This window comes from Eucyclogobius newberryi, unplaced genomic scaffold (genome assembly GCF_026437365.1).
Source record: "Eucyclogobius newberryi isolate DKJ021-1_F unplaced genomic scaffold, fEucNew1.0.hap1 SCAF_8, whole genome shotgun sequence".
NCBI lineage: Eukaryota > Metazoa > Chordata > Actinopteri > Gobiiformes > Gobiidae > Eucyclogobius > Eucyclogobius newberryi.
The window spans coordinates 25,879,487-26,142,001 of NW_027316500.1; the positions used below are offsets into that span (position 1 = coordinate 25,879,487).

The 262,515-nt window shown below is 42.2% G+C and overlaps 15 protein-coding genes across 26 annotated transcripts in view; 5 read left to right on the forward strand and 10 right to left on the reverse strand.

The window, feature by feature from the left end:
* Nucleotides 1-2,680: 2,680 nt before the first annotated feature.
* On the forward strand, nt 2,681-66,399 carry ret (ret proto-oncogene receptor tyrosine kinase). 2 transcript variants are annotated; one of them, XM_072436607.1, is made up of 20 exons: nt 2,681-2,796; nt 40,169-40,411; nt 43,450-43,743; nt 44,512-44,750; nt 45,778-45,970; nt 46,158-46,357; nt 47,536-47,818; nt 48,617-48,748; nt 49,370-49,480; nt 49,561-49,674; nt 49,764-50,008; nt 51,364-51,511; nt 52,058-52,165; nt 53,239-53,453; nt 54,412-54,534; nt 58,017-58,087; nt 58,159-58,296; nt 59,829-59,928; nt 62,909-63,056; nt 64,590-66,399. In XM_072436607.1, exons 1-20 carry the CDS (start codon nt 2,733-2,735, stop codon nt 64,745-64,747), a joined length of 3,327 nt encoding a protein of 1,108 aa, XP_072292708.1. In that variant the 5' UTR covers nt 2,681-2,732; the 3' UTR covers nt 64,748-66,399. The 2 variants fall into 2 exon arrangements, with proteins under 2 accessions (XP_072292708.1, XP_072292707.1); XM_072436606.1 differs by having other exon boundaries at nt 2,697-2,796; nt 40,166-40,411.
* Nucleotides 66,400-74,888: 8,489 nt separating this feature from the next.
* csgalnact2 (chondroitin sulfate N-acetylgalactosaminyltransferase 2) lies at nt 74,889-82,209 on the forward strand. Its single transcript, XM_072437098.1, has 7 exons — nt 74,889-75,683; nt 77,050-77,266; nt 78,694-78,795; nt 79,720-79,898; nt 80,674-80,768; nt 80,845-80,926; nt 81,893-82,209. Exons 1-7 carry the CDS (start codon nt 75,038-75,040, stop codon nt 82,183-82,185), a joined length of 1,614 nt encoding a protein of 537 aa, XP_072293199.1. The 5' UTR covers nt 74,889-75,037; the 3' UTR covers nt 82,186-82,209.
* Nucleotides 82,210-85,725: 3,516 nt separating this feature from the next.
* On the reverse strand, nt 85,726-103,858 carry sec23ip (SEC23 interacting protein). The gene is made up of 18 exons (XM_072437613.1): nt 103,661-103,858; nt 102,053-102,684; nt 98,842-99,046; nt 97,839-98,032; nt 96,645-96,734; nt 96,449-96,569; nt 96,269-96,358; nt 95,628-95,769; nt 95,139-95,347; nt 94,054-94,142; nt 93,194-93,367; nt 92,992-93,087; nt 92,583-92,732; nt 89,743-89,898; nt 88,689-88,791; nt 87,980-88,165; nt 86,956-87,121; nt 85,726-86,098 (listed from the first exon to the last, which is right to left on the reverse strand). The coding sequence occupies exons 1-18, from the start codon at nt 103,788-103,790 to the stop codon at nt 86,017-86,019; spliced, it is 3,015 nt and encodes a 1,004-aa protein (XP_072293714.1). The 5' UTR covers nt 103,791-103,858; the 3' UTR covers nt 85,726-86,016.
* Nucleotides 103,859-104,362: 504 nt separating this feature from the next.
* Nucleotides 104,363-121,093, forward strand: mcmbp (minichromosome maintenance complex binding protein). The gene is made up of 16 exons (XM_072437188.1): nt 104,363-104,551; nt 105,587-105,678; nt 105,764-105,904; nt 107,244-107,285; nt 107,372-107,461; nt 107,548-107,662; nt 108,951-109,090; nt 109,182-109,279; nt 110,726-110,895; nt 111,544-111,667; nt 111,755-111,872; nt 112,834-112,999; nt 113,839-113,972; nt 119,124-119,291; nt 120,225-120,313; nt 120,881-121,093. Exons 1-16 carry the CDS (start codon nt 104,494-104,496, stop codon nt 121,005-121,007), a joined length of 1,872 nt encoding a protein of 623 aa, XP_072293289.1. The 5' UTR covers nt 104,363-104,493; the 3' UTR covers nt 121,008-121,093.
* A 3,761-nt stretch (nt 121,094-124,854) lies between these two features.
* inpp5f (inositol polyphosphate-5-phosphatase F) lies at nt 124,855-164,283 on the reverse strand. The gene is made up of 20 exons (XM_072436706.1): nt 164,160-164,283; nt 158,067-158,147; nt 154,952-155,091; nt 151,574-151,702; nt 150,354-150,539; nt 149,473-149,529; nt 148,340-148,538; nt 147,156-147,335; nt 145,761-145,828; nt 145,014-145,138; nt 144,369-144,446; nt 144,172-144,292; nt 142,189-142,317; nt 141,986-142,103; nt 140,905-141,103; nt 139,427-139,498; nt 138,495-138,568; nt 137,762-137,890; nt 137,565-137,652; nt 124,855-126,268 (listed from the first exon to the last, which is right to left on the reverse strand). The coding sequence occupies exons 1-20, from the start codon at nt 164,254-164,256 to the stop codon at nt 125,152-125,154; spliced, it is 3,387 nt and encodes a 1,128-aa protein (XP_072292807.1). The 5' UTR covers nt 164,257-164,283; the 3' UTR covers nt 124,855-125,151.
* A 3,816-nt stretch (nt 164,284-168,099) lies between these two features.
* bag3 (BCL2 associated athanogene 3) lies at nt 168,100-178,841 on the reverse strand. Its single transcript, XM_072436670.1, has 4 exons — nt 178,560-178,841; nt 173,695-174,123; nt 171,691-172,056; nt 168,100-170,486 (listed from the first exon to the last, which is right to left on the reverse strand). The coding sequence occupies exons 1-4, from the start codon at nt 178,758-178,760 to the stop codon at nt 169,695-169,697; spliced, it is 1,788 nt and encodes a 595-aa protein (XP_072292771.1). The 5' UTR covers nt 178,761-178,841; the 3' UTR covers nt 168,100-169,694.
* Nucleotides 178,842-180,158: 1,317 nt separating this feature from the next.
* On the forward strand, nt 180,159-186,058 carry tial1 (TIA1 cytotoxic granule-associated RNA binding protein-like 1). Of its 3 annotated transcripts, XM_072436528.1 has the most exons (12): nt 180,159-180,309; nt 180,664-180,760; nt 181,550-181,648; nt 181,729-181,783; nt 181,855-181,942; nt 182,949-183,024; nt 183,270-183,378; nt 183,694-183,789; nt 183,867-183,951; nt 184,103-184,226; nt 184,303-184,511; nt 184,597-186,058. In XM_072436528.1, the coding sequence occupies exons 1-12, from the start codon at nt 180,284-180,286 to the stop codon at nt 184,715-184,717; spliced, it is 1,185 nt and encodes a 394-aa protein (XP_072292629.1). In that variant the 5' UTR covers nt 180,159-180,283; the 3' UTR covers nt 184,718-186,058. The 3 variants fall into 3 exon arrangements, with proteins under 3 accessions (XP_072292629.1, XP_072292630.1, XP_072292631.1); XM_072436529.1 differs by lacking the exons at nt 180,159-180,309; nt 180,664-180,760; nt 181,550-181,648; nt 181,729-181,783; nt 181,855-181,942 and adding an exon at nt 182,104-182,298; XM_072436530.1 differs by lacking the exons at nt 180,159-180,309; nt 180,664-180,760; nt 181,550-181,648; nt 181,729-181,783; nt 181,855-181,942 and adding an exon at nt 182,473-182,579.
* A 3,227-nt stretch (nt 186,059-189,285) lies between these two features.
* On the reverse strand, nt 189,286-194,564 carry pkd2l1 (polycystic kidney disease 2-like 1). Its single transcript, XM_072437278.1, has 15 exons — nt 194,282-194,564; nt 194,083-194,196; nt 193,032-193,159; nt 192,322-192,575; nt 191,887-192,111; nt 191,514-191,742; nt 191,260-191,430; nt 191,007-191,188; nt 190,795-190,915; nt 190,613-190,711; nt 190,070-190,191; nt 189,863-189,980; nt 189,651-189,784; nt 189,446-189,557; nt 189,286-189,366 (listed from the first exon to the last, which is right to left on the reverse strand). The coding sequence occupies exons 1-15, from the start codon at nt 194,562-194,564 to the stop codon at nt 189,286-189,288; spliced, it is 2,373 nt and encodes a 790-aa protein (XP_072293379.1).
* A 1,779-nt stretch (nt 194,565-196,343) lies between these two features.
* On the reverse strand, nt 196,344-197,501 carry atoh7 (atonal bHLH transcription factor 7). The gene has a single exon (XM_072437108.1). It carries the CDS (start codon nt 197,114-197,116, stop codon nt 196,598-196,600), a length of 519 nt encoding a protein of 172 aa, XP_072293209.1. The 5' UTR covers nt 197,117-197,501; the 3' UTR covers nt 196,344-196,597.
* A 1,437-nt stretch (nt 197,502-198,938) lies between these two features.
* On the reverse strand, nt 198,939-220,514 carry mypn (myopalladin). Of its 3 annotated transcripts, XM_072436664.1 has the most exons (21): nt 220,361-220,514; nt 218,422-219,486; nt 213,666-213,841; nt 213,544-213,592; nt 212,772-213,141; nt 212,118-212,195; nt 211,755-211,896; nt 211,654-211,677; nt 211,237-211,353; nt 209,857-210,544; nt 207,393-208,586; nt 207,181-207,313; nt 206,502-206,579; nt 204,868-205,089; nt 204,654-204,803; nt 204,497-204,576; nt 203,323-203,452; nt 203,037-203,244; nt 201,798-201,963; nt 201,309-201,442; nt 198,939-201,134 (listed from the first exon to the last, which is right to left on the reverse strand). In XM_072436664.1, the coding sequence occupies exons 2-21, from the start codon at nt 219,483-219,485 to the stop codon at nt 200,947-200,949; spliced, it is 5,391 nt and encodes a 1,796-aa protein (XP_072292765.1). In that variant the 5' UTR covers nt 219,486; nt 220,361-220,514; the 3' UTR covers nt 198,939-200,946. The 3 variants fall into 3 exon arrangements, with proteins under 3 accessions (XP_072292765.1, XP_072292766.1, XP_072292767.1); XM_072436665.1 differs by lacking the exon at nt 206,502-206,579; XM_072436666.1 differs by lacking the exons at nt 209,857-210,544; nt 211,237-211,353; nt 211,654-211,677; ... (5 more) ...; nt 218,422-219,486; nt 220,361-220,514 and adding an exon at nt 209,065-209,184.
* Nucleotides 220,515-222,950: 2,436 nt separating this feature from the next.
* cacul1 (CDK2 associated cullin domain 1) lies at nt 222,951-226,360 on the reverse strand. The gene is made up of 8 exons (XM_072436708.1): nt 225,910-226,360; nt 225,624-225,750; nt 225,319-225,421; nt 225,151-225,246; nt 224,972-225,074; nt 224,037-224,126; nt 223,814-223,952; nt 222,951-223,751 (listed from the first exon to the last, which is right to left on the reverse strand). Exons 1-8 carry the CDS (start codon nt 226,229-226,231, stop codon nt 223,712-223,714), a joined length of 1,020 nt encoding a protein of 339 aa, XP_072292809.1. The 5' UTR covers nt 226,232-226,360; the 3' UTR covers nt 222,951-223,711.
* Nucleotides 226,361-228,754: 2,394 nt separating this feature from the next.
* sirt1 (sirtuin 1) lies at nt 228,755-233,591 on the reverse strand. The gene is made up of 9 exons (XM_072436995.1): nt 233,149-233,591; nt 232,857-232,979; nt 232,507-232,742; nt 232,254-232,406; nt 232,033-232,180; nt 231,878-231,957; nt 230,954-231,137; nt 230,341-230,874; nt 228,755-229,066 (listed from the first exon to the last, which is right to left on the reverse strand). Exons 1-9 carry the CDS (start codon nt 233,576-233,578, stop codon nt 228,771-228,773), a joined length of 2,184 nt encoding a protein of 727 aa, XP_072293096.1. The 5' UTR covers nt 233,579-233,591; the 3' UTR covers nt 228,755-228,770.
* Nucleotides 233,592-234,131: 540 nt separating this feature from the next.
* dnajc12 (DnaJ (Hsp40) homolog, subfamily C, member 12) lies at nt 234,132-235,574 on the forward strand. 2 transcript variants are annotated; one of them, XM_072436760.1, is made up of 5 exons: nt 234,134-234,432; nt 234,720-234,798; nt 234,871-235,010; nt 235,077-235,212; nt 235,280-235,571. In XM_072436760.1, exons 1-5 carry the CDS (start codon nt 234,355-234,357, stop codon nt 235,360-235,362), a joined length of 516 nt encoding a protein of 171 aa, XP_072292861.1. In that variant the 5' UTR covers nt 234,134-234,354; the 3' UTR covers nt 235,363-235,571. The 2 variants fall into 2 exon arrangements, with proteins under 2 accessions (XP_072292860.1, XP_072292861.1); XM_072436759.1 differs by having other exon boundaries at nt 234,132-234,432; nt 235,077-235,574.
* Nucleotides 235,575-241,298: 5,724 nt separating this feature from the next.
* Nucleotides 241,299-257,170, reverse strand: pdlim1 (PDZ and LIM domain 1 (elfin)). The gene is made up of 7 exons (XM_072437614.1): nt 257,030-257,170; nt 252,440-252,591; nt 249,698-249,782; nt 244,475-244,653; nt 242,966-243,120; nt 242,367-242,484; nt 241,299-241,744 (listed from the first exon to the last, which is right to left on the reverse strand). The coding sequence occupies exons 1-7, from the start codon at nt 257,120-257,122 to the stop codon at nt 241,558-241,560; spliced, it is 969 nt and encodes a 322-aa protein (XP_072293715.1). The 5' UTR covers nt 257,123-257,170; the 3' UTR covers nt 241,299-241,557.
* Nucleotides 257,171-261,863: 4,693 nt separating this feature from the next.
* LOC140351644 (sorbin and SH3 domain-containing protein 1) overlaps nt 261,864-262,515 on the reverse strand; it is a 115,193-nt gene continuing 114,541 nt past the window's right edge. For all 6 annotated transcript variants that reach the window (XM_072437569.1, XM_072437565.1, XM_072437568.1 and 3 more), the window contains one exon: nt 261,864-262,515. This exon is cut by the window's right edge and continues 4,780 nt beyond it. The gene's annotated coding sequence lies outside the window, so the exon portion shown is untranslated.

Consider the following 262,515-nt stretch of genomic DNA (forward strand, 5'->3'; position numbering starts at 1 on the left):
TCAGACGATACCTAGACTGAATAATTTGTTGGAAAATCTGTCTACTTTAATTCATCTTTTTTCGGTCACTGAATAGCGTCTATGTCAGGCGTGTCCAAACTACGGCCCGGGGCCAAATGCCAAATGCGGCCCTCAGACCAATTTTGGTTGGCCCTCCGGCTTCCTGTTAAGTTGGTCCAAACAACAAAATGTCATACCTTTTCCTGTGAAATTGGAAAAATTCAAGCATTATGACATTATACCTAATATTATGTTCCAAGTCTTACTAAAAAAAAGTCAAAAATTCGAATGATTTGGCAAATTTGACATTGTTGGGTTGTTTGTGGCCCTCTGCTTCATATAAGTCTAAAAATTTGGCCCTCAGTGAAAAAAGTTTGGACACTCCTGGTCTATGTGAACTAATTTGATTAAACTATATATTTTTATTATTCTTCAATAGGTTTGTCCATTCGGCCTGTTTAAATAATCACTGAGTAAAAGTGGTTGAAACAGATGCATTTCAGTAACAACTTGTTACTTGGGAGACCATTTTTATTCCTGTGGGACAGTCAACAGGACAAAAACACCTGTGTTGTCATTTATACTTTTACTTTTACCTCTTATCTCTGTGTACACGCTGGGAAGAGCTCGTGACTCCATCTACTGGTACAAACAGGCATAACAGGCTGATCTTGCGATGATTATTTCACGAGTCAGAATCAGATCCTCGTCTTGTTCCACGGTCATGTTTTTGCCTCTCGCGTTTAAGAGTCGACACTTGTTTACGTTGGACTCGGAGCTGGACAGCGCTCACTGCAGCTCACTGAGCCGTGGGACATTGATTGGAGCGAGTTGCAGAGAGTGACTGGTGTCTGCCCCGAGGCTCCAGCTCTGCACCACTGCACCCTGCGATGGGACGTCCTACAAAGAGAGAAACACGCACCGCTGGGCTGCGGAGATGCTGCTGTTGTGGGTGACACATTAACTTAGTTTGAAAACATTTCGGTGATAAAATGTTAGTTTATTTTTGGCAAGTGACTTACTAATTCTGAACTAAATCCAGCAGGGAAATCAAACGTTTTCTAAATCCAGTCGAGAGAAATGCACAGACATCCTCCTCATCCACAAATGCACAGTGTTATTCCTTTTATGCCCATTGGAGTCGCCATTTTGTTTTGATTTGTTTTTGCGCTTCACTTTGTGCTTTAGCCAGAATTAAGACGAACTAATCTCCCCAACACTCTGATAGTTTGAGCACAAATGCTAAACAAGTAAGATGACGTAACATTTATGACAAACAGGGACTCAAGTTAGGCTCATTCTGCATTAACAGCAGATGCGAGAGAAGGGAATAGCAATAGGAGCCAAGATATTACAGCAAAAGTCTTGATTTCTGAAAAAAACATATCATAATGGCAAGTTTATTTGTAGAGCACAATGTCATAAACAAGACAATTCAAAGTGCCTCACACAATAGGAAAAAATATACATTAAAATCACAAGGACATGTCAGATCACACAAAATCTTCATTTCTATTTGTTCAATTTAACAATTTTGCTGACATGAAAATGCTTTCTGCTCACTTTTTATACAATTCAGGTGGAATCGAGGAAAAAGTGGGACATTCTCTAAAAATGAGGGACAGGGGCTCAAATGGCTGTGAAGGAGCAAGATGCGTTTTTGTGAGTTTATGATGTAAACTCATGAATAATACAGTGGGAAGTAAATCAGAAGTGATCATTAACCAACAGACTGAATAGATATTTGGTTATTCGAGTTTTAAAGGAGTTTCATCTTGGTAAACCAGTCTGGAGCAGTAGTGCAGAACCCAGGGACCCATTTCCAGATCTTTGAGCACTTGAGTCATGTCCAACGATACTGGAGGATTAACCTTACTGCGCATGCCCATAAATACTGTCCTCCAACTCGTGCAAAAGGAGAGCCAGGGTGAGCAGTGCTGAAATACTGAGTCCAAACAGTGAGAACAGCCTTTTCCATCAAGCAGGAACCACATTTTACGCACAATTTACCTCATTTATCTTATTTATAGGGTCAAAAATCTTATTATTGGCAGTCAGAAGTCGTCCACATGTTTTGCTTGTCTGTGTAAGTGCATTATAGCCATGGCTCATCATTGATTAACAAAGAGCTCCTCCCAAAATAGCCTTTTGCCTCTGCTGCTTTTATAGCTCCGAGACATTTTCATTGTCTTATTCTAAAATATCGCACCGTGTTGTGTCCAAATAACAACCTAAACGCAGTAATAAAACTAACCCCACAACCCCAACTCTTTCTGCATGACGGTCCATAATAATAATAATAATAATAATAATAATTCCCCGCCGCGTGTTGAATAAGACTGGCGCTATTTTATGCGCTTAAATGTCCTGCGGATGCTGCGGAGAGGCTCTTGGTCAGCGCGTTTCTCTCCTCCTCCTCCTCCTCCTCCTCCTCCTCCTCCTCCTCCTCCTCCCGCTCACCCCCTACCCCGCGCCCCCGCCCCCCGCAGACACCAAACCCACCGGAGCCAGAGCGCGCACAGCTGCCGCGTACGGGACAACCGCGAGGACCCTAGTCCCCATCACGCGCCCGCTTTTCACGCGCTTTTCACACACACGTGGTGATATTGTGCGCTCTTTTTTTTTTTCCTTCAGGCTTTTTTGACCCCCGGTTTGGGTTTGGTTCGCGGAGGAACTTTTTTCTTGAATCGTGCTTTTTTTGGATCAGGATTAGTCACTTATGGTTGGAGAACATGGGGTCAAGTTCTGGGCTCTGTCCGGGACGCGCCGCGGTGCTGCTGCTGCTGCTGTCTGAAGGTAGGACGATGCGCGCCGCCGCTGGACGCGCACCAGGCGGACAATAAATGACCAGAACGGACACATTTTGCACGATGACCGCAGATAAACACGTTGGAATGAGGTTGTGGATGCGTGATGTTTGTTTTTTTGTTTGTTTATTGATCAGGTCCCGTTTAGTCACTGGGTCACATACTCTTCCTGGGTTACACATGTTAAAAAATACACAACCTATACATTTGAAACCACATAAAGTAACATTGTATACACTTCAAATGCATAAAAGCTTAATTATATAAAACACATCATCATTTAATGTGTCTTTGAAGTGTAAAAAAAAGAGTTCCAATCCTTCATGCTGAGCTTTGAATACAATTGTTTTGGTATCACGGGCATGAAAACAGACAATATATTAATTTATCCCATATTTTGTTTATTTTTTGTAATTCATGGTATCCTACAGATATTAGTTTCATCAGGGGAAGGCGAACGTATTCATTTTAATTAACCTTTTCACCAAGGAATGGATCAAATGATCATTTTTATGGTCTGAAATCGATGGTTAAATAAAAGCAATTGCATAAACTTCTCTTATGCAGCTGTCTAGTTAATTTGTTGGGCTATTTATTTAGGATTTAGTTTGTCGTTTTAGCTCTTTTATGTCTTTGTTGCTTGCCAAGTTCGATTTAACATAATTGAGCGCTGCTGGAACCGCCTTTGAGTTCAGATTCCACACTCGATGCAAAGAAAAGCTTGTAAAGTAACATCATTAATTGCACATGAGGTAATTTATCCCAAAGAGGACCATCTAACACCACAGCAAGTCAAAACAACAAACTATTCTATCATTTGAATAGACAAAAGTCCTGAAATATCACCCAAAAACAGGAAGCAAACCAATAAACCCACATCCCAGTCCAAACATTCTGCTGGTGTGTAAATCCTGCTATATTTCTCCCTTTCCCAGTGCGCCGTGACATCTCGTGTAAGTGATACTGGAATCGTGGTGGGTGCTATGCTCGGAATGGCACAGACTCGAACCATAACGCCGCCGTACATCATAATATCATAATCCCATTCACAATCCCGCTGTCCAACTGTCCCAACACGGGCCGTCCCGCACAAGCTAAATTTAAAGTGCCCTCATAACTCAGGAGTGTGGCCCTGTGCCGACGCGGTGCCCGGCTTTGTTTTGGATTTAAAGGTGGGATCAGCGTGAGGCGGTTGTCACAGCGATTGTGGAAAATGTTTGACTGTCTCAGATGGAAGACTCTTTAATCTTTAAGAACTGGCTTTGGAATATAGACGGATGAACGTAGATTATTAACAAGTTATGGATGTTTTTTTTAATACAGGTTGAAGGTTAGGGTTGGATGATATTGAAAAGAAAGGATATGCCAATACTTTCCATAGGATTATTTAAAAAAATCAATAATACAGAAATGTGCTGGAACATTCTGCTTAATGGACGTCACAATAATCCACCAAAAATCCACTTTATACCTTTGTTTTATCGCTCTTTTTGCTACATTACGACAGTTTGCTTATCATAAAAAATATGTGTGATATTTTTATTATTGTGCTTCCCCAAAACAGCAATTGCAATATGTTTTCCACATTTAATTAAGGTTAGAAATTTTTAAAATATTTCAAAATGATGGGTTTATTTTACCACTGCAACATAGAAATCAGAATGTCACACGTTTTTGCCCGACTCACATTTCTCTTTTGGAAAAATCTGGATATTAATGGATTTTTGATGGAATAATAACATGTATAATGGAAAGTTGACATCCTGGAAACTACATTTTTAGCAATTATTAATACTTTGATCAAAATCGTCTGCTCTGTAAAGACATTTGTATGGTCAGTGCAGCTCTTATACGTACAAAATAAAACTTAAACACATTGACACATCGATCAACCCAAATTGTATTACTCGATAAATGCTTGTGGTCCTGTCTGTGATGTCATTGCGTCGTTGTGGTGACGTCACGGTGCAAAGGTCAGCGGTCGTCATGGCCCTGGAGAGCGCTGCTGTTCGACGTACTTAAAATGATTCATGTTCTTTATGAAGGTGCCGCAGTCGCATGTTACAAACTGGGATTGATCCTCGTTGTGACAGCTCCATCACCGGGAGAAGGTCAGGGCTCCAGTTCAACAGGTTCTTCTCCATCTCATTGCAAAATTCAGTGCGTTTTTTTGTCTAGACTTTTATATGTTTTGACTTTTATGGGTTAAAATGGCTTGTGGATTCCCGGTTTGCACGGCCGCGACTTCATCAAGATCCAGCGCAAAGAGAAGGATCACAACGAGCACAAAGGCTGCATTCCCGTAAAGATTTTCAAAATAAATGAGCGCAAAAACAAACAGAACACAACCAGAGAGCAAAAAAACTGTCCAAAAGATGATCAGACATCAACTTAACATTTAAACAAGTTTATAAACAGTCCCAACGAGTCCAGTCGGTCAAATTTGTCCTTTTCCAAATTAAATATGAACTTCTTTTTTTCTCCATTCGTCTAATTCTTGTTTTTATGTCAGTTTAGTTCCTGGTCGTCGGGGGTTTTGCATCATCCATTTCTTTGTTATGGTTTTTTTCCCTGCTGCCAAACGCACACTCCAAATGTATCCATGCACTGTGTCCACGGCAGGAGTTTTAGGCCCAAATACTTCAGGTTCAAAATAGAGTGGAATGGCAATGTCAAAAACGGTCTGCAGAACATCCTTCACTTCAGTCCAACACTTTTGAACTGGACAATCCCAGAATACGTGATCATGGTTTGCCTCCTTCGTCACAGTCGGGTTTTCTCTGTGAATAATGGGCACTTTGGCATAGCGTTATGTAAAAACATCGTAATATTCAAATATAACGTCTCTATGAGGTGTTATTATGCATAAAACCAGCCAATCCTGCTGTTTATGTCGACCTCTGCACGTTCTGAAATACATGTGATTCTTGTATTAGTTTAAGGCTTTCGGGTGCGTTTAAAATGTGGACCATGAACTTTGTCTGTTAACAATTTGTCCAGCTAATTATCTGGTTTGATGGAGCTTGGTTTTGTTGAGCCCGAGTTAACAGTGATGGTACAATGAACCCAGTTTGACCAATTTATCCTCACGTCCTGACAGCTAATGTTGTGTTCTGCCTGGTAATACTACGTTTCTGTTTTGGTCAAATTAGTCGTCGTATTTCTTAGTTATTGCAGTTCGTTCAATTGAGTTACCGTATTTTCCGGACTATAAGTCGCACCTTTTTTCATAGTTTTGGCCGGGGTGCGACTTATACTTATATTTATACTTATATACGTATACTCTGGAGCGACTTATATGTGATATTATTTGTTATTTTCACACTTGCAACCGCATTTCATACTCCAGTGCGACTTATATGTTTTTTTCTTCTCTATTATGCATTTTTTGGCTGGTGCGACTTATACTCTGGAAAATATGATAAATGTGGCGATGAAACTCTTGTAAAAACAGTTTGACAAGATGTAAAATAAAACTGTGTGGCCACTTATAAGCAGAGAGAGTGTGATAAATCAGAATAAACACAATAAGCAAAGAACTGTGTTTGTTTAGTGCAACTTCACCAGCAAAAGTCCTACATTTTCTCTCTCTCTGCACTTTTCTTCTTTCCCTCTTTATCTGTCACCCCGTCTCCCTTTTTCTCCTCTTTTCATGCTCTCTCTTACTCCCTCCTCTTCCCTCTTGCTTCCTCTCATTGTCTTCTTTTTCTCCTCCCTTTTTTCTCCCTCTATCTCCTTCTGTCTCTCTCTTCATCTTCTCTTCCTCCTCTTTCCATTCCCTGCTTCTCTCTCCCCCTCTTTGCCTTTCTTTTCTTTCCGTCCCCAGATATTTCTTGTTTCTTTTTAACTCTCTTTCTCTCTTTTTCTCTCTCTTCATCTTGTCTTTCTACTCCCGTTCTTTCCTCTTTCTGCTTTTTTCTCCCCTTTCTCTTTCTTCCTTTGTCTTCTCTTTCTCCTCCCTCTCTTTCCTTCACTTGTCTATCTTTCTCTGTCTTGTTCACTCTGTCTCTTTTTCTCTCTTCCTTCTTTGCACTCACTCCTTCTCATCTCATTCATCTACCTTTTTCCTTTTATCTCCTTCTTTCCTCCTCTTCATTTTTCTTTTTCATCCATCCCTCTCCTCCCTTTTCTCTTCCCTTTTATTTCTCTCTCCCTCTTCTGCTGTCCTTCTCTCTCTTTGTCCTCCTGTCTCACTCTCTTCCTTCATCCTTATCCCCTCTCCAGTTTTCCTCTTGTCCATCCCTCTCCTCCCTCTTTCCACCTCTCCCTCTCTCTCTTCTCCTTCATCCTCTCCTCCATCCATCACACGACGCTCACTCTTCTCAGTCTGAGCGTGACGGCGGCGCTGATAATCACACGCTGTTGAAACGCCCCGGTTCCGGAGGCTCGCCGCACCTCACCCGTCTGCACGTCACCCAAACAAAAGCCCGGGCTGGTCGGCGGCGGAGGTGGCGAGCGAGCGGCGAGCGAGCGGCGAGCGAGCGGCGGGCAGGTGCGCGGCAGCTGCTCTTATCTCTGAGTCAACACGCTCTGTTTGTTTTTCAAAGGCGAATACAGTCCGTTTGGGAGCCTTCTGAGCCCAGGCGGACGTTAACTGCCCCAAAGTGACACATTGAAAAGGTTAGATGGGTTTACGTAACGGTCCGGTTCCATTAGCCAAGAAGATGCTAAATACTTATCATTTATTAGCACAATCATTTTTAACATATTCTAAACCTCTTAATACATTTGTTTTGTAGTGATTAGAAAGTTAGAATACTCAGATTACCATTGATTGGATTTTTGCTGTGTGTTTACATGCGCACAATAAAAAATGAATAGAACTGTTGTATTTTGAAGACAAAGTACAACAACCTTTAAAATAACTCTTTCAATCGTTAAATTTATTCCTCTTTCATTATGCACTTTGCCCCTTTTATTTGCTAATTATTTTTGATTAGAACATAGATCAACAAGAACAAAGCAACAAGACAGCAGCAACAACATAATGAAAATAAACCCACAAAAAAACAAAACTACAAAGAACGAGCTGGACCAGGTAGAATATGAGGAAAGTAAAGGAGTAAAAGTAGAAGAGGGAGTGGCATGAGAGGGGGGAAAAGAGGAATTAGAGCATAGTAAGATCTGAATAATTGTCCCATTTTGTCCATTTTGGGGTTTTTTGTTGTCTATTTTTAAGTTGCGTCCTCAGGTTATGTTTCCCATTGTGTAAATGTCTGTTATGATTTGTCCAGTCCTCACTGGAGTTTTCCCCTTATTATTTTTCACATAATTTCCTTGTCAATCATGAAGAAATCCGATTACACACATCAAATATAAAACATGAAGACATATTTCAATAATCTGATAACTTCACAAATCAGACAATGGTCTGGTTTTTGGTGTGCATGCAAACAACAACAACAACAACAACAACCAGCTAATTTTAACAACAATATTGGATTATTCTGTAAGTTCTATTTCCATGTAGGAATGTTCCCATAACCAACCTATACACAATTCAATAACTTATTTTAGCAATCCATAATATCATGTAGCCTCACCGTCCTTTCACCTCCAAATCCTGAGTACAACTGGTGCATTGGCCTCATTAACATTGCACTCTGTCATTTTAATTTAATTGTATTTAATGTTATTTAATTAAATTACATTTTATTTAATTAAATTACATTTTAGCATTAGTATTAGTATTTATTGTTTTATGTAGAGAGAGTGTTTCCCCTTATTTCTCTCTTTCTTTGCATAGGTCAGTTCATTTTATGTAAGTTATTGTTGTGTTATGTTTAGAAAACAAATAGTAAATCTCTCCACGTTGGCTTTTCTTTCTCTGGCCTCCTCTGCTGTTCCTCCTCTGCTGTTCCTCCTCTTTTGTTCCTCCTCTGCTGTTCCTCCTCTTTTGTTCCTCCTCTGCTGTTCCTCCTCTGCTGTTCCTCCTCTTTTGTTCCTCCTCTGCTGTTCCTCCTCTGCTGTTCCTCCTCTGCTGTTCCTCCTCTGCTGTTCCTCCTCTGCTGTTCCTCCTCTTTTGTTCCTCCTCTGCTGTTCCTCCTCTGCTGTTCCTCCTCTTTTGTTCCTCCTCTGCTGTTCCTCTTCTGTTGTTCCTCCTCTGCTGTTCCTCCTCTGCTGTTCCTCCTCTGCTGTTCCTCCTCTTTTGTTCCTCCTCTGCTGTTCCTCTTCTGTTGTTCCTCCTCTGCTGTTCCTCCTCTGCTGTTCCTCTTCTGTTGTTCCTCTTCTGTTGTTCCTCCTCTGCTGTTCCTCTTCTGTTGTTCCTCCTCTGCTGTTCCTCCTCTGCTGTTCCTCCTCTGCTGTTCCTCCTCTGCTGTTCCTCTTCTGTTGTTCCTCTTCTGTTGTTCCTCCTCTTTTGTTCCTCCTCTGCTGTTCCTCTTCTGTTGTTCCTCCTCTGCTGTTCCTCCTCTGCTGTTCCTCTTCTGTTGTTCCTCTTCTGTTGTTCCTCCTCTGCTGTTCCTCCTCTGCTGTTCCTCCTCTGCTGTTCCTCTTCTGTTGTTCCTCCTCTGCTGTTCCTCCTCTGCTGTTCCTCTTCTGTTGTTCCTCTTCTGTTGTTCCTCCTCTGCTGTTCCTCCTCTGCTGTTCCTCCTCTGCTGTTCCTCCTCTGCTGTTCCTCCTCTTTTGTTCCTCCTCTGCTGTTCCTCTTCTGTTGTTCCTCCTCTGCTGTTCCTCCTCTGCTGTTCCTCTTCTGTTGTTCCTCCTCTGCTGTTCCTCCTCTGCTGTTCCTCCTCTGCTGTTCCTCCTCTGCTGTTCCTCTTCTGTTGTTCCTCTTCTGTTGTTCCTCCTCTTTTGTTCCTCCTCTGCTGTTCCCCTTCTGTTATTCCTCTTCTGTAGTAGGTCATTGGTTACTGATTAGTACAGCATTTCCCACTTTGTAATTAAAACCAGGAAATTGGCAATCAGCTCTCACTTTAAGAGTCATCAGGTTTTGTGTTTTAAATGTGCCCGAAACAGCAGCGTCAGCCGCAGTCCAAAATGTTGTACAGTCGAAGAACGGCAAAAGAATTAAGGCTTTTTCAAACAACTTTAAACGGCGTCTTGAGCGTGGGTGTTGTGTTTGGTTTCTCTGAAGCGAAGCGGCTCGACCAAAGCCAAACCAATCTTTACGCGCGGTTAAAAGTGCTGTATTTGACTTTGTAGACTCTGCCACCCGCTCATTTACGTCGAGTTGTCGTTCCTTTGCCTCGAACGTCCCGCAATATGGCATTAAACGTATCTATCGTCATGGAAACTAGTAAGAGATCTGAACGGGCCAAGTAACAACGAGAATGCCATTTCCCCCATGTTTTTAGGAGCCATAAAAGCACTTGTAGTGATGTAAATGCTCGACAGAATCATTTTGAGATGTTACATAGTGCACCTTTAAATGAGAATAGATAGAAGTTACATAGTGTACCTTTAAATGAGAATATTACATAGTGAACCTTTAAATGAGAATAGATAGAAGTTACATAGTGCACCTTTAAATGAGAATAAATAGAAGTTACATAGTGTGCCTTTAAAAGAGAATAGATAGAAGTTACATAGTGCACCTTTAAATGAGAATAGATAGAAGTTACATGGTGTACCTTTAAAAGAGAATAGATAGAAGTTACATAGTGCACCTTTAAATGAGAATAAATAGAAGTTACATAGTGTGCCTTTAAAAGAGAATAGATAGAAGTTACATAGTGCACCTTTAAATGAGAATAGATAGAATAGAAGAGTACTTTGAATAGTACTTTGTTGGGTTCCAAGTAAAACTTAAATGGATCTTATAGAAAATAGAAAACCATAAAGTGATTAAACTCGATCTAATAAAATGCTAAATGATATGGGATTTGTCAAAAGCTGTAATTAATCCAAAATGAGAATGAATAAAGCTCAAAATGGATGTATCTTTGACCTGAACCGTAATTACTTTGGTAAACGGCATGATTTGGATAATAAGGGCAGAACGACAGAGAAAAATACGCCTTTGACATTGTGGTATTCGTCATGGAAAGAGGCTAATGCGGTTTGGTGTGAAGGTTGAGGTGTACTTGATAGTCTTTGTGAGGAAAACGTGTCCTCTGCTTTTGTCTTTCAACGCCACTGGGGCGACTCGACACGAGCCGCGAGACCCTTCTCTTGGGTCACGACGAGCAGCTGGAGGACGTGTTGCAAATGATTCCCCAAAACCAGGAAGAAATGAGCTGGATTTTACCTTACTGCAAATCAACCTGACATGTGTTCGTTAAGGAGCCGGCACAATTAAGTCCTCCTGGTTTAAGACAGTCCTAACCGAAGATCTGGAGAGGTGCCCCGGGAGATGAATGGGTCAAATGCAGGGGACAATAAAGCTGACCATAAAATGTATACCAGTATTACTATATATATTATTATTCCCATGTTTTTTCTAACCTGGCTCAGTTCTACTTGAGTTCTACATATGTATATCAATATGGAAAGGTTCTTGCTGAAACCCAATTTAACTGCCTGTCCAAAAAAAAGAAAAAAAAGGGCACACGCTCTAATAATTCGTCCATCCAGTGTCCAGTGCATTATTTTTCATAGTTGATCTTGTCTTGATGATGTGAGAGTGACCACTGCACAAAGCCTTCTCTAGCTCGTCCCAAACACTCTCACTGGGTCCAGATCTGCAGTAGATTAGTTTCTGCTTCTCATTAGATGTTTTTTCTGCTCGATGCCAGTGATTTGACCCTTCTCAAACACGCTGACATCGTCTCCATGACCACGGGATTCGTCTTTCCACGCGGTTGTTACAGAAATGAGAAGAGAATGCGCAGATATCTTTACCATACACAACTGTAGTCTGCTGGTGTCGCTATGTTTGATTTTTATTCGTTTACCAAACCACAATGCTGCCCTGTGATTGGTCCCATGGCAACAGCGGGAGTCGGTCAAGGCCAGAATCCATCTTGCAGGAAAAATGCGCATCTTCTTCTTCCTCCTGACATCGGTTATTGCGGACGTTTGTTAAAAGCATCGATCGGTTTACCTATCAACGTGACCTAGCTACTGTTTGACCCTGCTTTAACCTTTGACCCCTGAAACCTTAACCAAGCTCAAATGCTCTGACCCGGGACGTCCCAGAGGAAGCAGCGTTAGCAGCTCCCCCGCTCCATCCATTAGGCCCTCAGTCTTTATCTGCATCCTCCGCTTTGAGAAGACACAGCTCATTGGACCGTTGAAGCTCGTTTTGATTTAGTAAGATAAGATATTCCTTTATTGTCCCACATGGGGAAATTTCATTGGTGCAACGCAGGTAGATACAGAGGTAGATACAGAAGAACAGATCACTTATAGGAAGTCTGAAAAACACTTTCAGTAGAAGATCTCCTATAAATAAATAAAAAACTCCCATAGACAAATAAATAAATAAATACCATTGCATGTGATCCCGACAGTAATTGCACATGAATATGTGTCACGACAGCACATAGATTGCACATGAATTTTACATGAATTGCACATGAATTCCAACAGCAATTGCACATATGACAGAATTGCACATCAGTATTAGGTTAGGTCAGTATTGCGAGTGTTCAGTACTAACAGTTTTTGTTATAAAGTCTGACAGCAGCAGGAAGGAAAGACCTACGGAACCTTTCCTTCACACATCGAGGGTGGATCAGTCTCTCACTGAAGCTGCTCTCCAGAGTGGACAGAGTGTCCTGCAGGGGGTGACACTCATGGTCCAGCATAGATGTGAATCTAGCCAGGACCCTCCTGTCCCCCACCTCCTGCACCGAGTCCAGAGCACAGCCCAGGACGGAGCTGGACTTCTTGGTGACTCTGTCCAGCTTCCTCCTCTCCCTCTCTGTGATGCTGCTGCTCCAGCAGGCCACACCTACAGGAGCCGATGCCACCACAGAGTCGTAGAAGGTCTTCAGGAGTGGCCCTGTCACTCCAAAAGACCTGAGTCTCCTCAGGAGGTAGAGCCGACTCTGGCTCTTCCTGTACAGTGCGTCTGTGTTATGAGTCCAGTCCAGTTTGTGGTTCAGATGAACACCCAGGTACTTGTATGAGTCCACTCTCTCAATGTCCCGTCCCTGGATGTTCACTGGTGAGGGGGCAGTGGGGTGGCGTCTGCGGAAATCCACCACCATCTCCTTGGTCTTCCCCGCGTTGATGAGGAGGTGGTTCCGCTGACACCAGTCCACAAAGTCCTGCGCCAGTCCTCTGTACTCCGCGTCATCGTCGTCCGTGATGAGTCCGATGATGGCAGAGTCGTCAGAGAACTTCTGCAGGACACAGCTGTCCGTGTCATGTCTGAAGTCTGCAGTGTAAAGGGTGAAGAGAAAGGGCGCGAGGACAGTGCCCTGGGGCGCCCCCACACTGCAGGTCCGAGTGTCAGACACACAGTTCCGGGCTCTCACAAACTGGGGTCGGTCTGTGAGGTAGTCCAGGATCCACTCTGCCAGGTCATACTCCACACCAGCCGTCTCCAGCTTGTCCCTCAGGAGCAGCGGCTGGATGGTGTTGAAGGCACTGGAGAGATCGAAGAACAGGATCCTCACAGAGCTGCCAGGCTTTTCCAGGTGAGAGAGGGAGCGGTGCAGCAGGGAGATGACGGCGTCCTCCACTCCGATGCCAGACCGATATGCAAACTGCAGCGGGTCCATGGCTGAGCTCACGGTGGAGCGGAGGTGGTCCAGGACCAGCCGCTCCAGTGTCTTCATCAGGTGGGACGTGAGAGCCACTGGCCTGAAGCTGTTGAGGTCTTTGGGGCGCGATGTCTTAGGCACAGGTACCAGACAGGAGGTCTTCCAGACCTGTGGTACCACCCTCAGCTTCAGGCTCATGTTGAAGACATGCTCCATAACTCCACACAGTTCATCTGCGCAGGACTTAAGGAGCCTGGGGCTGATGCCATCAGGTCCTGCTGCCTTCCTCACTTTAATCCTCTTCAGCTCACTCCTCACCTGTGCTGCTGTGAAGTCTTGATTACATAACACGATTCAGCGCAGCTTCTGTATTTATAGATGCATTAAAAACATGACTATTTTCCACTTCCTGATGTCAGTGCGTCAAAGAACATGTGTTTAGAGTGGGTTTTTGAAAAGGCACAATTTCGCTTAAGTTTCTACCTTTGTTTGTGACCACAACATGCTTCATAAGGAGTATAAGTCACACTTTTTTACATAGTTTTGGCCACTTATACTCCGGAGCGACTTATATGTGATATTATTCTTTATTTTCACACTGGCAACCGCATTTTACATGTTGATTATTTTCACATGACAACCACAAGAGGGCGCTCTAGGCTCTAAGTGACACAGAAGAAGAATCTGCACTTCCTCAACTGTTCATATGTTACGTTAACATACCAGACACTTACCACAGTTCTGTCTGTGCCTCATGTAGCTGAAGGTGTTAGCGTTAGCATACGTACACCTATTCACCATGTTCTCTCATCTGTTATTATTTTAAACTGCATTTCAAGATTAAATGTCAATTCTTGGTCTTGGATTTGATCAAATAAATGTCTCCCAAAAATGCGACTTATACTTCAGTGCGACTTATACTCCAGTGCGACTTATACTCCAGTGCGACTCCGCTTTAACAGAGGTCATTTCCTTCATAGACTTGCATTTCTGCCCCAGTGCGATAAATATAAAGGTTCTCGTATATTATGAAGTAAACAGCAGCAGAAACAAGGTACAAACGCAGACTACGAGCAGCACTTATGGAGTTATGTTAACGCTGAGCCGGCAGTGGCTCTGGGTGTCCACTCTAAAGAAAGAAGCTGAGCAGGAGCACTTCAGGGCCGAACAGCAGACTTCAGAGGCAGATTGATCCATGTGCCCTTAAGAAGCCTTTTAACCATAGATTATTCCTCTTTTTCATGTATAAATCTATTCTTTCCAAATACCTCTAACATACAGTTTGGACAGAGCTGGACTGAGAAAGATATATACTAATGGAGGTTCGTATAATGTTGAGTTTTGCGTATTTCAGATGCTATTTTGACACAGTGAATGTAAAAAATGTTGTGTTTTTTTGTCTGTTCTCAACACAAATAGGTTAAAAGACATATATTTGATTTTGAAACAGCTTTTACTCCAAACAGCGCATTGTAAAAGCAGCTGTTTGTGGAAACCGATGAGAGATGTTGTGTCATGGTTCAACATCAGGATCAGATTTTGATTGATCACAGGCAAAATAACAAGACTTGTAGTGAGTTTGTTTGAGAGTTGGTAGTGAATTGTGAGTTGAATCTGCCTTCTACATTATCTTTTTTAAAATTTGACAAATACAAATAAAATGACAGCACCTTTATTTTGTAAAATTAATGTTTAGAGGGTCAAAAAAACGGTTTCTTTGCGTAAATTCTGCATAAACTTTGGATTGTATCATGTCACTTTCTGTCGATTTCCACTGATTTTTCCACTTTTCACACAAATAGCGACTTGAATGGTGCAAAAATCAGTACAAATACACCAAATAAAGATGGAAAATCATAAAAACCTGTCGACCCAAATTGCCAAACTATAAGAATAATGAATCCAATCTTAACTCACATTGCGTTAACTATTTGAAACGGGTTGTCTAGCGTGTCGTTGTGCACTTCAACCTTTCACAGAGCATTAAATAGCATTCAAATGATTCCAAAAAGCAGCCAAATTATCACGATTCCGTTTTGTTTATCCGCGTTGGAGCTGAAGCCCATCGCCGGGGCCCTCACCTCCATCCTCTCTCCGCTCTCTGCTTTGCACCTGTCACATTCGGGCGTCTCTCTCTCGTCAGCGCTGGGGGTCGCCCTCTTTCCCCCCCCTCGTCCTCCTCCGTTCGCCCGGGCACAATCTAATTTGCCGCGCCAAAAGGACAAGGAGACATTGATTGAAATTCTGCCCCGGGACGTTGAGCCGCTCTGCCGTTTCACACGGGCCCCGCGCGAGTTTGACCCGTCGCTCGCCACAATAAAACGCCACAAAGGGAGCGACACGGAGGGGTCGCGTTCACATGGCCCGTTTGACACCAGCATGAATAGGGATTTCAAGGTGGCCGTGCTCTTTTATCGGTTTTATGAACTGTAGATGATCAGGGAAAACTGCAGCGCTTGAACTCTCTCGACTCATCAAGATGGTTCTCTTCGTTTTGAGTCGAACGATCGCAGTTTTGTATTCAATTTCTACTTGTAACGGTGGTTTTATGAATGTAAACGACACAGAAAATGGGGGTAAATGCTCCAAACGCATGCTTTTACTGACAGAAGTTTGGCGCTAGACCTCTCAATTACCCCAAGCTGCAAATGACAGAATCTCAATTAAAATTCCATACATTTCACATTACTTTAATCGTAATTCAGTATCAGAATTGATCTTCATGTTACTGTAAGGATTTAATGTAAACTCACTGGCTCGTGTGCAGGTGCATGGAGGAGAGAAGCAGTGTACATAATGATCAGTTTGTGTGCTCGTTTTGGACAGATCTGATCTTTGAATCACGCGTTTCGAGCTGTGGAAGTCTTTTGTTGTCCCGTTCTTGTTTTTGGATTGATCACTTATTCTTGTGTTGTATTCAAAGTTTTAAGCCGCATGATTTCTTCCTGTTTTGACGGATTATTTGAGTCATTTTTAACCCAACTTAGTTCTTTCAACACACTCTAAAGGAAAGAGCTGTTTGCTATTTGCTCAACGCTCACGTTTTGGTCATAGTTTATTCCTCATAATACGGGTTAAGGTGCTTTGGGTATAAAGTCACAGCAGCGTCACACTGTTATTTGCTTAATTGCGATGGCAGCAGTGCTCTGAGAAACCATGGATACAGAGACATAAATAAGTAAACGCTGCGTTCGATGCTCATGCCGTCGATCACTTATGTAGAGGATGTCGAGTCTTATCAAGGCTAATTATGAAACCCATGGACGGATTTGTCAAGACTTGTAATTAGACCTGCCCTAAACCTAAATACATGGAAAGAGTGGATCAGAAGGGCATCTGGGTTAAACTGCATATAGTGGCAGGGGGCGATAAAGCGGGCTGACTACAAAAAGCAACAAAATGAGGAAGTACTTTATCATAATACTGTTTTTCAACTATTTCGAAGCTCCTTTTGCAATATTTATTCCAACAAAGCTGACTTTTTTATGTGTATTTCTCATAAATCCAGCGTATTTACCCAAACTGTAAGTCGATGCCTTTCTCTTTTCTCTTGCGCTCCCTCTCTTCTCTCTCTCTCTCTCTGTCCATTTAGCCCTGTCTCTCTGAAGAGGGTAAACACGGGACGTTATTATTTTTCCGACAGTTTTCCGGTCCGTGCTCCACCTGCCGCTGCCAGAAACTCTCGAGCGCCTCTTCTCTTTGGCAGGATCAGGGCTGCGGCGACTAAAGAGCATTATTTAGCTTGGTCTAAAACAGAATCACTCTCACTGCACTCGGATCTGCAGCATTTACAAACACTGATGCGTCGCAGTCGTGTGGTTATGTCTTATTTTCGTGCATATTCATTATTTCCCGCTCTATATATTGTAATATTGGTGTTTGTTCTCTCACTGTGACTGCGTTGTGTGAATGTGTGAGCGGGTCCTTGCTGTAAAGGTAGAAATGACAATAAATGTAACCGGTATCAAGTCAAATCCTTTTATTCTCAATCGATTTGCGTCAGAATCAAACGACTTGATCAGGAATCAAACTGAAATCATCTTTACGTTTTGCGAAAAATCTGAATCGTGCTCAGTTAGGCCGCTCTAGCCTTGATACGAACGCAAATAATCCTGTGATGTTCATATTTATCACAAACAAATGTACACAAACAAGTGAGGCAGAACGGAAGAAGCGACTTAAACTAAAACGTTTTTCCAGTTGACACTTTGATCACATGATTACACCGACAGTTCCATCAAAAACTCTACTTGAAGTACAAAGTAGTGGCCCGAGAAATGATTAGAGTAAAGTAAAACATATTTGGGGAACTCCTCCTTGAGCCGACACCTTAACGTGGTGGAGGGGTTTGAGTGCCCGAATGATCCCGGGAGCTATGTTGTCGGGGGCTTCATGCCCCTGGTAGGGTCTCCCAAGGCAAACAGGTCCTAGGTGACGGGTCAGACAAAGATCGGTTCAGAAGCCTCTTATGACGACGACACAATCAAGGCAGTTCACGTCGCCCGGATCGGCGTCACCGGGGCCCCATCCTGGAGCCAGGCCTGGGATGGGTGCTCCATGGCGAGCGCCTGGTGGCCGGGTCTTACCCCACGGGGCCCGGCCGGGCACAGCCCGAAAGAGCGACGTGGGGCCGCCCTCCCGTGGGCCCACCACCCGCAGGAGGATCCATAGGGGGCCGGTGCAGAGAGATCTGGGCGGCAGTCGACGGCAGGGGCCTCGGCGACCAGATCTCCGGACACAGAGACTAACTCTGGGGACATGGAATGTCACCTCGCTGGGGGGGAAAGAGCCTGAGCTTGTGCGGGAGGTTGAGCGATACCGACTAGATATAGTCGGCCTCACCTCCACGCACAGTTTGGGCTCTGGAACCCATCTCCTCGAGAGGGGCTGGACGCTCCACTTCTCTGGTGTTGCCCGCGGGGAGAGGCGGCGGGCTGGTGTGGGCTTGCTGATAGCCCCTCAGCTCAGCCGCCACGTGTTGGAGTTTACCCCGGTGAACGAGAGGGTCGCGTCCCTCCGCCTTCGGGTGGGGGACAGGTCTCTCACTGTTGTGGCGGCCTACGGGCCGAACAGCAGTGCAGAGTACCCGGCCTTCTTGGAGTCCTTGGGAGGGGTACTGGACAGTGCACCGACCGGGGACTCCGTTGTTCTACTGGGGGACTTCAACGCCCACGTGGGCAATGACAGTGACACCTGGAGAGGGGTGATCGGGAAGAACGGCTTCCCCGATCTGAACCCGAGCGGTGTTCAGTTATTGGACTTCTGTGCTAGCCACGGATTGTCCATAACGAACACCATGTTCAAGCACAAGGGTGTCCATCAGTGCACGTGGCACCAGGACACCCTAGGCCGGAGGTCAATGATCGACTTAGTTGTCGTGTCATCAGACCTCCGGCCGCGTGTCTTGGACACTCGGGTGAAGAGAGGGGCAGAGTTGTCAACCGATCACCACCTGGTGGTGAGTTGGATCCGCTGGCGGAGGAGGAAGCCGGACAGACTTGGCAGACCCAAGCGCATTGTGAGGGTCTGTTGGGAACGTCTAGTGGAGCCCTCTGTCAGTAGGGTATTCAACTCGCACCTCCGGGAGAGCTTCTCCCATGTCCCGGGGGAGGCTGGGGACATTGAGTCCGAGTGGACCATGTTCTCCGCCTCCATTGTTGATGCGGCTGCTCGGAGCTGTGGTCGCAAGGTCTCCGGTGCCTGTCGTGGCGGCAACCCCCGAACCCGGTGGTGGACACCGGAAGTAAGGGATGCCGTCAGACTAAAGAAGGAGGCCTATCAGGCCACTCTGGCTTGTAGGTCTCCGGAGGTCATCGACGGGTATCGGCAGGCCAAGCGAGCCGCGGCTCGTGCTGTCGCAGAGGCAAAAACCCGGGCCTGGGAGGAGTTCGGGGAGGCCATGGAGGAGGACTATCGGTCGGCACCAAAGAAATTCTGGCAAACCGTCCGGCGCCTCAGGAAGGGGAAGCAGTGTCTCACAAACACCGTTTACGGTGCGGGTGGAGGCCTGCTGACCTCGACTGGGGATGTCGTCGGACGGTGGAAGGAATACTTTGAGGATCTCCTTAATCCCTCAGTCACGTCTTCTGAAGAGGAAGTAGAGACCGGGGACTCGGAGGCTGGCTCATCCATCACCCAAGCTGAAGTCACTGAGGTTGTCCGCAAACTCCTCGGTGGCAGGGCTCCGGGGGTGGATGAGATCCGCCCTGAGTACCTAAAGTATCTGGATGTTGTAGGACTGTCTTGGTTGACACGTCTCTGCAACATCGCGTGGCGTTCGGGGACCGTGCCTCTGGACTGGCAGACCGGGGTGGTGGTCCCTCTGTTCAAGAAGGGGGACCGGAGGGTGTGTTCCAACTACAGAGGGATCACACTCCTCAGCCTCCCGGGTAAGGTCTATTCCAAGGTACTGGAGAGGAGAATCCGACCGATAGTCGAACCTCGGATTCAGGAGGAGCAGAGTGGTTTTCGTCCCGGTCGTGGAACACTGGACCAGCTCTATACCCTCCATCGGGTGCTCGAGGGTTCATGGGAGTTTGCCCAACCAGTCCACATGTGCTTTGTGGATCTGGAGAAGGCTTTTGACCGTGTCCCTCGGGGTGTCCTTTGGGGGGTGCTCCGGGAGTACGGGGTCCGGGGCCCTTTGCTCAGGGCTGTCCGGTCCCTGTATGACCGGAGCAGGAGCTGTGTTCGCATTGCCGGCAGTAAGTCAGACCTGTTCCCAGTGCATGTTGGACTCCGCCAGGGCTGCCCTGTGTCACCGGTTCTGTTCATAATTTTTATGGACAGAATTTCTAGGCGCAGTCAGGGGTCGGAGGGTGTCCGGTTTGGGGACCACAGGATCTCATCTCTGCTGTTTGCAGACGATGTTGTCCTGATGGCTCCATCAAACCCGGACCTGCAACATGCACTGGGACGGTTTGCAGCCGAGTGTGAAGCGGCTGGGATGAGAATCAGCACCTCCAAATCCGAGGCCATGGTTCTCGACCGGAAAAAGGTGGCTTGCCCTCTCCAGGTGGGTGGGGTGTCCTTGCCCCAAGTGGAGGAGTTCAAGTATCTCGGGGTCTTGTTCACGAGTGAGGGAAGGATGGAGCGTGAGATCGACAGGCGGATCGGTGCAGCGGCTGCAGTGATGCAGTCGCTGCATCGGACCGTTGTGGTAAAGAGGGAGCTGAGCCGAAAGGCAAAGCTCTCTATTTACCGGTCGGTCTACGTTCCTACCCTCACCTATGGTCATGAGCTTTGGGTAGTGACCGAAAGAACAAGATCGCGGATACAAGCGGTCGAAATGAGTTTCCTCCGCCGGGTGGCTGGGCGCTCCCTTAGAGATAAGGTGAGGAGCTCGGCCACACGGGGGGAGCTCGGAGTAGAGCCGCTGCTCCTCCACGTCGAGAGGAGCCAGCTGAGGTGGCTCGGGCATCTGTTCCGGATGCCTCCTGGGCGCCTCCCTCGGGAGGTGTTTCAGGCATGTCCCACCGGGAAGAGGCCCCGGGGAAGACCCAGGACACGCTGGAGAGACTATGTCTCTCGGCTGGCCTGGGAACGCCTCGGGATCCCCCCGGAGGAGTTAGAGGAAGTGTCTGGGGAGAAGGAAGTCTGGGAGTCCCTGCTCAGACTGCTGCCCCCGCGACCCGGCCCCGGATAAAGCGGCAGAAGATGGATGGATGGATGGATATTTGGGGAAACTAACTGACTTTATGTATTTAAATATTTAAGAAAAAAGGGCGGAAAATGCATATTAATAAGCATTTTAAAAAATATACATATGCTAGATTGGGCTCATTTCCATCTGCAGTTTGATGTTACAGAAACAGATTTATCAGGGCCGCAGTCGACTAAAGGGGGCGGGGCAAAAACATTCAAAACCACCAAGTATCTTTATGTATATGACCCAAAGTGTATCAGAAAAGTACAACTGCATCGTTATCCATGCACAAAACAACTGTTACTGCAGAAAAAAGTACTAGAAAACTATGTATTTATGTATAAAGTCAGCCATTTTGTGAATCGTGACTTGATTCTGCTTTAAATACCCCCAAAAAATACAAACACGTCATCTAGCTTACGCAATACTTTCTCATTTTTGCTGTTATCCCATTTAAATCCCTATAATCTAAATAAACGGATAAAATTTTTGGTCGACTAAAGCCATTCAGCCCTAATATTTACACAGTTGGACGAAACATTTACACATTTAGCACGTATTATCTTTCAGTATCGGTCCAATCACTGTGAAACAAAGGCTGGGACAGAGCTTTAAGTGTTATATATCAGAGTTTTCTGCGCTACAAGTGTCTTACGCTCTCTGTTTTCCACCTCTGCGTCAGCATCGCTTCCTTCTCCGTCTCTCTCCGCGTCACACGACTTAATTGCCATCGAGTTTATGATCGTTATTGGCCAAACATCTCTGACCTTTGAACCGGAAGCCTCGCCGTAAACCTCACGTTTCCATGCGACCGACCGTCCCGCTGACCTGTTTGATCAGCGCCGTCCCATCGCTCCCGGCGGCGGCCATTTGCCCCGAGACGCCGTCGTGGGGGTCCTCAGGGGGGGTCTGAACTGGGTCTGGACTGGATTTGAACTGGATTTGTGCCCCTCCCACGGGACCTGCCTTATTAGATTTGTTGATGACTGATGAACGAGCGCCTGTGGATGTTAGCCGCCGCGTGCTGTCTGCGCTAATCGGGTTTACGCGAAGGGCTAATTGATTATTTGGTCTTACGGTACGCATCTCGTAAAGCCGCTTGTTTACCTGACGAGATCCCGTTACCGAAATGAAATGTTTGGTTAGTGACATCGACAGGAAACGACTATTACTTTTACGGATATAGACTCGGTTTGCTCCTCGACTCGTCTCGTCTAGTTAGAAGTAAAAAGAATATATACGTATGACTTAACATTTTAGCAAAAAAAAAATATTGATGATTCACTTTAAACCATGCTCTTTTTGGTACCACTTTATAATAACTACATCTTAATAAATGCCTTAATAAAACACGTACAAAGACTTAACTCATAATGACTACCCGTATTTTCCGGACTATAAGTCGCACTGGAGTATAAGTCGCATCAGCCAAAAAATGCATATTAGAGAAGAAAAAAACATATATAAGTCGCACTGGCGTATGAAATGCGGTTGCAAGTGTGAAAATAACAAATAATATCACACATAATATCACGGCCAAAACTATGAAAAAAGGTGCGACTTATAGTCCGGAAAATACGGTATATAATTTATTGAGCATAATTCAGGCTTAGTAACTACTTAATTAAGGTTAGGACGTAGTTACTAAGCCTGAATCATTCTTAATAAACTATTTGTTCAGTATAAATTAAGTCTTTGTTCATGCTTTATTAAGGGAGGAGTAAGTGTAGTTATTATAAAGTGTTACTGCGTATTTTATCTTGCAATTTGTGTCACATTAACTGTGTTATTCCTAAGATGGTCACAAATGAATTATAGAAACATTGGGAATGAAATAATATTAAGCTCTGTTTGGTCACGGTGTCAGTAATTGTGAATAGTCGTATCGTATCGTCGAATCGAGATGTTGCTTCTCACAAAGTGTAAAAGTGTAATGTTATATTCTGGCATTACTCGTGTGGAAGTGTTGTGACAGTGAAGTGGTTGTTAGATACTTTTAAGTCACAGTTTTGCAGGTATTGTCAGTTTGAATAGTCCTGTGTTGTCGTGCGACTAAGGCTTGAATGTTCAAAAAAGTCCTGTTTTCACCTACCACCCATGCCCGCCCACTGCTCTGTACAGACATGCAATTATGTAAGACTTGAGGTCACATAGTTGAGGTTAAAAAACATCATGAATCCAGAATAAAAGCGCGTGGATGATGAGACGATCCGCTGCTTGTTTACAATGTGACGATGAAGAGGCGGAGCTTATCAGATCGACAGTTTCGAACAGGAAGTCAACAAACCTGTTTCTATGACTACGGCGTTTTAGCTCAATATTTACAATGGACAACATGTAAAATCATGATCTATGTTTGTTATAGTTATAGTTCATCTTAAATACCAGATACATACTATATCTTCTTTAACACGTCTGATGCACAATGTTCATTTTAAATTCGTCTTTTGACACAAAATACACCAAACTCCAGACTATTTTATCTGATGAAGTGGTCAATGAGTTTGCATAAAACCCAAACCATAATTCTAGAAGTTTAATGGAAAGTATGAAGCTCTTAGTTGATTGAATCTCTGGCGTAAACGAGTCCTGTCTCTTTGGACTTGGCAGATAGTGTTTCCTGGTTATTATTATATTATTTATTGTTTTTCACATTAGTCCAGTTTTAGCCTCATCAGCAGAAGTGTGGCCAAGTAAAGCACACATGGGGGATATATAAGCTGCTGTATAATGCTCAGCTCGGCAGTTTTAAACGTGTGTGGAACATGAGCCTGATCTCCACTTTGGGGCTCTATCTGTCCAAACGTTCACCTTTAGATTGATGCGTCGTACAGAGGGAGATATTTGCAGTCATTGGGGCAGAGCAACGTCCACTGGTTTCAGCAACACAAAAACTCTTGAAAATGTGACTTTTCTCCCGTTTTTAGCAGCGACTGGACAGTTTCCTCTGTGTTTCTCTCGTGACGATGCTGTTTACGACAACTTCTCTGTGAATTAGTTTCATTTATTGATCTTAGTTAACCAGGAAAGTCCCATTGAGATTAAAAAACTCTTTCCTGGCCCCAGAAAGGAGTTGTACACGTTTCCAGTGGTGTAGTTTATGCACAAGATCTTAATCATTTGGAGACCTTTTAGATGATAACCACTGCACAGAGCATGTCTTTAGCCTTTAGCATCTCTCTGGTCGACTAAAGCTGCCTCTCACATTAACAGGACTACTACACATGAACTACTTCTACTACCACAAAACTACTGCATTTGTCATGATAATAATGTAATTGTTGAATAAATAGATAAGATAATATAGGCAAACTTGGCATGTGGAGACATTCTGTGGGAAGTCTGGACTCTTGCTTAACATGTGGAGAGAAGCATTTGGACTGAATTTGAAGGATTATGTGTGTATATCCCACAAAAAAGGAAATGTGACACACACTGAACCTACGATCACGGACTGGACTTTCTTTATAATCGACATTTAAATAACGGAGCAAATTACTTTCGGACTAAATTTGAAAATTGACCATTTTTACAGACTTGAAACCAAATGGACTTGATTATACTTGATTAGGACGTTATAAATAGGACGTTTTTTTGTGTCTTGTCTTGTTCCTTGTTCTGTGTTTATTTCTGTTTTGTAAAAAAAAAATATAAGAAATAAAAAGAAACAACCTCAGAATCCAAAGATATGGCCAAAAATATATGCATATTTGACTTTTTCTTTTCCAAAACTAAAAAATGCCATGCAGTCTTAACTCCGTAAACATTAAGAAGACTTTATTGGTTTAATCAGTGTAATTGAAGACAAAAAAGGGTCAAATTTCTTCCTCTAAAGTCTAAACTCGGCTCCAAACCACAGGATGATTGGAAGCTGATCGCTGAGGAGTTGAAATGATAAAAGTAGATTCACGGCGCGTTCCCGGTGGAAAACGCGGCCCGGGACCCGCCATTACATCCGAACATCTGTGAAGTGAACGCGCTCGGTCTAACCCCGCTCGCTGTAATGGAGACGATGGGCCAGTCTTTACTTCTGCTCCAGCTCATCAGCGGAAAACAATCTTTGGTGCCGTTGATTAGTGCGGCTATTGATTGAGCGTGTGCCGTCCGGACGGTCGTTAGCGGGACGGGGGCGGGGCGCGGTGACCTTCACGAGGAGAGGGCGCGCGGGACCAGAGGGTTCAGTCTATGAAGGAGAGTGTGCGGGATAAATCACTGCAAAGAGGAGGCAACGGGAGCGGGACGGAGGGGGGAGCGGCACGGAGGAGGGAGTGGGACGGAGGAGGGAGCGGGACAGAGGGGGGAGCGGGACAGAGGAGGGAGTGGGACGGAGGAGGGAGCGGGACAGAGGGGGGAGCGGGACAGAGGGGGGAGCGGGACAGAGGAGGGAGCGGGACGGAGGAGGAAGCGGGACGGAGGAGGGAGCGGGACGGAGGAGGAAGCGGGACGGAGGAGGGAGCGGGACGGAGGAGGGAGCGGGACGGAGGAGGTTTCACTGATGCAGTCATGGAAAATGTCACTGGACTCAAAACTGTTTTTTAAGATGCATCAGCTTCGGTTCAACCCACAGTTTAGTCCAAATGTAACTTCACTGTTGACTTTCTCGTACAGTGAGTTGTGAGTTGTTGGATCGTTAAAATGTCCTGAAGTTGTGTTTTGAGATAATAATAGTTAGAATATCGAGTATATTGTGTATAAACTGTGACCTTGACATGAAACGTCTAGTTTAATCTCCCAAACGAAGGTATAAAGTCATATTTCTGCCCTTTTGTGCTATTCATTTGTGATACTTGAAACTCAACCAATACATTTATAATAATAGTTTGATGCATTGTTAAAATATTGTTGTTGTTGAGGAAAATGCAAAAAATAAATATATATATCCATCTATCAAGGTATTCAGCTCTCAAAATACACTTGTTGTATTCTGTGAGTGTTTTTAAACGTCCACATGTCTTTACCTGCTCTGGAGGGTAACGCTCTCACTTTAAGGTTATGGCTTTGCCTGGAAAGCTCCGCAGTGTGGCATTAAAATGATCCGTCTATATTAAAGATAGCTTGATGTATTGGGCCAATTGTATCGGCTAATATCGACCTTAATTCTCCACCATAGGCCGTTTAGATCCAGTCTAACCTTTAACTCGCGTTTCTCTGAGATATCTCTGTTTAATGACACACTGCGGAACATTCTGATCCAGCCAAAGCAACAACATCACCATGGAGACGACCTCAACCAAACCTTTAAACAAACCTGCTTCTAAACCCCTAACAAACCCTTTAATAAACACGCATTAATAATACTCTTATAGTTTTGTGTTTTCATCGCTTGGCACCGCTTCGGCCTCATTACCGTGGCAACAGCGGCGGGTGACGTCAGATTAATATGAGCGCTGGAGAGACACCTCCGAGGTACAAGGACTTACTGGTAAACGCCGGTTCACCCATGAGCTCATCTCTGGTAAATCTTCCCGCCGAGGCACGCTCCGCCCGGGTAATTGAGTTCCTCTTTGTGTCTGGGACGGAGAGGACGTCCCGACTGGAGCGGCGCGCGGGCCGACGGGCTGTGGTCGCCGCGTCCTTTTGTCCTTGCTCCCGTCGTCTGCGCGTAACCGGATTGTCTGGTTGGATAAAAATATAAGTCAGTCAAGGCGACCGTACGGCGGAGAGCAAAGCAACGTACTCTGGGAAAGCTGAAGCAGTGGTGGAAGATGAACATGAAATACTTCAGTAGAAAGTATCTGTGGCTCATGCAAAGAGCTGTTTGCCGTATTTTCCGGAGTATAAGTCGCACCGGAGCCAAAGAATGCATAATAGTGAAGAAAAAAGTCGCACTGGAGTATGAAATGCGGTTGCAAGTGTGAAAATAACAAATAATATCACATATAAGTCACTCTGGAGTATAAGTATACAAGTATAAATATAAGTATAAGTCGCACCCCGGCCAAAACTATGGAAAAAAGGTGTGACTTATAGTCCGGAAAATACGGTAAGTGACTGTATTGGAGTGTCCGTGTTGAAGTGTTAAATGTGGCAATTTTGAAAAAGAATCAATACATTTTCAACAATTTCTAGTGAATTTTGGCTTAAATTCATAACATTTGTGCACAATATCTATGTGAATGTTCTGAAAAATTAACCCCTCAAACCATTTATCGGGGTCAAACATGTAGTGGAGTAGAAAGTACCGATACTTTCTCTTAATTGTAGTGAGGTACTGTAAAAGTAAAAGGTTTCCACTGTAAAAATGACTGAAGCAAAGTGCAGATGCCTTAAACCTTTAAGTACTTTTACTTTTGTACTTTGTTACTTTCCATCACTGAACTTGATGTAAATGTTTTGGGGGAAACAGCGGTTCAATAGGTCAATTTAAGATTAATACACAAACTATGTAAACTGAACACTTAACGTTTCAGTCTTTAGCTCTTTTTATTCATTTATTTGTGTAATTTCTTATGACTTGTGCGAAGGTCAAAAAATAGGACAATATGTGACCTTTTCCGAACAGCTTTATGATCACATGGAACTAAAGAAACAGTTATTTGACTTTGAGTTGAAAAGAGAGTTTTTACCATAAATAAAAAGAGCCGTTTCCTCAGTGTCTGAAGTGAGTTTGGGACGTTATCATCAGTTACATTGGGACAAAGGAAGGTGGAAAGTGCCATTTTGTGAAAAGTTGTTGTCATTTTTGCCCCTTTATTGTGAATAAATAATGGTTCTCAGGCACAAAATGGTGGTCGTGTTTTGTCTCTACCTATGTCATTGCTTGATTTGGAACCCGTCCCTATTTTATTTTTATTTCCTTTACTTATTTAACAAGACAATGACAGTTACGTACTGCTAAAGGGTAAAAATATGGTTGTAATAACTAGATTATAACTATGAAAGCTATTTTACAGTTTTAAAAAAGAAGAGGGGGAAGAGGCACCGTGTTTCAAACTGCACATGCCCCAGACACTTTGGAATATAAAACTGTTTTTTCCTGGTAAATACTTCCTCAAAGTCCATGAAAATGATCTAAACTGTTCAAAAATGTAAAAAAAAACGTGCAGATCTGTGTAAAGTCTGAAATTATATGTGTTTTTTGCTCTTTTTTCTAAACTCATGAGCACGACTTGAGCTACGGCGACAGAACAAACACATTTCGAAGAGTTAAACGTATGAAAAAGGTGCAGAATCTGGAGTGTAATAGGAAAAATTGATGAATTCTCAGTTGCTCAATGGAATCTGAGCAAATCCTGAACTGTCATGAATGAATTGTGATGACTCTGAATATCGAGTCTGTCTCATGATTAAAACTATTACATAATGAGCTCATAAAGAGAGAGAAATCCAGTGTAATCTTCTAAACAAGGATGTATAAAGTGACATTTCTGCACTTTTGTGGTTGGTTTTATGGTCCAGTCACGTTCTATGTGAATCTTGAAGACATTTACAAATATTGTCTGAATATTGTTGAATATTGTTGCAAAAAAAGCTATGTTGAGTTTACTGAAGACCACAGATACAGCGTTGTTTTGTGGTACTAAACAAACTGGTTTCTTCAAAAATGTAGATGTAGATTTGAATAAAACTGTCCACTTTAATAGTATGAGAATCCCATGTTGTTTAACAAGGATGTCACGATATAACATTTACGAGTTATTATTATTATTGTGAGGAAAAAACATCACAATTTAACGATTATTCACAATTATCGAGGCAAACAACAGTTCAATCTTTCATTTTCGTTCATTACCTGCTCTGAAATGTTACTATTCCTCAAGTTTGTGACCGACTTTAGGAAATGAAACCTTCTGAAAAACAAAAGAAAGTCAAATTTGATAAAAACAGCCTGATAAAAATAGGTTTTTGCTGTATTTTTTACAGAAAATACTTAATTTTGCTTCTAAAATTGCCACGATTACTATTGTGACTTGAATAATCACTATTATCGATGAACCCAATAATCTAGACATCTCCATTGTTTAAAATATCTTAAATTACCATAAAAACCTGCAGCAAGCGCTCGAACATATTCAGATTGTCTATCGTGAACAGGATTCGACTGCGATCGCACCTGTCGCTACCTTCACTCTGTCTGCTCTGGCCGTGTATATCTACTGCAAACATGACGAACTGACACAAAGTACTCCCAGTTCAAATATTAGCCCAAATCTACTCTGTGTAATTTAAAGAGATACGGCCCCCTGATGCGGCGCGGGCCCCGTTTATTGGCGTTGTAAAAATGTCTGTTTATGATCATCTTGTTTGCACACGGGTCAGAGAGTCCAGTCACTGAGTATTGTCTGGAATATACTTTGAATATTGAGGAAAAGGTATAGTATGCTACAGGTTGGAGTATAATGCAGTAGAATTCTAATGTTTTATTGTTTTGTTGTTTTTGTCGAGAGGATTAAACCAGGCGCTGAACAACTTGCTTTGTGGTAATATCCATTTAAAGACCATCTAAAACCCGTTAAAAGAATATTTAGCTGCATCCTGATGTACGTTGTGTTCATGTGACATCGTAATGCTTTAAAATATCTACATTGAGCAGCACGGGTCGGAATGTGATGGATTTTGCTGTTGAATTGTTGAAAAAGCAGATGTTTTGTCCCGGTTTATGTGTCATATCTGTGAGTATTCACCATGTTCCAAATGAAACAAAAACTGGCACAAAGTTCAAGGTTTTCTGTATTTATATTCTGTATTGCACTCGAGCTTCAGAGATTGAAGCCTAAAGATGTGAGAAAAAGAGTTATTTTTTTGCTATTTTATATTCCGTTAGAACATAGCTCAACAAAAACAACAACAACAAAAACAACAACAGAAAGAGGGGGGGAAACACAACATGAGGCAAGTAAATGAGTAAAAGTAGAAAATAAGGGAGTGGCATCATAAATAAAATAAAATAAATAGAGCGTATTAAGTTCAGAATGATTGTCCAGTTTTGTCCATTGTCTTTTTTAAAAAAAAAAAATTTTTACGTTAGATTCTGAAGTTATCTGTTCTGATATTAGTCCGGTCCTTAATCGTCGGAGCGGTTTGAGTCGGTTTTGTGTGAGGGCGGTTCAAAGGTATCATCCACTGTGTCCACGGGGGAGGTTTCGAGCCCAAGTACAGTAGGGATTGCCAAGATCCCCAGCTCATCCCGATACTTGTATATTCCGATACAATTCCCTCATTACGATACGTATCCGATACATTTTTGAAAAAAGGGTCTTAAAAATGTACCAAATGGGTAATGTTTTTACTCTGAATGAGAAAATGTATGAAATTTCATGTTTATCCACAAAGCACTTATTGATGAATCCATTCTGCTCTAATAACTTCATACATCCAACCAACTGATCCAAATAGAACTATAAGGAGCACATTTTAGTAAAGTATTGCATGTTTCATGGTCTGAACCTGCTGCAGCAGCATCTTCTGCACAGAACAGCTTCTGAGCAGGTCCACAGCTCCTTCTCACCTCGGCCCAGAGGAGCACAGCCCTAACAGCAGATCAAAAGTACTAAAAGTACTATTCCACCTCATTTAAAGCCTACGGGCCACAAACATCTAAAAAATAAAAATAAAAAATGTTTTTTTCTAGATTGAAAATATATCGATACTGTGACTCGACAATATATTGTCACGGACTTCGTATTGATACGTATCGATACGGAGTCCGTGACGATATATTGCCGTATCGATATTTTGAACACAGCCCTAGACGGTGGTGCTGAAAACTATTTTCAAGTTCCGTCCAGTATTTTTGTACAACACGACAGTCCCAAAACACATAGTGAGGTTAATATGACAAGTTAGTGAAGCCAATCCCCAACAAATAATGATAAGGGTCAATATTTGTGGATTTTAAGTTGAAAAAGAGTCAATCTTCCGTTCCCTTCCATCTGAAATGAGGGTTTTGTTCACACTTATTATTATTCTTTGGTTCTAAATTGAGCCCATTTCAATCCTGGTTTGGCCTCGTTCTAGTTCTGATGTTATCCATGTTAAGTTAATTCCGCGGTAAATCCTTGCTTAGTCCAAGTTTCGATCAACGCGACCTATTCCTTCTGACACTCTCGACGATTCAATCCATGTAATACTCTGAAACGTTAATTGCTCTGCGCTCATTGTTCTCCCGCTCCAATATCATTACAATGCATTTCCTTTACACTCGGGCGTCATTTTGGCGAAGCGAACGCGCCACCCCGAGACCAAACCGCGGTCGGCCCCGTCCCGGAGACGTCATTCACAGCGAGGCCTGCGCTTGATCCGTCCAATTCATTAGTTTGGATATGAGCGGCGTGCGTTTCTGCTGGCTCCCGTCCTGCAGAGAAATTGAGTTTTGAATGATATAAATGGATTGTGTTGCATTGGGTTTTGAGGTTGTGGCAGCGGGCCAGGGCCAGCTCCATAAAGCTCTCCGTCTCAGGTGGTTAACACATCCAGGACCGGCTTTATTTGTGGGCCCTGTCATCCGCTGCTCCGGGCGTGACGAACGAGCCCAGTTCCACTGATTCAATTGCATTTCGCCGTATCAATGCGAGCGATGGGAAGTTATAGAGCGCGGCGAAAATGACAGAATATCGATCTGCGTTTCAGTTGTTTTTCTATCCGTTTTTTTTTTTCAGTTTTATTTATGCGACCTATATTATTAGACTGATTTCAATTTGTTTCTTACTTGCCGGAGGAGACGGAACGCTTTTGGGTAAAACTTTATAATAACTACGCTTTATTAACCAATAAAGCGTGGAAAAAGAATCAATGGCAACGTGAAATAATGAGTATAATGATAATTGCCTGTATTTTTGATCTAACACAGTATGTGTGGATAAAGCCAGTCGATTGCCCGAACCACAGCTCGTTTCTTTGGTTATGAGCTTGGTTTCCATGGTTACACTGTGCAGTTAAAGTCCATACGAAGGTTCTTCTGTTCTGTTTCTATTGACTTGGTTTGGTAGGATGGTTTGTGAAGAAAGTTTGAAAAATCAAAGTTTAAAATGACAGGAAGTAGCGCTGAGTTCTCAAGCAGTATCTCTCTGTGATGTCATCAATGTGCGACGTGCCGTTGAAAACACACTTAACGATTCCCACTTAACTTACGACAGTGTAAAAGATAATTTGACCAAGTAAACATGTTGTAATCAAAGTTTAAAATGACAGGAAGTAGCGCTGAGTTCTAAAACAGAATCTCTCTGTGATGTCATCAACGTGCGACGTGCCGTTGAAAACACACTTAACAATTCACACTTAACTTCCGACAGTGTAAAAGATAATTTGACCAAGTAAACATGTTGTACCAAGTAAACATGTTGTAATCAAAGTTTAAAATGACAGGAAGTAGCGCTGAGTTCTAAAACAGAATCTCTCTGTGATGTCATCAACGTGCGACGTGCCGTTGAAAACACCACGATTCACACTTAACTGACGTACTTTTCCGACAGTGTAAACAATCATTTGACTAAGTGAACATGTTGTATGATATCATTGTGTGTCAAATTAAAACTAATGTGTAATTTGTATGGATTGTTGCTCTTGTTTACAGTATGGTTGCTAGGTAACAGTTGTGGAATTACCTCTACTACGCGTGTCACATTCGCTGCCCATGTCCAACCAGGAAGTACAATAATAAACTTTACAAAAATGGTTCAAACTGGGGACAAATAGGCAAAATGTTTAGTGAAATCTGAAATATAATTGTGTTAATTACGTTTTAGTGACTTGCACATTCACCACATCATTAACCAGAAACTAAACCTGAACCAGATCAGGACTAAACCAGGACTAGAACAGGGCCAAACCAGTTCATCAGGACTAAAATATAATATAATATAATTTATTTCCCCATTATACTGAAATAAAAGGATCACAATGTCCTTTTTGCAAACACTGGTGAGTTGCTGTTAATGTTGCGTTGACTGTGGCTCCCTCTAAAGGTCGCAGAGGAAACTACACTCACCTATAAATGAACGTGTGCAATTAGCCCGCTTAATTAGATTATCTGTGTGTTTCACTTGTGCGTTTGCCGTTATTACTCACAAATGGCTCGTTTTAGATATTTTCTGCGAGGGATATTCGAGCCACAAAACGGCGCGCGGCACATAAATAAGTAATGCCCAAACAAATGGATTCAGTGTCGTCTGAGAGTATTTCTGGTGGAGGAGAACGCTTCAACAACAGATCCATGCCGAGCCCAAATAGACTCTTTGGTTGTTGCTATTCTAAGATCTGAAACTCAAGATGAGAGAATGAAGAGAGGAAGTACAGCTGCAAATAACAAGCATTTTTGTGGAGGATATTGTGATATTTTCTTTCCAATTTGTTTTGGATTTTTAAAGATTTTTGTAGCAAGTTCAAATACAACTGAATAGAGTAAATTTGCATAAAAATGTAATGTACAGAGTGGCAAAGTTTGAGTACTTTTCACTTCTGGACAGGCTTTTAAATGTAAACATGTTCAAAATGGTTAAAAATACAGTTTGTGTACCAAAACAAAGTCTCTTAATAGAAAAATGGATCAAATATAGACTGTAAAAATAAAATAAATACTATAAATAAAATAAATAGAATAAATTAAATAAAAATGAATAAAAACAAATAAATAAATAAATACAATAAATACAATACATACAATACATAAAAAATACAATAAATAAATATAATAAAATAAAATAAATGCAATAAATACAATAAATAAAACACATGCAATAAATTCAATAAATAAATAAATCAAATAGATAAAATACATAAAATAAAAGAAATAGAAGCAGTTCAATAAAATAATTAAATAAAAATTACTGATTACTGTGACTTTGTTTCACTATATCTTTCTCAATTACAGGGGAGAAAGATATAATGCTAAATCAACTCTGTCAAACTGTATTTAGAGTGATTCATGCATATTTGAGTCATCTTTAATGTGTCTTTTTAATGCCATACTGTGGAATATTTAGGCAAAGACATAACATAAGAAAGCACGTCTTCATAGTGACGAGCAGGTTGCAGATCGTCACCAGAAACCTGCATCTTTTATTCTATTTTTAGCTTCTTATTGTAGATCACGTTTCACCATTTGTTTAATAAAAAGCCACAGCCTCAGTAAATCTTGATGCCATAAGAAAAGCGGCTGGTTTGATCCGTCCGAGCAGCTCCTGTCATCTCCACAAATCAAATCTGGACCAGAGCTCGGAGCGAACGCTGCTGCAGAAATAGAAAATCAGGTTTGGTTCTGTGATAATGACTTTAGTGTGGCCCCTGATGGTTCGCTGCTCAAGAGGGTCACATCACCAGGAGACGCATACCACAAACACAAAGACCAACGCCACTGTTTAGTCCTGCTTTAGACCTGCTTTAGTCCCTGTTTAGACCTGGTTTAGAGCTGGTTTAGTCCCTGTTTAGACCTGGTTTAGAGCTGGTTTAGTCCCTGTTTAGACCTGGTTTAGACCTGCTTTAGACCTGCTTTAGACCTGCTTTAGTACCTGGTTTAGACCTGCTTTAGTCCGTGTTTAGACCTGCTTTAGACCTGCTTTAGACCTGCTTTAGTCCTGCTTTAGTCCCTGTTTAGACCTGCTATAGTCCCTGTTTAGACCTGGTTTAGACCTGCTTTAGACCTGCTTTAGACCTGGTTTAGACCTGCTTTAGACCTGCTTTAGTCCTGCTTTAGTCCGTGTTTAGACCTGCTTTAGACCTGCTTTAGACCTGCTTTAGTCCTGCTTTAGTCCCTGTTTAGACCTGCTTTAGACCTGCTTTAAACCTGGTTTAGAGCTGGTTTAGACCTGGTTTAGACCAGCTTTAGACCCTGTTTGGACCTGATTTAGACCTGGTTTGGAGCTGGTTTAGACCTGCTTTAGACCTGATTCAGACCTGGTTTGGACCTGGTTTAGAGCTGGTTTAGACCTGCTTTAGACCCTGTTCAGACCTGCTTTAGACCTGGTTTAGACCTGGTTTAGAGCTGGTTTAGACCTGGTTTCGACCCTGTTTAGACCTGGTTTAGATCCTGTTTAGACCTGGTTTAGACCTGGTTTAGTCCCTGTTTAGACCTGGTTTAGTCTTTGGTGTAGTCCTGTTTTAGTCTCTGGTTTAGTCCTGGTTTAGTCTCTGGTTTAGTCCTGGTTTAGTCCTGGTTTAGGCCTTGTTTAGTCCTAGTTTAGTCCTGGTTTAGTCCTGGTTTAGGCCTTGTTTAGTCCTAGTTTAGTCCTGGTTTAGTCCTGGTTTAGTCCTGGTTTAGGCCTGGTTTAGGCCTTGTTTAGTCCTGGTTTAGTCCTGGTTTAGTCCTGGTTTAGTGCTGGTTTGGTTGTTTTCACATTGTACATCGTCTCAGATGTATGAAATGTATTGAAAACAGAAAATCCACAAATGTTGGACCTTAGTATTTAAACGTTATTTATTAGTTTATTATTTGTTTGAATCAGCGGCACAAATGTTCCACATTAAACTTATGGCTTCATGTCCTTTCAGTTCACAACAATCACGTCTTTGGGGTTGAATAATGGCACCACTTTCTGAAGAAAAGAAGAACAATAATAATTCACTTTTGTATTATTTATGCTGACAGAGAAGACGTTGTGCCAGTTTATGCTTCATGTGGACGCAGTGCATAATTACAGAGATAAAAAACATAAATCAAACTTACATCATTCTGACCTGTCGTCTGCTCCATGATTTCATTTGAATGTAACATTCATTGAGTCGGTGCTGGTTTTGTTTTATTAAGTTGCTTAATATTGAGGCATTCACTTGATTTTCTTTCAGTGCTCGTCTGGGTTTTGTCCTTTAGTCTTCTTTTTCTGCTCATATTACTCCACTAAACACACTTCCTGAGGTAAAAGTTGTGTCAAAATGAGTTGTCAAAAGTATCGTAAATCCACTAGGAATCTGGAATAATCTTCATCAGCTTCACCAGAACTAGAAAACTGGAAACGTAAAGAAAGTTCTGTCATTTTTTACGCTCATTTTGACAAAACAATATCTTTTTTGTTATATTGTTTTTAATCAAAATGAGCCAATTTCTTTGTACGGTGAAAAAAAACAGGGGGAAAAAGCTAAATCAGTTTTCTCGTTGATCATTTCACATCCACAACTGAAGCTGTCGTTTTTAGCCTTATTTGAGCCGCTTCGGTTTTTATAGCACAGAAAACTCAACAGGGAAAATCGCACTGCCACAAAATATGAATCGTTACAATTTATAGAAGGATAAATAACAAATATATAAAATATATAAAAAGTCAAACTAAATAAAAAAAGTCAAGCTAAATAAAAAAGTAAGTCAGCCTAAATAAAAAAGTCAAACTAAATAAAAAAGTCAAACTAAATAAAAAAGTCAAACTAAATAAAAAAGTCAAACTAAATAAAAAAGTAAGTCAGCCTAAATAAAAAAGTCAAACTAAATAAAAAAGTCAAACTAAATAAAAAAGTCAAACTAAATAAAAAAGTCAAACTAAATAAAAAAGTAAGTCAGCCTAAATAAAAAAGTAAGTCAGCCTAAATAAAAAAGTAAGTCAGCCTAAATAAAAAAGTAAGTCAAACTAATTAAAAAAGTCAAACTAAATAAAAAAGTAAGTCAACCTAAATAAAAAAAGTCAAGCTAAATAAAAAAGTAAGTCAAACTAAATAAAAAAGTCAAACTAAATAAAAAAAATCAACCTAAATAAAAAAGTCAACCTAAATAAAAAAGTCAAGCTAAATAAAAAAGTAAGTCAGCCTAAATAAAAAAGTCAACCTAAATAAAAAAGTCAAGCTAAATAAAAAAGTAAGTCAGCCTAAATAAAAAAGTCAAGCTAAATAAAAAAGTAAGTCAAACTAAATAAAAAAGTCAAACTAAATAAAAAAAATCAACCTAAATAAAAAAGTCAAACTAAATAAAAAAGTCAAGCTAAATAAAAAAGTCAAACTAAATAAAAAAGTCAAACTAAATAAAAAAGTCAAACTAAATAAAAAAGTCAAGCTAAATAAAAAAGTCAAACCAAATAAAAAAGTCAAACTAAATAAAAAAGTAAGTCAGCCTAAATAAAAAAGTAAGTCAAACTAAATAAAAAGTCAACCTAAATAAAAAAGTCAAGCTAAATAAAAAGTAAGTCAGCCTAAATAAAAAAGTAAGTCAGCCTAAATAAAAAAGCCAAGCTAAATAAAAAAGTAAGTCAGCCTAAATAAAAAAGCCAAGCTAAATAAAAAAGTAAGTCAGCCTAAATAAAAAAGTCAAGCTAAATAAAAAGTAAGTCAGCCTAAATAAAAAAGTAAGTCAGCCTAAATAAAAAAGTAAGTCAAGCTAAATAAAAAAGTAAGTCAGCCTAAATAAAAAAGTCAAACTAAATAAAAAAGTCAAACTAAATAAAAAAGTCAAGCTAAATAAAAAAGTAAGTCAGCCTAAATAAAAAAGTCAAACTAAATAAAAAAGTCAAACTAAATAAAAAAGTCAAACTAAATAAAAAAGTAAGTCAGCCTAAATAAAAAAGTAAGTCAGCCTAAATAAAAAAGTAAGTCAAACTAAATAAAAAAGTCAAGCTAAATAAAAAAGTAAGTCAAACTAAATAAAAAAGTCAAACTAAATAAAAAAAAATCAACCTAAATAAAAAAGTCAAGCTAAATAAAAAAGTAAGTCAGCCTAAATAAAAAAGTCAAGCTAAATAAAAAAGTCAAACTAAATAAAAAAGTCAAACTAAATAAAAAAGTCAAACTAAATAAAAAAGTCAAGCTAAATAAAAAAGTCAAACTAAATAAAAAAGTCAAACTAAATAAAAAAGTCAAACCAAATAAAAAAGTCAAACTAAATAAAAAAGTAAGTCAGCCTAAATAAAAAAGTAAGTCAAACTAAATAAAAAAGTAAGTCAGCCTAAATAAAAAAGTAAGTCAACCTAAATAAAAAAGTCAAGCTAAATAAAAAGTAAGTCAGCCTAAATAAAAAAGTAAGTCAGCCTAAATAAAAAAGCCAAGCTAAATAAAAAAGTAAGTCAGCCTAAATAAAAAGTCAAGCTAAATAAAAAGTAAGTCAGCCTAAATAAAAAAGTAAGTCAGCCTAAATAAAAAAGTAAGTCAGCCTAAATAAAAAAGCCAAGCTAAATAAAAAAGTAAGTCAGCCTAAATAAAAAGTCAAGCTAAATAAAAAGTAAGTCAGCCTAAATAAAAAAGCCAAGCTAAATAAAAAAGTAAGTCAGCCTAAATAAAAAGTCAAGCTAAATAAAAAGTAAGTCAGCCTAAATAAAAAAGTCAAGCTAAATAAAAAGTAAGTCAGCCTAAATAAAAAAGCCAAGCTAAATAAAAAAGTAAGTCAGCCTAAATAAAAAAGTAAGTCAGCCTAAATAAAAAAGCCAAGCTAAATAAAAAAGTAAGTCAGCCTAAATAAAAAAGTAAGTCAGCCTAAATAAAAAAGTAAGTCAAACTAAATAAAAAAGTCAAACAAAATAAAAAAAAATCAATAAAAAATAAAAAAAATCAACCTAAATAAAAAAGTCAAGCTAAATAAAAAAGTCAAGCTAAATAAAAAAGTCAACCTAAATAAAAAAGTCAAACTAAATAAAAAAAATCAATAAAAAAAAAAAAAAATCAACCTAAATAAAAAAGTCAAGCTAAATAAAAAAGTCAACCTAAATAAAAAAGTCAACCTAAATAAAAAAAAGTGTGGTTTTATTTGGCTGTTGTTGAAAAGTTATAGCATTTAACGTTCCCCAAACATAAAAAGAAATGTTACGTGAGTCAATTTCTCCAAAGATTTAGACCAAATATCCAAATATTGTTGACCAAATATTTAGAATTTCTCACATTGATTGAGCTTTACAGCGTGTCCGTCTGCTAACGACTCGCCCGTTTGTGTCACGTTATCCGTTACGTCCGGTAGTTAAACATCTGAAGGTGAACAAGGAGAACAAGGAGAACCGGAAACCAGCGCCATCGACCCGGCGAGAAACTCATTAAAGGAGCTGCATAAGTGTCATTCGAGACGCTCCGTTTCCGCTAACGAAGGCAGAACCGACATGTCGTTCATGTCATGTGTGTCGTTCAGAGGGATGTGTGATTGACGAGTGACATAAACCACTTCCTGTAATAGAACTCCACTCAGTGTTTATGGATAAGATCTTATAATTACAGTTGCAACGTATAGATTTAGAGCTTTCTTTTGTTTTGTTCTGCTGTAGCGACGGTCGGCCGTGTCTGAATGAAGTTGATTCTTGTGTTAGTTTCATTGAGTAAAGTAGTCCTCTGTGAAATTGTTATTGATATGTATATGAATATAAATATAAGAACATGAACTTAAATGTACGCGTTCTTGTCCAAGAAGTGTGTCCTGACTGGATTTCAAGAGGAATAATATCTAAATGATGTAAATGCGTGAATAATCTAAACTGTTTTACTATATATTTATTAAAAACGAATGGGAAAGAGAGGGTGATTTAGATGTGACGGATGAAGAATGGGAAAATCTCAATAAAGGAGAACAAAATGTCATGTTGGGAGGAAATTTTGTTGGAAAAAATGTTTCTCGTTTTTGTCAAACTGCTGGAAAAACTGTGCTTATCATGTGTTTTAGGACTGTTAAAAATTAATTATTATTATATCCCGATAACAATGGTATGTCAATCAAACATAAATGTGCTAAAACAAGGTCTTTAAATGTATTCGTTGAGGTTTAAGTATCAGACAAATGTGAAATGACTGTAAAATGACCTACAGAAGTGCAACAATCTTATTTTATACACTTTATAGCAGTTTATTGGTTCGTTTTGCATTCATTTGTTGCAGCATTTTATAAAATTAATAAACAATATACTTGATATTTAGGCAAAATTTCAATATTACTTATGTTTTGACTGTTTGTTCACCTTTAAGAAAGAACTACTAAATAATCAAATCTTGTATTCACATGTTGATGTTGTTAAGTGTTAAGGTTTAGCCTCTATTCTATGTTAGATCAGATCAGATTTTGTCTTTTCATCTTTGAATATTCAGCTCATTAAACTTTGTATATTGTAGGTAGATTTATTGTGTTCAGGTCTGACATCAGTACATCATTTATAATCAATCAGACCTCCACGATGGCTCACAAAATCACATCTTAATCAATACATTGGTAAATAAATCCCTTAAACTTGTGAGAACGACAGCAGCGGCCGTTTCTTTCTGTCTTTCTGCATTGACTCGTGGTCTGGCTCTTGTCCCCGCAGGAGTCTCGTGTCTGTACTTCCCTCAGACCGAGTACACGGAGACGGTCTACGTGGGACAGTCGGCCGGGACGCCCCTCCTCCAGCTCCACTCTCTGCTGGACAGCGCCTCAGAGCGGCCTCACTTTTACCTGTGTTGGACCAGCGCTCACAAAGTCCCGGTCTACAGCTCCTGGTTCATCATGGACCTTCACAGCGGCGTCCTGTCCCTCAACAAGACGCTGGAGGAGAGCGACTTCGCCCTGCTCAGTAAGGACCAATGATACTTTCTGTGCTTAAGGCTGCGTTCACACCGGTCCTGTTCTAGTCCAGTCTGACCACTGTTTTCATCTCTGCGAGTTCAGATGGGTGTGATTGACAGGTGGATTAGCCAATCTGGGAGGGTGTAAAAACAGACATGGCTGTTCATGAGGAAACAAGAAAGGAACAATTGTCACAGTGATCACGCGGATTTCTGCAGAATCAATGAGCGAAGCACAAAACTCTGTTAATGTTGTTTTAATTGGTAGATGACCAATTAGCGCCTCCTTCACAGAAATAAACTCATCTGATTGCACTGTACTGTTTGAGTTTGAGTGCACATCAACACTGGGACTAAACACACTTCATCCTTCTGCACAAATATCTCTCCTTGTGTTGTTAGTCTTGTAACTATGGATCTTACTTTACAAGATTTTAGTATTATAATTACTGTAAACATCACAAAACATCACGGTTTTAGGATAAACGACACAAAGAATAGTCCTTGATTCACTTGTACTCACATTGTATAAAAGACTCTTCCTAGTTTGTGAGCAGCTTTATGAAATCAACTTTTCTGAACGATAAAGTAGGAGTGGTCAATGTGGCAAAAACATTAATATCATGGTTTTCCTGTAGCCATTTGATCACAGTAGTATCTTCACAGTCACAGGAATGAGATGATGATTTGTACCACATCGACCTGCTCTCACCTGAATTATCCCGATTCATGATGATCCTATGGCCTTCCTGTCTCATCTTTACTACTACTCTTCTTTCATTACTACTACTACTACTACCACGGGTCAGTTCTGGAGTAACTTGTACAAGCAACAAGTAAACAACCACCTGTTACATGAATATAAGTAACATCTGCCAGATTAAAGGCAATGCATACATATAATTCAATAGTTTAACATGTGTGTGGGAATGCCTTGTTATCTAAATTGAGGATTACATTTAGTCTTAAGAAAAATTATGTAAGAAAAGGTTAAAAAGTCCATTCTTTCTTGGACTAAACATCTTCCAACTTTCTCTGCACCTCTTGTTTTTTGGCTCGTCACTCTGAGCCCAGCGCGGCCCTGAGTCAGCAGTTGTGATTCTGCTAAGTGCACCGTGCCAATAGCACTTTACTGTCCGCAATAAACCTGTGGATAGATATTTGATACATCTACCTTTTAAAGAAGCCCGCATCGCCTCAGTTCTAGTGTATTTACCTCACTAGTATATTATTAAAGTCGTGTAGCTTCCCGCGTGGCTTGTCGCTAACATGAAAGTAAATCTGGTCATGACATTTACGCTCTGTTCTTGGCCATAGCTTTATGCTTTGGATGATAATGTGATTAAAGCCTGTAAAAACTGCAAAGTCATCAGGAAAAGTACCTCAAGATGAAACGCTTCTTGTGATTGTTTTGGCTGCGTCCCGTAAACCCGACACTTAAACCGGGGCGTGGAGTTCGTTATAAGAGATATGTTGGAGTTTGCCTTTTATATTAACAGAGAAACATTATAAAGTCTAGTTTTTACATGTTCCCTGGTCAAAAACGGACCCGGAGTTGTGTTCAGCCTCGTTCACTCTTGTTTCATTCGTCCTGTTCACAAGCTCGTCTTCTCTGCTCCTCACAAAAATGCTCCGTTTCAACTTTCCCAGATCTGTGACGTCTTAGGTAGAGCTCAGAGATCTCCCGCACTGTTTTTAATTCATAAATCATCACCGCACTCTTTTATTTTTGAGCATTTCTACCGTCAAATCGCATTAATTCACTTAACTTCCGGCGCTGGTGAGAGATGGCTGTGCTTTTTGTGCTCTATTTATTGTAATTTTGTAAATATTTTTGCACATTCACTTGAGCTTTTCTATTAAGAGTGTTTTTAAAGTTTTTTATAAGTTATCTGTTCTTTATTATTTACTTCTGTACCTACAACACTGGAATTTCCCCCTTTATTCCCCACAAATAAAGGCTTATCTTATCTTAATTCATTACAAAGCATTTATTGCGATTAGCACCAATCTCGATGGGGGAAGTCATGTGCTTTTCGACACATTATTTTAAGTTCTAAAACGTTCTATTCCAAAGTGCATGTGTTTAAGAGCATATCAGATTCCAATAACAATACAAATACATCCTAATAAATGTCTAATTTGTCAAAACATCCACTCACAAAAAGACTATTAAAATGATGTCTGCAGCTCTTTGTCTGCCAAATGAGTGAACGTCTTGGCAGCTCGCTTCAGAATTCAAGTCGAGTGTGGTGTAATCTGCAGCCGACAAATGTATTTTCTCTTGTGGTAGAGTGGGTGAGGGTGTAATAATAGATGTAATAATAGATGTAATAATCAATGCATATTAGACCTTAACTTGTGTTACATTGTGTGTGTTGTGCATTAAACCGCTGGCGATATGCAAAGAAAAATTACACAACAATTCTACTGAAGCCGGCTCGCGATTTGATCATGCTGCTCGTGAATGATTGTTTCTTTATGCCAGGAGCGTCCAAACCTTTTTCACCAAGGGCCGCATTTTGAAACTGATACGGAGCAGAGAGAAAACCTGTCAATAAAGTGAATCATTAGACACTTTGCATTTGACACTGTTTGACAAGACTTGGAACATTAATATTAGGTCAGTATAACATGAAAATGCTTGAATTTTTAAAATTTTACAGTAAAAAGTACTATTTTTTATTGTTTGAACCAACTTTGCAGGAAGTCAAAGGGCCAACAGAAACAGTTATGAGGGCCGCATTTGGCCCCCGGGCCGTAGTTTGGACAGGCCTGCTTTATGCTGTCTTGAAGAGGTATTAACATATGTAATTTGCTTCTTCTGAGCTCAGACTTCATTGCGGTTGGTAATAGCCTCCTGTCACTCACTCAGCCTGACCAATAAGAGGAGTGGGCGGGACGAAATATCTTTGTTTGAGGCCATTTTTATTACCGTATCAGCTCAGCCCTAAAGTATATTTCTTTTGGCCTTTTGTATGTATGTTTTAAAAAGAAAATACCGCACACTGAAAGTACAACCACGCTCCCGTCCCTTTCTCCACAGATCAGAAGTCGTGGTCGGTGCAGAAGCTGTTCTTGAGGACGATGGTGCTGCCCTCGAGCTCCAGCCGGAGTCAGTGCAGCCACAGGAGGACGGCGCGGGTCATCCTGGACTTTGTGAACGCCTCGGTGCCTCACTGTGCACAGACCGACCCCAAAGAGCTGTGCTTCCCTCACCGGGACGCCTCCATCCCGCACGTGATGGAGAACAGGTTCCCCGGGGCCCTGAGGCAGCTGAGGAGGCTAAGCCGAGCCGGGGTGTGTCCCAACTACACCATCACCTACAACGTGGAGTCAGGTGAGGGAACGAAGGGATGATATTGTCAATGGCCAGAAGTATGGTAACTTATAACTCGAATAATGAGATAACCCAAGAGAAATCTGATCATCTGGTGACAGCAAATCGTGTTTGGAAGAAAAAGTACAACAAATGTAACATTTTCTCATTCATTTTTGTCCTTTTTTTGCATAATTTTGTTGTGAACGTGTAAAGAATCAGAACAAATTCATATGCCCTGTTCTCACATCGAATGACATGACATTTCAATAATCTGACAACTCCAGAAATCAGATAACGACTGGTTTATGTCGAAAGCGGTGTTTTTTATTTTGTGGCAAATTAGGTAGAAACTGTAAAATACCTTAATAATATCACAAAATAGAAATAAATATCTGTTGTTTTTATTATTTTGTAATGTTTCTTTAAAGGTGTTGTTGGAGTTAGCTGTCTTATAATGTTTAACCAATTTTGTTTAATATTAAAGATTCTAGATGGAGGAAATTGAGAAATTGTAGACGTGTTTGTAGGTTTATCACATCCTTAAATGCTGGTGACCCGTTGTCTCTGTTTACTGTCTGTGGCCATGTTTCTGTAGCTTATTGTCAGTTATTATTTGACTTATTACACATGGATTTCCGTTTTCAGGTGACAATTTGAGCACTCTTGACCATTCAAACGATATTCTATCATGTCAATTCTATCAACGGTCCTAGTTTTGGTTCCTGATGACATTATTCGAACATTGAAACATGCAAATTAACACAAATGTGGGCGTGTCTCGCGTAGAGTCCCCGGCCCCGTTCGCCGTGAACGACTCGACCTGGGAGCTGATCGTCACGGCGCCGCTGGACCGGGAGGAGGGCGAGAGGTACCGGCTGCTGCTCGTCTGCACCATCAGGACGGACTCGGTCGTCACCAAGCTGGAGACGCCGCTCGAGGTGTTTGTCAACGACGAGGACGACAACGCCCCCTTCATCAACGGGACGGACACGGCAGACATCGCCATCAGCTACAACCGGACCAAGGTTTGTCTAAGTGTCATTGTTTATGTCGGACGTTATGAGCACCGAAACTGTTCTGCACTAGGATTTAACCAGGGTGTTGCCGGGTGTGTCGTCCTGGTCGGGGGCCCGTGCTATGACCCTCTGAGCGTCTGAGTAACGTCCAGTAGATTGACAATAACAAACCTGGACGCGTACGCCGGGTCTGGGTCCGGCGTCCTGGAGAGAGGAGAGAGGTCGCCGGGCAGGCTTTTAGATAGGATTTGAAAACGCCCCATCCAAATAATTTTGTCCAGGGATACGGGGGCAGACTAGGCCCTAACCCCGGCATTCTCCGGACCACGGCTCGGCAGCCAATCAGAGCCAACCACGCAAATTTTGTCGATCAATCAGCGCGCAGCATGCACATTTTCACTTGTAAACAGTAAACTGTAATGGCGGACTATTGTCAAATGCTTCCCGGCCCGATTTAATATGATAATATTCCCTTTTTTTCTTAGATTTATTAATAAAATGGCCGTCCCTGCACTCGAAAATGGCCGTCCACATTTTAAAATGCCCCGTCCAAAATACGGGAAGACGGGTCTCTATCTAAAAACCTGTGTTCAGCCCAGGTCATCCGGGACGGCCCACCTCTGAACAGCCAGGCAGGTCGAAACAATAAACATAAACAAGATCGCTCAAATACCACGTACTACTTTACAAACTACTGTATTACAGCTGTATGGTAAACAAAAAATATATCTGATATTGTGATATTAAATTTAGTGATACTAAATGATTGTATGTTGATATATCAAGTATTTTATGGGTATTATTTACTATTTCATTACGATTTTGTGTTTAGAGAAATGTGGTTTATGCAATACATTTGGCATATTCACTGTTTCGATGATTAAAATGGGTATAGTTCATATCAAGGAAGTAGTTTAACTAAGAACCTGCTGTAAAAATGTATCTGCTTCTTAAAACATGGTGACAAATTGCAGATTATCAAGTGCATTGTTTATTGTTTATTGATTATTGCGTGTGTCGTGTTTGTTTTTTCCAGGGCGGTTTGTTCGGCACCTTGTACGTGTACGACCGAGACCTGACGCCCATCTACCCAGAGCAGAGTCAGAACAAATATGTCTGGACGTCGCTCAACAGTGACCCGTGGATTAAAGAAACGTTCGACTTAAAGGGAACGTTCAGGGAAAAGAAGAACGCTCTGGCAGGGATCAGAGAAACCGTCCATGACTACCGTAAGTTCACAAGCATATGCTGCAACATGCATTCTAAACACCAATGGAAATACTTTTGGATTAACTATTATTTTATTTTGTATTCATAGCATCTGACGACTCTCATATTTTGTTAATGCCTCATAAACATACACACACATCCTCCTCCAGACACGTATTGATAGTATTACGGTAATTTCTCTTCCAGAGTTGGTGCTGAAGAGGAGTTTGTTTGTGAATGAGAACCGCTCGGTGCAGCTTCATTACCTGGTGAACGACACGACGTATCCCGGCCCGAGAGGGACCGTCCTGCTGCACTTCAACGTCACCATTTTACCGGTGCAGATCCTGTTCCCCAACGTCACGCAGGTGTTCACGGTGTCGCGCCGCGCGTCCGGTTACGCTCAGGTGAGTCTTTTACTGGATGAAAGTTACAGAAGTTTCAAATATGGCACAAATATGTCACAATAGCAGGGATTCGGGCTGATGGAACAATATTCACCGTGCGTACCTTTTCTTTGCACCAGTTTGTTATTTTTGCTTTAGAAAGTTAAGATTTGAGCTGTAGAGGGTCGAATGAGTAACTTTATGTGCCATTTGTGTTTCTCTGTGCTATTTATTTGTTGCAGCTTGTGTTTAACAATATTGCACATTTATAAAAGGCTTTACTGAAATTATTCTGCTTTAAAGTTATTGTGTTGGTGGTATAAATTATTTTCAGTATTATTCTCTGTAGCAATTTATCGCTCTTAAAATGTGATATTGTGACAAGCATAGTGTAAAATGTAAATATTTTTCAAACCAATTCTGTTCATAATACAGGATTTTATTAGATTACTTAAGATGCTTTACTTGTTTGAGCTATTTACTCTGTTCTAGCGTTGTTACCTCATCAGAAACATACCTGGAGGAGCATTTAGCTACTTTTCTCGATGTGTGAAGTGGCTCTGAGAATCTTCTCTGCTGTTTTTAAGTCCATAAATCATCGGCAGACTCTTTCTGTGAAATTCTCCTGTCTAATCACGATCAGTACAACTACGTGCTGGAACCCAGAAGAGGCCAGCGTGAAACATGCATTGAAATGATTATCTTAAACTCTGTCTGGAGCCAGTAGATAGCGCCAAAACTCAGCTATTCTCAGTCTAATTTTGTTTGTTGTAAATAGCGATACAAATAATGCATGATGTTTGCCCTTTAAACTGGCTCCGAGCTACTAATTAAAGTTGATTTGATGGAATTTTGATTAGAAATATCCTTATTGATCAGTAACTACACCATTATTAACAGCTGTCTCACAACAAAAAGCTGTATAATAACATAATAGATATTAATTTTACCAGTCCTCATCTAAATTAGTAAGTATTATTCATAGCATTCATGGGTTTTAGTCACATATTTCTGCTATAGGCACCATTTTGAGGACTTTAACAATGAAAAAGGGTGCAAGATTTTGTTATGAATCATGAATTTCTCTGCCAATGCTCCTGCATTTTCATCACTGAGTCCAAAACCCTCAAACAAACATGTATTAAATGTATTAATCTAAACTTGGATTCACTCCAGCGTTACATTCCAATCATTCCCAGGTGGGCCGGGTGTGCGTGGACAACTGTCCCGAGTTCGACGGCTTCGGCGTCTCGTATCGCCTGGAGTTACCCGAGCGTAACCTGTCGTCCAGCCTGCAGTCCTGCTACGGAGCGGTCAGCGTGTCCCAGGCGGCGGACGACCGGTGGGGGCTGCTGTTTGTGAACGACACGGAGCAGCTGGGACGTCCCGAGTGTCAGGAGCTGCTCTACACCGTGGTGGCCCAAGAGGGGCACACGCAGGAGGAGGCCAGCGCTCAGGTCCTGGTCCTGCTGGAGGGGGACGGTGAGGGACACTTTAAAACTACCAAACATAAGCAGAACAAGACAAAAACAGAGAGGTTTAATCACAAAAACACTTATAACTTTAAACTGAACAACTGGAGAAATATGTGGAAATGTAGAAGTCATGCCACTTTCTATTCAGTGACTTTTAATGTTTTCTCCTTTTCCGTCACGTGACCGTCTCCGTGGAGATGTGTGTTGCTTTGCCAGGAATATTCCACAATATGACATTTGTTTTATTTGCCTAGAGTGGTCTCATCTTTCCACAGATCAGGGGTCTCATTTATGAAACTCTTGACTCAAAAAGTGCGTGGGAACGAAACCCAGACAAAAAATATTCAGATTTAGATTGAAATATTCAGATTTAGATTGAAATATTCAGATTTAGATTGAAATATTTAGATCCAGATATTCAGATTTAGATCCAGATATTCAGATATTAGAACAATATTCAGATTTAGATTCAGATATTACAATCACACTTCAAGTTGTCTTTTTTTAAATCCCAAATTATCATGGAACATCAGGTTAGTCTCGTTTGGACCTCATTTTGTACGTACGCTTTATAAATGAGACTTAATTGAATTTAAATATGTTATTCTGTGTTCAAACATCCGTTACAGTAATGATAAAAGTAAAATGTGGCTGGCTCCTTCACACTTCTGCCTTCTCCTTCTGAGCTTTTCTCTAACTATCGCGTGATAACTTTACTTTTTACTTGTCGTTGCACTTTACTTTTGTGACGATGACGATGAGGTTAAAGAAATGACCTCGTGCTCTTTGACCGTGTCGTCCACAGCGGCTAAAGCGCTTCAGGAGAGTCAGGAGTTCTCGTCCTGCGCCGGAAACAAACGCCGCGGCGAGTGTGAATCTGTGAGAGGGTTGGGCGCCACGAGCGGGCGGTGCCAGTGGAGAAAGGGCACGGCGAGAGGTACAAGGAACTCTCCTTAAAAATCAAATACTACGCTTAACTTCTTACTGCGATATGATATCTTCCCTAATCAAAAACACATCTGGAGTTTTTTAATGGTTTTGATCATTTTAACATTCTAATTTCCTTACAATCCAGCTAATTAACTTATTACTTACGAGACTTAAATAAGATAATAAGTGATAGAATTGAGTTGTTTTTAACTTGATTTTGGTATATTTTGACTCACATCAGTTAGAATGTTTGTCTTTCTCTAATTTTAAGTAAAACAAGATATTTGATGCTTGTTCCACTGGCAAATCTTATTTTAATAAAGTCAAAATATAATCGAGATATTAAAAAAAAAAACTACCGTATTTTCCATATTTTTTCATAGTTTTGGCCGGGGTGCGTCTTATATACTTTTATCAACTTTTATACTTTTTTAAAACTTATTTTCCTATTCAAGATTGTATTTTTTTCCAAATTTAAACTGCTTTGCTCCTTTGTGTGCAGCAGCTGGACTCATTACGCCCCCTACTGGCGACAGTTTTACTTATTTTCCATGAACCTACATCATACAACACGCCTTTAATGTTATTCCACGTATATATTCTCATTTTCTTCTTCATTTCGTTGCAGGGATATCGGTATCGTACTCCACCTGCTCCCCCGACCTGCGAACGTGCCCCGACAGTTTCTGTGACGCCGTCGAAAGCAAAGACCCCTCGATCTGCCCCCAGGACTGCACAAGTGAGTGACGCGACGGGCCGCTCTGTTCCCGCGTTTGAATACGACACTACGTAAAAAAGTTCTCCCGATCTTTTGTGCAGGGGGTCCGGTGGTGGGGGGACACGAGCGGGGCATCCGGGACGGGATCCAGGCCGGGTACGGGACCTGCTACTGCCTCACGGAGAAGTGCTTCTGCGAGAAAGTGGACGACGAGGGTCAGCGCAAAACTCCCTGAAAGTCCCCGCCGTCGATCGTGTGTCTTCGCTGCTGATTCTTCTTCTTCTTCTTCTTCGTTTGTTTCCAGTGGCGATTTGCGACGACATGTGCAAGACCATCGTCGCCACCGCTCTGCTGCTCTCCTTCGTCGTGTCCATCCTCCTCTCGTCCTACTTCATCCACCGGTACCACAAGAACTCGCCCAAACCGCCCATCGCCTCGGCGGAGATGACCTTCAGGAGGCCGGCCCAGGCTTACCCCATCAGCTTCCCCGGCAACAACCTCCGCAGGGGCTCCCAGGAGTCCATCGAGACCGACACCTTCAAAATACCCGTGAGTAGAAGCGGAGGGACATGGCGGCGCGGTGGCAGAGTGGTTAGCGTTCTCCGTAGCGACGAGGTACCGGGTTCTGTTTGCAGACTGGACGAAGAGGATTGCGTGTTGTTTCCGCAGTAGCCAAGATATGTGCTCGAGTAAGAGTAACGTTACTTTAAAGTAATCAAAGCAAAGTACCGTATTTTCCGGACTATAAGTCGCACCAGCCAAAAAATGCATAATAGAGAAGAAAAAAACATATATAAGTTGCACTGGAGTATGAAATGCAGTTGCAAGTGTGAAAATCACAAATAATATTGAATATCGTCGCTCCGGAGTCTAAGTATAAGTATAAGTATAAATCGCACCCGGGCCAAAACTATGAAAAAGGGTGCGACTTATAGTCCGGAAAATACGGTAGTGGTCAAAGGAACTGTAATATCTGATTCAGCCAATCCACTTTATTCATATAGAACATTTTACAAACAAACAGTTTCTAAAGTGCTTTGCAGAAACACAGAGACAACCATAGTAACAATAACACAAAAATCAAATAATTCTCAGTTTATCTCACTAATCATAAACAAGATAAAACCAGTAAAACTATAAAATAGAAATTAATACAAAGCTCACTTATTCTGATTGAAATTAGAAAAAAAAACATATCTACATATACATTTTGTATTTTAGAATATAATGTAATTATTCATGTATTTGATTAAATCTTTGAATGAGATTAAAAGCGCAATGGACGATTTTTCGGCGATTTGAGAACGCAGGTGGAAGTGCGCATGCGCACTCCCCCGTGTGGACTGATACAACACACACGTGCGTTTGTTTATTAGCGCAACGGAGCGCATCACATCTCTCGTCTTCCGTAGATTTCTGTCCACTTCTGTGTCAGCTCGAACTGTCTTTCTCCATCTTCATTTTGCCCCGTACACTGAGGGAACTAGGAGGCGATAGTGAGCGATAGGTGCGTTTTATGATTGATACGTGGCAGGACAAATGATTTATCCACGCCACGAGGAAATATGAAAAAAAATTGCTGAAAAAAATCGTCCATTCCACCTTTAATAAACACTGCAAATGATGTTCAACATTAACATCACATTTGAAAACTGTCTGGGACATAAAACTCTGCAATGGAAACAATGGATGGATCCGTTTGGAAAGTGCTTTTGGAGCAGGACAAAAGACTTTCACAAAGAGGTGGATGTCACAGGATGAACCGACTCTCAAGGATTGGACTCAAATAACAACATTTATGAAGTTAATTTGACAATGAAATACATTTTAAAATCATCTTGTTGAACTTGTGTTATTCACAAAAGAAGTCGAGCTTTAGACTGAACCTGACTCTGTGTTTCCAGGAGGATCCGAAGTGGGAGTTTCCACGTAAAAACCTGGTGCTGGGGAAAACTCTGGGAGAGGGAGAGTTTGGAAAGGTCGTCAAGGCAACGGCGTTCAGGCTGAAAGGGAAAGCCGGATACACAACTGTGGCTGTGAAAATGCTCAAAGGTGAGAAGAGCCCGACAGAAGAGGCTTTTCGCTCAGTCTCTGGAGGATCGAGACCGAAGTAGATTCACTATTTAGTTCTTATAATGGAAATTACAGGTGGGAGGCACAGTATAACCACAAAAAATGAAAACATTGTTAAAAAGGTAACAAATAGAGCTGATAAAGCACAAATATTTGCAACATAATCTTTAAAGTAAGTGTACAAAGTGATATTTCTGCATTTACGGACACTTTTTAGAGCATTTTTAACCAATTGCCGTACAATTGTGTGAATATTGGGATCATTTGTGTCCTTCCTTTTTTATCAAGAATCCCTTATTAATGCTAAAACATGTAAAAATGTATTTCAGAGCATGTTCGTGGACATAGTGGACAGAATATGTTGTCCCCCGCAGACATTGTATCACCTAAATAATTGCGATTGACCAACTCTGACTAATTCAAACTGTTATTTTGAGCGAGAGGCGAAGGTGAAATACGGAGCCGTAAACGTGGGACGTGACGAATGCCGTCATGGCTTTAATCCCGTGTCTCTTTGTCTAATAGAAAACGCCTCTCACAGTGAGTTACGGGACCTGCTGTCGGAGTTCACGCTGCTGAAGCAGGTCAATCATCCGCACGTCATCAAAATGTTCGGCGCCTGCAGCCAGGACGGTGAGGCCATTTCTGTGCAGGAAACCTTTCCATTATCGTTTTAGCCGGGATAAATGTATCGTTTCATGCGTGTATGGTATAAAACACGGGCAAATATATTCATTTATTACCATTTCCTTTCATTTAATAGAGAAATTTCACATTAACTGCACTGAACAAATGTAAATATGGTCAATTATTGCTCCAAAGCTATTTTACGTCATCTAATTTAAACCAATACGTATAGATTGTAAAGATTTATTGATTATTACAGCTTTATTTTCCATGTATTTGCAATGTAATAATCTGCTATCAACTTACTTTGATTTATTACATGCAGTTTTTTTGTTTGTTTCATTCATAAATCTATTAATGTAGTGTTCAAATACAAGTAAAGCACTAAAATAAATCAGAATGTATTAAAACAGGCAAAAAGTACTGTATATGGCCCTCAATTTTAAACTTCTTCCACAGTTTATGAGAAAAATGTAAATGTATCATGCTGTAATGTTTTAATATAAAACAAGGGCATTTTATGTGTAAAAATTGCTAAAAATTGCACTTATAAATCTGGAAAATGGACAGAACCAGGTTTAAATTAACTTATCGGACAAAGGGGATTTTGGATTTCTTATTTAGTGTTTGATTGAACTTTATCTTCCTGAAAATTGTCGTAAAATTCAAATTTCACCTCATGTCTTGGAGTTAAAGCTTCAATAATTGGAGCTTTGAGTTAGACTTGGACAAATCATTCGATACAATCTGTAAAAATCTACTGAAGCACAAGTTAAAGTAAAGTTTGATGTGTATAGGTGCTACTTTAAGGGCTGAAATGTAAATATACAAGTGAATATGTGAGTACTTTGTTGTTTCTAGGTGAAAGCGTACGTGTCGAGAGAGGTTTAGTGTCTTGTCTGACTGTTTTTTAAATCAAACTTGGCAAAAATCTTCATAATCTAATCTTTATTCTCGAATAGTTTTACTTAGAAAGCTTAATACTTCCCTTTTCCTCGCCTTTGAACCACCGCTCCGATTATAAAACACTGTATTTGGACATAAACACAGACCTAAACGGTGCCTTTTCCTCCCGATAGGACCTCTGCATCTGATCGTGGAATACGCCAAATTCGGATCGCTGCGAAACTTCCTCCGGGAGAGCCGTAAAGTCGGGCCGAGCTACATGGGACGCGACGCCAACCGGAACTCCAGCTATCTGGAAAACCCCGACGACCGAGCGCTGACCATGGGAGATCTGATATCGTTCGCTTGGCAGATCTCCAGAGGCATGCAGTACCTGGCCGAGATGAAGGTCAAGTCACGGCTTTATTTACCGTAGTTTCCAGACTATGAGTTGCACCTTTTTTCATAGTTTTGGCGGAGATACTTACATTTATACTTATATACTTAATACTCCGGAGCGACTTATATGTGATATTATTTGTTATTTTCACACTTCCAACCGCATTTCTTACTCCAGTGCAACGTATTTATGTTTTTTTCTTCTCTATTATGCATCTTTTAGCTTATGCGCACACTCTGGTGCGACTTATAGTCCGGAAAATACGGTATATGGACCGATTTACCGACAATCGCTACCTCAACGTGGAAAAAAATACATAAATGCTGCAAATGATTACGTTTCAATATGAATATTAAGAAGTATATGAGTTGAGACTGTGTAATTAATCACATTTTTGAGATTTGGTCAATTCTAATTGTAATAATACTAATACTATGCTTTTTTTAATTGAGAGATTCACAGCCAAAAGTCTGAGATTTTAGTTTTTCTTTGATTAAATGGCAAAGATTAAAAGTTTATTGTGTTTATGTTCAGGGAATTTTTTTTTGAAAGTATTTTTAATTAGTTTCAATAAGGCAAATTTAAATAGAAAATAGTGATGGATGAATATGATTAATTTGCGTAGTTTTTTTGGTCAATTAAGTTTTCAATCGTTGAACAGATTCAGTAAAAGTCGTCATAATTGTTAAAGTTTGAATATTTGCAACATTATAAGCGTCATAAACTCAGTTCATTCAAAAACATAACATTAAGTTCAAACACACCACTTTATGTTTTATTTCTTACAAATTTGATGCATTAAACTTAAAAACGTGTTGATTTTTGTGATTTTCTGCATCGTCACAATCACATTATTTCAATCATTTACATTACTAATGAAATGTTTCTGAAATAAAGCAGCACAGACTTGTTTAATCACTGCAAAAGACGTGAAAACCGTGTATTAACTGAAGCGTTTGTCCTGCAGCTGGTTCACAGGGATCTGGCCGCTCGAAACGTCCTCGTGGCTGAAGGTCGAAAGATGAAGATTTCGGACTTTGGTTTGTCCCGGGACGTTTACGAGGAGGATTCGTACGTGAAGAGGAGCAAGGTGAGCGTAATGATGTCGCTCTCCCAGACGGGGGCGCTACCTACAAATATAAACTCTGGTGATACGCAGTGGTGTAGTCTACAATGATATGTAGAAGTGATTCTGTGTATTCTGGTGACATGATGTGGTTTTATTTTATTTTTTGTGTCCGCTTAACTCCAGATAACGCTTAAATAATTATGTTTAACGTTGTCGGTTGCCTAAATTGATTACATTTGTCTTTGCGCTGCTGTTTGTGTGCTCTAATATCTCTAAACTATGTAACTCGGGCGATAGAGCTCCCTCTGCAGCTCAATTGTGGAAATACATTGTCAGAAAATAGACACAACAGCTTTTCATTCGTTAAATTATTAGGCCCGAGCCCCAGCAGGGGGAGGGCCTATTGCTCCCGCAACGCTGCCGAAGGCAGCGTTGCAACTGTCTGACCAAACATGCGGGCGCAGCCCGCATGTTTGGTACCCCATCGCCCCTGGCAAGTACAGTGAACTAGCCCATGCCGAAGGCATGGATCATGCATACTTACTCCTGCTATGACAGAAATAGTCAACAATTAGTGAATGGGCGTAGCCCATTCACTAATTGTTGACAACAGCAGCGCGAAGCGCTGCATTCCTCCAAAAACCCTCCTGGCATCGTCCCGTACGCGAGAATCCATGCCGCAGGCATGGGCCATGCTTGTATCTGCTCAAATCAATGGAAGTCTATGGGGAGTGGGCGGGGCATCCCGACGGAATAGGGAGTGACGAGCGCGTAAGCGCTCGTAATGATGATTCCACCCCATGGCGGCATCGGGAAGGCTTAGAGCTTTCAAACGATGTATCATTTGTTGTTATAGTAAAAACGGCTATATTGTTTTTGCTAAAAATATTATTATTATTATTATTTTTCTTGTTCTTCTTCAGCGCTTTGATCTCTAATTTGACCCCCTGAACATGCTCAAAAACTCACCAAACTTTGCCCAAAATTCAGAATCGGCGAAAAATTTTATTTTTTCTGGGCCAAAAGTCAAAATACATTGCGCCTATGGGAGACGCCCCGAGGTCAACTTTGGCGTAAAGCTACGAAATTCGGGACACGCATTCCTCTCGTGAGGATAAACAAAAAAAATCATTGTGGCCACGCCCCCAAACTTACCCTATGGCCGCCATCTTCCTTTGAAAATGAAAACAAGCTGAGTTAGCCATTTTGTTTACGTCAAACTTTGACGAACTCCTCCTAGGGCGTTTTGCCCACCGACTTCAAAATCGGCGTACGTCCTCTGGACAAGTGGGGCATCTAAAGTTATTCAATTTTTTGAGATACCTTTTACGGTCTGTGTGCGGCGCAGCCGCAAAGTTGGACAACTTATTTTGGAATATTGCAGGTCTAAAAATTGCTCCCATTTGATCAAAACCAGTCCGATTAGGACCAAATTTGAATCAGTTGTTAAACTTTCTAGTTTGGACCAGTTTAGGCTGACAAAATTGAAATGGCAGTGATAGCGCCCCCTACAGAGTGACCTTTAAATTAACATTGAAGGTCAAAAATTAGTTTTACCAAAATTGTCTAAACTTTACCCAAAATTCTATTTTGCCGTCCCGATCACAAAAGCCAATCACAAAAATGCCTAAATTTTTACGCCGTAGTCGTAGCGATGACAGAAACCTCCCATGTTATCCCTATGGGAAAACCACAAAATCTCTCAAATTACCACATTTTTATGTTTTACACTTTAACGAAGTCCTCCTAGTGCGTTTTGCCCACCAACCTCAAAATCGGTGTACGTCCTCTAGACAAGTGGTGTATCTAAAGTTATCCAAATTTTAAGGATAACTTTTACGGTCTTTGTGCGACGGAGCCGCAAACGTTTCCCAGAATTCTGACTATTTGGCCTTCAGAGTGGCCTATAAACAATAGAGTTTTTCCAAATGACATGATATTTTGAACAAAATTCTAATTTGCCATCCTGATCATAAAAGTATGAGAGCCAAAGTCATATTTTGTACGGCGTAACCGTAGCGTTGACAGAAACATCCCATGTTATCGTTATGGGAAAATCGTAGAATCGCTCAAATCACCACATTTTTACGCTTCACACTTTAATGAACTCCTCCTAGGGCGATTGTCCGATCAAGTTCATATTTGGAGAATATCATCTACACAAGCGGGGCATCAAAACTTACCCATATTTTGATTCTAAGTGCTACGGTCTCTGTGTGGCGGACCCGCAAATATATGTCAGAAATGGGAAAACAGCGAAATCTCTAAAATCACCACATTTTTACGCTTCACACTTTAACGAACTCCTCCTAGGGCGATTGCCCGATCAAGCTCATATTTGGGGAAAATCATCTACACAAACGGGGCATCAAAAGTTATCCATATTTTGATTTTAAGTGGTACGGTCTCTGTGCCGTGGAGCTGCAAATATACTGTCACAAATGGGAAAAACGCCAAATCCTTGAAATGTTCACATTTACGCTTCACACTTTAACAAACTCCTCCGTGGGCAATAGCTCGATCAAGCTTTACTTTGGGAAAAATCATCTACACAAGCGGGGCATCAAAAGGTATCCATATTTTTATTCCAAGTGCTACGGTCTCTGTGCGGCGGCGCAGCAAATTTGACTGACACTTGTGTTCATTTGCACTGGATTGGCCATGTCCAATGTGTCGCCGTCTGTCAAGTTCTTTTTTTATTCAAGACACAATAAGGGCGCCATCTTTATCAAGTCAAAAGCGCAGAGTCGGAAGGCCGGCGGCCCGCGAGGGCCGTTGGATGCCGCTTGCGGCTTTAATATTTTTTTTTCTTTCTTTATCATAATAAGATATGCAAAGACATTTCACATTGCCAAATATTTTAAAAAAGAGTCAGGGTTTCTCAGGAGAGTCTTGGTGTTGTAAAGCTGGTGTTCCGGTCAGAGACAGCAGGGGGCAGCGACGGGCACTTCAAACGCCCCGAAAATACATATTTAACCTATCACTTGGTTCTTAGTTTAAGCAAATTTTACATTAAATACTTTTTACTTTTATTTCACTTCATCTGAGAGCAGTAGCTGTACTTTCTACTCACTACATTGACAGACATTTTAACTGGACTGAAAAGTAAAGTTCTTTTCTGTAGGTTTGAGACGGTGTAAAACGTCCTCCTGCCTTACGATTTTGAGTTAAAAATTTGGGTTTTGACAAAAATATGTAAAAAAAAAACGATATGAATTAAGTTCTCGGTACCAAACAAGCACAATTTATAAATGTTACCAAGATACTTTTTATGTTTTAATAGTTAATGAACTTTTTTACTCCAAAAAGAACATTTTCAACCATTTACTTCATAGATTATTTCATGCAACACTTTTCCTTGAGTATTTTGAGTAAGTACAGCCTTTTAAAACAAGTCCTTCTTCCACCACTGCCCATCGCCATTAAACGACACAAACTCACAGACGTTTTGGACCCTCACATGTCCCCCCAAACCCTCAAACTAACACGGGTGCTCTCCTCAGGGTCGTATCCCAGTGAAATGGATGGCCATAGAGTCACTGTTCGATCACATTTACACCAGTCAAAGCGACGTGTGAGTACAAAGCATTTATATCACGATATGGGACGGTATTTGAGCGTGTTTAACGGGCGTGTGCGCTGCAGATGGTCCTTCGGCGTGCTGCTGTGGGAGATCGTAACGCTGGGAGGAAACCCGTACCCCGGCATTGCCCCCGAACGCCTCTTTAACCTCCTGAAGACGGGATACAGGATGGAGAGACCGGAGAACTGCTCACAGGAGATGTAAACATAACACTAACACTTACTTTACACTTTATTACGTCGGTATTGATTGCGTGGATTACGTTCACGCAGTTTTAGGGCTGCAACCAACAATTAACGTCACATTATCAACAAATAAAGGTTGAAATATGGTGACTGAGGGATTGTAGATGGAGAATATTCACAAATAAAGTGCGTTATTGATGAAAATACACAATTGTTTGATATTTTGTGATGTTTTGATTCAATAATGTCACTGTATTTGTCATAAAAAGTTCTTTTTGCATGTGTTTTAGAGTCTGTTTAGTCCAGATAACTCTGTCATAATTATCAAAACAGAACTACGGTTATGTTTTATTGCTGAATAGTCATGATTAGTCGATTAATGGTTGCAGCCCTTCACAGTTACATGTATTTTAGTGATTTTTTGTGATATATTGTCTACTTGAGCCTTGATTTCTGACTTTGTTTAAACTGGTTTCTGATGGAGATATGGAAAATATGCTAAATGCTCGTCATCGTTTCATACTTGTCATAGTTTCCCTCCTCAAGGTTGTAATTGAGGACAGAAATGTCAGTGTTCATGAAGAAGATTTAAGAACATTCGGGGGAAAAATGACTCAAAGTATCATAGATGTGGTAGTCTTGATTTGCATGATGTGTTACAGAAGAAATAGAGCTTTCAAAAGAAGTATCACAGTCTGACAAAAACATAAACAGTTCAAAGTTGTTGGTATCTTTACTTACTTTACTTGAATTGCGGTGGATACTTTTACTTCACTACATTTGAGAGCTGGTGTAGTACGTTCTACTTCACTACATAAAAGTAAAGCTCATTTTTTGCACATTTGTGATGACGCTCGGCAAAACTAAAGTATTTACATTAAATTGACTTAAAAAGTAATTGATTGAAATCGCTCCTGTTGACCAAAGATCAGCACAATTATTTATCAGAAATACATTAAACGCTCTTAAAGTACATTTTTAAACAGGTTGATTAGAATATAGAACAATAAAAACAAAGAAGTTTAATCATTGTTTCTAATAATTTCACAACATAACAACAACAAAAGACACACACACACTCAAGAAAAAAAAAAATGAAATAAAATAAAAAAAACACAAGAATAAAATGAAATAAAAAAAACACTAAAATAAAAATTAAAAATGTTGAAAAAAAGCACAAGAATAAAACAAAAAACACAAGAATACAAATTTTAAAAATGAAATGAAAAACAAGCTTGACCAGGTAGAACATAAGACAGGTAAAGAAGCACCAGAAAAAAATGTAATAATAAAAATACGTTGATTTTTGAATGTGCTACTTTCACTTGAGTATTTTTTCACTCTTGTATCTTTACTTCTACTTTAATAACAAAATGTAGTGGTCCAAAGAGACAGTTTACATTACAGTCTTTCAGTCGAGCAGCGTGACTGCTCGACTGAAATGACATTCTCGCTGTTTGTTGAATCTGTTTGTCCGAGTCTCTTTGTGCCCTTTGAGTGGCTCCGGTCAGGCTCGGATTGACCTCCACGTCTGCTTCCTTCTTCAGGTACAGCCTCATGCTCCGCTGCTGGAAACAGGAGTCAGACAAGAGGCCGACGTTCTCCGACATCAGCAAAGAACTGGAGAAGATGATGGTGAAGAGTCGGGTATGAGCAGCACGTTCACGCCGTTCATTCACCAGGCCAGGGACGAGCTTTCCGTGCAGCGCATTAAACCGAAATGAGTTTGGGTTTCATCTGCTGCCAGAACATTAGCAGATGAATAAGTCTTGTATTATTTCACTGTATTATTTTACTGCTGACTCATGCTAAGGAGAAACGACAGGGTTATTTAGACTCAAAAAGCAGTTGGCGGTGGATTTTGCCGTCCTGGATATTAGATTTAGGTTTGAAACACATTACCAAAGCACAAAATGAGAACTTTTAAACATATATTAATTCTGAAACTACGTGTGGTTTAATTAACACATTATTGAGTTGTATTTTGGAGGAGGAAAAACATTCATTTGCATGTTATGTCAACTGATATCATCGTGCACATAACCTCTGTGGACTTATTGTGGGAAATGTTAATTGTATTTCAGGCTTGGTAAAACCCAAAAAATCACTAAAATCTACAGCAAACTGTTTACAGTCAATACCTGAAATCATACAAACTTATGACATAATTTAGGGGTAATTTCCTGCAGTCGTATTTATCTATCGATGAATAAATCTAGTTGTTTTTTGTTTTTTATCATTAAAGCTGGGAATTCAAGCGTTTACATTTTCACATCTCACAAAAATTGTCACTAGACCACTATTATATATATATATATATATATATATATATATATTATATATATATATTATTATAGATTATACAGACTCTAAAACACATCGTAAAAGGCCTTTTATAACAAAGACTAGAGGATTATTAGAAAAAACTGTTAAACTATTTCAGATTTTCACCATTAATACACTTGATTCATAAAAATTCCCGATCCTGGAGCTTTCAGTCACCATATTTCAACCTTTATTTGTTTAATAATGTATTAAAAACGCCTTTATATGCAATAGAAATAATTGTTTGACTACTTGACTTATCGGAAAATGAATTGCTGATGAGTCGACGACTAAAATAACCATAGTAAGAATAAAATAAACTCTTGCATTGCCCCTTTTCTCCACATTACTTGAGCTAAACAAGTAAAGCTCAGAGTTTAAAGAGCAGAAACACGTTTAATTCTCAAGACAGACCCAGCGCTGCTACATTCACGAGCTGCTGTTATTTAACGTGGCATAAAGACAGATGCTGTTTGGACTTCTCTGTTTGATCTGTCGGCTCGTGTGTGTCTGCTGTAGATGCCATAATTATTGTTTGGGGAATCCTCACTGTGTCGTACTGTGCCGGGGCTAATCACAGAGCAAACCAGAAGTCAGGCTAAAAATAAGGCCTTTAAGTACGAGGGAATGTATCCGCCGCTTACGAGAGGTACAAAGTTACACAAGAAACTCAATGGCATTCCTGGTATTGCATATTTTCGCCTGGATTTTCACACTGAAAGTAAAAACGACATGTAATGACAGCAGAAAATCTTGTACAACAACGTGGATCGAGCCGAAACAGGATCAAGACATGACACAGCAGAATATTTTAGATTCATGATGGATTTCTGTGCTGCTTTGTTTGCTAATTACATAGATTATAGTTTATTTTGATGTAGACTTGTACGTAACAGGCCCGGGACCCCCAAAACTACCATACTACTGGCCCGGGACCCCCAAAACTACCATGCTACTGGCCCGGGACCCCCAAAACTACCATGCCACTGGCCCAAGACCCCCAACACTACCATGCCACTGGCCCAAGACCCCCAAAACTACCATGCCACTGGCCCAAGACCCCCAACACTACCATGCCACTGGCCCAAGACCCCCAAAACTACCATGCCACTGGCCCAAGACCCCCAAAACTACCATACCACCTTACCCAAGACCCCCAAACTACCATGCTACTGGCCCGGGACCCCCAAAACTACCATGCTACTGGCCCGGGACCCCCAACACTACCATGCCACTGGCCCAAGACCCCCAAAACTACCATGCCACTGGCCCAAGACCCCCAACACTACCATGCCACTGGCCCAAGACCCCCAAAACTACCATGCCACTGGCCCAAGACCCCCAAAACTACCATACCACCTTACCCAAGACCCCCAAACTACCATACTACTGGCCCGGGACCCCCAAAACTACCATGCTACTGGCCCAAGACCCCCAAAACTACCATGCCATTGCACCATACATTTTTTACACTTTTACTACTACTTCCCACCCCGGCTGTGTCCCAGTTTTAAAATGTGAAAATCTGGTCATAGTTGAACTATTGTACTTTTTGTATTACAACGTTTTAAATGTGTTCTTTACGCTTTGCCCGGTAAAACGAAGGTAAAATAACGAGAATTTACAAAGTGCAATTACTGTTTTACTCCAGCCGTTGTTGATAAAATCCACTCAGTTTCATTAATAATACTGACAGAAGACGGCGACAGAAAACACACAACAAATGGAGACCTCTGTTTGCGCCGTTCAACTCGTACGTTAAAAGTAAGTCAAGTGGGATTTCCCGCTCGCCGCATTAGCTCGTAGCATTAGCGAAAACGGAGCCATCTATTTGCGCCGTTGAACATGTACGTTAAAAGTCAGTTAAGTGGGATTTCCCGCTCTCCGCATTAGCTTGTAGCATCAGCTTGTAGCATTAGCGAAAACGGAGGCATCTGTTTGCGCCGTTCAACTCGTCTGTTAAAAGTCAGTCAAGTGGGATTTCCCGCTCTCCGCATTAGCTCGTAGCATTAGCTTGTAGCATTAGCGAAAACGGAGGCATCTGTTTGCGCCGTTGAACTTGTACGTTAAAAGTCAGTTAAGTGGAATTTCCCGATCTCCGCATTAGCTTGTAGCATTAGCTTGTAGCATTAGCGAAAATGGAGACCTCTGTTTGCGCCGTTGAACTCGTACGTTAAAAGTCAGTTAAGTGGGATTTCCCGCTCTTTCTGCATTAGCTCTCCGCATTAGCTCTCCGCATTAGCACGTAGCACTAGCGCTCTCTCTCACGTTCTCTCTCTAACCCGTCCGTCCTCTGCTTCAGGATTACCTGGACCTGGCGGCCTCGACCCCGGCCGACGGGCTGCTGTACGACGACGCCCTCTCCGAAGAAGACACGCCCCTTGTGGACTGTAATAACGCCCCTGTCCCTCGCTCACTCCCCTCCACATGGATTGAAAACAAGCTCTATGGTAGAATCTCCCACGCATTTACTCGATTTTAAGGATGTCGGGGGTTGTTTCGTTGTCGTCGTCGTTTTTCTCGTAGACGCGGGACACGCTGTTTTGTGATTGGCTTCTTTCTGTGGTGGCGTGACTGTGGTCTGTGGGCATGCCGTTTGCCGCCGACATATCTCCCATTTCACCGCAAATGAGAGGAAACAAATAACAAGTTTTTTTTTGTGTGTTTAATCGGACCTGCTTCTAATGTAAATCCAAAAATCTGTAAATATCGGGAATACTCTCTCTTAATTTGAAGCACTTTTAACGTGATTATACTCATACTCCATCTGCGTTTGGTGTGTACATAGTCGCTGTCACGTCTCTCTCTTTCTCCCATTTCGCTTTTTTTGTGTTGTTGTTGAAAACCGATCACTCCGAAGTCTGAACTGTCTTTCGTGTCTTGTCCAAACTCAACAGAGAAAAACAGTAAGGCTTTTGAGCTTTCGACCACGACGTACAGAAGATATTCACGTTTTATCGCAGCTAATCGCTTTTACAACGCTTATCGATGAGTTATTCTTAAGTAAACGCGCACGATCTAAAAGGTGAATTAAGAAATGCCATGATTAATGAGGTAAAACGGACTCATTTTTATGCTCGTGGTAGAAAATCACACTCGCAAATGTAACTGTTCCAACACAATGCGTCGCCGTCATGAGTTTGTTGTTTAATATTCGAAAGCCGTGTTAGCAGTGACACTAAAATGTGATTTACTACACCTAATTGTTTTAACCTTCTGAACCACTTTGAAAGCCACTGCACTGTCAAATGTCACCGGGCCAATAAGTTACACCAGCGGACAGTGTGAGTCATGGATTTGCAAAATACATTTTCAAGTTCTAAGGCTTAAACTCATGTGCCCGAGTCATAGCAAAATGTAAAATGGTGTAACTACAGTTCAGTCGTGGCAACTAACTAATAAATAACTAATAAAGCTGATTTCAAGTAAAGGTTTTAGTTGAATTGCAAACAAACCTTAGCACAATGAGTCCAAAAACATGTTTAAATGATCATAATAAGTGATCATAAGGAAAGACAGTAAGTTCTTAACCAAAAGTCATGAGTTAACATGACGTAGAATTTAGTTTGATGAGTTAAAACAACTCAAAGTTTACCTCAACCTAAGCAGTTCGTCGAGTTTCCCTGAAGTAGAACACAAAATATGGAAATAACTTACATTTACGATCTATTTCAACATATTTCCGTGCGTTTAAATGACTTTGCGGCCGACATTTTGCTTACGTTTGTGAGTTGAACTACCCGATTATGTATTATTACACTTTTCCAAACAGTTAAGCCTTTACGCGACATACAAGTTCACGTTTTTGCTCGGGAGACGCTCAAAATGCTCGAAAAATACAATAAAATCACACGACACAGACACACCGCCGACTCTTCCGAACCTTCCACGTCGTTCAGTGGAGCTGAAAAGCCTTACTGTGTGCACGCTGTTTTGTCTGTTACACTACTGAGCGTCGAAAAATGATATGTTCTCGTTTTTAGGCATGTCTTACCCCAACTGGCCCGAGAAGAGCCCGGTGCCGCTCAGCAGACACGATGCCTCTAATCCGGTCTTTACAAGATATGCCAATGATAGTGTTTACGCGAACTGGATGGCTTTGCCCTCGCCCCCAAAAGCCGTGGAGACGTTCGATAGCTAAAGGCGACCAGACAAATCAAGCCACGAATCAGTACTAGATGTGTATATTTCTATAAGACTGTAAATATATATATTACGATCTGATGCTAAAGTTGGTTCCCTTCACTTCTGTTGCACGGGTCCTTTAAAATAAAATAAAACAACTGGGGTCTGTTTTGTTGCAAAAGGTCGGCTCGTGGACAAAGACCAGGCTTTTCTTTTTTTCACTGTGTTAAAGTGCATATGACAGGTTTGCATCGGGTTTATAGTCATTACTTTGTGTTTTTCGTGGGATCGTTTATTTATCGTAGTTTTGCATCCGTCAAGTGGCAGTTTGTGAAGGAGAAAAATCAACGTTCATGGTAAAAATGAAAGGAAATGCCAAGTTCTGAGAAGGAATCCCTGTATCTTTGGTTATATTTACACGCACGGCGACAAATCTGAGCGTTATCTGACTTCGGGGGTTGTCAGATGAGTCAAATGTCGTGTCAACAGTTACATCTGATGTGCGTGATCTGATTTAGTTCTGATTATTGGCAGGTTTGGCGAATTATGCAAAATTAAAATGCAAATGAATGTGGCAAAAGACAGAAATGAAAGAGAAATGTCCAGATTGAGGTATTTTAAAGTACTTTACTTTCTCTTTCAAATACAGCAGTTACAATACACAATTTTGGATTCCTCGCACCAAAAATCTGATGAAAATATTGGGTTATTTCATGTTTTATCTGATTTTACTGGCCAATTATTTGTCACCAATCCATGGGTTTCAGAATGATGAAAAAGTTTGTACCGTTGCCGATGCGATTAACAATTTAAAACAAAATAGTATGTCAAAATAGTACACAAAAAGCCATCAAAATATCACTTAAAACAGGAAGCTGAAAACCTCAACAAAAACACAACATTTCATCCAAAACGCAGGGACAATTTAGGCAATTCCTTTGAAAATAGATAAATAAAGTCAAATAAAAGGAAGGAAAGACAGAAAGAAAGCTAAGTTCTGGCCCTTGTTTTACAATGTGGTTGCTAGGTAACCGGTATGCTGCTCAAGTCCAACCAGGAAGTAAAAATATGGACTGAAATGGTCAAACCAAAGGAGCATTTTAGTGGAAGCGAGCCATGTTTCGGGTGAACTGCACTCCGTTTCTAACCTGTCGTATGCACTTTAAGTATTACCTCAATGACGGCTGAGTTGTATCATGCATGACAATGTACCAGATTGTACGTCCGTGTCTTTCAAAGTGCCTGTGCTGCTTCGACAATAGTCCACCACCGTAACAAACACACGAACCCTGAACCAGGATCGTGTCCAGCCCCGGGAGTGATAAAACAGCCGACGTGAGAGGAATTCAAATGTTCACAAATGTAAAGTTTCTACTGTGTTGCTCGTAGGATGATGTCAGATTTGTGTTCCCGCCTCCTCGCAGCAGGTTTTTGCCAAAGAGAAACACGTTCGAACACCCACCGTACCGGTAAATTTAGCTCTTTTGTTTTTTATTTCTAATGCGACGATATCAACAAGTGAGTGCGTTGTGAAGTCGTGAGGCGTAACGTAGATCCACTGTCTGTACTTGGCAAACTTTGTGTAAAAAGTCATGGAAACAACTGTGTGTATCATTGTTATGTTGATGATATTTGTTTATGTTACAGTTATTAAATAAAGCGTAAAATGATTGTCTTCATTTTCTTTATTATAAAAGAAGAAGAGAAATTACGAGTGAAAAAGTGGATTAATAAAAATGCTAAAACAATAAATATTCAGAATTTTGGTTTTTCAATTATGACTGAAAAACTGGATACAAAAAATTCTAAAAAACACAGTAAACATTCTGAATTTTGGTATTTGAACTACGACTGAAAAACTGGATTAATAAAAAACACAATAAATATTCTGAATTTGCCTGAACACTGACACGGGCAAAGCCTCAGTCTTAATTCTGTTAGATCTGAGTGCTGCTTTTGACACTGTCGATCATGGGATCCTCTTACAGAGACTAGAGGACTGGGTGGGCATCACTGGCACTGCCCTAAACTGGTTAAGGTCCTATCTGGAAGACAGGAAGTACTTTGTTGAAATTGGTAGCTGTGTCTCAGACCACATGACCCTGACCTGTGGAGTGCCCCAAGGGTCAGTCCTGGGTCCCCTTCTGTTCAACCTCTACATGCTGCCGTTAGGTCAGTTGATACGCAGTGAAAATGTGTCCTATCACAATTATGCAGACGACACTCAGATCTATGTTTCACTATCGGCAGGTGACTATGGACCAGTAGATTCACTCTGTCACTGCATCCAACAGATCAGTTTGTGGATGCAAAACAACTTTCTCCAGCTGAACAAGACTGAAATAATCGTTTTTGGCCCACAGAAACAAAGAGAAAGTGTTAGCGGTCACCTCCAGAGTCTCGCTCTAAAACCTACAAACCAAATTAGAAATCTGGGGGTAATAATGGACTCAGACTTGAACTTTAATAGCCACGTCAAATCAATAACATCAGCAGCTTTTTACCATCTAAAAAACATTGCCAAAATCAAAAATATAGTGTCAAAACCAGATTTAGAGAGACTTATCCATGCGTTTGTCTCCAGTAGATTAGACTACTGTAACGGCCTGCTCACTGGTCTCTCCAAACGAGCTGTAAAACAGCTGCAGTACATCCAGAACGCTGCTGCTCGGGTCCTGACTAGAACCAGGAAGTATGATCACATTAGTCCTGTTCTCAGGTCTCTGCACTGGCTCCTGTGGCTCAGAGAATAGACTTTAAAGCAGCTCTGCTTGTGTACAAGTCTCTCCATGGCCTAGCACCAAAGTACATCTTGGATATGTTAGTGCCATATGAACCATCTCGGACTCTGAGGACCTCAGGGACCGGCCTCCTGCTGGTGCCCAGAGTCAGGACAAAACATGGGGAATCTGCGTTTCAGTTTTATGCAGCTAAAATCTGGAACAATCTTCCTGAAGATGTGAGACAGGCTTCTACTCTGACAATGTTCAAATCTAAGCTAAAAACTGTTTTGCTTAGCTGCGCATATGACTGAAAGGATTTTTTCTTTGCACTCTTCTCTTTTGTTTGTGATTTTATTAGTTTAGAAAATCAGTTGGATTGATAATTTTTAATTTAGTTAATTTTATTGTATTTCTGTTTCTGTAATTTCTTTGTGATTTGAATGCATTTTTCCTGCTGTGAAGCACTTTGAATTGCCTTGTGTATGAAATGTGCTCTACAAATAAACTTGCCTTGCCTTGCCTTGCCTTGAATTTTGGTATTTGAATTACGACTGAAAAACTAGACTAAAAGAAATGCTAAAAAACACAAAAAATATTCAGAATTTTGGTATTTAAATTACGACTGGAAAACTGGATTAATAAAAATGCTAAAAAACACAATAAATATTCAGAATTTTGGTATTTAAATTACAACTGGAAAACTAGACTAAAAGAAATGCTAAAAAACACAAAAAATATTCAGAATTTTGGTATTTAAATTACGACTAGAAAACTGGATAAGAAAAATGCTAAAAGACACAACAAAAAAAAAAAAAGGTGCCTTTAATTCAGGAAACAGAAAGTGATCCAGGGAAAACTGAATAAAGAACTCAAAGAAAGCCAGGAGGGTCTATGATGAGAAGGTAGAGACTGTTCCAGAAGGGCCAAAGCACCTCTTTTTAGAATGTGCACTTTTAACTTCCTGTTTATTTTGTATTAAGGCGGACACAGGGTTTATTTCCTCCTTTCCTTTGACCATAAGAGACTTCAGAAAAAAGAAACAGTTTTTCATTTCTGTCTCTGTTTTGTGTATTTTTATAGAAACAAAAAAATGCCTGGTATTTCACTTCTGTTTTATCTATTTTGCAACTAAACTTAAATAACAGCTCATTATTGGCTATTTCAATACTAAATAAAAGATGAAAAAGAAAATCCAAATATCAATAAATACAGAGCCAATTACACATTAAGGTTTAAAAATCTACTCAAAAATGTACCTAAATAATCTACTCAATTGCAGTAACATGAGTATTTACAATTACATACTTTTCGTGGCAGTAGATTATTTGTGAATATAGAATAGCCACAGTGAATGAAGTGTTTTATTTTTGTCAAAACAGCGGAAATGAGAGTTTCCACAGCAGAGAAACAGCAGAAACATCTCATTGGTCTGACCAGTCCAACAACAGAACAACCAAGGCTCTCCAGCTCATGCTTTCTATATTTTACCTATAATTATGGCTATTTCCAGTAATTGAGATCGTGCTACTCCTAATATATACAATAAACACACTATCCCAAGACTATTTTAGGCTGATGGGTGAATGTACAGTGTGTGCTGAGTTTCTGCTGTAGGCCCGAAGCTTAATACATCCATGTGTTTGACCTGCGTTGCGTGAAAATATTAGACAGAACAATCCCCCATTGCCCAAACATTACATATATATATTATTATTTTGTTTAACTTTAGAGCACCCCTGGCATGTAGGCACGACTTCCTTGTGTGAGATTTAGCATTTGTGAATTGCTTTCTCACGCAACTGGCCATTTTAACACCTGAGCCCACATGTTTTTACGCTTAAAACAAGCCATATAAGCCTGTTCTTTGAAGCATACGCTCTGTTTAAGGAAGTCTGCTTGAAATCTTGCATGGCCTTGTGCTCTGTTAATACTGGTTCTCTTTTGTTGTTAACTCAGGGTGTGTGTGTGGGCTGGTGTGCGAGCAGAAGCATGTTTTTCTCATGTAAATTTCATGCGTAAGTGCAGTACGTCATCATCATAAATCCTTGTTCAAATGTGACTGTAATTAACTGAAGTGTTACACCCGCTCTGATCTTTATCTGTAAGTATATGTATCCTCTGTTTGAACGTTATATCACTGCATTTACATTGATGTTCATGTTTTCTTATGCAATCTAAGTCAGGAAATGTGTTGTAAATAGACTCAGACCTTTAAAAATCACACCCACCCAATCACACCCACTCAGATTCCATTGTTACCATGAGATGTCCCACCCAGAAATGAATTTGAACAGAATAAATGACAGGACAGTAGGTGGACTATTCCAGTTCAGTCTTTAACTATCAGTACATGCATTTCCTATACAATAAACCGCCTATATAAGTGATTGAGAACAGGACAAGAGGCATTCAAATCGCAAAAGGAACACAAAATATAAAACATAAACAATTAATATAAACAGTCAAAAATTCAAATGTATTTAGAGAAACAAAATAAAAAAGCATTAAAAAAACAAGAAGAAACATTAACATACATGCATTTCCTATACAATAAACAGCCTACATAAGTGATTGAGAACAGGAAAAGAGGCATTAAAATCGCAAAAGGAACACAAAATATAAGATAAGATAAGATATTCCTTTATTGTCCCACATGGGGAAATTTCATTGGTGCAACGCAGGTAGATACAGAGGTAGATACAGAAGAACAGATCACTTATAGGAAGTCTGAAAAACACTTTCAGTAGAAGATCTCCTATAAACAAAAACTCCTATAGACAAATAAATATATAAATACCATTGCATGTGATCACGACAGTAATTGCACATGAATATGTGTCACGACAGCACATGGATTGCACAGTAATTGCACATGAATCACAACAGTAATTGCACATATGACAGAATTGCACATGGTTAGGTCAGTATTGCAAGTGTTCAGTACTAACAGTGTTTGTTATAAAGTCTGACAGCAGCAGGAAGGAAAGACCTACGGAACCTTTCCTTCACACAGCGAGGGTGGATCAGTCTCTCACTGAAGCTGCTCTCCAGAGCGGACAGAGTGTCCTCGAGGGGACAGAGTGTCCTGCAGGGGGCGACACTCATGGTCCAGCATAGATGTGAGTTTAGCCAGGACCCTCCTGTCCCCCACCTCCTGCACCGAGTCCAGAGCACAGCCCAGGACGGAGCTGGACTTCTTGATGACTCTGTCCAGTCTCTTCCTCTCCCTCTCTGTGATGCTGCTGCTCCAGCAGGCCACACCTACAGGAGGGCTGACAATCTAATGTATTTAGAAAAACGTAAAATAAAATAAAACACATTAAAAAAACAAGAATAAACATTAACGATAATCAAACGTGATTAATCGCCTGTTACGCAGCCAAACTAGCGCCGGCGTAAACAACGTGCTCGGCGACGTCATCACCATAGCAACGCTCTCATTGGACGCCGCGCAGCGGAAGTGGACCCGGGACCCACTCTTTCTCGCTGCTCCGTGGCATTCGTTTCGCCGCGCTGCCGCCGAGGGGGTCTTCGCCGCCCGAACCCGCTCGTCCCGCCGGTGCCGCGGGGGATGGAGAGCGGTCTTAACGCGTGAGTACCGCCTCCCGGGAATCACGCAAACGTGTACGTAGCGTCGGTAGCGCGCGGCCAACGGGTGGAAACGTAGCGGCGACGCGGAGGATGCTGCTAAGTTAGCCTCAGATCCGCGTTAATTCCCGACGCTCGTTTCAGTGTAAAAGGAGCACGTTTGAGGCGCTTGTTTTGGGGGAAAAGCGCGTCGTTTGTGGAAATAAAAACGGTTAGAATTTAATTACGCGTTAAAATGCGCCGTAAAACACTTTGTTGGACCGACGCGCGCGCCCACTAAACACATCAAAGCGTTTTATAGTTTGTTTGCACAGGACAAAGTCGAGTAGCAATTGATTTTCTGATGCATCGACAGACTTCTTAGGTTTGCAGTGTCATTTTGCAGTTTGTAAATCATTATCCTACATCTAAAGCTAATTTGCAAATGATAAGTTTATGCATAACGTAATAACCTATAATCGTGAATGGACTTTAGATGCACAAGACCGCAATTACAATCCAAACTGTCTCTGCACTGCACGTTTTATGAACTAAATTGTACACAAAGTCGTTAAATTATCAGCAGAAATACATAGTGAACAAATGGCACTAATTAATACACGAACAACAGCGATCAATTACATAATCAGAATTGAATAAACACATCAAAACGGTACAAAGAAGAATAAAATGGATAGAAAACAATACGTTTACAGTATTAATTGTGTGTCATAACAGTAGGTATTAATATACATGAAATAAACATGAAATAAGGATGCTGACTGTTAAATTTTAAAGTGCTTATTTTAATGGCATCAAAGGGAGTTTATCTGAATTGATAAAGTTTCTTGGATTTAGTCACAATAATTACTACATTGAAATAAATATTGTACGGAGCATTTTAAGGCTCACTCCTTATACCTTTTCTTTACATGTTTTGTATTTTTTTTCTAGTATGATAAGATTTAAATTGTAAAGGGTTGAATAAGTAACTTCTAAGGTTCATTATTCTTTCGTTAGTCTAGCACATGTTTTTCTTTCAATATTGTAGTTTAAAAAAGGGGTTTTACTGGTATTATTCTGCTTTTGGATTACTGTGTCCGTGGCATAAAATAGTTTCAATATTATAGTTTGTCGGGATATTTTTCTGTAGCAATACATCACACTTCAGATGTTTTATCGTGACAAGTGCTACTTTTTTAAACCTTTGTCGCTGCACGATATTCTGCAAAGTATTAAACCTAAATGTAGCTGCAGCAGTCGTTGCTCTAGTGCAGGGATTATTAGGTTAATCAATAATTGTGATTATTCAGGTCACAATATAATGGTAAGAACAAAAAAATTATAATTGTGACCGTTTTAGAACGTTTCAGTCCAAAAATAGACTCAAATATAAAGAACTTGTCCGTCTGTTATTGTCACATAAAACATTATCTTGTCACATTTAACATTATTATGTTATTATACGTTTGTGTCACATTTAACATTATTTTGTCCATCTGTTTTGTCACATTTAACTTTATTTTGTCACTTTTAACATTCTTTTGTCCGTCTGTTTGGTCACATTTAACATTATTTTGTCACATTTAACATTATTTTGTCACATTTAACTTTATTTATTTTGTCCGTCTGTTTTTGTCACATTTAACATTATTTTGTCACATTTAACATTATTTTGTCACATATTTAACATTATTTTGTCACATTTAACATTATTTTGTCACATTTAACTTTATTTATTTTGTCCGTCTGTTTTTGTCACATTTAACATTATTTTGTCACATTTAACATTATTTTGTCACATTTAACATTATTTTGTCACATTTAACATTATTTTGTCCCATTTAACTTTATTTTGTCACATTTAACATTATTTTGTCACATTTAACTTTATTTTGTCAGAAAGTTCAGTTTTGTAAAGCCGTTTTTTTGCGGTCGTAAAATTCAAACTTATTCAAACTGTCATTACACCCACAGCAATGTTTTCAAAAAAATGCCTGAAATAAACGTGTTCAAACCGCTCGAGTCCCTTAACGGTCGGGCCTGCTTCTTCACCAGCAGTTTTCCGGTCCGTTCCGCTCTGCTCCTCGTCACATTGTGAGCTGTTTAAATGCGTTTAGCTGCCGCGGGTCATGAATGCGCACGGCTCCTGGATCCTGCTGCTTTTAATCACACCTTTGCCTCTGATTTACACCGAGCGCAGGCGACACCAGCCCAAATGTCTGTGAGAGCGCGACCTTTTAAAAATGTCACGCTCTAAAGTGCTCTAGAGGGCTCAGCGCGCACAAGATCTCATTAACTAGACTATGAATACATAATAAAGCATAATACACTTAAGTTGAAATGCCACAGTCAAATCTGTCCGTTTACATAGAGATTAATCCATGTTTTCTCTTTCATGGTCGATGTTGATGGTGATTGTTATGTAGAGACGGTTTTGATCATTTACCCCAAATTATCCTGTTATTTTAGTTTACTTCAAGCTAATCCACAGCCCTGTTTTACCGTGAACCTATAAGAGAGCAGTGTGGTCCAGTTTTAAAGTAGTAAAAGTGGTCAAATACAGTTTTATGTGGTTAACCACATAAAACTGTATTTGACCACTTTTAAAGGTCGGCTGGGGCTGGAGAGCTGATGCGCTAAAAGGATTGGAACCACAGATTTGCTGGTTGATGGGCAAATATCCATGACTTGTGGACTTTCTGAAATGCTTCAGTCATTTATAAAAAAACTGTCTACTGGTCATTTTGAAGGCGATCAATTTAAATGTTTCATCTGAAGCTATTGTCCTTTGAATCCACTTAAAGGTTGAATGGACGATTTTTTTGGCCCAAGTCTTATTTCCTTGTGACGTGGACGGCCGATTAGTCCTGCCACGTATCAATCATAAAACGCACCTACTGCTCACCTGCAGCTGCGTGTGGCTCGTCCCCCGAGAGCAGCACGTTTCCCTGCGTCTAAGTGCATGGATCTATCATAATGTAGTTCCTTAGTGTACGGGACAAAATGAAGACAGAGAAAGACAGTTCGAGCTGACTCAGAAGACGTAAATCTACGGGAGACGAGAGATGCGATGCGCTCCGTTGCGCAAATAAACAAACGCACGTGTGTGTTGTATCAGTCCACACGGGGGAGTGGCATGTGCACTTCCACCTGCGTTCTCAAATCGCCGAAAAATCGTCCTTTGCGCCTTTAACCTGTTAAAATCCACACAAGTCTATAATGACATCAACTGTGTGTGGACTTGTAATTGCTTTGGTTGAAGACATTGAAAAGGGACATTGCCCTTTAAACAATATCAAACACTAAACTGAGAAAGTGAATACAAAAGTAAAAGTCACACAAATGACACGTAAAAACACACAAATGAGTTCATTAAAATGAACTCAGTAATTTTATACATTTTATAAATAACTGGTTCTTTAATTTTGAAGGCGATCATTTTAAATGTTTCATCTGAAGCAATTATTGTTTGAATCCACTTAAGTTGTTAAATCTTCACTCAATTAACTGTTTAATTATTCAAAAAAAAATCCACTCAACTTTGAATGAATCGCACTTTCTAGTCTTCGTTTTGGCGGTAATTGTTTTGTTTGTAGCTCAGGATATTTTGTCTTCGATTAGAATAATCGAGAAAATAAACAGTCAATCAATTTATGTTTATATGACAATTCATACAAAAAATTAAAGTGCTTTACAAGATCATTAAAAAGCTCCCTCAAAGTCACAATACAATGTAAAATGACAAAAAATAGATAAAAACACGACCATCTCATTGAAAAGTCTCCTTATTTCCTTGTTGCCAGGTGACCACTGCACGGACCTGAAAAGACTGGACAAACCATGCGCTCCCTTCACAAAAGCCTCGTAAACACTGGATAACCGTCGAGTGGGCATCATGGACACGCGGACACGAGCCCGTTCCTGAGCGCGTTGCCCGTGGTGATGCGACCGTCCCCGCGCAGGCGTTGGAGCGTCATGACAACCGGTGCCGAGCCTTAGCCGCCGCCGCAGCGATGCCCCGGCGCGGCCTGCAGCTCCACGGCCGCGTCCGCTGGCTCTTCCTGGGCCTGTGCCTACTCCTGGTCCTCCTCCTGTTCGCCTACCTGCTCGAGTGCACCCCGCCGGCCGACCTCAGCCTCTCGGCGCCCGGCGTGGACCAGTACGGGCGCGAGTACTACCAGGCGCTGCTGCAGGAGCAAGAGGAGCGCCACCTCAACCGCGCCGCCAGCCTGAAACGGCAAATCGCGCAGCTCAAACAGGAGCTACAGGAGATGAGCGAGAGGCTGAAGGCGCTGCAGGACAAGAGGGACGTCCCGGCACCGCAGGGCCTGAGCGACGCCAAGGACCAGGAGCCGAGCGACCTGCTGGAGTACCTGCACTCGCAGATCGACAAGGCTGAGGTGAACACGGGCGCGCGGCTCGCCAGCGAGTACGCCCTGGTGCCGTTCGAGAGCTTCACGGCGTCCAAAGTGTACCAGCTGGAGATGGGGCTGACGCGGCACCCGGAGGAGAAGCCGGTGAGGAAGGACCGCCGGGACGAGCTGGTGGAGGTGATTGAGGCCGCGCTGGACATCATCAATAACCCCGACGACGAGGACGGGGGGGAGGAGGACGCGCCCGCGCAGAGGCAGATGTACACGGAGGCACATTTCACTGAAGGTAAGAAACGCGACTGTTTGAAGTGTCACCTGTTGCTTTTATTTAGTTGTTTTCTGTCCTGCGTTGTGAGCAGTTCAAGCGTAAAGAAGGCTTTTCACAAGGATTATATCATTTTGTGTGTGTACCTCTTTTAATTTGAGATATTTTAACGTGTTCATCAAAGAATTTCCATGTAAAACGATGTCATGAATGACCCAATATGTCTATAGTCTCGGTTAATTCATTATTTTCTATTTTTCTAACGAATAAATTCAACTTATCTTATTATTTCTTATTTCTTTTGACCTTGAGTTGAGCATAAATGATTCGTGATTCGATTTGTGTCACCGTCTTTTAATGATAGGACTTTCCATGTCCCACTGGAGGACACGCTTTGCATTCAATCAAACGTCTTTATTTGGGTTAAGTTAAGGTAACGGCGTAATTTGAGTAAAGAAAGTCCCGTCTTATCTTTATGCCAAGACATTTATGAACCGTCTCTGACACAAGTGACTCATTGAGAGTTTGAGACATTTTCGTTCGCTGTCGAGTTGAATTCTGGAGGATGGAACATAATTGAGAACGGGGAAAATATCGATCTTTGTACGGTATCGTGAGGATTCAGTTCAAAGTTGCACATTTAGAACACATCCAGGAGCACAATAGAAGAACATGAAGTGTCTAAAGGCGTTTCCTCACTCTGACATGCCACATTTATTCAATTAAAGGTGTGTAATACTCAAAAAATACCTTTTATTTCTTTTACTGTGAGTGGCTCGGACCTGTCTGTGCTCGCTTCTTAACTCTATTTGAGATTTCCGGCAAAGCAATTAATAATGCATTTCAGAACATGTTTTGTGAACGTGAGAGTAAACCTTAAAAGTATATCTCGATTCTATTGTGATTTGTGAATATTCTTGCAGTGTAATGTCTCCACTCAACATTTTATTCAATTTTAAAGGTTATTTACTCTAATCTCTGCACTAAATGTTTTGCACACGGCTCAAGGGAAATCTTTGTAGCAGAATTGTCCTGAAGGGACTAGTATATACTGTACTACTGTGTACTATTTTACATTATATCAGCTGAAATGTGCTTTTAAACGTCTGTAAAATGAACCATAGAAATGCAGAACTTTATGCACTTTTTTTTTTACGCACTTTTTTAAGATTATGCTGCAGCTTCTTCTTTTTTTTACTTTTATTCAGCTTTTTTGTGCTGCTTTTGGACCATTTTCACACTGAATATTCAAGCGTTATGGTCAAAGTAAGGACTTTGGTTTTGGCTAGTAGCAGACGATATCGCTCGCTTCTGCTTGGCAACCGTTGTGTTTTCTTTTCCGTTTGGTGCGTCAGACGGGACTAATCTCCTGTGTGTGCGGCGACAGGGCTCTACAGGACGGAGCGGGACAAGGGCAGCCTCTACGAACTCTTCTTCGCCAACGAGGACTCGAGCAGTTTCCGCCACGTGACCCTGTTCCGTCCGTTCGGGCCGCTGATGAAGGTGAGGAGCACGTCCGTGGACACCTCGGGAATCGTCATCAACCTCATCGTGCCGCTGTCGGGACGAGTCGAGACTTTCACGCAGTTTTTAAACAACTTCAGGTGAGTTGAGTTTAACTGACACGATCATCTTAATATCGCTGTATAATCTATCAACGCACGTCAAATATAGTTCTGTTGACATTACAAAGTAGCCATGGCTGTGGATGTTGTAGTGTCATAACGTGTTTGATGTACACACTTGTCCCTGTTTAATAATGTGATGTTTCTGTAATTATGGTGATTAGATTTGCGATTTAGAATGAGACAGAAATATGAAGCGATTGAAAACAAAACTCTGCAAACTTGTTTACAGAAGAACCTTGTTGTATCTGTAGTTCAGAGGACATTTTATGATCAAAACAAGTGCAGCTGTTGCAATTTATTTTATTTATTTTATTATAAATTATCTTATTTTATTTTTATTTTAATTTTTCATTTTATTTATTTTATTTATTTTATTTAAAAACATTTCAAACATGCTTTATTATAAATATCAAGTCAAAACAAATGAAAACAACAACATTCTGATTCCGGTGGTCTCCATTTGGCCCTTAAGAAAACCAATAACATTATTATCATTAGTTCGAGACAAATAAATAACATGTTTGAAAAGTTTGATGGAAACAGTCTGGAATGAAGAATAAAACTCTAACTTTTTATCCTGTGAACTGCTCCGACTCAAACTGCCATCTGATGTCAGTGATATTGTGTCACTGTTTAGACGTATCACTCAAAAGAAAACGGATGGAATCATTTTCAGTTTTCAAGAACTTTTAATGACTTTATTTGTGATGTAATTTAGTCTTTATTCAAAGGGACAAATACAGAGTCGTATGATGCCATTTGAGCTCATGTGTTGGAGCTCATGCCAATTAACCATATTGTGCATTTAAAAAAGGATTTACTGTTATTATCTCACTAACAAGTGGCTTAAAGTGAGGTCTGTAAACTCTGTCGACAAAGGCTTAAAAATAATCATTTCTGACATGATGATTAGCACAAATATTCTATTCCTGAACTCGAAGAGGAGCACTGCTTTTTCCACTGACTCAGTGAAAGAAATGAGCTCGATTATGTCATACGTCCCAAAAAGACCAACTTGTTTTGATAAAAGATTGTCCAGTCATTATGGTAGAAATGAACAATACATAAAATAGTTTTCATTTAAAGTATCTATTTTGGAGAATACATCATTTTGACAACACATTCAGGATGATGCCAGTTTCTAATCATCTCATAAAAGGCTACGCAATTTATCTGGAATAATCTAACGACTTTCCAAAATGTTGCTCATGTTTCCCCAGTTCCTTCTAGAGTTTTCCATAGGATTCACCAATGACCTTTTGGTTTGGACGACAAATGGAGACTTCCTTTGAGCGTCATCGAGCACATTTAAACCCTTTTAGAGTTTGTGGGTGTGTTTCAGGAAGGCGTGCATCCAGCAGGACCAGAGAGTTTAACCCTCACTGTGGTTGTGGTTGTTTCAGGGAGGCGTGCATCCAGCAGGACCGGAGAGTTTACCTCACGGTGGTTTACTTTGGACAGGACGGGCTCCCTGCGGTCAAGTCCTCGCTGGAAAAACTCTCCCGGTTCGTCTTCTTTTCGTACTTTCTGATGCTTTTATGTTTGTGGTTGATGCTCGTGCCAAATGTACTTAGTTTTACGAGCAGCAATATCTGATGAAAGCGTTTCCCGGGTCCCACTTTTTCAAGTTTTTCTATTGACTCTCAGTGATCTTTATTTATGTCAGGCATGGATTTGTTTAAGGACACACATTATGCATTATATGATTTAGAACTTGAAATAACGTATACATTGAGCACCACACATGACGTTCCTCATCAGGATAGCGTTCCATCTACTGGCAGCAGAGGGAATTACCATGTGAAAACGAACAAAAGTTGCCGTTTCCCCAACACGCTAATGTAAGACGCAGTTTTAATGAATGCAATGTGGCGGCAGAAACTCGGCTATGGAATTGATGATGGATTGCTCTTTTGACTGCCGTAAAAACAACAACACAGTAATTTTAAAATGTATAAAATTGCGGAACAGTTGGGACAGATAGAAAAAGAGATGTTCTATGGAAAGCTCCTGTTTCTCTCTGTGTCTTATTCTGTTTAGTTTTTCTATATTCTGTTTCATAATATTAAAATAATAAAATGTAATTGAATAAAAAACAATATAACAAAACTGCATTTAACGCCACCAAAACTGAGATTTGAAGCTGTGTTTATGTGAGGCCCAGAGGGAGAGGACCTTGTAAACAAGATTAAAAGAGCATAAATGAAGCTAAATATAACTCCAGGGAATGTGTTTGTCGAGGGAACAATGTTATAATGTAATAAAAATCATAATATGTGTCCTTCTGAACAACGCGGAGAACGTGAAGAACGTGAAGAACAAGGTCAAATGTGTTTTTCTCGCACAGATGTCTGATTTCACTGGTTTGGAACGTCTTTGCTGTCATTTATTCATCTTGTCTCATATGGTGGGTGGCGGTTTGTGCGCAGGGACGAGGGCTTCTCCAATTACAGCCTGATCTCGGTGGAGGAGGAGTTTTCTCGGGGGCGTGGCCTGGACATCGGGGCTCACGCCTGGACCAAAGGGGACGTGCTCATGTTCTTCTGCGACGTTGACATCCACTTCAACGCCGACTTCCTCAACACCTGCCGCCTCAACGCTGCCCCGAGTGCGTCCGAGTTTACGCCTGTACAGAACCCTCTGATAATATCGGCGACTCGAAAATATACTTATTTATTACGGCGTAGTAAAGATGTAAAAACTTATACTAGGATCCAAACTAGATGCTCGTCTGAAGAGTTATTGATGCAGAATGAAATGCATAAATGGACACGAATTCGACTTTTCCTGAACAGTTTTGTATTTGTGACGATATTTAAGTATTTAAAGTCTTAAACAGTGTTACCCAACATGGGGGTCGTGAGACACAGAGCTAGGAGTTGTGAGATGATTTCAATGTAGTTTTTAGAAATATGACATGAAATTAAAAACAATACAATACAACAACGTTTAAAATAACACCATAAACTACATGTGGGATTCCCTGGTTTAAAAAAATAGGTTCGTTAATGATCATTGTAGTATTGAGCCTTGAAGTTTGTAATGGCAGTTTTAATATAAAGTTGTCCAAAACGTTGTCCAAACAATGAAAGACAAAGATGAAGGAAAAAGCGTTACTTTTCCCCCCAGTAGTGGTGATTTTAATTATAAAAAGCAGTAAATATAATAGTTTTTAAGTGACGAGCAGTGATTCATGGACATTCACTGTTTTCACTGATGACACACATTCTACTGTTCTGTACTTTAACTATTACTTTTACAACCAGCAGTACAACAGTCTTTACTTGCAATTTTTGTGGAGATGCCAGTATTTGCGGCGGGCCCTGTGCATATCTTTGTTTGTTTTTGGAGTTGTATTTAATGTCGTTATCTAATCTCTGCAGATAAAAAGGTGTTTTATCCAGTGGTGTTTAGTCTGTACAATCCTGCCATTGTTTATGGAAACTTGGAGCTGGCTCCACCCATTGACCTGCAGCTGGTGAGGGACTCTACAGAGGTTAAAGTGTCACAGGGACCAGTCCAGTGTCTAAATCATGTACTTTTTTGTTCAATAGATTCATAAAAAAGATGCTGGATTCTGGAGAGACTTTGGTTTTGGCATGACGTGTCAGTACCGCTCCGATTTCCTGAATATAGGTAAGATTATGACATGAAGATGTTTTTACCACAGGTCTGAAGGCCGATCTAACTCACACGTTACTAAGACATATTTGAAAATGCCACAAAGGAAAACAAACTTGAAGCGTTAGTGTTTGAACATTCCTGCTCTGGTTGCTCAACGCTGCGGTCACAGAACTGAGCTTTTCCTGCCAGTGTTTTATGCATCTGCAGGGCTTTTGGTCATCGTAGGCTGTTTTTACATATTGTACAAATTCTCTGCACTTCATTTTCTGAAGCATGTGAACGAAAAAAAAGAAAAGAAAAGCTCCAGATGAGTTTATTTTTCAGTTGGAAACAAATCATGGCTGACTTCCACGTTGCTGTTCCCTCGTCATTATGTTGTAATGTCTTGTATTTGGGCTGAATTAGCGATGGTCCGATATGGATGTTTTTATTTTATTGAAAGAATAAACACAGACCAATCAAAACGTGTGTGTAAATAAAGATACAGTCCAGTAACATTGTCAAAAAGAAAAAAAAGAGAAAGAAGAGACAAAATAAATAAATAAAAAGAAAAAGAGAGAGAGAAAAAGTGCGGAGTGGGCGGAACCAGAGAAGATACAAAGTGTGTATTGTTTGAGATGACCGTTTTTAGAATAATGCATCCAAATGAAAATAAAATACAAGGTTAGAGCACCTGATCCATAATGTGAGTCCCATTTCGTCCCATTTTGTCCAGTTTATGTCGAATTTGTCCATTTCCAAGTTCAGTCCATATGTGATTTTCTTTTTTCCATGTTCCGTATGTCCATTATGATTTCGGTCCAGTCCTTTATTGTTGGTGCAGTTTGTGTCATCCATTTTTTGGTGATGGCCTTTTTCCCGGCCGCCAAAAGTATCCTCCAGAGATATCCATTCCCAACGAATATGGATGTTTTGAGCCGATTCTCGCATATCGTGCAGTTCTACCCGAAACAACACTTGTCTCTGCTCTATCTCCAGGGGGTTTTGACCTGGAGGTGAAGGGCTGGGGCGTGGAGGACGTTCACCTGTATAAGAAGTACCTGCGCAGTGACGTGATCGTGGTCCGAGCGCCCGTCTCCAGCCTGTTCCACCTCTGGCACGAGAAGCAGTGCGCGGACGAGCTGACGCCTGAGCAGTACCGCATGTGCATCCAGTCCAAAGCCATGAACGAGGCCTCGCACCCGCACCTGGGCATGCTCGTGTTCAGAGAGGAGATCGAGTCGCACCTCCGGAAGCAGGCCTTCAAGACGCAGAGCAAGAGGGACGACTGACCCCACTGACCCCTGACCCCGGCACCAGGTGAAAGGACTCCCATTCAGGATATGAGAGGCTGATTCACACAATGTCATCAGGCTTATTTATAATCATGATTATATTCAGGTCACAATGTATTTGTAAGAAGCAAAAAATAATAATCGTGGCAGTTATTCTTTTTAATTCAAATTATTGTCCAAAAAGTCTGGCTGTTTTTGTCACTTTATTTCGTTTTTCTAACATTTTGATTTTGTAAAGCTGCAAATCAAATCAATTAATCTAAACTACTCGAATGAATTAATCTAAACTACTCGAATCAGTCCAAACTACTCGAATCAATTAGTCCAAACTACTCAAATCAATTAGTCCAAACTACTCAAATCAATTAGTCCAAACTACTCTAATCAATTAGTCCAAACTACTCAAATCAATTAGTCCAAACTACTCAAATCAATTAGTCCAAACTACTCGAATCAATTAGTCCAAACTACTCAAATCAATTAGTCCAAACTACTCAAATCAATTAATCTAAACTATTCAAATCAATTAGTCTAAACTATTCAAATCAATTAGTCCAAACTACAATTAGTCTAAACGACTCAAATCAATTAGTCTATACTATTAAAATAAATTAGTCCAAACTATTCAAATGAATTAGTCTAAACGACTCAAATCAATTAGTCTAAACTACTCAAATCAATTAGTCCAAACTACTCTAATCAATTAATCTAAACTACTCAAATCAATTAGTCCAAACTACTCAAATCAATTAATCTAAACTATTCAAATCAATTAGTCTAAACTACTCAAATCAATTAGTCCAAACTACTCGAATAAATTAGTCCAAACTACTCAAATCAATTAGTCTATACTATTAAAATAAATTAGTCCAAACTATTCAAATGAATTAGTCTAAACGACTCAAATCAATTAGTCTAAACTACTCAAATCAATTAGTCCAAACTACTCAAATCAATTAATCTAAACTATTCAAATCAATTAGTCTAAACTACTCAAATCAATTAGTCCAAACTACTCGAATAAATTAGTCCAAACTACTCAAATCAATTAGTCCAAACTACCCAAATCAATTAGTCTAAACTATTCAAATCAATTAGTCTAAACGACTCAAATCAATTAGTCCAAACTACAATTAGTCCAAACTACTCAAATCAATTAGTCTAAACTACTCAAATCAATTAGTCCAAACTACTCAAATCAATTAATCTAAACTATTCAAATCAATTAATCTAAACTATTCAAATCAATTAGTCCAAACTATTCAAATCAATTAGTCTAAACTACTCAAATCAATTAGTCTAAACTACTCAAATCAATTAGTCCAAACTACTCAAATCAATTAGTCCAAACTACTCAAATCAATTAGTCTAAACTACTCAAATCAATTAGTCTAAACTACTCAAATCAATTAGTCTAAACTACTCAAATCAATTAGTCTAAACTACTCAAATCAATTAGTCTAAACTACTCAAATCAATTAGTCTAAACGACTCAAATCAATTAGTCTAAACTATTCAAATCAATTAGTCTAAACTACTCAAATCAATTAGTCCAAACTACTCAAATCAATTAGTCTAAACGACTCAAATCAATTAGTCCAAACTACTCAAATCAGTCAAGATTAATTGACACATTTTCCATTTCCTGCCACAGCCTGAATTACTTCTGGACACATTTCATTGTATTTAAAGAACTAAACGAACCCTCAGCCTGTGAATGAACCAGAGTTTCTCAGTTTGTTATAATATAAATGATAAACGTCCTGATAAATTGTGATCTTAAATATTCTGATTTGGAGTCGTTTTACCTGCTGCAGTAAACCTGGCTCACACTTTGTTTCCAAACATAAACGTCCAATGAAACGAGCCGCTGTAACACGGGACGTCATTCCAGGCGGATCCAGTGCGTTTACGTTCACGAGGATCAGCGTTTTGAAATGAAGCGTGACCATGACGACGGCCCACTGCATGTCGCTGCACCGCTGGAGACAAATGAATGTACACGAAACCAGTTCATTTAAATGTGAAGCCTCGCCAAGCGGTACGACCCAACGGGACAATTTCAATATTTAAATCGCTGCTGGGAAGCTCGACAAAGGGACAAATGGACAAATGAAGAGACGGGCGACGACGTAAGCCATTCCGAGTGTTATTTACGATGCTTAATGTTATTTTATTTCGTAGTCTCTGCTGCTTAACTACCTTTTACCTTTTCTATTTAACCTCTGGGAGGACTCCAGCATTCCTGAACACCCCTGAACATCCCACTCAAGGCTTTGTTCACCAAACTTGTGCAGAATCATTACCCGCAGATCGTTTTTCCTAAAGTTTGTCGTGCGGCACAATCCAGATTATACTGTACTTTCTGTCCACACAACTGAATATGCCTCTGTGTACAATAGAAGCGCATATTTTTGGTACTTCATTCCCGCTACAACTACCTAGATATCGTCCAATGGCACAATATCGGGACAAAAATGTAGATTATATGTTGAGAAACTCACAATAGGGGCTGAAAGTGATGCAACATGACAAAAAAGATCAAATTGTAAGTATAAGTTCTTAAATGATCAAATAAGGTTGTTTTAATAACCTGAACATGCAGTATTGAGGTGGGAGGAGCCCAAAACACGTGTAATTTAAGCAGCTAATGTGTTAAGTATTAAGTAACATGACAAACCGTATTGCACATTAATGACAGTTTGATGAACAGGTTCTGTGCTACTTCAAGGTATTTCAAATAGTTTTAATATATGTCATGTGGCCATAATGTGAAAGAATGGAATAAAAGGGAGTTTTGTGACAATCGATGGGTTTTGAAACCGTTGAGGCTCGTTCAGGTCTGACCGCTGTTACAAAAACATGTGTTAGTCTTAATAGAGCTGAACGTTACGGCCGCTCGTGAAAATATCGCTAATACGCATCATTTATTAATGTTTTAATGTTATATTTGGTGCCTAAACATTGAGGGAAACGCGGAGGAATTGTACGCCGGGAAAACTGAATTTGTATTAGTTAAAATGGCTGGAATAATATGAATTTTGTTAAGTAGTTTTGATTTTATTGAGTTCTAGAATTGGAGACATTTTTACTCCAAATAAGTAAAGATTATTACTCCATGGGTGGATAATTTAGCTTAAAGCAAGAAAAATTATACAGAATTACAGCGATTTGGTGAAAAATATCGATATTTTTCCTCTTGTATTGATCAATTACTATTTTCAAAAGCAAAAAATGGCTTTTCAATGTTTTTATTAATCCCCTGAATAAAATGACTCAATTCAACCTGCAAATGAAATAACTCTAAATCAATATTTCAAAACTACTCGTGTCAAGAAAACTAGTTAAAAAAAGATTAACTTTTTTTTTTTCTTGCAACATGAAACAGCTGTGAAAGGATTAAAAAGGACACGTTTGTTCAGAGCAGGCTTTATTTATCCTCATTTCTTCTGTGATTGAATGCCTCTTCAAACATCTCAGTGCTCGTAAATATTCTCTTTTGGCGGGAGAAACGTCTTCCACTCATCCCCCACCACATCATTAAAAGAATGTTTATTTTGAATTGTGGACATAAAATAAACCCAGCTGCATTAATCCTTCTGCTTCATAGTCTTCATTTTACATTTCATTTCATACAATTTCAGTAAACTCCACCCCCGCTATAATTTATCTATAAAATATCATATAAAGTTTAAATCTGGCGGCTCATGTGCGTCTCTTAATTAAGACAAAATGGCATGTATAGCTTTTTAATACAGTAAACTACATGGAAACGTAAGAAAACACATGATCCGCGTGCGAGAAACTAAAGCTTTTGTCCCGAATGTTTCAGTGTGTGAGTTGTTCTGGATGGAAGCCCAGGGTTTTGTAGATCTCTTTGAGGATGAGCAGCGCCGTGTCCTCCGACTCCCTGGAAACGCACGGAAACAAAGGAAAATGGTTAGATTTCCTGTGCGAATAATAATGATTGAGTGATTTAAAAAACTAAACGAGGCATTGGGTTTCTATCGAGGTAAAAGGGAAGTGAAAAACATTAGATTTGAGGGCTTGACTTTTTCTTTTGTCAGTTTTTGTCTTGGTAGAAATAAATAAAATATCTTTCAATATGAATTTGCTGAACATATTAGAGATGGATGTTTAATAATTGCCGTTTAAAAGAAAAAATATAGAATTTCACTGCTCAAAATGTAAACACAAAGGATTTTAAAATGGCAGGGCACTTCATAGATTGGATGTATAATTGCTAAAGCAGTGTCGATCTCAATTCAATGACAATTAACTTTAAATATGTATTGCAAAACGTTAAAAACATTAGACTTCTATGGCTACTAATTTCACATTGGATTTAGCTGGATTTTCCATCAATCTAAATGCAATAAACCGGATCAAAAGACTTATTTATCCGTGTTAGTGACTTTATTTTCAAGGCCATCTGCTGGCACTCATTTTCAAATGTTTGGTGATTATTTAAGCTCGTTAATATGACTTTTGGTGGTGATTTAAGTTTGTTAACGACTGTGGTGATAAAAGCTCATTAATATGACTTGGTGATCATATAAGCTCGTTAATGACTTTTGGTGATGATATATGCTCATTAATATGAATGCTTCCTGGAGGATGGGCTGAAGCTGCGTGCGAATCAAAAAAAACACTTTGGGCACATATGAGATACCGATAGCCCTGTAAGAAGGTTAAAAGCTCTGCAAAGTGGATTTTGCACGATATGGGACCTTTAATATGACTTTAGGCTAAACCCTCAGTCCGTACCAGTAGCAGAGGTGGCTTTGCAGAGCGAACAGATACTCGTTGAAGCTCTCGATGGGTTTCTCCTGAAGAACGTAGTCGATCCGGTTTCCTCCGTTCAACATCCCGATCTTCACCTGCGGCTCCTCCTCCCTCGGCGGCTCCGGGGTCTCCATGTCCCGCTTCTCCTCTGGACAAAATGCAAAACAGGTTTAGGTCAATAAGGTTCCGTTTAATCCTGACTTTGTGGCCCTGGTTTGGAGCTGTTATTAAGATATTGACCTTTAAATCTCCTGCAGAGGTCGATATTTTAGTTTGGGCTTAAAGAAAAGACAGAGCTTTATTGCAGGCATGTCCAAACTAGGGCCCGGGGGCCAAATGCGGCCCTCAGACCAATTTTTGTTGGCCCTCCAGCTTCCTGCTATGTTGGCCCAGACAACAAAAAGTAGTACTTTTTACTGTGAAATTTAGAAAATTCGGGCATATTGATGTTATACCAACCTAATATTAATGTTCCAGGTCTAATTAAAGGTGTGGAGACTCATCGCAATTACATCAAATGCAAAATTTCGAATGATTCACTTCAATAAATTCGACATTGTTAAGTTGTTTGTGGCCCTGTGCCCGGTATAAGTTTCAAAATGCGGCCCGTGATGAAAAAAGTTTGGACACCCCTGCTTTATTGTAACACTTCAGTGCTCAAAGTGATTACGCTGCTTCATTATTGGTTAGTTGTAAAACAGGGTGGTTAATTTTCGGAATTATATATTTTTTTCCCTACAAACTATCAGAGCAGCTATAAGTTCTAAAATATTCGCATCGTCCAGGAAAAAATCCCCATTTAGTCCAATTTACACACATTGGAGTGCATGATATTTCAGGGTGGTATTTATCTTATGTTTTTTCTTGTAAAAAGAATCGGTGACGAACAAATGTAAACTAAAGTTTGAGTATACTTTATTAGTATTTATTTTCCCAAGCAAACTGCACGCAGAAAGCAACGGGAATAAAACTGCCACCCTCGTCGGCCTTGTACCAGTCCACTGACCTTGCCGCGCCCGGCTCGCCTCCTCCTCCTCGATCTGGTTGGCGACGATGGCGAGCTGAGCCTGGAGCTGAGCGGACGACGTGTGGGCGCGGGCGAAGTCGTTCAGAGTTTGCCAGGCGCTTTTCAGAGAGCTGAGTAAACCGTGCTTCAGGTCTGAGCCCATTCGCGTCAGGCTCTCCTTCAACTCTGAGGAAAACAAACCAGAAGTTAAGTATCGCAGACAAAATACACTTTGCTCTCAATAAAAGACCAGCTTGAGTCTGAAGCGTTTAATAATCTTAAAGTTTAAAAAGGTACCAATGGTGATTTATGGAAAAATAAAAAGATAACATTGTCAATTTAACATTTGTCAGACTTTGTCAATTTGTCATGTGCAATTTGCTTTAGTATCATTTAATGTTTCGTTTAATATAATAAATGCCAGATAGAGTTTAATGCCATACTGTGGAACATCATGGGGAAAGCAATAACCACCAGACAAAGTTACATAATTAGCTCCCGACATAAAAGGAGCCATTTCCTCTGAGTCTCATCAATATTTATTACACGCAAAAGCAAATAAAACAATTAACTTGCCATTGCAATTGGTTTTGTTTTGGGGATTTCTTTCTTAATGATATGAAGCAAAACGATGAGCATTTAATTCCAAGCAGCTACGGCGAGGAAACTGAAACCGAAGACGAGAACGTAGTAAATGTTGTGTTTTTACCGAGATGCAGCCGCTTTCTTCCTTTGTGATGTGGGATTAAAACGGGCTTCAGGCCGAGGTCTGGCACGATCAGCGGCTCGATGCGATACGCCACCGGGTCCAACTGCAACGACACATTTATTATGGTTATAAAGAACTCATAAAACCATTTGAAAATGTTCAGGTCGCATTCGTCTGGCTGGAAACTACAACTGTAAGATTTTGGTACGTTGCATTGTGGGAAAAGGTGACTAATATCTACACACGTTTTAATCATTTAATGCAATATTCGATTATAACATGTTTACTACAAAGAAATCCCTTCCTGTTCCACCTTTCGGAACAACGTATAGATTGTTTTTATGGATGTAAATGTGTTTGAAGTTATTGTAACAAATAGTGAAGAGCAACATAATGTGATTTTAAAGGGGAACCTGGGATTAGCTTCAGAATATCACAAAATATGAAAAATCAAGGGAGTTTAGACAAATGAAAACCACATGGGGGATGTCAGCTCAGTTTAAAGACATTTACTGTTGTATTTTATATTATTTGGTTAATTACAGGAGATTATTAGACACTGAGCATTTTTTTGAAGGCAAGATCTTGATTTTTAGTTGACAAATACTTGACTCACAACATAATACTACAATAATTCATCATTTTACAGATATATTACATACTTTACCACAAGTTAAACCGTTTTAAATAGCTAATTCTGAGGCTCAAATTTCCCCCATATCCTTTTTTTTTTTTTTTAATAGTGAAGCAAACTGACTGACATTTCGACCCTGGAAAGTCCAAATTGTTGCTAATTTTGTAGTAGTAACGACTAAGATCTGAGGTCAGTCCTGTTCTTTTGTGTTTTGTTCTCCTTTTACTGTTCAAAACACTAAAAAGAAGGAACAAACGAGAAAATGTTCTATAGTTTACATAATTTCCCCTCAAGTTGCCTCAATAACATTGACATTCTGCTGACATCGTATTCTAAAGAAAGACAAACAGTCGATTGGGTGAAAGCTTGTGTGGATCCAAACCACATAAATGAACCTCTGTGGTACAATACGTGACGTACCGGGTGGTAGATGTTGAAGAAGCCCCTGCACGTGGGCAGATGATACGTCTCCTCGATGTTCTCCAAACCTCTCACTGTGAGGAACATGCCGATGGGAGAGCCCAGCGCGAAGAAGCTCACCGGCTCAAAGTCCAGATTATGATACACTACGGACACCTGAGGACGAGCGGAAACGGCCAGAGTTACACACAAGTACTGCAAGTACTGCAAGACCAATACAATACAAGAAGAATACACAAAGACAAGTACTACAAGACCAGTTTCATACAGCGCAGAAACTGAATATGCATTGAAAACAAGATTAAATGAAATACAAAAAGACAAGTACTATGACACAATTGGTTTTACTAGAAATATTTACTTTCCACGAGAATGCAAATGTTTGATATTTATGTTTAATTAATTGTCTAATAATTGGAAACAATACTGCATAAACCCCTTGAAGGCTACGACTGCAGTATTCCTCATCATGTCAGTGTTGTTTATTCCAAATTCATTGCTGTGTGACCGATACAGTTACAACCGTTAAACAAAAGACCCCGAACTCGTTAGAAAAATAAAAAATATTATGAAGAAAATGGTTGCAAAATGATGACGTGAAATTAGGTTGGTTCCCGGAATATTACTGAAAGAAAATCAAATCAAACAAATGTAAATGCAGGGAAATGATTTGGCACCGAAACTACAACTAGGCAGAAGAGAACTGGCCCCTGGAGTGTTCCCTGGGGGATGCCGGTCTTAATTTCACATACAGCAGATTTTCTTTTATCAACTATCACACGTTGCTCTCGGCCATGTAAATAAGGTTCAAACCATAAAGTGTGCTTTGAGAAATTGAAAAATATGGTCCCAGTTTTATTGAACTGCTCCCAGACTCTTAAAACAATATTTAGTTTCAGCAACAATAGTCCGATTTTATGATGTTATGACTAGCGTCTGATAGCATTTTGTTTTGCAACTGATAGCATTTTGCTTTTAGTCTGATAGCATTTTCTTAAGCGTCTGATGGTGTTTTCTTTAGCGTCTGATGGTGTTTTCTTTAGCGTCTGATGGTGTTTTCTTTAGTGTCTGATGGTGTTTTCATTAGTGCGTCTGATGGTGTTTTCTTTAGCATCTGATGGTGTTTTCTTTAGCGTCTGATGGTGTTTTCTTTAGCGCGTCTGATGGTGTTTTCTTTAGCGCGTCTGATGGTGTTTATTTTAGCGTCTGATGGTGTTTTCTTTAGCACGTCTGATAGTGTTTTCTTTAGCGTCTGATGGTGTTTATTTTAGCGTCTGATGGTGTTTATTTTAGCGTCTGATGGTGTTTATTTTAGCGTCTGATGGTGTTTATTTTAGCGTCTGATGGTGTTTATTTTAGCGTCTGATGGTGTTTATTTTAGCGTCTGATGGTGTTTTCTTTAGCGTCTGATGGTGTTTATTTTAGCGTCTGATGGTGTTTTCTTTAGCGCGTCTGATGGTGTTTTCTTTAGCGCGTCTGATGGTGTTTTCTTTAGCGCGTCTGATGGTGTTTTCTTTAGCGTCTGACGGTGTTTTCTTTAGCGTCTGATGGTGTTTTCTTTAGGGCGTCTGATGGTGTTTTCTTTAGGGCGTCTGATGGTGTTTTCTTTAGGGCGTCTGATGGTGTTTTCTTTAGCGCGTCTGATGGTGTTTTCTTTAGCGCGTCTGATGGTGTTTTCTTTAGGTCTGATGGTGTTTATTTTAGCGTCTGATGGTGTTTTCTTTAGCGTCTGATGGTGTTTTCTTTTGCGTCTGATGGTGTTTTCTTTAGCGTCTGATGGTGTTTTCTTTAGCACGTCTGATAGTGTTTTCTTTAGCACGTCTGATAGTGTTTTCTTTAGGTCTGATGGTGTTTATTTTAGCGTCTGATGGTGTTTATTTTAGCGTCTGATGGTGTTTTCTTTAGCGTCTGATGGTGTTTTCTTTAGCGTCTGATGGTGTTTATTTTAGCGTCTGATGGTGTTTTCTTTAGCGCGTCTGATGGTGTTTTCTTTAGCGTCTGATGGTGTTTTCTTTAGCGTCTGATGGTGTTTTCTTTAGCGTCTGATGGTGTTTTCTTTAGCGTCTGATGGTGTTTTCTTTAGCGTCTGATGGTGTTTTCTTTAGCGTCTGATGGTGTTTTCTTTAGCGTCTGATGGTGTTTTCTTTAGCGTCTGATGGTGTTTTCTTTAGCGTCTGATGGTGTTTATTTTAGCGTCTGATGGTGTTTATTTTAGCGTCTGATGGTGTTTTCTTTAGCACGTCTGATGGTGTTTTCTTTAGCACGTCTGATGGTGTTTTCTTTAGCGTCTGATGGTGTTTATTTTAGCGTCTGATGGTGTTTTCTTTAGCACGTCTGATGGTGTTTTCTTTAGCACGTCTGATGGTGTTTTCTTTAGCGTCTGATGGTGTTTATTTTAGCGTCTGATGGTGTTTATTTTAGCGTCTGATGGTGTTTATTTTAGCGTCTGATGGTGTTTTCTTTAGGTCTGATGGTGTTTATTTTAGCGTCTGATGGTGTTTTCTTTAGCGTCTGATGGTGTTTATTTTAGCGTCTGATGGTGTTTTCTTTAGGTCTGATGGTGTTTATTTTAGCGTCTGATGGTGTTTTCTTTAGCGTCTGATGGTGTTTTCTTTAGCGCGTCTGATGGTGTTTTCTTTAGCGCGTCTAATGGTGTTTTCTTTAGCGCGTCTAATGGTGTTTTCTTTAGCGCGTCTGATGGTGTTTATTTTAGCGTCTGATGGTGTTTTCTTTAGCGTCTGATGGTGTTTTCTTTAGCGTCTGATGGTGTTTATTTTAGCGTCTGATGGTGTTTTCTTTAGCGTCTGATGGCGAGCCGTTTCCCTCTCAAATCAAAGTACCTGCCCCGTGCCGACTTTGAAGTAGCTGTAGTTGACGTGGACGGAAGAGACTCCGAGAGGGAGAGTCTTCTCCGGCTCAGGGACAGAGGCTGCAGTTAGAGGAGCGACCACTGGAGGGAGCTCTTTCACCACCGCAGTCTTCTCCTCTGCCTGAAATGAAACGCACAAAAACATATAAATCAAAGAGGTTTTCACTGTCGACTGATTCAGTTCATCTCCTGGACTCGCTGAGAAAAAAACTCAACATTCAAGTTAGCAAATGTACAATTGAGAGGAGCTGGATACGTATTTTTATATTCCGTTCACAAATCAACCTTCACACAGATGACAGTACATAAAAGAAAAGACGAAGACAACAGCAAGACAACGCATGACAAGACGTGGTTGTATTATAAAATTAAAAACTTACCTGTTTGCTTAATCTCTCCTTGACAAACTTTGCGATCTTCTTCCTGGGACCGAGTGGGATTCCCATGTCTTTCAGGTCATCGATTGTGCACATGAACTGGAGAAAAGATCATGAACATAATGTAAAGGACTGTAGTTACGGCATTATTAAGCTTTTTTTTTTTGGAATATTGTACGTCCTGAATGGCAGAGGCCGGACTCACAAAAGACTCCAGGTCGATCTTCTCCTCCTCGAAGGTGTCGTTGTATTCGGACAGTCCCAGATGTTCCAGGACGGCGCCGAGGTCCTGGAACTCGTCTCCTTTAGGCTCCTCTTTGGGCTCGTCTTCAGCAGGAGGAGTGACGGCAGGAGGGATCTGAGCTGCTGCGGCTGGAACCTGCCACGGGTCAAATAAATAACACTATTAGAGTCGCATCCAAGCAGCAACTTAAGTATTTTTTTTACAGTTATTTTAGTGTTTATATTCCTACATAGGACAAGATTGTGAATAAGATTATAGTTTTGTCTGGTAAAATAAAGGTAAAATAAAGGTAAAATAAAGGTAAAATAAAGGTAAAATAAAATAAATAAAATAAATAAAATAAATAAAATAAATAAAATAAATAAAATAAATAAAATAAATAAAATAAATAAAATAAAAATGAAAGTGATGATGTTAGTTTCACAGTGTCAAGAACTGTATTTTCCGGACTAGAACCTTTTTTCATAGTTTTGGCCGGGGTGTGACTTATACTTATATTTATACTTGTATACTTATACTCCGGAGCGACTTATATGTGATATTATTTGTTATTTTCACACTTGCAACAGCATTTCATACTCCAGTGCAACTTATATATGTTTTTTTCTTCTCTATTATGCATTTTTTGGCTGGTGCGACTTATACTCCAGTGCGACTTATACTCCAGAAAATGCTGTAATAAGTTGAATTGGCAGAACTTAGAAGAAACCACATGTAGGTTTTGCTGTGCGTGGATTATATCTGCACATGTTTGTAAATTAAAAACCGTAGCAAACAATGGATAAGAACTAGTAATTCTTTTGCATGCGGATGTTTCTGACCTGTGGCTCAACTCCATTGGCCGTGGGAATGACTGGCATCGACGAGCCGAGATTCTGGTTTGACAAAAGATCGAAGAGAATCAAAGAGCCTGCGGAAACCCAAACGGAAAAAGAGCAAACGTGTCGATCGTCAATAACATCAGATTAGTGGTGACGCAAGTGACTTTGTATCGCCGTTTTAGAGGTTTACTGCCTGCTGAAAATAAACAAAGCGCCGTTTGAAGACTTGTAGCGATGTACCGTTTGTCTTTTAAAACCTTACTTACTCACATTTGCAAAAGGCAGCGCTGTAACATTGACAACATCATTTTTTGTACGATTGTAATTAGCCAAGAACAAAGGCTGTAATTAGCAAACCTCCAGGCGAGTCGTGCAAAATTGAAAGAGCTTTAGTCGTTAAGTCAATTCATAGGTCCATGACGTCTGGGTTAATTAGTTGACTAGAGATTTTGTGGGGATTTGAAAGGATTTTTTAATAACAGCAGTAAAAGGAAACCGCACAGTGTTAAAAATTAATGAATTGCAACAAACTGACCTTTAAATGGATAAATCGAATTGATATAATCGTCAACTTTGTATCAAATAATCATCGTCTCGACTCGAAAACATCGAGAATACACAGGGTTTTTGATCAGCATTTCTTTTACATCTAATTGTACATGTTTCCCATGACATTTTGATGCAATTCTTAGCAAATTAAACATTAGTTGCAGGCCTATTGTGGGTTTAACCTGCCTTTTAACGGACAAATACGCAGTTTACTTGTGTTTTTTGCATGAATGTTGTAATTGTCATCTCGTGGCGCTGTCCATGCTCTTTGGGGACAGATACAAGGTCAAATCAGAGAAACGTCAGCACTTTTGCGAGAGTTATGCCCCTTTTAGTCGACAAATCGTGTTGAACAAAAGTTTCTTTAGCCGACTACAGCTCTACAGCCCAGGCAACGCTACTGCATCTCCGTGGAAACCAAGCGGGCAGCAAAACTACACCTTTATAATGTAGTAAATTTGCCTGAGTCAAACCTCTCGGCTCAAGCGAAGATCATCAGTATTAGCCAAAGACACACGATATGAAGCGTGCGTTACCTAAACTGTGGCCGGACACGGACACTGATCCTCTGTAGTCGGGGTTTCGCTCCATGAACAGCGCGTGGAGGCGGTTCATCTCCATGGCGACCGTGTCCATGATGGTCTGGCAGTACGTGGGGCTGTTGTAGAAAAGCACGTCCAGCAAAGTCTCGTTTGTGAAGTGACGCAGACGCCCGGTGCTCGGCAACGTGATCTTCTTTATCCGCCTGCAACAACGAGAAGAAGAAGATGAAGAAGACGACGACGCGCTAACAGACAAATAAACGCATTACGCAAATGAATATCACGGTATGATGAGGTGTGTTTTTGGGCGGATGTGGGAGAGAAAACTTTGACTCAATCCTGCAGTTACAATATGAGTTTAGTAAAATTTACCAGGTTACTAACTACAGATGGAAATGAGCCTTTTTTAGCATATTTACATGGGTCCCACTTCAAATAAACAAATTAAATATCATGATGTGGTGATGGTGTCTCTCCTCTGACCTGTCCACTCCGGTGGCGTCTCCGTGCAGGGCCGTGTGCCACTGGACCGGCAGGAACTCCACGCGGCTGATGTTGTGCTCGTCAACCTGCTTCTTAAAGTGAGTCTGCAGCAGCTTCAGGGAAACGCTGCGGAAGTCGTCCACTGAAGGTTCAAAAATACATTCATAACACAACCCAGCAAGTGATGAACAATGACATTTAGCAGCACGGAGACTGGTACTGCACACAAAAAACACATAAGCATGTATTCATTAAGTAATATAAGAGTAATATGTCATTTTATTCAAGACATACATGTAATTTATTCTACTTGAAATCATTACTTACAAAATTGAAACGTAGGGCTGAGAAATTAATCACATTTTAATATAATAGGAGATCAATTCTGCTATAATTGTCAGTGATATGCTTTGGGTTATGAGTATACAGGATAATTTGGGCTATTTTCTTCTGTTAAATGGTTAAAAGTCTGCTTTGTTCAGCTAAATTAATACTGACAGACATTTTATTTTGTTTATGATAGAAAAAAAAAAATCTTAATCGAAAAACGAGAAATCTGGGTGACAAACACTTGTGATTCTCTTCTTTTTGCCATATTACCGTATAGTTTAGTGACCAACAGTATGAAATGAGTCGCTCACCACACTCCACCATGCTCCTGAACCTCAGGTCACACACGGGGCCGATCCCGTGGACCATGAACACCAGATGGTCCACAGTCGCGAGCTCACCTGAGAGAAGTTGGAAATATAAATAGAAAAACATCACAAAAGGGTTTTTTTAAACTTCTACCGCAAACAAAATGCTAGCGACTGTTTTACCGTCGGGCACTTCATCGTGGTCGTCGTCGATGCCGCGCTTGACCACTCGGGGCCTGGTCTGTCCGTCCTGCGTCGTGCCCCACTCGTCGGGCATCGAGGACGGCTGGAACTGCACGATCACCTGAGGCGGAGAGACACGGGAGAAGGTTTGAGCGTCTGTTTACGCAAAGGAGGCGGGGCCGGGGGGCGGGCTCACCTTCGGGTTGTGCATGACGATGGTTTCTCCGGACGGAAACTCCAGCCGGCGGTGCCATTGGTTTGTGGACACGGCTCTTTTGTATTCGACCTGTCGTTAGAGATGAAGAGTTTATGTCAGTGTAAAACATTGTGTGTTTAAAACTGTAATATTTCAACATTATACCGACAACAGATTGGGAATTAATTACTGTAAATGTGCGATAATCCAAATCAACAAAGCAAAACGATTATTTTCACGCTGAAGATATCGAGACCGGTCACAATGTTTCAGTGTTACATTTATTCTAAAACATTTTCAGCTCACGTAGACACTCAAGTTTAAGCCATATGTTTCAGTTCTATGTTGTTGAACACGCCATATTTTTGTTGCAATGAAGAGGAACGTGACTGGAGAAGTAGAACAAACACGGACAGATATATAATAATATATAATATATAATAATAATAATAAACGCCACTTTCTGTTTTGGCAAGTCCCTACAACACATTAACTCTACTCTATACATGTACTGCAAGTCTGAATGTGTTTTAATACTTACAGAGACATAGTACTATTGCTAATTTAAGCAAAGCCATTATTAATTAACGTGTTAGATTTATTAAAACATATTTCATTACTGTGCAGTGATAATCCAAGCTTTGTTTAACAGAAAATAAAGTGTGGACAGTGGGAAAAGTGATCATCCCGAGTTTGTTTCGAAACAGGAAGAGGCAGAGGAGTTTGTTGTCAACATGCACTTTTAAAGGGAAGTTGGATTTTTGTTTTGGCATCACTTATGAAAAAACTTTAGTTATGAAATATGAGATACTTGCAATAAATAAACGATGCTCAATACTTATCGTGTGCATGTATGATCGCACAGAGCTGTAGAGGTTCAATTATTAACTTCTATGACTCATTATAGATACTGCTGACTAATTTAGAGTTTGATTATGCGTTTCATTTTCGGTTTGTGTCAGCAGCATGATTTAACTTGCTTATTTATGGATATTTATGTTTCAATTAAGAAATAAACATGTGAACGCAAGTGATTCGGTCCCGTCCGTTCCGTTTCATAACTCACCAAGGCTCGGAAAAGGATTATTACTCTATTATTACTAGTATTAGTAGAATATTATCCACAGCAATGGTCTGTATCGTGATCTTTCCTGCAGCAGTAGATCGTGTGTCATGAATTGTCGCGGCACAAACCTCTAGCTTGTCGCTGAACTCCTCCGAGTACGGGATGAAGCGGCTGTCGTTGTCTCCTTTGTAAAACCAGGTGCAGCGTCGGACCTCGGTGGGCTCCTCCTCCCAGTACACGGAGGTCCGCAGCCGGTCGTACAGCTGCACGTCGTAGCGCCCGCCGTCGGTGCGGACGATCACGTTTTCGGGGTCCGGTTGGACTGAACAAAAAAAAAAAAAGGGAAATAAGCATCAAAAGCGTTGGAGTGGTTATATTAAACAAGCTGAATGAAAAATTATGACGATTGTTGTCAGTGCTTCAATATGGAATAAAAAACAAACATTTGTCTAATTCAGTGGTTCTAAACTTGGGGGTCGCGAGGCTAATGATGACCTTGATTTGATCCATTTTTTAAATTGAAAAAACAGTATGATTTAGTGAAATTAGGTCCAAGTCAAATAAACAATATTAAGCTTGATTTAACATGTTTTTCCTGTTTAAATTATGCTCTGCATCAATTTTATTTTTACTGTGGGGGTTGCGAGTCAGTTGCAGAGTTCTTTAGGGGCCCCGCTCTCAAACGTTTGGGAAGCCCTGGTCCAATTTAAGATCAAAACGAACAGGAGTAAGGTCAAAGTCGAGTGTCTTTACAAAGCACATTTACAAACAGCCGTCACTGCCACAATGCGCTGGACAAGATCAACTACGGCACAACAATTTCATAATAAATACATAATAATACAATAAATCAAACAATGTGCTTCATCATAAACATTTTTAGCTCCTCACGAGGTAAAAGCAATGTAAAAAAAAAAGTGCATCTTTACTGGAGACATGACAGACCAGACGTGGCTCTTCTAAAATGTAAAGGTTACAGAAATAAAGTATTAAATCATGGTCCAGATTCTTGAGTCCGTAGTCTATAATAATATAAAGCCAATTTTCTCCTTAACGATACGAGCACCAGCACGACGACAGCACTACTACCTCCACTATTACGGACACTACGACAAAGTATTCAAGTCGTACCCGAGTTGTAGATTTCCTCGAGTTGCAGCGAGTCGATGATGCTGAACGGCAGCCACACGCTCTTGGACTCCACCAGTTTGCAGTAAAACCAGTGCGGGTGAACCGTCTCGTACACGTTGTAGTTGTACTGCATCATGTGACCGGCCGGGACCACTGCCCCGGACGCAGCGGGGGCCACGGGGGGCGGGAACTGTGAGGGAGGGGGCTAAAAAGGCACACAAACTTCAATTAATTACACACTGTTCATTAATAAACAGGGGAATATTATCTACGACAACAACTCGGCTATTTTCAAATGCATTATTACGACAGATTCACTATTTTTTATGTTTTAGTCATGCTTTTTATGTTTCTCTTTTTACGTGACATAAAAGCACATTCAATTGCTGTTTATAAGATGATGTTTGAAAAGTGGCTTGAATAATGAATGAATAAGACTGAAGAAAGATAGAAACTAGGCAGGACAAGAACATAAAAAACAAAGAAAAATATATTGGACTGATAATAAAATGTGGACCGTACTCATTTGTTATGGTTATGTTTTTTGTAAACTGTTAAAATAATCGCATCATAACCTACTACACCCATCTAACCAGGGATGCGTGTTTGTGTGTGTGCGTATGGACGTGTAAGCTTTTATTTTAAAGTTACATTATGTTTTCTCACCAGTTGAGCAGCCGGCAGCATAAAAATGGATGAATAAATAAAGAAATACATGGATTGATTATCGTAAAATCTGATTATGCCCTACATAACCTCTTAAGAAGCTATTTGTCATACACTTTAATATTATAGTAGTTACCAGATAATCGCAGAGGAATCTATGTTGCAATTACAGCGTCATTACATGGTGGAGGTTCATTAAAAGGCTGCAATAAACCATATTCATAGTTTAATTCAACATTTACTACTGCTATTGCTTTGTATTGATAATTGATGTCAATTATATAAAATAATGATAGAGTGACAAATTGAGCTGGATTAAAAGTCTCTTGAGAAGTTTTAGTTCCAAAAACCAAGTGCTACAACGACACAAATATTAAATCTTGTCTTGTGGAAATAGTGTCTCATCTCATCTTTTATAATTGTCTATAACAGACTGTGATGGAAAAATGTCATTAGGTTGTTGCGATGCAAAGTGATGAGTTACATAAGATGTTTGATTATTTCAACAGCTTTGATTGTTTTAACCTTTTCTGGCGCGCCCCCCTTGGGAGATGACAAAAGTATCCACCCCTGTCTCATGACTGTGGATCACTTTTACCACTGAGGGTCCATGACCGTCACACACAGACACAGAGCTGACTCGTACCTCTGCGTTTATGTTTCATTGTTTTCAAAGCCCCGGGATCAAAGCGGAAAGGAATAGAATGCACACACATTCTACTTGCATGTGCTTTATATCCTCAAATGAGTGGACTTGGAGGAGTCTAAAGGATAAAGTCTAAAGAATCAAGTCTGACGGTAATGTAACACTTGGATACCAGCCGCCATAAAACACCAAAGAAGAAGAAGAAGAAGAGTGGACTTGGATACCAGCCGCCATAAAACACCAAAGAAGAAGAAGAAGAAGAGTGGACTTGGATATCAGCCACCATAAAACACCAAAGAAGAAGAAGAAGAGTGGACTTGGATATCAGCCACCATAAAACACCAAAGAAGAAGAAGAAGAAGAGTGGACTTGGATATCAGCCACCATAAAACACCAAAGAAGAAGAAGAGTGGACTTGGATATCAGCCACCATAAAACACCAAAGAAGAAGAAGAAGAAGAGTGGACTTGGATATCAGCCACCATAAAACACCAAAGAAGAAGAAGAAGAAGAGTGGACTTGGATACCAGCCGCAATAAAACACCAAAGAAGAAGAAGAAGAGTGGACTTGGATATCAGCCACCATAAAACACCAAAGAAGAAGAAGAAGAAGAGTGGACTTGGATACCAGCCGCAATAAAACACCAAAGAAGAAGAAGAAGAAGAGTGGACTTGGATATCAGCCACCATAAAACACCAAAGAAGAAGAGTGGACTTGGATATCAGCCACCATAAAACACCAAAGATGAAGTAGAAGAAGAGTGGACTTGGATATCAGCCACCATAAAACACCAAAGATGAAGTAGAAGAAGAGTGGACTTGGATATCAGCCACCATAAAACACCAAAGAAGAAGAGTGGACTTGGATATCAGCCACCATAAAACACCAAAGATGAAGTAGAAGAAGAGTGGACTTGGATATCAGCCACCATAAAACACCAAAGATGAAGTAGAAGAAGAGTGGACTTGGATATCAGCCACCATAAAACACCAAAGAAGAAGAAGAAGAAGAGTGGACTTGGATATCAGCCACCATAAAACACCAAAGAAGAAGAAGAAGAGTGGACTTGGATACCAGCCGCCATAAAACACCAAAGAAGAAGAAGAAGAAGAGTGGACTTGGATATCAGCCACCATAAAACACCAAAGAAGAAGAAGAGTGGACTTGGATATCAGCCACCATAAAACACCAAAGAAGAAGAAGAAGAAGAGTGGACTTGGATACCAGCCGCCATAAAACACCAAGAAAGAAGAAGAGCAGGTTCAAAAGTGAGTGTAGCATAATTTAACTGATGGTTAAATTAGTTTTTATTGTTTCCATTCCGTGTCATTTAATCAACGTCAGAGCGAGGCAAGAACAAATAAAGAATAATGACAGAGGAGAGACAGAGGAGAGATAGAGGAGAGACAGTGGAGAGATAGAGGAGAGACAGTGGAGAGACCGAGGAGAGACCGAGGAGAGATAGAGGAGAGACCGAGGAGAGACCGAGGAGAGACCGAGGAGAGACCGAGGAGAGACCGAGGAGAGACCGAGGAGAGACAGAGGAGAGACAGAGGAGAGATAGAGGAGAGACAGTGGAGAGATAGAGGAGAGACAGAGGAGAGACCGAGGAGAGATAGAGGAGAGACCGAGGAGAGACCGAGGAGAGACCGAGGAGAGACCGAGGAGAGACCGAGGAGAGACCGAGGAGAGACAGAGGAGAGACAGAGGAGAGACAGAGGAGAGATAGAGGAGAGATAGAGGAGAGACAGAGGAGAGACAGAGGAGAGACAGAGGAGAGACACATTACAATAAGTGACTGTCATTGTAAACACAGAAGACTATAGATCCTGGACCCGTTGTTTACAAAGATTCCCCTTCACATACTTTCCCTCATAAACACCACATGAGCCGCTTACCTTGGTGAAACTCTGTGCTGGAGGAGGGCCGAACGCCTGAGGAGGGGTGAACGCCTGCGGAGGGCCGAACGCCTGCGGAGGGCCGAACGCCTGAGGAGGGGTGAACGCCTGCGGAGGGCCGAACGCCTGAGGAGGGGCGAACGTCTGCGGAGGGGCGCCGTACGGATACTGAGCCTGCGGCGCGGCGTGTGTCGGGGGCAGAACCTCCGGCGCCGCCATGTACGGACTGGCTCGGCTGCTGGAGGGCGTGTGGCGATACGGGTTGTGATTCTGAGGCTGCGGCTGTGGCGGAGGGGGCGGGGTCATGGAGCTCGGAGGCGGGGTGTGCCGTCCCATCGGGCTCTGGTAAACGGCGACGCCCGCACCGAACGCAGAGGGAGGATGCATTTGGGAGACGGCAGGAGGAGGAGGAGGAGGAGCCATGGAGACCGCGGTCGGGGCGGAGGACAGACCCGTGGAGAGAGGTGCGGGGGAGAAGCTCTGAGAGAGGGTCTGGGGTGGACATGAGGGCTGACCGATGGAGGCAAACGGGTCGCTGGACACTGGGTTTGAGAAGTAGTTAAATGTGGAGGGGGCGGGGCCGTTATCCGAAGTCTGTCCCACGAAACTGTCCTCTTCGCCGACGGAATCATCTAGATACAAAAGACAGGACTCAAGGTCAGATAACAAGGGGGCGGTTTCAAGACAGGAACACCTTGACATTGTCTTTTCAACACTAACTAAATGATTAAAAAAATATTATACGCCGCACTTCTTGCTCAGAACTCGGGACAAAAGGTAAATAATTCAGTGAACTTGTGTGTGAACGTGTTAACTCATATTTAAAGACACACCTTACAGTACCTCAAGGAGCACTAATGCCCCCAGTCACACTGGTTGTGCCAAATAGAATTATAGAATTATTTCAGTACCGGCCTAGTCCGCATACAATTATTTGATTGGTCAACAAGTCAGACGATTATTTCTACTGAACATTGAGAATATTTGAATGCATGTTTAGCCAAATAAAGGTTTGAATATAGTGTCTGAAGGCTTCTATACGGAGAAAATGATCAAATAAATTGTAATAATGATGTAAAACCAGACATATAGTATTTTTTTTCAACATTGTAACCTAACAATGTTGCTGTCTGTTATAAAAATGTTGATTAATTGTTGCAGCTCTTATATCATAGAACAGTATTAATTAATTCCCAATTATATGGCCACAGCAGTCTTGGGGCTATTTGACAGACATTACTGCAAAACTGCCCTTTTTCTCCACGCATTTACAAAACAATTGCATTCTATTTTAAATGGACCAGATTATACAAGTATTACTAGTAACATTTAGTATTTCAGCACACAGTATTACCCCTTTTATTACAGGGAAAGAGTGGACAACAATCATCTGAATAAAAGAAATACAGTGGGATTGTCAATTTGTCATTGATTCCCAGGCAAAAACAGCACCAGATCTGACAGGCCTAATTCAACCAGGCAATGAGCAGGTTAAATGTGGAATCATATCTGCAGCATAATAACAGCTGAGGGCAAAAACACCGGCTAACCAATTAGCAGCTAACGGGGCTAAAGTTTACACATCCCCCTCGGTTTCGTGAGTCTCACCTCCTGTCATCAGCGCCGAACCACCGGCCTGGCTCACGGGCAGGAAGGGCAGGTTAAAGTTAAACTCCGGAGCGGCCCCTAGCAGTAAATTCGCACCACTGTCCGGGTATTTTTTAAATCTATCTGCCATTTTCACTTAGAATTACACGTAGCCACCACCACCGGAACCCGTGGCAGGAGGCAGTACACGACCTGCCCTCAAAACACGTCGCATTTGCTTTGGCGCTTTTTCGTTGATCTACAAACAAACGGATAACGTCAAGGATATGTATAACGCAGGCACATGTGAGTTGTAGATCTACTAACTACGGGTGCCGTGATGTTGACGGAAAACATGTTGCTGCCTCTACTGGTTAGGAGTACTTTCCATTTTATATAATTCGTTATTACAATATGTAATTTTTGAAACTATTAGCCTACTTATATATATTATAAAAATGTTTAAATATATTTAGTTTCTCGAAAAGTTTTAATAGTTGTATTGAAAACAAAATATAGTGGTTGTTGTTGCTATAGACACCTTAGAAACGTCAATATTGAGGTGTTTTTGTTTGTTTTTTTACTACTAGTCTACTTTTTTATTTTTATCATATTTGTATATATTATTTTATAAGTATATATCGTAAGTATACTAGTTTTAATAAATACAAAGAAATGTTTTCTTACACGTGAGCGACCTCTTTTCACAAAACAAACGCACCCAATGACGAAAGTTTCCCGCCCTGGCTTTTGCCACTCAGAGAAGCGAGTGGAGAAGTCAACGAAAGTGCCCAATATCCCGGGATTTTAGTTCGATTATTGTGTTTTACTCAACCTCGTCCCGTCGATCAAAGATGCCTTGCTCGCAGGACTGGATCGACGACCCGCTGAGTGTCGTGGAGGCGATGTTTGGTGAGTTTTTGCGGCTCCAGGCTTCACTCGGTGACAGCTCCGTGTTAGCCACTTAGCATGCTAACCTGTTCTGTCCATCCATGCGGCTTTGCACTGAACCTTTTTGTTTTACCTTTGCAACTTATGAAAACTGTGTAAACAAACCTGAGTCAAAGCATCACGTTTGGGTTGACAAGTTTATACTGTTTTTGTCGTAACTTCACAAGAACTCTGTAGAAGTTTTTAGAAGTGTGTTTAGTTTGACTTGGAGACACTTTAGTAGTACTCCTGCTTGCAACACAGTAAAGATGCACTGTGTAACTTTTCTGCTTGGGTGTCCATCTCCTGCCTGCTCAATGTGTTTCCTTTGCTTGCAATATTCCACGTTTGTTTTGTCATAATAGTACTTAATACTTCAAATTATTTCAGTCATGAACTGTTTATCTCCACATTTTAAAAAAAAAAGTTAAATTAATGATTATTTATATTTTTGTCATATTTCCCCCTGTTCTGTACCACTGTGTCACCTCCTTGTGTCCATGGGCATAGATCCATTTAATGCCATACAGTGGAACATTCCAGGAAGGTTCCAAGAAATCATATTGCACCTTTTAAGTTACATTGACAGCTGTTTATTTGAGATATTTTTTTCAAAAGTTAAGAAAAGAGGGTAATAAAATTTTTTGACAGACCTTCCAACGAATTCAGTTGTAAAATAAATGTAAGATTTGGAAAATATTAATTCATTTGTATAGAGTAGACTAAATTTACTTGCTCAATTTGTTGTTTAGAGTAATGCTACTTGAGGACATCCTGATCTACATTTACAAAATATATATATTTTTTCTACTAAAACACTAAATGTTGATGTTTTCCTGTGTCATTTTGATGCGATTTCTGCTCCGTCCGAGTCATGACATGTTTTGGAATCTGTGAATAGTCCAGATAATGATTATTCGATTACTAAATTAGTTAATGCTTCGCTGTGACTAATCGATAAACCTATTCCAGCCCTTTAATGATGTTTTAACTTGCTGTTTAACAAATGTCTTTCAGGTGAAACCCAGAACAGCCCAGACTCAAAATGGGAGGCGAAAGCTGCTGGTTTCTTCCAAGAGCAACTCAAAGAGAAAGAGAATCAAACCTCGGTAACCTAGCGATCTCTGCGTCCGATCTACAAATATGATCCACAAATGCTTACGTTATTTATTGTGTTGCCACGGTTACCTCAAGGTTCCGTCTCTGAACGACATCCCGCTGCATTACCTGAAGCCCAACAGCCTGGTTAAGTTCCGCTGTCTGATCCAGGACATGTTCGACCCCGAGTTTTACCTGGGGGTGTACGAGACCACGGACCCCTCCACGAAAGCAAAGGTAAGGGACAGTTTGTGTACTGTGTTTAACTCCTTTAACTGCATTTCTACAAACAAGTGCAGAACCACGCGGCCACAGGATCGGCTCGTAAATCTGTCGGTGAAAATGTGTCATGATTATTTAATTAATATTTGCTTTCACTGTTAAACCAGGGTAAAAAAATGGGCAAAGTTTTTAGAGGGAACACGTTTCCAAACACAGAAGTGAAGATATGTTCTTTTGTCACATTTAATTTACTTTTCATTCATTCATTCATTTATTCATTTTAATTTCTATTCATTTTATTTATTTGTTTTACTTTTTTATTGTTTTTATTTTTTTATTATATTTTTCTTTGTATTTTATTTTACTCTATTCTATTCAATTCAAATTTTTTCAAAATAATATATACGATACACAACAAAGAACATTAAACACGACCAGCACAGGATGTAAACAAAAACAAAATCAAGGCAAACTGAACATCAAACACTGGTCACGTTTGGTCCCCATTTGATCCCTGTTTCGTCCCGTTTGTTCCAAAGCATGTTAAATGTGTCTATTTCCAAATTAAATCTGTCAAAAGTATGTCCATGGCAGGAGTTTTAAGTCCCAAACACATAATTCTGAAATCAAATAAAATGGCATTGTTAAAAACAGTCTGCCGCTCTTTGTTGATTTCGGTCTAATATTTCTGAGCAAAAGGACAAAAAACATACTTCTCCAACAGTTATAATCTCCCTGTGAATAACGAGCACTTTGACATGGTGTTTATGAAAGAACGTGTCACACTTTTCCAACAGAATAAACTCCAGACGTGTGACTGTGTGGTCCTCCGCTGGGACAGATAATTTCCCATTCTTCGTCCGTCAAAACAAAATCACCCTCTCTTTCCCATTTATTTTGAATGTAATTAGTAGTGCGGTTGTACAAATTGTTAAGATATTATTCCCCTTAAAAGTTCCGATAAGCTTTAATAAATATTTCAGTCAAAGGGCTATCATGGTCATTACTTACCGTATTTTCCGCACTATAAGGGGCACTGGATTATAAGGCGCACTGTCAATGAACGGTCTATTTTCGATTATTTTTCATATACAAGTCGTATTAAGCAAAACAAAACGTGTACCACACAAAATCGTTTCGAGGTCAGTAAGCACAACCAGAATTAATCCATATATAAGGCGCACTGGATTATAAGGCGCACTGTGGTTTTTTTGATCAAATTAAAGGCTTTTAAGTGCACCTTATAGTGCGGAAAATACTGTACTTTAATTTCGTGGTTATAACATCACCTTATTCGTCAACACATCAAAGCTTTTCACGTGATCTTCTTTCTTGCACCTTTTGTGACCCGTAGGTTTTAAAATGTGGCAAGTACAGAGATGTGGCCGACTCCGGGGTAAGACCAGTTAAAAAAATACAGAACCTTCAGTCGCCGCTTCCTCAACTTAAAATCTGCATCTTTTTTTTTTTTTTTTTTTTCAGATCGATTTTCAGTCCGAAAACGCGGTGACCTCAGAGCGACAGACGTTCTACTGCGTGCCGATCCCCGGGGAAAACCCTTGGGTCAAAGACATATCCTTTTCGCTTCGTCCAAATGGGTTTGACTTTATCGTCGGACGCGTTTTGATTTGTTTGTCCCTCTTTAACTCTGGTCTCACTGTCACGCCGCCGCCAGCCAAGCGTGGGTCGTTCCCTCCACGTCGTACGTCCCGACGCGACACAAGCGCAGCTACGAGGAGGACGAGGGCGACGCCATGGACACGCAGCAAACCGGTAAACCCGCTCAACGCCGCCGCAGTGGCCAATGACCGTTATTTGCAGATTCCAATATTTTTGATTCAAACACGATCTCCACAAACTTGTTTCAAAGGGGAAGTGATTAACTTTTCACTTCTAAATGAACAAAAGTAATAACAGAATGTATTTGTCGGATACAAAATAATTCGCTGCGTCAATATTTTTCACTTTTACTAATTAGTCTGTTAATAAAAAACATGAAATATCAGTAATTTTAAGTCAGATTTCTAACTCTGGGTGTAACCGTGCAGATCTCACCGTTGTTTATTCCGATATTAATTTCTTGGTACAGTATTTATTGCATATTTATGAATTAACAGTATTTATCGGCTGACACAATTTTTGAAAGTGTTCTATTTCTAAATGCCTGGATATGACATATTCCAAATAATGAATCTATAAAAGTGCTTAATGTTTTTTTCTTTATGTTGAAACTGAAACGGAGCAAAGGATCAAGTCAAATGTTTTCAATGTATTTCTGTAACGGCCAAATACACAGCAGAGGAACAGATTAAACAATGTTCACAGGGATTCAGCAAATGGATAATGTCATTTAGACCATCGTTCTTTGAGGAAAAACGACAGAAAACCCTGTGGAAAAAGTAGAAACCTCGGGCAGAACGCGATCTCTGTTGGGACTTAACTTTGAAACATCTTTTTTTAGCTGTTACCGCAACAAAACAAAGGCATTTAAGCAAAGAGGTGTATTATTTTGAGACGTTTGACGATACAACATACGATATTTGGCTTCGTGAAACTATTGTGGTTATGACATTATGTTGTAGCTAATCGATGTAATCCCTTATTTGTCCAGTAGTGGGCCGTGGTAGTATTACATAGTCACTGTTATCATAGGATAGTTGAACGTTGTACTGTTTATATAAGTGTTGAAGGCATTTCATTAGGTCTGTCTTTGGGCAACGCACTTTTGTGAATATTTCTTTCGTGTTTGTGAAGAAAAGCCATTAGCGCGGAACGAGAGCCGTGGTCCAGGGCAGCTCTGGCTATAAAAGGAGTCCAGGGCTGTGCGATTTCTCCACTTTTACCTGTGATATTCAAACGTCGCTCCAATAAATGACAAAAAGATGTAGAATTCTTCTAAATGTGAATCATAAAACGTTATTTATGCATCTGCCTCCGGGTAATGTTTGTCACTGCACGAGAAATGAGTGAAAAATGCCACTTGAGGAGCAAAAAAACAGAAGTTATTTTTAGTTTAGCTACGTTTTATGATGGTTAATTACCGGTGTTCCTTTACACTTAGGTCCTCAGACGGAACATCACGGAAACGGCGACTGCAAACGGCAAGAAACGGAAGCTCCGTCGAACCGGACTTCGACCGCGGCGCCGCTCGACCTGAACTTCCCTTTGCCCGGAGAAAGGGGCCCGTCCTGCCTCGTCAAAGTGAGATCACACCCCACACCCGGAGCGAGCCACACACGTCTTTTTGTGCGCTCCCAGTCGACCGAAATGCGTCTTTGCCGTGTCGTTGCAGGTTTACGAAGACTGGGACAAGTTTAAAGTCAACGACGTGCTGGAGGTCTACGGGATCCTGTCCGTCAGCCCGGCTCTGAGCGCTCTGGCGGACGAAAAGTAAGATTCACGCTATACTCTCGATAATCTGTGATGTCAGGCGAACAATGGCATGAAAAAAATGCTGAAAAATAGAGAAGAAAAAAACATGTATAAGTCGCACTGGAGTATAAGTCTCATTTTTGGGGGAAATTAATTTGATAAAATCTAAGACCAAGAACAGACATTTAATCTTGAAATGCAGTTTAAAATATTAACAGATGAGAGAACATGGTGAATAGGTGTACGTATGCTAACGCTAACACCTTCAGCTACATGAGGCACAGACAGAACTGTGGTAAGTGTCTGGTATGTTAACGTAACATATTAAGTTATTCAGATAACTATAGCATAAAGAACATGCTAACAAGTTTACCAAAGCATCAGTTTTACCCCAAGTCACTAAATCCACTGAATTCTTCTTCCTCTGTGTCACTTCTAAACAACTCCACAAACTCTGCAGAGTCTTCTTCTGCGTCGCTTTGAGCCTGGAGCGCCCTCTTATTGTCACTGTGAAAATAACGAGTTAATAATATCACATATAAGTCGCTCTGGAGTATAAGTCGCACCCCGGCTAAAACTATGAAAAAATGTACAACTTATGTTCGGGAAAATACGGTAATTGAATTTTTAGAGTCCATTTAAACCGAAACAAAGATGTAGCGGACCGTGCAAACAATCAGAGAAAAGAAACACTCAGACAGTGGGTTGAAGCCTAATTTACAATGTAATCGCCGGAGAATGTGCGTTTACAAGATGCTAATGCTAGCCGAAAATAAAATGGTGCCACAGTCCAATAATACTAGCTGATTAACAACATTCACAGGGATTCAGCACATGGATAACTGTCCCAGAGCGTCCCCTGTCCTCAGACCCTCCTCCTCGGTGATGGAAAAACTACAAAAAACATGGAGAGATCCGACTTATGTGTGTTTTTTTTCTCCTCTATTTTTTGGCTGGTGTGACTTATACTATGGAGCCAAGTTGCAGATTATTTGATTATTCAGCTCACATTATAACAAATAACAGTAAGAACCAAAATAGTAATAATCATGACAATTTAAGAAGCAAAATTAAGTATTTTATAGTTCAATCCAAGACCCAAAGATATACCTAAATGTAAAGAACTTTTGTTATCTGGCTGTTTGTGATGCACAGGAATGAAAGGAAACAAAAGATTTCACCGTTGTTTGGTCTCAGTAATTGTAAATAATCGTTAAATCGTGCTGTTTTTTCCCCGAACATTAATAATAATAATAATCATAATCGTAATCATAATCATAATCATAATAATCATAATCATAATAACAAATAATTAATAATCATAATAATAATAATAATAATAATAATCGTACACTAAAATGTGATATGGTGACGTGGTTTGAAATGACTCGAGTGCAAGAAATGTGCGACGCGCTTTCACAAACTCAATTCGACCTCCGTCTGACCCGGTCCCGTCTGACTCAGGGAAAGCAGCGCCCTCCTGGACCCCTCGGACTCCATGGAGACGGCGGAGGAGCAGCGGGTGCACTGCCCCCCCGCCTCGCTGGTCCCGCGCCTGCACATGCTCCACGCCCGACCCCTGTGCCACAACAACCCTCTGCTGCCCCCTGGGACGCCGGAGGAGCACGGCGCCTGTAAGTCCAGACCACAGACCACAGCACCGAGTCATGTTTTTGTGAAAATAACACTACTTATGACAGAAACACGGCCATATGCTGTCAAAGTTGCTCTTTATCTGTTACATTAAGAGCTTTGCAGGTTTTGTATTCATTTTACAGTTATATTTTGTCGTGACGCGGTGAAGGGCTTAAATAACTTTACATTTATAGCATTTTAATTGGATTCTGTCACTTAAAATACGTATTTAATCAAACCTCCTTTAACCACATCTGAACTAAATGTACTGAACTGATAAAGACACAGATATAAATCAGATATTTTGTCATTCCAGTGTAACATAGGGACGTCTAGATGATCGAGTTAATTGACAATCGTGATTATTCAGGTCAAAATGTAATCGTAAGAACCAAAAACTAATAATCGTGACAAAATTAAGCATTTTTAATTCAATTTAAGTCCAAAAAAATACACTTAAATGTCAATAACCTTTTTAATTTGGCTGTTCTTGTCACATTTAACTGACTCAGACCACGAGAATGAAAGAAAATGAAAGATATCACACTTTTATGTCCACAATAATCATGAATAACGGTGAAATCCTGATGTTTTCTCTCACAACAATGGGGTAAAATGACATTAAGACTTCTCCGATCCCTCCTCAGTTCTGTCCTCCACCCTCGCCGAGTTCCCCTCTGTCCGGGCCGAGCTCTTGTCCTACTTCTCTCACGTTCTCTTGGGAGATGCGCTGGCGGCGGAGTATCTCGTCCTCCACCTCATCTCCACCGTGTGAGTAACCCAAGCGCCCGTGGAATAGCCTGCGATATTCTGCCGTTCCCGGCGCGACTTTGACCCGTGCGTTTTGTCGTTCCGCAGTTATTCTCGTCGCGATGTGCTGCCTTTGGGCAAGTTCTCCCTGAATCTGAGCGGCTGCCCGGCTGCCAACTCTTACAGCGAAAGACTCTACCAGATCGTACAGCAGCTGGTCCCGTCCGTGAGTGCCGACGCCAACAAAACGCTTTCTCACGCGTCGTCGGGAGGGCAAGAGTTTTAGGTTCATCGAGGATCGTGGTTATTCAGGTCACAGTGTAATCGTAAGAACTAAGAACGTGACGGTTTTAGAAGGAAAAGGAAGTGTTTTTAGATCGGTCTGAGGTTAAAAGAATACTCATCCAATTGTGAAGTACGTTTTTGACTCGTAAAGCTGGTCACAAACGGGAGGAACAGTAACGTGGGGATGAAATGAATGAAAGTGTTCACTGTTGATCTTGAGAAATCTTTAAATTGTGATGTTTTTTTCCATTTTTACAATATTCGTAAAACACTGAAATGGGATGTTGTGGCATCTCTAGTGCGTCGTTCGACAGGGAAAGAAATGTCTAGCTTTTTTTTAATGAATGAAGACTTAAATCGAGACTTCGACTGTTAATCTGAATAATTGTAATCAAGTTGTTTGCTCTTTAAACAATCGTTTATCATTATTTGGGCTTTAAAGACTGAGACACACGCCACAAGACATGTCTCCCAGTCCGAGGTCCCAGTCCGAGGTCCCAGTCCGAGGTCCCAGTCCGAGGTCCCGAGTCCCCAGTCCCCAGTCCCCAGTCCCACTGTCCCACAGTCCCACAGTCCTTGTACAAAATGAATCCAGCTTTTGTAATTGGTTCTCAAGTCCTGGTCTCAGATAGAGAAGTGAAGAGGGACATGTTCCAGTTTGTCTCTGTAAAATTAAACACTGAAAAGTACATCCAACTCTCCACTATTTAGAGAGACTGTTATTTTGAGAAGCATCGCGTCATCACATCCTCAACGCTTCTTTCATCTGCACATTTCAAAGTAAAAGACAGGTTTAACGGATGATTTAAATTGTCATTCCCTTTACTATGTTTAATGCAACAGGAGCTTTGGCTTTCCTGAAGTAATATGAAAAGTATTCTGTTTTCCCTGTGTTTTCCCAGTCCTATTACCTCCCCATGAGCCTGCAGAACATGAACCAGATGCGGCTGGTGCCTAAGAAAGACTACACGGCCAACCGCCTGCTGAGCGGAGCGCTGCAGCTGAGCAAAAACACCTCGCTCTTTCTGGACGAGACCCGGCTGGAGCAGGGCCAGCTGGACACCACAGGTACGAGACGTGACCCGTGTGCACCACCGGGGGGCGCCACGGGACCTCCGCACGCTCTGGTGAACTCTCCTCCCTCTCGTGAACTTTGAACTTGTCGTTTTTTTAAAGCTTCAGGGTTGAAATGACACAAGTTATTAATAGATCTGGTCACATTTAACCTGTCGTCATGGTTAAAGGTGCACTATGTCACTTTTCTTGTCTCCATAGAGATGTTCTCGCTTGTTCCATCCATAAAATGCCTTTAAATTCATCCAGGCCCAATGTGACATGTATTTTAAAAGCAAGAAAAACGCCTGTAATTCAATAAATGCCGGATATTTAACTCGAATGCCATAATGTGTAGCATCAACACGGAGACAAACGGAACCAGAAAAGTTACATAATGCAGCTTTAACCATCTTCTCAACTACTCGTTATGGCGCGGCTTGTACAGATCCCGAGGACACGTCTTGAGCTAAGTTTTCTCTGGACTTCTTTAGTTCGCAGTAGAAATACAGTATTTTTGCAGCTTTTTTACGATCTTTTGTTAAGTTTTCCCTTCTCGTTTACTTAAACTTTGTGATTCGTGCAAGTTTGAGCCGTCTTTATTCTCTTTACGCTCTTCATACATCGAATTCGGCAGTGTCCTGTAGCTGCGTTCTGATGACATACTGCTATTCAACTGTTTTAGGTCAATATTGTAATTTAAAACGTCCAGAATGTCAAATAACGATCCACGTGTGTCATAGATTATAACTGTGCCGACAGAAGCACATGACACGTCTTCTGCGCGCTCCGTTTTTGTCGTTTTAGCGCGAGTCGCTGTTGAATCCTGACGACTGTGTGTGCTCTCTGATCAGGTGTGAGGAACGTGACCGCGCTGGGGAACCTGATCTCGTGGCAGAAGGTTGATTATGACTTTAACTACCACCAGATGGAGTTTCCCTGCAATATTAATGTGCTCATCTCCTCCGAGGGACGCTCTCTGCTGCCGGTGAGTGCCGCCTGTGTCTCGCACCTTTCACACCGGGGAGAGTGTAGCTGCGCTCGCGTTTTTAGTCCCGGATCAGTTCACTCCAACTTGTTCCCACTAGTGAAATTGCCGGGTTAGAGCCGCTCCACTCGCACCGGCCGCGGCCCCGGTTTCGCTCCGGAGCGAGTGGGAACAGCCAGGAGCGAGAGCGGCATATGAGTGTTACATTCTCCCCCTGCCCAGTAATCTGACCGTAGTGCAGAGGCTGAGCAGGCTATGACTCTTTATTTAGTTACATGAACCAGGATGCAGAGAGCATACGGACAGGCGGCGGCGGCAGACACACGCGCGCCCCGAAAACACAACCAAAACAAAAACACACTTCCGGGCTACCCACAATGCCCCCCTCTCTTAAAGGGGCAACCCAGGCTGCTAACATGAGTGTCCGTTAGGCGGCGGAGTGTCATATCCGGATTGGCCCCAGTCTCGCTCCGGAGTGTGAACGCACAGTCAATTGAGCCGGTCTAAAGATGGCCGCCAACTTAGCAAGTGGGAACGCAACTCGTGTCCCGAAAGGAGCGCGCGGAGGTTCCAAAATGAAGCAAATCCGCAGGTGTAAAGTGTTTCATTTACGCTCGTTTCTTTAATCGTGTTTATGAGGTCGTCTTCTCTGAACCTCAGAAAACCGTCGTTTTTTAAATCCATAAACGATGACGAGCTTCTAGCAGAGCGTTCACGTTGCCCAAGGGCTAAGTCTATTTGATGAGGATGAGTTTGTTGTATTGACTAATGATGGGCAATGCCAGTGATTTTTGTATTTAAATGTTTTCAAACTCACGATAAAGATTTGTACCCTAAGCATAAAATCATTATTCTCACTCCAGTTTGAACTAGAGAAGGGAGTTTTTTTTAATTAGAAATCACTAATTAAAAATCTGATATTGAGTATATTGTCTATAATTAAAACTATAAAAAAGTATTAAAAAGAGACAAAAATAAATGGTTAGTGTCTCCTAAACAAGGGTGTAAGTGATATTTCTGCTCTTTAATTTTTATGGTTCAGTCACGTTTTGAACCTGAACCATGACATTTAGACACATTCCAGCACATTCTTCAAAATAATGAATTTGTTAAAATAATGTCTGAATAATATTGTTATTGAGTTACAATGTTTTGACAACAATCAAAAAAATGAATAAAAAATATGCAGATAAACTAAAAAATAAACTTTATTAAAAGTTATGATAATGAGACTAAAATATTAAAAGTATACATAATTTTTGCATGAAACTCGGTACTTTATATCGATGTATTGATAATTAAATCAACCAAAAATTAATCGTTTTGGAGCCACTTAGGCACAGAATCAAGCGGATAAAACAAAACCATCATTGTCTATTAATATTGTGGATGTAAATATTTGAGGATTTCCCGTCGTTAATCCTTTAAACCTCCCGCGCTGACACAATGACGCGGCAGAGGTCGTCGTGAGGTCGTCTCCAGCCGCGTTGCACGTCTGCTCGCTCTGGGATTGGTCACTTCGCCGTCCGTCTGTCTCCGTGACGATTCCAGTCGCACAGAAAGAGGAGAACGAGTTGTGGAGAAGCTAATAACCACAACAACGCCATTTTCTTTTGCAGTTTTTATCCGTCGTAACGAGCAGAAAGAGTCGATATTTAAGTATTTATTAAGTTGCGTTTTGTATGTTACAGTGTTTTTGTTTTTACATTTCCTCCACTCTTAATTCCCTTGACGATGGGGTTTGGCAGGGAAAAAGTTTAACAAAAAAGATGAAATCAACATGGATAAGTGTAAATGACATGCTAATCGATACTAAATCTAGTATCGGAACGAGATACTCATTTGGGCAAGTATCGATACAAGAAAAAAGACTCAAAATTTTACCTTTTTACAAACAGTTATTAATTCCAGATCTAGCATAAAGCTCACCCGGAAACATAAAGAAAGTGTTGTCAGATTTTGTGTTGAAAATGGCTAAAACCTTGACTTAAACCTGAGCTTTTTTTAATCATAACTGTGATATCGAAATCGTTTTAGTGTCGTGATGACGCTGACGAGATACAAATAATGAAGAGTAATAACACACTAAGATAGTAATAAAACTGATGCAGATGATAAATGACACGGGTGGGGCCAGGGACGGGGGCCTAAATGACAGTGCAGGACCAAAAGAGGGGCCGATGTCACCTTGGTCTGTTGTGTGTGTTGTGTGCGTGTTGTGTGTGTTGTGTGTGTGCGTGGGGCTGTGCGTGTTAGTGTGTGTTGTGTGGCGGTGTTAGTGTGTGTGCATGGGGGTGTGCGTGTTAGTGTGTGTTGTGTGTGCGTGGGGCTGTGCGTGTTAGTGTGTGTTGTGTGTGCGTGGGGGTGTGCGTGTTAGTGTGTGTTGTGTGTGCGTGGGGCTGTGCGTGTTAGTGTGTGTTGTGCGTGTTGTGTGTGCGTGGGGGTGTGCGTGTTGTGTGGGGGTGTGCGTGTTAGTGTGTGCGTGGGGGTGTGCGTGTTGTGTGGGGGTGTGCGTGTTAGTGTGTGTTGTGCGTGTTGTGTGTGCGTGGGGGTGTGCGTGTTAGTGTGTGTTGTGCGTGTTGTGTGTGCGTGGGGGTGTGCGTGTTAGTGTGTGTTGTGCGTGTTGTGTGGGGGTGTGCGTGTTAGTGTGTGTGTGGGGGTGTGCGTGTTAGTGTGTGCGTGGGGGTGTGCGTGTTGTGTGGGGGTGTGCGTGTTAGTGTGTGTTGTGCGTGTTGTGTGTGCGTGGGGGTGTGCGTGTTGTGTGGGGGTGTGCGTGTTAGTGTGTGTGTGGGGGTGTGCGTGTTAGTGTGTGTGTGGGGGTGTGCGTGTTAGTGTGTGCGTGGGGGTGTGCGTGTTGTGTGGGGGTGTGCGTGTTAGTGTGTGTTGTGCGTGTTGTGTGTGCGTGGGGGTGTGCGTGTTAGTGTGTGTTGTGCGTGTTGTGTGTGCGTGGGGGTGTGCGTGTTAGTGTGTGTTGTGCGTGTTGTGTGTGCGTGGGGGTGTGCGTGTTGTGTGGGGGTGTGCGTGTTAGTGTGTGTTGCGTGGGGGTGTTAGTGTCTGTGTGCGTGTTAGTGTGTGTGTGCGCGTGTTAGTGTGTGTGTGTTGTGTGTGCGTGTTAGTGTGTGTGTGCATGAGGGTGTGCGTGTTGTGTGCGTGTGTTGTGTGTGTGTGTGAGAACTATTCCAGAATGTGACCATAAATCAGATAAACGACTGAATTCACTCCCGACTCTGAGAAATCCAAGCGACGCCCAGAAGCATTCAAACTGAACTGAAGTCTTTATAACAAACACAAAAATAAGTAATTGTTTGGAGTTTGTGGTTTAGAAATGTGACTTTGTTTGTGTCTCTTAAAAAGAATAGAGTGGCAACGTGTTTAAAGGGGCTGTGCTGGATTTTTGCAGTTTTTGAAATGTGAAAAGCGGAACCAGAACACAATTTTTCACATTTTCCGCCAAAAAATGCATAATAGAGAAGAATCATTTTTATATAAGTCGCACTGGAGTATAAGTTGCAATGCAGTTTACAATAATAAGAGATGAGAGAACATGGTGAATAGGTGTACGTATGCTAACGCTAACACCTTCAGCTACATGAGGCACAGACAGAACTGTGGTAAGTGTCTGGTATGTTAACGTAACATATGAACAGTTATTCAGATAACTATAGCATAAAGAACATGCTAACAAGTTTACCAAAGCATCAGTTTTACCCCAAATCACTAAATCCACTGAATTCTTCTTCCTCTGTGTCACTTCTAAACAACTCCACAAACTCCAGAGGAAGAGGAAGTGCAGATTCTTCTTCTGCGTCGCTTAGAGCCTAGAGCGCCCTCTTGTGGTGGTCAGTGTGAAAATAACAAATAATATCACATATAAGTCGCTCTGAAGTCGCACCCCGGCCAAAACTATGAAAAAAGTCTGGAAAATACGGCAATGACGTTAAATCTGTTTAGTTCTAGTGCAGATACATGTAAAAGCGTCTTATTCAGGTGGAAATGAGACCACAGCGCTTTCTCCGCATCTAAATATAAAGCGGTTTACTCTTCGAGAGGCAGAAAGTGCGTGTTCGCTTTATCCAGGACGGCAAACACATGCTCAGAGATCGTTAAACTCGTGAAAAAGTGCTTTTTAAACTCGTCGCAGTGAGTTTTTAACATCGAGTAATTCTGTTGTAGTTTCACATTTTAAAAAAAGTAAAAATCAGGTGCATGTCAACATTTCTCTAAAAACTAAACATCAGGATTTAGCCTTTCATCAAAATGCCAAGTGTCTTTTATAAATCCTCCTGTTAAATACACAAGTATAAAATGTTCTCTGATGTCACTCGCATGCGTCAAAACCATCTGGATTCTTCTGATTTTGTGATATTTCGGGATTAATCCAAGTTTAGAACGTGTTTGTCTTTCCAAACTGTCTCTGGGTCTGTTTTGTGCGCCTCGTCTCGTTAAAGAAAGTAGAAACTGTTCTAGAACGTGAACTCCAGCTCGTACCGGTGTGCGTCGCGTGTGTGTGTGTGTGTGTGTGTCTGTCGTTCTATTCCTGGGCCGTCGCCATGGCAGCAGCTGCGGTCCTCAAGAGTCCGGCTCAAGTCACAGGCCACAGTTTGACACGACATGAAAACGGACACGGAGTCGACAAAGTAAAAGTTTGAGGTTGTGTTTTTGCTGCTCGTGAGATAAACGCTGGTCCCAACGCTGTGGATAGGACAAAATCTTGCAATTAAAGATATTGATTTGAAACTTCTTGTGTAGTTTACCGACATAAATGTGAGAAATAAATGTATTGCAAGTTTTTCCTCAAGCCATGTTTTCATATAAAAAAAAAAGACGTTTTGGCCATTTTTACACCAATTTGGAACATTTACCATATTTTCCGGACTATAAGTCGCACCTTATTTCATAGTTTTGGCCGGGGTGCGACTTATACTTATATACTATACTCGACTTATGTGATATTATTTTTTATTTTCACACTTGCAACCGCATTATGCATCTATTATGCATTTTTTTGCTGGTGCGACTTATCCTCATTTTCTCCTCGTTCCCCCCCTCCTCATCCACCTCCTCCTGCTGCTCCGCCTCCTCGTTCCCTCATCCTCATTCCCTCCTCGATTCCTCCTCCTCAATTCCTCCTCCTCGTTTCCTCCTCCACAGTCCGACTGCCGGGTTCCGCTCCAGCCTCAGCTCGCTCCGTCGCAGATGGAGGAGCGCCTGAGCGGCCTCCACGTCCCGCAGACCTCCTCGGCTCAGATAAACCAGTTCAGGACCTACGTGGGCCTGGCCCAGCTCCTGGACTACAACATCTCTGAGGAAATGACCAAGGTGAGGACTGCAGCGATCTAACGACTTCAATCTACGTCGTGTGTGTCGAGCGTTTGTGGTTCAGGTCACTATATTGGCGTAAAGACTAAAATATAATCATTGTGACTGTTTAAGAAGCAGAAATAAGTCATTTTATTTCACTCTAGACCCTAATAAAGTCATTCTCATTGTAAAGTGCTCTTTTATCAGGCTGTTGAAGTTTGATTTGGTGACAAACTTAAACCGGGTTATTCAACAACACTAACAACATTTTGGGTCACATTAAATATCCCCGACACTGTTTTAATAAATGAATACATTATAATCACTACTGATGGATTAGATTTTTGTGAGAAATGACATACAAAATGTTTTACACACATTTCTTTTGTCATTTTCACAAATTGCCCATCCATAACTGAACCATAATTAAACTAGGTCTGAACCAGGTCTAAACCAAGAACCAAACCAGGTCTAAACTAGTACTAACCCACAAGTAAACCAGTAAACCACAGTTGTTGTTTTTGTAATTGGGAAAATGGGTTGTGGGCCGGATTAAATTGCTTGGAGGGGCCTATTTGGCCCCTGGGCCTTATGTTGAATAGCCCTGAACTAAAGTAATAGTGATGTATTGGAAACTGGGACTGAAAGAACATGATGCACTGTTTATAATCATGCATCCATTTTCTACCGCTTGTTCCCTTTCGGGGTCGTGGGTGACTGGAGCCTATCCCAGTGACTTTGGGCCTTAGGCGGGGTACACCCTGGACAGTGGCCAACTCGTGGCAGGGCTGTTTATAGTCATGAATCGTCATTAAATTGAGATAAAATGACTTATTTTGAAATTTGTGTTGCGTTTATTCACGTTCAATACTCCGTTCGTCTCCTTGGTAACCAGTCGGCCGTGTCGTAACGTTATCTGTTCAAACGTTTCCTCTGATCGTCTCTGTTCAGTTCGTGGAGGACGACTTCGTGGACATGAGGAAGGACGACCCCCAGAGCATTTCAGCTGAAGACCTGCACCGGCTGCTGGTCGTGGCGCGGTCAGTGTTTGTCCCTCTTTAGCTTTCACCACGTTCACACAAACATATCACACAAACATATCTGTAACTGCATCAGCCAGTACTGCAACATCCAAATACCACGCTAAGTACTGCAGTAACGCTGAGAAACGAGGCGGCGTGAAAGTCATTTCTTTGTTTTGTCATGTCTTTTTCTAGTTTTCCTTGGGGAAAGCTAAAGAGAGAGTTCACACAATCCGTTTCCGTATCGTAACTGCATCGACCAATACTGCAACATCCAAATACCACGCTAAATACTGCAGTAACACAGGGAAATGAGGCCCAGACGGTCATTTCTTTGTTTTATCGCATCTTTTTCTGCAGTTTTCCTTGGCGTTCATTAAGTCACTCTCTCTTTAGCTTTCACCACGTTCACACAAATCCATTTTCATATCTGTAACTGCAACATCCAAATACCACGCTAAATACTGCAGTAACGCTGAGAAATGAGGCCACGCAACTGTCTTTTCCTTGTTTTATTGCATCGTTTTCTGCAGTTTTCTTTGGCTTTCATTAAGTACGTTTCTAAATGTCTTCCTCTGGTCTCAGGCTGTTGTCTCTCTCTGTGGGCGCAACGGCGCTGAACAGAGAGTCCTGGTCCAAAGCCAAACACCTGGAGTCTCTGAGGACGAGCCGCGTGGAGCAGCACAGGGGCGTCAACGGCAACGAGCCCTGAACGCACCGCGGCGACGGGTGAAGATGTTTATAGGTGATTTTGTTACTAAAAGAAGTTTGTAATAAATATTTTTCATGTTTCAAAAAGGACGAGCGCTTCTGTGGATTTTCCTTTCAATTGGTATTTGTAAAAAAGTGGATCAGTTTACATTTTGTTCACTGTAAACCGCAATATTGATCTAAAACAGTTAAAGAAACACATTCATTGATGTTCAAAAGTGCAGATCTGATAAGCTCCGCCTCTTCATAGTGACAAACAAAAGATTGTTTTTTGTGCCCTGAGTTACTCAAACATGTAGGAATCAATCTAAATACACGGAGTAAACTAAAGATGCGAAAAACACTTAAATAGAATAAAAGGTTCGTTTTTGTATATGTTCTTTTACCAACCATTTTAAGTGGTGTATATATTATATTGAGGTAATAGTGGTGCTAGTTTCAAAATTGCTGCATAATCTAAACTGGACATTATTGGCTTTGTCACATTATAGTGAGACCTTTGGGTTTATTATCTGCTGGTTTAGTCCGTCTTCAGCTCAGCCTGTTATTGGATCATCGGCTCCAGAACCGAAACACAAAATGTAACGTTTTGTCATTAAAAAGTATTCTGCGATAAACATTTCAGTGAATGAATAATGAACTGCACTGTCACACCAGGGGCCAGACTGACCACCAGGGGCCAGACTGACCACAGCACACTCACTAATCACACAAATGTCAGAGTCGTTCATCTTTCTAGTAAAACAAAAACGACACATTTGTCATTTATATACATTTTATTCCAATGGAATAACCTTAGACAAGTGTACAGTGCACTTTTCTCAAGTAACACGCCCAAAGAGGATAAGAATAAATAGGATACTTTAATATACAATACAATGTGTAAAACCAGGACAACAGTCAGAACAGGACACTTCGATCGAGGATGTGCTCAGTGCAAAAGAAACTTCAGACCCAAAAGTCACGAGTGATGATGGAGGATCTTTAGAGCGCTCAGTGGACACGTTCATCCCAGACGTGCTCAGTGGACACGTTCATCCCAGACGTGCTCAGTGGACACGTTCATCCCAGACGTGCTCAGTGGACACGTTCATCCCAGACGTGCTCAGTGGACACGTTCATCCCAGACGTGCTCAGTGGACACGTTCATCCCAGACGTGCTCAGTGGACACGTTCATCCCAGACGTGCTCAGTGGACACGTTCATCCCAGACGTGCTCAGTGGACACGTTCATCCCAGACGTGCTCAGTGGACACGTTCATCCCAGACGTGCTCAGTGGACACGTTCATCCCAGACGTGCTCAGTGGACACGTTCATCCCAGACGTGCTCAGGAGCAGAAGAACCGAGACGGAACGTTAGCGGAACCGATGTTGTTAAAATAAGACTTTAAAAATACTCTGATGAAGACCGAATCGGCCCACGTCGGACACTAAAGCCAGAGGTTTGGAGAAGGTTAAAAAATATTCACAAATAGCATAAATATAAATTAAAAAACGTGCCATTTCTTGGTTACAAACGACACTTTCCAGCAGACGTCACCAAACTACAGCTCAACGTAACGGTTTTACGCCAACGACATATTCCACCTCTTAACGCCTTGTGAGTGACAGTTGTTCCACATGAAGCGCGTCTCAAACGAAGTGTCCACTGAGCGTACGACAACCACAAAGGAAAAACAAAACCAAAAAAAAAAAAAAAAAAGGTGGTCTGTTTACGAAAGCACTTTGTGTCAAAAAACTGAAGGAAAATCTCAGAACGAGAACGACGGCCACATCTTTAGAAAACACCACACAGCGTCCCCGTAAACCAGGAATGTCGAAGATCAAAAGTCCGTTAAGAGGAGTGACTTGTTCGAGGACTGTTGTTTTTTTAGTTTTTTTAAATTGCAATGTTAAAAACGCACGCCGCCCTCGTCGCTTTGGCAGCAGTTTACACCATACAGCAGCCCACTCCCAGAACTACAAATACGCACCTCCGTCGGACCCACGCCTCCTTCCTCCTTTTGCTGGTGACAAATGCGAGAAGTGAACGAGATAAAACCAAAAATAAGAAAGGTTTGTGTGCGTTTGTGTGTGTGTGGCCGTCTATCTGGGATATTCGCGCGGAAAACGAGGCGATTCGGGCGACGTTTTATCGCCTTTTGCACGCTTCCCGCCAAAAAGAGTCCCGCCAGATCCAAACCAGGGCTAACCAGACGTTTTGAGGTCTAATCTAGAGCTAAACCAGGTCTAAAATAGGACAGCACGATGGATTTACTACAGGACAAAAACGTGCATTAAATTGCCTCCTAATTTCAGCAAACATTTTAACAGTAGCATCAAATCTGTTCGTGGATTATAAGGTTTTTGTGCGTCGTTGGTCAAATAAATTAATTCAAATTGTAAAAGTTCTTTCAACACGAACCACAAAGCCAAAAAGTGAAGCGAAAGTTTGAATTCACGTATAAATTATGCGTTTTTTAACCACTTTTGGTCTTTTACGTCGATAAAAAGCATTGGTTCTTCGTATAAAAACACCCATTTCTCGAACAGAGCTTAAAATAATCATAATTTCGAGGTCATTTTAACACTTCCAACCACATTTTGGAAAACCACTCACCGTTTAAGACTAAAACCACTCACCGCCTGCGACTAAAAGCTCTCAAAACCCGTTAAAACCCTTCGCACGGGTCGACACAAATCCACATAAAGTGCCTCGTTTGCCGCCAAGTATCCCAGGACAGAGGGCGTTCATCGCAGTTCATGTACAGTAACCCTGAATAATAATAATATCTTTACGCAGTACAAATGTAACATGTAACAACGGACGTAAAAAGGTAGATTTTGCCATAAATACCTGATATACATAACCCCGCCTCCCTTCTCCGTTTAAGGCAAATAAGCATCAGTTTTGGGGGCGTGCGTAAAGCGCTCGTGTCGCCGTGGTAACCCAACATATTCCTGCACGTAGTATTTCCAGTATACGCTACGCTCCGGCCGTAACCAGTCATTTTCTGGCTATGATTTTAAAATATAACCTCACTATTAAATTCAAAAGCGAGGGCAAAAAGCAGAGGATTCTCACTGTACAATCAACACCCAGACATGAATAAATGAGTAGTAATATTCCTCTACTGTATATCTCCTATAGTACATGACAACATTGATGATATTCACTACAGTTTGTCTCGTCGTTAGTTTAACAGCTTTACAAAGGGTTCTAAGTTTCCTTTTGGAGGGATTATTTGGTGTGTTTTTTTCCTACGACGCCGGGTATAAAACTACGACCGGGTCACGACGCTAAAGCTAGTTTCCACCCGCGGCCGCTCACCTTCTGCGAGGCTTGTTCGGAGCTGCAGGATCGCCGTGGAGACATGTTTACGCGCACAAAATACTCCAAAGTGTCCCATTGTCTGGTCCAAAGAGATGAAGGTGACGAGCAATAGTCAATTCAAAAAGGACGTTTGAATAAGAGTATATAAGGTGACGTTTCTGCACTTTTGTCATTCATTATTAAGACGTTTCACAATTGTCTGATAATTTAACATAAATGAATACGTTTGCAAACACATTTCTGTTGGATGGACGCAAAATCATCTGTCAAAAACGTTAACTTTTGTCAATACGGCTCACAATGTTTAAAACCATCGATGAGCTCTGAAACGCCGCTCTCATTTGTGTTTAAATCGATTGCCTTCGAGTCGTCTGGATTCTACATTTCTTTGGCTATAATTGCGCTCACAGACTTGCCGTGTTTATTCGTTCACAATATGGAAAAGTTTGTTACCGGCTCTTTGACGCCGTCATGTCGCCTCGTGTGTGAGAACGGCTCTGAGGTCGTTCACTCCACACGCTGCGCTTTGGAGTGACTCATTCTCGTATAAAAGACTCGAAAACATGATTCGATTTCAGAACACGGGGAGGACACTGGTGTTTGTGCACGTAAACATGACCCGGTCCTGGAGGAATATGAACAGGAAAAGGCAGGTTTCACTAAAGGGCTTTTGTCTCCGGCTCTGAAGACTTCTGCTACTGACGGACAGGAAACGCCCTGCTACAGAGGCCGGGGTCCAGGCCGGGGTCCAGGCCGGGGTCCAGGCCGGGGTCCAGGCCGGGGTCCAGACCGGGGTCCAGACCGGGGTCCAGACCGGGGTCCAGACCGGGCTCAGATCTGGATGATCCTGGTCTGGCACTGGGTGAACATGGCCCGCAGGTCGTTCTCCTGGACCTCGTTGACTGAATCCGGATCGGGACTCTTCTGCACCTTCGCCACGGCGTAGTTGATTCCCTGCGTGAGGCCGGCCTGCGTCAGACTGGCCACCTGCACCATGGAGCTCTTGATTTTGGCGAAGGGCGACACCACCCGGCTGCCGTTGCTGTCGGCGGGTGACGGGCCCAGGCTGCCCTCCACCAGCGACGACGCGCTCCGCTGGGACCCGCCCGACACCGCCGACGAGGGCTTCTGCACCGAGAGCCCGGCGCCGGACGAGGTAGAGGACTGCACGTCGAGCTGGGACGGGCGCGGCGGCTGAGGCTCCCCCGACCCCGCCTCCGACCCGGGCTTGTCCGAGTTCGACGTCGGGGCGGGCGCCGCGTTGGCCGCCAGGGGACGCTCCCCGAACACCTCCACGGGTATCGTCTGCGCGTCCTGGACGAACTGGTGGCAGTAGGCGTCGATCGGCGTCCCGTAATCGATGAGCAGAGCCTCCTCGGCGACGGAGGCGGTGCCCGGCGATTTGTCTTCGGTAATGTCCAAACTGTCCTCTTGTTTCCCGTCGCAGCCCGTCACCCGAATCGCCGACGGGATGATGAGCTCCGCGCCAACGATGGACTGGGATCTGCTGCCCAGGCGCGGGTTGGACGCCACGATGCCGCAGCTGGGCAACACGTAGTCCACGTTTTCCAACGACTCGGCGCAGTGTTCCGGGTCCGAGTTGTAGGAGTCCGAATCCGAGGAGATCTCCGAGTTCGCTCCCCCCAGACTCTTCTGCGCCGCCCCGGGGTTCCCGTCCGACGTCTCCAGGCTGCTGTCGGACTTCCACGGCGTCACGTGCAGGTTCGGCTTCAGAAAGTTGGCCTTGACGTCGGGCTTGGTCAGGCCGCCGAGCTTCCCCAGGGGCCCCATGTTCACGTTGCTCTTGGTTTGCTTCACGCGCTGGTTCAGGGACGAAAACTTGTTGAGGAGGAAGCTCTTCCCCTGAGCCAGGCCGGAGCTGCCCTGGGACTGGTCCGAGCCTTTGTTTTGGATGCCCATGATGTCCTCGTGAGGCCTGCTCTGCCGCCTGCAACGCCACAAACACGTCACAAACAACGTCACAAACAACGTCACCAACACGCCACAAACACGTCGCAAACACGCCACAAACACACGCCACAAACACGTCGCAAACACGCCACAAACACACGTCACCAACACGCCACAAACACACGTCGCAAACACACGCCGCAAACACACGCCGCAAACACACGCCACACATACGTCACAAACACGCCACAAACACAAATAAAAAACACACATCACAAACACACGCCACACACACGTCATAAACACACGCCACAAACACAAATAAAAAAACACACGCCACAAACACACGTCACAAACACACGCCACAAACACACACGTCGCAAACACACGCCGCAAACACACGCCGCAAACACACGTCACAGACACACGCCACAAACACACGTCACAAACACACGTCACAAACACACGTCACAAACACACGTCACAAACACACACGTCACAAACACACGCCACAAACACACACGTCACAAACACACGTCACAAACACACACGTCACAAACACACACGTCACAAATACACGTCACAAACACACGTCACAAACACACGTCACAAACACACGTCACAAACACACGTCACAAACACACACGTCACAAACACACGCCACAAACACAAATAAAAAAACACACGCCACAAACACACGCCACACACACGTCACAAACACACGCCACAAACACACACGTCACAAACACACACGTCACAAACACACGTCACAAACACACGTCACAAACACACGTCACAAACACACGTCACAAACACACGTCACAAACACACACGTCACAAACACACGCCGCAAACACACGCCGCAAACACACGCCACACATACGTCACAAACACGCCACAAACACAAATAAAAAACACACATCACAAACACACGCCACACACACGTCACAAACACACGCCACAAACACAAATAAAAAAACACACGCCACAAACACACGTCACAAACATACGGCACAAACACACGTCACAAACACACACGTCACAAACATACGGCACAAACACACGTCACAAACACACACGCCGCAAACACACGTCACAGACACACGCCACAAACACACGCCACAAACACACGTCACAAACACACGTCACAAACATACGGCACAAACACACGTCACAAACACACACGTCACAAACATACGGCACAAACACACGTCACAAACACACACGCCGCAAACACACGTCACAGACACACGCCACAAACACACGCCACAAACACACGTCACAAACACACGTCACAAACACACACGTCACAAACACACGCCACAAACACACGCCACAAACACAAATAAAAAAACACACGCCACAAACACACGCCACAAACACAAATAAAAAAACACACGTCACAAACACACGCCACAAACACACACGCCACAAACACACGTCGCAAACACACGTCACAAACACACACGTCACAAACACGCGCCACAAACACAAATAAAAAAACACACGTCACAAACACACGTCACAAACACACACGTCACAAACACACGCCACAAACACAAATAAAAAAACACACGTCACAAACACACGTCACAAACACACACGTCACAAACACACACGTCACAAACACACACGCCACAAACACACGTCACAAACACACACGTCACAAACACACACGTCACAAACACACGCCACAAACACACGCCACAAACACACACGTCACAAACACACACGTCACAAACACACACGTCACAAACACACACGTCACAAACACACACGTCACAAACACACGCCACAAACACAAATAAAAAAACACACGTCACAAACACACGTCACAAACACACACGTCACAAACACACACGTCACAAACACACACGCCACAAACACACGTCACAAACACACACGTCACAAACACACGCCACAAACACACGCCACAAACACACACGTCACAAACACACACGTCACAAACACACACGTCACAAACACACACGTCACAAACACACACGTCACAAACACAAATAAAAAAACACACGCCACAAACACACATCACAAACACACACGTCACAAACACACGTCACAAACACACGCCACAAACACACGCCACAAACACACGCCACAAACACACGTCGCAAACACACGTCGCAAACACACGTCGCAAACACACACGTCGCAAACACACACGTCGCAAACACACACGTCGCAAACACACACGTCGCAAACACACACGTCGCAAACACACACGTCGCAAACACACACGTCGCAAACACACACGTCACAAACACACACGTCACAAACACACGGCACAAACACACGTCACAAACACACGTCACAAACACACGTCACAAACACACGTCACAAACACACGTCACAAACACACGCCACAAACACACGCCACAAACACACACGCCACAAACACACGCCACAAACACACGCCACAAACACACACGTCACAAACACACGCCACAAACACACGCCACAAACACAAATAAAAAAACACACGCCACAAACACACATCACAAACACACGCCACAAACACACGTCGCAAACACACACGTCGCAAACACACACGTCGCAAACACACACGTCGCAAACACACACGTTGCAAACACACACGTCGCAAACACACACGTCACAAACACACACGTCACAAACACACGGCACAAACACACACGTCACAAACACACGTCACAAACACACGTCGCAAACACACGCCGCAAACACACGTCACAAACACACGCCACAAACACACGCCACAAACACACGTCACAAACACACGCCACAAACACACACGCCACAAACACACGTCACAAACACACACGTCACAAACACACGTCACAAACACACGTCACAAACACACACGTCACAAACACACACGTCACAAACACACGCCACAAACACACGCCACAAACACAAATAAAAAAACACACGCCACAAACACACGTCACAAACACACACGTCACAAACACACGTCACAAACACACACGTCACAAACACACACGCCACAAACACACACGCCACAAACACACACGTCACAAACACACGTCACAAACACACGTCACAAACACATGTCACAAACACACACGCCACAAACACACGTCACAAACACACACGTCACAAACACACACGTCACAAACACACACGTCACAAACAATCACGTCACAAACATACGCCACAAACACACGCCACAAACACACGCCACAAACACACAGGTCACAAACACACACGTCGCAAACACACAGGTCGCAAACACACACGTCGCAAACACACACGTCGCAAACACACACGTCGCAAACACACACGTCGCAAACACACACGTCGCAAACACACACGTCGCAAACACACACGTCGCAAACACACACGTCGCAAACACACACGTCACAAACACACGTCACAAACACACACGTCACAAACACATGTCGCAAACACACACGTCACAAACACACACGTCACAAACACACACGTCACAAACACACACGTCACAAACACACACGTCACAAACACACACGTCACAAACACACACGTCACAAACACACACGTCACAAACACACACGTCACAAACACACACGGCAAACACGGCACAAACACACATCACAAGCACACGTCACAAACACGTCACAAACACACGCCACAAACACACGCCACAAACACACACGTCACAAACACACGCCACAAACACACGCCACAAACACACGTCACAAACACACGTCACAAACACACGCCACAAACACGCGTCACAAACACACGCCACAAACACACGCCACAAACACACACGTCACAAACACACACGTCACAAACACACGCCACAAACACACACGTCACAAACACACACGTCACAAACACACGTCACAAACACACACGCCACAAACACACACGCCACAAACACACACGTCACAAACACACACGTCACAAACACACACGTCACAAACACACACGTCACAAACACACACGTCACAAACACACGTCACAAACACACGTCACAAACACACACGCCACAAACACACGTCACAAACACACACGTCACAAACACACACGTCACAAACACACACGTCACAAACAATCACGTCACAAACATACGCCACAAACACACGCCACAAACACACGCCACAAACACACAGGTCACAAACACGCAGGTCGCAAACACACACGTCGCAAACACACACGTCGCAAACACACACGTCGCAAACACACACGTCGCAAACACACACGTCGCAAACACACACGTCGCAAACACACACGTCGCAAACACACACGTCGCAAACACACACGTCGCAAACACACACGTCGCAAACACACACGTCGCAAACACACACGTCGCAAACACACGTCACAAACACACACGTCACAAACACATACGTCACAAACACACACGTCACAAACACACACGTCACAAACACACACGTCACAAACACACACGTCACAAACACACACGTCACAAACACACACGGCAAACACGGCACAAACACACATCACAAGCACACGTCACAAACACGTCACAAACACACGCCACAAACACACGCCACAAACACACACGTCACAAACACACACGTCACAAACACACACGTCACAAACACACACGTCACAAACACACACGTCACAAACACACACGTCACAAACACACGCCACAAACACAAATAAAAAAACACACGCCACAAACACACATCACAAACACACACGTCACAAACACACACGTCACAAACACACGTCACAAACACACGCCACAAACACACGCCACAAACACACGTCGCAAACACACACGTCGCAAACACACACGTCGCAAACACACACGTCGCAAACACACACGTCGCAAACACACACGTCGCAAACACACACGTCGCAAACACACACGTCGCAAACACACACGTCGCAAACACACGGCACAAACACACGGCACAAACACACACGTCACAAACACACACGTCACAAACACACGTCACAAACACACGTCACAAACACACGTCACAAACACACGTCACAAACACACGTCACAAACACACGTCACAAACACACGTCACAAACACACGTCACAAACACACGCCACAAACACACACGTCACAAACACACACGTCAAACACACGCCACAAACACACGCCACAAACACACACGTCACAAACACACGCCACAAACACACGCCACAAACACAAATAAAAAAACACACGCCACAAACACACATCACAAACACACACGTCACAAACACACGCCACAAACACACGCCACAAACACACGTCGCAAACACACACGTCGCAAACACACACGTCGCAAACACACACGTCGCAAACACACACGTCGCAAACACACACGTTGCAAACACACACGTCGCAAACACACACGTCACAAACACACACGTCACAAACACACGGCACAAACACACGGCACAAACACACGGCACAAACACACACGTCACAAACACACGTCACAAACACACGTCGCAAACACACGCCGCAAACACACGTCACAAACACACGCCACAAACACACGCCACAAACACACGTCACAAACACACGTCACAAACACACGCCACAAACACACACGCCACAAACACACACGCCACAAACACACACGTCACAAACACACGTCACAAACACACGTCACAAACACACACGTCACAAACACACACGTCACAAACACACGCCACAAACACACGCCACAAACACAAATAAAAAAACACACGCCACAAACACACGCCACAAACACACACGTCACAAACACACGTCACAAACACACACGTCACAAACACACACGCCACAAACACACACGTCACAAACACACACGTCACAAACACACACGTCACAAACACACACGTCACAAACACACGTCACAAACACACGTCACAAACACACACGTCACAAACACACACGTCACAAACATACGCCACAAACACACGCCACAAACACACGCCACAAACACACAGGTCACAAACACACACGTCGCAAACACACAGGTCGCAAACACACACGTCGCAAACACACACGTCGCAAACACACACGTCGCAAACACACACGTCGCAAACACACACGTCGCAAACACACACGTCACAAACACACGTCACAAACACACACGTCACAAACACATGTCGCAAACACACACGTCACAAACACACACGTCACAAACACACACGTCACAAACACACACGTCACAAACACACACGTCACAAACACACACGTCACAAACACACACGTCACAAACACACACGGCAAACACGGCACAAACACACATCACAAGCACACGTCACAAACACGTCACAAACACACGCCACAAACACACGCCACAAACACACACGTCACAAACACACGCCACAAACACACGCCACAAACACACGTCACAAACACACGTCACAAACACACGCCACAAACACGCGTCACAAACACACGCCACAAACACACGCCACAAACACACACGTCACAAACACACACGTCACAAACACACACGTCACAAACACACACGTCACAAACACACGCCACAAACACACGCCACAAACACACGCCACAAACACACACGTCACAAACACACACGTCACAAACACACGTCACAAACACACACGCCACAAACACACGTCACAAACACACACGTCACAAACACACACGTCACAAACACACACGTCACAAACACACGTCACAAACACACGTCACAAACACACACGCCACAAACACACGTCACAAACACACGTCACAAACACACGCCACAAACACGCGTCACAAACACACGCCACAAACACACGCCACAAACACACACGTCACAAACACACACGTCACAAACACACACGTCACAAACACACGCCACAAACACACGCCACAAACACACGCCACAAACACACACGTCACAAACACACGCCACAAACACAAATAAAAAAACACACGCCACAAACACAAATAAAAAAAACACACGCCACAAACACACATCACAAACACACGTCACAAACACACACGTCACAAACACACACGTCACAAACACACGCCGCAAACACACGTCGCAAACACACACGTCGCAAACACACACGTCGCAAACACACACGTCGCAAACACACACGTCGCAAACACACACGTCGCAAACACACACGTCGCAAACACACACGTCACAAACACACACGTCACAAACACACACAGCACAAACACACGGCACAAACACACATCACAAGCACACGTCACAAACACGCCACAAACACACACGTCACAAACACACACGTCACAAACACACACGTCACAAACACACACGTCACAAACACACACGTCACAAACACACACGTCACAAACACACGCCACAAACACACGCCACAAACACACGCCACAAACACACAGGTCGCAAACACGCAGGTCGCAAACACACACGTCGCAAACACACACGTCACAAACACACGTCACAAACACACACGTCACAAACACACACGTCACAAACACACGCCACAAACACACGCCACAAACACACGCCACAAACACACAGGTCGCAAACACACAGGTCGCAAACACACAGGTCGCAAACACACACGTCGCAAACACACACGTCGCAAACACACACGTCGCAAACACACACGTCGCAAACACACACGTCGCAAACACACACGTCGCAAACACACACGTCGCAAACACACACGTCACAAACACACGTCACAAACACACACGTCACAAACACACACGTCGCAAACACACACGTCACAAACACACGTCACAAACACACACGTCACAAACACACACGTCACAAACACACACGTCACAAACACACACGTCACAAACACACACGGCACAAACACACACGGCACAAACACACGGCACAAACACACACGGCACAAACACACGGCACAAACACACATCACAAGCACACGTCACAAGCACACGCCACAAACACACGCCACAAACACACGCCACAAACACACACGTCACAAACACACGCCACAAACACACACGTCACAAACACACACGTCACAAACACACACGTCACAAACACACGCCGCAAACACACATCACAAGCACACGTCACAAGCACACGTCACAAACACACGCCACAAACACACGCCACAAACACACGCCACAAACACACGCCACAAGCACACGTCACAAGCACACGTCACAAACACACGCCACAAACACACGCCACAAACACACGCCACAAACACACGCCACAAACACACACACGCCACAAACACACGCCACAAACACACGCCACAAACACACGCCACAAACACACACGTCACAAACACACACGTCACAAACACACACGTCACAAACACACACGCCGCAAACACACATCACAAACACACGTCACAAACACACGTCACAAACACACGTCACAAACACACGTCACAAACACACGCCACAAACACACGCCACAAACACACGCCACAAACACACGTCACAAACACACGCCACAAACACACGCCACAAACACACGTCACAAACACACACGTCACAAACACACACGTCACAAACACACGTCACAAACACACACGTCACAAACACACACGTCACAAACACACACGTCACAAACACACGCCACAAACACAAATAAAAAAACACACGCCACAAACACACGTCACAAACACACGTCACAAACACACGTCACAAACACACGCCACAAACACACGCCACAAACACACGTCGCAAACACACACGTCGCAAACACACACGTCGCAAACACACACGTCGCAAACACACACGTCGCAAACACACACGTCACAAACACACGTCGCAAACACACACGTCACAAACACACGGCACAAACACACGTCGCAAACACACACGTCGCAAACACACACGTCACAAACACACACGTCACAAACACACACGTCACAAACACACACGTCACAAACACACACGTCACAAACACACACGTCACAAACACACGCCGCAAACACACGCCGCAAACACACGCCACAAACACACGCCACAAACACACGTCGCAAACACACACGTCGCAAACACACACGTCGCAAACACACACGTCGCAAACACACACGTCGCAAACACACACGTCGCAAACACACACGTCGCAAACACACACGTCGCAAACACACGTCGCAAACACACACGTCACAAACACACGTCACAAACACACGTCGCAAACACACACGTCACAAACACACACGTCACAAACACACACGTCACAAACACACACGTCACAAACACACACGTCACAAACACACACGTCACAAACACACACGTCACAAACACACACGTCACAAACACACGCCACAAACACACGCCACAAACACAAACGTCACAAACACACGTCACAAACACACACGTCACAAACACACACGTCACAAACACACACGTCACAAACACACACGTCACAAACACACACGTCACAAACACACAGGTCACAAACACACAGGTCACAAACACACAGGTCACAAACACACGCCGCAAACACACGCCACAAACACACGCCACAAACACACGCCACAAACACACACGCCACAAACACACACGCCACAAACACACACGCCACAAACACACACGCCACAAACACACACGCCACAAACACACACGCCACAAACACACACGCCACAAACACACACGCCACAAACACACACGCCACAAACACACACGCCACAAACACACACGCCACAAACACACACGCCACAAACACACGTCACAAACACACGCCACAAACACACGCCACAAACACACGCCACAAACACACGCCACAAACACACGCCACAAACACACGCCACAAACACACGCCACAAACACACGCCACAAACACACGCCACAAACACACGTCACAAACACACACGTCACAAACACACACGTCACAAACACACACGTCACAAACACACACGTCACAAACACACACGTCACAAACACACACGTCGCAAACACACGTCGCAAACACACGTCGCAAACACACACGTCGCAAACACACACGTCGCAAACACACACGTCGCAAACACACACGTCGCAAACACACACGTCGCAAACACACACGTCGCAAACACACACGTCGCAAACACACACGTCGCAAACACACACGTCGCAAACACACACGTCGCAAACACACACGTCGCAAACACACACGTCGCAAACACACACGTCGCAAACACACACGTCGCAAACACACACGTCGCAAACACACACGTCGCAAACACACACGTCGCAAACACACACGTCGCAAACACACACGTCGCAAACACACACGTCGCAAACACACACGTCGCAAACACACACGTCGCAAACACACACGTCGCAAACACACACGTCACAAACACACGCCACAAACACACGCCACAAACACACGTCACAAACACACGGCACAAACACACGGCACAAACACACGGCACAAACACACGGCACAAACACACGGCACAAACACACGGCACAAACACACGGTACAAACACACGGCACAAACACACGTCACAAACACACGTCACAAACACACGTCACAAACACACGTCACAAACACACGTCACAAACACACGTCACAAACACACGTCACAAACACGCCAACGTAGTGTCAGTGTCGACCCTTTGTGAAATACTGTTCTGAAATACTGCATTCTATGGTGATTCTTCTGTGTTGTGGTGTTTTTCTAGCCTCTCCGCGACCGTTACATTTAAAAGCGTGTTCAGAATGATGTTCAGTCGAGTCAGATGTGACATTTAGCCGGGCTGTCTGACTTTCAAAGGGCAAAGTAGGTATTTAAATGGATCTACCTCACAAACCCTTTTGACACATCATTAGTATTCTCATGCCAAAGTGTCACAAATGGTTCTTTCTTACAAGTTGCGATGGATAAAATGTTTTCCAATTTGCGTCTAGTGAATGATCTGATTTGGTCACAATCTTCATCAACGTTTCTGGGAGCGAAGAGGAACTGAATGTTCTAATTTAAGACGAAAAAGTTGGGCTAACGCAGCTTCAAGTGTTTCTTTTTCCATTTCTGACGTAAGTAAATGTCACAAAATGCATTGAAACTACTCGACTGTGAACCGTTTGAACTCAGATATCTTTATTTTCCTTCAACCTCAGCTTGAACTGAAAACGAAAGTAAAAGTATGTGCAGAAAACCTTAACGTATTTTATTTTATATTTTTGTATTGCAACAAAATGTGCTTCAAAAAGCAGCATTTTTAGTATCGATATTTGGTCTCTGTTAAGCTGCAGAATGTCTACCACGCTCTTTGCCCCTTTCAACGGTCCTATCAAGTAAAGCGTAAACATATATGGAGTATTTATAATGGATCAATGTGTTCTAGTTATACACGGAACTAAATTTGCACAATCAAATGCACAAAAAAACACAGATTTGGCTCAGAATCTTAACTCCAGGTCATTTGTTGTCGACTAAAATGTGTAAATTGACTGATTGTCGTGTGATTTTTGTGTCTGTAATGGTCTTTACCTCTCCAGCTTCTTCTCCACCACGTACAGGTCCATCCCGATGGCCTGCTTCGTTATCCGGAGCATCTCGGCGATGCACTGCAGCGTGTCTAAACCGCAACGTGTCACAGCGTCACTCACAGCGTTTGTCACTCACAGCGTTTGTCGCACGTTTTGGACCCGTTTCGTCGTCAGTTTCGCGCGCTTTTCGGGACGTACCTTTCCCGTCGTCCTCCGGGTTCCTGGTGGCGGCTCGTAGCGTGTGGAAATACCCGCCGGCGTCTTCGTTTCTGTAGTGGAGGCGCATGCAGCAGTATTTGGGGCGGCCAAACAGAGTCGGCTCCGGGCCTGAAACGTGAGAGAACTTAGCGTTTTATTTTGCACGTGCGTAATTCTGAAAGTTGGATGACTCATGAGCTAAAATGCAGTTAAGATGAATATATCCTAAACTTGTATCAACATTTTAAAAAAATATTATCCAAGAATTGATCATTTTTAGGTTTATAATGTCACTTCCTGTTTGTAATTGATGACATCACACTGGGAAAATACCCGGCAAAAACTCATCTAATGTAACTTTTTTTAATTTGACAAATAAAATATACGATACGAGCCTTTATTTTGTTGATTTAATGTTTAGCGAGTCAAAAAAGTTGTTTCTTTGTGTAAATTATGAACGTGTCCCTGCTGTGATGTTACATCCTGTCATTTTTCTACAGTTTTTTCGACTTTTCTCCACAAATATCTGCTCGATCGGTTTAAAACTATAATTTATATGTACAACAGGTACAAATACACCACATAAAGTCAAAATTAGACAATTGTAAAAACCTGTCACGCGCCCTTTAAGTCTCTCGTTCATGATTCACACTTTGAGGAGATGTTTTTTTTTTTTAAGGAAGTACAGGCCGGTGAGTCACGGGTGAATGAAACGTCTTTGAATGAAACCTACCAATTTCTATTTTCTCCAAACCCTCCAGCTTCAGGCGCTGGTACTGGTTCACTTTGTCGGCCTCTTCGTCATAACTGCAAACAAATGAATAACGGGAAATTTAACATAATGCAGGGTCAGTGTGACAGGAAGTGTTAGAAACAATTAGCACGACGACAAAACACTGAAGGTTAAAAAACTGTTTCAGTACATTTCCTTCTAGTTTCAAGCTCACTTTTCTTAATTTAAGGTGAATTTTGTAAGATGTAAGAATATGTAAGAAATGGATTTATCGTAATCAAAATGAAATTGCAATTAGAAAAAGACATTTAAACATTTCTTCAGCAACATTTCCTCGTTTAAACCTCGACAAACATGTTTTCAAATGAATGGAATTCTTGTGTTAGTTTATTTAGCAGTTCTTATTTCACTTGAACTTTGGACGGAATCTTACTTTTCAAACCTAAATTGCAAATATAATCACTCATCAGGCAAATTGCAATTCTCAAAATGTAAAAAACTAGTTAAAATGTCCTTTTATTCAGACTAAATAGATTAACAAACCTCAATAATGCATTAAGATTAGACAATATTTTGCTGTTATTATTATTTACATTTACAAGCAATGTTTTTTTGGGAATTTTTCTAACATTTTTCATAAATTTTTGCAACTACAAGTCAAAAAACAATTATTTCTATCGAACAAGGACAATTTCAAATACATTTTAAACCAATTAAAGGTTGAAATACAGTCACTTATTGCTCCTAAACAGAATATTATGTGTGTAATGGATGAAAATGAGAACGAGCTTAGTCTTATTTGACATTTTAGAGTCCGTCGAATCCAAATAACTACTAACAACACACGAAATACGTCTCACTGTCCCACTGTGTGACACCTCCCCTCAAACGTGAGCTTAATCCCATTACTGGTTTGAAAAGGTCGGACTCACTAGGCGATGTAATAGGCCTTGTCCGACAGCAGCAGCAGCACGTCCACGTCCTTGTTGTTTGCGTCTATGAGACTGAAAAGGAGAGAGAAAAGAGAAATAAAACCATCGCGTTACACAGCAATTACAGAGAAAACCCGGTGAGTAAATTGTGCCGTGGAAGCGTTTCAAAGCAGGAACATTTTCTGCTCCTTGTTTGATTACAAGAAGCACTCGGCGTCTCGATAGTTTTCATTTTCAAAGAACTCGCCACGGTTTCCAGCCTGAAAGCGTTCTGCAATTACTGTCAAGAAGGACTTATAAATGTGACTTGTGTTCTTCAAAAGGCCAGACGCTCGGAGCTGGAGTCAGTCGTGGGGTTCCAGTATGTTCTTAGCGTGTTTCCAGCTTCTTTGAGTGCAAATGGAAGGATTGGTTTAAATGATTTGCCCTAAACAAGATGAATTCTACACGTTTGTGCCAATAACAAGATTAAATTCAAAGTGATCCAACAGCGTGAGGAATGCTAAACGCGGCGTGTGATGAAACGTGTGCATCTCACGGCCACATTTGAGACGTGAGAGTAGATTACTGACTAAATCTGCCATTTGTTGACATGAAAAGGAAATGAAAGCGCGGGAGAACGACACGATGAACTGCTGCGTCGGTGTGTAGTGTAGAAACGATCACGATTATTCGATTGGAACCGCGGTTTAAACTTTAAAAAACTAAAATAATAATACAATTGCCTCTGGGACCCGGGAGCAGATTTAGTATTCAGCATCTTCAAATCTTCATTGGTTTAGCATTCGTCTGAGGGAAATGTCCACACGTGACACAATCCTGAGGCGCAATAAGCCGTAACTTGCACCGTAACTGATTCTTTTCATGCTTTTTATGCCGACTACAAATAATTCTGGTCTCTTTTTATGGTTTTACTACACAAGATCTTTCTTTTTGATCCGCACTGAGGTACTTCCTCTGTTTATAATATACGATCTTATGTCTGTTTTTACACTTTTTTATTGCGTGTGTGGCGTACAGGAAGCCAAATCCAATCCAACAGCGAACCAGTCCTACCTATGGGTATAAATAAAGTTACCTGACCTCACCTGATGTGCAAAATTGGTAACAGGATTGCAATTTTGGGACGCCAGAGGCATTTAACCGTGGGACGAATAAAAGGTTCTCTTATATGTTCCGTCTCTGATCAAAGTCGACTTTCCTTGGTCTAATCAAGAAATATTAAGGCTGTAGTCGAATAAACAAAGTCTGTGCATCAATTATTCGACTAAAAAGGGGCGTGGCGCTCAAAACTATAAAGTATCTCTGATTTGACCTTGTATCTGTACCCAGAGTGCACTGCGACACAGGGGACGACACGATTACAGGAAACCACCAGTAAACGGCGTATTCCTCAGTAAAACGTTACATCAAACACACAATCAACTACACGCCTTCTCCTCACTGTTGCCGTGGAGACGACCCTGCGTCCCGCTCACCTCATGTCGCAGTTGATGAGGGCCCATCCTCCGTGGAAGCGCTCGTCGTCCGGGAGCAGCAGCTGCATGTAGGTCTGAAGCAGGAGGCTGACCTGCTCCTGGGCTCCTCTCTGACTCTCCTTCTCCTTCTCCTCGTGCTCCTTCTCTTTGCTGAAGATGGAGTACAGGTCCTCGGTCACCGGCAAACCCATCATCAGGTCTAAGACGGAGGGACGGGAGGGGAAAATAACTCATTTTCAAACTCAAAAATCTCGTTAAAATCTATAACTACATCCAGAAACTCTTTGGCACATTGTTAATCGTCTTATGCAAGGGTTTTCAGGCGCCTGTAAAAGCTTTAGAATACATTTTTAGCCGAGGACAAACTGCCAAAGCTCAGTCAATCACAGACAAAACACTTTTTTATGAGATGCAGAAGCAGAGTGGTAAGATTGTGTCACAATGTGCTGCTTTTACAAGATATTATATGGAGAAGGGAAACTAAATTTGCAAGAAAAATGTCAGAGCCAGCTTCAAGTGGTAGAATAAAAGAAACAAAAACATCTCATTTGTCATTTCGTTTTGTGTTTAGAGCCGGGATTCACCACCAGAGAGCAAATACTCAGCTTTGTTAATTAAATAATATTGTGGCACTTTATTTGACCTGGTTGTGTTAAAGTGCGTTATAAATAAAGTTGCATTTTCAGTTGACAGAATTCAATTACATCTTCTTTTGCTACGGAAAATGAACCAAAAACGGTGCTAAAATATCACATTCTACTCTTTTCTTTTAGTAATATTACGCTTTTGGCTTCATATGCGCATCTTTTAACACATTTTTCTAGCCTTTTAATATTTTTTCATACTCTCAATATTCAAATGTAGCTCCAAATCAGATACAGAGCTGCAGTTTAGACCTACAAACACGTTGTATTTATTTCTAATTTGTGCTCTTGAACCGAATCGAACGTCCCGAAACGCACAAAATCCACACAAACATCTTTAAACCCTGGCGGAAACTAGACTAAGTCGGGCCGCCGCAGTCTCCATCATCGACTTTGTGTGGAGACTCTCCCGTGTAAGTTACGCGTCGGCTCCGTACCGATGACCGCTTGTCTGTACGCGTCCCTGAAGCGGTTGAGATAGTAACGATTGGCCGAGTTCACGCCATCCTTCATGACTCCCGCCAGTTTCCGCTCTCCCGTCCTGGTGAAGTCGCCCTGGAAACGACAAAAGAAAAGCGGGGAATCACGTTTTTTTTTTCTTTTTAAATCCGTTCTGGGTTTGCGTGGCGCTGCGTTTTACCTTGAGCGCAGCCGTTCCCGCGTACTGCCGGCTGATGGTGTCGCCGTTATTGGCCCACATGCTCTGGTAAATCTTGTAGCACTTGAGCGGCAGCGGCTGCTCTGGAGGCATCACTCCCAACTTCTTCAACTGGAAAACCACACGTGAAAATGCATTAGTTTCTTTCATGTTCACTTTAATGCTCTGCCGAAAAGAAAGGTCCACAATGCCTCACGCTGAATGAACTCTAATTATTAACGCTGGATATTTATTGTAAGAGAAAAACAGCAGCGGTTTCAAACATCAATAAATACTCTCATTTACATGGTCAGATAAAACCGGTTAAACAGAATAATCCCATAACTCAATAATTAAAATCAGATTTTTTGGGACATTTGGAAGATAACGTACAATAACTCCTTTCAATCCTTCACATTTTCTTCTTCATTTCGGTCTTTGCCACATTAGTTTGTCCTTTCGTTGCATAATTGTCCTCGTCAGAAGCTGCATCTGGTTGGCGCAGCGATTAACAAGTGAAAACTAAATGACCTAAATATCATTTGAATGGTGAAATGAGTCCTCAGAATGTTCCGTAAAATGAAACACAGGAATAAGAAACACACATTTAAAAACATGGATCTAAGCAAAAGAACAAGTCATAAAAGGAGATTGCGTGTTTGCTGCAGTGAAAAGCAGGTGAAGTGAGGACTTTGATGAATGTGTCGTCGCCGTAGAAACCCATGGGAACTCGTGATTGTGTAACTTGAACTAATGAAACTGAGACAGACTCTGGTAAAGGATACGCACGAGAAAATGAATGAACGCGGTGATGAAGCGCTTTGAAGCCGAACACCATAGAAGTAATTGTACTGTAGGAGAGTGTGTACATAAAATACTTATTGTAATATTTAGTGCTTTTAAGGTCATTTTCACACACATTAGTGTGGCCCTAGGGAGCGCTAGATTTAGTTCTGTTTTCTCCACTTTTGGGTCAGTGGTGTTCACATGAGCCACTCCTCATTCTCCCTCAACCCTGACCATGATCCACGTGAGAAGTGATTAGCTGACCACTGCCCTCGTCTCTATGACAACAGGCTTCAAGTGAGCTGAGCCAGGTGAATGTTCACACTTCTCACTTCTCACTTCCCCCGGTGCTGTACGTGCAGCAGGTAAAGCCTCCGCGGCTCCGCGCCGCGGGTAAAGTTTAAAGGTTGAGTGGACAATTTTTTTGGCCCAAATCTGAGTCTCATTTCCTCGTGGCGTGGACTGCCGATTAGTCCTGCCACGTATCAATCATAAAACGCACCTACCGCTCACCTGCAGCCGCGTTCTGGCTCCTCCCCAGGAGAGCAGCATGTTTCCGCGTGTCTAAGCGCATTGATCTATCATAATATAGTTCCCTCAGTGTACGGGACAAAATTAAGACCGAGAAAGACTGTTCGAGCTCAGAAGAGACGGAAATCTACGGAGACGAGAGATGCGATGCGATCCGTCGCGCGAATAAACAAACGCACGTGTGTTTTTTGAGCGTCCGCACGGGGGAGTGCGAAAGCGCACTTCCGCTTGAGTTCTCAAATCGGCGAAAAATCGTCCACTACGCCTTTAAGAAGTGAAGAGGCAGAAGTGATATAAAGTTGTTAAAATTTGCCGTGGACGTTTAGGTCGTCTGAGGTCGGTCTCTTTCACACCACACTCGCTCTAGAGTACGATAGAAGCCACTCTGAGACCTCCTGTTTTAGCTGCCTCTGAGAGGCTGTTTACTGCCTCCAGAATGCGAGTGCCAAGTTCACACTGGGACAATCACAGTTCTCTGAGCGAAAGCATTATTCTGCATAAAAACTGCCAACACTGTAGTTTAGATCTGGACCAACATGTTCTGAAAAACATGATTCATGTAATTGTCAGTTTACATTTATTTTTGTCATTGCACCTGGACATGTTTAAAACATTAGACTTTGAACAGAATCCTATATTTCAAAATATGTAATACTTGAGCCCCATTACCTGCTGCTCCATCACGGCTCGAGCCAGAGCGGCCTGCACCACGTTGGTCCTGTCCAAACAGTCCATACAGTTCACTCTGAAGATGCCTTCCTGTTTACAGATCACTCCGGCCTGGTCCACCCTGACAAAACACAGACAAAGCATCATTTTCCATTCGCTCTATCGCCCTCTTCTCTTCAAACATCCGCGTGACTCACCAGGCCCACTTCATGTCGGTGATGATATCAGAGATGGCATCTGTCAAAACCTGCACGTTTTCAAACCTCATGCCGCGACTGAAAGCAACAAAAACACAGCACAAAGACAAAAGATTAAACCTGGAACCGTCATAGGACCAAAGACAAGCGCTCGACGATCAATCTCCCCATTATCTCCCCATTTCCCTTTAATTTAGTCACATTTACAAACGGAAAAGCACCGCAACTAACGCCAACTTTAGAGCCTGAAATTCACTCAAACCTCAGCAACGACTGTGTGAATGTGCGAATGTGTGAACCCTCTCACCATTTTAAATTCCTCACGTCAGTTTGACATCCAATCGTCTTTTACGACAAAAAAAAAAAACAAAAGTGCAGTGAACACCAAGATTTACAGGCCAGTTCTGCGGAGAGGCGAGCCCGCTTACAGCAACAACGCACGTTTTTTCCCCCTGACGTAGTTTTAATCGATTAAAAACAACACGTGCGATCGAAAAATGCAATGCTGCGGAACATTCTGAGCAAAGCGACGTCACCTCAGAGACGAGCGGGTACCGGGACCCACCGGGGAAATGTTACAGAGGGAAAATTTAAGCCTTTCAGACGGACTCGACCTTTCAAACGTTTGTGGACTGCGGTTCGTACCAGTGCTCGTGGAAGTCGAAGGACACGTAGGTGAGGTTGGGGTTGTTGTACAGCAGCACTTGCTTCAGGTACGAGTCGCCGATGATCTTCTCGCGTCCGCCTTGATCCACCAAGTTAATGATGACCTAAAACGGGCGACAAAGCAATAAAACGATGAAGAAGATAAGATAATCCTTTATTCTCCACACATGGGGAAAGGACAGATAACTTATAGGAAGTTTCAAAAATAGACTCTTAAAAGAAGAACTCTTATAAACAAAACAAAAAAACTCTTATTAACAAAACTCCTCCCACATCTTAATAGGGAATGGAGGAAAAATTTCTAAAATAAAATAAAAAGATAAAAATAAATAAAATAATAATACAATAAAATAATAATAATAAAATAAAGTAAAGTAAAAAATAGCTAGCATATGACTAAATAATACTAATACGAATGGTAAGTAAACAAAACACTCTTATTTACAGAATTTATAGAACCGGAGAAATATTTGCCGACATTTCTTTAGCTCATTCTGCAGTGATTTATAGCCAAGTGAAGTATTTGGAAATGTCAAATCTTGAGTCACAACAACATATTAACCGTCCGTTTCCTGCCGCCTCCTCGAACTGCTTAATTACCCGCATTAGTCTTTTAACAGTTTGCAATTGATTCAATAAGAGATAACGATGTATAATTGCAGTCATTAAATACTTACGGCTGAGTATATTAAAAAGTAGAGATGTGATATCATAAACGGCACTCACTTGTTTCTTGTAGAGCTTCAGTTGTTGTTCGAAATGTGACGCGAAATAAGGCATGGTCTCCTTTTCCCCTAAAAACACAAAGAATGCGTTATGAGCCGCACGATACTAAATACCGTATTTTCCGGCATTTAATATCGTATTTATTTTTTCATAGTTTTGGCCGGGGTGCGACTTATACTCCAGAGCAACTTATATGATATTATTCGTCATTTTCACACGGGCAACCACAAGAGGGCGCTCTAGGCTCTAAGCGACGCAAAAGAAGAATCTGCACTTCCTTTACCTCTGGATTTTGTGGAGTTGTTTAGAAGTGACATTCTTTTCTATTATGCATTTTTTTGGCTGGTGCGACTAATACTCCGGTGCGACCAATACTCCGGTGCGAGCGACCTATACTCCGGTGCGACCTATACTCTGGTGCGACCTATACTCCAGTGCGACTTATACTCCAGTGCGACTTATACTCCAGTGCGACTTATACTCCAGTGCGACTTATACTCCAGTGCGACTTATACTCCAGTGCGACTTATACTCCAGTGCGACTTATACTCCAGTGCGACTTATACTCCGGAAAATACGGTAATAAAACTACGAGATGCTGATTTGAGGAAGTGTCGATACGGATTTTTTTTTTTTTTTAAATGACCTTTCCTGATGTGTTCTGTGCCTGAACTAGTAAAAGCACTCGAAATATTAAAGAAACAACCTTTGTTTTGGGTCAAAATGTACATTTTCTTGTCCAAGAGAATGTACATTACTACTTCCTGACCTTTTTCTGCCACGGTTTACCCCTTGGTTACAGTGGCAACCCCAATATATTTTTTTCCCTTCGTTAAAAACCCCACACTCTAGTTTAAACTTCTTTTCACAGAATTCTTGGGCACCAACGGGAAATCTTCGGTTAGCAGTTGGTTATTTGGACAGGTTAATTGTCAAGTTTAAAATGTTAATATTGGGACTCGTATAAAGCACAAAAAATGTTTTAAATGATAAACAGACTGTTAAAAATGGGCTGGTCAGGGACTGGACCGACATGACGGACAAAGATTACATCGAATTGATTTGAAAATGGACAAATTTGACAAAGTTTGGACTAAGATTCATGTTGGACATTCATTTCATGTTTTGTATGGCTTTTGTTTATTTTGTGTCACGTTCAGATTTCAGTTTTGTTCTGCACATTAAAAGAAAAAGTAAAATCACAATTCCTTTGACCAATTTGACATTAGCGGGAGGGAACAAAGTTAGAAGATGATTAAAAGCTCAAAAAAAGCTTGTTTTTCATAACTTGTGTCTATTAAACTATTTCCACATGAATCGCTCGGTGCTTTGATCAAATGTCGTTCTGTTTCTCTGCGTGTGCATATTAACAGCGCTTTTATCATTTTGCGTCACCTTTCTCCAGGCGCGGCCGGGGGTTGTAGCGGTACCCGGCCTGGCTCCAGAACACGGGCACGGAGCCCCGGGTCTGGACGAAGGACAGGGTGTGGCTGTGCACGTGGATCAGCTGCTCCGTCTCCACGTAGTTCGCCACGTGGCCCTCGGTGTCCGCGCCCCGCCGCTTGTAACGCATCCCTGTGGACACAAGAGGATAATTCATCTAGAGGCGCTCACTTCATTCAGGGTTCAGACTGTTTATCTAGAGGCGCTCGCTTCATTCGGGGTTCAGACCGTTTATCTAGAGGCGCTCGCTTCATTTAAAGTTCAGACCGTTTATCTAGAGGCGCTCGCTTCATTTAGGGTTCAGAACGTTTATCTAGAGGCGCTCGCTTCATTTAGGGTTCAGACCGTTTATCTAGAGGCGCTCGCTTCATTTAGGGTTCAGACAGTTTCTCTAGAGGCGCTCGCTTCATTTAGGGTTCGGACCATTTCTCTAGAGGCGCTCGCTTCATTTAGGGTTCAGACCGTTTAGAGGCGCTCGCTTCATTTAAAGTTCAGACCGTTTATCTAGAGGCGCTCGCTTCATTTAGGGTTCAGAATGTTTATCTAGAGGCGCTCGCTTCATTTAGGGTTCAGAATGTTTATCTAGAGGCGCTCACTTCATTTAGGGTTCAGACCGTTTATCTAGAGGCGCTCGCTTCATTTAGGGTTCAGACCGTTTATCTAGAGGCACTCGCTTCATTTAGGGTTCAGACCGTTTATCTAGAGGCGCTCGCTTCATTCAGGGTTCGGACAGTTTATCTAGAGGCGCTCGCTTCATTCAGGGTTCAGACAGTTTCTCTAGAGGCGCTCGCTTCATTCAGGGTTCAGGCCGTTTATCTAGAGGCACTCGCTTCATTTAGGGTTCAGACCGTTTATCTAGAGGCGCTCGCTTCATTCAGGGTTCAGACCGTTTATCTAGAGGCGCTCGCTTCATTTAGGGTTCAGGCCGTTTCTCTAGAGGCGCTCGCTTCATTCAGGGTTCAGACCGTTTATCTAGAGGCGCTCGCTTCATTTAGGGTTCAGGCCGTTTCTCTAGAGGCGCTCGCTTCATTCAGGGTTCAGACCGTTTATCTAGAGGCGCTCGCTTCATTTAGGGTTCAGGCCGTTTCTCTAGAGGCGCTCGCTTCATTGCTTTATTGCTCATCATTATTAAAGACCTGCTCTGTGCCGGCTGCGTCTGGAGATCAGGGCCACGGTGAATCGCGGGTGGATGTCGTCCACACACAGCACTTCCTGCGGAGGCGTCTCGGGGCTGCTGCGCTCCTCGTCCGACGTCTCGTTGTAGTTGACCACCAGCTCCTCCACCTGGACAAACCCCTGAATGACCGGAATCGCCCAGAAATCCACATCCGGGCCCTGGGGAGAGGAGAGAAAATGAGAATATTTACTGTTATTTTAATACTTTTTAAGACATTATCAAGCAACTAAAGCTTGAATTATGATAACTGAAGGCTTCTAGATAAAGAATATTTACAAATGAAGTGTATTATGCAAGAAGATCTGAAATTATTTATTCTTTTTAGACATTTAGGTTGAATAAGGTCGCCGTCTAAGCTTTTTGTATGCATTTTAGAATCTGTTTAGTCCAGAAAACAATTACAGTGATCAAAACACAACTACGATTATTACACAATTAGTCGATTAATGGTTGCAACATTCATTTATAACATAATTTCTGCCATAGTTTCAGTACATCCTCTGTTTTCAGACAATTCCCTCAGGGGTTTGCGTGAACGATCCGCGTTTAAAATATTCAAGAAGCTAAAATACACTTTGAGTAGAGGATAGTTATCGTGTACTGACGACAAACACTTTTCTTGTAGTATTCAAACAACTTCTATGCAAAAAACAGAGTACTAAAACATACAGTTGTCCTCTTCAGTGACTTTTGCACTGTACAGACTCAAAATTAGCTGATAAAAACTGTACATTTAACCAAGACGGTTAAATATTATAGGAAACTGTGTGTCCTTTCCATGTTACGTCAGTTCTGTAACCGTTTTCCCTTTTCGTTCATAGTGAATGCAAAGAAATAAGACAAAAGAAATAAGTATGATTGGTTTAAACACTCAAACGTTCTTTCAATGATCTTTTCTTTCAATCGCATGCGTTTGTGGCCAAAGCACTTTAAATCATACGACTCTTAGACAGAAAAGTGCAAGATAACGGCATCTTCATAAGTGAGAAGACGTGTTTCCTCCTTCCGGCTGCAGTTCATGTAAATCCTTCCAAGTACAGCAGACACAATTTGGTTTTACGAAAATTAAAATAAAAAATACATGCTTTTTACCTGAAGGTCGATGAGATCCTGAATCATGTGTTTGTTCCAGAAAAATCGATCATCCACCTTTAAAAAGACAAATAATAGACTTAACACGCAATAGTTCAAATGAGTCCTAATCACAGGCTTGAGTTTAGGGTTGTCCATAAATATATAAATATACACATAAATAATAGTATTCAAACGGCTTCAATCTGAACAAGTATAAATCAATCATAAATACGTTTGTAGAATGATCTTGAGCGTATAAGACCACGTGGTAATATAAAGGAACTGCAATCGTTACAAAGAGAGAGAAGTAGAGGGAGAGAGAAAGAGACAAAGAGAGAGGAAGAGAGAGAAGGAGGGGAGAGAGAGAAAGAGAGAGGAGAGAGAGGGGGAGAGAAAGAGAGAGGAAGAGAGAGGGATAGAGAAGGAGAGAGAGAAAGAGAGAGGGAGAGAGAAAGAGAGAAAAGGTGAGAGAAAAAGAGAAAGAGAGAAAAAGAGAAAGAGAGAAAAGGAGAGAGGAGAGAAAGAGAGAGAAAGAGAGAGAAAGAGAGAGAAAGAGAGAGAAGGAGAGAAAGAGAGAGAAGGAGAGAAAGAGAGAGGAGAGAGAAAGAGAGAGCGAAGGAGAGAGAAGGAGAGAGAAGGAGAGAGAAAAGGAGAGCAATTGACTATTATAGATGAGGCAAAGTATCAAGTTTGAAATGTTTGTCTTCAGACAAAAACAAGTCAAAATAAAATAAATAAACTGTTGCTTGATCTTGCATTTGATTGGCTCTGGCTTTTCTGTGATGATTCTACTGTCAAATGTAATGCTCAATGGACCACGCCCGTAATGACAGATCAACAGTATCACATTTACACTCGCTCCGGTACAGGGCACAGAGGTGTAATGGAAGGGCCCTCACCCTCTTCCACAGCGGCAGCCCGGCGCTCTCGACCTCGCCCTGCCTCTGAACGCTGTTGGTGAGGTCGTAGGTCAGGCTGAAGTAGAACGAGTCCGAGTCCATGAAGATCTTGTAGAGCTCGTCGAGCAGCCGCCGCTCCAGCCGCTCCTTCTCTTTGTTCTCCTTCACCTGAAAGGCAGGGGAGTACTGGGGTCGGACACGAGGGAAGAGAGAAACACAAGATTTAATAAAACAGCAGGATTCATCTATGCAGGTCTCACCAAGGCGTGATTAAGGCCTTTTATTAGACACATTTAGCCTGACCAGTTCCAGCGTTAAACTGCACTTTATTTATGACTTTACCCTGGTATTTCTACTGTTCAATGTGCTTAAATTGCCTCTCGGAGATATATAAAGTTATGAATTTTAATGCCCAAACAAACGCGAAATATTTCCGTGGACCTATTTAGTGCAGTGCTCATCAAATATGAATGTAACTTTACACATTATAGACTTGTATTTTTTATTGGAAAGCAGTTTAGTCTCTGAGTCTTATTTCCTCGTGACTGCCGATTAGTCCTGCCACGAATCAATCATAAAATGCACCTACTGCTCACCTGCAGCCGCGTGTAGCTCGTCCCCCGAGAGCAGCACATTTCTCTGTGTCTAAGTGCATTGATCTATCATAATATAGTTCCCTCAGTGTACGGGACAAAATGAAGACGAAGAAAGACAGTTCGAGCTGACTCAGAAGAGACTGAAATCTACAGGAGACGAGAGATGCGATGCGATCCGTCGCAATAATAAACAAATGCACGTGTGTGTTGTATCAGTCCACGTTCTCAAATCGCTGAATCGTCCATTGCGCCTTTAAAATAAAGGAATAAAAAATAATATAAATGAATACAAATAAATGTTTGATTGATTAACTGTATCAATTTAAAACAAATTCAAATAAGTTTGAACAAAAAACGTGTTAAAAAGGGCCTGTGTCTGGATTTTTTGGTACAGGAAAACACTTTTTACTCTGTTCGGTGCATTATGAAAAAGCTATTGTTACTATTGTACAATAAGACATTTTGATGAGAGACAATCGTGTGGAAATGACATTTCTCTGGTTGAACAGATCAGCGTGAGACAAAAGGTTCAGTCTGAAACACGTCCTTCACTCACAATTCAACAATCAAGCACAGGGCCTTTCATTTTCTCAATTTTTAGGAATGAATAATGTTAAAAAATACCTTTTTCTTTATGGGGCCGCCGACGTTCGACTTGATCTGGCTCAGTGTCTTCATCAGGAACTTGGACTCGTCTGGAGACTGGGCGAGCTTCTCCGGCTTGTCGATGCCGAAGTGATGCTTTTTACAGGGCTGAAACACCAGAGCGTTCAAAGTCAAACGCATGAGAACACAGGAGGACCGACTAAAAACGCCCTTCGTTCGCTCCCAAATATGAGCTCGACTCCAACAATAATATAGTATTATTTTGTTGTCAGCGCGCACATTCTTCTGTACTATTCTTACACCGATGAGACAACCTGCAATTTTTCCGCCCACAAAGACCAGTGTTATTACAAGATTTAAAAGTGAGCTGTACCTCATTTGTTTCATGTAGTAGGGGGACATTTGCAGTACAGATTCGATATATGTAAAAGTAGCTCTTAGTGTGAAAATGAGGCCGCTGTGTGCCGTCCGCATCAAATTTTAAAGCGGTTTATAGTCCGAAAACCAGGAAGTGCGGCGTTAGCGTCCTAGCTGTTGTTAGCATGCTAGCTGTTGTTAGTATGCTAGATGTTGTTAGCATGCTAGCTGTTGTTAGCATGCTAGCTGTTGTTAGCATGCTAGCTGTTGTTAGCATGCTAGCTGTTGTTAGCATGTCTACTCTGACCTCGGAAAAAAAATATTTTTGGAGAAAGTTTGTTCTGCAGCAAACGATTTAAACTGAATAAGTTCTGTTTTGAAGAAGTCAGATTGGGCTTTTGTCCTCTACATAGTTCTAATCTACAACGTTTGTGGTTCATTATGTTGTATTTTCAAAATCGCATTATCGATCTAAAACTGTTTAAAAAGTAACTCCGCTTACATCCGTTTTTGTTTTTTTGGGGTCTTTTTAATTAATTATTTATTCTCATTATTTTATTTTATTTACTTTTGGTTACTATTGTTACAAATGATTATTTAATTTTTTTTTATTGCATTTTGTTATAATAAATGTGTGTGCATGTATATATGTGCAGGTGTACATGGGTATTTATATATGTGTGTGTGTATATGCTGCATCTGTATATATGTGCGGGTGTACATGGGTATTTATACATGTGTGTGTGTACATGCTGCATCTGTATATATGTGCAGGTGTACATGGGTATTTATACATGTGTGTGTGTACATGCTGCATCTGTATATATGTGGGGAGGATTTTATTTCTCTCTCTTTGCTGAGATTCCCAGGGGTAAATGTATATCTACCTATAATTTGAAAATGATCATTAAAAAAACATATAACAACACACCAAAAACTTTGAAACTACCGTAATTTAATAAAACTAATTCAAACCCAGACACTAAAAACAAAACAAAAAAAACAACGGATCACCAGCACAAAATAATAGTGCCGACGATCAAGGACAAACATCATAATGTCAACGTATGGAAAATATATATATATATTTTAAATCACATTTGGACTTAAAATTGGACAAATCCGACCGACATTGGACCAAATGGAATGTTTATTTTGGACTTTATGCGCCTTAACTTTCTTTTTCATGTATGTCTCCCCTTCCCGTCTTTTGTGTTTTTGTTCTTTTATGTTTTATATTTTTTTAAATGGCTCCGCGACGCTGCCGAACACCACGTGTGTCATCACTTAAGAAAACAAAAGTGCTGAGCGAAGTAAAGAGAAGTGAAGCAACAGCGTACGTATGACTCGAACGTGCATGAATCACACTAAATACAACTTTGTGTGGTTCAATGACGAGGTAGAACATTTATAATACGGTTAAAAGCTTCTAAAAAAAGTAGATTTTTGCGCATAATAAACAAAACAATCAATCAGGTAGAGCTTATTTTGATCAAATCTGTCACTTTTCCTATTAAAAAAGCCACAAAACACTTTTTCTGGTGCAGCTGAGTGGTAACCGGGTTTTCTATTTCTAAACACAGACCAAACACACGCTACAGTTCAGGAAGGAACTAGCCTACTCTTGGAGCCATTACTCACTTGGAAATACTCTGTGTCATCATCCGTGAGGCAGCCCTGCAAGACTCAACGCTTAGCAAGCAACATCTTACTCACAATTTGAACTCCAAAGTGAATAAACAAGTTAAAAACCAAAGCAAATGTACAGTATGTGGCGACTAAAACAGAAGAAGAGTCATTTCTCTCTTTGATTCAGTGTTTCTCAAAGACTATGTTGGGACTATGGTGGCCCAAATAGCTTTACTATGGCTACTATAGCTTTACCCACTACTTTACGTGGGTTTCAGAGTGGCGGGAAATTAGGACCGTAGCGATTAACAATTTAACACAACACTTTATATCTTTTGAATGATTAAAAAGTCCTCAAAATGCTGCAACTTGCATATAACAGTTTTTAGTATTAAATGCCCGCCCTCTATTCATCACATGTCACTTATCGGCCGTATAAAGCTTTAAAGGTGCACTATGTAACCTTCCTAGTGGATGCGCACGTTAGCTGTACTACCGCTTTGCCCAGAATGTTCCACAGTATGGCATTAAACTTACACTTTTCCATGTTGTTGTTTTGTTTTTTTTAAGACTTGTGTAATTGAACAAAAGCAAACCACTCAAATCTAAAATCATTGTGTCACAACTGTATATGAATCGTTCTAAAATACATTCAAATAAGCCCGTCTTCCCCTCACGTCTGCTGCTGATGCTTGGCTGAAATCAAGGTGTCTTTTAGTGACCTCTACAGACCGCCGGGCATTACTGCGCGGGAAGCATGGTTCTTCTTCTCCCGCAGCGGCTCATTTTGTGATCGTGTTCAGCGGCCTGTTCACGCTCCGCTCTCTAACGTGAGCTTTTTAGAACCAGAGCGGAAAGCAGCTTCTTTTAGAGCTCTGCACATGCAACAGCGGCGCCAAGTTCCAACAAACGGACTTAAAAACAATCTTTTAGAGTCTTTGTAGCTAAAGCTCTGTTAATGTTTCCAATGATTAGATGTTAGTCTGAAATACAGGCAGTAATTTAACATCATAGAGCGCTAGTTTGTGTAATAAATATGTTGGTGAATAGGATTTTTCCCTTTTGTGTTACTAATTATTGAACACCCCGAGTCTGTTTGACCATCCATAAACATCACTGCACGCTACCGCTACACTGTGGGGTATTCCAGGTAAACCAATAACATCTCCATGGAAACAAGCAGACAGCAGATTCCCACCAGAGACGTTAAACCCATAGTGCACCTTTAAAAGTCTTTTTGAGCGATATTGTTACCTTTAAATCTTATTGACAGTACAGTGAGCAACTAAGTGTGAATATTTTTGGTGACAATGTAAAGTCCAGTTTGTTTTTAGACTGTGAGGGGCCACCTTAGTCTCCATGAATAGGAAACACACACGGGGACATTCGTTTGCACATTCGTTTGCGCACCTCTAACTCCAGTTCCAGGGGTTCTTCGTCGGACAGAGGAATGACGGCGATCTTGGTGATTTTGTAGACTTTGTGGTTGTCGGGCGGTAGATGTCCAACCAGAGCTTTCTGTCGGATTAAAACCAGACCCAACGGGAGATCTGTGGAGAGAGAGGGAGAGACATGGGGAGGTGAAGGACGGGAGTGAGAGTTTAGTTTATTTACCATTCAGAGATTGAAGACCACATTGAAGAGAAAGAGGGAGAGAGAGAAAACAGAGGGGGAGTAAGAGGGAGGTAGAAATAGGGTGGAGAGCGAAGGAGAGGGAGGGAAAGGGAGGGACTGAGGGGAGAGAGAAGAAGAGAGGGAGAAAGAGAGAAAAGAGAGAAGGAGGAAGAGAGGGAGAAGAGCAGGGGAGAGAGAAAGAGAGGGAGAAGAGCAGGGGAGAGAGAAAGAGAGGGAGAATGAGAATGGGGTGAGTTGATAGACAAACGGAGAAAGAGAAATGAGGAGAGAAGAAAGATAGAAGAGAGCGAAAGCGAGAGAGAGAGAGCGAGAGAGAGAGCGAGAGAGAGAGCGAGAGAGAGCGAGAGAGAGAGCGAGAGAGAGCGAGAGAGAGAGCGAGAGAGAGCGAGAGAGAGCGAGAGCGAGAGAGAGAGAGGAGGGGGATGAAAGAGGGAGGGAGACAGAAAAAGAGAGGGCCAAAGAAGAGAGAGTGGGAAAAGAAGAGAGAAGAAAGAGACAGAGAGAAGGGGGGAGAACAGAGAAAAGGGGAGAGAACAGAGGGAGGGAGACGGAAAGAGAAAGGGGGGAGATTCAGGCAGACAGAGGAGAGGGAAAATTATAGCAAAAGGGAAGACAGAAAAAGAGAGGACAAAAGAAGAGAGTGGGAAAGGAAGATTGAAAAAAGAGACAGAGAGAAGGGGAGAACAGAAAGGGGGATGGAAGAGGGAGGGAGACGTAGAGAGAAAAAGGGGAGATTCAGGCAGACAGAGGAGAGGAAGACTTATGGCGAAAGAGAGAGGACCGAAAAAGAGAGGGCCAAAGAAGAGAGAGTGGGAAAAGAGAAGAAAGAGACAGAGAGAAGGGGAGAGAACAGTGAGGGAGATGAAAGAGGGAAGGAGACGGAAAGAGAAAGGGGAGCAATTCAGGCAGAGTGGGAGAGTTATGGAGAAAGAGAGGAAGGAAAGAGAAGGAGATGGAGAGAGGGAGAGAGGGAGAGGGGGAGAGAGGGAGAGGGGGAGAGAGGGAGGTGCATGTTCTAGGCCTAAATTCCACACATAGTCAGAGGTGTGAAGGCACCAGCTGCGCACCGGCTGAAACCCACAGATTCTTAAAAATAAGGCCCGACCGGACACGACATCTGTTAAATAATCAAATAAATCCTTTGGCGGTGGAAACGTTGCCTCCTTTTTCTTTCCTTTCTTTCTTTTTTTTTTTTTACAGTGAGGCTTTGAATTTCACGCTTTGTGTCACGAGAAGCCAAAGGGACTCGACATTCATTATGAGCCGATTCGTCACCGCGGCCCGGAGCCACGGCGACGCACCGATTTGAAGCTGCTGAAGTACACGGATCGTTTCGCGAGTTTTTCCGTGTACTTTATTGAAGTATTCTGCGCTCGTGGCTGGTGCACGATGGTACTAAAGCCTCGCTGGCGTTTGCTTCTCGCTGAAAGTCCAAAGAGATATAGATTAAAAAAAAATCATAAAATACGATTAAAGATGCACTTTCCTTACATACATATAAACTTTAAATTTGGTACACGGGTAGGGATGTCAAGATTATTAGGTCAATCGATAATCGCGGTAATTAAGGTCACAATCCTAAGAAATAATAATACTGATACAGCCCAGAAAATAGACCTAAATGTAAATAACTTTAATTTGTCTTTCAGAAAGTTCCATTTTGTTGAAATGAGGAGGAATTATAACACGTTGAATGATGGAAAATGAAAGATTTCACTGCTGTTTGGCCACAGTCTCGATAATCGTGAATAATCGTTAAATTGTGATGTTTTTTTCACTCCAAAATCTGATATTGTGACATCACTGGTGACAGTATTGGCAATATACGATACTGAAAAAGCGATTTAATTTGAACATACTTTTTGGCATGATAATTAGTTAGTTCCATCCATCATTAAAAGAGGCAAAACCAAGACTAAATCAAGGATAATTTAGACTGAATAAAAAGAAAATCATAACTGTAAATCGGGCTTATTCAACAGTTTAATTTTAAAAGCTTTACATTTCATTCAGATGGACGACCTTTATTTGGTTTATTGCAATATCGATACTTTTGCTGTGTATTTTGCCGTACGACATATAAGAAATACTGTACATGTAGCAGAATAGACACATGTATCTCCTTTGTTTTGATTTACCAGCAGTAGATAACGTATAAAATGAATAGATAAAGTATAAAATTATGGCTTTTATTGGGCGTATGTAACAATTATCAACAACAGCAACAGCGCCTTGTCCCATCAGAGCTAAACCAGAGCTAAACCAGAGCTAAACCAGAGCTAAACCAGAGCTACACAAGGTCTAAAAGAGGATTAAACGAGGTCCGAGCTCGGATAATGTGATTCTGAACACTGGAACGTGGAGACGCTTTAACAGCCTCATCGTAAACATCTCATCGCAGTCCAGTTCCTTACGCGTTGTTGGTTTACAGTTCCCCGAAGCAAGACATGAAATACTGAACGGGCTTTTTAAACGGCTCGTCTGAGTGAGTCGTTATCCCTCCGTTTCAGCTGGCGAACGTCCAAGATGCACCCTTTTCTCACGCCTTAAAGCGGCCGGGCTTCGCTCCAGCTCCAATACTGTGTCTGTGTATCGACCAATACTGTCTCTGTGCATCGACCAATACTGTGTCCGTGTATCGACCAATACTGTCTCTGTGCATCGACCAATACTGTGTCCGTGTATCGACCAATACTGTCTCTGTGCATCGACCAATACTGTGTCCGTGTATCGACCAATACTGTCTCTGTGCATCGACCAATACTGTGTCCGTGTATCGACCAATACTGTCTCTGTGCATCGACCAATACTGTGTCCGTGTATCGACCAATACTGTCTCTGTGCATCGACCAATACTGTGTCTGTGTACAGTGTCAAAAGCAAAGATTACCTGCATGAAGCTGTATTTTCCCTATGACGCCCTCGACCACGCCCAGACACACGGGGTTCCAGGCCAGAAGCAGGTCCGTGGCTGCAGGAAAGGGGAAAGAAAAAGGGGGACACGTCAAATAAAATGTGGAATAAATGTACACGTCAAACACTCGGAGGTTAACGGCGATATCTTCACGGCTTCTGAACAGTGCACATTTTACGAGGCGGTTTCGTCATTAACGTTTGAAAAAAAGACAGACAAAAAAACTCATCCATGCGTTTCGGAACAGGTTTGTACAGGTCTAAAACTACAGTGGTAGTCCTCTGGTGGAGATAATACTGTGTTGTTTATGGAGGATATTAAAGTGGCTTTTTTCATTGTTTTGGCCGGGGTGAGACTTATATGTGATATTATTTGTTATTTTCACACTGACAACCGCATTTCACATGTTGATTATTTTCACATTGACAACCACAAGAGGGCGCTCTAGGCTCTAAGCGACGAAGAAGAAGAATCTGCACTTCCTCTTCCTCTGGAGTTTGTAGAGTTGTTTAGAAGTGACACAGAGGAAGAAGAATTCAGTGGATTTAGTGATTTGGTGTAAAACTGATGCTTTGGTAAACTTGTTAGCATGTTCTTTATGCTATAGTTATCTGAATAACTGTTCATATGTTACGTTAACATACCAGACACTTACCACAGTTCTGTCTGTGCCTCATGTAGCTGAAGGTGTTAGCGTTAGCATACGTACACCTATTCACCATGTTCTCTCATCTGTTATTATTTTAAACTGCATTTCAAGATTAAATGTCTGTTCATAGTCCTGGATTTCGTCAAATACATTTCCCCCAAAAATTCGACTTGTATGTGGGTTTTTTTTCTCTATTATGCATTTTTTGGCTGGTATGACTTATAGTCCGGAAAAAACGGTCTATCAACTTATTGTTCAATCAATTATGAATGGAGCATTATATGTTGGTGCTCAGTGTTTATCGTGTGTGCATACTTCTCTTTCATTTTCATTTTGTAATATAATCAGATATGTCGGTGTAATCCCTCATTCGTCCAGGCGTGTTCCATAGTAGAAAAAGCTTCAGTTGTAGTCATCTGGACTCAGTTTGAAAAAATAGACGTTTCGACTCTCATCCAAGAGTCATTGTCAATAAAAGAATTTAGATCGAGAACTCCGATATTAATACTATTCTGTGGTAAGACCCACCCATTGGGCGGAGCCTTCCTGAAGTAGAAAGAGTTGTTTGTTTCAACAGAAACTCCCCCCTTGTATCTACCGAGCTAGCCTATTCAGAATCTTAATGGGCTATTAGAATCCTCTTTGTCTTTGTGAGACCCTGGCTCAACCACCCTGAGTACCTGATTAGCATTTAAATGTCCTGGTCCTGGTCCTCTACCTTTCCAGGGGTTCAGTAACCCATTATAAATAACAGGAAGATTAAACCTTAGCCCTCCATTTCTGTTTAAAGAAGGTCTTTCTTTTTTAACAAAAATAGCTTCCTTGACTCCTCTTTCAAACCATCTTTTCTCCCTGCTTAAAACCTTCACCTCACCGTCTTCAAACGAGTGATTAGAGGCTTCAAGATGGAGATGCACGGCACTCTGAGGTCCTGAACTTGTATTTCTTCTGTGCTGATAAAGCCTCTTGTGTAGAGGCTGTTTTGTCTCACCTATGTACCGTTCTTTACAGCTTTCTTCACTGCATTGGATCGAATAAACTACATTGCTCTGTTTTTGAGTCGGCAACTTGTCCTTAGGGTGAACCAGTTTTTGTCTTAAAGTGTTTCCTGGTTTAAAATAAACAGGGACTTCGTGTTGTCTAAAAATTCTCTGCAGTTTTTCCGACAGGCCAGACACATAAGGGATAGAAACACCCTTCCTTCTCTGTTCAGTTTCCCTTTTGTCCTGCTTTTTGGTTCTCTTCACTCTGTTGAGGGCCCAAGCGGGGTAACCATAGGCTGAGAGGGAATTTCGGACATGTTTTTCCTCTTTCTTCTTGCCCTCTGAGCTGGTGGGCACACCTTGAGCTCTGTGTTGTAAGGTTCTGATCACCCCCAGCTTGTGCTGTAGTGGGTGGTTGGAACCAAAGAGCAGATACTGGTCCGTGTGTGTAGGTTTCCTATATACTTCTATTTGGAGTTTCCCGTCCTCTCCTCTGATCGTGGAACAATCAAGAAAGGCCAAGCGATTCTCCTTAGCGTCTTCTCTTGTAAACCTGATATGTGGGTCCACAGCATTGATGTGATCAGAGAAGGTTTCCAGCTCTTGTTTCTTGATTGTTACAAAAGTATCATCGACATAGCGGAGCCACAGTTTTGGGGCTATGCCTGAGAATGAGACCAGTGCCTTCTTCTCAAAGTGCTCCATGTACAGGTTGGCCACTATGGGAGAGACGGGCGAGCCCATGGCACAGCCATGAATCTGTCTGTAAAATTGTCCCCGGAATTGAAAGTAAGTGGTGTTCAGACAGATGTCCAACAGTTTACATATGTGTTCAGGTGTCAGTTTGGTCCTTTCCTGTAGGAAAGGACCAAACTGACTGCAGGAAGACACCACCCTACGAGCCAATACGAACTTAGAGGAAAAGAAACAGATGAAGAAGTTTCCGCTGTCTTAATGTCATATTTTAATGATTTAACGATTACTCACAATTATTACTGAGGCTGTGTGAAATCTCGTCCAACACAAAACTGTTTCTCAAGTTTGTGGCCAGCTTTATGAAACTGAACGTTCTGAGTAAGTAAATGTGACATAAATGGCCGGTTAATAAAATATTTTATATTTAGATGTATTTTAGACATATCTTTAACTAAAGAATGAATTAAAACCACTTATGATAATTCTGCTTCTAAAACAGACCATTATTATTTTTTGGTCTTTACGACTATATTGTGACCCAAATAATCACTATTGTTGATTAACACCTTTTTGCATGTCAAGTGTTAACGTTTTTGGAATAATATCAGAATATACTCGAAAAAACAATTCACACAAGTGCAGTTATGAGTCGGCAAAAGTAAGTCACACACTTGTATTTACTTGTAATTATAATTTCTACATTTATGTTTGAGTCGGCCTGTCGCTGCACACATCGCCTCGGATACGTTTGGTTTGGTTCATTTCGAACATCAAACTTTTTCCGTATTTTCTAATTTAACGTATTTTCCGCACTATAAGGCGCACTTAAAAGCTTTTCATTCTCTCATAAACCACAGTGCGCCTTATAATCCAGTGCGCCTTTTATATGGATTAATTCTGGTTGTGCTTACTGACCTCGAAGTGATTTTGTGTGGTACACGTTTTGTTTCGCTTCATGCACCTCATAGTCCGGTGCGCCTTATATATGAAAAATGATCGAAAATAGACCATTCATTGACGGTGCGCCTTATAGTTGGGAAAATGCGGTAGATAGTAATATAGTCGTAACAAGCAGCAATTACAACTTAGAAATGACAAAAGAGTTCACCTTTCAATGAACTATACAATAATATTTTTCAACATTTGTGGTAATTACTTATTTTTAAAACCCCTCCTCAGCCCTGTACATTGTATGAACATTATTTTTATAAACAACTTTGAATTGGTGAACTATGGTACTGCTTAATATTCTCTTTTTTAGATGATTCCACAATCTCACCTGCCTCAGATCGACAAACACAAACTTATCCTGGTGTTTTAAAACTAATTTCACCTCTCAATTTATAGCCCAGAAAACTCTTCGGACACTGGTCGGTACAAGATTATTTTTCATTTTGAACATTAGTATTAGAGTATGATGATTAAACCGTCAAATTTAAGCAGATTTGACTTGGATTAACACTGGATTAATACGACGTTATGGATGACTCGTATTGCCCTTTTACGGCGAGCGTTACAAGCGGTTTTAATGCGCCGCTGAACAAGTTACAGTGACTGAACTCAAAACCAAAACTAGTTCTACGACTTAACCAAGGAAACTGCTCTCAAAACATCAAGCTGAACGTCTTTCCTCAGGGCCTCGGGGGACTAGCTTCAGTTTGCGGAGCATTTTGAACATATCCAGGAGCAGTAACACCTGAAAGAAGACTGACATATGAACTGCTGAACGAATACATCATCAGATTAATTTCAGCACGTGTTTGTTGAGGTCTACACTGAAGCGTCTGCAGGTTTAATGCGCAGAATGAAGACTTTAAACTTTTTATTTGTCGTTGCCACTCTGCTCCGGACTTGTTTGGAGTCCTCGAGCCGCGGTACAAACTCATCACAGGAAAAGTCGCCGCCGAAGGTTCGCGCCCGATACATCACAGCGGGGAAAATTGTAAAAATGTGAGGGGCGTGGTTGGCCGGCGCTAACGCCAGACTCAGACAATGACTCTTCCTGTTCCGCCAGAAAAATCACATCGAGGGCCCCGCGCGCTTTGTTAGACCTCGACTTTACACCGAGAATGTCATTTGGATTCAAGGAGTTAACTGTGCGGGCGCAAAGAAACCCAGTGAGCAGTGGAAACCCTTTTCCAATTAAATAATGAAAGAGAGGTGCAACTAAAAACCTGTTCAGGATGGCTGCACCGGCATAGACACAGGATAACGTGCACAAGACGGCCGAGTTTCCGAAAGCAGCTGACTTTATCAAAGCGGCGGCATGCGTGGCGAGGCACATTGGCGTGGAGCGTGATGTTTGATCCACAATAATGGCCGTCTTTGTTGTGTTTCCTTCCCGCGGAGAGGAGAAGGGAGAGCTCCCGTCGCCACAAAACGACCACAAACAAGACTGTTTATAGTTTGGTTCGCGCGAGTCAAGAAGGACGGTACAGATGTCTACAGTTTCAAATGTCACCGCTAACACCAACGGCAACGACAGCGGTGTGAAAATGACTAATATAACATCTGACACGACCTAACACTATTCGTATTATCAGATCAGGGAACGCTACGACATTATCTGGATTAAGGCTGGGCGTTGGTGATAAGAAAAAGAGGAAAAAATAATGGCTTTCTATGTTAATTTTACTCAACATGAACTATATCGACTTAAAAACACTCAATTTACCAGAAAAATTAGTCAAATTTCTATACTCTGTCTATCATCAGTGATTAGAGACGCCTTTATCGCGATCTTGGTTTATTATCAGTCTTTTACAGTACGTGTATTGCGCAACATGAGTAGTAATGTGTCAACTTTCTATCAAGTTTGGGTGTTGGCAGTGGCACTACCCAGAGATTAAGCAGATTATGATTTCAAGACTTTGGTATTATGTTTGACCTTGAATGGCACAGGCTACTTTCTAATGTATAATTGATCGGATGAGAAATGAGGTGATTAGTCCGAAGAAACCGCAACATAATTTAAATGTGTGCCGTTCATCTGGCCATTGATAGAAAAGAAAAAGAACTACGAACTAATGTATCTGCGGCGCATTAAAACTGCAAATAATAAGTCCGCTTAATGGGTCCTGATCAATGCATCGTCTTGTCGGCGCCGATACGGCAAACGTCTGGAGGAATGTGATCGTTTTAAAACTTGACATGAGCAATAAAAGGTGGGGAAAATGTCAATAAAACGTTTTTTTTAATGAGTCGACAATTGGGACCGTTCAAATTGCGCTTGCGCATTTGACTGCGATTGTTATTACGGTACCATTTCTGGCAACATACATTTCTTTTCGTCGTGACACTTCCATAAAATTACCGTCGTAACCATGGAAACCAGGCAATTAGTTACTGACCCGAGGATGAGGTTTGATTACACTAGACCTACTATTTCTGGCAACAAAGACTCACTTCAATATTTATACAAGAAGCACATGCATTTCAGAACATGTCTGTGGAGATTTACACTACAGAGTTATATAGATTTATACATAATAAAACAAACAAGACCATTTAGCCCATCTATTGCTGCGATGTTTGTGATTTTTGCCCATTGCGACCATTCAAAATTGCGATTCAGCTTTGACCGCGACGTGTTTTGGAGCCAAGACATGATAATTGCGATACTAAATTTGATGACAACATTTTTATTTCACTTAGACACGTCCATAAAATTGCCCTCGTTGCCCTAAAATCGCGTAAACCCTCATATACCCGTGAAAAACACACGAGAAAGCCGTGTCCTACCCGCTCGAAGCGCCATGGTCCCATCTTTTCGGCTGCACCAGAGTGCGCGATCCCCGCTCTGGAGGATGTACTGGTCCTTGGCTTGAAACAGCTCCATTTTTGGGGGGTCAATTCACGCTAAAAACAGATAAACAAACACACAGCCGGGGGTCCACGTTGAGCAGACGGGAGAGGCGGCGCGGACAGCGGGGCTAGCGGCGTTGTTTAGCTCGGATCCCGGAGAAGAAGAAGAAGAAACGGGGGCTAACTCCGAGCGAGCTAACGGCGGCGGCAGCTGGATCCGTGTCGCCTCGCTTTAATCCGCCTCCGCGCATGTTGTTTGGCAGATGTACGTTCCCGCGGAGAAGAGCCCGTCCCCGCAGCCTCGGCGGAGCTGGTAGACGCGGACGCACATGAGCGGACGGCTGTGAAAGTGCCCCCGCGGCAGATGTGGCAGGTTCGGTTTAGAGCGGGACGCAGCAGCAGAAGCTGTCGCTCCGCTCGCTTTTTCCGGCTCCAAACAAAGTCACGTGACCCGGCGTCACTACGTCAGGTACGTTTCGCTGGAGCCGCGCGCGCTGAGCTGTCAGTCACAACATGTTCAGTGACACTATTATGAGCTGCTGAAGGGGCCAGGCACAGCACGGATTTACAATAAAGAGACGTTTTATGATTTGTAATAAACTATATAGATGTCACCACAATGGCAGTGGGGTGGGTAGAGTAAAGTAAATAAAGTCTAAGGAATAAAGTAAAGTAGGTGACTGTAATGAGAAGACGGGGTTTGGGTGGGGGTGAGGGGAGGTAATAAAGTCTAAAGAATAAAGTCTGAAGAATAATGAAGGAATAAAGTCTGGCGGTAATGTAACACTAGGATACCAACTGCCATAAAACAACAACAACAACAAGAATAAAGTAGATGGCGGTAAATGCACCTTTGCAGTTACAATATTGGCAGTGGGTTTTCTTGTCATTTTCTTGTTTTTATTGTTGCTACACAACATTCCTGAATCTTACCTATGCCTAAGTACCTAATTTGAAAAAACTAAGTACTCAATAAACCTAAATTGATAGACCATAGGGAAGTGGGTAAACAATTATAGTAAATTATATTACTGCGTTCCCTCCGTTATAAGAACAAGGTTAAAAGCTCATTTAGCTAATGAGATTGCGTAATATGTTTATTTTAAGGGGCCACTAAAGAAAGAATGTCCTTGTAATGGGTAATTTCTTTAAAGGTTAAGCTGAGCGGGACAGATGGACACCTCTGGGACTTGTGTGATTCCATTAGCCATATATCTTACTAGCACAATAGGAAAAGACTGCAGGAACCTGTAAGCAAAGTGTGCTTTGTGCAAAATTTTAAATGTGTGTTTTAATTGTTTTATTTATTTTTAAATGATAAAAACAGTGAGGCTGCCACTGCAAACTATAGCATACTGTAGACCGAATACTATTGTGGCTCACAAACCGTTTCACCACAGCCAGAGCGACCAAATGTTGGTCTAAAATATGTCTCAACTCTAACCAGATTTGCAGATAGAATGCATTAGACTGCTAAACTCCCAACCAATAAAACTGAGGAGCGATGCAGAGAGAGCTCAGAGACGTTTGTGACGTCCTGTGACTGAGACCAACATTTCTCCTCATTTCTCGCGCGAGTAAATAACTGGCTCCTGTGTCGTTCTTGTTTTTGGAATGTTTTGAGCTTAACTCTGACAGTCCACGAAGATTAAACTGATTAAAGTTATTTCAAATCACAATATTTGCACCTTTTTCATTTGAGTAATTCCACCACTTTTTGAAGTTATTGAGGAAAAAAAGACTGAAGTAAATTTTGTCCGACAAAGAAGAGATTTAATTTGTGCCAGTTTATGGGATGTGCCCAGTAATAACAGAGGTATTCAATTATAAACAAGGAAATCTTTCTTTCTCGCTCAGTTTTAATTGGTCGGATTGTTTTTAATGACACAAATGGACAAAAAAATAAAACTCACATGGCTTTTGCTTTTTACTATGCAGGGTCTCAGTCTTCCTAAGAATAAAACAAGGTTGTTTTACAAGAATCATGGAATAAAGCAGTACTCTGGAGTCCCTTGCACGTCTAAGGTCAAAGGTCAAAGGAAAGTCCACAAGCTCAGGAGCACAATCGGAGAGAGCAGCTTCACTTCAGACGTCCTCTCACTGGAGCCACTTAAAACAGAACAGAAAACGCCAGGAACAAACTTCCAAGGAGCTATAGTAGACAAAGCCACCGAAGGGCTCACACTTCGATCACAGCAAGTCGCGCTTTTGCATTTCCTACCCAGTTAAAACCAAAATTGTCAGCCTCATTCTGTCCCCCATCTTCTCTGAGAAATTCCTTGACTGGGTGCGTGCTTGTATGACCTTGCACATTCACCCAGTACGCCAACAAAAGTTCTAACCTCCGGAGCCGTAATGGAAATTCTCCCAATTCAACCTCAGTCGGAAAAGCCCTACAACAGATACGCAAGTCCTGGGCTTGCTCCACATCAAGCTTCTTTAAGTTAGCCTCAGCTGCAGACATGTAGGCAGTACAGCCATAATCAATAGTTGCCCTCATGATAGCCTGATAAATACTCAGGAGCGACCTTCTGCTGGCTCCCCAGTCCTGACCTGACAACGAAGCAGATTATCCATCTTTTTGCATTCATCACTGACCTTATCAATGTGCTGTGACCAAATGTTGGTCTAAAATATATCTAAACTCTAACCAGATTTGCAAATAGAATGCATTAATAAAACCTACATGAAATGTTATTCAAATAAATGGCAGGAGTACCCTGAGTACCACCAGACTCAGAGGAAGTCCAAGTACCATCAGAGGTCTCCTACATTTGGAGAAGAACTGTTAAAGCATATTCATATTTTTTGTTGTTCTTTTATTTTGTCTTATTGTATTTTATTAACTTTTTACCAGTGTTCTTTAATTACTTCTATTTCAGTTTTTGGGATACCAAGTGTTCCCTTACGGATAATTATGTTTGTTTAAGTCTAAATTCCATCCAGCGTTTGTCTCCCATAACTTGTGCCTAATCTAATCCTGAATCTAAATTGTAATACTTCCCACCAGCACCGTCACTTTCAGGCAGTAGTTACCGCACACACAAAGCCCAGATGGATTGCACTGTGTTGACTCAGGCCTAAATCTGTTTCTCTGACTCTGAGGGAGCGGCCGCAGCAGCTGACTCCGGACACAGCTGACCGTTTATTTATCTGTAACGTCTCAGGTGGGACCAAAGCACCGGAAAACAGCTGACGCACACAAACGAGGCATCGTCAGGGCCTAAAGGGGCTGGAGAAGAGTTGTGAATTACTCTGTGGAGTAATTCATTGCTGGTTTACAGATCACATGCAAATATTCTACAGACCAGTGCTTCTTTTCACACTTTTCACACAAAGCACGACCTAAAGATAATATATATTTAATTTTTTTAACCAAATCTGAATTAGGGTTGGACCTGTTCTGAAATTATTCCGAACACAAGGTCATTCTGAATAATGATTAACGCAGTGGAGGACAAAACTGCACCCGCGTGTGACAAAAGTTTTTGTGTGGAGGCTGGAAGCTGCAAAAGAAATTTAAAGAAGGAATAAAGGGAATAAAATGGTACTTGAACTGGTTAGTACTTGGATGGGAGGGAACACCAGGTGCCACAATGGGGCGCTAGAGGGAATATAGTTGTGTCCTTGGGCAAGACACTTCACCCACATTGCCTTGTAAAGTGCTTTGAGTGCCTTGAAGGTGCAAAAGGGCTATATAAATACACACATTACATATTAATAAATGATAATAATACACATTTCAAAACATTTCCATTGGATCAATATTGGCAAATCAACTACTCATATAGATATACATTTTTGCGTCATTAAAGTATTTTCTATTTGAACATTTCTAATCAACAAAATGCAAAAAAAAAAGACTAAACAAATAGAATCCAAAATACATTTTTATTTCTAACCATACCAAATTCTCTTTGATAACAACAGTAGTTTATTCAAAAAGGTGATTTAAACTAAGCCAACAAATACCGTGTGTTAAAACGTGGTCCTAATAAACAAACAGCTTATCATTGTTTTTGTTTACAAATGAATACAGTGATAAATTGTGATCATAAGATACATCTTTTGAATTTCTTTCCAGATATTTAAATATATTTCTCACAGTTGGCATTATTAAGGCATTTGGCCGTTTTAATGTTGGCGCTGAAACACACTGTGGCTTTGGTGTCGATACAAAGACATTCAAATTATTTTAACCAACGTGCTGATTGTCTCACTCGGGTCACATTCGCTATCGTACCAAAATACTTTAATATTATATAAATACTGATATATATTTTATATGTTGAAATTACAAGTAAACCAACGCACATACAATACACGCCGACACGTCAATCAAAACTTGTGTTATTACGTCCTACATTTCCACTGTGGTGATGCCAAATTTGAGCGTGAATACTTTCATTGGTGGCAAAGTGCAAAAACAGCATTATAATTGATCAGTAATGCACCAAAAAGCAGCGTCTATGAAAGAAATGAACTGTGAGATGTCCCGGCAACAGAACGCAGGCATCTCTGGTTCAGGAAGTAAAACTCACATTTGTTTTAACTATTGGGCAATTAATCTGATTTTTAATTGAGAGCTCTACGGTCGTCCATGTGGTTTGGAATTTGGAGCTTTGGAAGAGAAGAAATTGGGCATTTTTTTGTGTTAAATGGCACTGATGAAAAGAAAGAAACTTGTGTTATGCTCATGAATTCCACACTTTAAACCATTTTGCCACATTATCCAGCCCTAGTTTTTGCCCTCGAGTCCAATATTAACAGTTTAAAAGCGCGGGGGACTCAAACCAGCCATGTAGTAACTAATGACCGTAAGATATGATATATTGCTGAAAATATATCAACCATAAAGCTGTACATACATCGTGAATATACAGTTTTTATTTATAATACAGTATATGATGACAGTATAGTAAGAGCATTCGGATCATTAGTTACCACATTGCTAGTTAGTTCTTCTTCTTCTTCTTCTTTAAAACCTTTTTTTTTTTAGTTTACGGGACAAAATATTTCACTTCAGGAACCAGATCTACACATCCACGTTTGTGCTTCATCGGCCGTTAACAGGAAAGTGTCCAGAGCCCCACACACACTAAACTTCTGAGTGAATTCAGAAAGCCCTAGTACAAAATCTGTCCCAAGACAAAGGCAACTACAACAGGTCACTGAGAAAATACTCCCTTTTTTTCCATGGACAATAAAGGCCTCTTATTTAAACTCCAATGCAATACAAAGTGTCAAGTCCGAGAGACAACATTGGCACGACAAGAAAAGGCATAAACATTGGCTTGAAACAGAAACATCGCACCGAGCTACCGAGGTCTATGTGCTGCCGAGGGGACCGGAAATGCCACCGCCGTTATTCACTGCATGCAGGAGTGGAAGAGTCGGAACCAGTGTGTGTCTGAATTTATAAACTATCGAATTCCACAGCGTTTGCACCGTCCTTGTCTCGCGTTGGCGTCGTTATGAAATTTCCCTGGACGCTTCCACGTTCTCCTTGGCGATCATGGTGGGCTCCCCTTTGGGCGTGAGGTCCGTGGACGTCTCGGAGGTGCGCGCCGGCGCCTGCTGCTCCTCCATCTGCTCCAGCACGTCCAAAATGGTCTGAACCCGTCGGACCCCGTCGCGCCGGGCTTGCCGCACGTCCACGCGCCCCTCCGGGTCGACCGAGTCCAACGCCAGCAGCTCTTTGGTCAACAGCTCCTCCAGCAGTAAGTACTTCTTGTCGTTCTTCTTGCCGCCGAAGCACTTCACTTCCCGCTCCAGCTTGGCGACCCGGTCGATGATCTGCTCGACTTTGGCCAGACCCGCGTGCTTGGGATCTGCCTTCGGGATCTCAGTAGTAGGAGTAGTAGCAGTAGTAGGAGTAGCAGTAGTAGGAGTAGTAGCAGTAGTAGGAGTAGTAGCAGTAGTAGGAGTAGTAGCGGTCGTGGTAGTGTCCTGGGCTTCTGGTTTGGGAGGCAATTGTACATGGATGTCTGCCATGTGCTGAGGAGGCATTTGGGGGTCCTGTTGTCTCGGAGGGATCGGCTCGGGGTGCGGGGGCTGTGGGGGCTGTGTGGGTCGGGGCGGGGCGGCCTGCTGGGGCGACGGCGGCTGAGGTTGCTGAGGCGGTAGCGGCTGGTACAGTTGAGGTTGCGGCGGTTTTTCGGCGTCCGTGTGCAGGGGCTGTACGTTCTCCGGCTTGTGTTGAGGGATGTGCTGCTCCGGCTCCATCCTCTGAGGAGACTCTCTCATCAGGATGTGCGGTTGGGCCTGGAACAGTGGGAGGAAATGGTAATTGGCAGCAGCCTAAAGCGCTTTTAATTTCAATGTTAATCACGCCACTTTGAATTCATTATGGTGATTGACCTGGTAATTATAGATCAACGTTATGCATGTTTTCTGCAAAGATTACTATGAACTTTAAAAGGAGTTGAAACACAATTATGGATCTTTGATTAAATGTCATGTCACACTAAAAACAACAGGGTTATCGCTAGCAACAGCGTGGCTATGGTAACGGTGATCCCATCATTAAATACTTAACAAAACTATTTTCAGTCCTAATAATAACATCACATTCATTCAGATCCTAAAAAAGAAAGATAGTAATCTGGACTACGTCTGTACTATATAAAGCTGATTATGCTGCGTTCATGTGCTCCTCGGGAACTCGGGATTCCAAAATAAGAAGTCGAGGTTCTGACATTCATGTGACAGTTGGGGTTTTGATGTAAAAGTCCGCTCTTTAACAGCGTTTAATAGAGCTAACTAGTAAGTTTGGTTGTTGTTAGCAAAATGTTATCTCGTTTTGGAAAACATCCCACTATTTTTACTTTAGCTGACTAATGTCCTAAAAACAGTCTTTTTGCACAAACCTGTTGCTCTTCTATATGGACAACTGATACATGTGGTAACGTTTAATCAAAGAGCTTAAATGTTTAAGATAATATAACAAATCGGCTCATGATCACAGCAGGTGATGTGAGGTGTTGAAGTAGGCAGCAGCTTTTGATCCGAGTTCCCTAGTTCCTGAGCTCAAGAGTTCCCGAGCTCAAGAGTTCCCGACTTTTTCAACTCGGAAACACATTTTTCCAAGTTCCCAAGGACCACATGAACGCAGCAATATTACTGCTATTACTGTTTTAGTTGCAAAACATAAATCCTTTATTGTATGGAATCATTTCTTTATTGCTTTTTAGTATATGCGAAACACAAGAAATTACTTTACAGTACTACCACTTATAGTCTAGTGTATATACGCTGATTAATTTGCCCTTTCTGCATTCATTTGATTGAAATAAAAGATTGTATACTATATCAATGATTGAGTTAGAAAACTTAAGTCTTACCAATCAAAGATAACAGCGCATATAAGGAATAATTGGCCTTTTTAATAATGTATATTTAGTTTACATTCTTCATTCCGTGTTACTGTCAATCTTCGAGTGTGCGTCATCTGAACCTCCTCGATTACCTGTGGTCTGTCTCCGTGCAGCTGCGGGACGATCGGCGACTGGCTCCTCACGTGCGTCGTCGGGTGGTGGATGGGCGGAGCTTGGGGGAACGTCACCGGAGACGCCCTTTCCCTCGGAGCGTAGCCGGGCCACTCCTCGGCCTGGATTCGGTGGAAGGGCTGCTGCGGTTGCTGCTGCGGCTGCTGCTGCGGCTGCTGCTGCTGGTGCTCCGGGTACGGGACGCGCTGCGAGTAGACCGAGGGGTTGAGCTGGGGCGAGGTCTGGGCTCCCCCGCTGCCCTCGTGGATCACCGGGATGGGGATGTACCCGGCCTGTAGGCACGTGCTGCTCGGTCGCGGGGGCTGGTGATGTGTGGCGCTGTAAACCTGCAACACAGGAACATCTAGGTGTGAATATAAGTGAATAGAAATCTGTGTAAACCCCTCGTTCGTCCAAAAAAACCCTCACGTTCCAGAGGTCATTTTCAATCTGAGGGTACTGGCCTGAGTTTGTTTCACTGCTCGCCTCGTTATGGCTTGTTCTGGACGGATTGAACGTTTGACTTTTATATATATTCTTTGTTTTACTTCGTTTACAGTTGTGTTTTTATGTCGTCTCGTGTCATGTTTTGAGATTAGAGATTAGATTCTATCCTCTTCTAGTTCATACAGTTTACTATTTTAATCTCTTTTCTAAACCCATCTGTCAATACCGCGATTATGTTATGCATCAAGGGGTAAAAATATCGGTACTTGATGAGACTAATTCTTTAGCTAGTTCAAAAGCCCAAGTGTTGAGTCAGAGGACACGTTTGTACAAGTGTAAATGTGTTTTTGTGCGTCTCTGCTGGGTAATAGTACGAGCACAACAACAGCGTCCACCAGGGACTTGACGCGTGACGCAGACCGTGTGGTAAATGTCCGTTTGCTTCGTTACGATTCACAATGACAAACATATATTTATATTTGTGCGCCTGTTTATCCGAGGCAACTTTGGCATTTCACATACAAATAAGATCCTTGCTGAAGCGGTCCACGTGCGCTCATAGTATCAATGCGTCTTTATGTTTTGGAGTTCTGTGGGTAATGTACGTTCTGCAGTGGGATCTAGACACACAGTGGATCCAGAGGGTGAAAGTCAGAGGGTAAAAACACTGACTTCACCGACTAAACTGCAAGCATTTTGTTAGTAATGTGTAATATGAGCGCATAAACCCTCCAGCCTTAGACATTTGAGAGCAGAAACCTTCATCGCACAAAGCACGTTTCAAAATAGCTCTTTTACCAAGCAACAAGCCACTAATGCATGAAAATATGACCATTTACCGAGCGACGACGCACTATAGTCATCTGTAATCACTATATTTAGTTTTTAACTATTTAACATAGTGGATGGCATTTATTACATTTCTAATAAAAGTGTTTGTTGATTTTATGTGCTCTAATTCAATATTCAAGTTAAATCTAACCAAATCAAAACTTAATCTAGAGGTTCTGCCATCTTTTTATCACCAGGAAGATGGTATTTCTTACCTTTACAGTATGGCATTAAACTTCTATCTCCATGGAAACAGGCCCACAATAAGAATGCAAGTTTTTCAAAGTATTTTTAGCAAAATAAGTTTAATGTCATTGTCTGGATCTTTCCAGGCGAATAACATCTCCATGGAAACAAGTAGACTAATTTTCAAATGAGATAAATGTAAAACAATATGTTGTTGTTGTTGTTGTTGTTTTATGGCGGTTGGCATCCGACAATATCTTTACTGAGTGAGAGATCCTTGATAAAGAATATTTACAAAGAAAGTGTATATTCTTTGAAATATTCTTTGAAATATTCTTTTGATTAAAGTTGAATAACACGTGTATATTCTGCACCTTTGATTAAACTGGTTAAAATAGAATAACACGTGTATATTCTGCACCTTTGATTAAACTGGTTAAAATTGAATAACACGTGTATATTCTGCACCTTTGAATAAACCAGTTAAAGTTGTTAAAGTTGAATAACACATATAAATGTACCTCTGGCGTGTATGAGACGGGGGAGCAGGACTTTGCTGCGCTCTCACTGCTGCAGCCGTCCGTGGGCCCGTGCAGGGGGGATCTGGGTCGACCGTGAGGACCCTGGCTGGGGGAGGAAGCGCGTCCGTCTGTGCGGGTGCTCTGTGGAGCGCTCGGCTGGATGAACGAGTAACACGGGTGCTGTTGCGGGTGCTGCGGATGCTGTGGGTGCTGCGGGTGGTGCTGCGTGTGCTGCTGCAGGTGCTGCTGCGGGTGCTGCGGGTGCTGCTGCGGGTGCTGTCGGACCTCCGCACCCTCGTGGAAGACTGGGATGGGGACGTACCCGGGGCGCAGGATCGGGTGCTTCATTTCTCTGATGAAGGATTTTGGAGGCTCTTGAGGGCTCGGTTCTGGTGACACGCTCGGTCCGTTTACAGACAGCTCCCTCACCTGGAATGTAAATGTTTATTATGAACTGTATGTCAAAAATACTAGAACACAACTTAAACAAATTATGGTATGGGTACTTTTGGTGGTACGCAAATCTCAAATATTCAATATAATATCCTGCAAGATTTACTTTGGACCTGCATTATAATCATATGGTCAATTACAAGTTTAGGAATGTCAAGAAGATTATTTGGTGAAACAATAATAGTGATTATTCAGGTCACAATATATGTGAACTTTTTGTTTTTCAGACATCATACAGTACTCTTACTTCAGGAAAGTTTGGGTTATCCTTCCCACTGTGAGTATATTGTCTATAACAGAGCGTCTTAAATCTTTTCTGGCGCGCCGCCCTTGGGAGAAAAGTATCCACGCCCCCCACAGCCTCTGGGACGGGCAGAATTGGCCCTTCACTGTCGTAAATACAGCGTTTTAAGGAAAAGACGCACTCATGTCACTTGTCACTGGATCACTTTTACCACTGCGACCGTCACACACAGACCGCTTTCTGCGCGGAGCTGACTCTTACCTCTGCATTTATGTTTCATTGTTCTCAAAGCGGAAAGGAATCGAATGCACACAAACCTTGTTCCCCTGTCGACTGTAATATGAATGTATTATGGAACAATTTTACATTTTTATTTTACAAACGTATGGAAAACAGCTATGTAAATGTAATGAGTGATTACAAGGACAACATTTTAATTATTCTTTATTTGTTCTTGCTTAGCTCTGACTATGGTTGGATGACACGGTTAAATGAGTTTGAATTGTTTCCATTCCATCAGTTCTCAGTTCGACTGGACGCTACACTCCCCTTTTAGAATCTAACTTTTGAACTTGCTCTGCTACTGACGGCTCATTTCAGGATATAAAGCGCATGCAAAAAGAATGTGTGTGCATTCTATTCCTTTCCGCTTTGATCCCAGGGGCTTTGAAAACAATGAAACGCAGAGGTACGAGTCAGCTCTGTGTCTGTGTGACGGTCGTGGACCCGCAGTGGTAAAAGTGTTCCACGGTGATGAGAGTCTTCTCCTTTAAACACCATATTTACAGCAGTGAAGCGCCAGTTCTGCACGTCCCAGGGACTGTGGGGGACGTCGATACTTTTTTATCTCCCAAGGGGGGCCAGAAATTCTTTAAGACACAATTAATAAGGATGAGATGAGACACTATTTCCTCAAGATTTAATAGCTGCTTCAGGACAGAGGTGTGTGGCAGGACAGAGGAGAAACAAAGAGGGACAGAGGAGGAACAGAGGAGGGGCAGAGGAAGGACAAAGGAGAAACAAAGAGGGACAGAGGAGGAGCAGAGGAGGGACAGAGGAAGGACAGGTGGGACAGGGGAGAAACAAAGAGGGGCAGAGAAGAGACAGAGGAAGGACAGAGGGGAGACAGGAGGCACAGAGGAAGGACAGGTGGGACAGGGGAGAAACAAAGAGGGACAGAGGAGAAACAAAGAGGGACAGAGGAGAAACAAAGAGGGACAGAGGAGGAGCAGAGGAGGGACAGAGGAAGGACAGGTGCAACAGGGGAGAAACAAAGAGGGACAGAGGAGAAACAAAGAGGGACAGAGGAGAAACAAAGAGGGACAGAGGAGGAGCAGAGGTGGGACAGAGGAAGGACAGGTGCAACAGGGGAGAAACAAAGAGGGGCAGAGGAGGGACAGAGGAGAGCCAGAGGAAGGCCAGAGGAAGGACAGAGGAGGCACAGAGGAAGGACAGAGGTGGGACAGAGGAGAAACGAAGCGGGACAGAGGAGGGACAGAGGAGAGACAGAGGAGAGACAGAGGAGAGACAGAGGAGGGACAGAGGCAGGCTGACCCACTCCTCCTCTGCTCTCTTGGGTGTTTTTCTGTCGCTCATAACACGTCTGTCACGTGTACCGTACGCACAAACGGGCCCCACACTTTGAGAAGCTCTGATCTATAGTGTGAACATGTGTGTTTCTTCCAGGCCTCCTTCTGAGATGATTTAGTTTTTCTCATATTTGTGGTATTTATTTTGAATACCAGACTTTGTTGATGTATGTTTTGTAAAATCAGTTGTTACTCTTACTTTAGTAGTTTCCCCAAATGGCTTTTACTTCCCTAGACCACTACTGTTTACTTCTTCTACCACCATGTTGTTTCCATGCCATCAATAATTGTGATTACACTTAAAATCATCCTCACAATATGTTTTTATTTTTTCTTGGTCTACACTGTTAATGCCTACTTTAGTCCTGATTCATCATGTTTTTTGTACCGTAATGGTCGCACTGCACACGCTAAAAATAAAGGCAACATTCAGGTGTAAGGGGCCGTGAAAAGTGAAAACTACACGGACAAACAACGCTGCGGGACAGTCCATTTTCCATTTTAAAACCTCCAACGTTTGCCGTGTCTGAAGTGAACCTCTTAAAAAAAAACTACCGTAATTTCCGCACTATAAGGCGCACTTAAAAGCCTTTAATTTTCTCAAAAAAAACACACAGTGCGGCTTATTTATTTTTCCCCTCCATCCCTTGTTGGGAAATGGGAGGTTTTGTCTATAGGAGTTTTTGTTTATGAGAGTTTTTGTTTATAAGAGTTCTTCTTTTGAGAGTGTTTTTGTTTTTTTAACTTCCTATAAGTGATCTGTTCTTTTCCTCTGTATCTACCTGCGTTGCAACAATGAAATTTCCCCATGTGTGGACAATAAAGGAATATCTTATCTTATCTTATCTTATAATCCAGTGTGCTTTTTATATGGAAAAATTATGGAAAATAGACTGTGCCTTATAATCCAGTGCGCTTTATAATGTGGAAAATACGGTAGTTGTAATTGTGGAGCCATTTGAAACACAGCTCATACATTAAGCAGTACACGTGCATTGAGGTTAAACGAATAGGTTAAAACGACACAAAAACATCATCGTATTCTTGAAAATGCCCTTTGACAGCTGTGCGTGTTGATATTGTTGCCGTGATGTGCATGAGATCACCGGCCACAATTACATCCAGAGCGTGTTATTGCCAAACGATGACCAGCAACAAAAGGGACTACTCCTTAAAAGTGTTTCCATAGTAACACTGTCGTCCACGGATGTCCCGACCTGTCAATATGATGAGTGCGAATGGAAAACGACGCATCATATGGCGATACAACGGGTCCGAAGCCATGGAATCGTAGCTTATATTGTTATACTGTAGGCTGAGGATAATGTGTGTTATGATTCACGTTGCCCAAGGACTTCTGCAACAAATGCTAATAAAGAATAAATCATAAACTGCGTGGGGCTATGTTAAACGTGAAGAACGGTTCTGTAAACAGCAACCAAAGTGAGCCATCGCTGTAAATGATTATTAGTGAGCAAACTTTGTTATTGTGGGGCTACGACAAGTTAAATGAATAACCGCCAATGGCCGTTCGGTCTGTGTAATGCGAGAAGAGGTTTGATGACTCAGACAGAGCAGTGATCGCATCGAAATGACACAAACATGCACATTTAGAGTTCTGGATGGGGAAATCTGATTTGTCTGTAAATCTACTTCTTTGGCGTGTACTTTTTCAGGGTCAAATGAGGTAAAAACACATTTTTCACAATGTAAACAAGTCATTTGTCAACAGATGAGCAAAAATAATTGTTAGTTGTAGCCCTATGTTTAGTGTTGAATACAGTTTTTTTTTTGTTTTTTCAATTCGAGCAAAACAGCAAAACCTAATTGCATTCCATTTCTTGCAACAAAAGTTTCCCAAGTAGCTGTGGATGACCCTTTGCCCTCTGCCATTTGCGCACGCGGGGCTGTGCAGTGCGCGCGCGGCATTGCACCACTTTTATCCCCCTGACAGCTGTGTCTTTCTAGCAGATTCTTCGGGACACTAACTTTGGACAACAGGGTCTACGTTTCAGAGCGGGACGCAACCAACTGACCGCCCGGAAATCCCTCTGACCAAAGTCCCTCAGCAACACACACATTTGGGCCCCTGAAGGTTGCGTTGGACACATATTTCTGCACACACACACACACACACACACCGCGGGCGCGTTACTGTGGCTACCGCGTCGAGCCTTGTACGGTAAAAAAAATAAATAAAGTTTGAACGCGGCGCAATGCAAAGACGCGCCGTGACCGTAGCGGCGGCGGCGGCGCGGTCAGAGGCGCCTGCACGGTACCGCGCGGTGACTCATCGGGGTAAATATAGACACACGGATCACGGACTAAGGGGCACAACGGGGCTCGATCACTTGTTAGAACAGCCCCCCGTGCGCAACAGAGTGTCGGGGGGGGGGGGGGGGATAACGGTGCCAAGCCGGGCCTGTGGTCAACAAAATCCATATGTAACATGACGCGGTCCCACGCGTTTCGCCGGCGCGCGCGTAAAAACCGACGCGTACCGCAACTTCATGAAACAGCGACACTCTCTATCTCTTCTTTTATTTATTTATTTATTTATTTGTTTGTTGTGTATTTACCTTTCTCGTGTCGTGCCGCGGGTCATTCCAGGTCGTCGTGCGGTTGTTATGATCCACAAAGAAGGGCCATCCCGTCTGCGGGTCGATCTTGACTTCCCAGCCGAGGGGCAGCGGGTCGCTCTCGTTACTCGCCATGCTGAGGGTCGGGGACTGCGTCTTCATGCCGTTCATGTTCCTGGCCGCTGCCTCGCACTGAGACATTTTATACGGGCGACGGACGCTTTAAAGATGCCTGCAAGTGACGCGCCAAAAAGTGGGCTGGAAATTTCTCGAAATAGCCGGGTATGTCGGGGGCGGACGGCCGCGCGGCGCTGGCGGAGACGGGCTCGCGCGGAGGGACCACTTGTTACGTGGCTGAAGACCCCGCCGAGCGAGCGCCTTTTCCCCGTTAACTGACAGTCAACTGACGCGGTGATGTGTGCACGTGTGCGGAGGCTAACGCCGCGCGCGTCGTCGTCGGCATCAGCCATTTGCCGAATGTCTAGCTCGACTCTGCCCCCAAAAATGTCGAAAAAACAAATGAAAAACAGAATGCAGTTACTCAAAAAATTGTATTCAGAGATCTAATGCTACCGTATGGTCCACAAGTTGCAGGAATTACATATTTTGTTATTTTTTTACATGTATTTATTTACTACACTGCACTACATATGTATATCTGTACAACTGTAAATTTGTGTACATATTAAGCTTATTTTTAATTTGTATTCTTATTTTTTTATCTGATACCTTATTGTTATTCTTATCCCATAGTAGATTTAAATTATTCCTCTTTTGACTTATTCATTGTTTTTGTTGTTTTGTGCTGCACCCAATCACCAAGACAAGTTCCTGTGTTTGTGAATTTTGTTAATTGACATGGCAATATACCTTTCTGATTCTGATTTATTTATTATTTTTAGCTTGATTACAGACAAATCAAAATGTTGCACAGAAACATTATAATTAAAAAAAAAAATTGAAAATATTTTTGATACGATTATCAGCCAACATTTGATAAATAAAGCGTAGCATGCAATTGGGCAATTACGCCAAGAAGACCATAGAAACGTGGAGGAGTAGGTGGGCAGACGCTTGTGTTCACGCATCCATTTCACAAAAGGGCAAGAATGTCAGGCCACACTTATCTTAACAGTACTTTGAAGTTGATCAGAAAACATCAGACAGGATCGTGTGGGGTGAGCAGTGTAATATAAATGATCACTATTATTTTTATTTAATTTTTTTATTCCTTTTTATTAAGAATATAACAGTTTTTTCTGAGAGTTTTTTTATAAGAGCTTTTCTATTAAGAGTGTTTTTTCCTTAAAGCTTTCTATAAGTTATCTGTTCTTTTACTTCTGCACCTACTTGTGTTGCAACACCGAAATTTCCCCTGTGTGTGGACTAATAAAGACAAGATAAGATAAGATAAAGGAAAAACTGAGAACGAATACAACAGTTCGCCATTAAAAGTTAAATTACAGTCCTAAAATATTCACAACACGGAGAAAACAAAAACACATGTGGTACACACTCCGGAGCAGTAGGGGGCGATAACGCGCGTCATTACGCTGGTGCCGAGCGAACGCCGTAGCGCAACACTCCGAAGAAGAAGAGGCTCGGAAACTGTTAGCTTTGTTTAGCCGCGGTGTCAGCGCTTTAATAAACTTTACCAGTGCTAGACATCCATATTCAGAACTGTAGGCCGAGCTTTTGCCTTTTTTGTTTAGTGAATTTCAGATATGGACGACGACTTACCCAAAACCCTGTGAGTAAACAAAACCACACGTATGATCTTTTACTGAGCCGCTAAATGCTAACTAGCTTTAGCATGAGCTACATTCATACTTGACGCTTCGGTAATTTCCCGTTTGCCTTCGTTTAGCTCGTCGTCTCCGCGCGCACAAGCGAAAATAACACTTTACACTGCTCTGATTGTATATTTTTAGACGTATTTAGAGAACGTGTTTGTTTTGACTAAGGCCACGCTAGCGGGGAAGGGAAACGGAAAGCCTTTGCGGCGAGTGTTTGTGTGAATGTAGCCGCTTATCTGCGCGTTCTTGTTGCGCTTGACGCGGTTGTTTTTTTCAGTCAGATTATTTAACACTTGTCTCATTCACAGCTACGTGGGAAACCTCTCCAGAGACGTCACGGAGATTCTGATTCTCCAACTCTTCACTCAGATTGGGCCCTGCAAAAGCTGCAAAATGATTACAGAGGTGCGCACCCAACGTTGACCTTTAACCGTTTAACCTTAAATGTAGAAAACTGGGTAGATATTTTTAATAATCACACGAAATGTCTTAATTACAGAGGCGCGCTGCATTCACGTTTCGGTTTTCATGAGTAAAATTAATGTTTTTTTTAACGACAAGATTGAATATCTCAAAACGTTCTTGCCACACATTGTATCAGAAATGTGCTCGAATGTGTCTGAAAATGTCTTTTTCAGGTTCAAGTGTCGCTCAAAATGTGAAATGACCATAAAATTAACCACAAAAGTGCAGAAATATCATTTATTTGTACCTTTGTTTGGGAAATTGCCCCAGACGTTTCTGTCTCTATTCACTGCCATTTGTTATAGTCTTAATTATAGACGATTTGCTGTCTATTTTTAATTTTGCACATCTAAAGGACTATTGCGATTTTATCAATTTTTCTAACTATCTCTTCCCAAAACCTCACCCTAACCGTGACAAGTTTTCTAATCCTACACCTAATTATGAACCAGTTTGTCTAATAAACCATTGTCAGAAATGATGCCTTGTTTTTTCATTCATTTTTTAATGTATTTTTATGTTCATAATCATTAAACTAACAATGTATGATTGTTTGTCCTGTTTTGATCCACGTCCAACACGCGTGGCGACAGAATATCAGTCAATAGCCGCAGGCAACGTAGACACTTCCATCTAAAATAATAATCACACTAACTAAATGTCCCGTCTGTGCGTTTATTATACCGCTGAGATGAGTTTAACACGGTTTATTCTGATGCTCTTTTTCAGCACACGACCACCGACCCGTATTGCTTTGTGGAGTTCTTTGAGCACAGAGACGCTGCAGCAACTCTCGCAGCGATGAACGGCAGAAAGATACTGGGAAAGGTCGGACGTGTTCCCTCTTTCTGCTTTGATTTATTCATTTAATCTGCAAGTTCAAACGTTTGTCTCTTCTGTGTTTTTAGGAGGTCAAAGTAAACTGGGCTACCACTCCAAGTAGTCAGAAGAAAGACACATCAAGTAAGTTACAGTGATCTGTGTTTTTAAACTCGTTACTGAACCGAGCCTAATCGTTTCCCCCTTTTTTCAAGATCACTATCATGTTTTTGTGGGTGATTTGAACCCTGATATCACCACAGAAGATATCAAAGCCGCTTTTGCTCCATTCGGCAGTATCTCGTAAGTATTCCATTGTGTTCTCATTTTGTATTTCTTTATTTTTGTTTGTAGTTTAGTCACTTTTGCGTCGCAGAGAGAGTGTCACAAATCTACGCCAGTGTTTTACGGGTTTAAATGTGATCGTGTCTTGTAGCAGTTTGTCTTTTTTTTGCTTTTTATAACTGGATTAACTTAGACTGGGGGTAAGTATTCACCTGAATGTCAACACAAAGCTTTGTGCCTACAGCTGTCGACGTTCCTGTAGTTGTGGGTGTCCGTAAAGTAATAGCCCTTTGGTTATTTTACAGAAATGCTCATAGGATTGGACAGGAGCTTGAAGGCTAACAGCAAGGACTGTGCACTCTGGAGACTCAGATGTAGTTTTTTTCTCTATTATTCCATTTTCCATTTGTCTTTATAGTTGTAATGCAGTATGATCAAGCTTTAGATGCACAAATAGATTAAAACGATATATTTTTTCAAGTCAATGTTTTAAGCTGTGACATTTCAACTTCTATACGGTAGATGTGTAGTGAAATGGCAATTCCTAAAAGTTCTAAATGTCAATTTCTCAAAATTTGCAGCTCCTCAAAGCCCATACTCCGTTTTGGTGGTAGAGCATTGACCAGGAAAAAACAGAAATCTGTTAACAGGCCATGTATGCCTTTTTTTAAATTCCTTTCTCTTTTATATTTTCTGTATGTTACTATATGTAGGCTGAGCACCCGTTTTACATGCATGGTAAATCATATGTTCCTTCATGGATTATATACTAAAGTCATTTGAAAAACAAAAGTGGTGCCGTATCGTTGAGAATACAAGATAAAACTTAGATTGCATGTGTTTGTATTGTGTTTCTTTGAATTTGGAGTCAGTGCTCAGTCCAGGGTCAAATAGCTAATGAATATATATATATATATATATCCTTTATAAGACAGTGTAGTGGACTCTGTGTTTTGCTTGGTTCCTTTTGGTTTGAAAAGTAAAAAGTGAACATGGTTGAGCTGTGTTTCTTGTCTTGCTTCAGGGATGCCCGTGTTGTAAAGGACATGACCACAGGAAAGTCAAAGGGGTATGGATTTGTATCCTTCTACAACAAACTGGTAAGACTCCGGTGCAAGAACAAAAGCTGAAGGTTAATTTATTTTCTGTTTATTCTCATACATTCGAACATTTGCCAATAACACACAGTAGCAGTTAGTACTTAAAATTTATCTTAATTTTTACCCTTTAGCACAAACTAGTCTTATTGTCTTGATAGTAAACATTTAGATTCATTCTGAACTTACACGGCTTTAACACATTCACAATGATAACCAGGGTTTGTCATTTTCGTTGCCCTTTTTAGGACGCTGAGACTGCCATTCAACACATGGGCGGTCAGTGGCTCGGAGGACGTCCAATCAGGACTAACTGGGCAACTCGCAAACCGCCAGCTCCAAAAAGTGTCCAAGAAAGTAAGCGCCATTGAAACGCACAATAACGCATGTCTTGGGGGTTAATGACATTTAAAAACGTTTACGTGTCGTCGGCAAGCGGCGAGCACGTCGAGTTTGATAACCGGTGTGATATGTAAAACGCAGCGAGGCCCGGGTAATGTAGCAGAGGCTCAGATTCCAGTTCTGAGTGGCAACATGAGCGGCACAGCTGGGCGGGGACTGTGCCAGTGTCGCTATAGAGGAGGCGTGGTCTAGGCTGGGTCACATGACTCATCTGTTTGTACGTGAAATGCCTCCAAAGTCATAACGAGTTTGATAACTTGATGTTTTTAGGTAGCTCAAAGCAGCTGCGTTTTGAGGACGTGGTGAACCAGTCCAGCCCCCAGAACTGCACCGTTTACTGTGGAGGGATCCAGTCTGGACTGACCGGTCAGAGTCTCATTCACTGTCAACGCATTTACAAATGAGCCTCAAACTGAAGCTGACTGTTTGTCCTGTGTTTTTAGATCATTTAATGCGACAAACCTTCTCCGATTTTGGACAGATCATGGAAATCCGAGTCTTTCCAGACAAAGGCTACTCTTTTGTCAGGTAATGTCATTTCTGCCTTGGCCTGTAGGTGTCACCATAACCACATCACATCCATAGGACTCACTGCGATTGATGCATGGAGCTCATCTTCACTCTCACAAACGCTGCACATTACAATCCCTCTTTTAATTGCATTTGGTTTTGTCTTTAGGTTTTCCTCTCATGACAGTGCCGCTCACGCCATTGTCTCTGTGAACGGGACAGTTATTGAGGGTCATGTCGTCAAGTGCTACTGGGGCAAGGAAACTCCGGATATGGCCAAGTCTGCACAGCAGGTAAATAAAACACAAACCACTTCAAATGTGTCGGTGAACAAACCGGCCAATGTAAAATGTGTTAACTTGTGTCTAGGTGGATTACTGTCAGTGGGGCCAGTGGAACCAGGTCTATGGCGGCGCTCAGCAGCAGCAGCAACAGCAGCAGCAGCAGCAGCAACAGCAACAACAGCAGCAGCAGCAACAGCAACAACAACAGCAGCAGTACGGACAGTACATGTCCAATGGATGGCCTTCATACAACGTGTACAACCAGACGTGGGGCCAGCAGGGTTATGGAGTCGAGTATGTTTGCTTGAACAGTTATTAGACCATTCATTGTGTTATTCTTATTGAGCTGTTTTAATGTGTGTTTTGTGTAATTACACAGCCAGTCGCAGTCTTCCTGGATGGGGAGTTTTGGATCCCAACCGGCCCAACCTGCGCCCACGTCCAGCCCGGTGTTGTCCAACGTGGGGAACTACAGCATGGCAGGGTATCAGACCCAGTGAGCTGTTGGCATGAAGGTTTTATGAACGACATACAAACCACTGTTGAGCAGGGCCCTACTGACAAAGCCAATGTATGTGCAAGTATTTAGTGGATCAGATTCGCGGTATTGCCAAATATCACGTTGACATAAAACACCCGGCCACATTTCGTAATACATTTGCTCAAAGATTGCATCTTTTTTCCTTTATCTAATCTAGTCTCTTGAGCAACAGAGAGTGTCTAATAAAACTCACAGGTGAATTGAAATGCTTAAAATTCATCAATAATTCAAAACCGATTTGTTCCTAAGCTCTTGTAGTATTGTGTAAAAACATACTTTGCTTTTCTTTGTCACTCGGGCCCGTCGTGCAGCAGACGTGGGTTTTCCAGTTTAAAAACCTGGTACTTGTCAAAACTGGCTTTAAAGTGGATTTTGTACAGACATTTCCAGCTCATATTTAAAACTACAAAAAAAAATGTATACTTTTGTTTCGGGGTGTACAGCATGTTTTAGCAAACTTTTTATTGTGTTTTTTTTTTTTTTAGTTTACACCCTTGAGTAGATTAGTTTAGTAATCCTGCTGTAATACAGGGTCGACATCGTAAGAAACACCTCCCCCGCCAAGAAGTCATTTAGTTTTGTCTTGAACGAGCAACTTCTGTATGTCCTGCTATTCACTTTTTGTTTCAGAGGCCACGAGGAAGAACAACCTTTTTGTGTTTATATTAAAACATGTTCTTACTTCCATTAGGAACAAACGACAAACTGATCTCATTGTTTCAGAACATGCATCGAAAGCAAAAGAAATTCACATGTTTTACATTGAAGCCCAGGAAAAAAGTCCTCCTCATGGATGTCCTCATTTTCTTTTCACATGTGCCATTATGTACAGATTTGTGTACCATTTGCTTGCCCCACTCTCCTCATTAAGGCTGACTTAATTTAATGTCACAACGCCCATGTAAATATTTAATGTTGATTTTTTTTTTTTTTTCCATCCTCCTGCATTACATTGTAAATACTGTACCTATAAATCCATTGTAAAATTTAACAGTATAATGTATAAATAAGCCTTAATCCACGTTTGTAGAATCATTGCCGAGAGCCCATTCAAATCTAAATTCCCTTTCCGTGGGCATCATTACCTGTATGTCGTGCCATTCGCAGAGAGCAGCAGAAAAGCGGGATGTGTCACTTTGAACTGCACACTCACGTCTTGTAATATATTTGTTAAAACTCTGAATGTATATCAGATTTTCTTTAAAGCCCACAGCTCAAATGAGTTCAGCAACAAACTTGTGTTCACTGATAAATGATGCATTTTCCACTTCAAATCTCTTCAAATAAAGAACATTTTCAAACTCCGCGGCTGGTGAAGACGGTTCTTGAGCTGAGGTTGCCCTGGAGACGAGCCGGATGTTCCTCAGCAAACACCAGCTTCAGAGAACTGGTTTTGATATTTGCACTCTTGGAACTCCAGAGGCTGTTCAGCAGGCGCTTCTCCTGACTTGAGATAAATATTTAAAAGCATAAAATTTGACATGAAATGTAAAATTAAAAATAAGACCAACCTTGCATCAAAATAATCAGCAGATCTTACTCTGGGGATTCATAAATCATTTGGATTGTTTCATAGCTTTAATTTTTAAATGCATGATTCATTGTAAAAGTGTTCCATGGAGATATGAGATACATACAATATTAAAGGTGGAATGGACGATTTTTTTCAGCTAATTTTTTACCATATTTCCTCGTGGCGTGGATAAATCATTTGTCCTGCCACGTATCAATCATAAAACGCACCTATCGCTCACTATCGCCTCCTATCGCCTGCGGTTCGTCCCCACGTTTCCGCGTGCCTAAGCGCATGGATCTATCATAATATAGTTCCCTCAGTGTACGGGGCAAAATGAAGACGGAGAAAGACAGTTCGAGCTGACTCAGAAGTGGACAGAAATCTACGGGAGACGAGAGATGCGATGCGCTCCGTTGCGCTAATAAACAAACGCACGTGTGTGTTGTATCAGTCCACACGGGGGAGTGCGCATGCGCACTTCCACCTGCGTTCTCAAATCGCCGAAAAATCGTCCATTGCGCCTTTAAGTATTTTTCACATTTAGACTAGTTAAGACAGGGGCGTCCAGACTACAGCCCGGGGGCCAAATGCGGCCCTCAGACCAATGTTGTTGGCCCTCAGGCTTCCTGCTAAGTTGGCCCAAACAACAAAAACTAATAATGATGTTCTAAATCATAAAGGTGTGGAGGCTCATCAAAACTATGTCAAATGCCACATTTCGAACAGTTCACTTCATTGTCGGGCGGTTTGTGGCTCTGCTCCGTATAAGTTTCAAATGCGGCCCTCAGTGAAAAAAGTTAAAAGTTAAAGGCGTTTGAAGGAGCCAGAAGCAGGTACACTCGAACAAGTCTTAAGGATGACTTAAAAGTGCCTCAAATGTAAAATATTGAAGACATTTAATGAAAGTAACAACCTGTGGACATTTCCACTCGGCTTAAAAGTTAGTTTCCTCAGAAGAACCCTCACAGGTGAAAAACCTTGCAGCTGTTTTGTTTATGGTCTTTATCTGGATTTATCTGAGCCTATCCATGAAAAACAAAAGCACAAAGTTGATCAGTTCTTTTACAAATCCTAAGGCAAAAACATTAACATTTTCTTTATTTTGCCTCCAAGTCTGGTATGAAACACAATTGTCTTTTATTATTTTTATTTACTAAGGAAAGGAGGAATAATGAAGCACACAAAGAAAGTGGCTGGAGTACAGTTGCCATACGTTTATTTATCACCAACACTTTAGACTGAAAAGCATAATTGACTGGTATTTCAACAAAAATACACAAATAACAGACGTACAGTATAGTATGTTTTTCATTATCTCTGCAGTTTTCTATCTCCATGTAGACACCGAACAAGATTACAAAGAGTACTTTGACATCTAAATGTTGCTAAATCATTTAAAATCAACATAGGTTGTACTTAGCCTCTTCATATTTAGGATTACATGACACGTACTGCAAATAACCACAACACGCTAACAACATGGACGTCCCGTTTGAAGTCGTTTTTACATTATATACATTTATAAAAAGCAGACTAGTACAATGGCCTATTATTTTACCCTTTTACGGGACTGCCTTTGGTTTTTCCAATATGGAGGAACGTGCTTCATGCAGGGCTGGTTACCGTGTGACCTACCTACGTTAAGTTTCCCGGGCCGTGTCGTCTAGGGACAAGCGAGGGACAAGTGCCTTTTCTGAGCAATTCCATGTTCAGAGTGTTAAGTGCTAGATTGGTTACATGCGTTTGATTAAGATTACATTTAAAAAAAAAAAAGAATAAATAGAAGATTAAAATGTGGAGCAAGAGAATAAGCACAGACATTCAATACGCCGCCTGTGAGAGGGTGTCGGGGGGTGAAGGTGGGGGTGACATCGCAGTTTAAAGTAACAGTATGTAACTTTCACCTGCATGAGTCCATGGTAGTGATGGTTTTGAAGTTTTGTGTCAAATTGTGGAATATTAGAGCCAAAGGAACAGCATTTCCATGGAAACAAGCAGGAGGAGGCGGGGCGAAGTACGAGTCAGGTTTGTGGGGTCGCAAGTCCGCTCGTGATAAAGATGCATGTTTATCAGTGCAATAAACAAATTAAAAGAACAAAAACATGCTTTATATTAGTCTACATTTTGGCTAAAAAAGTTACGTACTGCAGCTTTAGGCTATGTGTCTAAATGCGTGTTTCTAAATCACTGTTTCTTTTCTTATTTTGTTTTGCTCTTTTCTTATTCGAAGGAAAACATAATCCATATCTATTACAATATAAGATGCATGTTTGTGGTGAGGCCTTGTCTTCATAACGTTGCAGATCACTCCGCCATCGTTTTGTAAAGTTGTTCAGTTAAAGTGCACATGACAGGTTTCCGTGTTTTCTTCATTATTACTTTGTCTGGTGGGATAATCTCTGTGGTACATATTTATCATGGTTTCACAACGGTAGAGTGAAAAACGACAGGAAGTAGAGCTGAGTTCAGAAACGTAATCCCTCTGTGATGTCATCAATAAGTGACTTGACATGCTAAACGCAGGGACGCACTTTTCAGACTTATTAACAATCATTTCACAAAATAAAGCCGTCTTCAGGTATTATTTTTCAAATCATAACTATTGTGTAATTTATCTGGACTTTTGGCCCTTGTTTTCAATAGGGTTGCTAGGTAACGGATGTTTAATTAATGTGCAATACCTATGTAATAAGGTAGAATTGATACACTTGTTTGAATAATTCTATCTTGTACACTTTTTACCGCTGTTAATCTCACTTATTGTCGTTATTAAATCTTAAAGTAGTTCTTGATTTGTAAATATTTGCTTAAAATTAATGTGATTTTGTCCAGGTTGTTTTTAGAATGGTGGAGACTACGGGGGGGGGGGGGGGGGGGGGGCTCTAAATGGAAAACACTGAACTCACAATAATCCAGTAATTAATCAGTTCACCTTAATTACCCAATCATTTTTTGCGTGAATTAACTTTGCCACTTGTTCTGTTCCTGGAGTGTGAGACGTTCGTGGGCCGTCACATGAGGCCATTTAACTCTGGGTAAATCGTGGGCCTCCGCGAAGTCAACTCACTGGTCCCCGGGACAGACACAACAGCCTGAAGAGGGAAAAAGAACAAAATGCGTCCATAAAAATGTGTTTATTGTGTTTATTGTGTTATCAATCTCCAGACTCACGTTGCTGCTGCTTCCGGGCAAGTCTTCCAATCCGATTTTCTCCATTATCAAGGCAATTCTGGATGAGACGTTCGACAGGGAGCTTTCCAGGTGGAGAACCTGTCGCGACAATCTGTGAAGCACGACGAGTTATCGGTTGAAACTGTACAACACGCTACACAAATATGTCGTTTCCTGTGTACGTAGGCCAAGACCGAGTACAGACCTTAGAAACTGCTCTCGCTCGATAAACGTTTGACTGCCGCGCCTTTTGAGCTCGTGGGCCGTCGCCGGAGCCTTTTCGTGCAGGTCCTTCCCGTATTTCGTCCCGAGGTCGTTCAGTTCGGCCGAGAGAGCGTCCTGTTGGGAGACATGCTGTCAAAGTCGCCGGTGTGAAACGTAAAAAAAACGGCGGTAAACTCCAGCTCTCTCACGTACTCTTTTCTCCTCCAACTCCTTCTTCATCTTCTCCTGTTCGGCCTCGTCCAGAATCTGGTTGCCGTCCCGGTCGAACTGCGAAAAGGCTGCGGAAATCTCGTGATCGGCGTGTCCCAGCCTGCGAGGATCGACAAAGCAATCACGAGACTGTATCAAACGGTAAAACGGAGGTTGTTTCGAGGTCGTTTTGTGTCTCGATTGGCTCACTCTTTCAGCGTCTCTCTGAAGTCTCTGAACTCGACTTCTCCTGATCCCGAGTGAAGGGCTTTTTCCACATCAGATATTTTCTCATTTTTTAGTTTCAGCTTCGTAAATGTCTTCATGTAGCTCTGAATGACAAAGAAAATTGTACATAAATATCATTGTTTTGAAGCATTTGAATGTATCAAGGGCTTTTGTTTGTCAGTTTTAAAGCTGAGCCAAAGGAAGGTTATGTGAATATTTTTAACCCTGCTCTTTTTGGCACGTCGCAGGTTCTTTTGGGCAGAAAACTGAGTACCATATTTTCCACACTATAAGGCGCACTTAAAAGCCTTTAATTTTTCTCAAAAAACGACTTATATATGGATTAATTCCGGTTGTTCGCTAAATGCGCCGTATATATGAAAAATGATCGAAAATAGACCAGTCATTGACAGTGCACCTTATAATACCTTATAGTCCGGACAATACGGTAAGTAATCATTCTTGGCCGTGTAGTTTTATGTCGCCCTGGACCCGAACCAAACAAGAGAACCATCACACATCTACCTGCTTGATGATGTCGGTGATTTGCAGCTCATCTTTTTGGGACGACAGCTCCTCCTTCACCTCTGAGTACGTGTCGTTGATGATGGCCAGAAACATGTTCTAGGAGATAGCAAGGCGTTTTAGAGTTTACACGCGCGCGCGACGACACGAGCGCAATCGCACTTTGTAGAGACTCGACTTACCAACAGGACGAAGAAGACAAAGAACACATACGTCACAAAGTATATCGGGCCCAGGACTCTGTTGGCACGATCGATCGCGTCGTAGTCAAAGTCTCCGAGGATGATTCTGAACTGTGTGAAGCTGGGGAAAGTACGAGTGAATTCACCGTCGATTCAAAACAACGTCAACAACATTTGACAACGCATTTGTCCACCGTTTGTTGCCGACTTACATGCATTTGACGAAGGTGCTGAAAGACTCCACTTCGGTCCCGAAAAGCAAATAGCCCAGCTGTGCGTAGGCAAAGAAGACAATGAAGAACATGATGGCAAACCCCACTATGTCCTTCGCACAGCGGCCCAGTGTGGAGGACAGCTGAGTCATGGTTTTGTTGAAGCTGATGTACTTGAAAATCTGCGACGAGAAAAGACATCCTTGAAGGCAAACGATCCACCAACGCTTCAACCGCCGACCACCCGCGTTACCTTTATCCATGCGAAGAACAGGTTCACAGCGTTCATGTTGTTGTACTGCATTTGCCAGAAAGCCAGGAATTCAAAGTCAGCGTAGAGGTCGGGGTTTTCGAGAAGGGTTCCGAGGAGTTTGTCCACTTTGACCGTGCGGAAGACGTTGAACACGATGGCGACGATGGCGAGCTGCGGGACGGGAGGCGTTATTAACCTTTGAACCTTTCTAAAAGAAGTCAGAATGAACAGACAACACGATTGAACACACTCACCAGTATGACGATGATGTCCAGTACGTTCCAGATGCTCCCGAAGTAGGAGAACTTGTGTATCTTCAGTTCGAGGATTTCCTCGACGACGTAGTAAAGGATGAACAAACAGAAGAGCATCTCGCAGCCGAGGATGAAGAAGTCCCAGTTGGTAATGTAACGGATGAGTCTGACCGTTCGGATCTGGTAGGACGGGATCGCTCCGCCGGTGGCTGGGAATTCGACCACCAACCTAACAAACAAATCAGGCCGACGTCATTCTGTCAGTTTAGAACAATCTGCAATCGAGGGATGTGTGGTGGAGGTCAAACGCTGTCTCTTTTCAACTTTTCAACAGTGAAGATACAGTGTACGTGCTCCTGAACCAGCGTCGTACCTGATGATACAGAACATGTTGATGTTGGCGTTGTATGTTGAGAAGTCGATGAAGACGACTCGGGTTCCTCGGTCGAGCCACAAGTTGGATATGAGTTCCGTCAAAACGACTCTGCTCTCATCCTTGGTCCTGCCCAGGTCCTGGTAAAACCCGGCCCCGCTGTAGGTGGTCAGCAGCCCCCAGTGAGACGAGCCCTTGATCTCTTTCTCCGTGTGGTAAGTCCATCTACAGACGTGAGAGACGCACGACAAAGCAAAGAAAGTTACAGGCAACGTTCTATTTTTCATCGTCGGGTTGAGTGCGATATTGAAATCATCACATTCTTTTGCCTTGGAACAATCGACGTGACTGTAACTTAAAATCTCGATGTCTTTAATTCAAAATAAATGACAAAACACGCGTCGAGTGTCAAGAGAGTGTGAAACGTGTACTCACGCCGTGCCGTTTATGAGCCCAAAGTTCACCACGTCCTCTTTCTTTTCATCGTAGACGTCGAAACAGCCGGAGATCTCTTTTTCAAAATCCTGGTGCACTTTGCAAGAGTTATTCACCATCTTGACCTGCCTCATGCGGGGGACTCCCAGCAGCATGTTCTCATAGTAGATGAAGGACTGGTCCCCCGTTTTCATGGGCTGGTCGTTGTACCACCTGGTCCAGTAGAGGCCATCGAGTAACGGGCCCTGGGTATACTGTTGAGGGAGACACATAAACCAATGCACTGCCACCAAACCAGCGTAGGCCCAGATTTTAAGATAAGTTTGTTATCTTAAGCTCGGGAGCAGGACCACACCCCTTTTACGCCCCTTCCTGCGGCTACACTATTTAAACATCCAGGTCACACACACTGGTGTTCATGACTTCGTGCCCCTCCCTCCCACCTTCTTTCAATCATCATAATTCTTCTAATTTATGTCCTTGATGGGGGTATCGGGGCCCGGGAGCCCACAGCCCTCATCGCCAGAAGCCCCAAAACTGCATCCATGTCTGTACATTTGTGTTGTTCATGTTTCTCGTGCGCCAATAAACACTTTGCACCGTAGCCGGGGTCGTGGTCTTTGCTAGTGAATGAGTCGAGTTGACCAATATGAGGACAAAATACAGTTGTACAGTTTAGACTTGTATTGTGAAGTAGCGTGAAGTCTTACATCCCAGAAGTCGTTCATGGAGCCAATAGACTGAAACTTCACTCCACTTTCTCCTGCTGCGTTGACGAACAGGTCGGTCATAGCTTTGGTGTAGTAGTACGTGCTGGAGCTGGTCATCCCGTATGTCACTGAAAGACAAGACAATTGCATTGTTACAATGATTCTATCTGGCTTTGCACAGGCCGCGGTCTGTAAACGTTATTCCATTGACGAGGGCAAGATAAGACACGCGAGCCTCCGTGGATGGCGTGTTGTTCGGGCGTGTTTGCACCCCATCCGCGGAGAAAGACCCAGAATAGAGGCCGTAATTTGTTTGAAGAGGGAACACGCCGGCCTGATGCAAATGCTTTCATCAAACAATGTAAATCCGAGTCAGACAAAGCCACAATAGATGCTGCCAAATGCTCTTATCGCTAAAAGCCAAAGGACCAGAGCCCGTGTCGTCCCTTTCACTCCTAATGTTCTTCGGGACAATGGCCGCCGCGCTCGCCAATGGGCAGGGCACTTGTGGCAGGCAATAAAACAGCAGAAATCTTTTTATAGTAAACTAAACAGTCGGCCGAACGGCTACACAACAACGTCCTGCGGTCACATAACCGCTGAAATGCATTATCCATTAATAAACGTCACTTAACAGATTTAAACACTTCTAAATGTTGAAATTGCTCGGTATATCTCGATCTCGTCTGAACTTGGAGGCTGAGCAGAGTTGGCCGCTGTGGAGCATCATTGTGTCCTTAGGCAAGACACTTCACCCAATGAATAATGGGTGAAGCGCTTTTTTAGGTGTCACGAAAGGCGCTATATAAGTCCAAAGCAATATCATTATTTGTATTATTGCATAACGTCACTAAAATCATGAATTCAGCATAAATATGACTTTTTAATCTATTTATTTACATGTTTTTACTGTAGAATAAAACTCAATCACATTTACAAACATGTCCTGACAGTTCTTCTCTAAGGCAGTGTATTCATTTAATTCTCTAGTGTTTTAATCAGTCTGATAAACAAAATGTATATTGTAAATGTATATTGATTATAAACTTACAGAGGCAGATATCCACCAGAAACACGAGGTAGACCACCAGCTCTCGCAGCGTGGTCCGGACAAACAGCTCCCTGTTGTCGGACGTGTTCTCAGTCAGAGTTGTCCCCCACAAACCTGAAACACACATTCATCGATTCATTTATCCGCTCATCAAAGTCTGTGCTATAAGATAAGAAGGCGTCAGTCCAACGTTTCGCACCTTTGATGAAAGAGCAGCAGCCCCGTCGTTTCTTGCTCTGAGCGGGTTCAGCTCTGTTCGGGGTCTCGGGGAACGGGCCGGAGCTGTCCGGTTTGTAAGCGCTGTCCATGGACCCCTGGAGCGCGGGCTGGGGGTCGTAGATGGTGCTGATGACGCGCGGGATGGGCGGCGGGCTCCCACAGTACGCCTGGTTCACCCACGCCCCGTTCCCCACGTTCCCCACGTTCCCCAGCTCGACCTGTCCCGTCAGGTGGCTGCTGGCCCGGTTGTTCCTGCTCTTCATGTCTGAGGGTCAGGATGACACGCTGGAGTGGACGGAGCGGTGGAAGTGGTTTCTGGACACCTGCAAGGGCTTTTAAAGAGCCGGTGACATCAGCCCGGGGAGGAGTCATCTGAGTGGTCACCTTTCATGGTTTTATCTCATCAATGTGCATCCACAGATCACATGGGACGTTGTTTTCTCATTATAGGGGCAAGTTCACCCCTTAAAATAGCACCTACACAAAACTTTCTCATCTTGAATTTAACAGGATTTTTATACATGTTAAAGAGGGATTTTTCAATATCTTTTTCCTAGTCTGATTTATTAAAGTTTTACCAAAAGAAAAGATTGTTTAAGCATTTTTGTGTCTCAATGCAACGGAATTAACCAAGGAATTCAACTGTGGTTTATGTATTTTTCACACGTATGAGCCCCAAATATGTTCAATTTATCCATACATTTCCTTATTTTTTACATGAAAGTAATACAACAATACAAAGTTCTCTAAGTTTATGATTTTCTTTTTGAATTCCTTATTTTTCTGTGAAATTCGTTCACAACGTCATTCCATTTATTAATTGATATAAATAAAGAATATTACAAAATAAAAATGCAACTTTGCTATTGTAAAATTATCCATTATCTCCTTAGTTGTTAATTTTTTTTTATTCAATCTGTTAAATGTAACCAGGAAAGTCCCTTTGAGATTAGAACAAAACTATGTCTTTGAAAAACTTGTTCTCTTTCATTTGAACTTTAGAAAAACGGACTATTCGGCCAATAAAGACATTTTATCTGATTGATCATCACACTTACTTCTCTATTGTTTAACATGCAATGTTATAGTGTCCCCTGTAGTTAAAAATAAATTGATTAATTGTGTGTCCATTAAAATGTGTAACACTAACTGACAGCTGCTTGTGGCTGAATTAATTAAGAGCCTAATTGTGTCTCTGATGATGACGGACGGCATCTCATTATCATTGAGCTTGTTATAATGGTTCAACTGTCAAACATCACTGCTTTTCTTCTTTGTAATGTTTAAACAATGTAAATTGTACATGTACATTTGAAGAAGAGCATGTGTACATGTGAGTGTTGTGTATTTTCACTCAGTGAAGTGTATTCTTGTTGCACATTCGAGCCCGTCGGGCCCATGCTCCAGTGGCTGCAAACAGACAAATTAGCCACAGCTATTACCCCTCAATGGAGTTTAATTTCGGCTCCGTCGCTGAAGCCGGGGCAGGATTTTACACACAGGCTTTCTTAATCTGTTGTGGCTTGTGCCACGACTCAAACTCTTCAAATCTGTCACAATCACAACAGCGGCTCAGAGGAACATTTAAATGTGAAGCTGCTGCAGTAACAGATCAGATGACAAGCTTCATTCTTTAGAACACAACATGTGACCTGTTCACTATACATAAAGTGTTTTTAGGTTCAAACTAATTTAATTATATAATTATATGATCCAATTATATAATCCAGAATGACATAATTTATCTCCGGACACAAGTGATTTATGTTTGAGCTGTAAAATCCTCATTCAACACAAGGAAAGTTTGATCTTAAATAACATGATGAAATATTTTCATTTAATTATTATTAGAATATATTCATTATAATTCACAAATAACAAAACTTGACTCAATTTATACAAATAGTTGATTTATTTTTATAAGAAACTAGAGTAACAAAAGTATGGAAATAACAATTCTATTTTCAACTTTACAAACATAAGATGAAAAAATACTTTTTCACAGTTCAATCTCACACAAATTGAAATTGCACACAATATCAGAATAATTGATACAAATGCATAGCTACATTGAGCAATACTTGCTCAACAGTGCTTCTTGTCCTGGTAAACTAGAATAAAAAAATAAACAGACTTCACTCTAAAATTGAAGCTTTACATTTTCAGAATAAATAAATACAATAAAAGTAATAAACGTAATACAAATGTATTTACTTTCTCCTAAACTGGAGAAAAATCTTCACATTGTCAGTAACACCCGACAACATGACTGTTTAGTGCTTAAAGCAGGGCTTGTTTAAGCGTGCAGCTGATGGCCCTCCAGGGGGTAGAATGAGGGGTGCATATAGTCCTGCTCCGGGACACTGTCGCAGCCCATGAGGCAGTAGTTCTCCGGCTGCACACAGTCAAACGAGTCCATCCAGTGGCTGAGAGGAGTGCTGTGAGGAACGCAGTGAGGAGCACTGTGAGGAGCACCATGAGGAGCACCATGAGGAGCACCATGAGGAGCACCATGAGGAGCACCATGAGCACCACTGTGTCTCTGTGCGTCCGTCAGGATCCGGTTCAGGGCCATGATGTAGCTCAGGGCCATCTGCAGCGTCTCATACTTGGACAGTTTCTTGTCCTGGCCCCACTGTGGGACCACTTTACGGAGGCGATCAAACGCAGTGTTGAGACCCTGCATCCTCTTCCTCTCTCTGGCGTTGGCTGCCGTGCGCCTCCTCGACGTCGGTTCAAACTTCTGTGGACTTTTGGAGTCGGACTCAGAGCTCTCAGATCCAGAGTCAGTGCAGCTGGAACGACGAGACTTCATATTCAGAGACAAAACTGATTCTGCTTAAGTCCAAAAGCTCCTTCTTTGTTTGTCTTTTGTGGAGCGTTGAAACTCCAACAGAAGTAAATCCAGAAGAGTCTGTGGAGACAGTGCGAGCTTGAGGAGGTGTGTGGTTTGCTCTGAGGAGAAGGATCTTTTATAGGGCGCAGCAGATGAACAGGTGGCAGCAGGTGGGGTCCCCCTCAGAACCAGCCCCTTATCCACTCATAAACATCCTCCCACTTTAGCACCGTCACTCACAAACACAACCTTAATGAAATTCCAATTAACTCAGAGCTTCACCCGAGCCATGTGACTCTCGCAGATACCATCTGGTGCTCCACAGCTGATGCTCTGAATACTTTACAAACACTTTATTGACCTGTTAAAGACATGATTTATGAGTCAATACTAAACAAAAGAGAAAACTTAAAAATGTTTTTGCTGTGTTTATATATTTTATCACTTTGTTTATTATAAAAAAAACTTACATATTTATTTTATGTATTCATTTCTATTCTCCACATTAAAGAAATACATTTCCTCCCAAATTCATTCTGTATTCATTCATTAGATTATGTTTGTGCTCTCTCTGGTCTTGTTCTGCTCGTTTGTGTTTGATGTTAATTATATAACATTGAAACTTTGGGGGGAAAAATAAATAAAAAAGTGCTATGTTTTAATTATCATTAGAATCAGAAAAAGTTTATTTCCATTTTCAGTTAACAACATTCACAAACCAGGAAGTTGCTCTGGTGATATGTAAACAATGTATAACAATAATAGTGAAAATATAAACTATGACAAAATAAAATAAAATAAAAATATTCAAGCTCATAGGGGAACAATAAGAGCAGAATATAATATCCTAAGTGTGCTTTCACTGCAGCATTAAAGTTCTTGATAACCATAATCTGAGATTAGCCTGAGGCCACAGAAGTGTAAGTGCGGTTCATAACCTGAGGGATCGTTCACTTCAGGGGATTATCAACTACAATATGGACCAGGATGGTCCAGATTAGAGTTCCACTGACAGATGCAGTCAGCACAGAACACAAAATATATCTAAAGGAACCTTACAATTAATGAAATAATCATCGCTTTTTTGGTGTTTTAATGGTCCTTATGTCCCGGGCTTCACACATTAAATGAATAATTGATTTGTGAAGTGGTCCGAGAAGAATGACAGCGACAGAGTCATTTGTCTGTCTGTTCTTTCCATCTGCTGGTTTTATGACACATCCAGCCTGACACCTTCCCTCTTTTTATCTTTATACTATATTCTTCTGTGACAGTGTGTCCTTATTTACTTATGTATTTATTCAATAATACCATGTTCTCATGTGGCTTGGAAAAAAGGAGAAATCATTTACAAAACACAACAAAATTATACATTTTGTTGGACATTTGTGTTCACTATTTCACACAAAAAATATTCAATAACTAGACATCTTTATTTATTTACAGCTGCATGATCATTACTTCATTTATATCTTATTGTCCTCAGTAAATCAAACTCTGTGATGGACATTTGTGTTGGTGACATTTATGATTCACTGTATCACAAAGAATGAAGACATTATTCAATCATTTAACTTTAAAAAATCTGCACGTACCATTCCTATTAAACACATTTGGAGTCCGCTGCATGATCAATATTTAATGCACGCTGTTGTCGCCGCCCTTTGTCTGGAGGCTGTGCAGCTCCTGTCATTTTGTATTGACAAACCCAAAGCTTGGGTGCAAGAGCAGGTTATGAATGTTTAATGTTGGAGAATAATGCCCCTCTCTGGTACTGGGTCATGGACACAAGCTGATGCTGGGACGGACTGGTTTGCTGTGCAATTAGGCATATAATCCCATCTTCCAGTTGGTTCATTGATTACAGATTGGTGTAGTGGGCCAGCTGCTGCTTGTCGTGTCTGCGGGCCTCGTCTCAGACACGGCCCCGGCCCCGTAACGTGTCGTCCTCTCTTGCTCCTCCTGCATGTTCGAGCGTGATTGGCTTGTTTGGGTGCCGTGCCCTCTGTCCAGAGCCATATGTCACAGCAGCGGAGTGACCCGTCTGCCCAGACAGGAGCGGCGCAGGCTCCATCCACTTACACCTTCCCTTATGGGCCCACGCAGATTAGAGCCCAAAAGCGTATGTTCGGGATGAAGAGAAAGTGTATCGACCGAGAATCTCTTTCATTTGACTTATTCGGATACGGATTAGGATGTTTAGAGGAGCATCGGTTTTGTTATGAAGGCAACAAATAACGGCAAAAGTGGCACTTACGTAGCAAACGATGTGGATGAAAACGTGAAATAGGCTCAAGTGTTATTTTTAAAAACAGTTATGTGGCTGATATCGTGTCGTTTATGGATGGGACGTGTGTGATGGGGTCAAATTAGCCTCTGGCCTTGACCTGCAGTTCTTTCTCTGGCCTCTAGTTGTGCATTTGTTGCTTGTAAGTTCAGTAGCAGCTGGTCAAATGAGCCTCGCACTATAATTAGGTCACAGAAGGTGAATTTATGCCTGTTTGAGCTCTTTTTCTCTCTCATTTAATTGGACTGATTAACAAACCTAATTGGCCTCTGATACTTTGTTATCGGAGGTCCAATTAAATTAAGCGGGAGTTTTAAGCCGATGATACAGACAAAGTCAAACTCTTTTCACTCTTTCGACTCTGAAAATATTGGCTTGTTAAACATTTGAATAAATAAAACTTTATTATGAGAACGACACATCTTTTTTACATGTGCAACTTTTACACGTGTGCAACAAAACTACATCCACACTGCTCAAATAAATACTGCTCACATAAACATAGATACTGAGTCGAAAAACTGACTTCATCCATAATAAATCCCAAACGTTAAATCCAGTTCAGGGGAAATTCATCAAATGTGATTATAACTGAAAATCTGTTTGTTTATCATGCATTATTAGTTTATTACTGCGGTGCGACATTTTGCTTTATCTCGCTCGTCGTCAGTCAAATGTATCTTGTAAACATTGAACTTTGCAGTATCTATATATTCCCATACGGTCTGAATACTCAAAACTTAAACTACTTATATTATAAAATTGTAACAAAATAAAATCCTTCCTCGGACGACTCTAAGACTTGGCAAACCTCACATTGTGTTTCCTGTAAATTTGAGTTGAATAAAAGGGGAATGGTGATGGTTCTAGTACTGACTTTATATTGTCTTTGTGTCTTTATATGATACACAAATACACACCTTTAATGGTACTTATGCTGTCGAGTGAGGCGGGTAAACACGTCGTAGTATTTCAGGCTGTCAAAATCGCACCCGGACACTAATTTAGACTAACATCGGCATCAAAACCAGACACTCAGTTGAACAAGTGAACAAAAAACTGTCAAATAAATCACATAAATAGGACAAATTGTGTGTGACCTTTCATGAATTATTCGTTATCGAAGCCTCTTCCTCGGTATCAAACTAGAGTGACACTGTTTCATGTTCACAGTTCGTTTCGTTGTTTCTTATAAAACCAAAATGGCCGAAACGTCGCAGCGAAATCTTCAGTTCTGCGGCTGAAACTGGAGAAAGTCGTTAACAAGTGCTCGTCTGCGAGATGTTAATGTCGTGGGTTAGAGGAGGCAACACCAGGCAGTCAAATGATAGAACAAAAGTGCTACTATTATTTCATTTCTCAAGCGGGAAAGTGCAAAATCTACCACAGTCAGAAGGAGACGTTGGGATTAGGCCCGAGGGGTTAAGTGTCCGTACGAAGGGATGAAAGAAGAAGAAGAAGAAGAAGAAGTGATGTTATTGGCTGTTTTTGTTTGTTTGTTTGTTTGTTTGTTGGCCCTCTCTCACAGCTCGTCGCTCTCCAGTGTGGCTTCGCGAGGGGAGCTGGCGAACAGGAAGGGGCCGGCGTCGGGCGAGCAGAAGGCCGATTTGACGTCGAGGCCCTGTCCCGTGAGGGCGGCGTACCGACTTCCTGTCCGCGGCGGCGTCTTCTTCATCATGGCGGGGACCGGGACGCTCTGATGCCACTGAGCTGAGGGGAGGGGGGGGGAACACACATGAGGCGTAAGGGCCCGGCGAAACCTTGAAAAACACTGCGATTTTTGTGTGTCTGCGATCTGAAATGTTTTGTGGCGTTTTTTCCCCTCAGGCGGAAGGCGTCATCCTACATGTTACATCTGATAAAGCGGCATTTGAGATCCAATACCATAGATGTCGAGCCGGCAGGTGCTGGACACGACCCCGGCCTCGTTCTTCGCCGACACGGTGTACCAGCCGGCGTCCTCTTTAGCCGTGGGCTGAATGAGGAGACACACGTATCCCGTCGGGTCCTGGTGCATGCTGGGAGTGCAGACGTTCGACAGCGTCATTTATTTACGTCATTTATTTACGTCATTTACTTACGTCATTTATTTACGTCATTTACTTACGTCATTTATTTACGTCATTTATTTACGTCATTAATTTACATCATGTATTTACGTCATTTATTTACGTCATTTATTTACGTCATTTATTTACGTCATGTATTTACGTCATTTAATTACGTCATTTCTTTACGTCATTTCTTTACGTCATTTCTTTACGTCATTTCTTTACGTCATTTCTTTACGTCATTTAATTACGTCATTTATTTACGTCATTTATTTACGTCATTTATTTAAAGGAGGTTATTTAAAGGTTCCGGGCGTCTTACCTGATCCGGTCTTTCGTTCTGGGAATGGTTTCGTTGTCTTTCTTCCAGAAGATGGCAGGGGCAGGAACGCCCACCGCGCGACACTCGAGGCGGACCGGCGTTCCTTCGGGGATCCCCACGTTCTGCAGCTTCTCCACAAAATGAGGAGGATGCTTCGTTTCCTTTTCTGAAAACACACGTGAACTTAACTGTGTTTTCGTTGGAGAAATGTGGCATGTTTTTCCGGCGCAATCACGTGTCGTATGGCTCAAAACTATTGGACTGTTTTTCGACATTAACATCCCTCTCGATTTAAGAACTACTGTACACACCTGGGCCTCAAAACTCCCGCCATGGACACGATGGATGGATACTTTTGGAATGACCTCACCGACGATCAAGGACTGGACCGACGTAGCAACCGACATATCAGACATTCAGACCTAATTTGTGATTTTGTTTGTGTTTATTTAGTTGATATTTACGTGTATTTTTATTCTGATGTTCGCTTTGTGGTCACGTTTTGTATTGTTTTTATATAAGTCGCACTGCAGTATAAGTCGCATTTTTTGGGGGAATGTATTTGGTAAAAACCCAAGACCAAGAACTGACATTTCATCTTGAAATGCAGTTTAAAATAATAACAGATGAGAGAACATGGTGAATAGGTGTACGTATGCTAACGCTAACACCTTCAGCTACATGAGGCACAGACAGAACTGTGGTAAGTGTCTGGTATGTTAACGTAACATATGAACAGTTATTCAGATAACTATAGCATAAAGAACATGCTAACAAGTTTACCAAAGCATCAGTTTTACCCCAAATCACTAAATCCATTGAATTCTTCTTCCTCTGTGTCACTTCTAAACAACTCCACAAACTCCAGAGGAAGAGGAAGTGCAGATTCTTCTTCTGCGTCGCTTAGAGCCTAGAGCGCCCTCTTGTGGTTGCCAGTGTGAAAATAACAAATAATATCACATATAAGTCGCTCTGGAGTATATGAAAAGAGGTGCAACTTATAGTCTGGAAAATATGGTGTGTGCCAGAGGAAACTGTTTATTGTGTCCATCAGCATGACTTCCTGGTTTTATCATTGTACTTATATCCAGACTGAACATGTGCTGTCCTCTGTATCCATGGTGACTGAACATATGCTGTCCTCTGTATCCATGGTGACTGAATATGTGCGGTCCTCTGGTCTATCTGTAGATAAATGTGCTGTAAGAGAAGGGACGGATGAAATAATGCACCGCTTACCTACAACGCTCAGCTCCAGACTGAAGGAGCTCTGCCCGGCTTTGTTACTGGCGATGCAGGTGTAGGCGCCGGCGTCCTTCTGCGTCAGGGGGTCGATCACCAGCGAGTGCACGCCGTTCTCCCGCACGAGCATCCGATGGTACATGTCCGGGTAAATGGGCCGTCCGTTCACCAGCCACATCAGCTCCGGGTTGGGCAGACCGCTCACCTGCGGCGACGGAGGGAGCGCTTTGTGAACAAGTCTGACTGTATAATATGTTCAGGTGCAGCGCTCGTGTTGACTCACTTTACAGTCCAGTCTGCAGAGTTTGCCCTCGTGAGCCATCATGTCGCCCGGGGCCTGCAGGAAGTGAGGCTGGAAGAAACGCTCCTGAGTTTGCTCCGTGTCCTCCACCTCCTGGACACGAGCGCGGACCCTGCACGCAAAGGCATCGGTCAGTGACGCTCGGGAATCATGTCTGGTAAATGGAAAATGTATATACTTTATTTTTTTGGGGAGTGTCCTGATGATGATGAAAATGTATTGTGGCAATCCATTTTTTTTAATTATTGTTTTTTAGATAATGCAGAACAAAATAAAAAACTAACAACAAGACACAAAGAGGGAAAAGACAAAAATAAAAAGAGTAGTAATGTAGAATGTCCGTTTTTTTATATGTGCAAATAAAAACAAGAAATAATAAATAAATAAATAAATAAATAAATAAAATAAATAAAATAAATAAAATAAATAAAATAAATAAAATAAATAAAATAAATAAAGTAAGAAAAAAAAGAATGCAATAAAGAAAAAAAAAGAAATATAAAAATATAATAAATTAAAACATAATAATAATAACAACAACAACAACAACAACAACAACAACAATATTAATCATAATGATAATTTTTAAAAAAAATCACAAATAATTACAAATAGAATTAAGGCACAGTAAGTTCAAGTCCCATTTAGTTCAAAGTTTATCAAATGTGTCCATTTTGTTGCAAAAGTTACTAACACTGTTTTTGGCCCGTAGGCTTTATCGGACAGGACAGAGTGAAATGAGAATGAGACGGGAACGAAATGCTGCAAATTGTCGAGATTTGAGCTCACAACGCTGCATATGTGCTATCAAAATATAATAACTCCTCATTTGTAAGTGCCTTTAGTAGTCCAACTATTAAACTTTTATTACATTTTTAATTGTATTTTTTACATTTTGTCGTAAAGATGCTTTTAATAGTCTTACTTGAGGTTTAAGTACATGACAAATGGGAAAGGACTGTAACATTACCCACAAAAGAGCAGAAATATCACTTTATATCCTTGTTTGAAAGATAATAACATACATTTGCACCACTTTTAATCAGCTCAATTAGAGATTTCTTTCGAGTACCTTCAAAACAACACCCAAAGCATTATAAACAAATCAATATCGTGCATCTACCATCAGGACAATCACAGGAAACGACGTCTTTACCTCTGAGCGTTAATCGGAGTCTGTTTATTGCGCGCAGGTCCCGTCTGGATGATCAAATGTCCTGAGCAGCTGATCCGACCCTGCACACAGAATAACACACAGTAAATTAAACCTTATTGCAGTCATTCAGCATTTATTTAAGTCGTCAGATGGACACCTGCGGATTTGCTGCCATGACGGTGTAGTTCCCGTCGTCGTCGCTAGTCGCGGCCTCGATGTGCAGAGCGCAGGTCCCGTCTCCTTCTCGAATCTTCCTGCAGTGCGTGTTTTTCCTCAGTATTTGTTTGCCGTCTTTAAACCAGTAAACCTGACCGCACACGTGTGAAAGCAGAGTTAGTTTACGTTGGGGAAACAGTGGACTTTTGGCTCACCTTCGGGACAGGAACTCCCACGAGCCGGCAGGAGAAGGTCACGGGCACGCCCTCCGCCGCTCGGTAGTTCTTCAGCTTCTTGTCGAAAATGGGGGCGATGCACCTCCCCGTCGGGACGTCCTCGTGCTGCACCTCATCGTCCGACTCCTCCACCGGCGTCCGCTCCAGACGAAACTCGATCTCGCTCAACAGCCTCTGCTCGAAATTAGATATTCTGTATTCCTGGAAAAATGACGAAGAACGGTTCATTGAAAATATGGCCGTGGATAAAAGGAAGGCAGTGGTTTCATGCGAGGGGAAAGTCAATCAGTTAAAACATGCCCCGTTTTACCACGTTGTAGAGATTTGTTGCTAGGAAATTTAAAACTAAGGTGACTAGATTTTCAAATGTAAAAACTGGGAAGTAGTAATAAAAGTGTAAAAAACCCATGTAATTAAGTACATTTTTATACACTCGGATCATTCACACTTCTCTCACGGCTCAGTGTATAATCTGAGAGACTTTTATCAGTGGAAATGAGTTCATCTTTTATGTTTTGGTTATTCTAAAAGCCAGATTTTCTCTAGTTTGACTAAAGAAACAACTTAAGAATACTCGTTTCTTAACTGTTGGCAGGTCTCAAAGTGGTCAAAACTTGGACAACTGGGACATGTCTTGTATAAAACTGGGACAAATCAATGGTTTTGGACACATTTGCTGGGACATGGGACATATAGGGACAACTGGTCACCCTATTCAAAACAGCATTAAAGTTTGATTAGTGTTCGGCTCAGTTGCAAATCTCCCATCAACAATCGGTCTCTCAAATGCATTTACACGGCCTGAACTCCATCAGAAAATAATCAGATAACTCCATAAAAAACTCAATCTGATTATTGCCGCGTTTACATGCCCAAGAGAAGCACCCGGTGACACATGTGGGTTAATGAGAGTATTTTTAGTTGTATTTGGAAGAGAAAGTGCAATAACTCTTTCAATCTTTAACTTTTTCACTATATAGTTTGCCTTTTTTCACATTATTTTCCTTGTCAAAAACCTGCACATGTGTGAACAACCCAGTAACTCACATCAGATGTTACTGTTTACATCTGAATAATCTGATCACTCCAGGAATCAGATCACGATCAGACTTTTGGCGAGCATGTAGAGCGGCCATGTTTACAAAAGATGATCACACTTGCACTGTTTCATGCACTATCCTCTGCGTAGCAACGGTGAGGGTAAAACAGAGAACAGAAAACAGTACGGATGAGGTGAACTTAAACCTGTAAAAGTCCCGTCTTTACGAACAGGACGGATCAAAGCATGAAATAAGAGGATTGTGTTAAGAAAAGGAAAAGATTAGAACGTTAGAACGCAATGTAAAAGGGCTGCAAGCATGAGTGAGCCAGGCTAAGGAAACTATTAAAAGTATGATATAGTCGCTAAGAAAGAGGTTTACTTGAATCCTAATAAAGACGCCCGTAGTTCGTGCAAGTTACACATTAGTTAACAGAAGCTGGAAGTCTCGATTGGGCCCTGTGCAGTTGTAGCAAAGAGAGTAACGAGAGAGATCCTTGCGTTTGGGCCTGTAAAGACTGGAACTCATTCAGCCTGGAGCAAAAGCAGTGCTTTGACGGGACAGGCCTGGTACCTCTTCATAGTTAATGACAGTGGCCGCATTGATTGGTCCAAGGGGTCTGCTCGCTGTTTTCCCCTCAACATTCGGCTTCTATGAGAGGACAGGGATGGATGATGAGCAGACACACAGAGCGCTCGGACAAGACGTGCTCATGTTATTGCACAGCAACACTGGTGACTAAAAGCATGAGGAATGTATGTCAATGTCAGGATTGAAGCATTATTACGGATGATAATAATGATTGTGTTTGTTTGACCGTTAGTTTGTTCAAAGTGAATAGTGGTCGCTCTATAAACGTGGAACAGCATGTGCAAAACAAAACATGTACAATGCAGCTTTAAAATGTCGTACTAAGATCATTCTTTGCAGACAAAACTCCTCTTTGCAGCAGTAAACCAAGAGGTCCTGCTCGAAACAGAGGGTTTTTGTGTGTAAAATCTCTTAACATTTTAAATACACGTGCGATTGTAAAACAAACATATTATAAGTATCGTTGACTTATAATTTGACTTTCACCAATGTTTTCTACTTCATAAAATGACTTATATTACTCTGTTTATACCGGGGTACTCTTATATACCTATGGCTGAGTAAGTATATAAATATATCTAGTTGCTGTGGAGCCCATCAACCATATTTGGTCGTTCTTTTCTTTCTTTTACATCGATGTCCTGGCCTAGAAACTACTTACCTGTTGATACTGATATTGTGGAGCGTCGTCTTTGAGTCTAAGCTTTTTCTCAATGTCTATGAGCAGACACTCTTTGCTCTCACGTATTTCTTCCAGTGAAGGAATGCGGGCTCTAGCCGTCTTTCTAAGCGGCCTGACGAGACAAACACCGTGTCAGAACAAGCTATTGACACCAAAGGATTATTGCTGACGTAGGAGTAGAAAGTGTTTACCCGATCGGCGCTCGTTTCGGCAGCCCCATCTCATTGGTGGCTTTGGCCGGGCTCAGCGACGGCAGGACAGAGCTGAGGAACGCCACCGGGTTTTGGATGGGACTCGGCGACGACCCGCTCGACGTCGGGGACGCCGCTTGCGGAGGCGACTGGCCCCTGAACCCAAACACGCTGTTCAGGAGCATGGAGCCCAGCGTCGGCGAGGACACCAGGGACGAGGGCGGGCTGGTGGGAGACTGCAGCACCCGGGTCGGGAAGAGTCTCGGAGGAGGAGAGAACGGCGGGATGGTCGGGGAGCTGGTGGCCGAGGAGCTGAACTCGGCCGCCAGCTCCTGCAGCAGCGGGACGGGCGACTCGGTGGGGGACGGGCTTCTCACCGGGGAGAAACCTTGCGCCGCGATGAACTCTTTAGGCCGGGCGTAGTTAAATGTCTGCGAAGTGGCGCTGAGATTCATGAGGGACGCGTGCGTGCTTCTCAAAAGGGCGGCCGGGGACGTGAAACTCATGGGATCAGTCGGGACAGTGCTGAGTTTAGGGGCGGGAGGGGCGGAAAAGTGGTAAACCGGCGCAGTTCTCCCTAAAGCGGCGGGTGAAAGGTTGAGGTGAGAGGCGTGGAGGGTGTTCATTTGCGTAACAGGGGCGGAACTAGGAGACGGGCGGAGGGTGCTCAGCTGCGGGGCAGGGGGAGGAGACGTGAGCGCCGGGGCAGGGGTTCTGAACTGAGGAATGGGCGGGGCGGAGGAGAACGGCGGCGGAGGAGGAGAAGTGACGAGAGGAGGCGAGAAGGTGGCGCGGGCGGTCGGGGCGGTCATTGCGGAGGCGGCGAGCGGTGGCGCAGGTGCGGAGGTCACGAAGGGCATGGAGGGCACGGAGGGCGGGCGCGGGGCGGGCGCAGTGTTGACAAAGGCCGTGGAGGTGACGGTGGCGGCGGCGGTCATAAAGAGAGGTGCGGAGGGCTGCGTTTGTGGCGGTGGTGGCGGGATCACAGTGCTGACGTAGGGGTGGAAAGGTGGCGGGTGAGGTTCACATCTGGGCGACCACACGGGAGTCTCGGGGGTTTGGACCTCGGGCTGGATTTGGACTTGCACGGGTTGATGGGCCCGTGGGGGGTTCTCCGTTTGGGGCGAGGGGTCGCCGTCCTGCTGCTGCTCCAGGAGGACTTGGTTGTGCAGGAGCTGGAGCTGTGCCGGGTCCCTGTCGGTCAAACACACGAAATGATGAAATGATTCGCCATAAAAAGACACAGAAGAGGTGAGGGAGGCTCGTCATGAACCGCAGCCAAAAGAACATGTCGAATATCCTGCCCTTTTATGGGCCAGGGAAGCAAACGAACCACGTCCAGCGCTCGGCAGAAGTTATGTCAACACTAAAAGAGCAGATTTGTTTGCAAACCAGCGAATACTGATCTGTTACAAACCTGCCAAGTCAAATAAAATAGTGAATTAATGTAGTCTGTTCTGTGCACAGGTCCATCTATGACAACGTTTAGGTTATGTGCAAGATGTACTTACACTTTTAAACACATTTAACTCACTATTTACTTAACTTTACGCTTAGAAAATCTGGAAACGATCTAAAACACCACCAAAAATGTCTTATTTACTGAAATTTAAAAGTTGGTAAAACAGGGAAAAGCTGATAGAAATGATAATAAATATGAAAGAAAACTTACAGATAAAATACTCCATCCTTTGTTTTAGGGTGTCGACTAATCCACTTTTGCAGCGCGCTCGCGTCCATGAGTAAAGCACGTCTGAGCTCAACGTGAGACTTTCAATCTGGAGCCTCCCACTCTGTGCTGTGTGTTTCCTAATGTGGCACTGTCCAGTCAGTGCATTACAGTCGCCATAAACGAATCACCCAAATGATCAGATACAATTTAGGGTTTCTCATTTTTGTGGTCGACCTTTTGAATCCCAGATGTGGTGCATTTTTTAAATATTTTGTTTCCTTCCAATTACTTACACATTCTAAATTCAGATGTTACAGGCCACTACTCTTACAATTACTCTCACTTGAGCAGCAGTTCCTTCAAGCATTTTGACTCTTACTCGAGTCATTTGTAATACTTTTACTTGAATAATTATATTTCAAAGTAACTTTATTCTTACTCCACCAGCTCTGGCTGATAATATCTTTTGTGTTTCACCTTAAAACTGCAACATAACAACTACACTTGAATTAAACATGAACAAAGATGAACAAATAGTTTATTAAGAGTGATTCATACTTAGTAACTACTTAATCAAAGGGTCAGGAGAGTATTTTAAGTATTTACCGTATTTTCCAGACTATTAGTTGCACTTTTTTCATCGTTTTGGCCGAGGTGCGACTAATACTCCAGTGCGACTTATATATGTTTTTTTCTTCTTTATTATGCTTTTTTTTTGCCGGTGCGACTTATACTCCGGAAAATAGGCACTAAGCTTGAATCATTCTTCTATTTTGTAGTTGTTTTACTCACAGTTTTGGCTTGGCGAGCACCGGCGGCGGCCCCCTGCTCAGAGCGCCCTGTGCGTTGTCCTCGGACTCGGACTGACTGGCCGGCTCGCTGTGCTCCTCGTCCCCCGGCAGCTTGAAGTGCACGCGCCTGGACCGGCCTCGCTGGTGCCTGGACTTCTTCAGCGTTCCCGTTTTCAGACAGGAGTTCGGAGGCGGGTCAGGCAGGGGCACGACCACCGGCGTCCCGTTCTGGTGGCTCGGAGGCACCTTGTTGTTCATGGTCGCGGTCGAGTCTGAAGATTGCTGCGGGTGCTCCGTCGGCTGGGACGCGACTGGCTTGAGGAACAGCGCCTGTGAAATGCTGTGTGTTTCCGACAGACTTGAAGCCGACGCAGCCGGGTTGACGTTTTTGGGCTCCAAATTGGGCGTGCTGCTGCTTTTGGAGTTGAAGTAGTTGGCGTTATTGACGGCGGACGGCTCGAGCACGGGCAGGCTGTTGCGAAGCACGCTGAAGGTCTGCGGGTCGAGCCTGAAGGTGCTGGTGTTCACTGGGTCCAGCCGCGCCGAGCTGGAGACGAGCGGGTCCAGGCGGATGGTGCTGGAGTGGGCCTTGACCCCGCTGGTCGCAGTGACCTCCGGCTGGGGCTTCGGAGGGGTCGGATCCGCGGGCAGAGGTTGGGTCCTCACGTGATTGGCGTGGTTGGCGTTTCCTGAGGATGGCAATATGTAGGTGCAGATCATGCTTTAAAAGAAAACATACGCTCAGCACAGACGTGTGCAGTTTGCAGAAAGCGCGCAGATATGGGAACAAATCAATCCATCCCGGAGACGCCTGTCATGCTGCAATGTCAAATACATATGGGAAGGAGTGTCTGGAATGCCTGCCAATGTTAGTTAATTTTATTGTATTTCTGTTTCTGTAATTTCTTTGTGATTTTAATGCATTTTTCCTGCTGTGTGAAGCACTTTGAATTGCCTTGTGTATAAAATGTGCTCTACAAATAAACTTGCCTTGCCTTTACTTTAAGTATTATGAAGACCGATAGATGCAGCGAACTTCATCTGCTGAAGAGGTGGGAGATATATACAAAAAAATTATAATATTGCATTTGTTGTTTTGGTAATATGCAAAATTAGATTATTGAGCGCATCAGCCATAATTAAAACAATTTAAAATGACGGCAAAAAGTGACAGACGCGATATTTTTGCCCTTTTGTGGTTAAAAGTTATGGTCTATTTATGTTTTGTGCAATACTTGAACCTCAACCAAAACATTTAAACGAATCTGCTCTATTAACATGTCTTTATTTCTGGATTTACCGCGCAATAATGATCCTTTGTCTGTCTAACCTCGTACACACACTCTTCCTCTGTCTACATGACCCTGTGTCACAGCCTTACCTTTGATCTTGAGCTCAGCAGAACTCGACACAGACCCATAGTTGTTGCTCGCCGTGCATCTGAACGTCCCAGAATCCTCAGGGAATAGTTCAGCGATCACCAAAGTGCATTTTTCCTCTGGAGACAAAAAGGCAAGTGTCTATAGTCACTTTAAAACTAGCATTAAGCCTAGAAAATGTGTCCAGCTGTAGCGGTTTGAAATAGCCTGATGTTCAGTGGATGGGAGACTGCCTTATAAGGTGCAGAGATGAGGAGCAGAACAGAAGCATGGACTAAAAAAACCTCTGCCAGACTCTGTAAACATTTCAACATTGAATATGCACACAGCACAACTCGCTAACGGCTGCTTATTGTGTACATACTATACATGTTTGTCAAATAGCTTTGTGACAGGTGCAAACTGGGAGACATATGTACCTGATTCAGCTGGAGATCTGGGCTCTGAAAACAGCAAAAAAGAACATTAAGTAAACGGTTGGTTAAGTTAGTTAGAAAATGCTCAAAATAACAGGGCTTGCTTTTCTTTAGAATCCTGAATTCCGGAGAGTCCTGGATGACTTTCCCGTCCTGGGACCACTCCACTCTGGGAGATGGGGTGCCTTTGACGCGGCACTCTAGCACCACCAGCTGGCCCTCAGAGGCGTCCAGGTCCTGCAGGTTCTGACAAGCAAGTGACCAAATTAAACCGGTGCATCAGACACAGACAGGCCAGACATCCCAGCCCATACTTGTCTATGTACGGAATTAGAAAATGAAATAGCAGTTTTTTTTTTTAACGTTTATGAACAACAAAAACGCGTCAAAGTTAATGTACGCCAATACTGATGTTTAAAAGAGCTGTTTAGTATGTATCTGCATGAGAGTATTCACATTTTACATACCTTTGTGAATACCGGGGCTGCCATCATTTGTTGTCCATTCAGATGTCCATCCTGCTTTGAGATGTTGAAGATTTTAATCTAAAGAGGAGCAAAAGAAAGACTTATAATGTAAAATATTTGTTTATAATATGTCCACAAGGAGCACCCAAAGTGTATTACAGCAACAAATCAGTCTCCAAATCAATTCAAACAACACTCACACATTGTACACACTTGGTGCAGGGATTTAGCAGCCAAAAGACTACTTTATTTTATTTATGGAGCACATTTCTTGTTGCCGGCACAGACTCAATGTTTAATTACATAAGAACAATTATACAGTCCAGAAAAAGACATATTTGCATTCTTGGCGTAGCACATTTTAAAAGTTTGTAAAATATAAATATATATGTTTTAAGATCACAGTATGGGAGAAGACTGAAGTCCCATGAAAAGGGGCCCTAGTGGCTGAATGCTCCATAATCAGACCTTTACTTCATCTTTGGAGTGGGTTCAATGGGCGAATGTTCTAAATACTAAGCCACCACTGCTCCAGTACATAGTATTACTATGTTCTACTTCTTCTATTATTAGAAACTATCTGATTTGAGGAGGGACACACGTGCAGAGTGGTTCACATAGACATGGAGAGCTCTTGATGGTGGTTTGTGTTACCTCGGCTGGTGCAGGTGGAGCTGGGACCGTGAGCACAGATGAGACCACTGAGTTCGAGGGCAGAACTTGTGATGCAGGAGTCAGTTGGATTTGGACGGGCGCTAACACTTGTGGTTCGGCCTCTGTTGGTTTAAACAGCTGTTGGAAGGACGGCACAGCTGTGGATGGCACTGCCTCCTCTGGGGCCGGAGGGAGAGGGTCTGGTGCAAACAGAGGTGGATCTGTCCCGAGAGGGTTTGAAGGGGTCAACGTCAGCTCCTCTGATGGTTTTACTTGTTCAGGAGAATCTGCATAAGACTCATCAGTGTTGTCTTTGGAAAGACTTTGATCCGACTGTGGTAGAGACGATGGTTTTTGTTTCCACTGTTGCCTAAAAAAAGTACAATCACTTACTCACGTTGCCTTTTTATTATTGCCTCATCTTAGAGGAATCATCTAAAAACTATGATGATTATATCAAAATCACATGCAGGTAATTTAAGCATGTAATGCAAGCGTGTTGTTTGTTTACCAGTGACAGTTTTGTGAAGTGAGGCAGTGAAACCATTTAGATTGCGTAAAGTCTGATATTCTATCCGTCTGTGACATTTTCAAGTCCTTAGTGAGTCTGCTGCACTTGGTATTACACATGTATTACAAGTATTAATTATAGTGTAAAATGAATAGCAATCTAAGAAAGAAAGTGTGCAGATTCCATTCAATTCTTGATACACTGATGTCAGATTACTTATATAATTAAGCTTGAATCATAGAGTAAAAAGAGTAAACTTACGGCGCTGCTCGTTCGAGGGGCTGATCTTCTGAATCTGAGGAGGACGCGCCTGTCACAGAAAAGGTCAGAATTGTAGTCAGACCAAGCAAAATGTATTCAATTGTTAAAAGAATCATTTAAACCTTCAACATATATTTCCGCCGATGTTGAGTCTGTCCCGTAGACGTTCGATGCAAAGCAGGAGTAGCGCCCTGTGTCCTCTTCAAAGGCATCAGCGATGATCAGAGAGTGATGGTCCCCGTTTGTGATGATCTGGATGTCGGGACAGTTCTCCAGCTCCTTTCCTTCACAAAACCACCTGCAACAGCCAAAAGAGAAGTGTTCAGATCTCTACACTCTTATTGTAAGCATCGAGAGCGGACTTTCTCAGGACTTGATAGTGTGTCTGGCTTCAGGCCATCGGGCTTCGTGCCGGCCAAGAGGAAAAGGTTTTGATGAGCAAGCCCCCTCCATATGCTGTAAGACAAGAAGCAGTAGCACTCCAGAGACCGTTCATCATGTACAAAGACATGTTATCTCTACAGAATCACATACCCTATTTTCCAGACAATAAGTCGCACATTTTAATCATAGTTTTGGCCGGGCTGCGACTTATATGTGATATTATTTGTTATTTTCACACTGGCCGCATGCCAAGTGTGGATTTTTTTCACATTCACGACCACAAGAGGGCGCTCTAGACTCTAAGCGACGCAGAAGAAGAATCTGCACTTCCTCTTCCTCTGGAGTTTGTGGAGTTGTTTAGAAGTGACACAGAGGAAGAAGAATTCAATGGATTTAGTGATTTGGGGTAAAACTGATGCTTTGGTAAACTTGTTAGCATGTTCTTTATGCTATAGTTATCTGAAGAACTGTTCATATGTTACGTTAACATACCAGACACTTACCACAGTTCTGTCTGTGCCTCATGTAGCTGAAGGTGTTAGCGTTAGCATACGTACACCTATTCACCATGTTCTCTCATCTCTTAATATTGTAAACTGCATTTCAAGATGAAATGTCTGTTCTTGGTCTTGGATTTTATCAAATGAATTTCCCCATAAAATGTGACTTAAAGAAAAAAAACAGCCTGTAACCAAACGAGAACGACATCTTCCTGCTCCCATAGATCCGACTGATGCAGATGAAAGCTCGATGACAGATACTTGACACACTGCGGTGATCTACAGTAGGTCTAAATGTACCGCTGTGAACAGACTGACTCATTTAAGGGTTTAACAGAGCCACAACATTTAACACAGATCACATGAATACCGTATTTTCCGTATTTTACCGTATTTTCCGGACTATAAGTCGCATAGTTTTGGCAGGGGTTATATTTATACTTATACTCTGGAGCGACTTATATGTGATATTATTTGTTATTTTCACACTTGCAACCACATTTCATACTCCAGTGCGACTTATATATGTTTTTTCTTCTCTATTATACATTTTTTGGCTGGTGCCACTTATACTCCAGTGGGACATATAGTCAGGAAAATACTGTAAAAGTCTGCGTTTTACTCACAAAACAGCTCAAATGCTCATCAATATAAGACTCACACACAACTCCTAATAGTCAGTGCCGTGGCATTTACGGAACGGCGAAGAAACGACAAAGTGAACGTGATAAAACATGACCCCTGATGAGTAATGGTCTAAATAGAAAGCGTGAGTTGAGGCAGAGATGGACAGAGATGGACGGTGAGCGCTCGCAGCACCTGTCGCTGACCATTTCCCCCGGTGCTCCAGAACTACAGGAGATTCCCTTTGGAGCCGGGGAGCTCTGGCCGACCCAGTCACATACGCACAACGCTAAACTTAGACCGAGAATACACACAAAGTTACTCAGTGTTGAGCGCGTCGCAGCAAACTGTGGGAAAACAAACCACACGAGCCATCAGCGCAGCATATTACGTTACCAAAGCAAGATAATGTGGATTAGTTTGACTTTAGAATAGAATCGTTGAAAAGACACACATACTGACAGTTGTATAAAGTCATACAGACATTTGAGATCTCTTTTAGATTTAACTAACTGACTTAAACTTAAAATGCAGCCGGCACAATCTTACCAGTGATCTCCCCGTGCTGTGCTCCTCGTTCATGCGTGTGTCCAGCGCCAGTCTCTACTATCAGAGACAACACAACGCGCAGAGGCTGTCCGGGCTAAAAATGGCAAAGCTGCATTCTCCTGGACGAGTCTATGTGAATGGTTCAACAATGTCTGGCAGGGCTAACGAGTCCCCGCATATAGACAATGACACCTTAGTTATGCCTCGATCGCCCAAGAAAGAAGGAATATAAATGTTCCAAAAATATATAAGAAGAGCTAAAGCCTATTTTAGTTTATTGTTCTGTCGTGTCATGCGGCCAGAGCATTTACGTTCAGCTGTCGCCCGGATCAGTGCGTCTTTTGCCGATGATGAAATTACCTCATAGAATCACTGCAAATTATTCATCTTTATTTTCTTCCGGTGTATGTAAATCTTTCCCTTTGCAGTCAGTAACTTCTCCTGACTTTTATCAGTTTTGAAATACAAATGACTGATTTTCACTGTTAAATGAACTGTAGAATTAGCTTCATGCAAATGTGTAGGTTAAAGTCCCATTGTGACTTCTTAATAAACAACTCATTTGATGTTTTTCAGTCAGGGTTTAGAGCTCATCACAGCACTGAGACAAATGAGATCCGCCTGAACACGGACTCAGTCTTAATTCTGTTAGATCCAAGTGCTGCTTATGACACTGTCGATCGTGGCATCCTCTTACAGAGACTCTCAGATCTATGTTTCACTGTCGGCAGGTGACTATGGACCAGTAGATTCACTCTGTCACTGCATCCAACAGATCAGTTTGTGGATGCAACAACTTTCTCCAGCTGAACTCAGACAAGACTGAAATAATCGTTTTTGGCCCACAGAAACAAAGAGAAAGTGTTAGCGGTCACCTCCAGAGTCTCGCTATAAAACCTAAAAAAAACAAATTAGAAATCTGGGGGTAATAATGGACTCAGACTTGAACTTTAATAGCCACGTCAAATCAATAACATCAGCAGCCTTTTACCATCTAAAAAACATTGCCAAAATCAAAAATATAGTGTCTAAACCAGATTTGGAGAGACTTATCCATGCGTTTGTCTCCAGTAGATTAGACTGTAACAGCTGCTCACTGGCCTCTCCAAACGAGCTGTAAAACAGCTGCAGTACATCCAGAACACTGCTGCTCGGGTCCTGACCAGAACCAGGAAGTATGATCACATTAGTCCTGTTCTCAGGTCTCTGCACTGGCTCCTGTGGCTCAGAGAATAGACTTTAAAGCAGCTCTGCTTGTGTACAAGTCTCTCCATGGCCTAGCACCAAAGTACATCTTGGATATGTTAGTGCCATATGAACCATCTCGGACTCTGAGGACCTCAGGGACCGGCCTCCTGCTGGTGCCAGAGTCAGGACTAAACATGGACCGGCCTCCTGCTGGTGCCAGAGTCAGGACTAAACATGGACCGGCCTCCTGCTGGTGCCAGAGTCAGGACTAAACATGGACCGGCCTCCTGCTGGTGCCAGAGTCAGGACTAAACATGGACCGGCCTCCTGCTGGTGCCAGAGTCAGGACTAAACATGGGCCGACCTCCTGCTGGTGCCAGAGTCAGGACTAAACATGGACCGGCCTCCTGCTGGTGCCAGAGTCAGGACTAAACATGGACCGGCCTCCTGCTGGTGCCAGAGTCAGGACTAAACATGGACCGGCCTCCTGCTGGTGCCAGAGTCAGGACTAAACATGGACCGGCCTCCTGCTGGTGCCCAGAGTCAGGACTAAACATGGACCGGCCTCCTGCTGGTGCCAGAGTCAGGACTAAACATGGACCGGCCTCCTGCTGGTGCCAGAGTCAGGACTAAACATGGACCGGCCTCCTGCTGGTGCCAGAGTCAGGACTAAACATGGACCGGCCTCCTGCTGGTGCCAGAGTCAGGACTAAACATGGACCGGCCTCCTGCTGGTGCCAGAGTCAGGACTAAACATGGACCGGCCTCCTGCTGGTGCCCAGAGTCAGGACTAAACATGGACCGGCCTCCTGCTGGTGCCAGAGTCAGGACTAAACATGGACCGGCCTCCTGCTGGTGCCAGAGTCAGGACTAAACATGGACCGGCCTCCTGCTGGTGCCAGAGTCAGGACTAAACATGGGGAATCTGTGTTTCAGTTTTATGCAGCTAAAATCTGGAACATTCTTCCTGAAGATGTGAGACAGGTTCTACTCTGACAATGTTCAAATCTAAGATAAAAACAGTTTTGTTCAGCTGTGTTTGACTGAAGGGATTTTCTCTGCACTTTTCTCTTTTATGTCTTAGACTGTTTTGTGATTTCTCTCATATCTGTGTGATTTTAATATTTTTTTTTGTGTGAAGCACTTTGAATTGCCTTGTGTATGAACTGTGATCTACAAATAAACTTGCCATTGTAGAACTTGATGAGGCCATAACTTCAGAAGGTGGGCAAAGTCCTGTTACTGTTTTTGAAAGAAATCTCCAAAATAGAAATCCAAAAACTATCAAACAAAACCATCTTTATTTGTTATACCTCATTATTTTGGGGGATTTGCTCCACAAACCTGTAATATTACAAACTGAATCACACCTTTGGACTGAGGCTATTGTGAAAATATAAGTTTACTTTAGTTTATTTATTCTGGCAGAGAAGACGCAGTACTTTGTGCCAGTTCAATGTGGAAAGGCCTCGTAATGACAAAGATATGAACCATAAAGACAACAAATCTGAAACTGTGAATGTTTTAATCACACATTATAAATAATATTGCTGATTAAATAGTGGTCTTAAATGAAAACTTTTAACACTTAAAACTCACTGTTCAAGCCAAAAACAGTCTGGTTTTGTCTTACCGTACTTCAGGAACCGGCTGTCCTTGGACGATACAGTCCAATTGGACTTTGCTGCCTTCAGAGACCTCACGACTTTTCAGTTTCTGGATGAATCTTGGTGGTTCACACACTGTGTCCACTGGGAATGAGCTTTGTGTTAAAGCTTTGCTCTCTAACTCTGTTTCTTCAGAAGTGACAGTGTTGAAGTGTTTCTCCTCGGAAACCACACACTCCTCAAGCGGCTCAGTCCGAGAGTCGGGCTGGACGTCCTGTTCTTGAACATCCACAGGTCCAGGTCTGTCTCTGTCAGTATCTGGAGGTAGAACACTGCGTTCTCTGTCGTCAGAGGCCACGGGAGGAACCATCCCATCTGCCTGGCTCTTGTTCGGACTCCTGCCCCTGTGGGCTTTACAAGATCTCGGTCGAACCCTCTTTGAGCTGTTTGCCTTGAACAAAGACGAGAGCTCCTCGATGAAGTCTGCTGCTTTATTGAGGAACTCTTTTTTGGACTGGGTCTCCATTCCGTACGGGGCATTACGTGACGACCTGTTAAAGTCATTGCAGGCCTCTCCCGAGTCCCCACTATTCCTCACATTGCCCTGCTGCGAGGACGTCTTGTGCATGTTTCTGTCCGGTGCACACGTTGTCTGCGGCACTTCTCTGACTTCAGGCTTGGGCTGACTGAACGCATTGGTTTGCACTGGGCTGGACGGGGCCGTCATCGGGGCAGGCTCGGGGCGAGAGTCGGCAGAGGCCGGGGCGGCGTACGTAACCGAGGCCGAGCACATTTCGGAGACAGTTTTGACCTCGGCTCCGTCCTGCCGCGGCTCGTGTCCAATCGCCTGCCGGGCCAGATTGACGCTTTTGTCCAGCTCCTCTTGGCTGAGGAAGGCGGACAGGTCGGGGAAGTGCTGCTCCACGTGGCCCATCGAGTCCTCGGCTTTCCCTTTGAGCGACGAACCGTAGATCTGGAGGCGAGAGGAGGAGGCGTCCGAGCGGCTCATTTCGCTGTGGCGCTGCTGGGCCAGGTAACTCTCCCTCAGCAGCTGGGACAGGGACGGCGGCTGCTCAGTGTCGTCCTGCATCCTGCCGAGAACATCGAGGACACGGGACGTTAGATCGGGAACAAGACATTTCGCTCATTGTCTGTCGAAAACATTTGATAACAAAGGACAAGGAGCTGTTGAAGTTGAGCTGTGCTTTTCGGTGGGATTAACTGACCCCCTGGCTGAGGCGTTCGACGTGCGACAACAACCCTGCGTCCCGTTACAGATAGTAGAGACTTGAGTGTTAAAAATGAGTCTTTATTTAGCCTAATTGCAGACTCTCGACACCCTCCGCGAGGTATCGAGTTTGCGTCTGACACTGGATCGCGTCAGACGCTTTTTTGCCCCTTTGACGCGCGCTCTTCACTTTCCGGCCTTTGCACGACTTTTTCGACCGGCCATGTGCGGCTAGCGCGGACGCAGATATAAGATAGGGCGCGCATATGCCTCTGACACCCAAATCTGCGCAATTAAGAAAGACAGCGATGCCCTTCCAAGCAGACCTGGAGCTGCAGCTGTTGTGTACATTAATCCTCTGCAAACAGCCTCCAAGCTCACCAAGTCATAGCTAAGAATAGCGAGGGCTCGGTTTACATGAAGAAAATCAACACAGAAAAATATGGCCCCTTTCATCCTGGGCGTCCTTGTTATCACAATTTTTGTATCCGCGACAACGATCATTAATGAGATTACATGAATAACGCCGTGATTAGGTCTGGTTTAGTGCAACCTCTGAGAAGATGTCGATGAATGAGGCCGAGCCAGATCCGTTTTTTTGTAATTAAATTAGCAGAAAATAGACTTGTCTAAGTGCGATGTCAAAGGTTTTCGCTGCGGTCATTGATTAGAACGAGGATGAACTACGGGACGAGCACAAATGCCACCGGAAACACTTAAATGAGAGCACGGCGTACCTTCAGACACAAGATGACCCGGCCTGTGCAACTCGCTGATAAATCCCAGTGGTGTTTGAAGAGGCCAGTCTCATCTTCGGTTTCAGAAAAGCCCGTTTCTCGCTCGCGCACAAGCAGCAAACCCAACGAAACTATGGAGCCGAGTCGCTGAGCTAACCTGTCAGCAGTAAAAGTAGCAGCGTTTGTCCGTGCGGTAGTCGCAGGTTATTTTGGGGAGGCCTGGCCCATGTGTCTGTGCCCTGCCCATTGGCCGCGGGGCGTGTTGTGAAGGGGGTCCTCCTGCAGCGGTCCCACTCCGAGCTCCACACCCGACGAGCCAACCCGGTGCAGCCGCTTGAACCTGAAGCACAAACGTTTGTCTGGAAACAGGCGGCGGAGGCACGTTGTCTGTCAAGCAAGCGGGTTTTGCCGATTTCGTTAGCGACTTTTAATGTTCTATAGTCTTTCATTTTACAAGAAAATCCCTTTGACTATTTCAGAGTATCTATCGTTTTAGTCTCTGTGCTTCTTTTTTCAATCACCATATTTTCTGCAACATAAGGCGCACTGTCAATGAATGGTCTATTTTCGATCGTTTTTCAAATATAAAGCGCATCGGTCTATAATCCAATCCAACTTTATTTGTACAGCACATTTTACCAACACAAAGTCTCCAAAGTGCTGCACAGAGTACAAAACAAGCACAAAAATATGTAAATAAATTTAAACAAATAAAAATATACGTACAAACCAAATAAAAACGAATTAAAAACAACATCAAATATATAAAATAATAAAAGACGGCCAGAGGACCACAAAATTCTCATGCCGGGTTAAATACCAGTGAATAAAAGTGTGTATATAAGGCTCATTAAGCGAAACAAAACGTGTGCGCACTGGACTATAAGGCGCACTTAGAGAGTATTAAAGGCTTTTAAGTGCGCCTTATAGTGCGGAAAATACGGTACTTATATTTCTTTGATCCCTTTATCAGCCTTTAAGTCATCCATGACCCATTCATGCCCACATTTGGGAATTAAAAATACTGAAAGGGATTTTTTTTATAATATGGAATGGAATATTTGTATTTGAACAGGGACAGTGTGTTGATCATTTTATAAAGTACGCAAACATTAGTATCAAATATAAGAAGCAGTAAACAGTACAACATAAAGAGAGAAGGTGAACTTTAAGCTGTTTCCAAGTTTCTTCAGGATTTTTAGACTCAATGTTGGATCTAAGCTATTTCCTAAATTTTGTTCACCATATTACTTCTATTTGTAAAAAAACATTGCAAACAATTATATCTATATTTAATGCGAAACAATTCTGATAATTATAACAATAAATGTGAAATTGCTTTCAAATTTAACTCTTAAACAAGTATTGTTTTCATCTATACATATTTTGCAGTGTGATTATTCTTGAAGAACAGATGCAAGACTAGATTCATCAACGAAGATGTTCTCACAAGTAAGAGAGATTTATCTAGAGAACCTTGGATGTTCTTCAGTCTTGATCTTCTTGCATCTAGAGTGGCTGTTCTTAAGGCTCGTTTCAATTGCATCTAGAGAACCTTGGATGCTTGTCAGACATGGTCATTATGCAGTTACAGGGCACGTTGTTCTTCTTGCATCTGGAGGACTTTGGATGTTCTTCAGATTCGTACCACAGCTAGAACAAGCATCTTCTCTTCCTCAGACTGCAGCTTTAGTCGAGGAGGGAGAAGAAGGGACAGGGTTTGTGACATGCTCAATGTCATCATCACGTGGACCATCACCTTCATCCAACATATCAAGAATTTGCACATAAATAAACATGTGAGGTCCTATATATACAACGTTCCATTGCTCCGGTCAAAATAATGACACGTTTAGCATCCTTAAAAGTGGATAAAATAATGCATTTATCTTCACTTTAAATATGACGTGTACCAAAAGATAGGTTAAATTTAAGACACTTTACTACTCTCTAACTTTCTGGACATGATCTTCTATTGCACACATTTCCTTCAAAGACTTTATTCTTTCAGATTTTATTGAAAAAGAAGTGAAAGCAAAACACATTTAGAGCTTTAAAGGTTTTAAAATGGATTTGATGTTTATATGATTCTTTCATTATAGATCCTTTTTTATTTTTTTTCCATGTGTCCACTTCATTTATACAGCACATTTTATAAACAGAGCCGTTTTCAAAGTGCTGCGCAGACACAAAAGCAATAAAACACAAACGATATCAAATCAAAAAGTACTTTATTTAATCTTAATAATGCTAAAACAATAAAACAAATCAAATCAGAGCAAAAGTGTCACCAGAGAACGACTTCAGCTCAGCACATTGTCTAGAACGAATCTGCTGAGGGCTCGATCGTGGCTGGAGCGGCTGAAGGCGCAGATGGACAGCCTCGCTCCCGTCAGTCTGCCCCAGGGCATCTGTGGCCACAACAGACCGACTGCGAAGCCAATGAATGTAAAGCTCTTCTAGTGTCATGACCTCCACCATGTAAATCCAATGAGTCGATTGCAGTTCCTCTCGTCAACACAAAGCGGAATAAAACAAACCACACGCAATTAATGAAATTACTTTTATTTTGAAAAAAGTGTTAACATTCGACAGTGAAAACCGTTTGATCATCCGCCCCCAGACGGAGCTTCCAGTTACACTTAAAACAGTGCAAAGCCTTGGATCAAAATCACCAACAGCGTCGTGACGAGGACAAAAACTATTTACATTAAGAACGGGCTGTACAGGACGAAGCGCCGGACGTTTGCTCGAGCGAGAACCTAAACCGTGTATAAATTAATGGCTCAGTGATTCGTAAACCAACAGGAGGAGGCTGTAATGGAGAATATGCCATCACGTGGGAGAAGTTTGAGTGAGCGTTTGTGGGATAAGTCGCGTCATTAGCAGCAAGAATGAGCCTCCAAACGCTCAACGAAACAGACAAACTCGAATGAATCGCCGTAAATCTGTGGAAACCCCGTGAAGGCACTCGTCAAATGAACGTGGCAGCAGCAAACTCCTGTCACTGGCCTTAAATACGTACAAAACAACAACATGGATCTCTACACGAGGTTAGTCCGCTTAAGCGTCACACTTTGCACAGTGTTGCAAATTGAGATAAGTTAAGTTCCTACAGCAAGAATCCGAATGGCACGGCAACAACACGCAGCTTTGCATAGACCTTGGCTTGGAAATACCGAAAATGCGCAAATTCTTTAGAAGGAAAATGTCCCCAGTGGTATTTCTATTTACAATAATTCATATTTCTGATGAGTTTCACAGAATGTTTCGCTTTCTCTGCCGTCGTTAGTATTCAAATGGCCAAGGTGTACGCAAAGTCGCTTCCGATTTGTGCAAAGACGGCGTTCATCAGGAGTCTTCGCTGGCTCGTTTCCGCGACCTGTCCCCGCTGAAAACCAATAAACAACGTTAAAACGCATCTCTGAAAAGGAAACGTGGCAAAAGCCTCACCGCGGGAATCCGTTCATCGACAGCTCCATCTGCAGCTTCTGGTCGCGGGCGGCGTAGTCCGGGAGCAGGGACTCCTCGGCCGGCGGGTGGATTTGAGGGATGAACCCGGAGAACAGAGCCGGCGCCAACTGAGCCCACTCTGGAGGAAACGAGGACAAAGAGACGGTCTCACGCAAAAGGCATTTATGTCACTCTGAGAAGGATGAAAAGAGGCGCGGCTGACCGGGTCGGAGGCTGTAGAGTCCCTTGACGACGCTGGCCATGGTCGAGGGCTGCACTTGGAAAGGCATCGCGTGAGCTTCGATGAGCAGAGCTGAGAGAAGACAACACACGCGACTCAAGGACAGGAAGAGGAAAAATTGTGCGTTTCCTGTAACCTGACCGACCTGGATTTCAAAATAAAAGGAAACCCGAGCTTAAACACTTGATCGCATATTTACTGGACGTACGTTTCGAGAAAAATGGTCAAATTGTGAGAGCGAATCCAAAAGTTCATGTGTGGGGGGCCGCAACAGAGCAGTAATGACTACAAAGTTGTCTGCTAATGGCTCTCTTCCTGTGGTTGGACTAGTATACATGTGTTTGCGGTGACGTCATACAGCCAGGACTTCCCCCATAGCGGCCATTTTTAAAGGGGCACGCGATATATAAAAAACACCACGACTGCATCCTTTTCTACTGCATAATGAGCTACGAATACTTTGATTCTTTAGACGATAACAGCGAAACTAAAGTACACGACAAAGCTATTATTCCTTGGTGTGACAACAGAGCAATGTCCTGACAGAATGCAGGTTTTTGGCATTTGGGCCTCATATTTCCTGGATTTCCTATGTAGTAGACGTGCTGTTGTGTCCCTTTCAAAATGGCAGACTCGGTTGCCACTGCACAAGTTCCCGGATGTGCGAACACGCATGTACAGATGTAGAGAACTATTGTATTCAATATCTGCACCAATAATGCCACTTCAATGCGACGCGCTCACTTCTGAGAAAAGAAAACTGTCTGCAAAACCTGTGCCAGGATTTTAAAATATATAAATAAATCCAATTCAATGTAATACTGGAAATACACTTTTTCTTTTTTTGGGCCACAGTGAAGTACGAGCGTTAGAGCGTGGCGTCCGGACGGTGGAGTCATAACAATAGTCACACTCACGCATCAGTGTGTTGATATGTTTCTCGGCGACGTGCTCGGCAAACAACTTCATCAGATCTTCTTTCAGATCCCGGTTGAGCTTCGACTCGATGTAAAACTTATTCTGAAAAGCAAAGGGGGAAGCGCTTACGAACGCCGCAGAGCTGAAGAACGTGTGCGGCGGCGTGAAAAGGACTTACCAGGTACATGAAGACGGGAACTATGCACTGGAGGGAGGCGATGTACTGAGACAGAACTGTGTCGAAGTTCTCAATGAAGGAGTCCGCCGTGCAGGTCTGAAGGACAAAAGGCTCGCGTTACGTCGGCCTGTGCGGACACTGAAGACGTTTTTCAGCGTTTGTACTCACGTATAACCGCGTGGAAACCTGCAGCAGGTGGTTGGATATTTTAGCGGTCAAATCCCGATAAAGCAGCTCCGAATGCTGCTGGCACACACACTTGTAGACGTAACTGCGGAGAGGAAACGTGTGAGGTGAAGTGTGACAGAAGCAGCACAGGTTTTTATTCTAGCGGCTCAATCTTCACGGTGTGTCATTGGGCAAGACACTTGACTCACCTCGTCTCCAGTAATGGATGTGAAGTGCTTTAAGCGTGCTATGGAGGACATGCACTCAGACTATTGGACCAGAGAGGAGGCAGAGCAGAGACCCACCTGTATATTTGTGCATAGGACACAGAGATGTGGTCTGTGGGGTTCTGGATGAGGAGACGGTCTATTGCCTTCTCCAGGTTGGGCCAGTGGTTCTTCTGGTAATCTTCTATGGCCATAGAATTCATGACTGTTGTAAACAAAGAGCAGAAACATGCATGAGCAGATCACCAGAGGTTTAACTATCGTGACACAGAGTGAGTTTGTGTCATATTCCAGATCAGATCATTATCCATCCAGGTGAAGAGAACATTCATGATTCACTTTTGGACTTCTGAGAGAAACTTACGGAACTTTGAGGCACAGTCGAGGCTAAATTTGCCGTCTCCAGCCGCAGGAGCCGCGGCAGGAGCCGCGGAGCACTCCTCGCTCAGCTCGCTGCTTTCACTGCCTGAGTCTGAGTCCATAAACTTGGATCCCGCAGTGCGGCAGCGGAGCTTCGCCCTGATGCCTCCCGCAGGCTCCGGGACCGGCTCCGGGACACACACGGGCTGCGGTGCCGCTGCTCTGGAGCCCCGGGCGCCGCTGCTGCTGCTGGTGCTGGCGCTAGCGCAGTAGTTGTGGTTGTGGTCGTCTTTAATGTCCAAAGTGTCCTCCTCCATGGCCTCCATCGCGCCCTCGCCCTCTATTCAACTGTTTACGCTCTTGATCAAAGAAACATCACTAAAGAAAAACACCAAATGTATAAACTGTCAGAAGCCTTTATGGTGCATCTCTGTTCGCCTCTTGCTTATGTTGCGACTAGTCGCATTTGGCGTGTCATACAACACCGCGGAGCATCATGGGTAATGTAGTCAATACACGGAAGTATGTGAAGAATGAAACTAAACACAAACTGAATGCTTTATGTCAGGGCCCGGGGGCCAAATCAGGCCCTTCAAGTGATCCACGACACCTCGTCCAGGTATTTAAATAAAACATCTTGTTTACTGGTTTACTATCAAGGTTATTTTGTGTTTTTATTACGATTTTTCTTTTTTAATCAAATTATTATTTTTTGACAGTGTATTATTATTTTTTACATCGAATTAAAACAGAAATGTAATCGTATTTCTATACAATGAATATTTTTTTTCTCACAAAAATCTAATCATCAGTTGTAATTACATTGTATTACTCAATTGATTGAAACCGTGTCGGGGACATAGTAGAGGCTGTTGTGCAGCTCCCAGAGGCCTTTGGCCCTCAGAGAAATATGGCACTCTGGAAAATTAATTTGAATAGCCCTGATTTATGTGATGATTATTAATGATCGGTCGTTATTTTATTTATCAATCCAAGCATTGTAAGGGTAAATTAACCTTAACCTTTAAATCAATTGTTGTGGCTTTCTTTATGCTTTCCTCTAGTTTTTCAGTAAACCAGTTTATATTATACCAGTATCCATCCATCCATTTTCTACCGCTTGTTCCCTTTCGGGGTCACGGGTGACTGGAGCCTATCCCAGTGACTTCGGGCCTTAGGCGGGGTACATCCTGGACAGTGGCAAACTCGTTGCAAGGGTCAACACAGAGACAGTTCACTCTCACATTCATTCACTAGGGCCAATTTAGAGTAACCAATTTTTACCTAACACATGCATGTGTTTGGACTGTGGGAGGAGCCGGAGAACCCGGAGAGAACCCACAGTAACACGGGGAGAACATGCAGACTCCACCCAAAGTAGTCAATACACGGAAGTATGTGAAGAATGAAACTAAACAGTGATCTCCTTTTTGAGAGGCAAGAGCGCTAACCACCTTTGCCACCGTGCACCCCTTATACCAGTATATTAATTATGTAAATAAAAAATGGAAACATCAGATAACAGTTTTTCAATCGTTTACTGAGAATCCCAGAAGAGAGAAGAACAATAATGTAAAATCTCTTTTAAAACCGTAAACAAAATGTCAATGGCATGTGAGTGTTTGTGCCTAATATTAAACTCTGAAATATGTACCAAAACTCTATGAAAACACGTGGCCAACGGAACCAGTTTTACAGTCAAGAAGTGCCATTTCCAACATCTGAATCTGAACACGGAGCACACGTCTAAGGCTCGACAGGACGACTTAATAGAACGTTTGTACGGGTTATAACAATCACCTACTCTCTGTTGAGTATGTCTCAGACTGGAGTATAAAAAATAAGTGGCCTGACAGTAAAAAGTAGCTGCCTCATTCAGAAAGAACTCATTTCCCCCCCCAAAATAAATTGTCCAAACATTTTTAGACCATTAAACATACAAAACAATGACATGTTCTTTGGTCTGAAATTAAAGATTAACTTACAGAAACATCCCTCTCTTTGTCTGTGATATTGTGGCTGTTTTGAATAGATCTGTATGTGATACTTGTAAAAAAGTGTCAAATACTTCTCGTCTAAAATACCTAGTGAGTCTCAGTTGTTTGCTAATCATCATCACGGTAAAAAAGAAGATTAGAAGGAAGCCGTGTGCTTTACCCTTCACCGTCATCCCTCCAACAGTCACATACTTATTATTTGACACTCACCAATTGAGGTAATACTTTTCAGCTACATAGAAGTACCACATACACCACACAAACATATCCAGCAATATCACGTCAAAACTGTTAGTATTATAGCAGATGAAACCGCTTCTCTGTCTGAAACCCATAACGCCGCGGGAGTAGCTTTACATATTTACATGTTTCGCACTGAAAACGCAAACGTGACAAGAGCGTCGTTGGCCCCAAAATAATCGCCGTTTGCGGTCGGAGACGATGGACGACTGAACCGGATGAACCGCCGCTTCTCTTTGGTAGTACTGGTAGTATACATACACACGCCGAAGTAGTACTACGCTATGAGATCTCAGACACAACGCAGGTTACGCCGCGACAGGAACGTGGGAAAACAAAAACTGCTGCATATACACAAGGTGGTGGATTTGTAACTTTATGAAAAAATAATAGCACGGTCGATGAGCCAAAAATATATATACGAAATATTATATATATATATATATATATATATATATATATATATATATATATATATATATATATATATATATATATATATATATATATATATATATATATATATATATATATATATATATATATATATATATATATATATATATATATATATATATATATATATAAAAAAAAAAAAAGACAATAGTGCTTTGTCGACGAGTCACATCTAATGTTCCGTGGCGTCTTGTGTCTGTTCGCTGTCTGTTTGTGCACTTGGCGCGGCGTCGGCGTTGTTGTCGGCGGCGGCTAAAGCGCGCCGTTCCGTGTCCATAGCGATGTCCGTTTCCGCCTCTAACGGGCCCTCGCCGCCGTCGTCGTCGCTGTCGTCCGCCGCCTCGCCGCTGCACTCGGACTCGTCGCTGTCGCTGCCGCACGAGCTGGACGTCTCCTCCTCGGAGTCGGAGTACACCTCGGCCCCGTGGAAGATGTAGTGGTTTGGGGAGAGGAAGAGGTACTGTCCCGCTGTGTGTGTGGGGGGGAAACGGCACATGGTTAAGGCTCGACATCGTCCCTCGCCACCAGACATTGTTGATTCGGCCCTCAGAGGCGACTGTTGTTGTGATTTTGGGCCTTACAAAAATAAATTGATTTGATTTGATTTGGTATCATCGAGTCGGTCACAAGCGTTTATAGTGTATTCTGATGGACACAGTAACGCTGCGTCGCTTCAACACATTTACACGACGATACATTTAAAATAACTAAAGAAAACTAACTGAGAAGGTGTGAATATCAAAAGGCTGCATTCACACTTGCACACACACTGCATAACATTCAAACTACCGTATTTTCTGCAATATAAAAGGCGCACTTAAAAGCCTTTAATTTTCTCAAAAAATGATAGTGTGCCTTATAATCCAGTGCGCTTTATAATCCAGTGCGCTTCATATGTGGATTAATTCTGCTTGTGCTTACTGACCTTGAAGCGATTTTGTGTGGTACGAGTTTTGTTTTGCTTAATGCGCCTTATGTATTGAAAAATGTATTGAAAATAGACAATTAATGGTCTATTTTCTATCATTTTTTTTCATTGAAAATGCGAGTTATAACCCAGTGCGCCTTATAGTGTGGAATATACAGTAAACTACGACAAAAATACAGAATTAAACCTGGACTAGACCAAAACAAAGTCTACACCAGGACCAAAACAGAGAAATATTAAAGCAGTCTAACATATTCCTGTGTACCGCGTTTCCACAAAGGAGGAACTCATGAAACTGCAGAGAACAGTCGTCTTACCCGGAGATCGTCACGTTATCCCGGCGCAATACTGACCTAACCTAATACTGATGTGCAATTCTGTCATATGTGCAATTACTGTTGGAATTCATGTGCAATTACTGTTGGAATTCATGTGCAATCTATGTGCTGTCGTGACACATATTCATGTGCAATTACTGTCGGGATCACATGCAATGGTATTTATGTATTTATTTGTCTATGGGAGTTTTTATTTATTTATAGGAGATCTTCAACTGAAAGTGTTTTTCAGACTTCCTATAAGTGATCTGTTCTTCTGTATCTATCTCTGTATCTACCTGCGTTGCACCAATGAAATTTCCCCATGTGGGACAATAAAGGATTATCTTATCTTATAACTTATATTGCTCTAAAAATATTACCAAATGAACACTCAACACTTACAAAAACATTGAATATTTGCTCATCACTAATAATGAACACTTTTCTCATGGTTTATGGTGGATAATGAAAGCTTGCGAGTGACAAAATCTTACCGTTGAGGCGTTTGCTGATGGGGCTCCTGTTGAGTCGACTCATCCAGCATCTTCGTCTGAACTCCAGGCTGGAGTTCCTCAGGTCAGCCGCCTCATCTAGAGTCTCCTCGTCTGTGGGCTGCTCTGAAGGCGGCGGCGGCGTTGTCGTGTCTTCCCCGGGACAAGGCTCTTGCGGCGGTGCAGTGCCGTCAGCATCAGTCTGTGTCGGAACGTTCGCTATCGGACCGTGCGTCTCCTCTGAAGGCTTCGATGCCGAGTCCGTGCCGCTCGTCTCCTCCTGCGTCGTGTCGGCAGACTCGGGCGGGGCCTCGTTCGGCGGCGGCGGCAGCAGCAGCTCCGGTAACCGCGGGGGCTTCTCTGTGATCTCGGACAGTCTGCTGGCGCTGAAACACAGCTGCTCAAAGTTCCCACCCAAGCGATGGCAGAGCTCGTTGATGATGACGTCGCAGTCTCCCAGGAGCTCCACGTCGAAATTCAGATGAGGAAGCTGCTCCCTGTTGATCAACACCTGAGGCACTTCGTGAGGGATGGAGTCTGCACCAAAGGAGGCCAAACCAAAGCATAAGTACGGATTCAAACGCGAGACGTGTGGTGGCCCGGTTTGAGCGCTTACTTGGGATGAGGGCGACCGGACGGACTTTGAGCGACGAGCCGATGACTATCAAGAGGTCGACTTCATCCTTGTCCTGCTTCATGGCTCGGTGGAACATTTCCGGAAGATTCTCCCCAAAAAACACAATGTCGGGTTTCATGATCGCCAGGGGGATATCGGGACAGCGCGGGCAGTGGGGGACAACCTGCGCCACGAGAAGAACGAGATGGTGTTCAAAAGTGAGTAGATGTTTACCGTATTTTCCGGACTACAAGTTGCACCTTTTTTCATAATTTAGCCGGGTGCAACTTATACTCCAGAGCGACTTATATGTGATATTATTCGTTATTTTCACCCTGGCAACTGCATTTAACATGTTGATTATTTTCACATGACAACCACAAGAGGGCGCTCTAGGCTCTAAGCGACGCAGAAGAAGAATCTGCACTTCCTCTTCCTCTGGAGTTTGTGGAGTTGTTTAGAAGTGACACAGAGGAAGAAGAATTCAGTGGATTTAGTGATTTGGGGTAAAACTGATGCTTTGGTAAACTTGTTAGCATGTTCTTTATGCTATAGTTATCTGAATAACTGTTCATATGTTACGTTAACATACCAGACACTTACCACAGTTCTGTCTGTGCCTCATGTAGCTGAAGGTGTTAGCGTTAGCATACGTACACCTATTCACCATGTTCTCTCATCTGTTATTATTTTAAACTGCATTTCAAGATGACTTATGTTTTTTTCTTTGCTATAATGCATTTTTTGGCTGGTCCGACTTTTTCTACTGAAAATACAGTAATAGATTAATTGTAGGCCTGAAGTTACGCTGTTATTCGACCTTAAGGCGCCGGACTAAAACATCTGCACGCCAATTAAACGAATAACTCAAGACTTATGCAATCACGGGCCGCAATGCTCTCAGTTTCTATGGCATTTCATTACCTGGTTAAAGATGTCTTCCCTTATCGCATCGCAATCAACTTTATATTTACAGATCAGACACGACGCCGTCGCAAACGAACCTGGAAATGCACACAGTCTTTAAATATGTTAAAAAAATACTACAAAATATAACATGTCAGAGGCAGATTTCTTACCGTGGCATTGAATGATTCTCTGAACTCCGGCTACTTGCTCTAACGTGTCTATGTTCTGTGTGTAATTCCGCAAAAGTTTCCCCTGTTTATCCAGCGTCGATATGAATTTGTGACAGGGCGACGGCTGGAACTGGCCGGGGTAAATCTCCTGTCAAATGCAACAATATTAGCTTAAAGTAAACCAAGCTGATCGTGTATATATATATGAATCGTTCCCTGACCTTTGCGAACTTAAAAAAGGGCCTCGGGTCTCGTCTGAAGTACTCGATGTCGAACATGGACTGAGGGTCTGGAAGGTCCGGGAAGTCCACGGCCAGACGCGCGTAAATACCGTCTCGGGAACGGAAGTCTGGAATCCCGCAAGAAACCGAAACCTGTGACAAATACAAAAAAACATATTACGTAACTTAAGGGCGACGTTGACGACAGATGCAGCTCTGAAGTTCACGGGATTAACGACGCCACAGATCTTACCCCGGCACCGGTCAACACCAGAATCCGTTTACTCTCGTGCAGGAGCCGGACCACGTCTTCCAGCGTGTTGACATCCTTCCTCTTCTTCCTCTTGGGCGGCTCAGAGATGTTGATGATGATCTGCCAAAGTGTCATGTCGTCCAGGTCCGGCGGGAGGATGGTCTCTGGCAGAAGGTCTCTCAGAATGGCTCTGGGGTCGGTCTCTCTTATGTGCTGCTGGAGCAAACTGTAGGGGCCTGCGCGCGCGTTTGACATGTTTCATTAGCTATTTACGTACAACTTTGATCGAGTGTGATGATGTGTCAATGTAAATGAGCTGGAATTGTCTGCGGAGATGTGAGAACACCTACCGATCTGCGGCTGTGGGGTCCAGTCGCTGGAGCTGGCGTGTGAAGACCTGTCGTCCTCCTCTGTGATGTGCTCTGGAGTGACAGCTAAACCATTGGAGGGAAAGTCTTCTGGTCCCATCAGATCTGAGCAGAGTGTCAAGTTATACTACAGTAATACTTATATTATTACAAACATGTGTCAATTATATTAAGTCAGATGGGTGAGTGTTAGTGCCGGTGCTGATCAAAGTAACTGGAAGACACTGACATAATAAAACTGTAAAACTTTCTCAGCGTGTGTGTTTTCCGGTACCTGAGCTGTCCTCCGGCTCCTCCAGCCCGTCACTGTCCTGGAGTCTGTCCGCGGCCCGGTAGTCCAGCCCCAGGCCGGCGCTTTGCTGATGTCTGTCCGCGACTCTGAAGCCGAGCTCCAGCCCATTGTTGTCTGCGGCTGGCGCTGGGGCCTGGTCCACCGCAATCACCGGCTTCGAGTCCTGCTCCACGGGCTGCGCGCACTTTAGCCCCGGTTCCCGGCTTTCCTTGCCTCCCGAGCCGGTCGAGAAACGGTTCGTTTCAGATAATCGTGGTCCATGGTTGGTCCCAGGGCAGGTCTTTGCTCTTTTAGCGGCCGGTTCTCCCGCAGAGGAGGCGCCAGTCAAGGCCGCTCTCAGACGGTGCTCTTCGTCCGCCATCTTCAGCCGCAGAGCCGCTGCTTTTTCCGCGGACAGCTGGCTCATTTGCATAAACCACGTGACCCGTTCTCCACGACAGAGGGTTTCCCTTTACGGCAGTGATGTACACGTAATAAATATTGCTGCGTTTAAGTCTCAAGGTTCATTTTGGACGCGCTTTTCTGAGTCAACATTTAACGGACATAAACAACGACACACTCGTGTAAATGTTTATAAAACACGCTTAATTTGACCTCGCAATGAAAGAAGTAATTCAATTCAACTTTGTTCCGGACTCTTGTTCCATTTTAAGTTGGACTGCAAAATAAACAAGTGAAATAAGGTAGAATATTAATGTCCCCTTTTTGTAAACATTTACAGGAGTGTGTCGTCAATTATGTTGGACAGACCAGACGTTTACATTTTTATTTTTACATATATATTTTTATAAATGTATATTTTAGCTGCTTAATTTTATTTACGTATGATGCACTTGTATCTATTTATTTATTTTAAAATAGTACATTGATCGTATAAATGATCAAATGTGCTTTTATTGTTACTTTCCCGTGAAGACTCCTGCGCTGCTTTTCTTTTCTCCAGGGGAAACCATTATTTCATACTTTTTCTGAAAACATTAAAACGCACCACGCGTGATTCCGCGATCGAGAGAACGCCCCGTTATTGACAAATCAAGACACTCTGGGACTTTTAACTTTGGCAGATTTAAGAATCTTTGATTGTGTTTCTTACCTAAGGAAACGATCATTCAAACTTAATCATCAACAGGTCTGAAGCAACAGGCGGCAGTGACGTCACTACAACCGCGTTACGTCGTGACATTTTACATGGATAAGGTTTTGAGCTGTAAAAAGGAGGACCTTGAAGATTATTATGGATTATTGGGATGTGACGAACTGTCTTCGGTGAGTCAATACTACTGCTGCAGTAAAACACAACATTTATTATTCAATAATTATCAGACCATAAACCAAGTGATGCTTCACAGGCCAGAGGCCCTTGAGTGGCATGAGTCACTTCTCTTCAGTCTATAAGACTGTACTATGTGTGATCAGCTCCCACGTCCATTTAAAATGAATATATTTAAATTGAATGAATATATATATATACATTTCATTATGTTTTGGGATATTACACATGTTACATGTTAACACATGTTTTAAGCTTTACATTTAATATTCTTCATGTTCAGACAGAACAGATTGTCAATGAGTACAAGATCCGAGCTCTGGCGTGTCATCCAGACAAAGACGTGGATAATCCCAGTGCAGGTTTATCATCATCATAATTATACCTAATTGTTGTGTAATATTTATGCAAATGATCTTGTATTTTTGTGAAAGTGACAGACTTCCAGAAACTGCAAGAAGCCAAAGAGGTTTTATGTGATGAGAGCAGAAGAAAAAAATATGACCTTTGGAAAAGAAGTGGAATTGCTATGACTTTTCACGACTGGCAAGCTTTGAAAGACTCTGTGAAAACAGTATGTCCTCTGCTCTGGTGAGATTGATCACCTTTGACAGCTGAGTAACAGTGTTTCACTTTGCAGTCAATGCACTGGGCAGTACAAGCCAAAAAGGAACCAATGCTGGAGCCCCCGAAATCAGACGTGCCCACCACCTCCAAAGACCAGTTTGAACACGAGGAAACACTGGCCCAAGAAAGTCCTCTGACTGAACCTTCCAGTGAGTTTGTAATTGGCCGTGTAGATGTGAGTCATAGTAATGATGGATGTTTGTGCTTCCTCCACAGGGGAGTACTACCACCTGCGCTTCAGGTGGGACGGAGACTCTCCATCCAATCTGCTGCAGAGGTTCAGAAACTATGAAATTTAAGTAAACAAAGTAATTTACTGACTACTCTACAAGAAGATATTGTGTTAAATATTTATAGAAACAAATATAACATTGTCAAACTTTATGTTCCTGTCACTGTTTGTGTGGATGTGTTAATGTTCAGTGTGGAGTTTAGGTCCCTCTAATATGCCCATTGGATGTTTTAACACTTATATTATATATATACCTAATATTATTGGTTTATTTGTGCATGGCTGTAACGGTGATTACTATATTGGTTCTCCTTTGAATAAATCATGTTAAAGTATTTATTGTGTGTACATTTTGTGTGCACTTTCTGGTGATAAGTGTGATGTTTCCTTCTCCAGTGACATTTAAATGTAATATTAAGCCTGTGAGATTGTAGAGGAGGCATGAGGTAGAAGTATATTTACCATCAGTACGGGACCTGACACAAGACATCTGTGATAGTATTGTCCATTTAAGTCAAACCAAGTCCTGCAAGTGCACGTGGCAATAAGCACTGGGAATAAAATAAGACCTACAGTTTTAGTGGGGAATAGACAGTAAAACCAGAGGACACTATGTGTGCTTGTTTAGATTAGAGTAATGGTTTATTAATTATAATGAAATCAGGTTCATTTTGTTGGAGTGGCGGCTTCTGGTCACTAGATGGTGCCATTCAGATTCTATGCTGGGTGATGACGTCATTTGTAGTCAAGTCAAAACCTCCATGAGCACGGCCTCTCCTCGCCGGGTGCGGTGGCGCGCGCCTGTAATCCAAGCTACCGGGAGGCTGAGGCTGAGGATCGTTTGAGCTCAGGAGCTCTGAGCTGCGGTGGACTATGTCGATCGGGTGTCCGCACTAAGTTCGGTATCGATATGGTGCTCCTGGGGGAGCCCGGGACCACCAGGTCGTCTAAGGAGGGGTGCACCGGCCCAGGTCGGAAACGGAGCAGGTCAAAGCCCCCGTGCCGCTCAGTAGTGGGATCGCGCCTGTGAATAGACGCTGTAGTGCAGCCTGAGTAATAGAGCGGGACCCAGTCTTTTTACATTCCTCTTTATTTAACAAACTGAAAACATTCAACACACCAGAGCTTTTAGTGCTGTTTGTGCAGATGTGATTGGACTGAGCCTGCGCCTTCCTCTGTCCCTAGTGTTGGAGACAGTGGACTTTTATCACTCTTACACTGCCTCCTACTGGACAAAAGGGACATTTTGTATTTGCCCCAAAGTCCCATCGCGTCACATAAACTACACAACATGTTGTAAGTCACATACAGCACATGAGGAAAACAAATGAGGCTTACAGCTTGTCATTAATTCAAAATATCCAGGCAAATCTGTGTCAAATCAAAGTTTTCCCAAATCAGAGTGGTTTCTGAGCCTCATTAAAATGGTCAAAATATCTGTTTTAAAGAAAGACATGTTTTATATAAAAAAAATTCAAAAGGAAAAAAAATAAATAAAATGGGTTAGTAAGTAAAATCACGTGTTTGACACAAAAGTGTGACCTTTGACCCACAGCAGACTCAGACTCAAAAAAAAGAAGAAAAACATTAACAGGCAAATGTGTAAGTCACTTTACTAAAAATGTTGGAAAATGAGTTAAAATGACCCACCATCAACAATTATCTATGGATTTCAAAATTATGTCAAATTAGGACTGTTGCCACAGCAATTAACAATTCAAAACGAAATATTATATCTTTTGAAAGGTGAAAAGTCCTTAAAATATCACCTATAGCATGAAGCTGAAACCCACACATTGCACTATTATTTATTAACATCACAGAAACACAGGAACATTCAGGCAACTGACAATCAAACATCAGTGAACGCCAAGTGAAATAATCTTAATACATACATAAATAATAATAATAAATGAGAATGCATATTAAAGCTATCACGTGGTTGACAGCACAACAACAAAGGGACAGACAAGTACGTAAACACAGATGACAGAATGAAAGGCAGAAGATAATAACACACACAGAGAGAGAAGAGTCTAGAGCAGAGATTCTCAAGCTTGAACCATATTCCAGAATAAATTGAATAAACTCACATATACCCTAAAATAACATAGACATAACCTAAAACATTAACGACTACAGAATTCCCGCGCACACTCAGCCACTCCACGTTAATCTGTTAAATGAACAAAGGCCCCTAATGACGCCGGGGCCGGTAAACAAGGAGATAAAAACACACTTTGCAGCAGTTGAAAAGACCCTGCGCGGAACTGTGTAACGTAAAGAACAGCTATTCCACTGTAATTGGTGTACACTGCCTTCAAAAGCTCACGCGGGGCCATACAATGCGCGGCCCGTGAAAGGGAACTCCGGAGCACATTAAAAGTGAATTAGTTCTTGTGTAGAGTGTCCCCGGGGTCATTCTGGTCACGACGCGCGCACCTCTCCAAAAAGCGCACACGTCTCCAAAGGCGCACTCCATACTTTGTCCGCGCCGGTCACATTGTTGGGGGGCTTTCACAAGAGGTGTACATATGGCATCCGGGTTGCAATTAAATGTTTTAAGATGTTTTTCCTTTCTTGGAGAAGTTTCCTCTTTCTTCTCCCCCTTCGCCAGCAGCTCTTTGGCGGAGAGCACGAGAGCAGAGAGGGGGGCCCATTGAAAAGCCGCGGTTCGGGATGACAACAATCTGGTCAGCGAGTTGTTGGACTTTGATTGTCCCTTTCAAAACGTCCTTCAAACAAAACAGCTGAAGACGAAAATAAAGCCCCACCTGGTTCCTCTGTTTGCTAAAATAATAATAAATAGATTTGGTTTAATAAATAAGCAAAAGGGGGGACTGTAAAGTGGCGGGCGGACGGTGTATTAATCAGCGGCTCCGGGCAGGTATCACCTGCTGCCTCGCGTGCTCAGTTTATTGTTAAATATTGTTAAATCGCGTTTAAGTCTACTTCGATATCTGCTATTTCCACAGCAACTGTTTGCCCACACTTTGCATAACAAGCGAGACACTGTAGTCTGCTGATAAAATTAAGGGGAGACTAACTAGGAGCCCACACCTGTCCTCCACATCACAACGCGGCACCAGCATCACTGACTATTTGCAAAGTGGTAATATTTAGTTTACTTTGGTCTTTTCCTGGCATTTATAACAGCGAGCCCCATCTCCTATCTTACCCTGTATTTGTCCAGTTTATTAAAACCATATGGTTATCAGACGCGGTCCCAATATACATATTTAGACAGAAAGTTAAGGAGAGCTTTGTGCGCGTTGGTAGATCATTGTAAATCACGTCCAGCCCCTGGCCACGCGCCTCACGTCTGCTGCTCACGACTGACACGTGCCTGCTCCATCACCACGGACACCGGACACAGTTCAATCCGCGAATATACACATTATAACGCACAACACCCGCGCACAAGTGTGATGTTGCCAAATTGGACGTGTTTTTGGACATGTCATAGCGCACAGGTTTATGCCCGCGTGACAAAAGAGATAGAGTTTTGATTGTTTCCAGAGACAATAGGACCCTTGGTGGTCTCACTTCACACAGCAGATAACGGTCCTACACTTCCACTTCAAGAGCTGGCTTCGTGCGTAAAAGTCCGTGTCCGACTCCAGAGACGTGGCGCGTGCTTTCAAACGATGGCCACGTGAGTGATCCCTCTGAAGGAAAACGTCAAATGTTACGTTACATTTTGAAATTATAGTCAGTTATGATGTGGAGCATGTTTGTTTGATTTCAATAACAACGTTGGTTTTTCAAGTACAACATGACTTTAGATGTTATAGTTGGCAGTGATATGAACGTGAGCGCGCGCGGTTTGGACGAGGCCACGCGCTCCAATGGAAAGAGATTTATGATTAACAACTATTAACACTGATGATGAGGGCAACGTGGTCTCAAGATGTGTATGTACAGTTTGACCAAATATAATATCACTAAAGATAACAGAGACAAATTAGTAACAGTACCAATCACATCTGGAAAGCCTTTGTCCGGGGTCCAGGGGACATTTGGACATGTTTGGATTTAATCTGTCAAGTAAACTGTATAATGTGTCATTCTGGCTTCTCTTATTCTAAATTATGCCTTGTAAAATCTTGGTTTTAGCCTACAATCTTTTTAATGAGTGACCTGCCCCGTTATGCTCTGCTGCAGCGTCACACATCTTAAACGTGAGAGTAAAATATAAACTGTTGTGCGTCACCTGCGCGATATTCCCCGCACTTTCGTCCTCTACTTCGCACTTGCCCACACGTCTGTATATTACAAAGAACACACAAAGCAACACGGAGCGGGGATGAATGGAGGCGAGGCCCCGAGGAGCAGAATCCGGAGCGGAGAGGCGCGCGGACTGGACGCTGATTGGCTCCTCCGCGCGCGCTGTTGATTCAGGCTCTAAGGAGATAAGATAAAAGCCATATAAAATGACAGGGATGCGCACCCATCCCTCACCATAATCTGCAGATAAAGTCCACCTGAAACACCGTGAGGACCGTCTCTCCAGAGCCGCATCACACCTGCTCAAGTAAGTGCATCAGGCGTTTGTTTTAGGAAAGTTATGACTCATGGAAATGTGTTAAGATTTTTATACGTTACATTTTTTCAATGCAAATCGGATCAAAAAAAACATTGTTAGTGCATATGTTTGAGGAATGCATATATAGGCCTATACCAAGGATTGTATTAGACTCAAATGTAGGACTGTGTTTTAATTTTGTTTATTTTTATACTATTTGAAAAGAGAAGACGTTTTACATGAGAATTTGACCACTTGTATTGTCATTTATTGCTGTTTTAATTGATAAAAAGGTTAGGTAAAAATTGGCCACTCTAAATTGGCCCAATGGACAGGTGTTGAAAATTAGCATATTCTGCTATAACACTTAAAACATTGCATCTGGTTCGTCCAAAGCAAATGCTATGTCCTTAAATAAAAAAATAAAAAAAAGTTTCTAAGATTTTGCAGAATTTAACTCGACTCCCCTAAATACTGCTGTTTTTCTGGCATCATAAACACTTGACACATTGCAAACAGTCCCTTCCCTGTCAACACTTTTTTTCTTATATTTTTTTACACATACAGTACAATACTTTCTATATTAACATCAGCCCTGTATCTCCCTCCTCCAGGGCATCATGTCTCCTAAGGAGCAGTGCGTGGACGTGAGCGCGCCCCAAAGCTCCATCACGTTCAGCAGCATCTTCCCCACGCGCCGCTTCAAACCGAAAGACTCTTGTTTGACGCAGAAGAGACGACCCTGTGGCGCACCGGGGACTCAGGCGCACCGCAGACCGGGCCGGGACGCGCAGAGAGGCAGGCGCAGATCCAAGGCCAACGACCGGGAGCGGCACCGGATGCACAACCTGAACTCCGCCCTGGACGCGCTCCGGAGCATCTTACCCGCGCTCCCGGAGGACACGAAGCTCACCAAGATCGAGACGTTACGCTTCGCTCATAATTACATCTGGGCCCTGACGGAGACACTGCGCATGTGCGACCAGCAGACTTTAAGTGGAGCTGAGCACGCGCGCGGTCCGGAGTGGGAGAGCACGAGCCCGTTCACCCCCGGCACGGGCCCCGTCGCGCTTTATTTAAAGACACTGCATTCATGAGGATGTATGTGTGTGTACACACTGAATACATTGTTATTTAACCCAACATTTTAGGCACTTGGTTTCTACGCAACCATGGCAACAAAAGGGTAAATGTATATATGACTTAATGTTTGGATCCAGACCCGCATTACACTCCGCCAGTTTGTGTGGTGTGAAAAGGTTTGGGGACCAGTCGACACCTTGAATGACCCCTCATAATTTCACTTCTGATACTCGACCAATCTTGTATTTGTATTTTTATAACGGCCTGACTATAGTTTAAATTGTCCACAAATTCCCGAAACATTATACGTACTGTCTCATCACGCACTTAAGCTGAAATCATATTAAAAAGAATACAAGGCACATGCAAAATATTTATTTGGCATTTGATAAATGTTCTTGTTTTTTTAAAACAATAAAAATCAGTTTTGAGAGAGTGGTTGAAACACGAGGCGTACAGGGCACAAAATACTAAAATACACTGGCAGATTTCAATGTGCAGATTGCATTTAGAAGAGTCCAAGTCATGATTTTCTATATCAAAAATGTGCAAATCCACAAGGTTTTTTTTAACATACTGAAGCGTAATGCAAGAGACAAGGCCTTGGCAGAAAACTCGTTTGGTGCGTTTAGTACGTGGCGTTATCGGTCTGGATTATTTTGGGAAAACCGTGACCACGTCGTAGCCCTCTGGAGGCGTCACCCGCTCCCGCGCGTGCTTCTCACAGTAGATCTGATCCTCCACAAAGAAATGTCCCTTTTGTTTGAGGTTGGTGCTGCAGTCTGTGCAGGTGTAGCACTCGGGGTGACGCAACTTGTCCCGCAGTTTGACCACAATTCCCCTGGAACAGAGTCAACGGTCAATGAAAGCAGGAAATCATTCATTTATCCGCATCAATAAAATAAACACAAGGTCTAAATCAAGAACGTACAGTCCCGTCAGTGGTAGTTTCAATAAACCACAAATCATTATAGAAAAGAGCTGTTATTCAAGGACGAGTTGATGCTGCCGCTGTCACTGAATTTGGCAAATTTAACAGCTTAAAGTAGTTTTATTCATGACAAATGCTTCGGAACTTGGAAACAAAATAATTTAGTGTCCCCCCGAGCGACATGAGAGCTAAAGAAACTCGACTACAGCATGAAACTGGCAAAAACTTCTCAGCATCTCCACAATCAGACCCTATATGTGGAAAAAAAAAAAATTAAACTCACAATTAACTTAAGCTAGCTCACTCCTACATCGACTAAACTAAATTAAATGCTGAAAATAAGCCGTTGATCGAAATGTTTGAGGATTGCAGTACTAAAACTGGCCACAAGGGGGAGCCCAAGCCCGTATGAGCAGAAATTGTGATAATAAGAGCATCAGAACTAAAGAAACACATCCCTCCTCGACTGGGATGTTTTAAGGATCCGCGAATGACCCACAATGCAACTCTGAACACGGTATAAGCCACTTACACGATGCCGGATCCACATTTGTCGCACATGGGCAGTTTGTCCGCGTTTCCCACCGACGCCCCCATCTTATTTGTGGGGGCTTTGACGCTCCGGAATCCCGAGGGTTTGTCGGAGTCTCCTGAAGACAGAAACAGCATTACTCAGAGAGACGCCGGGGACAGAGGGCATGTTCTGTTCCATAAACGACTGTGGTTATTTAGATCAGTAATGTTCTCTGCAGACAACAAAATATTCTGACTTTTTAAATGGAAATATCTTGCGCCTGTAGCTCAGACCTCCACAGAAACGTCCTCATGGGATTCTTGTATTAGTTTAGTTAATACCATATTTCCCGGACCAGCCAAAAAATGCATAATAAAGAAGATAAAAACATATATAAGTCGCACTGGAGTATGAAATGCGGTTGTAAGTGTGAAAATAACAAATAATATCACATATAAGTCGCTCCGGAGTATAAGTATATAAGTATAAATAGAAGCATAAGTTGCACCACGGCCAAAACTATGAAAAAATGTGCAACTTATAGTCCAGAAAGTACGGTATTTCATTGGTCACGGAGCGTTTATGCTGCATATTCCGGCCGGTGGTATATTCTGTACCCGTCTCGAGTATTTCCTGCAGGACTTTGAAGGAGGCGGACTGTCGCGGCGGTTCGTCCGACTCCTGGTTTTCGTGCAGCATTTTGTAAACCTCGGAGCCCTCGGTGACGGGCGGCGGCTTCTTGGCTCCGGGTTTGGACGAGTCGGTGGGAGTTCTGCGAAAAGACAAATGCAAATGGGCGTCGCTTTAGACGATTGTCCTTTAAAAACGACTTTCAAACTGGTTTCCTGGTTTTCGCTTTGCCTGGTTCAAATCTTAATCGTTTGAGATTGTGCGTATTTTTAATTGCCTTCTTATTGTGTGAGCTGGGTCACCTGTGAAGAGATCTGACTCGTAACGTGGCCTTGTTAAAGATGAGCTGTGGAACATTCGAGGCCAAACTATGACATATTCCTGGAGATGGAAGTACTTTCAAGAACAGATCGATCTCTTCGTGACGACGCCCGTTTGCAACTCGGGATTATGAAAATATAACGCAACTGAAGTAAAAACATCTTTAACTATTTTAATTGGTCGTTATATTATTATTATTATTATTATGCTTCATTGATGCAGAATGTGACAAAGAATGAAGATTTCAGTAAGATTTGCAAATATTGTGGATAATCAAGAGGTCGTGATCAGATTGAGATAAAACGCACAACTTTAGGGTCTTTACATGATCTTAAATAACTCTTAAATACTGGGGGGGGGGGGGGGGGGGGGGGGGGGGGAGAACAACTTATCTTAGAAAAAAAAAAAAATTAAACACATTTGATTTGAGAATCACTTCAGACTAAACGCTTAATGCTAAATTAACACAAGGACTGCCAGCTTTTCTATCAAGGTGTCATGTCCCGGGGGAGACATGAACGAGGTGTGAAAGTGTTTTAGAGCTTTTAAAATAACTGCATGTCAATGGAAAACTTGAAGTAATGCTACGTATACAAAGTGTGTTTTTAAGAGGTACTAATTACACTTCTCTACAGAATGTTAATCTATACCATTTGGTGTGGGTACTACAGTTAGTTTTTTTACTTGAGTAGTATTTAGTTTGAAGTAACAGACTGAAGAAGAGTACCAAGTGTAAAAAGCTTTATGTTGTTTGAATATTTGTGTGTGCGTTTGTTCCTAATTTTAAATACTATATTTGGTGTCGAAACTCTCAAGTAGTAGTATCCACAAGTACCTTTTTGAGTCACTACCTTGTACTTGTAGGTACTTAAGGACGAGTAATAAGTTCCTTCATAAATGCTACGTCAGAGCGAGCGGTTCTTACGTGTCGTTTGGTTCCTTCATAAATGTTACGTCAGAGCGAGTGGTTCTTACGTGTCGATTGGTTCCTTCGTAAATGCTACGTCAGAGCGAGTGGTTCTTACGTGTCGATAGGTTCCTTCGTAAATGCTACGTCAGAGCGAGTGGTTCTTACGTGTCGATTGGTTCCTTCGTAAATGCTACGTCAGAGCGAGTGGTTCTTACGTGTCGATTGGTTCCTTCGTAAATGCTACGTCAGAGCGAGTGGTTCTTACGTGTCGATTGGTTCGATTGTCATGGTTTTGACTTCGTCCACAGCAGAGTTGAAGTCCTGGATGTTCTCGGAGGAGTACAGGCCGGCCGGGTTGTTGTACTGGTTAGTCACAACTTTGGGCCCAAATCCACTGAACGGCAGAGCGCTTCTGTTGTGGGCGGAGCCTATGTGCTTCACTTCCTGTTGGAGAAAGGCCTGATTAGTGTTGTAATTAGTGATCTGTAACGAGTTCAATGATGCATGCCACACTTGTGAGTCCTGAAACATTTTAATGTGGCAATTGTGTGATAATGAGTGTTTGTGCAAAACAAAGCTCAAAACAGGCAAAAACAGTGTGTGCAACTGTGTGTGTGTGTGCACAGACCAGCAACTCTGTGTGTGCAACTGTGTGCAACATTTTAACCAAGTATATCGTTTACAGAGAAAAAGGTTTGTTGTAAACTTTCAAATACTGGTTTATAAAAAGATGACATTTCTGTGTTTAATTTGACAAACATTTCACATTTGTCTGATAATTAAATCTCAATTAGTCCATTTAAAGACTTGTTTTAACACATTTCTGTTGAAATGACAGAATATTGTCATCAAGACACTCCAAAAATATCGATGTATTCAGTTTCCTCAAGCTGAGCCTACGTGTTAATATAAGGTGTAGGATCAGTGTGAAAAGGGTCATTAGGTAAATATGAAGACCAACAATTAACACAATTACAATTATCTCTACATACTTTCATATGAAAGCAGGAAAACTGAATGTCCAATAGAAACCAATGAGGTTAATATTAAACTCTAGTCAAGCTGGAATTTCAGGGCAAACAGCCAAGAGTTCAAAGGCCGACTGAACTCTTAAAAATGATGCCTTTGATACGAGCGCGACACTTCCTGATAGTACATAGTTTCTTTGACATAATCACTATAACAACAATCAAAACTCAGCTCTTCATAGTTCAGTTAAAACTGTGGGAACCGACTGAAAACAGACTTTCCCTTAAACATTCCTCATTTACTCCCATTTTAACACATCATGGAGACATTCCGGGGCGTAATGTGAGGATTCTTGGCTAATCACAGCTCACACTTTAAAAGCAAACGCGTCACGACACCGGCATGCCACACAAACGGGCGTACGATCACCACGACGACGGGCTCATGCTGCATGCCGGGAACAAGTTCAGCTCGTGCGCTTCAAATGCCAGAAAACCCCAAACGTCTGAGGCAAAAACAAACCCGGGAGCAAGAGCGGGCGACGGGACGGAGGAAAGCGGCCGCCGTTAAGATTAAAGGACGCACAGAACATCAAGTTTTAAAGATGAACTATTATAACGGTGAAGAAATAATAGTTGGTTTAAGTTTGATTTGCTCTGGGTTTGTCTTGAATGTAAGAATTGTTTGTGTGTTTCAAGTCCTTGTTTGGTCATTATAAAGACTGGCACAAACCAGCATTTTTGTTTCCATTATTTAACATTTTTTCCTTCCATTTACATTAACTTCACTCCCACGTTCAGTCTTACTCGAGTAACTTGTCAAAAATAATCTAAACGCAGGCGCCAATTGTGACTAAAACTATCACTGCTGAAAAAAGGTTGGCATTTTTGCTCCATACAAGAGCACACAGTAATACAACACCCCTGTTTTCTAAAAAGTGATGTTTAATGTCAAGATTATCAGGTTAAATAGATAATTATTCAGGTTACAATAATCGTAACAATCAAAGAATAATAGTGACCATGAGAAGCAAAATTTAGTATTTTTTACCTCAATCTGAAGCACAAAAATAGACCCAATTGCTTTTTATCTGTCCGTTTGTCATATTTTACTTCATTTTGGCTTTCAATTTCATAAAGCCGGCCACAAACGTGAGGAACAGAAACACGTCAGACCACGAGAATGAACGAAAACTAAAGATTTTACTGTTATTTGGTCACAACAATCGTGAATAATCCTTAAATCCTGATGTTACCATACCCATGTGCAATACAGACTTAAACATGTGCAATACTCATAGGCAAATAATGTCATGTTCATGCGCATATAACTGCTGTAAATAAGCACTATTATTATTTTTGTCTGAATATGAGGGGTTCTGTCTTTAAGAGTTCCTTTGTTTAAAGGAGTTTTTTGTTCAAGAGTGTTTTTTTTTTTTAAAGCTTCCTACAAGTTATCTGTTCCTTTACAAAAATGCAAAATCGAAATTTCCCCATGTGTGGACAAATAAAGGCTCATTTTATCTTAACATTTGACATCCCTTGCTTCTACTTAAGTCTTAATTACTCGAGTACAACTTGTGTCTGTTTTACCAAATCTTGTACAAACACATAAAAACACAACATTCGTCTGGTCTTCAGTAGCGTATCGTTTCATCCACGTAAGACAAGACGACAAACTACAATAAAGTCACATTTGCAAAGAAAGTGTTGATAAAAGTGAAGTCCATGCGTGAAACGGGAGCATTAGCACAGTAAACACGGGAGCATTAGCACAGTAAACACGGGAGCATTAGCACAGTAAACACGGGAGCATTAGCACAGTAAACACGGGAGCATTAGCACAGTAAACACGGGAGCATTAGCACAGTAAACACAGGAGCATTAGCACAGTAAACACAGGAGCATTAGCACAGTAAACACAGGAGCATTAGCACAGTAAACACAGGGGCATTAGCACAGTAAACACAGGGGCATTAGCACAGTAAACACGGGAGCATTAGCACAGTAAACACGGGAGCATTAGCACAGTAAACACGGGAGCATTAGCACAGTAAACACGGGAGCATTAGCACAGTAAACACGGGAGCATTAGCACAGTAAACACGGGAGCATTAGCACAGTAAACACGGGAGCATTAGCACAGTAAACACGGGAGCATTAGCACAGTAAACACAGGAGCATTAGCACAGTAAACACAGGAGCATTAGCACAGTAAACACAGGGGCATTAGCACAGTAAACACAGGGGCATTAGCACAGTAAACACAGGGGCATTAGCACAGTAAACACGGGAGCATTAGCACAGTAAACACGGGAGCATTAGCACAGTAAACACGGGAGCATTAGCACAGTAAACACGGGAGCATTAGCACAGTAAACACGGGAGCATTAGCACAGTAAACACGGGAGCATTAGCACAGTAAACACGGGAGCATTAGCACAGTAAACACGGGAGCATTAGCACAGTAAACACGGGAGCATTAGCACAGTAAACACGGGAGCATTAGCACAGTAAACACAGGAGCATTAGCACAGTAAACACAGGAGCATTAGCACAGTAAACACAGGAGCATTAGCACAGTAAACACAGGAGCATTAACACAGTGAACACAGGGGCATTAGCACAGTAAACACAGGAGCATTAGCACAGTAAACACAGGAGCATTAGCACAGTAAACACAGGGGCATTAGCACAGTAAACACAGGAGCATTAGCACAGTAAACACGGGAGCATTAGCACAGTAAACACGGGAGCATTAGCACAGTAAACACAGGAGCATTAGCACAGTAAACACGGGAGCATTAGCACAGTAAACACGGGAGCATTAGCACAGTAAACACAGGAGCATTAGCACAGTAAACACAGGAGCATTAGCACAGTAAACACAGGAGCATTAGCACAGTAAACACAGGAGCATTAGCACAGTAAACACAGGAGCATTAGCACAGTAAACACAGGGGCATTAGCACAGTAAACACAGGGGCATTAGCACAGTAAACACAGGGGCATTAGCACAGTAAACACAGGAGCATTAGCACAGTAAACACAGGGGCATTAGCACAGTAAACACAGGAGCATTAGCACAGTAAACACAGGAGCATTAGCACAGTAAACACAGGAGCATGGCACAGTAAACACAGGAGCATTAGCAGGAGCATTAGCACAGTAAACGCAGGAGCATTGCACAGTAAACATAGGAGCATGGCACAGTAAACACAGGAGCATGGCACAGTAAACACAGGAGCATTAGCACAGTAAACATAGGAGCATTAGCACAGTAAACACAGGAGCATTGCACAGTAAACACAGGAGCATTGGCAGGAGCATGGCACAGTAAACACAGGAGCATTGCACAGTAAATAAAAAGCAGAGGACAGACTCTTTAGCTCCTACTGTGTTTTATCACAACAGTGCACACACACACGAGTGCTTTGACAGGCATTTCCTTTGGTGCCGGTGACAAAACGCATGCGCCACACACTTTCCACACGTCACCCTCTTTGGCAGATAAGCTACCGTCTCCCGGGCAACTTCCTGTTAGGGCACAAACAGTGACCTCATTGCCGGCAGCCCCCGTCCGGCCCGCGGTGCTCTGCCTGTAAATACCTGCGCAGATGGTTTCCACGTTAATGCTGCTCTCGACAGCGGTGACGCCGTCGCTCAAACGTTCGCTGTGAAATGACTGACGACACTTTCCCCTGACTTTTATCTAAGTTTATTTTATTCTATTTCACTTCATTTTATAAACAGATCCATCTACCGTATTTTCCGGAGTATAATTTGCACTGGAGTATAAGTCACACTAGACAAAAAATGCATAATAGAAAAGAAAAACATATATAAGTCGCACTGGAGTATGAGTATGAATACAAGTATAAATATAAGTCGTGCCCTGGCCAAAACTATGAAAAAAGGTGCGACTTATTGTCCGGAAAATACGGTATAATTTCCCCCCATACGCAGTCAAAGCACAAGTCTCCATGTAACATTTCTGTAACTGAATAAAGGCAAGATGGATAAATCTAAAGCCAGACTGCGGGACATTTTAGGCAAAGCAATAACATCGAGCAGAAAAGTTACATAGTGCACTTTTAAGTATTTGAGGCCTCAAAATCCTGGTTTTCTGACAAATATGTTGTAATTTATAACTAGGGATTACTAACAAGATTATTCTGTTGATTGTCATTATTCATTATATTATTATGCATTTATTGTTGTTATATTTAACAACAATAAAGAAATAATAATAATTTCAGTTCAATCTAAACTCAAAGTAAACTACATGCAAAGTACCTAAGTGCTGTCATCATTACTTTTTCGTTCATAAACTTTGACTTGTGAATTAAAGCTAATGAAGGATTTCACTGTTTGGCCACAAGAGGGAAAAGTCAGAATTACTTCTTAATAATAATGCTGATGATGTCTCTTCACAAAGACTTGATTCCGTCTCATCCCGGTTTCTAACGAGGCGGCTCATAATGAGCTGCATAAAGCCGTTTAACCCTTGAGTGACAAACCTGAGGCTCTGAGATGAGGTTCATCTTGTATGGATGGGCCTTCCCCCCCTCAGAGGCCAGTGGAGACCACATCTTATACTCCGACCTGAGGGACACACAACACTTGGGTCAAGTTCAGGACTGTGCAGGGGAAATGACAGAGCATCGAGCGGCAAATGTCAGAGCGGCTTTCACAAGAGGGTCAGAGCGGCTTTACAGGCACAATATCATAACTCGTTTTGTACAACGTCGGCTTTTTTGACCCTCGAGGACACTTTACAAAGGGATTAAAACAAACGGTAACGCAAAAAACACCTATTTAATTATTTAAGCTGTGGCAATGAAAGAGGCTTCTAATATATACACATTCAAAACAAAATCTAAATCGATTAAAATAAATACAAATAAACAAATAAAGGTAAAATAAAAAAGAAAATGTATATAAATAAATAAATGGGTATTTTTTTCTTTCTGGTAATAAAACAAACATTTAAAAAGAGGGAATCGTTTTTAAATGGTGATTTCTTTCATTCTTATTTTTTCAAACAAGTCCTCCGGCTGGTGTCATAGCATGGAGGACATATTTAGTTGTGTTTCAAGTTGTAATTGTTGTAAGAATAAAGCCGCAGCCTAAGGGGACGCTGTTCTATTGTATTATAAGAGGGTTGTATTACATCCTGTTAAACGTGATCTTTTAAGACTCAATAACCCAGTGACCTCGATTATTCTGCTTTTTAAGCCCTGCGGCTCTTAAACAGGTCCTTGACTCTCGCTGAAGAGTCGATAGGTGAGATTTGATGTGTCACAACAGCCTCAGCCCTTCATCAGTCCATCCTGAAGCTAAACCAGCTTCATCTACAAAACATGGTCCTGTGTTCGTGTGTGTCCTGTGTTCGTGTGTGTCCTGTGTTCGTGTGTGTCCTGTGTTCGTGTGTGTCCTGTGTTCGTGTGTGTCCTGTGTTCGTGTGTGTCATGTGTTCGTGTGTGTCATGTGTTCGTGTGTGTCATGTGTTCGTGTGTGTCCTGTGTTCGTGTGTGTCCTGTGTTCGTGTGTGTCCTGTGTTCGTGTGTGTCCTGTGTTCGTGTGTGTCCTGTGTTCGTGTGTGTCCTGTGTTCGTGTGTGTCATGTGTTCGTGTGTGTCATGTGTTCGTGTGTGTCATGTGTTCGTGTGTGTCATGTGTTCGTGTGTGTCATGTGTTCGTGTGTGTCATGTGTTCGTGTGTGTCATGTGTTCGTGTGTGTCCTGTGTTCGTGTGTGTCCTGTGTTCGTGTGTGTCCTGTGTTCGTGTGTGTCCTGTGTTCGTGTGTGTCATGTGTTCGTGTGTGTCATGTGTTCGTGTGTGTCATGTGTTCGTGTGTGTCATGTGTTCGTGTGTGTCATGTGTTCGTGTGTGTCATGTGTTCGTGTGTGTCATGTGTTCGTGTGTGTCATGTGTTCGTGTGTGTCATGTGTTCGTGTGTGTCATGTGTTCGTGTGTGTCCTGTGTTCGTGTGTGTCCTGTGTTCGTGTGTGTCCTGTGTTCGTGTGTGTCCTGTGTTCGTGTGTGTCCTGTGTTCGTGTGTGTCATGTGTTCGCGTGTGTCATGTGTTCGCGTGTGTCATGTGTTCGCGTGTGTCATGTGTTCGTGTGTGTCATGTGTTCGTGTGTCATGTGTTCGTGTGTCATGTTTTCGTGTGTCATGTTTTCGTGTGTCATGTGTTCGTGTGTCATGTGTTCGTGTGTCATGTGTTCGTGTGTCATGTGTTCGTGTGTCATGTGTTCGTGTGTCATGTGTTCGTGTGTCATGTGTTCGTGTGTAATGTGTTCGTGTGTAATGTGTTTGTGTGTAATGTGTTTGTGTGTCATGTGTTTGTGTGTCATGTGTTTGTGTGTCATGTGTTTGTGTGTCATGTGTTTGTGTGTCATGTGTTCGTGTGTAATGTGTTCGTGTGTAATGTGTTCGTGTGTAATGTGTTTGTGTGTAATGTGTTCGTATGTAATGTGTTCGTATGTAATGTGTTCGTGTGTCATGTGTTCGTGTGTAATGTGTTCGTGTGTAATGTGTTCGTGTGTAATGTGTTCGTGTGTAATGTGTTTGTGTGTAATGTCTTCGTGTGTAATGTCTTCGTGTGTAATGTCATGTGTTCATGTGTAATGTCATGTGTAATGTCATGTGTTTGTGTGTCAAGGCCGTTTCAGTACAAGACACATTTCAGATCTAGAAATCTCAGATCTTCTTTCCTTCCCCAACCCCTTCTTCCTTTACATCCTTCTTCCTTTCCTTCTTTTACATCCTTCCTCCCTTCTTCCTTTCCTTCCCTCCTTTGAATTTACGCCCTTGCTCCTTTCTTTCCTCCCTCCTTTTTCTTCCTTCCTTCCCTCCCCTCCATTTCCGTCTTTCCTCATTCCCTCCTTTCTTTCCTCCTCCTCCCTTCATTTCTTCCTTTCAGTCTTACCCCCTTTCTTTCCTCCTCCCTTTCACCTGTGTTTATTGTGTACCTCGGGGGCCACCTCCCGCTGCACTCATTCTACAGGTACAAATTAAAGTATGTGAACCTATTACTTAAACTAGTCACTGATATTTAATGCGTGGCTTTATTCCGACATGTCGTAAGTGGGAACACGATGTAACACGATGTAACGCAGGAGCCCGGCGTGTCTGGTTCTGATTCACACGTGGACACACCTGGCGCTCCGCCCGCCCGCCCCGTATCACATTACTCATGCTTTGTTCGGGCCCAGGGCAACGCAGATATGTCCCGGGCAAGTCGGGACGTCCCACCTGTCGACGGAGAGCGCCATCTCGTCTATGCAGCCCTTGATTTTGTTCTGGGCCTCGATGTGCGTCATGCCGTCCGTGGACTCTCCGTCGATGGCGAGGATGCTGTCGCCGATGCAGAGGTTAGCCAGGGCCGCCTTGCTCCCCGGGGTCACCTGCAGAGGACACGGAGGGGCGTTCAAAAAGGTGGACGGAGATATAAGACAATAAACAAGTCGGGCGGGGCAATATATCGAGGTTTAGATAATAATGCGAACTTTGTATTGAAGATGCACTGGACTTAAATAGTAAAAAATACAACAAAAAGAGACAATTTTAAGAAAGTCCTGTTGTAATTGTTGACATAATATAGTCAGGATGCTACTAAAAATACAGTTTATCATAAAGTTTGAACAGACAATTATGGACAAGTAGCAGATAGTACAGCAGCTGACGACTACGTTTTAAAATATTCTCAAGTACCGTATTTTCCGGACTATAAGGCACACTTACAAGCCTTTGATTTTCTCAAAAAAACGACAGCGCGCTTAATAATCCAGTGCATTTTATATATGGATTAATTATATGAAAACTGATCAAAAATAGACCATTCATTGACAGTGTTCTTTATAATCCAGTGCGCCGTGTAGTGCAGAAAATACGGTACTTCAAAAAAAAATATTCAAAATAATGAGTCAAACAACAACACTTTCTGGCTAAGGCGGTACGATTTGGGCAACGCGTTTAAGTGATTTCCCCGACAAACATTGCGCTTTTCATTTTAAAATAGTTGGATTCAAAGCGCACATTTTAAACGTGTCCGGGAGCATCAACGTGTGAGAGAAAACTGAAATATGAACCGTGTGCATTTCAAAACATATTTGTAGAGGTTTAAATTACAGCGTCGGCAGTTTTCATACACAATACGACTCATTTTTTAAACGTCTTTGCCAATTGCGGCCATCACAGCTGTGACTTTGATACGATTGACTTGCCTGTTGCGTCTTGTAGTGACATAATGACAGTAAACGATAAAGTTCAACCTGCATTTCCTTGTTTAGACTAAAAACAGTAACCAAACGGTGCCATGGTAACGTACAATGTTAAAACGGTTAAGATCTGAGCAGAATTCGGTCGACAGCCGCTACATTTTTGAAGTCAATGTTCATTTGTTTGATTAATAAAATATGTTTAATTTAATACAAAAAGTATAATCAGGCTTTGGATTTTGATAGTTTAATACATTGTTTATAGTTAAATATGATGAGGAAACTAGTTTAATTTAGAGAGACAAGTGAAAACTCAGCTATTTGTCTAAATGCAACGATATTTAGCAGATTTTAACATACCGTATTTTCCAGACTATAAGTTGCACCTTTTTTTCCATAGTTTGGGCCGGGGTGCGACTTGTATACTTATACTCCGGAGCGAATTATATGTGATATTATTTGTTATTTTCACACTTGCAACCGCATTTCATACTCCAGTGCAACTTATGATTTTTTTTCTTCTCCATTATGCATTTTTTGGCTGGTGCGACTTATACTCGGGTGCGACTTATAGCCCAAAAAATACGGTATATAAATGGTTAATAAAATTGGGATAATAGATTATGTTCTGGTGATTAAAAAAAACACAGTAAACATTTTTTGTGGCAAGTCGTCTCTGCTTTCAAGTGTCAGCGACTCGCCACTGAAGATAAGAATCAAAGTCCAGAACTTCAAGTTTAAACTCTATTAATTTTCAATGTTTTTCCTGACTAACAGCTGAGAGGCAACAGCATGTGTGCCGTCTTCAAAAGCACTTTGTTTGGGCTTGTCCAGAGGATTGGCCCTAATCTTCTTCTGACCTGTGACGATCAAGTCTGTTCAAACCTCGCAGGAATGTCAGAGTCAGAATGGAGTCGTGGAGATTTAACACGTCTATAATCATCTTATTTGAGGTTTGTTAGGTCGATATTCAGACCCATCTCATAACGTACAATATTAAATATTCAGTGTTAGAATAATTGTGAGATGAATTTAAACAATTAACATCTTAACAGTGATTTTCTTTCATTAATGAAGTCAAAAAACGTGATATTCATCCAGTATGTGACCAGCTCTATGGAATTAAACAAAACAGTAAAGGTTATGTCACGTAAACAGCCGGATTAAAATGCATCTCATGTATTTTACGTCTTTTGAGTATAGACTGAAATTGCCAGGCTTTTAGATAAAGAACCATCTTCCCGTATTGTGGACGGGGTGTTTTAAAATGTGGACGGGCATTTGAGTGCAGGGACGGCCATTTTATTAATACATCTTAGAAAAAAAGGGAATATTATCATTAAATTGGGCCGGGAATATGTGGCTATTTACAGGTGAAATTCCGCATGCTGCGCCCTGATTGGCTGCCGAGCCGCGATCCGGAGAATGCCGAAGCTAGTCTAGTCGGCCCCTGTACAAAATTATTTGGACGGGGCGTTTTCAAATCCCATCTAAAAGCCTGGAAATTGCCTATATTTGCTTGTTTTTTTTTTCCATTTTTTAAATTGTACTACATTCTTACAGTTACAGTGTGATCAATTCTATTGATTAACTAAATAAACCTGTCATACTGGGAAATTACACTATTGAACACTCTATCCCAAATAATGATGCGTAAACAAATATACTCTAAACCTGAATTTATATCTAAAAACGGACATCACCGCTTCTTAAAACCTCCACTCTAAAGTCAGAAAAAGTGTTTAGATCTTTAGTTTATAGTTTTCTTTAGACATAATTACAACAGAAGCAGAGTTAACGGTCAAAAAAGCTAAACTAACAACTAACCCATCACTCAAAAAGACCACTCTGACATCATTATTATTATTATTAGTACATTAGTATTTGTACACCGACTTTCCCACGCGTTTTGTGCATCTGACGCAACAACATTTGACATGCGGTAAACACGCCGGGCTCTTAGCAACCGTCACAATCGGCCGCTCGAGTGCCCTTCTGACGGGCCAGTGCTGGAATCTCTTATCACTTTTCCGCGGGTGGAGTACTTTGCCTCAGCGCGAGCCAAAGTACACACTGAAGAGGCTTATTCCTGTTTAAATACAACAACTGCCGCATTGTTAGACCAGGTGAGCCCGTGTCCTACGCCCCGCGAAGAACAGAATATAGCGCACGGCCGGTGATGTAATGTGGCTTCCAGTGGAAAAGTGCAGGTCCAGGCGGAGGGTTTTTAAATAAGGTTGAGGGAGGAAATGTTGACCATAATAGCTCTCGTAATAATAACGTACATTTAAGGCGATGGGAGAAGGGAACTGGGTGTTGGACAAGTGGATAAAAGTGGACAGAAGTCACTTGAATGAACTGCCAGACACTCAAAATAATGACTTAATTGGTTTTAGGACCGATGCAACTTAAATATACGTTGCACAGCCATTATTCAAAACGCAACTCTCAATGATCCGACCTTGTTTGACCCGACGTGCACTCGAAACACCAGAAAAGTACGAGTAAATTGTGTGTTTCTATGTTAAAAGGGGCGGTATAGGTTCACGGTTTAGTCCCAAACCGCCACGTGAAGGCGTGTTCAAGCTTGTTGTTATTTTGTACTAAATTGAGCACATTTTTGTCCCACTTTTTTTGATGTGGTGAAAGTGACATGGTGTTGAAGACATGCCCATATTATTGTGGATGTTGTATTTAAGATAACAACAAATTATATCTAATGTATATTGTTGTGGAATTAAATAGTGCTGCAAAAAGAGCACTTAAAAAGAAAGTAATGTAGTGAATTAAACATGTAAGCTTCAAAATAAGGTATAAAGAGACATTTCTGCAACTTTGTGGGTGATTTTACAGTTATTTCACATTTGTTTCATACTTAAACTTCAACTAAAACATTTAAAATACACGTTTAGGGCAGATTCATGTTGGATTTACTGCATTGAGGTGATGAAACTTCAGAATAATTGCATAATAAAGAGTAAACTGCGCTTTTGGCTTGTGCTAAATCACACTTTAACACAGCACAGCATCTCTCAAGCCTCGTTTATTAAATATTTCCAACGTTTAACATCCTTTTTAGACATTTTGCCCGTCACAGCGGCCGCGTGTCGCTCTAAGAACGCGGCGATGTCACGTTTGTCACGTAAAAGCAGAAATAACGCTCAAAACTTTAAAGAGCAAAAAAAACCACGGGCCGAACAATGTAACGGGGCGTGGCCCATTCTGACGTCGCTACGCTGACGTCACCGCGCAGCGAGAACGTTCAAAGTCGAGGAAAAGCGGAGGAAACTTCGGAATCGCGAAGTCTTTGAAAGAGAAAACGAGAGAAAAAAGGAGAAAGAATAAGAGAAAGAAAGAGAATAAGAGAGAAAGAAAAAACCTCTTTCGCTTTACTTTTCTCACACTTTTTTTTTTAATTTACGGTCTAGCGTAAAACACACTTTTAAGACGTACAACTACATACAGTGAGTGGCGGTAAATGCACTTTTCATTTGGCTGCCAACTGCCATTAAAAGTAACAAACAACAACAACAGGTAAAAGTGAGTAAAGACGAGCTCAGGTGTGGCTCTGGTAAAAAAAACAAAAACGAAAAACTAAACCAAACCAAAGACACAAAAAACTCACCCGTGAAATGGTCAGCGGCTGCTCGAAGTCTTTGCCCCCGACGAGCCTGAAGCCCCACGGCCCCGGGCCCTGCAACACCACCTGGAGCGGCATGGCTGCGGCGCGATGCGGGAGGAGGAGGAGAAGTGTGCGTGCGGCGGTGGCGGCGGTGGGAAGTGGCGCAGGTCCGGTGCTCCTTCTGCCCGTGACATGTGCCGTGATGAGGGCCGGGGCTGCGGGGCTGCACACGGAGGAGGAGGAGGAGGAGGAGGAGGAGGAGGAGGAGTGGGTGGGCCCCGGGCAGGTTACGCTCTGGACGAATCGCGTTTTGAAGTTTCCACGCGGAGCAAACCCACGGAGAAGATCGTGTGCGTGTGCGAGAGGTGCCACTCCATCACAGTGTGTAATGTGTAGAATGGGGAATGTGAAGGGGGAAAAAAAGAATACACTATTATTTTTCTTTTTATTATTGGTATTGAAGGTGAATATTAATATGTGGCTAGTGGTGGTACATTTATAAACATTCATGCACTTTCCTCACTTTGCACTTTGTTCTCTATGCACTTTGTTCTCTATGCATTTCTTTATGATGCCATGTTTGTTATTTTGTATTTCATACGATGTAAAAAATAATTTAAAAAAGTAACAAAAAAAGAAAACACAGTTTTTTTCTTTTGATTTATTATTGGTATTGAAGGTGAATATAAATATGTGGCTAGTGGTAGTAAATTTAGTGCGCATTTAGTAATTTTTCTACTATTTAAGCCAGGTATACTTTATTCTCTCCATTGGAACATTTGCTGCATTTAAGATAAGATACGATAAGATAAGCCTTTATTTGTCCCACAAGTTCCAGTGTTGCAACTCAAAGTAGGTACAGAAATAAATAAGAAGAACAAATAACTTAACTAAAAAACACTCTTATAGAAAAGCTCTTATAAAACTCCTATTAAAAAAACCCTCTTATACTCTTAATAAAAAGTAAAACATAATAACAACAATAGTAACTCTCTTATTTTACATTCGACCCATCCGTCACATGTTTTGAGAGTAAATCCAATTTACTTAAGCAGTTTCTACTCGTTCTACTCCACACTTTTAACTGGACTGGAAAGTAGAAAGTACAGTTGCATTATAGTAATAAACGTAACAGAAGAATAAAACTGCTTTTGTTTTGTTTTTTAATTACGATAAGATAAACTTTGGCTGCAACATAATTAAAGTGCCATAATGATCTAAATTTCTGCCTGATACCTGCTGCAGACGAGCATCACGACGTGCAGTTCAACACAAAAACATGTACAAAAGCTATGATGATATAGTCTGTTAAAATGTAGACCTGTATAATCCCAAACATATCTCACTTTGGCCTCTAAAATGCACAAAAACCAAACTCAGAACAAAGAGTGATCAGTTTTGTGTCTTTTAATTGTATTATTAAAGGTTTATCCATCAGACAAATGTGAAATGTCTGTGAAATTAATCTTTATAAAATGCTGAAATATCACTTTGTATCCTCATTAGAGAGTTTGCGACAGGACTTTCTTAAAATGATCTCTTTTTGTTGCATTTTGTAATACTTGAACAGGAAATTACAAAAGTGGCCTGATGTAACATGAGAAATACTGTATATTTAGAATAGTTCAGTGGTTCTTCAAGTATCACCAATGTAAAGACTTTATAAGAGTCACCAGATCAAATCAGGTCTGTAAAAGGATTATTTCAGGTCTAAATTAGGGCTAAACCAGGTCTTAATTAGGAATAAACCATTGCCACAGTAGTTTTAACGAGGAAATTACTCATGAATAAGCAAAAATTGAAGAAAATATCATCTAAATGAAGTAAACACAAGAGATGTCCATGATGGTTTGGGTATTACTTACAGTGGTGCATGTACCGCAGTCTAATGAATGCTATGGCAAATATTTGTATATTTTTTATATTAATATTTATTATTATCAATTCATATATTTAATTTCAATGATATTTTTTTATAATTCCTCCATTGCAAAACAAATACATGTCACAAAAGAAAAAACCCAAAACAAACTAAACGCTCTACATATGGTCTGTTTAAGTGTCATGTTTTGCAGGTACATCATGTTTGGAAAGTGCAGGGTGAAAAAAGCCCCTCTGACATGATCACATGACTGAAACATGCCAGGAATGCCATAAGAAAACACAGTGGGGGGAGTGATACCTCTGCTGTTCAGGCCCCTCTTCACCGACGCGCGTCACTCTGTTTTATTCAGCTTACCATTTATGGAAGAGCCAAAATCCCAGGATGTGGAATGTGCCTCTCCCAAAGAAAAGAAGAAGAAAAAAAACACACTGGTGAAGTTCTGCTACTGTTAAAAAAGCAGAGAGAAGGGGAAGACCTCTGGACCGTCTGTGGAGCTGGACATGAACCAGGACTGAACCAGGACTGAGCATGGACTGAAACAGGACTGAAACAGGACTGAGCATGGACTGAACCAGGACTAAACCAGGACTAAACCAGGACTGAACCAGGACTAAACCAGGACTAAACCAGGTCTAAACCAGGACTAAACGAGGTCAGAACTAGGACTAAAGATTGGGAAAAAACTACTTATCTCTGGAAAAAGTCTCTTCCTATACGAGGACTGAGACCATTTAAACCACTTCCTGAGTCTCAATATTTATGTTTTGATCCTCACAAACAACTAAAGTGTTTCATTCTGCTGTTTATTTATTGCAGCACATGTTGTACATTTAGACAATAGTTTACTGGGATTATCACGCCTTAAAGTTATTGTGTCAACGGCATAAAGTCACTTCAATATATTATAGTTTATTATCATTTTTGTATCGATGTATCACAAATCGACGAGATGGACCTCATGGATGGACCTCCTGGATGGACCTCCTGGATGGACCTCCTGGATGGACCTCCTGGATGGACCTCCTGGATGGACCTCATGGATGGACCTCCTGGATGGACCTCCTGGATGGACCTCCTGGATGGACCTCATGGATGGACCTCCTGGATGGACCTCCTGGATGGACCTCATGGATGGACCTCCTGGATGGACCTCCTGGATGGACCTCCTGGATGGACCTCCTGGATGGACCTCATGGATGGACCTCCTGGATGGACCTCCTGGATGGACCTCCTGGATGGACCTCCTGGATGGACCTCATGGATGGACCTCCTGGATGGACCTCATGGATGGACCTCAGTGTTTGAGCATGCGTCGCTGGCTTTAGTTTCATTTGGAGCTGCAGATGTTTAGGAATGGGGAGTAGGAAGTCCTTAAGTGCAGAGAAAGCCCATAAAAGTATTTGCCTAATCTTGTAATGACACTTATTGTCAGCACTTCGGCCCCGGAGAGGCTTCCGTCGCCACATGGGGTTGTGTAACTGGGGTTTTATGACTTTGGGGAAGCATGGGAGACGCCTGTGACGTGTTTATGATGTGAATTTAGTGGTTTATCACACATTTATTATCCCAAAAGGCAAATTATTTCACAGCGACACACACAAAACTGAACCGAACCCATCAAAACGTATCAAAACGACTGCAAATATCCCTGTCATGTCAGAAAACACTGCATTTTAAGAAAATATTACAAGAACGTCCAGGGTTATTGTCATTTAAAAGGACACAATGGACTAACCACAGTATTATTATTATCCCCCATCATCGTGTTAAATGGCTCTGTATTAAAAAGGGAATGCAGCATGACACATTTGGCTCGTTTTATCAGACTGTGTGGACTATATTATGTCGTCCGGTTGCTGCTTATCACGAAAGGAAAAATGTCCACTTATCGTGTCTGTGGCTCGTGCCGTCTTTGCACAAGTCACATGTTTGTAGCATTTGAATTTATGCAAAGGTGAGTGCCCCAGGTCTCCTCTGGAGTGAAAGCAGTCAACACAAGTCCTGCTCGAGTGACTAACTATTACCAGCAAAAGCAGTCATTTTACAAAGGGCTTTCCTGGAGGTTTCTCTAAATATTCTCACCTACTTTGACGAAAGGGAAAGGAGCTCGATTCCAGCGGCAAGGAATCCAGCACTTTGTCTCACCATTTTAGTTTGGTCCAGATCTAGTCCTTGTACTAGCCCTTGTTCTGGTCCCTCTTCTAGTCCTGATCTAGTCCTTGTACTAGCCCTTGTTCTGGTCCCTCTTCTAGTCCTTGTACTAGCCCTTGTTCTGGTCCCTGTTCTAGTCCTGATCTAGTCCTTGTACTAGCCCCTGTTCTAGTCCTGATCTAGTCCTTGTACTAGCCCTTGTTCTGGTCCCTGTTCTAGTCCTGATCTAGTCCTTGTACTAGCCCTTGTTCTGGTCCCTGTTCTAGTCCCTGTTCTAGCCCTGGTTCTAGTTCTGATCTAGTCCTTGTTCTAGTCCTCATCCCAGCCCTTGTTCTAAACCTGGTCCTAGTCCTGATCTTGTCTTTGTTCTAGTTCTTGATCTAGTTCTTGATCTAGTTCTCGTTCTAGTCCTGGTTCTAGTCCATGTTTTAGTCCTGGTTCTAATCCTGGTTCTAGTCCTGATCTAGTCCTGATCTAGTCCTGATCTAGGCCTGGTTCTAGTTCTGATCTAGTCCTGGTTCTAGTCCTTGTTCCTAGTCCTGGTTCTAGTTCTGATCTAGTCCTTGTCCTTGTAATTATTAATCAATATGGATTTTGGCCCTTGTTAACAGTTGTGTCTCTACCTATGACATATTTGCTGGCCAAGTCAAACCAGGAAGTGGCATTCTAAACGTCAGCAAAATAGCCAAATTGGAGAAAAAACTGCAAAAATGTTTGTTAAGCTCTATAATATAATCATATTCTCTTTGTTTGAGTGAAAAGTGTCGTCTAACGAGTGAAAGAGACGCAGACACAGCCCCGGTGTTTTAAATGGTTTATTAAATATCGCATAATACCAAAGTCACAGCAGTGTATAGTACTTTATTTTAATATCGTCAACGAAACAGCACTGCAAAAAAACAAAAAACAAACCTGTTGTGCGTGTGGTCAAACGTATACACTCCTGTCATCGCCGAACTGTTACGCATTATTAATAACCATCACGGAAGCATCAGTTATCGTGGCGTCACACTTTTAAACACGTTTTAGTTGGCGTTTCCCCGTCAGAAACTACATAATAAAGAGAAAACCAAACCATACACTGAAGTGATATCAAAAAAACAACAACAGAAAAACAACAAGACAACGAGGCACGGTTTTTGCGTCAAACATAAGGCTTTAAAAATGGCAGCGTGATGTTGGTTATGCGTCGTTCACTCTGTGCTTTTGCCAAAATCCTTTCGTAAAAACGGCGGGCGACGTGAGGCGCGTCCCATCGCACGGTTAAAATTTCATTATTTTACATATTTACACACACAAAAACAACTCCCAACATCTTTATACAAACGTGAGCGAGCACACTTTGCCACATTCAGAGTGTTCATACATTCAGAAAATCACAGAGGCGTCGATAAGTGTTCGAGATGAAGTCATCATGTTGAAAAGCTACAAAAAAGGTTCACTAAAGCGAGTC

Excerpts from the sequence above, each read along its gene's own strand:
- csgalnact2 (XM_072437098.1), top strand. The coding sequence starts at position 75,038 with ATGCCCCGGCGCGGCCTGCAGCTCCACGGCCGCGTCCGCTGGCTCTTC. Across the intron at positions 75,684-77,049 it reads GGAGGCACATTTCACTGAAG|GGCTCTACAGGACGGAGCGG; the intron begins GTAAGAAACGCG and ends GTGCGGCGACAG. Across the intron at positions 77,267-78,693 it reads CAGTTTTTAAACAACTTCAG|GGAGGCGTGCATCCAGCAGG; the intron begins GTGAGTTGAGTT and ends TGGTTGTTTCAG.
- inpp5f (XM_072436706.1), bottom strand. The coding sequence starts at position 164,256 with ATGGAGCTGTTTCAAGCCAAGGACCAGTACATCCTCCAGAGCGGGGAT. Across the intron at positions 149,530-150,353 it reads GGCTGCCGCTGTGGAAGAGG|GTGGATGATCGATTTTTCTG; the intron begins GTGAGGGCCCTT and ends GTCTTTTTAAAG. Across the intron at positions 142,318-144,171 it reads GAGCCGTGATGGAGCAGCAG|TTGAAGAAGTTGGGAGTGAT; the intron begins GTAATGGGGCTC and ends GTGGTTTTCCAG.
- bag3 (XM_072436670.1), bottom strand. The coding sequence starts at position 178,760 with ATGTCTCAGTGCGAGGCAGCGGCCAGGAACATGAACGGCATGAAGACG. Across the intron at positions 174,124-178,559 it reads CGCGGCACGACACGAGAAAG|GTGAGGGAGCTGTCTGTAAA; the intron begins GTAAATACACAA and ends TTTACATTCCAG. Across the intron at positions 172,057-173,694 it reads CCGTCTCATACACGCCAGAG|GTTTACAGCGCCACACATCA; the intron begins GTACATTTATAT and ends CCTGTGTTGCAG.
- dnajc12 (XM_072436759.1), top strand. The coding sequence starts at position 234,355 with ATGGATAAGGTTTTGAGCTGTAAAAAGGAGGACCTTGAAGATTATTAT. Across the intron at positions 234,799-234,870 it reads CGTGGATAATCCCAGTGCAG|TGACAGACTTCCAGAAACTG; the intron begins GTTTATCATCAT and ends TTTTTGTGAAAG. Across the intron at positions 235,011-235,076 it reads TGAAAGACTCTGTGAAAACA|TCAATGCACTGGGCAGTACA; the intron begins GTATGTCCTCTG and ends TTCACTTTGCAG.
- pdlim1 (XM_072437614.1), bottom strand. The coding sequence starts at position 257,122 with ATGCCGCTCCAGGTGGTGTTGCAGGGCCCGGGGCCGTGGGGCTTCAGG. Across the intron at positions 243,121-244,474 it reads ACAATCGAACCAATCGACAC|AACTCCCACCGACTCGTCCA; the intron begins GTAAGAACCACT and ends GTCTTTTCGCAG. Across the intron at positions 241,745-242,366 it reads AAATGTGGATCCGGCATCGT|GGGAATTGTGGTCAAACTGC; the intron begins GTAAGTGGCTTA and ends ACTCTGTTCCAG.
- mcmbp (XM_072437188.1), top strand. The coding sequence starts at position 104,494 with ATGCCTTGCTCGCAGGACTGGATCGACGACCCGCTGAGTGTCGTGGAG. Across the intron at positions 105,679-105,763 it reads AGAAAGAGAATCAAACCTCG|GTTCCGTCTCTGAACGACAT; the intron begins GTAACCTAGCGA and ends GGTTACCTCAAG. Across the intron at positions 110,896-111,543 it reads GCCGGAGGAGCACGGCGCCT|TTCTGTCCTCCACCCTCGCC; the intron begins GTAAGTCCAGAC and ends ATCCCTCCTCAG.
- pkd2l1 (XM_072437278.1), bottom strand. The coding sequence starts at position 194,564 with ATGAAGAGCAGGAACAACCGGGCCAGCAGCCACCTGACGGGACAGGTC. Across the intron at positions 193,160-194,082 it reads TCTGGTGGATATCTGCCTCT|TGACATACGGGATGACCAGC; the intron begins GTAAGTTTATAA and ends CTTGTCTTTCAG. Across the intron at positions 192,112-192,321 it reads GGGCTCATAAACGGCACGGC|ATGGACTTACCACACGGAGA; the intron begins GTGAGTACACGT and ends TCACGTCTGTAG.
- atoh7 (XM_072437108.1), bottom strand. The coding sequence starts at position 197,116 with ATGAAGTCTCGTCGTTCCAGCTGCACTGACTCTGGATCTGAGAGCTCT.
- mypn (XM_072436664.1), bottom strand. The coding sequence starts at position 219,485 with ATGCAGGACGACACTGAGCAGCCGCCGTCCCTGTCCCAGCTGCTGAGG. Across the intron at positions 213,142-213,543 it reads CCCCTCGAACGAGCAGCGCC|GCAACAGTGGAAACAAAAAC; the intron begins GTAAGTTTACTC and ends TACTTTTTTTAG. Across the intron at positions 211,678-211,754 it reads ATTCAGGATTCTAAAGAAAA|AGCCCAGATCTCCAGCTGAA; the intron begins GCAAGCCCTGTT and ends TGCTGTTTTCAG.
- sirt1 (XM_072436995.1), bottom strand. The coding sequence starts at position 233,578 with ATGCAAATGAGCCAGCTGTCCGCGGAAAAAGCAGCGGCTCTGCGGCTG. Across the intron at positions 231,138-231,877 it reads GGGAAGACATCTTTAACCAG|GTTGTCCCCCACTGCCCGCG; the intron begins GTAATGAAATGC and ends CTCGTGGCGCAG. Across the intron at positions 229,067-230,340 it reads CATCAGCAAACGCCTCAACG|CGGGACAGTACCTCTTCCTC; the intron begins GTAAGATTTTGT and ends CCACACACACAG.
- tial1 (XM_072436528.1), top strand. The coding sequence starts at position 180,284 with ATGGACGACGACTTACCCAAAACCCT. Across the intron at positions 180,310-180,663 it reads GACGACTTACCCAAAACCCT|CTACGTGGGAAACCTCTCCA; the intron begins GTGAGTAAACAA and ends TCTCATTCACAG. Across the intron at positions 183,790-183,866 it reads GATCCAGTCTGGACTGACCG|ATCATTTAATGCGACAAACC; the intron begins GTCAGAGTCTCA and ends CTGTGTTTTTAG.
- cacul1 (XM_072436708.1), bottom strand. The coding sequence starts at position 226,231 with ATGGAGGCCATGGAGGAGGACACTTTGGACATTAAAGACGACCACAAC. Across the intron at positions 225,247-225,318 it reads AGGTTTCCACGCGGTTATAC|ACCTGCACGGCGGACTCCTT; the intron begins GTGAGTACAAAC and ends TTTGTCCTTCAG. Across the intron at positions 223,752-223,813 it reads TCGATGAACGGATTCCCGCG|CGGGGACAGGTCGCGGAAAC; the intron begins GTGAGGCTTTTG and ends ATTGGTTTTCAG.
- ret (XM_072436606.1), top strand. The coding sequence starts at position 2,733 with ATGGGGTCAAGTTCTGGGCTCTGTCCGGGACGCGCCGCGGTGCTGCTG. Across the intron at positions 49,481-49,560 it reads CTGCCCCCAGGACTGCACAA|GGGGTCCGGTGGTGGGGGGA; the intron begins GTGAGTGACGCG and ends TCTTTTGTGCAG. Across the intron at positions 49,675-49,763 it reads CGAGAAAGTGGACGACGAGG|TGGCGATTTGCGACGACATG; the intron begins GTCAGCGCAAAA and ends GTTTGTTTCCAG.
- sec23ip (XM_072437613.1), bottom strand. The coding sequence starts at position 103,790 with ATGGCAGATAGATTTAAAAAATACCCGGACAGTGGTGCGAATTTACTG. Across the intron at positions 93,368-94,053 it reads CCAATGGAGTTGAGCCACAG|GTTCCAGCCGCAGCAGCTCA; the intron begins GTCAGAAACATC and ends GACCCGTGGCAG. Across the intron at positions 93,088-93,193 it reads AGATCGACCTGGAGTCTTTT|TTCATGTGCACAATCGATGA; the intron begins GTGAGTCCGGCC and ends TCTTTTCTCCAG.